The sequence below is a fragment of the Periophthalmus magnuspinnatus genome, chromosome 6 (genome assembly GCF_009829125.3).
Source record: "Periophthalmus magnuspinnatus isolate fPerMag1 chromosome 6, fPerMag1.2.pri, whole genome shotgun sequence".
Classification (NCBI taxonomy): domain Eukaryota; kingdom Metazoa; phylum Chordata; class Actinopteri; order Gobiiformes; family Gobiidae; genus Periophthalmus; species Periophthalmus magnuspinnatus.
The window spans coordinates 13009936-13298293 of NC_047131.1; the positions used below are offsets into that span (position 1 = coordinate 13009936).

General features: G+C 39.9%; 10 protein-coding genes across 14 annotated transcripts in view; 6 read left to right on the forward strand and 4 right to left on the reverse strand.

Moving 5' to 3' along the window:
* Window positions 1-18970: 18970 nt before the first annotated feature.
* Window positions 18971-107887, reverse strand: igf1ra (insulin-like growth factor 1a receptor). Its single transcript, XM_033968041.2, has 21 exons — window positions 106930-107887; window positions 93508-94059; window positions 51018-51318; window positions 48057-48193; window positions 45934-46078; window positions 41756-41964; window positions 40947-41073; window positions 39299-39528; window positions 37840-38007; window positions 36977-37184; window positions 31537-31802; window positions 30840-30982; window positions 29952-30117; window positions 29773-29872; window positions 28840-28910; window positions 28092-28321; window positions 27771-27875; window positions 26296-26455; window positions 25831-25960; window positions 25556-25690; window positions 18971-19723 (listed from the first exon to the last, which is right to left on the reverse strand). Exons 1-21 carry the CDS (start codon window positions 107021-107023, stop codon window positions 19237-19239), a joined length of 4164 nt encoding a protein of 1387 aa, XP_033823932.1. The 5' UTR covers window positions 107024-107887; the 3' UTR covers window positions 18971-19236.
* A 6238-nt stretch (window positions 107888-114125) lies between these two features.
* Window positions 114126-118615, reverse strand: cfap161 (cilia and flagella associated protein 161). Its single transcript, XM_033968388.1, has 8 exons — window positions 118550-118615; window positions 116721-116810; window positions 116071-116288; window positions 115313-115394; window positions 115165-115200; window positions 114961-115083; window positions 114442-114515; window positions 114126-114336 (listed from the first exon to the last, which is right to left on the reverse strand). The coding sequence occupies exons 1-8, from the start codon at window positions 118613-118615 to the stop codon at window positions 114126-114128; spliced, it is 900 nt and encodes a 299-aa protein (XP_033824279.1).
* Window positions 118616-119941: 1326 nt separating this feature from the next.
* LOC117372699 (anoctamin-1) lies at window positions 119942-149308 on the forward strand. Its single transcript, XM_055222660.1, has 29 exons — window positions 119942-119958; window positions 122384-122547; window positions 123429-123737; window positions 126153-126248; window positions 126751-126923; window positions 127888-127942; window positions 128018-128069; window positions 128146-128201; window positions 128299-128346; window positions 128848-128912; window positions 128992-129126; window positions 129745-129905; window positions 131139-131221; window positions 132787-132798; window positions 134347-134421; window positions 137000-137053; window positions 138286-138360; window positions 138875-139076; window positions 139830-139941; window positions 140015-140072; window positions 140755-140855; window positions 141491-141654; window positions 142983-143135; window positions 143465-143517; window positions 144180-144358; window positions 144883-144988; window positions 145719-146268; window positions 148528-149217; window positions 149277-149308. Exons 2-28 carry the CDS (start codon window positions 122422-122424, stop codon window positions 149187-149189), a joined length of 3915 nt encoding a protein of 1304 aa, XP_055078635.1. The 5' UTR covers window positions 119942-119958; window positions 122384-122421; the 3' UTR covers window positions 149190-149217; window positions 149277-149308.
* Window positions 149309-150246: 938 nt separating this feature from the next.
* cers3b (ceramide synthase 3b) lies at window positions 150247-163809 on the forward strand. 4 transcript variants are annotated; one of them, XM_055222658.1, is made up of 13 exons: window positions 150247-150429; window positions 150541-150615; window positions 151680-151752; window positions 152685-152867; window positions 155783-155900; window positions 157614-157732; window positions 159191-159248; window positions 159365-159415; window positions 159488-159580; window positions 160593-160721; window positions 161390-161496; window positions 161576-161729; window positions 163120-163809. In XM_055222658.1, the coding sequence occupies exons 4-13, from the start codon at window positions 152695-152697 to the stop codon at window positions 163240-163242; spliced, it is 1125 nt and encodes a 374-aa protein (XP_055078633.1). In that variant the 5' UTR covers window positions 150247-150429; window positions 150541-150615; window positions 151680-151752; window positions 152685-152694; the 3' UTR covers window positions 163243-163809. The 4 variants fall into 4 exon arrangements, with proteins under 4 accessions (XP_055078633.1, XP_055078632.1, XP_033824651.1 ...); XM_055222657.1 differs by having other exon boundaries at window positions 151698-151752; XM_033968760.2 differs by having other exon boundaries at window positions 151698-151752; window positions 152688-152867.
* A 2509-nt stretch (window positions 163810-166318) lies between these two features.
* Window positions 166319-202924, reverse strand: vwf (von Willebrand factor). Its single transcript, XM_033967991.2, has 53 exons — window positions 202919-202924; window positions 202790-202838; window positions 202564-202707; window positions 201118-201220; window positions 200835-201043; window positions 199407-199528; window positions 198993-199209; window positions 198098-198220; window positions 197843-197954; window positions 197298-197344; window positions 197072-197208; window positions 196459-196597; window positions 196272-196372; window positions 195740-195935; window positions 194137-194352; window positions 193130-193376; window positions 192773-192867; window positions 192134-192288; window positions 191960-192063; window positions 190188-190326; window positions 188824-188958; window positions 187882-188028; window positions 187678-187818; window positions 187171-187269; window positions 186898-187054; window positions 186087-186254; window positions 185659-185794; window positions 185284-185593; window positions 183309-184440; window positions 183123-183227; window positions 182659-182802; window positions 182065-182208; window positions 181819-181983; window positions 181702-181748; window positions 181128-181305; window positions 179936-180177; window positions 179254-179443; window positions 178063-178416; window positions 175430-175653; window positions 174642-174744; window positions 174496-174567; window positions 174302-174406; window positions 173747-173952; window positions 173209-173358; window positions 172764-172880; window positions 172094-172274; window positions 171551-171591; window positions 171358-171474; window positions 170389-170487; window positions 169595-169723; window positions 168973-169012; window positions 168361-168458; window positions 166319-166967 (listed from the first exon to the last, which is right to left on the reverse strand). Exons 1-53 carry the CDS (start codon window positions 202922-202924, stop codon window positions 166782-166784), a joined length of 8523 nt encoding a protein of 2840 aa, XP_033823882.1. The 3' UTR covers window positions 166319-166781.
* Window positions 202925-203828: 904 nt separating this feature from the next.
* On the forward strand, window positions 203829-212435 carry cd9a (CD9 molecule a). Of its 2 annotated transcripts, none has more exons than XM_033968536.2 (8): window positions 203829-204164; window positions 210285-210387; window positions 210466-210563; window positions 210862-210936; window positions 211029-211130; window positions 211218-211307; window positions 211500-211583; window positions 211667-212435. In XM_033968536.2, exons 1-8 carry the CDS (start codon window positions 204096-204098, stop codon window positions 211730-211732), a joined length of 687 nt encoding a protein of 228 aa, XP_033824427.1. In that variant the 5' UTR covers window positions 203829-204095; the 3' UTR covers window positions 211733-212435. The 2 variants fall into 2 exon arrangements, with proteins under 2 accessions (XP_033824427.1, XP_033824428.1); XM_033968537.2 differs by lacking the exon at window positions 203829-204164 and adding an exon at window positions 209756-209919.
* A 1584-nt stretch (window positions 212436-214019) lies between these two features.
* bbs10 (Bardet-Biedl syndrome 10) lies at window positions 214020-217687 on the reverse strand. Its single transcript, XM_033968389.2, has 3 exons — window positions 217221-217687; window positions 215535-216452; window positions 214020-214754 (listed from the first exon to the last, which is right to left on the reverse strand). Exons 1-3 carry the CDS (start codon window positions 217385-217387, stop codon window positions 214118-214120), a joined length of 1722 nt encoding a protein of 573 aa, XP_033824280.1. The 5' UTR covers window positions 217388-217687; the 3' UTR covers window positions 214020-214117.
* A 2976-nt stretch (window positions 217688-220663) lies between these two features.
* On the forward strand, window positions 220664-225901 carry syt1b (synaptotagmin Ib). The gene is made up of 8 exons (XM_033968391.1): window positions 220664-220790; window positions 221552-221733; window positions 222287-222400; window positions 222498-222665; window positions 223972-224139; window positions 224834-224951; window positions 225469-225602; window positions 225695-225901. Exons 1-8 carry the CDS (start codon window positions 220664-220666, stop codon window positions 225899-225901), a joined length of 1218 nt encoding a protein of 405 aa, XP_033824282.1.
* A 1995-nt stretch (window positions 225902-227896) lies between these two features.
* On the forward strand, window positions 227897-248588 carry otogl (otogelin-like). The gene is made up of 57 exons (XM_055222319.1): window positions 227897-227969; window positions 228226-228268; window positions 228476-228521; window positions 228729-228807; window positions 228891-228983; window positions 229791-229945; window positions 230168-230289; window positions 230944-231149; window positions 231501-231625; window positions 231700-231806; window positions 231894-232000; window positions 232064-232189; window positions 232265-232373; window positions 232453-232499; window positions 232582-232727; window positions 232794-232920; window positions 233020-233197; window positions 233275-233399; window positions 233472-233681; window positions 233772-233940; window positions 234019-234093; window positions 234406-234449; window positions 234547-234712; window positions 234934-235041; window positions 235127-235265; window positions 235907-236041; window positions 236119-236265; window positions 236971-237090; window positions 237290-237406; window positions 237990-238146; window positions 238345-238371; window positions 238447-238629; window positions 238713-238991; window positions 239069-239186; window positions 239261-239340; window positions 239418-240319; window positions 241348-241525; window positions 241607-241749; window positions 241821-241844; window positions 241925-242014; window positions 242086-242275; window positions 242886-243103; window positions 243693-243834; window positions 243910-244095; window positions 244713-244925; window positions 245006-245110; window positions 245207-245314; window positions 245439-245540; window positions 245615-245719; window positions 245957-245997; window positions 246085-246148; window positions 246235-246413; window positions 246485-246589; window positions 246668-246787; window positions 246871-246916; window positions 247991-248070; window positions 248156-248588. Exons 1-57 carry the CDS (start codon window positions 227897-227899, stop codon window positions 248354-248356), a joined length of 7830 nt encoding a protein of 2609 aa, XP_055078294.1. The 3' UTR covers window positions 248357-248588.
* Window positions 248589-249399: 811 nt separating this feature from the next.
* ptprq (protein tyrosine phosphatase receptor type Q) overlaps window positions 249400-288358 on the forward strand; it is a 70053-nt gene continuing 31094 nt past the window's right edge. Inside the window, exons 1-35 of the mRNA XM_055222575.1 lie at window positions 249400-249507; window positions 249575-249700; window positions 251435-251582; window positions 251657-251941; window positions 253217-253434; window positions 255282-255465; window positions 256461-256811; window positions 257762-258073; window positions 259091-259384; window positions 259824-260126; window positions 261118-261248; window positions 262170-262299; window positions 262375-262522; window positions 262601-262707; window positions 264066-264163; window positions 264458-264626; window positions 264692-264952; window positions 265647-265807; window positions 268354-268465; window positions 269696-269798; window positions 270957-271071; window positions 272296-272365; window positions 272442-272641; window positions 274222-274450; window positions 274968-275096; window positions 275645-275791; window positions 276648-276811; window positions 277353-277803; window positions 278673-278837; window positions 279958-280137; window positions 284218-284325; window positions 284443-284724; window positions 286077-286355; window positions 286654-286774; window positions 287288-287392. Of these exons, the coding sequence (XP_055078550.1) occupies window positions 249463-249507; window positions 249575-249700; window positions 251435-251582; window positions 251657-251941; window positions 253217-253434; window positions 255282-255465; window positions 256461-256811; window positions 257762-258073; window positions 259091-259384; window positions 259824-260126; window positions 261118-261248; window positions 262170-262299; window positions 262375-262522; window positions 262601-262707; window positions 264066-264163; window positions 264458-264626; window positions 264692-264952; window positions 265647-265807; window positions 268354-268465; window positions 269696-269798; window positions 270957-271071; window positions 272296-272365; window positions 272442-272641; window positions 274222-274450; window positions 274968-275096; window positions 275645-275791; window positions 276648-276811; window positions 277353-277803; window positions 278673-278837; window positions 279958-280137; window positions 284218-284325; window positions 284443-284724; window positions 286077-286355; window positions 286654-286774; window positions 287288-287392 (6431 nt within the window). The 5' untranslated portion in view covers window positions 249400-249462. The remainder of the gene's footprint in view (window positions 249508-249574; window positions 249701-251434; window positions 251583-251656; window positions 251942-253216; window positions 253435-255281; window positions 255466-256460; window positions 256812-257761; window positions 258074-259090; window positions 259385-259823; window positions 260127-261117; window positions 261249-262169; window positions 262300-262374; window positions 262523-262600; window positions 262708-264065; window positions 264164-264457; window positions 264627-264691; window positions 264953-265646; window positions 265808-268353; window positions 268466-269695; window positions 269799-270956; window positions 271072-272295; window positions 272366-272441; window positions 272642-274221; window positions 274451-274967; window positions 275097-275644; window positions 275792-276647; window positions 276812-277352; window positions 277804-278672; window positions 278838-279957; window positions 280138-284217; window positions 284326-284442; window positions 284725-286076; window positions 286356-286653; window positions 286775-287287; window positions 287393-288358) is intronic.

Below are 288358 nucleotides of genomic sequence, written 5' to 3' on the forward strand. Positions count from 1 at the left end.
GACTCAGTCCTGCTGTTTAAAGTGCTGGGTCTCTGTAGTTGTGTTGGCAGAGTGATGAAATCAACTAAAAGGATACTTTAATTAGGCCTATTTTGAATTTTTAATAAGGCTATTTTTGTTATTATATTGTAGCTTACTGCGTGAAGTCTAAGTTAGTCTAAGTCTAAATTTATGAACTTATGAACTAGACTAACCCTAACTGAAAAACGTGCAATTTTTTATTGCGTATGTTTGAAATAAAATATCAGTCAATCCTCCACGTTCCTCACACATTAGGCTACTTTAAGAAGCTTATAGTGACAGGTATAATTGTAAAGGCAGGTCTATAACAAATAGGTTAGATTAGGCTTATGTGAGTTTAAAAAAATAAGAAAAGGAAAAAAAAGCTGATTTTGAATATTTGGCCAAAATTATTCCTTTCCATTAGAACACAAATATGAAGTGTAAAATGTCTCCACTTTATCAAAAATTCCTGAACAAGACACAAGGAGTAGGCCGTATGCCACTCCCAGGTCACAATGCTTTATGTCACACTTTTGAGTCGCACTTGAATAAACTGACTCCAAAGGATTATAAACCACAAGTATTATTCATCATATATCCATGACTTTCTGATGCCCAGTATAATTTAGGCTGCACTTGAAACCATTTAAGGCCCGGACCCTAGTGTAATGAATATACTCTGAAATGAACTGCACATTAAGTTACTTCAGTTAAATTATTAGAGCTGAGACTGGTTCCAGCTACAATTCAAAGGGTGTTAACATTGTCAAACCTGTTGCAGAGGCAGTGGACCATCTGGACCCTCTCGACCTTCTGCTGGAGGAGTGTTCAGACCGCTACTCCTCAGATGAGGATGACCGACATGAGTTGGAGGTAGGTGGTCACAGGACTGGAGTGACGATTTTGGGTCATCTGATGAAGAGGAGTGATGCAGACTCTGGCTATGGGAGTTTCTCTTAAGAGGAGGTTTAGGACGACGACGAAGAGGAAGAAGAGAGGGAAGGGGTGGGCTGTTCCTGCTCATGCTGTGGGGCCAGAGGGTCACGCCCCGATCCCCTCTCCTCAGAAGCAAGCACCCTGCTCCACCTCATGCTCCTCACCCTCCTCCTGTGGGTCCTGCTCTGGACTTTATTCCCCTCAGCGGATGCAAGCGCGTTAAGGATGAAGAAGAGGAAGACAGCTCTGAGTGGCTGTACCTCTCCTCCTCTCACCCATGCACCTCCACCTCCCATCCAGGCCGCCCCTCCTCCGACCCAGGCACCTCCACCTCCTCTGGAAGGTTCCGCCCTTCCACCTCTGCTGGGACTTCAGGGGCTTCAGGTACTTCTGCCATTACCTGCTCCAAGATTCTGAATCGGATGAGGACTGAACTTAGCCTCTGAGACTGAGGGCACAATGTGGCCACATTTACCATCTTTAACCACGCCCATCAGCCCATTGATTTCTTGATTGATTTAAAAACAGAGTAGATTGAATTTAAGGAATACTATGTAGGATTTCACAGAAAACAAAACATTGATGATAAAAGTACATGTTGTACTTTCTGGGAATAGGAGGGTCAGAGGTGAGAGTGAAAAGAGGGAATACTATCTAGAATTTCAACGAACAAAAGAACTCATGGAACACATTTTACTTTTTTCACTGACTAAACTCTAATGCTAAATTCAATTTAAGTAGTGTAGTTGGACAGAAATTCCTCTATAGTACCCCTTGCATTGACTTTACTGGCCAAAGGAGAGTTAAAGGGGAAACTGTGTGTTACCGTTTTTAATTACTAAAAAAAGCAAGGATTATTATATTGGATTTCATAAAAACTTAACATATATAAAATATAAAGTTTTGTCATTGACTATTGACTATATTCTAATTGAGTGATTCTTAACCATAGGAACGGAGCCTATGGGAGGGCCACACAATAATATAACACATGCATTATGTGATTGGGCCCCAGGTTACTTTGTACAGATAAAGTGGGTTCTAATTGATGCAGTAAATTTAATCAGAGTACTACAGTTTGACTGAAATTCCTGCAAAGTACACCTTGCACCTACTTTAAACAGGTGCTTTTCTAGGTGTAGGAGGGTTTGAGGTGAGAGTGTGTTTTAGAAGGACAACTACAAAGGACTAAGTAACCTTTGCGTGAGACAAAAATAGCTGTAGTAGTAGTAATAGTAGTAGTCATATTACATTATATTATATTGCCAATGCAATAGTGATTTTGAAGAGTCCAGAGTGTGACCGGCTTTGGGCTAATATCTGGCCAATGATATGATCCAACAGAATAATGTCAGTGTGTGATTCTCTGTGTAGTCAATCTCTTTAGAACTATAAGCTTTAGATCAGCCCAATGCAATACTAACCAGCAGCTACCACATCCTGATAACTGTGAGTGAAAGGTCATAATATGTAGGCCAGTGATATAATCTGTGTCAGTGTCTGGACAGTTCATTCTCCACATAAGACAATAAGAAAGACAAACTATTCACAGCTATAAGCTTTAGAATTCACCAGCCTAGTGCATTACAAACCTTTAACCAGCAGTAACCACATCTAATGCAGCTTCTGAAGGACTGAAGCTAATTCTGCTCAAACAAAGCTTAGCAGGTAGTAACCCAGACACAATATCAGCTTTAACATACAGGTTTAAGGCAGTGAAGCCATATTCTCAAATAATGTGCAAATAATGTATACCTAATACAGGAAATATAGACCTCTCATTTCTCCTGTTTGTGTTGTGCTGGATTCAAATTGTACAAATTGTACTGCTCTAATGGCAATGTGCCATTTCAAATCAAGAATATATTTTACTGTAAGCCTTTATAAACAGCCTCTTTGTAGATTGTACATATTGTGACTTGTACTGTAATTGTATCTGGAGATCTGGGTTTGTTCACTTACTCACCGGTCAGTGGGACAGTTCTTGCTTTTTCTGATTGGAGATTGTACATAAATAGTGATGTACTGTGAGGAATCATTGTGTCTGGAGAAATAGTGACTGTGATTGTAATGAATGGATTTGAATGTTTTGTAAATGCAGAGATGTGGGCTTGTTCACTGACTCGGGGGTGGGTGGGACAGTCTCTGCTTCTTGTGTCCATGTTGTTTTGTGTTACAAAACTGTTCAGAAACAGTGACATTGATTGTAATGAATGATTTTATCTGGAGATGTGGATTTGTTCACTAATTCATTGGTCAGTGGGACCATCCCTGCTTCTCCTCTTATTGTTGTTTTGCTGGAGACATTATTTCCTCTCAGTCGCCCCCAGCATTAACAGCAGTATCCAGCCATCCATGCCACTAGCTTGAAACATGCATATTTGTCATGGGTGCTTAAATACTGCCTTTAATGCTGGAGCTGACTGAGAGGATGAAGTTGAGCGTGCAGCACTCAACTTCATTAAGACAGGGGAACACCGTCTGCACTCCCTGTCGCCTGCCCTGTTCAGTACTTCCATGCTGGTCAGATGGACAGGATCTCTCCATCTGACATTAAGTCTGGTGAGGGAATGGCCCACCCCAGGGGAGGCACCTGCTCCATCAAAGAGACGCTGGCCCAAGCAGCAGGTGGGTGTTGTTAAGATACTAAATTGACTTTTTTTTAAAATATGTTTTTAAAAGTTTTTTTTCAAATATTTAATTCATTTCATTAAGGAGGCACCAGTGGTTGTGGAGGTAAGACTCAGCTCACCATCCAGCTTCAAGCCTGCAATGGAGGACCTGGTTTGTGCCATTTTAAATATGTTGATGGCTTTCTATATTTAGTTGCGTATACTTATGTTTAATTATATAGTGGTCCCTCGTTTATCGCAGGGGTTACATTTTAAAAATAACCCACAGGTGAAATTTGTGAAGTAGCTTTATTTTTTACAATTCTTTACAGTTTCATGTCACACTGTTGTAGATGAGGTAAACCAGTACTAACATTTGAATGTGTATTGCGCAGCGGACTCCATTTACTTCTCTTTTTTGCATAGTGCATGATGGGATATAGAAGTGTGTGAAGTGTGCACGGATGCACATTTCGGCCATGTCCGATCTCCATGGAAACGGTGGAAAGGGGAGGGCAGGTTTGTGGGCGCATTCAGTAGGGTGGGTTGAAATGGAACAGCTCTTGTCGCGCTGGAAATTACGTAACTGCCCTTCGTCACACACTTCCAATCGTGATCGTGAGGCCAGTTTGGCAAATTGAGACACGACCCCCTTGTTGCTCCCCCTCCTGAGATATTCCCTGTTCGGCCTGCTATGCTCCTCCCTGCTACCCCTGCCGTGCCCCTCCCTGCCACTCCCGCCATGCCCACCTCCGCTACACCCACCATGCCACTCCCTGCTGCCCCCTCCCACTGCCACCATGCCCACCCCCTCCGCTCCCGCCATGCCCACCCACGCTGCTCCCGCTATGCCCTCTCTGCTGCTCCTGCCATGCCCCTCCCCACTACCGCCGCCATGCCCACCTCCACTGCTCCCGGCATGCCCACCTCCGCTGCTCCCGCCATACCCACCTCTGCTACTCCCGCCAGGACCCTCTCCGTTGCCCCCGCCATGCCCCTCTCCACCACCCCCACCATGCCCACCCCGTCCGCTCCCGCCATGCCCACCCCGTCCTCTCCTGCCATGCCCACCCCTGCTGCCCTCTGTGCTGCTCGTGCCATGCGCCTCCCTACTCTTGCTAAGCTGTGGCGTATGTGTCTTGCTGAGGCCCGCGTTTCTCCACATGCTCAGATCCACCCTGCTGCTCCTGCTATGCCTCTCCCTGCTACTCCTGCTATGCCCACCTCTGCTGCTTCTGCTATCCCCCTACCTGCTGCTCCTGTGATGCAGCTCCCTGGTCATCTTCCTAAGCTGCTCCGTATTCGTCTTGCTAAGGCCCCTGTTGCTCCTCCTGCTAAGGTCCTCACTGCTCATCGTGCTCAGGTCTTCTCTGCTCATTGTGCTAAGGTCCTCTCTGCTCATCGTGATATGCTCCTCCTGATACGCCCCTTCCTGCTCATGTTGGTCAGGTGATCCGTATTCGTGTCGCTAAACCCCGTGTTGCTCCCCCTCCTGAGGTCTTCCCTGTTAGTCATGATATGCTCCTCCCTGCTATGCCCCTCCCCGCCGCTCCGGCTATGCCCCTCCCCACTGTCCCTGCCATGCCTCTCCCTGCCACCCCCACCATTTCCCTCCCCCCAACCTCTGTCATGCCCACTTCCCCTACCCCCGCCGTGCCCGCCTCCGCTGCTCCCGCCATGCCCGCCTCCGCTGCTCCCGCCATGTCCTTCTCCGCTGTTCCCGCCATGCCCCTTCCTGCTGCCCCCACTATGCCCCTCACCGCTGCTCCCGCCATGCCCCTCCCGCCATGCCCCTCCCCGCTGCTCACGTCATGCCCCTCCCGCCATGCCCCTTCCTGCTGCCCCCACTATGCCCCTCACCGCTGCTCCCGCCATGCCCCTCCCGCCATGCCCCTCCCCGCTGCTCCCGTCATGCCCCTCCCCGCCATGCCCATCCCCTCTGTTCCCACCATGCCCACCCCGTCCACTCCTGCCATGCCCACCCCTGCTGCCCCTGTCATATCCCTCCCCACTGCCCCTGCCACACCCTTCCCGTGCCCCTCCCCGCCACCCCCGCCATGCCCCTCCACACAACCCCCGCCGTGCCCTCCCCGCCGTGTCTACCCCCACCGCATCCTCCGTGCCTCTCCCAGCTACCCCCGCCATGCCCACCTCCGCTTCTCCCGCCATTCCCACCTCTGCTGCTCATGCCATGCCCCTCCCCGCAGCCCCCGCCATGCCCGTCCGTGTTCCTCCCGCTAAGCCCCTTCGTATTCGTCTTGCTAAGGCCCGCCCTGTTCCTTATGCTAAACCCCGTGTTGCTCCTCCTGCTAAGGTCCTCCCTTCTTCTCCCGCTATGTCCCTCCCTGGTGCTCATGCCATGCCCCTCTTCGTTGGTCATGCTATGCTCCTCCCCGCCACCCCAGCCATGTCCACCCCATCCGCTCCTGCCATGCCCACCCTCGCTGCGCCGACCATGCCCCTCCACATTCGTCTTGCGAAGGCCCGCCCTGTTCCTTATGCTAAACCCTGCGTTGCTCCTCCTGCTATGCCCCTCCCTGCCACTCCTGCCATGCCCCCCCCCCCCGCTGCCCCCGCCATGCCCCTCCCCGCGTCCCCCACCATGTCCACCTCTGCCTCTCGTGGTATGCCCCTCCCTGCTGCTCCTACCATGCCCCTCCCTGCGACTCCCGCTATTTTGCTACCTGCCTCCCCTTCCATGCCAAACGCTGCTTCCATCCCCCTCCCCGCCGCCCCCGCCACAACCCTTCCCGCTGCCCCCACCATGCCCACCGCCACTGCCCCTGCCACCCCCCCCCCCCCCCCCCCCCCCCCCCCCCCCCCCTCCGCTCCCATAGCTCAGCCCCCTCACCCCGCTCCTCTTGCTAAGCTTCTCCCTATTCGTCTTGCTAAGGCCCGGCCTGTTCCCTTTGTCAAGCCTTTTGTTGCTCCTCCTGCTATGCCACTCCTTGCCACTCCCGCCATGCCCCATGCTTCTCGTTGGGGACTCAGACTCCCACCTGTCTCTCCGGCTAAGTTCCAGCCTCCTCCCCCTAAGCCCCTCCTGGATCCTCTTCCTATGACCCTCCTTACCTCTCTCGCTCCTCGTCTAAAGCCCCCCCCTGCTCCTCCCGCCAAGCCCTGCCCTACTCCTCCTGCCAAGCTCCGCCCTGCTCCCCCTGCTAAGCCCCTCCCTGCTCCCCCTGCCAACCCCACACCTCTCCCCCCGCTAAGCCCCTCCCTATTCACCTTGTTGACACCCGCCATGTTCTTTTTGCTAAGCCCCGCGTTGCTCCTCCTGCTAAGGCCCTCTCTGCTCCTCCTACCAAAGCCCTCTCTGCTCCTCCTGCTAAGGCTCTCCTTGCTCCCTTTGCTACGCATTCGGCTGCTATTGCAGGGGCCCTCAGATCATTCATGTCCCGTATTCTATCATTTCTGACCTGGCACTCCACAGATGCCAACTAACTATGACTCTGTATCATAATATACATAGGTGTTTTGTTGTAAATAGTGTGGTTCTTGTGTTTTAGTGTGAAACAAAAACAAAACTAAAAAAAAAATAATTTAGAAATCTGCAAAAATATGCCTGATGTTAAGTTTAGTGATGTGTATATTAGTGATCATTCTGTGATTTCTGTTGTAAATAGCATGTAAATAGTGTGGTTCTTGTGTTTTAGTGTGAGGCAAGCAAACAAAAAAAACACAAATAAAATGTTAGGAATCAGATATCTTGTTTTCTGCTACCCCTCTTCTTGTGTGTTGTGTTTGTTCCCACAGAGTTTTTCTGTGTGGAGTTTGCATGTTTCTGCCTGTGTCTCAGTGGGTTTCAATGAGCAACACAGTAAACTTTGAGGTGAGAGAATTTTCCTTGTGTTCAAATTGTTAGGTGACCAATGAGCAACTTTGTTTCAGGCATCAATAAAATAAACAAATCTGATTGCACAGTAGCCATTCTGTTTGGCTCGAGACATAACAAGGGAGTGGTGCCAGGTAGAGACCGATATCCTGTTTAAAAATACAAAGGTATTTAGTGTGGATTTGCCAGGTGACTAGTTAATAGTAATTCCATAGTTTCCATAGTCCCCCCTGTGTGTGTGTGTTTGGGGGTGTGGGGGTGTGTGTGGGTGTGTGTGTGGGCGGGAGGTCTGCACAACATCTTTATTCAATTCTCAGCTCCAAACCCAACTATACATACCTCTCCTTTGAAAGCCTCACACTCTCCATTAATTTTGTTTTTTCCAATTGGAAAAACCAAAAAGTTGTTATATTTATAATAATTTATCGACCTCCTGGTCCATATGCCGAGTTCCTGACAGAGTTTTCTGATTTCATTTCAAGTTTAGTTTTGAATTGGGAAAGGATTGTTATAGTTGGAGATTTCAACATACATGTAGATAACGGCAGTGATTGCCTCAGTAATGCTTTTGGCGCGCTCCTGGATGGGATCGGTTTCACTCAGAGTGTGAATAAGCCGACTCACTGTCACAATCACACTCTAGATCTCGTTCTAACCTATGGTATTGAGATTAATGATCTAATTGTCCTTCCTCAAAACCCTATACTCTCTGACCATTTTTGAATTACCTTTCAACTCATACTAAAAGACTATCCAACCCCGCAGAAAAAAACTATAATGAAAAGAACATTATCAGATAAATCGGTTACAGAGTTTAAAGAAATTATTGAGCCATTACTGAAAGATATGTCATGTGACAATGACAATAATTTTAATCCAATTGTCACTGATCAATTGGTTGACAGAACAATGCTCACCTTAAAATCTGCTCTCGATGTTGTAGCTCCCCTAAAACAGAAAAGCATTAAACCAAGACCTCCGGCTCCATGGTATACGTTACAGCTCAGGACACTCAAACAACATGTAAGACGCACAGAGAAGCTTTGGCGCTGCTCGCGCTCTGAGCAGTCTCTGAAGGCATGGAAGCTCTGCCTGCTCACTTATAAGGCCGCTCTGCGGAAAGCCCGAACCAGATAATATTCAAATCTAATAGAAGTAAACAAAAATAACCCCAGATTTCTGTTCAGCACTGTAGCCAGGCTGACAAACTCCCACACTGCTAATGAGTCTCTTATCCCCTCGAACATTAGTTGTGATGACTTTCTTCAATTCTGCGATTACAAAATTACAACCATTAGAGACAAAATCAACAAAGCTACTCCAAAAATCAGCTCTGAGCTAATCCAGTCTGTAATACCAATATCCCACATAGATAAATTTACTCCTGTTGATGAGGTGGAGATTACCTCAGCCATCATGTCGTCCAAACCATCAACCTGTATGCTCAACCCTATTCCAATCAGACTCCTCAAAGAAGCCCTCCCCCTAATAATAGATTCCATCCATAACATAATAAATATGTCGTTAGAAAATGGCTACGTTCCTCAGTCCTTTAAGTATGCTGTGATTAAACCCCTTTTGAAAAAACCTAACCTAAATCCTGATGAACTAGCCAACTACAGACCTATCTCTAATCTTCCCTTCCTCAAAAATTCTAGAAGGAGTGGTGGTGAAACAGCTCTGCCGCCACCTGCAGGACAATAATATATTTGAAAAATTTCAATCTGGATTCAGAGCTCACCACAGCACAGAGACTGCACTGCTTAAAGTAACAAATGACTTACTACTAGCTGCTGATAACGGACTGGCTTCAGTCCTGGTCCTACTGGACCTCAGTGCAGCGTTTGACACCATTGATCACAACATTCTACTGCAGAGGTTAGAATGTGACATTGGAATCAGAGGGACCGCCCTCAAATGGTTTAAATCCTATCAGATAGGTACCAGTTTGTTAGTATAAACCAGAGCACCTCTCCCTGTTCTAAAGTAGCCTGTGGTGTTCCACAAGGATCTGTGCTTGGCCCAATCCTATTTACTCTGTATATGTTGCCATTGGGTAACATTATCAGAAACCATGGCATTAATTTTCACTGCTATGCTGATGACACTCAGCTGTACTTATCAATGAAACCAAATCAGACTGATCAAATAGATAAACTCAGTGCCTGTGTGAAGGACATCAAAACCTGGATGACCTTGAATTACCTGCTCTTAAATCCTGAAAAAACAGAGGTCATTGTTGTTGGTCCCAAAGGTCAAAGAGATTCTCTGTCGGACCAGATAATCTCACTCGACAATGTGAGTATAGCTTCTAGCCCTACTGTAAAAAATCTTGGAGTCCTATATGATCAAAATCTCTCATTCACAGCCCATGTAAACCTAGCTTGTAAAACCGCATACTTTTCACCTGCGAAATGGTGCCACATGTTTCAGCCAAAAAAATGTCTACAAGTGGCTAAACTGTTTAAAGAAGGACGGAGCAGTGTTGAGGATGAAGGCAGGCCTGGGAGGCCTACAGACGTGAGTTCTCCTGAGGTGATCGAACCATACACAGTCGACATTCTCCTATGAATTTCAACGGGTTTGCACCCTTCAGCAAACAAAAACTTGATAACTGACCGCTGTTCAACCCTGGAGCATGCTTCTTGGTTGGCCATCTTTGTTAATCGCCAAAACTCTCAAAGTTTTTTTTTTTTTATTTGCAAAAGAAATTAAATCCATGTGAAAAACAAGTAAAAAAAAAAAAAAAAAAAAAAGTAAGCTTCTAACTGTATTAAAAGTCCTTATACCGAAAAATTCACCTTATTTATTGAATGACCCTCGTATATATTCATAATGCCCCCTCCTTAAAGAGTAGTGAAGGGTAGTCATTCATGTCCCGTCCACTGCTACATGCAGGTATCAGTTTACTTTACTAAACATTATAGCTTTGCAACCACAAATCTTTGGGAGCTGTGAGAGCCTATGCAGTTATGGTTATGGGCTGTATTCAATGAGTAGAAGTAAGGATAAGGACATTTTATTCAATATCATTCTCTTTATGTGGAGAGTTGTCTCCATCTAGTGGACAAAGTACAGAATGATAAGGGCCACATACATTTGAAGATTTGGGCTCAAAATCCCCCATATTCTCTGTTTGAAATATTGGAGGCCTCAGGTACAGAAGACTGTCACTCCTTGATATAAACACAGAATTTTGGATTGTCATAAAAATAATCACTTTTAGTATGGCCCCAGTGCCTGAAGATCTAAGAATGCAAATGATAACACTATAAACATGGAAAATCAAAGCAACAGTGGAATATTTTGGCATGAAAAGTGGCATGATTTGTACTGACAATAGTATGGAGAGCTGCATAGGATATGAAAGATGAAGGAAATATGTTAAAGTTGTTAGTAATATATTTTGTGTATGTATATGTTAGACTTTCATTAATGGTCTGTTCAACAGTCAGTGACCCCAAGTGAAAGAGCCAAGTGATAAAACTGTTCAGACTGGACCTACTTTCAAAAAGTGATTTAGCTTTCACTATAATAATAGATGTCATTTGTTTTGTTCTTTGTTATAATCATGAGTGTTGTGCATGTAATAGTAGCAGCAATTAGTAAGTTAGAAAAGTTATAAAAGACAGTAAAGGTAAAATCCTATTTTATCCAGGTTACTATACCTGACTGTTATTTTCCTTAAATTATGAATCTAATTTGGTTGTTCAATGTAAAGAATGGTGGCATGTAGTTTTCCATTATTGAATAATCCCCTGCAACTGTTACTCTGTTGCTTTTGTTGGCGTCTAGAATAATCTGCCTTTAGTATCAGTCTGTTTTCACACTGTCGTCTGTAAACCCGCTGACTGTGATATTTGTGTGATTGGCCAATATAAGATATTATATATGTTTATCACAGCAATATCCAAATACAAAATGCAGTATTGAATATCTTAAGTTAATTTGACTATTTCTATACTATTTAAAGGTGCACTGTTTTGGAGGGTCCACCTCCTGCTTGTTACATGGAGATGTGGAATGTTCCACAGTACAGCATCCCAAAGGGCAAGTTAAAGATCAGATATTTAAGATGTGGAGAGGACACCACTAGTAATCCATATTTTTCTAGGTATTTTTTAGCATTAAAAATGTTTGTCTAGTATTTATTCAATTGTGGCAAGTGTAATACCATACTGTGGAACATTTCAAACACAGCAGTAGAGAGAGCCACGTGGTGGACCGTTAAGCAGAAAAGCATAGTGCACCTTCAAGGTTAAATGTCTATATATCTGTTATACCGGTAGTTATAGTTATAGTTAATGTTGTTTTATGGCTGAATAAACTATGGTAAATATGTGTTACCAACAGAAACTATCCTTTTGTTCACCTGTAATATCTCAATTACCAGATGCAAAGTGTTGTATTCTGTTCATATCTCTCTATCCTGCCATGTTTAAATATGTCTAATTTTGTCGTTAGTCCTAGGCATCCTCTTGATAAAGTGTTGCTTTAACATGAACTTATATAACATAATAAATGTCATTTATCTTCGGTTATTGACTATTTTTGATTATTGGAGCTCGATCTGTACAGAATCTCATTCTCTCTCTATCTCTCATTATCACTATTTAACTTTTTGTGGTGGAGGATCTGCCTCCCGTCTGTCTCCATGTTATTATGCTGCCTTGAATGTTTCATAATATTAAAGTTAACTATCTCCATGTAGGTGACATCACTAGGCCAAGTTCCAGGTCAGAACTGTGGAGGTGACTCGATTCACAATAAAGATTCATGTTTTATTTCAAGTTTTTTTTGACCAATAAAAACTCTTAACTGAATAAATCCAAGATAAATTTAATGCCGCACTGTAGAACATTTCAGGCAAAACTGTAGACAAGAAATAGTGCTCTTTAAGTAGAAGTTAATATTTCAGATTTGGTGAAGTCTACTGAAAATGTATTACTTATCCTTAAGTAGTTTTCTAGCAGCACTTGTATGTCTACTTGAGTAATATTTTTACTGAAGTACAGTACTCTCACTTGAGTAAAAGTTTTGGTGACTCTTCCCACTGTGAGTAAATCTACAAGTGACAAAAGCAAAGAAAAGGACAAAAAGGATATGATTTAGTTTTTCTCATTGTTGTGTCTATCTTTGGAAAATACCAGATTTTGTGCATCATCTAAAGTTTTGTCCTTCCAATTACATTTACTTTAAATTATAAATCAGATGTTACGTCCTGACAGTTACTCTTTAAGTTACCTTTACTTGAGTAATTTATTGGATCATTGCTTTGTACTTTTACTCGAGTAATATTATGTTGAAGTAACATTACTTTTAATTGAGTAGAATTTTTTGGCACCTCTACCACTTCTAGTTATAGAAAAATGATAATGAATGTCCCCCAGTCATGACACCAAAGAAGGTACATAGAAAAATCCAACTTTATGCTGAATCAAGGGCTGTTTATACAGTGATTGAAACTGATATCACAAAAAGGAAAATTTAAAAAATAAATAAATAACACTCCTACAGAAAGAAAACTTCAAAAGAAAAGGAAATAATAATAATAATAATATAATAACAATAATAATAATAATATAAGAATCATCATAACCAAGCAACATTTGTCCAAAACAGAAATAGTGAGGCGATCCTTCAGCGCGTGTCCAGCCGAGGTTAAGACCATTGTTTGAAATGTGTTCCCTTCTACAAGTAGCCGTCCTCTTTTTGGTTTTCAAAAGCACACGTTAAACGATAAGAAAATAGACAGAGGATGAGCGTGTGGGTTTGGTGGTTAAGGCAGAGGCAGCAGACCAAACAAGCCCTGCAGAGCCAACAGTGAACACAAGGGGGCAGCAAAGGGAAGAGAGAGTGAGTTGGTTTACATGAGAAGGAATGAGAGTCAAAGAGAAAGTGACATTTTGGGCACTTTATAGTAGTAGCATAGGGACCACATATTACAAGGTTGCCAGTTTCAATGATAAAATCCAGTGGTTTAAACTTAAAGGGACTCTCAGATATGAATGGTCACTACCTAAACCCCAGCATCAGCCAATCATGAGTCAGTGCTAGTGCAGCCTCTGCAGTTCACTAAGTGAATTCTGGAGGTTCTGAGCTTTCACAAGAGGCATGTCCTGTCCATAAACTGAGAATGAGAAAAACTTGTATGTGTCCTCTATCTGCAGGTTAAGGCTCTGGCAACCCAGATTCAGTTGTCATTGTAATAACTTTTTTTTTAAACTGTAAGAGCACAGGCTAAATATACTTCCAAGCTTAACTAATTAACAAACTAACTGTGAAAGGCATAATTATACTTCTGTTAGCATTCAGTTATCTATCTTCTGCCCATTTAAGTGTTCATTAGCATTTTTAACAACAGATGCTTTTGCACATTCACTGTAATGTTAATAAGCATTAATATGTGTTTTATAAATGTTAACTAATCTCTGAATAACCAATAATTAGCATAACAATGACGTTATGTTTGCAGTTCATACTATGTAGTTTACACTATGTTGAAGAGTTTACATACGTATTACCCATGTTTATCGCTTAGAGTTTAACTTGGAACTGTAACAAAAAATGTATTACTATTTTGAAATAAATTGGGTTTTATAAGTCAGTTCATATGCAGATGTTTTCCCCTTCTCTGTAAAGTCCCAGAATGTCACTTTAGATGCTCTTGAGATTCTCAGCCCTATATGTGTTTATAACAGAATCTAAGGAGGCACTAGAGGGATGTAATACTCTGCTCTGAACAGGAGGGGGCATAGTGCGCATATGACACACTACAGCTCTATGTAATGTTCTTAGGCAGGTATTGATGAGGAGACAGGTTGTTGGGTAAGACACATAGGACGTAGGGGGCAGGAGGTAGGAGACTAGGACTACTATCAATGGGTACAGCACTGGGGTGAGGGAGTAGGACACAGGAGGAGGCAGGTGGGAGGGCAGCTGGGGGTTTTGAGCGGAGCAAAACTTGGTAGATTTCAGTTTTCTGTCAAATTCTCTATGTGTTTAAAATGAAACTAACTATCCACTTATTTGTGTTTGAGTATTAAAGTATTATCTACTGTTCGTGGTCATTTTTTTCAAACTTTAGAGCAAACTAGGTAAATTTGCAACATTCTGGTCCAAAACGTCTAAATCTGAGTTTCCTCTGCAATTTCCAGCATTTGGTAATGTCATGAAAGATGTTTCTGATTCGTGTCTCAGTCCTTAAAATTGATTAACAACATGTAGTGATTGTGCAGGTGTGTGAAGCCTGAGTGGTTGTATATTGTCCAGTTCTTCTGTTTTGTTACGTCGTGTCTGTATGCTAATGCTACTGACCCCTGCTCCAAGTCAAATTTCTCAATGAGACAGAAATAACCTGATTACAATCACCTGGCTGCAGGGGCGGAGTTTGAAGTGTGAACATCTGTTAGACCCTTCACACTGTTCCTTAGGCCTTTAGACCTAACCCTCCTTCACTCTCACTTTCTTCTTTAGTCCTGCAGGTAATGCCCAGTGTAGCAGCTCTGTTTGAAATATGGTTGTGGGTGTTTAGTGTGTAGTTACACTTTAAAATGTACATTGGGAACCGAATTTGGATTTGAAAACAAAATCAAAAATCTAATGTCACTCATAAATAGGGTGAGTACCTGTCCCTCTTTTGGCAGAACCCACTTATTTAGAGAATGTCCACATGAATCATATAAGTGAGATTTACATAGAAAACATGATCTTTGCTTTCTCGCAAAGAAACCAAGACTTTTTGGGTGGACTGTCTTTCAGGGTAGTAAGTGAAAATCATACAGTGTTATTGCAGATATTATATTCTGCATATGTTAGGTTAGACTACTCATTTGACGAAAACATAGTTAACATAACTATATTTAAGATTTTACAAAAAATCTTGCCTGGTTATTTCTGTTTTTTAAAAGAGATTGTAATTTTACTTCCTGGTTGGACATGGGCCGCAGATATGACATAGAGGTAATCCATAACTGTTACCTAGCAACCATAATGTTAACAAGGACCAAAACTTGTCTAAATTGCACAATAGTTATGGTTCGACTATTACTTTGTTTGTTAAATGAAGGGTCAAATTGTGATAAAAATGCCTTCATTGTAAATTGACTGCATTTTGGATTAATTGCTGTTGATGACATAAGTAGAGTTATTCTGTTTAAGTACTCAGTGCTACTTCCTGTATTTTTGTACTTTTCTTGTCAACTTTTTCTCCACAAACTGCAACTTAACTGATGTATACTTATGCTAAATATTTACCATAGGAACTATCCCACCAAACAAAGTCAAAATTAGAAAAACATGAAAACCTGTCATACGCACTTTAGGTCCATCCGTCTACCACATTCATTAATCCTCTTTTTCTACAACTTCAGGTGATCACCCTACTCATAAATAACTGTAAGCGTAGAAATGTCGCTATAATTGTTCATGTTTGTCATGTCTTGTCTGTCATACAATACATAGATCATTTCTTACCTAGTTTTGCTCCTGTAATAATAAACCCACAGATGGGGCAATACCAGAGAAGACCACTGGGGGGGGGGGGGGGGTTGAGAATGCACAGAGAAAGAAAAAGGCTTCAACTTTGACCTGAGATCGAACCGCACCTAGAGGGGCTATGCTAGGCGCTAATGCTAACAAGTACAAAATTTTAAAAAGGGTGCCGAAAGTACACGCTCGCACTTTGAGCTAAGGTGTCCATTCCAAATAATAATTATAATATTAACATTAAAAATATTATCAGACATCCACAAGACACATACAGGAACTTTTCATCACAAAACGAAAGGCTTTGACATAATTTTGGGGCAACAGAAAAAAATAATAATAATTTTCAAGATTTTCTATAAACAGGTATAAGAAAATGAACTAGTGGAGACCGATAGCAAACCTGAAGAATTTCTTTGTAACATCCAAAAAGAGTAAAAAAATCATAAAATAGCAGCTTTGTTCTGTACAGACATAGAGGCAAACATTTTCTGAAAAAGTTTACAAAAGTGACCAACCAAATGATGTGTATAAAAAGCCCCGCGCAGTCTAAACCTGCACAGGCGTACAGAATAGATCATGTGAAATGTAGAGAGGCCATCCCAAACAGAGCCGCCATGTTGGAAAGGTAACATGTCTTTCCTTCTGGGTTGAAACAGTGGTCTATTTGGTTCAGACTAGTCTTTATCAGCACAAAGATGGTGGGCTAAAAGCAGAGGTGATGTGTCCCTTGATTGTAATATTCAGTCATTTGTGGATAAATGTAGACAAAATAAAGGCTGTGATGCAGAGATGAATATGGCATAGATAGAACTAGCTAATATTCTGAAAGAGAGAAAGACACGTGAGATGGGGAGGGGTCTTGGGGGAGTAATTAACAGTGTCCCGATGTTCTCCTGGCTTAATTATTGTTGATCATTGTAGGGCTATAGGCCTTTACTCGTTTAGCCGATTAATTGGTCGCTGGTGTCTTAGTTGATAAAAATTTGTATTAGGTGGGTAATTATTTTATTTCATTCATTATTATATTCATTATTTCATTATTTGGTATTTACACTACCTGTCAAAAGTTTGGACACACCTCCTCGTTCAGTGTTGTTTTTCTTTTACTACTTTCTACATTTTAGATACATAGAGAAGACATCAAATATACAATGTCAGATATATGGAATTATGTAGCAAAAAAAGTTAAATAACTCTAAGTAACTAAATATTTTTTATATTTTATATTCAGATCCTCAGAGTAGACACCCTTTGCTTTGTTGACAGTGCTACAAACCCTTGGCCTTGTTGTAGTTGTAGTTTATGTTTACTACATTCCACATGTTCATTCATAGTTTTTTTTGCCTTCAGTGAGAATCTACAATGTAAATAATTATGAAAATAAAGAAGAAAGATAAATGAAAAAGTGTATCCAAACTTTTGACAGAAGGGTGCATGTAAAAAGGCAGATTAAATTCATGATTCACAAGTTTTCTTTGTCTTTATATAAATATATACGAACAAGTATTCTTTAGTTGACGACTACAGCCCTAATATCTGGCCCAGCCTAATTGTCACTTTTATGAAGGAATTGTGAAACAGAGTTGTACTCAGTGACAAAAATTGTTGTTTTTAATTTATGAGTTGTGTTCTGATATTAAGGGCGCTGTTGATATGCAATTCTAATGCAATTTTAATAAAACACAATAAAAAAATAATTCAGTATGAGACCTCTTTGAGTATCAGGATACATATTATGGACACTGACCTGTATCTGAATATTGTTTCATAAAGTTCTTGAAAATACCCAATCATTCGTACCGTTCTGTGTTAGTAGAGTGAAATTTCAGCAGGTCCATGATCTGTCTGTTATTGCGTACTTGAACCAATCAGAGAAGGCCTTACATTTGTATTATTTTCCATTATGTATAAATTCAAATCCATCTCATCTCTGAATCACAGTCTTGAAGCATCATTTAAACCTGTACAAAGGAATTAGCAAAAAAAAAAAAAAAAAATCTAAAATTTAAAAAACTGATTTGGCAACAGTTTGGCAGATTCAGACTCTCTCATTTGACCAATAGAAAGGCTTAGTTTGAGGCATCTTCATCAGCGCATACAAAAGTCACGTCCTATTGGAAAGTCAGAGCCAGAGTCGGGAAAGTGCTCTTCTGTTCGGGTGAACCAGCGGATATGTGTCTGTAGGGGGCGCTGGCAGATATGTGTTTTGTAAAAAGATTTCAGTTTCTTTCACAACGTCTCAGGTTGGGCTACACAAGGAGTCCCCAGTGTCGAGTGTGAAATCAAAACAACATGAAGGAGTGGAAATCGCCCCACCTGTTCCGTACCGCCTGATCCGTACCACCAGCTTTAGAGATGAGGCTCTGGATACCCTGTTTGAGTTTTTGTTTCCGAGATGCGCCTAAGACACTGCAAACAACAATACCTATATGTATTCAAATTGCAGAATTCAGAAGCTTGATTTGAGAAATTTGGACCAATTTAGATTAAAAATATTTGAAAGTAAAAAGAGTTATAACATTTTCTTGTTTTTTTTTTGTTTTGTTTTTTTGTAAAGAACAACTGTCAAAAAATATTGTCTTGGGGAATAAAAATCAAACCAGATATATAGGAATTTAGAATTAGTTGCAATCAAATCAAATTCAGTATCAGAAATATTAGAAAAAACTGTGTTTCCATTTTCTCTCAAACGTTAATAAAATTTAAAAATTTTGTTCACTGCACAATTCGAACATGTCTGAATATTATCAAACAGAGATGGATTTGATTTTGTTACTTAAGGATAGACTTGATACCAGTTTTGATACCTGAATGATTTGTTTAAAGTTGTTTTTTTAGATCCGGGGCCGGGTCGCGGGGGCAGCAGTCTAAGCAGGGACTCCCAGACTTCCCTCACCCCGGGAGCGGAAGAAAATGGAAAATGGATGGGATGTTTTTTTAGATATTGTAATTTTCACCACAAAATAACAGGTAGTATTTGTTTATTATACCATGTAGTCTCTTACACTAGATCTGATAAAACTCAATATGAAACTGTTCAGGAAAGGTCACATTTTATCCAATTATGTGATTATTATTATTATTTTTCTTTTTTGGATTGATGCTTAAATGAGTATCTAGTTTTGATACTCATTTTAATATTAGTATCTGATTTTCAATACTTTTAACAACCCTATTATCAAAATGTAATTATAAAATTTTAATTACACAATAAAATTTGGCTTTTGTTTTTTTCAAAAATCAGCAACGAGTCTCCCAGCTAAATGATAATAATACGTGAATATATCTGAACTAGTAATAAAGACTCAAATCAAATTCATGAATTCATTTGAACTCATACAGATACCCACTGCTGTGACATCAGCACGCGGAGGACTGGGGAAGGGGCAGCGTGCGTTCATTCTTCCTGCCTCCGTTCATGTGCGCGTACGGCTGCAGCTCGTCAAAGTTCGGCCGCAATACCACCACAGGGCCGTTGGCGGAGAGCCCCTGTCCCGACTGTTTGTCCGGGGACGCGGCCGGGCTCTGGGGGGCGACAGACAAGGGAGTAGGGGGGGTCCCAGCTCCTAACAGCGGAGTGCTGGGGCTCTGCTGTCCTGTGGAGGGTGTGGAGCAGGACGTGGGTGGGTGCTGGCGGGTGGAGGATGGGTCCAAAGGGATGTTCTCCATGGTCTCCACATCCATGTGCTCCAGCTCCTCAGTGTCGGGGGGCTTGTTGTCCTCGCTGTAGAAGAAGCTCATGTCCCTGAAGGGGGGCTCCATCTCCTCCTTGATGCTGCTGATGATCTCCAGGAAGGACGGCCGCATTTTGGGGTTGTACTGCCAGCACATGCGCATCAGCTCGAATCTGGACACAGGCAAAAAAAAGTGTATTAAATTACATACAAAGTACCTGATTTTGACTGTCTTAAAAACATGAAAATCAAAACTGGTCAATTTTAAATGGTTTGTTGTGGTCCAAGGTTATTCAAGGTTATTATTGCACTCATTACAATTCAATATTACAAATAAGTCAGATGTCACTTCTTGTTCATTTGATATTTTTAAACATGATGTATTCTAACTTGATTCATCTTGATACCCCTATTTACAGAAAACTGCGTGAGCGGCTAGTCGCTTCTACATCCTGTTCAAATGCAGAAGGGTTCAAAAAACATTAGATGAATCAATCACAGCCCCTGAGACATCTGCTCTTAAAAATTCTCATATCATTCAAAACAAAATATGTAACTTTTTTCACCACAGATAAATAAGTTTACAGTTTTGATTGTGTTTGCACTGTTTCTCAGTCCTCTGCCTTATTTTCTTTCCTTGTAAGCAGCCATTTTTGTTTTGACCCAAAAGGACCATGCATTTCTCCGACTGTATAATCCGCCTGTCAATCACGTCTAAATGGGGAGGTGGAATACAGTTCCAGATACACCCATATCATTAATTGATTTTTTGAACTTTCTACCATTTTATAACATTGTTCTCTCATCAAAAAAATGCCTGAAGAGGATTTACCATATATGTTTGATCCATACATGTTTGAGTATTTTTGCAATGTCTCCTGGGCTCTATTCAAACCCTCCTAACAGTTAACTGCAAGATTCTGTGCAACGCTCAGCCCACTATCCTGTGTTACCCATGTTCCCACACAACAATTCTCCATGAATATATAAAAACATGACACAAAACTGTACACAGCAACCTGACAAACCTGATGCACTGTGCAGTAGTTTTGAGGTGCACTCTGATTGTGTTGTGCTTTAATGGGCAAAGTTGGGGGACTCGGAGTCAAAAAAGAAATTGAAACATATAAAAAATCTCAATATGTTGTTTTCAACAAATACAGCATTTTCAAAATAAAAAGGCAAGCAGTCACTACCCCCTCTTTAAACTATTGTCATAGTGTGCGGTTTTGGCTGACCAGGCGAACAGTCGTAAACAACATGTCCCTGTTTCATCCAGTAGAGGGCAGAAGACACTAAGGAACTGAGTCATATCTGTTTATTTGACCTCATTTCAGATGCAACAGCTTTAAAGCAAGTACAACATCCCACTGTTATTTATTAGGGCATTCATTTTCTATTTTTTCTTTAATTTGATAAAGTTTGTGCATTAAAGATGTAATATTTTAGAGGGTTTTTTTTTTTTTTTAGTTTAGACTTTGAGATGTACATGTACCACTTCAGACAAATGGGTACAGTCACAAGTATCACCACCACCACAACCAGGACCAAACTAGGTCTAAGCCGACTTAACTAGAACTAAACAATAGAAAAGACACTAGTACCACCAGTAGAAGCCCATGTACAACAGTTGCACAACCAATACAACACATTCTGTTCATCAACAAACCAGTATTTACTGTAATTTCCAATGCTTACAATACAAAAGTCTTCTCCAGTCTGTGCTATTACCATGGTGCACACTGTGCTCCTTTAAAGGTGCTCTATGTAACTTTTCTGATGAAGGGACTGTAACCTGCTTGTCTCTATGGAGATGTTATTGCTTTGCCTGTAATGTTCGACAGTATGGCCTTAACTTATCTACCTCACATTTTAAGTGTGATGTTTGCTTAAAAATACCTTGAAAAACAGATATTCTGCCATGCCTGGTAATGCCCCAGCTTGTTTCCATGGAGACAGATAAGTTTATGCCATACTGTGGAACATTTGATAACACCTCCATGCAGACTAGCAGGTGGCAAATCCTCCACTAAAACGTTACATAGTGCACCTTTAATGTTCAAATCAATGTACTCCAACTACAATTCTGAAGAGGAGGACAGGTCTAAAGTTTCAGTATTTGGATTTATTTAATGGAGAGGTCTACAGCCAATCCACAAGTACAAGCAAGTGGTTTGGAAGACAGATTTTTGTTCAGGAAATCAATTATGAAAGAAATTAGTTTTTAAGAATAAGAAATCAAACTGAAAATGTTGAAAAATCATATTGACTTTACTTTACTTTGATATTCACATCATTTATCATCAGGACCCGTCTCCATGGAGATACATAAATGACTGTAAAACATTCTTATCAAAACAAACTACCTTGGAGCTTGATTTCAGTACTTCGAAATACCTTCACATGGGATTAAGGACCCCCTCCACACACACACACACACACACACACCCACCCACACCCCCCCCCCCCCACACACACCCACACACACACTGTATCCAGGACAAAACACAAGGCTGCCATGGCAACGCACGCTTGTGTCTGCTCAACACCGCTCTGTGTCTGCCTTTTAGGTGAGTTGTGGCAATAGAGGGGGAGAGAAGGAAGGATAGAGGAAGGAAAGGAGAGAGGGAATAAGAGAAGATAGAGGAAGGAGAAAGAGGAGAATGCATGAGGGGGGTAAAACAGAGAAAAGATGGAGGAGATAGGGACGGAAAGAGGGAGCGGGGAGAGCTATGGGAGGGGAGTGAGAGGGGGAGAGAAAGAAGAAGTAGAGAGGAGGGGATGCCTTCTCATTGAGGTCAGAGACAAACTGGACAAATGCACTGACATGGACCGTCTGCCCTCCGCCTTCAAAGACAGATGAGGCTACTTAAGGCCATCGCAGCATTGGTCTTAAAATAATGTATGTGTAAAAAAGAAAAAACAACTCTATGAACAAGTCTAAAAGAGTCCCTGTGCCCTCTGCTGGCAACAAGGGGAAGTGCAATTCAAATACGGTTAAAAAAAACAAAAAAACTAAAAAGAACAAGTTTATCAAAGATGTCTGGACCAACAAACCTCAACATTCTGGACTCCCTATAGTTTAACCTGAGCTGTAGGACAGGTCAGAATTATATGGTGGAAGTTGCTGTTTAACTGTCAGATTGCAGATTTGTTGACCTGGTTTATAGTTAATATCTGTAATTCCTGGGCCTGTCCACGTGAAACAAGAACTGGCACAAAGTTCAACGTCTTCTCTGTCAGTATAAATGAGCTAAGGTTGTTCTATTTTCTATAACATTTCAGAAACACCCCAAAAATGTCTCTGTTATCAGCTGAAGTCTTTTAAGCCATTAGGTTGATATGGCAAGTTCGTGGAGCAATTCCCAAACAAATAATGATAAGGTTCAACATTTGTGGATGATACAGTAGGTTTGGATTTCTTTCACAAACAGTGCATCTCCCACAGAGTTTAAATTGCTGGGACATCACAACATTCTATAGGCCGATAATATTTAATGGTGACAAGAGATCGACCGATATAAGTTGGGTTTTTTTTCATGGCTGATGCCGATACCGATTGTTTAGAATCCAGAGGCCGATAAGCTCTGCCAATATTGGTCCGATGTGTAGGGCGGGTTTCCATTATTTTCCCCAAATAATGTTAATAATTTAAATTTCAACCACAGCCCTTTTTTTACCACAAACCTATGAGAGAGCTGTAGTCATGTGTTAACTGCAGATTTCTCTTTGTATTAAACTAAAAAAGCCTTGTATGGATTTTTTAGGCGCAACACAACTAAAAGGCTTAAGGGCTGGAGACTTAAGTCTGAAAGCTGATACGCTAAAAAGTCCAAATATATGCCTGATATAACGGACGACTGGTATATTGGTCTATCTCTAATAGTTAGTCATGACATTTTCTTTGGTAAAAGCTTAAAACATCTAAAATGCGAAGGAGCTGTTATAGTCTAGTAACATGTACAACAGTCTACAACTCCGCTAAACATCTAAAACAAGAAAATCAAGTCAACAGTACTTAAAACACATTCATCACTGATACAGACTCGGATCAGACAAACTTGAACAGAACCTTACTCTGCAGAAATAAATTGTTTGAGAGGAAATAATTATTCTGGGGAGAAAAAGTATCTCCACAGACAAAAATGAGTCAATAAAAAACAAAGAAACACATTTGTCTGTTGTGCTGCGCATAGTTCTCCCTCAGAGCTTTTTTTTTTTTGATTAAAATGATGTCAATGCATAACCTCTATTCATGGGTTTCAGACAAACAATTCTTTCCTGATTTGAAGGAATTTGTGCAGACCCGGTAAGAGCCTCTCCCCATTCAAAAGATACAATATTTTGATTTGAAACGCTTAATTGCTATGACCACGGAGGACGGTTGCCATAGCTTGAGACCCATGAATAGACCCCTGCCCTCCGTCTCAAACTATGACATCAACAAATTCTGAACGTGAACGCCAACTATACACTGAAACCGTTGCTAAAATAAGTATTGAATAAACAAAACCCAGCCCAAGTATGTCATAGGTAAAGAAACAACATTACAAGACCATAAACACCTTTACTAATCTGTCTGCTCTATAAATCACAAATGAAGACGCATTCCTGTGGCGTGTGCACTTGCTTGGCTGACCGTGCTGCCCTCCTCTCGCCCTCATAGGCAGCTGGAATGAGCAGCATCTGGGCCGGCCCCACTCCAGCCGGGGCCTCCCTTCTATGGGCCGCTCACAGGGGTCGCTCACAGGGGCCGACAGCAGGGGCCCGCGCTCACGTCAGAGCCCCTTTTAAAAGCATGACGTGAATGTGAGCCCTGGTCTTGGCTCAGCCTCTGCTCATATCACATGATAGCACACGCTCGCACCAGAATAGACCAGAGCCAGAGTACTAGTGCGGCCTGAGTTGTGTAAGCGGCACTGGGTAACAATGTGTCTGCAGAGGGCCTGACATAGGAGCCCAGGGGAGGGTTTCTCAATGAGGAGACTGGTTTGTGTTATTGGGCCTTTACCTGATTTAAATTTGTTCTGGTTGAGATCAAAGGCCTTTATAGTATGCAGTGTATAGTGTAAATGCAGTTAATTGAGAAAAAAAGACTGAAAAACGTAACCTATGCATTTTACAAAGCATATTGCTCAGGAATAACTAATAGAGAAGCTACTGAGATGATCACTGATTTTCATCCAATCAACATTCGTCCCTAAGAATCATGGGAATCAACTGCGTATGACTATCCCAACCACTTCATTCTCTGTCATGCTGCATTTTTCAAGAGTGAGAATGCAACATTAAGAGGGAAGAGATTGATGGGAACTGTGTGGAAACAGTTCTGACCTGACACCATCCCAGATACTTGTGTCTGTGTCATGGTGCAATATCACAGCGGCGGAAAGGACTAAGCTCACACGCAAACGTGTATCTCACTCAAGGTTTAAAATCATGTACAGGTCCTTTAAGAAAATAACTTTGCTTTGAAAAAAAGTTTTGTTTTGAACTATTCAAACTAAGCATGTGCAGGACCAGATGTTCGGTGATTCTGTCTCAAATAATCTTCTTTTTGTTATATATTTTTATTCAAATTCTTCAAAATTTCAATTAATTTTACTTTAATTATAAAAAAAAACCTGATTCTGCAGCAACAGTAGTTTAGGCGGTAGAGTGTTAATTTAAATTCCCCTCTTATTCTGGTACTACTATTTTTGTGTCTCTGGGCAGGACACTTCACACATCTGTTACTATGAGGGTCAATAGAAAGGCAGTCCGACTTCTGTCAGAGGCCCCAGGGCAGCTGTGGCTCTACCACAGTGTAAATAAATGAATGACTTTGAGCTCTTTGAGAAGCGTGCTAACCAATCCTTACTGTATTTTATTGTCCATTTATATTCAAATAATTTATTTTCACCATAAAACACAGGCCAAATATGTTTGGGTTTTTTTCTCTTTTGAAAGTTTGGGATACTTTTGGAGTATTTGGGGTATATGCCGGTGGGAGGAGGTGTACTTACAACATGTCGGGGCAGTTGTCGGGTTTGTCCAGCAGGCCACCCTCCATGACGAAGCGCAGGACCTGCTCATTGGACATGCCTTGGTATGGCTGCTCCGCTAACGTGGCAATTTCCCATAGCACCACGCCGAAGGACCTACGACACGGTAAATGTCAGGTAATATATACAGCAGAACTTGTTTAAATGGCTAAGTTACAAACAATTTGCTCTTTGAATTGACTTTGTTGCAGATAGTCATCACTAGAAGTAGCAGCAGTACCACAGTGTGAACCTACCACACGTCCGACATAGTGGTGAAGACGCCGTCTTTCAGAGACTCGGGGGACATCCAGCGCACAGGCAGCAGACCCTTCCCTCCCTTTCTGTAGTAGTCTGTCTCGTAAATGTCCCTTGTCATGCCAAAATCTGTGGGACAAGAAAAACAAAGAGGTTAGGGACTGTTTATCACTGAATGCTATTTAATTACACCTGATGTGGCTGTGGGTCAGTAGTAGAGTATTCACCCACAAGCCAGAAGATTTCTATCAATCTGTCCCAGGACAGCTGTGGCTACAATTACCACCACTGAGTGTGGAGTGAATAATGCACAGTATTGCAAAGTGACTTTGAGCATCTGGATAGCGCTGTATAAGACACATTATGTGCAAATGTCATCATTAATCCCTTTCACAGGGAGCCACACCATAACACTTTGTCTAGTGTTGATATTTGGCATATTTCTGTCCTTTAAACAGTCCGACCTCCTATCTTGACTGTGAAGTCCTCAGCCACCATGCAGTTCCTTGCTGCCAGGTCACGGTGCACAAACTTGTTGGCGTTCAGGTAAGCCATGCCATCTGCGATCTCTCCTGCCATCTGGATCATCTTCTTCAGAGGAGGCAGCACCTGTGTGGTAGAGTTCTGACAAAAGAGGAGGTGGGAGAGGTCAGGATTTGAATTTTCTTTGTATGATTATGACAAATAAGGCTTCTAAGAAGAAACAACTGACTTAACATCACATTATAACTGGGAAACTGCTGTCTTAAAAATGTGAAAAACAGAACTAGGGTTGCAGTGGTCCAAAGTTATTCCTCACTTACCTTATTTTGCCGTGACAGTATTGCTAACAACAACTAGCATGCTAACATGCACTTCCTGATTAATGCACAATAAATCACTTCATAAATAGATGCAGACAGTACACAGTGGGCTTATTTTGACCTCAAGAGCCTATCTCTACTGGGACAAGACAGTTAAGGCACACAAAAAATCTGGTTCAATGCCTTTAACTAAGACTAAACCTCAGCTAGACCAGAACTAAACCAGGACTAGAATAGGACCAAACCAAGTCTACATCAGGACTACACAGGGCTTAAACCTGTAATAATAATACTCTATAAAAGCCATCAGCTATATCAAAGGTGCAATTTAGACTAACTTACCATTCCACAGTTGATCAGAATCAGTCTTTTTTTAATAAATGTGTTATATAAATAAAGTGGATTTCGATCTGAATCAGTATTAAAGTACTTGGCATGACACATTTTATACTGGTTTTGAAAAAAAAATGAATTTATGGCACCAAATGTTGACCAAATTGTTCGGTTTTAAAATCAAGAACACGTTAACATCTTGTCCTGGCCTGATTGTATTGTTTTATTCTTTCCCATAGCTGCATGTGGCCTTGGCCTGGTCTCAGTCTGGTCTCTGGACACTCACATCCTGTTACAGCAGCCTTGGCTACAACATGATTCATTATCTACAGAGGAATACAATGAACTCAATGTGTTTTATCTCACATTTGATACATAGAAAAGAATCATACGATTTTGGCTTCAGAGGTTGATTCCACGTAGTGATAACATCAAGTGGTAATACAGGAAGTGCTCCACTGTGTGTTTTAAACTCCATACACCTTCACTAGAATCATTTGGATAATTTCATCCTTGGAATTGCTCATCTGTACTGAGCAAAAAGTAGAAAATAGCTATTACCTTGTGATGCTTCATGCCATCACAAGGTAGAATAGAACAGAACAGACTGTGGGTAGTGTAGGGTATGGTAGTAGGCTAAAGTGTGGTTTGGTATGGTCATGTATGGTAGGGTGCGGTGGTAGACTATGGCAGGATACAGTTGGGTGTAGTATTAGGCTAGGGTATGGTATATAGTGAGGTACAGTAGTAGGATATGGTATGGAAGTGGGGTATAGTATTAGGCTCTGTTATGGAATACTCACTGGTTTTCGAAGCGAGCGCAGGTGACTTTTGAGGTCTCCACGGGTCATCAGCTCCATTATAACTAGAGTGGGCTGCCCTTGTGAGACCACGCCCAGCAACCGCACCTGACCAATCACAGAGCACAACAATACCATCAGTTACAACACAGGAAAACAAGAGTTATTGAAAATGTACCTGAATCAAAATATTTAGATATTTTGTAAAACTAAAATATATATTTGTTCACCTTCTAGTTTCAATACAAATGGAACATCCAAACCCTGTTCCATTTGACATCACATTACCTCACATACAAACAGTAGAATATCCTTAGCTCTTACCACGTGGTGACAGTTGAACTCTTTCATGACCGAAGCTTCGTTCAAAAACTCAATTCTCTCCCTCATGCTGGCTGTCTCGTTGACCGTTTTAATGGCCACCCTGGTCTCCGGCTCGTCCTTGACCACTCCCTTGGCGGTGCCCTCGTACACCATGCCGAAGGAGCCCTGGCCCAGCTCACGGTGCATGCTGATCTTCTCACGTGCCACCTCCCACTCGTCCGGCACGTACACTGTCACGCACACAAGCGCACCCTCAGGTCAGTACAGACAGCAGCGGTAAAAAGGGTAAAAGTCAGACTTAACACCTAAAGTCCACCCACAAAACACATTTGAAATAGAGCAGCTAAACTGGGCAGTACTTGGAGGACTAAAGGGGAGAGTGAGGGGGGAGGAGGGGCGGGGTCTGAAAGGCTAAAGGGGAGAGTGAGGAGAGAGGAGGCCGGGGTCTGGGGGTGTCATTGTTCTAAAAGGGATCCACACGTCAAACTCCGGTCCTGCAGCCAGGTGTTTGTAATCTGAAACACCTTTAATCAGGGTTGTCTTTTGTAATGTCAAATAGTAAATTACAGAGGCCACTGGAGGCAGCACCCACTTAGATTTTGACTGTTTTTAAACAAAGCTGCAGATTTACCTACTTTGCACAAAAATGACTAGAAACAGTAGATAATACTATTCAAAAACCATATACACAGCAAAAAAAAGATTGATCTGGTGTTAAGTTCCACTTTAAAGGAGGGGGCATTCTTACTCTCGGCTGCGCTGAAGTACTCCGGGTTCACAGAGGCGTACAGGACTCCGTTGCCAAGGCGATCGTTATTCCTGTGGGGAGAAGCAGTCTGGGTTAGGAATGGTTTGGAATGGCATGGTTCGTGTGTTGTAATAGTAATACACCTGTATAGCATAATTACTTTTAGGCTTTCAAAAAAACAACAAAAGAGCCTATACTCTTGGAAAACTGTGGATCTTTATGTTAAAATTTGGGCATTTTAAATCACAATTTTGATCTAAAATGACTTAATAATGACTTTGTGGAGGCCAGTGATGTATTAGAAACTGATTTGCACTTGCCCCTTTACAGTATGTTACCGTAAACATCATTTCAACAAATCGCTGCATACTTTTGACTCCTCCTATGGATAGCTGTAGACCACAGATTTGTGTCAAAATGGCTATGTGATGCTGCTAAATCCTACATGTATCACTGATTAAGAAAATAAAATTGGAGAATGAAGTAAGAAAAAATCAGTGGGCATGTGCCGGTGGCAGTGAAAACGGGTGTAGGTCGGAGCAACGATGTTTAGTCGTTATAAAAAAAGAGTATAAATATCACTCAAACAAGGGGCAACAACTATAACATGGTTAAAAGCTCTGAAAGGTCGATTGCAGATTAGGTATCCTTTAAAAAAATCGGTATACTGCTCTGCATCTTTTAGCTAAATTCTTTTTAACAAATCTATTGACATCTATGAGTAATCCTGGGCAGTTCTTCGAGTGAATGTCACACATCTTCACACACATCTTTGCATTGTCTAGTGCTCCAACCTACATATCACAACCAACTAGAATGCTAACAGCTAGTGTTTTTAGCTTGATCAAACCATAGTAAACATGGTGAACAGTTCCAAAAGATAATATTTCACTTATTTAAATATGAAACTATATAACTAACTATACCCCTCACCTCTTTTTGCTCATGTAGAAGACCCCAGTGATGATGGCTGCGATGATCAGCATCACTATGATGGGCAGGATGATGACCAGGTACAGCTTCTCCAGGTCCCCTGTTCATAGGACCAGCACATATGAGTGCAAACATGTTTATGATCACAGAGAATATACTGCCCAAGGAGGGGCGCTCACGTTTGGGTGGAGGTACGTAGAAGGACACGCTCTCTGTCCATGACCCGTTACCAGCCAGAGATGTGGCTCGAACTCGGGCTGAGTAGTTCCCTGGTCCCAAAAAAGAGAGGCGCCCCCCCCTGTGGATGCGGTAGTGCTGCTGCGACACACACTCTTGCTTCTCTGGCTGCAACGCAGGAGGGACAGTACATCAGACTGTATTTATCTTATTCATCCATATCTGTATTCACTTATTGCCTGGGTACTTTTCTATGACTTATCTTAGCATGTATTGAATTTCTGGTTACTTGCACAGCAATAAAGCTTAATGTGATTGTGATTATTGTCATTTTAATAAACGCATGGAAGCCAACTTCAACAAGTCCTACCAGTGGGTATAAATAAAATCACCTCAACTTGAGCATGTTTGTCCTTCAAATTCACTCAACCTGCTCCAATAGTAAAAGGAACTGTTGATCAGTTACCAACTTTTTTATATATATAAATGTGGATAAAACTGATATTAACTTAACTTGAAACAAGTTAAAAATTTCCTCTCTCTGCCAGACATAACAGTGTATAATAGTCCCAGTCTCTGACCTAAGGGCCCATTCTGTACTTGACAGTGTAAAACTCTCTCCTCTCTGCTCAGACATAACACTGTGTGTATGTGTATGTCTCAGTACTTGACCTCGTGGTCCAGCCTGTCCTTGTAAATGTAAAACTTTCTCCTCTCTGGTCAGACATAATAGTGTGTGTATGTAATAGTCCCAGTCTCTGACCTTGTCAGAGACTGTCCCAGTCTGTACTTGATCTCATACACCATGTATGTATATATACATATATATATGTATGTATGCGTGTATGTAACAGAGCGCATTTATGTATATGTATGTTTGTTGTTCTGACCTCAGGGCCCAGTCTGTACTTGATCTCGTACACAAGCACCACTCCGTTGGGCGTGACGGGCTCAGGCCAGTGCAGCAGCACACTGCCCTCTGCCTTATCATCAATCTGCACCTGCACGCGCCCCGGGATGTCATCTGCTTTCTCTGTTTCACACAGACAACAACGAACACTGGTAAATACACAGCACTAATTCCATATCTACGTGCATACATATTATAATGCAATGCAATTTTATGGAGGATACAGTGGTTTAAATTTGCAGTAAATAGTACTGTCTATGTTTATTCAGGTCAATTCAGCAGGAGGTCTGAGGGCTAACAAAAATGGTTTGAGGGTTGCATTTGGCCCTCGGGCTATAGTTTGGACAACCCAGGTCTAGATACTTGACTCAGTATTTCTGGTTACAGTGAAGCAAGATCTGACCCTATTTTAGAACATTTTTGATATTGTCTGATTCCAACTACCGGTAGTTTTATTTGAATAATTTAATAATTTTCATATGTAGTGAACGTCTTATTATTTTGTGATTCTATATTTGTATTTTGCCCATTGTAACAATAATAATAATAATACAAAAATATATATATTATTATTATATATTGTTACTATAAAATCAATCTATACCAGTCAAACTATTAAAAATAAGTATAATTACTTGAAGCTATTTTAAGCAAGTTTAACCGTGTGCTGCTTTTACCTGCTGGTTTGGTCCTGGCAAACACAAAGTCGGAGGCGCTGCAGCGTCCCACCTCCTCATTGCAGGCGTGCACATCTATCCTGTATAGGGTGAAGGGCCGCAGGTGCCAGATGTCCAGATACTCTGAGCTACTCCTATCCTCAGAGAACGGGAACTCTCTGACAGCGGGCAGGCCGTCTGTGCTGTTGTCCCCCACTCCCACGGACACGTTAGCCTGTGTGCTGTTAGCCACGGCAAAGACGTCTCTACGGCGACGGTCTGGAGGTCTGAAACACACATTAGTTTAATCAGGGTGAGTACATTTTGTTGGTCACAGTAGTCTTGTATACGGCTGTATCTCTGACACAGTGAAAAAGAAAGCAGTTTGTTACAAGCTAAAAACATGCTGCCGTTAACTGGCTGACCTGATCAAAAGTTTGAAGATTTATGGACTTTAAAAATACACAGGAGTCTGAAGGATTAGGATGACATTTTATTTTATTGTCAGAGTATCAGGAAGTGCATGTTAGTTGTTATTAGCTTTACCATCATGGCAAAACTCCACTCTACTCTCTGAAAGTTGTGAAAAAAGCGCTTATAAACTCTAATACAATATAATCTAATAATAGGTGAAGAATAACTTTGGACCACTGAAAACGTTTAAAATGAACCTTTTCTTTTCACATTTTTAAGACAGTAAAAATCAGGTACAGTGAATGGATTTCTAGAGTTACTGTTGTATTTGGAAGACAAAGTACAATGAATGTTACATCTCAACTAATCTCTCTCTCCCTCTCTCTCAGTACACTACAAATGCACTCCCTCTCCTCTTCTTTATCCATATTTCAGCTACAACCCTGCAGTAGAATCATCAACCTCCTCAGCCTCTCCATCTCCTCTTCTCTAACACCGCCAGGGTTTAATCTCTGGGTAAACTTTGATTTCCATATTAATGATCACAAGTGGAACTGTCCCCAGACTAAACCTTAAACGAGTGCAGACGTGTATGTGTCTCATAGGAGCGGGCGGAGGGATATTGCTCCCGGTGGTGTAGTGAGGAGTGATGAGGTCAGACAGATCAGTGGACACACACACACACACAGATGCACTGGACGCATTTTCCCCCGCAACATTATTAGACTGGAAAACAGGACAGCCAGACAGAAAATGGTTGAATATAAAAATAATAAGTGAGTTTTCTTGGCCAGACAGTCTGAGAGCAGTGACAGTGACCTACACTTTATGTAACTGCCTCAAACGGAGCAGCAGAGACGTAACGCTCACAGCATAACCCAACTGAATAAAAGGGCATCTGACATAGGCCTACCTGGTAATGGTTGGCTAATAATAAGACTCAACACTACATTCATATTTGGACGAGGTTGATGAAGTGTCTTAGCCAAGCACACAACAACAGTATTCATTGGTTTAAACAGGGATCAAATTGGGTACGTGTTAGGGTTGTCAAAAATCAAAAATCAAAAATCAGATACTAATCTACAACTAGTATTAAATCTAGATGCTCATTTTAGCAAGTATCAATAAGTCACATTGATAGGACAGAAATGAACATTTCCTGAATAGCTTTAGAATGATGTTGCGCTGTATCAGAACAAGTATAAGACACACAGACTAGTATACACCCATGGACCACTATGGAACCTACTGGAACATGTGGGAAAATAAAAGAAAGTACTATGATTTAATGTTGAAAATCACATTCTACTGTTTAAATAAAGAGTGTTTTTTATCATCATCGTGGCATCGGTATTGAGTATCAAGTCTATTCCTTAGTATCGAAATCGAGTTTGAAATTTTAGTATCATGACAACACTAGTACATGGGCTAATGCTCTACTACTGAGCGACTACTGCACAAGTAGATTTACATTAACACTAAAATATACTCTAGCTTTTTAATTTAATTTTTTTTTTTTCCATTAAAATTTTTTGTAAAAAAGCATTATTTTGAAGAAACTAGTTACTATCAGATATTGGTTATTCATTACTATTATTCAGAGGTGGATAAAGTAGCCAAAAATTTTACTCAAGTAAGAGTAAGGTTACTTCAGAATAATATTAGTCAAGTAGAAGTACAAAGTAGCGGTCCAAGAAATTACTCAAGAGTAAAAAAGTATTTGGGTAAAGTACTTCTCGAGTAAAAGTAACTTAAAGAGTAACTGTCAAGACATAACTTCTGATTCATAATTTTATGTTAATGTAATGTGAAGGATAAAACATTAAATTATGCACAAAATCTGGTATTTCCAGAGGACAATAAAAATGAGACTAAATCTCTGGAGGAGCGGTGCAAGAAACACAAATGTTTAACTCATTTCATATTGTCAACTTGCTCACAGTTGGAAGAGTAACCAAAACTTTACTCAAGTTAGAGTACTATTACTTTAATAAAAAATATTACTCAAGTAGGAGTAAAAGTCTGCTGCTAGAAAAGTACAATTTCTTAAAATGGTAACTGTAAGTCAGAGTACTACACACCTCTGCTACTATAAGACTATGAATACCTCTACACACACCCTCCACTGTGGCCTGTTGCTCAGAGACTGCAGGTCCTGTGGTGTGGAGGAGACCTGATCCTACAGCCCGGCACAAGCACCGTGGGAAAGCCCAGTCGCGCTAACATGCTAACACGCTAACATTTCAGTGTGACAGACAGAAGAGGAGCTGCTGTAAAGCCAAAGCCCGTCAGTGAAAAGTGAAATGAGCTCAAATGTTCTGTGAGCAGCACCAGGCCGTAAGACTGTGTGAGGACGCTGCTGCAGAGAGGAGCCAGAGGAGGGTCAGCTGGAGGGTTTTCAGAGCAGTTTAGCTGCTTTCAAACATCAGGTGGAGGCCCAGATTTTTGTCACTTTAGCCAAAAAAATACCGTAATAAGCTTACTGTGTATTACAGCAAAACATTTGAAGCAAGGCTTGAATGATCACCCAAGACACTGATTAGAAAAATAAACATGTTGCTATGGTTCCCAAGTCTTAGTTCATTTCAGACAGTGATCTATTTTTTGCTGTTCAAGTCTAGTGCATTGTTAAAGACAAAAAAACTTTTAGTAAAAAGTATGCTAGTAAAGTAAAGTAAAATAAGTAAAGTAAAACGTGTTTTTATTTTTCATTTTGGATGTTTTTATTGCACTGAAAAACATGTGTCCATACTCCGAGCAGGCTCACATCTCCACAAACCTGACTCTTATTTGACCTAGAGGAGAACCTCTTCCTGCTTGTCTCCATGGAAATGTTCTTTATAATATTTGACAGTATGGCATAAAACTGATTTATCTACAAGGAGAATGTTCCGAAGTATGGTTTTCACTTTCTGTTTCCATGGAATCATGCAGAAAGTTAAATACTGCTTATTGAAAGGTTTAGTGCATTAACAATTCCCACGTTAGTATTTTGGTCTTAATTTACTTACTTAAATTATTAAAAGGATATAAATAATAGAAGACACTTTATTATTAACACTAACACTAATTTATTTATTTATCTTTATTTATACATTGGAACCCAAGGAGACACTTGGGCTCCCTTTTTCATGTTTAAAATACAATACAAACAGAAAAAAAAAAAAAAAAAAGTATACAAGTCCATATAAAACATTAAAAACACAAGCAAGTGTGTATATAAAAGTTCGTCACCAGATTATTAAATTGCAATTGTGTAACCAGTGCCTCAAGTTTTACTTTTCCTTGCAGTGTATTCCATTTTTGTGAAGCAAAACAGCTAAAAGCCTCTTTCCTGTCTCAGTTTTGGTGCGGCTCGTCCTTAGCCTTATGCAGACATGTGATCTGGTATTAAATGTTCCAGTATCAATGAGTAACATGCACGTGAGGTAATTATTTACAATAGTGGTTCCCAAAATGAGGGTCGCGACCTCTGGGAGGGGGTAAGGAGTCATGAGATGATTTCCAGAAATGATTTTATTTTCAAATATATGAATACAATTATTTATGTTTTACTTTAGTTCATATGTTAAAATAAAATTGTAATAATAAGCGTAGGATGATTATTGAAATAAACTGAAAACTGATCTGTCCGGATTTGGGTCTGGTGCAGAGCCACACGGAGCACGCGTGTGTCTCCACTATCGCATACACTCTTGCATAACTCGGTTAATTCCTATTTTAAAACAGGACATCTATTCAGTTATAACTCAAAACAAATGCCCAAACAAATGAACCAGAGAAGCACAGCTGATCCTCAGGTGGACTTACATGCTCTTAAGTTTCAGTTTTGTTTTCTCTGTTGACAGCACTTAAGATCAAAGGCAGTGCTGTGGAGCACACACACTCTCTGTTGTGAAAACTTGAGCAGGTCACCAGCCTAACACTGGGGGTCGTGGTCTGAAAAGTTTGGCAACCTCTGAGTTACAATTTAGCAGTCCATTATTCTCTCACTCTACACACATGATGTAATGAAGTACTGAGTTTGAGTCCTGGGTCTGACCAGATCAGAATGGAGGTTAGAAGGACTGCATTGTAGTTGTTTTTTGGGTTGTTTTTTGGGCTTCTCCAATCACCACAAAACATACACAATAATCCAACCTAGCTTAGTATCAGCACTGAAGCATGAGTCAAATGCAGAGGGCAATCTCGTCACTTTTAATAAATGCACTACCTCCCCAGTTCTTTTAAATTCCCAGATGAATTCATGTACATCCTCGCAGCCCTCTTAACTCAGAAAATATGTACTAGAGCAGCGATCAGCAAAAACTCCCATATCAAACCCATTTTTCTGCTCTGCTCACCACGCCCTCCTTCAGGTCATCCCCAGGATTACACCCTCCCTTGGGCACTATAAGGCAGCTGTGGTTTTATTAAAAAATCATTAAAAACATATAGACCATGACATTTGCACACGGGAGAGAGATCAAGAGAGGAGGGGCTGTTATGGATATGATTACCATGGAAAGTTATGATTTATTTTTCTTATTGATACTGTAATATTTGTTGCTGCCAAATGGATATCACATAACAAAGATCATATTGATTGCAAAAGCTCCATAGTGTAACAAACAATTAGTGTAATTTTGTAGCCCCATTTGTGTGTGAAAAATTTACTTTAAACTTTGAGTTGTCAAAAAAAGTGAAAATAAGATGCTCATTGATACTAAAACTAGCACCAAAATTAGATACTCATTTGAGCAGGCATGGAACTAAACACGTCATATTCACAGGACTGAAATTAATCTTTCCTCATTATCTGGAGCTGTATCAGAACAAAACCACATAGACTAGTAAACACCCATGGACCGCTATGAAACGTACCTGGACCATTGAGGGATTACACAGATATAAGGCCACATGGGAATATTAAAGAAAATACTACTGTTTATCACCGTGGTATCAGAATCGGTATGGAGTATCAAATCTATTCCTTAGTATCAAAATCAAGTTTGAAATGTGAGTATCGTGACAACACTAATGTGGAGCCGTGTTGGTGCTATACCTTTGCAGGAAGATGGCGTTGTGGAGGAAATTCTCGAACACCTTGATGAAAACGCGGTTGGCCTTTTCCCGGTCCTTCTCCTCCTGGGTCTTGGGGCAGCCACAACACGGACCCTTCTCGTTCTCTGCCGCGTCCGACTTGGTGGGTTTGGTGTTCTCCTCCTGCTCGGTCAGGCCATTTGCCGGGACGCGGATAGGGGTCTTTAGTTCTGTGTAACAAAACAAACAGGATTATCTGTCTGATTTTTTACCTTGTACTTACCTTGTGCCTTGTACTCATAGCTAAACCCCGCTCTGGATTCTGAGAGATGTGAAAAGCGCTACTAAACGAATGAATAAGAGGAATAATTAGGATGCTTAGAATGCATAAGGTAAGTGAGGAATAATTTTGGCCCACTGCAAACAGTTTAAAATTAACCTGTTTATGTATGGAGTGAACATAATGAAACTAAATAATAATAATTAGCAGTGTTGTTATTGTCAACAGGATGCTAAAAGATAGATTGAAGTATAAGCAGTAAAATATTACAATGTATAATGGGACAGAAAGTGTATGGATTTTTAAAACTTAAAAGAGGACCTCCGGATGTGTTAGTTTATGCATGAGAGTTGTTGTAACCAAATGCTAAGAAACCATATGTAAGATTTTAAACTTCATGTGCATGACCCATCTTTGTCCCATCTCTGTTTGTGATTATAGTACTTTTTTAAACTAGTAAGATGGCAGGTTACGTAAAGATCCATGAAACAGAAAACTTCAGGTGTGTTTCCATTGTAAACGTAACATTTTGTACATGTATAAAAAGTAGATCTCTCCCCTCTTTAGCTTGCTTAAACCGGTGCATGTGTGGTGGTGAAGCAGACCTTTAGAGCAGTAGTTGTGTAGGTAAAGCTCGCGGTCCTCGGGTTGCTGCTGCCAGCGCACCAGGTAGTAGCTCAGGTTGCCATTGGGGAAGGTTGGGGGAAGCCACTTCACTAGTAGATGGGTGGAGGAGTTGGCATAGGCACGAGTTTCTTTAGGCATCGATGGCACTGGAATCACAAAGGAGGTCATTGTTTACGTTAGCTCTTTAACAGGAAGGTTGAAGGTTTAATCCCCACAGCCCGCCTGGTGGAGAATCAATATCTGGGGCTTAGAATAGGCCTATCATTTCTGGAGTCCCAAATAAACACACAGACTCCATTTAAATTAATTCATTTAAAGGCCCAGCCCAAGTATTTCAGGAAAATGTGTCTTGCCCCATTACAGAAATATTGTAGAAGCAGCTCTTGTGGTTAAAATAAGTTTGCTGTGTACTGTCTACATCTCATTATAAAGTGTTTTATTGTCAGACAAGTAGGAAGTGCTAGTATGATAGCTGCTGTTAGCATTACCATGATGCCAAATTATGATGCTCTGAATGCATGAGGTAAGTGAGGAATAACTTTGGACCTCTGCAAACTAAAAATCAGGTACAGTGCCTTTAAGTAAAGATTTTTTGGAAATAATTTGCAATCATTGAATCTGATTAATGTGGTTTGTGGTGTTTCAAAGTAGCAAAGACATAAAAGCAATTGCAAGTCAAAAACATGACAAGTTTTTATATTTAAAAATATTAAAAAAATATATTTATTTGTTAGATAAGGACGGGAAGATAAATAGAAAATAAATTAAAATGATTTGGAACATTTTTATTTGATAAGACTGATGGGAATTTAAGTGGAAGCCCAAATCAACAACACTAATACTTCCATCGTGTTACTGGGAAAAATATGTAACCTTGTGTAAGAAAGGATAGTTATAGTTATTTAAAGGTCCTATATTACATACAATGACTGCTGTGAGCTTTTAGCTATGTTATAATGGTGTTACCTCCTCAAAAACAGAGCAGGAGTTGTGTTTTGTTTCATTCACACATGTTTGAGTAACACTTTATTATTAGTCTGTTTACATCTCAAAAGCTCAAAATGCTCTGTGCCACCTTGTGATGTCATGTAGTGGTTAACAGCTATTTTTAGGCTTAATTTAACCATTTTACTCAATACACTAGAATAGCCTTAAGCTGTTTTACCTTTTGTTCAATTGATATTGTCACAGAAAATCACTATCTGATGCAGGAGTGAAGCAGTTTCAATTAGGTTAAAACAACAGCTGTAACTTGTACTGTACTGTAACATGAAACAATGAACAATGTGTGAATGAAACAAACCACAACTCCATGTCTGTTTGATATAAGGAAACAACATTATAACATAAATCAAAAATTGTGCAATATAGGCCCTTTAATGTAACTTGTTTTGAATGCCTAATAGAAGTAAACATATCAGTTAACAGTTTACTGACTAGAGGGCCGTGTGCGGATGTAGACGATGCGGCTCTTGGCCCCCGGGAGCCGGTCCACCTGCAGAGTGATGCCCTTCACAAAGATGGCGTACTGGGTCCAGGGCTTGAGCTGCTGCAGGGTCACTTTGGGGTCTACGCTCTGGTCATCAGGGAGATCCACGTCCACCATGTTCCAGCTGTTAGAGCCACAGCCGTCCAGCCCGTCGAACTCTGTGATGTTCTGGAAAGGACTGAAGACGCAGAAATATGTAAGAGTGTGAAGGGATGGACAACGTCAGTATATGTAGTAGGGTTGTCAAAAGTATCGAAAATCAGATACGGATCTCAAACTTTTTTTCTGGCAATCAACTTTTTCTAATTGGTCACATCTTGCAACCCAATGCGCTTTCATAGTTTTTTTATTTTTATTTTTTTTAAGATATGGGCTATTAAATAGGCCTGTAGAAATAATCTAATATTAAGAAATGTTTTCTTTATTTGTTTGATGAAGAAACAATTCCAGTGTATTCACAGCACAGTGACACATGCACACACAACAAAACAAAGGCTACGGACTAGTCATGTGCAGGTTGTCTTTAGACCCATGCGTCTCATGAGTTACCTGAAGGTTGGATTTGGCAAAAAAAAAAAGAAAAAAGATCAATAGCCTACATAGAGGGGTGGTGCGGTGGAGTGTTATGAAAGGCTGACCACCATCTTGTGTCTCCAAGGTACAGCTGTATCTTTGCATTAAGGCCAAAATTAATTTTCTCATTAGGCAGTTTCTATGTGAATATGAGTCAGATTGTAATAAAACACCCATCATTGTACAGCCTAACAAGGAGGGAACATGTCTGTCCCTCTGTCCAGGATCTCTTGTGGGAGCTGATTTATCTGTGTCTGTCTTCCTCCTTGTCTGCTCTGCTCCTTCACCCTGCTCCTCTGTGTGTTACACAGGCAAGAGCAAGCAAGAAAGAGAGGATGGAAAAGACACAAACTCTCACTTGATTTTAAATGATTATTAGTCTCTTAGTCTAATTAATTTGTTAAAAAGCATTATTTCTCAGGTGCTGATCCAATATTGTCACCGGTAAAGTAGGCCTAAAACCATAGTTTATAGTGACATTGCATTTCAATGGGCAGCCTTTTTAATGTACACGGGGCGGGTTGCAAGCGGGCTGCAGGCGGGGCATTGGTTGTATATGAGGGCATGAATACGAGCGGTGGGAAGTGAGAGGAGGTAAGAGGGAGGGCGCACACTGAGCTGTGGTAACAGTTTTGAGAAAAAGTAGGTTTTTATCTGTATGCAGAGGGATGAGACTGTTTTTAGCAGCAGGCAGCCTGCTCTGTGCTGCACTGAGGGCAGTGTTGAGATCCTCATTCTGCTGGAAACTCACACAACAAAATCTACTAGTATCGAGTTTGTAGTAAATGCAACAGTGAAATCTAGTTTGAAATGTCGGTGTTGTGACAACACTAGTATGTAGTATGTATGCACAATGTATGCAACGTGTATGTACTATGTATGTAGGATGCATGCAGTATGTATGTACTATGTACTATATATGTAGTATATACTATGTATGTACTATCTATATAGTATGGATGTATATAATATGTATGTAATATGTATGTACTATGTATGTAGTATTTAGTATTTAGGGCATACGTTTCTTTGTAGTAGACGATGAAGCTGACGTGGTCCGAGTAGTTGTGAGGTCGGTAGTGCTCCCAGCTCAGCCAGATACTGTAGCTCGTGGTGTGGTTGGACTTGAACTTCAGAATGTGACTTTCACCTATGGACAAAATGCAACAGTTACAAAAGGTCTGGATGTGAGACCAGAACCACTGAAGCTTTACTTTAAAAGGACATTTAGACATCAGCCACAAGATTCTGCTTGAGATTATAAATTCTTCCCGCTGCCGCCTCAAACATTGCACCAACGATTCATTCATGCCAATCTTACAACAGTGGCTCTATTTCCTTCTCTGATGCCAGATCCATTGCCTTTAACTTAAAAGCTACATCATATGCATTTCTTCGTGTGTTTTCCATGATGAGGGTGTGTGCATGATGGGCAAAATGACACTTCAAAATCAAAACTAGTGTATTCTTCAGCGCATAATTTCCCCACGTCTCTCTCACTTTTGCATTTACTGTTAGAGAAGGCCGCCTAGTGGCCATTAGCCAATAAAAATCTATAAATTAGCCGCACCGTTGTACAGGCCACAGGGTTCAAAGCGTGGGAAAAAAGTAGAGGCTTATAGTCCGAAATTTACGGTATTCAATTTGACCAACATTTAAAATGCCCCACATCAATTACGTCTACATAAAATGGGTTGTTGCTATGGGTTGTGACGCCATGCCTAGCAAAATGTTTAACTTGTAATATAAATGCCCCACTTTTCAAAATTCACACATACTGCAGTACTCACAGCTGGCCCTACACTGCTAGAGTATTTTGATGCAGTACTCACAGCTGGCCCTCTGTCCGTTGTTGTGGAAGTCACTCTCCTCTTGCTTGGTTGTGATGCCTGTACGTTCCACCATCTTGTGGATCTCGGACATGCACAGTTTGGGGTTCATTCGGAAGAAGAGGCGCCCCTTGTCGATGGTCAGGTTGTGCTGTGTCCAGTTCCACAAGTACTGCAGGTTCAGGTTGTTGATGGCTGAAAACGAGTACATTCTGGGGAAAGAGACACAATACATAATAGTCTCACAGCTCTTTCTTCAGTGAGGAGGGGGCAATGCTCTGTGCTTAAATGACTGTGATTTAACTTTCTGTCCCCTCCCTTCTCATTGGTCAGCCCATGTCATGAGTGATAGCCAGATTCAATCACAGCGAAGAGTAAATTCTCAGAAGAAACATACAGATACAATATATATACCTCTTGAGGTGAATAAGTGCACAAGAAATATATTTAATGAGATATTTTTTGCCATATTGCTCAACCCTAATATCACATGTATTGTCAGTGTATTTACTTGTAGTACTCGCTTAGAGATACATATGGAAGTAAAGCTTTGTAATGTAATAAAAGTCTAAAACACAGTAAATAAAATTAAAATTAAAAGCAATTTAGCATTGCCTACACAAAACATAATGCTGACTTTAAATACATGAATGTTTTATGTCGTCTTTTTTACTTGTATATTAAATCAATATAGTCTACCTTTTTATATTTTATGTAGAATGTATTAAAGGTTCTATATTATGCAAAAAAATGACTCTTGTGAGCTTTGAGCAATGTTAGAATGCTCTAGCTCATCAAAAACATAGATGGAGTTGTTTTTTGTTTTATTTACATGTTTGAGTAACTCTGTCCACATCTCCAAAACTCAAAATGCTCTGTTTGACCTTATGATGTCATGAACTCAGTTTCCAAATTAACAACAGCATTTTACCTTTTGTTTATTAGAGATTGGATAATCTCAGCCCTGGAACTGCCAAATGATTCTAGTGAAGGTCTATGGAGTTTAAAAACACAGTGGAGCACTTCCTGTATTACCACATTAATATTTTCCATTTGAAAGAGAACTCAGCTGAAATTTGCAGGGTTTGTGTGTTAAATGTGAATGAAACAAAACATAACTCCGGGTATGTTTTTGATGAGGAAACAATATTCTAACATAGATTAGGAAATATCATCATATATGCCCAATTATTTGCTTTGGATCAACATAAAATCATCAGCATAATAGATTTTTCAGTGTTTACTTTTTATAGTACAGGAATCAATTTTATTTTCATTTTTTGCAGATAACAACACTAATTAAAAGTAATTTCAATGTCTCTATATTTTCCAAATGAAAATAATGTTTTTCATGACAGCAGCATGATGTCAGTGCATTCCCTGATATCCAGTTCATGTGACATGTGACATTTGAAAGGACATGTGCTGTACTACACCTCCATATTAAATACATGCCTTCCTTATGGGCATTCCTCGGGTGTAACCTAAGCCTTGGGAGAGAGTGAGGAGACGGGTACTGGCTTTCCCATGACCCCTGCTTCTGACCGACAGCCAAAAGTCAGCCTCGTATCTGAATGAGCTGCTGATCCAGGCTAACAGGACACTGATAGCACAACACTATCTGTTTAGCTAACTTATCAGGCTGCACTCTTGAGATGAAACAGCCGTGTGTAAAGTGCACTGTGCCGAAATACTAAAGACTTATATTTGGTTTATCATTTAAAGTGCATCCAACAGGTTTTCATGTTTTTCTAATTATGACTTGGTTTGGTGGGATGGTACCTGTGGTAAATATTTAGCAGACTTTTCCATTAGTTAAGTGGCAGTGTGTGGAGAAAAAAAGTTTGAAAGAAAAGTTAAAAAAATTACAGGAAGTAGTGTTAAAAAATGCAATACCTGTACCTATGTTTCATAAGTTCCGGTTCCATTTTTGACCCTCTTCAGAGCACTATCAAATTACAATCAGCGACCATCCTGCTAATCAAACTATGGTACTGCATATCGCATCAGATTTGTAAAGTTGCACTGTGTTGTTTTGTTTCTTGCTTTTGTATATTTATGGAAAATGGCTGTGTGGGAGCATAGGTGATGTAGGCTTGTGGGCTGAGCTTTGGATAGGATTGTACAGCTAACCATAAGGTAGGTTTGAATAGTGCCCAGGAGAGATCGCAAAATTACTCAACATGCACTTAATTATTGTAGCTGTAGACTAGAATATAGGCTATTTTTGAACACTTTTTCAGACACGCTTTGATGAATGATGACAAAGTGGAGGAGGACTTAATCTGCAGACCTTTGAAAATCTACGTCTTGAACAAGATCAAAACAGAAGAAAGTGAAGAGAGGCAAGTTATTCAAAATAAGCAGGCACCTCCAGCAAAGTTCAACCCTCAGCCAAATAAGGTGAATGGACCTTCAATTCAGCAGAATACTATTAAACCAAAGTGTAGTTCTAAAAGGACAGGAGGTGGTGTGGGTTTAAAGCTGCCGTTTGATGAACCAAAAGTGGAGGTATTTTTTGGATAAGTGGACAGGTTACTCTTCAGGCCTACTTTGGAGAACCAGCTTTCTACTAGCAACAAAAATAGTGGAAAGACTCCAACAGAAGACAAGTGAGAGGCTATGGTGTCTGAAAATAATCCTCTTGAGTCAAACATTGTTGAACTGGCTCCTCTGACTCAATGAAGAAGAGCAGACATTCAGAGCTCCCAAAAACAAGGAAGATCAAGTGCGATTCTAAAAAGGAAAAGGGCGGTGTTTGGTCGGAGATCCCAGGAGAAGAACCTGTATTCAAACTTTTCTTTGGACAAGTTGAAAAGTCGCTATTTACCGGTAAGCTTTTTTTCAACTGGCAATAGTGTCACAACCCCAAAAGAAGAAATCCCTTATACAGAAAATGACCACACCCAACTTCTAGCATCTCCAGTAGTCCACACACAAACAGTGGAGCCTAAGCCAGATCAGGAGCTTCAAACTCCAAAGAAGAAAAGACGCAACCGGAGAAAGAATCGCATTTTGAGAAGCAATGCAAGCCCAAATGTGGAGCTTTGGATCTCATTCGAACCTAGAGTCAAGTCTGAAAGTTCAACTTGTCCAGAAACCCAGGAAATCTACAATATCCCAAAGCTGATGGAGCCGTGTGTCCCTCCCACCTCGTCCACCTGCCCTCCACCTGGGTTCAGACAGGGGCAAAAGAGGCACAGCATGACCAAAGCCAGGGGCTGCTTCTGGTTCGAGATGCCAGACAAGGAGTCTGAAGAGGAGATCTACTTTGGACAACTCATCTAGGGCCAGGGCTTATAACCAGGAGACTAAGCTTTAAGCAGCTTTCTAAAATATAAAAAGTAAAACAAAACAAAAAAAATAGTGTTTTAGTTATACCTAGATCTTAGGTAAGTAAAAACATAAATATATCTAAATTCGCATTATGAATGTAAAATTTTAACCTTAATAAAAATGTAAAATTCAAGCAAAATTATTGGAATAGTGAACTCAGTGATTCAAAAATCATAATGATGATTAATAAAGGCATAATTGAAATCACAGTACTAATTTTTATGTAGAGTAAAAACAGAATTTTATACATTTACACATGGTATACATAACTGACTGAAGTTTTGTCTAGAAAATCCAGAATAATATGTCTCTGTATTTTTTATACAGAGGGATATCAGTCTGGTCCCCACTCCCTCCATCGCGTCTCAAGCCAGAACCAAACATGATCGTCCAATCAGATTTCTTTATTCCAATGACATGTGAAGCTGAAATTGATAACCTGAAATTTATAAACAAAATCAAATGTCTTAGCTAAGATTAACTGCTAGTGCTTCACTCACTGATTCTGCAGAAATCCACGATTTTTTTCAGTCCCCTATGATATTTTGTTCCTTTCTTTTTTCCGCATAAGCAGTCTTTTTTTCATACAGACACACCATGTGTGTCTCTGACTGGCTAACATACCTGTCAATTCACTGGTGACCGGTGATGTTCGTAAAATATTGAAGAAGCGTGTACTCTGGATTCCAGGAAAATTGGAGATTGGAAATTTTTTAAATAATTTTTACTTTAGATTAATTATTTTGAGGTAACAATATATCCATCAGTTAATTTATGTATTTAGTGTATACTTTTTCCTCCTTTATAGACTGGGACATAAAAAGTAGTGGTGAAAGGGGGCCTACTTGTCCAGGAGCTGCTTTCCTTCGATTTGGCGCAGGCTCTTGAGGAAGGAGAGAGAGTCCAGCGTGTGGGAATGTCGGATCCTCACGTAGCCCGTCACCTTCTGGATCAGGCCCATGAAGCTCTCCAGCTCTGATGCAATGTTGTCTATGCAAGAGACAGAATCTGTATCAGCAACTAACATTCAGCAGTTTGTAACATTTATACATATAAATAAGAATACCATTGTGTCACATGTTTCACCAATTACTTTCTTTAAATGGTTTGGTTTATATGTTTGTGTAACTGCAAGAGGTACAGTAATATTAGCATTATAGCTATTTACTAATCTGAAACATCTCAAAATATCATTGTTTTATTGCAGTGAAAAGGATTTAAAAAAGCAGAGGGGATAACACAGACTATAATTCTCTTGCTCACTTCCAGGGCAGCGAATGAAATAAGTATTATTAACACAGATTTGCTATGCTTTTGCTTCAAGTATTAAATTTTTGCATGTATATCTGCTTATAATTGTGATCTACTTGCTTACTAAAGGCAAAATCTAATCAAAGTTTTAAGCTAGTTTGTCAATTTTGTCAAGAATAGCTAAGCTTAAAATGCAAAAAGGTTAATATCTACATTAATTTAAATTATTTTGATTAAAAATTTTAAACTTGATGTGAGTGGTGCTGCAAAGCTATCATCTGAAAAATACATCTCATCCTCTTACCACAAAGACATGTTCAAAGAGTCGGAGTTTGAGAGAAGAACACAGGGCTTGTCTGTTAAACGTATGAATGAACCAGAAAAAAAAACTCCTCTAATGTTTTTGATGAGGAAACAACATTATAACATTGATCAGAAAATACTGTAACATGAGCCCTTTAACACCTTTTTTACCTTTGATGAAACACATATAAAATCTGGTCAGTTCATAGTACCAGTTGTGATGTATGGCCTAACCCAGACTGATTCCATACGTCCCCTCAGACAGTCTCTTAATGCTCACATCCACAGGCCTCATATGCATGGATTAAGCTCTGATCCAGCCTGCGGAGTGAGAGCTTACACTGTAATGTGATAATTGGGTTAGCCTAAAGGGGCTGGAGGTCCTGGTGGTTCTGTGGCCCTCTCTGTACCTCCCAGCAGCAGCTCCCAGCGGCCTCCAACCAGATCCAAAAGTGAACAGAGGAGGTCTGATTCCCAACCATGTTCACTGATAGACGTTTAAAGTAATATATTCTTGTATACAGCAGTGATTGTTTCTGATCCATGTTCCAACTCATTTATATTAAGACTCCCAGGAAGTTGATGTCCTGGTTGTGCTGTTGTGTGTTTGTATGTGTATGTGTATGGGGAGGTACTATATAGGATCTGGTTGTTAACAAATTTAAACTCCAAAAGAAATATGCGTAAACTGCTAAAGTTTCAGAACAGTTCGACAGTAAGTTTTACAGACAACAAATGGCATTATACAAAAGTACAGCTACATTTCAAATAGCACTTTGAGTTATGCAAAAAATGTTGTGTGACAATTGGAGGATGTGTATGTTTAAGGCTGGGCTGTACTCATTCCCAGGGTGAATGTTGATGTCCAGATTGTATTCTTAAGTGCATTTTATTTTGCATCTGTTGTATTTGTTGTATTCTTCGTATGGAGGTGGTGGTGGGTTGATTGGGTAGGTGGTTGGTTGAGTTCAGTGGGTGGTGTGTATGTTGATGTCCAGTAGTGACACACAGTTGAGCTTCTATTTGGACCCACCCCGCCCGCACCGAGTAACAAATGTGTTGCACGGCACTGTAGCTGACCGTCGTATTTGTGCTTTACTGTTTACGCTCAGATGCATCAGGTGGGCAGGTGGTGTGTACGTATAGGGGTGGGTCTACTCACTTCCATGGTGGCTGTGGTGTGCATGTGGCTTGTGATTGCGAGTGGTTGGGAGGTTGGTGTGCACGTGTAGGGTGGGCTGTATGCACTCCCATAGTGGTTGATGATGTGTGTGGTCTGTGGTCTGCAGGTAATGTGTATGTGTAATAGTAGCGCTTGGCTTCATGGGCAGGCGGATGGTTGGGTCGGTGGTTGGCTGGGTGGGTAGGTGCTTGGTGTCTATGTGAAGTAGCAGTAGTTTTTAGTTGTACTCACTTCCATGGCGGATGTTGATGTCCAAGTTACCTCCGATGACAGTGCAGTCTTTGAGAGACTGGGCAGCGTCCACAGAGTCGATGACCGCAGAGGGACAAATCTTATCACACGGGCCGTTACACGCACTGCACAGCGGCCTGCAGACATAAACAGACATATACAGTTAGAATTTGATGTTTTGGTTCTTAAGATGATTATCCAATCAGAAAGCAGAATGATCCCAATATCAGTCTGTCATTTGTGTTGCCAGTCTCAATGCTGAAATCCAGTTGATTTAAATCTACAAAGCATCTCTCTGATCTACTACCTAAACTCCAGCACCTGCAGCCAATCATGAGTCAGTGCTAGTGCAGCCTCTGCAGCTCAGTGAGTGAATTCTGGAGGTTCTGAGCTTTCACATGAGGCGTGGCCTGTTCATATTCTGTAAAAACTTGCCCTCTATTTGCATAACAGTACAGGCTACATACAGTTCATTTAAGAATGTAATTATGAGATTTAAAAAATCACAGTGATTCAAGATTCATATTTAAAGCAGCAGATCAGACTTTACACAGACCTATAAGTCTGCTTATATCAAATGAACGTATCTTAAACCAGATTTGATGGAACATTGGCATCGACATCCCAAAACAATTCTGCATGCACAAATCTCCCACTAACCATCTTCACCTTATAAAGGCAGTTAAATAGTTTATCTAATGTTTAAAAACTGTATTCTAGAGACACTTTCCCATACAACATAGACCTAAGTGTACAAATACATGAAGAATGCATGTTTTTTTCAGTGCAGTTTGGGTTGTGCCTGAACTTTCCCCCAGCCCACTCCTCATTCCAGACTGATAAGTTCACTGCATACACAAGGTGCTTGGGTCTTTCCTGGGCCTATAGTCTGCACTGCTTCCACCTCCGGGACTACATTGGAGACAGAGTACACCGAGAGCCTTGTAAAATCAGACAGATAAACTAAGGTCAAGTCGAGTGGAACAAGGCTTTCTGAGAGGAGAGCAGGTCTAATCTAGTTTAGGTCAAGGATAGGCCTGTCAAACAACAATCCCACATTTTGAGACGTGATATACTGCCACAAAAATATCTCAATATTATTGAACCTGCCCTTAAAGTGAATATGACAGTTCAGATTACTCATTTCACTAAAATATGGATAAATTTGACTAAATCTTGGCTAGTCTTTTCTATTTATTACATTTAGCAAAATTTATAATTTTACTGATTGGACACAGGGAGCAGATTTGACTTATGTGGTATAATAATAACAACAACAACAATAATAATAATAATAATAATAATAATAGGAAGAAGAACAAGAAGAAGAAGACCTTTATTTTGTTAAATGAAGGCTTAAGCTGATGAATGTCTTCCTAGTGTGTAAATGTTCCTGTATTTTAGATGGAGTTTCTGCATTGATGACATATATTAGCAAATTCATATCATATGAATATTATGTTTAAAATTACTTTTCTCATGTGGTAATATGAGCAGAGATATAGAACAGCTCTTGCGTTTATGGAGACTCGGTATTACACGGATGGGATGATGACATGGTTACAGCAGTCAGGGGTCACAGTCTTCAGACTGTTCTGTTAAAGGGTCACATCTGAGAGAGGAGAGCTTTGAGTGCTCCCTAGTCACACTATCAAACTATGAAGCGAATCCTCCAGCTAGGTATTCCTGACCAAGATCCTGACCCAAAAACATGTTTCTTCCACGTAAGACTAATCCTCCTGAAAATTAACTGTGGGAAAAGAAGTCTGACTAAAATAGAAGCATTTGGTTTATTGCACTGAAAACCTTAGAAAAACATAAATCCTCACTGTGAGCAGGCTTTCATCTCCATAAACCTGACTCTTATTTGGCCTGAAGGAGGGACTCCTCTTGCTTGTTTCCATGGAAATGTTGTTCCTTTGGCTATAATCTTCCACAATATGGTATAAAACGTATTTATCTCTGTATGTATGGTTTTAACTTAATTTCAGTGGAATTATGCAGGTGACTGCCACCTCAAGAAAGATTCACAGTAATAGCATTACCGTAAATTTCAAACTATTGAGCACACCTGAATATAAGCAGCACCAACTAAATTTTAAAAGCAAAAATACATTTTGTACATATGTAAGCCGCACCTAAATATAAACTGCAGGTTTTGATGTTGTAACATGAGATATTTACACAGAAAGACGGAACAACAAGTTTTTTTTTGTTTTAATTTAAGACACACTTTTTTTTTTTTTTAACTGTGCCTGAAAATCGACACCAACACGCCATCAACACGGGATGAACTTGCCTGCATGTTTTGAAAATAAAACAGCACTAACAGGGCATCAACAAAGCACCAACACAACAGTAACTCAGGATAAACATACCTGCATGTTTTGATAAAACAGCACCAACATGCTGCTGCTGCTTTTATTTCCTCTGAAAGCTTTTGTTATGTTTTTACATTGACTAAGTTCTTCCCGCTGCCATTTGGCATTAATAAACCATAGGTTCATTGCCAAAACTTGGAATGGCTCTATTACCGTACCTTCTTTGATGCCAGATCCATTGCCTTTATCTTAAAAGCTGCATCATATGCATTTCTTCATGTCCATGATGCAAGTGTGTGTTTTTCATTTTAAGCTTTAATTTTAAAACCAAGTTTTACCCAAAACATTGCATTTGTTGAAAATAAGTTTTCAACGATTTTCTCTCCAAATGTAGCTACAATTTACATGTCCTTGAGCTAGGCTCCGCAGACCAGTACCTTCAGATTGAAAATGTTTTTGAAATGATGTTTTGACCCATCCAGAAATCACTGTCCAGATAAATCCTTCTGTACCATGGACCCTCCTCCTAACACTAAACACTAAACACTAAAGCTGCACCCAAAAAGCCTCTCTCAATGTCTTTGCATTTGAACATTACAACAGAATCTATCGACTCATACTGCAGGTTTTAGCCTCTTACCGGTTGGAGTCATTCCGTATAAAGCCTGAGGGGCAGTCCAACATGCACTCCCCGTCGTGGATGACAAAGTGGGTATCCTCAGGCAGGTGGACATGGGCACACTGCTCCAGCGTCACGCACCTCCAGCCCTCAAACATGTAGGTGTCCGGGGGGCACTGGGGCACACAGCGGCCCTCGTACTGGTAGTGCAGGCAGGCGGAGCAGGCCCTGTCATTGTGGGGTTCCCAGCACCGGCCCAGGCACTGACTGTGGCAGCACTCCCCCTGGTCTGTGCAGGCATGCTTACACTGCTCCGGGCACACTGTAACACAGGGAGAGAGAGGATGGTTAGTCACTGTGCGAAGGATTGTGTTCATAATGAATTATCAGAAATCAAGGGTTCAGACTGTCTGGAAATACAGAAATCCATATGCATAAAAAACTACTTGCCCCCGATCACCACAAACCAAGCACACCACATTCAATCAAAGTGGTGATGTGTCTTGCCTACGGAGACAACAGAGTCAACAACACTGGTCCAAGCGGAGTTTGAACTGCCAGCTTTTGAATCACCTGAGACACTGTTGCGGCTGTTATTCCATTATAAATCATTAGGTTTGCACACTACCCTTGTTTACCCTTGATTATAATGTGATTTCTGAGTCTACATACAGGTCAAACCATGATCACTGTAAGTGGGGGCTAAGACACATACAGACGTGTCTAGTATTGCATTAGTTCTCAAATTACATGTGTAAAAAAGATATGAGCTTACTTTAAAAAAAATAAAAATAATAATCAAAACCAAATGAAGTGATATTCCTGCACTGTTGTAGTTTACTTTTACTGCTACTACTACCACCACTACTACTACTACTACTACACTTAAACACTGTGCAGTAAACTTGTTTATCATGAATTGTGACCAAAACAAAGGCATCTAGAGCGTGTGAAAATGCATGAGGAACAGTGCTATGTGAAAGAGGAAGTGTTGAAGTCAAGGTTCATTCTGAAATCCATCTGCGGTCTTTGTTTGGGGCTGAGCGAGGACAATACGTGTTTACTTGTTCAGGGTGAGGGTCACTGAGGAGGGTCCACAGTGCCCAGACGAGGCACGCTGCCTCTGCTCAGCAGAGGCAGCGTGCCATGGCAACAGTCTCCTGCTCCCTACAGCTGTAATGGTACAATAAACATACTATAAACTGGTTGCATTGCGTGCTACGACAAATTTGGATTTTAAAAATTAATGTACGGTAATTTTTAATGAAACAATAATTTAAATTCATGTCCTTAGTGTGAACCAATCTGACTTAGTTTATCCTTGATTTGGTGTTTTGTTCTGGTTTAGACCTTGTTGGTTTAGTCTTGGTTTAGATCTGGTAGTAAACCTAGTCCTAGTCTAGTCCTTGTTAAATCCTGGTTTAGACTAGGTTCAGTCCAGGCTTAAGTGACAGTTTTATTACTCTAAAATAAAAAGATTATATATATATATATATATATATATATATATATATATATATATATATATATATATATATATATATATATATATATATATATATATATATATATATATATATATATATATATATATATGATAATGTAGTAGAAAAATAAGTACTATTTTAGTAGTAGTACTTGAGCCATGTATAAGTACCCTGAGTATGACCTCAGTCTGTGAGAGGATTTTGGAACCTGACCAAAAGGGGGCAGCCAAAGCAAACTGTACACTCATTTTTTGGATCAAGTTCTTCTCTCTTTTATCTCTGCTCTCTTTCACTCTTGCCTCTTTCTTTTCTCTTTCTAACTTCTCTCTCTCTGTCTCTCTCTTCTCTTTATCTCTCTCCTTTCGTTCTCTCTCTCCTTTCTTTTTCCTCTCTTTATCTATCTCACTCTCCTCTTTCTTTCTTTCTCTTCTCTCCTGTATTTTACTCTCTCTTTCTCTGTCTCTCTGTTTCTCCCTTTCGCCTCTCTCCTTTATGTTATCTTCTCTCTACTCTCTCTCTTCTGCAGCATTTTAACAGATTCCTCAATGAAGAGACATTCCAAACATGTGTCCTCGTGCCAGCAGACAGAGGAGGGAGGAAGAAGAAAGACCGAGAGAGAGAAGACAGAAAATAAAGAGAGAAGAGGAGAAGAGAGGAGAGAGAGGAGAGAGAAAGAGCCATATAAGTCTGCTTGTTTTCAGGGGGCAACCAAACAACTTCAAGCCTCGGATCAGCACTATTTATAGAAGAGTCTCAGTCCACACACCGTCTCTAGTCCAGGTCTATTCCAGGTCTAGTAGTCCAGCTCTAGACCAGCTCTAGTCCAGGTCTAGTCCAGGTCTAGTCCAGGTCTAGTCCAGGTCTAGTCCAGGTCTAGTCCAGGTCTAGTCCAGGTCTAGTCCAGATCTAGTCCAGGTCTAGTCCAGGTCTAGTCCAAGTCTAGTCCAAGTCTAGTTCAGGTCTAGTCCAGATTTGGGATGGGGCAAAAAACAATAATATAATTTACTGCAATAAAACGTTAGACAATAATGGTCAGACTGCGCAGAAAAATCTAATCTATGATGGTCTGGCCTGGATCATTGTTGTTTTCACTTAAAATAATGTAATAATGTGATTGTGGCGCAAAATTTCAACTTTGTCCCATGTCCTCTACCAAATGCACAAATACTAGTCAAACAGCCACATTAGTCTCAATAGTGACATGTAGCTCATGCAAAAGTACAAGGTAGACACTGATAAGTCAGAAAAAAATAAGTAAATAAATATTGAAATTCTGATCTATTTTCATTTTGTTACTGTAACTACAAGCGGTTACTGGTTTACAAGTATATAATAATTAAAATCAAGTTGTTGTTTTTTTTGGTTATCTAAATGTTGATGTATTGAGAACTAGGCCTGGCACAATAATTAGTTTATTGAGTTAATACAATATTCAATACATGACAGATGGAATAATTTTTAAGGGAGGGGGGGACTTTTTCTTTGTACTAATGGGGGATTTTAAGTTGTTTTTCAGTTTGTTCTTTTAACAATATTGAACATGTAGAATATTTTTTGTGGATAATCCTGTTAGTTTGATCATTTGTTTTGATATGATCATTTATCTTCTATATTTCTTCAGCAATATATCGTACTTCCATACCATAGCACTGTACAGTCTATTTCTACAGATGTGGGGAAACTTGATGCCATTTAACTTCCGCCCTCTCTCTCTCTCCCTTTCTTTCTCCATCCCTCCATCCTCAGTCCTGACACTATGAGAGGAATCCCCAGAATGTTCTGGGCCACAGACGCCTCAAAGCGGAGAATGTTAATCTCTCGTTCCGCTGCAGATCCACAAAACAACTCGAGGAACCAGCGCTGAAACCTGAGAGCACGCCGACACGTTAGCTTTAGCCACAGATGCTAACAGACGCTAACAATGGGGTTCTGTAGGGCTGCAAGTGCATTATACGGAATACAGGTTTGTCTTGAGTCTGAGCTTTGGCTTTAGCTTTAGCTTTGGTCTTGGTTTTCTCCAATTGGTGATTCTTATTATGTCCTGGTTTAAGTCCTGGTTGTTTTCCTGGTACACTTTGGCTTTAGTCCTAGTTTAGTACAAGTTTATTCCTATTTTAGAAGTCTTGTTTTAGGTGTTTTTCCAAGTTTAGGCCATGTTTCTTTACCACTTTTGTGCAGGACTGTTGAATTTCTGGTGTACTCTTGATTTGATTTTAGACCTGCTTCAGTCCTGGTTATCTTGGGTTAGTCCAGGGCTAGTCCTGGTTTATTCCTTTTTTGTTTGTTTGTTTTGTTTTTTTGTTTTTTTTCATTTTGTTCTAGTTTTGTATTGGTTTAGACTTCTTTTTGTTCTAGTTCAATCTTAGTTTAGTCCTGATTTAGTCCTGGTTTGGTCCTAGTTCCATCCTGGCTTGGTCCAAGTTAAAACCTAGTTTAGTCATGGTTTAGTTCCATTTAATAAGTCCTAGTTTAGACCTAGCTCAGCCCTGATTTAGCCCTGGTTTAATCTTTGTCAAGTCTTAGTTTAGTTCTGGTCTAGTCCTAGTTTAGTCCTTGATTAGTCCAAATTAATTCCTAGTCTTGCTATGCTGCATATACGTCCTCCCTCGTGCCCACTCTCTGTACTACTGTGCGTCCTAAGTGAGCCTACACAAGATGGCTCCGTTTCCCCCTGCAGAATGGACCCTTATGGTCTTTAAGTGTACATAAGTGAGGTAGCGTGAACGACGGAAATACTTTTAGATAGAACATAAGTGAATCAAAACAAGTGCTCATGAGGCTGAGGAAGCTGGAGTTTTGTCCTGCTGTTAGGCCTGCCATGATAACAGAACACCGCACTTATACAGCCACAATAAATACTGACGAACAAAAATGATTGTTTTATCTGTCATGTATTCAACGATAAGTCAGTAGTATTAGTTTATAGTATTCATTGTGACAGGTCTACCAGCTGTTACAATGAGCAAAGCATTTAAATCATATCTCAAGATTTAACTTCATGAAAACTATTCTCTACAAAGAAGTTATGGTCTGGAATGTATTAATTTTTAACAACAGAAAGTTTGAAAGGGGCAAAAATTATTATCATTATTATTATTGTCATTATTATTATTGTTATTATTATTATTATTATTATTATTATTATTGTTGTTGTTGTTGTTATTAACAACAATAATAATAATAATAATAATAATGATAATAATAATATTATTATTATTATTATTATTATTATTATTATTGTTGTTGTTGTTGTTGTTATTAACAACAACAATAATAATAATAATAATAATAATAATAATAATAATGATAATAATATTATTATTATTATTATTATTATTATTATTATTATTATTATTATTATTATTATTATTATTATTGTTATTATTATTAAGAATTGTATATTTCTTTTGGTCTTTTTGTATTTCTGAAGTTTGGAAGTTGTCCATGACATATTAAACTAGCCACAGTATAGCATTGTAGATTTAGAATATATATCTATATGAAATTAAATGTGTACAACAGATAAAATGAATAATCCAAATATTTTTAATTGTTAACTAATTACCAAAGCTTTCCAGAACTCCATAGCCTTTTACTAGCCTCCTTTGCTGTTACCAGAACTGTCCCTGCTGGTCATGTTTTCCCCTTAACTCACGGTGCGTGCCAATGGAAAAGCCGTGCTTAATCACCATGGTAACCCCCCCCCTTCTCCCTCCACCCTCCCTCCCCCGTACGGGCCTCTACAGCCTGTGGCCCTGGAGCTCGGGAGCAGAGACACTTGTTTACCGTCTCGGCTCCAGACTCAATAACATGTCACTCAGGGGATTAGGACCCACCCACCCGCTCTCCTCCGCTCTCCCATTGGCCGAGGGCTCAGAGCTCCCAGACAAACAGTCCCGCCTCCCCTTCTCCTCCTCCCCCCTCCTCGTGTGTGGAAAATAATGAATGATTTCCCGTGTGCTGTCTGTCACGCTGACGGGCACAGGGAAATCCACTTTCACCGATATTTTGACACCATATTAACTCTGGCTCACTTAGGGTTTATAGTGTGAGGCATTCTGACAGTGTAAAACCTGTCTTTACTCTATTACCATGTCAAGTCATATTACTGCATATTCAAAAAATGTTAGGAAAGATTTAGTAATATGAATATCTAAAAGAATGGGTGATGTTGGAGATAGAGGAATCAAAGACAGCATTGCACTAAGAAGTTTGAAGGAATGAACATGAGGAGACTAAACGTAAACTACAGCTAAACCAGGACTGAACAAGGGTTAAACCAGGTACAAACCATGACTAAAACAGGACTAAAACCAGGACTGAACAAGGGTTAAACCAGGTATAAACATGACAAAAACAGGACTAAAACCAGGACTGAACAAGGGTTACACCAGGTATAAACATGACTAAAACAGGACTAAAACCAGGACTAGATCTTTCTGGTGTGTGGCTCACTCAGTGCATATTGTGAGGTCAATATGTTAATCTTTACTCTTGTTGCTCAAATATACAAATGAAGTCATCTGTAATTATAGGCTGCATGCAATCTATGTTAAGGTCAGGGGTTGAACCAGGAACCTTCTTGCTGTGAAGCATGAATGCTATCTCCCATTACTATCCTAAAGGCTCCACTTAGGTAGAACATTTCTGTGTCCATCTCTGTTTCTTGTCCACATCTTACAGGTCTCTCTCCATCTTACGTGATTGAATTAGACTGAGCATGCTCCTCTCCACTCTCCAGACTTAATGGTTCGGTTCATGTTACTCCTGCAGACAGATAGACAGAAAGAAACAGAGAGACAGAGATAGACAGAGAGAGAGGGAAAGAGAGACAGACAGACAGCGACAGGGAGCGAGACAGAGAGAGAGGGGGAAGCAGCATGTCCAGCACTATCTCAGCCCACAGCCCCTCCTCACACTATTGTTCTGACCATCACCCCAGATGCATACTTTCCTCAACTCCCTCATTGTGTTCACACGAAGATCCCGTAATAAAGCTTTATCAATATGGGAATACAATTAGTCTGTCTGGCTTCGCAGGGCAGCATTCACAACACAATAGAAAGAGTGAACTTCCTACCTGGAACCCTCTCCCTGTTTTCTGCTCAAGACTTGAACACTATTCCTAGTTGAGGCCTGAGAGACAGACGTTTCACAATCTACTGTCAGAAGTGGGCAATATTGACAAAAATATCTCAGAGAGTTGAGAGAGCTGTTTGCATTGCCAGCAGTAGCCTATAACTAACTACAAACCTACTCCTCTTTCTGAGAACTATTCACTGTGATGAGTTTATAAGCACTTTTCACAACTTTCAGGGGCCACAGTAGAGTTTGGACTTCACTGTAATTCTAACAACAACTTCCTGGTTTGGCTTCAAAACTCTTGCACCTCCATAGACTGTTTTGGGACTGGCTGCAGAGTAGGGCTATGGTGTTTGTCTCGCCACTGCTCACTGTGTTCAGACATGTGTGGTATTTCCCCTCGCACAACAAAATACACACTCACTCACACACATACATTATCTCTGTGGTAGATCTGGAGCAGCTTGTTGTTGTTGACATTGTTGTATGTTGTTGCTGTTGTTGGTATTGTTGGTTTTGCTGTTGTTGTGTTTTGTTGTTGTGTGTTATTGTTGCTGTTGGTGGTGCTGACATAGTAGGTTGTTGTGTGTTATTGTTGCTAATGTTGTTGTTGGTGGTAATGTTGATGTTTTTGCATTGTTGGTATTGTTGGTTTTGCCACTGTTGTTGTTGATGTTGTTGCTTGCTGTTGTGTGTAATTGTTGTTTGTTGTTGCTTGCTGTTGTGTGTAATTGTTGTTTGTTGTTGCTTGCTGTTGTGTGTAGTTGTTTGTTGTTGTGTGTTATTGTTGTTGTTGGTGGTGTTGTTGTGTGTCATTGTTGCTGTTATGTTATTGTTGCTGGTGGTGGTGTTGTCGTTCTTGTTTGTTGTTGTGTGTCATTGTTGTTGGTTGCTATTGTTGTTTGTTGTGTGTCATTGTTTCTGTTGTGTGTTATTGTTGCTGGCAGTGTTGAAGTAGTGTTGAAGTTGTAGTGTTGTTGTTATTGGTTTTGTTATTGTTTTATGTTGTTTTTGTTGCTGCTGCTGTTGTTGTTGATGTTGCTTGTTGTGTGTTGCTTGTTGTTTATTGGTGTGCGATACTGTTGCTGGTGGTGGTGTTGACAATGTTATTTGTTTTTGTTGTTGCTGTTGCGTGTTTTTGTTTGTTATTGTTGCAGATGCTGTTTATCGTTTGTTGTTGTGGTGGTGCTGTTGTTTGCTGTTGTGTGTTGTTGTGTGTTGTTGACATTGTTGCTCAGAATGCACTAATCCAGCTTTATCAGTTCCGATATCGATTTCGATATATAGTACTATAGTATAAACCAGTGCAGAGATTAAAAACAGCATAAAATAAGACAAAAGTGATACAAATGTTATCTCTTAAGTAACTACAGAATATCTTTGTATAAATAAAAGACATCTGAAGACTTCCTGGGCCAACTACTCCCAGTAATTAGTAACCGAACCGATATTTGGAAGCTGATATCCCATCCAGCAAGTATTTAATTGGTACATCCCGTAGTTGTTGTTGTTTATTGTTTGTTGTGGTTGCTATTGTGTGTTGTTGTTGTTGCTGTTGTTATAGAGCAAAGTGGACGTACGCACTGGGGTATACATGTGAGAACACTTTAGTTCACTCAGACTTCCTCACAGGGGTATTAGGATTTCACGACGGCCTTAGATCAGTGAATATGAGCACAAAGCAGTCCTCTTGAAACAATTAGACATGTACACAGTATGGGCTTTGTTAGGAATGTGAGGGATAACAATAGCCTACAACAAATAATAGCACTGTTAAGTTTAAGGTTCTATTACTGTCTTTAGTGAAACGTATTCTCCCTAATTGACCTAAGCTTCAATGCTGCTCTGAGTTAGTTAATCGTGATTCTAACCAGGGATGTCCCTGACATTCGACACTGGTATCGGCCGCCCATCCAGAGTATCGTCTTGGTTCGTGTTTGGCGATTAGATCAGGCCAGCATCCTCCACATACAGCTGTTGCTACTAACACTGCAGCTAACGCCCAGAGCAGCTTCAACACAGACTGAGGAGGATCTAAAACTGCTAAAAACATTATTAATAAACAGAAATAATATTTGTTTTACCTCTGCAATGTCTTCACGGAGTCTTAAGACTTTGGACAAATCAGTGGAGGAGCAGAGCTTAATACGCTAACTTGTTTACTATGTTAAGTGGCCATGTGCTTAGGTTATTCTATATGTGTCCTTTAATCCAGTGTCGTGCAATTGTTCACATTTTAATCGCGATTTGGTCATTTTTAATAGTCAATGATCAGCTCTGGACTACAACCAATCCTCCGCCAGTAATAGCATGTGGTTTCAGAATGGGACTGTTTTTTTATGTTAAATGTCAATGATCGGCCATGAGCTGTCAAACCTCAAGGCGCATGTGTCCAGGCGGGTTATGTTGACCTCCACCGGACCAGACAGACTGTCCCAGAGCCTGTCTCAGAGAATGTCCTCAGCCTAGTCCAGCCAAGTGGGGCAGAGGTCTTCTAGTGGCGGACGAAATATTTCTCTAGGCTCGCAATAGTCATAACACGTCATACATGAGGTTCAAACTTTGGAGAAAAAAAGCTACAGAGAATAATTCAAGATAAGGCTGCAAGATTAATCAAAACAGAATCGATCTGAATAGGCGTAATTAGCAAATCATTAAGTTTGTAATTTAATGATTTGTACCATAATTTCCTCCACAAATAACAAAATATCCTGTCTTATTCTGCGTAAATACTAACTAACTAACCTTGTAGTTTAGATCTGTACAGTGCAGTTAATATTTCAGTCTAAATAGACATTTTGTTCAGCCATGAAAACGTGCTACTACTGCTACTACTAATACTGCTACTGCTACTACTCAAAAAAATACATTCAAATTCAAATTCAAATACTACTACTACTACTACTACTACTACTACTACTACTACTACTACTACTACTACTACTGTCATATTGTTCTTAGTGGGACTGCAGAGCCCACATTAGCATGCACAGTCTGGTGGTTTCAGGAGGCTCTGCAGATTCCAGGTTTGTTTTGGTTGTATTTTTTTCTCCTCCTCACATTTTCAGGAGTTTCCTCTGTGCAAAGGTATGGCGGTCTAAAAATAGTGTCCTTCCCAGATCTGCCTCATTAACGCGGCATGTTTCCTGGCACTCTCTGGCACCACGGCCTGTCTCTGGTCTTTGGCTGGAGCTAGTGACAACATGCTCAAGTCCTGATCCAACACTGAGGACTGCACGGTGCTGCTGGGTTAGACCTGGTTTGGTTCTGGTTTAGTCCCTACTTCAGATCCCGGTTTAGGCTCAGTTTAGACGTACTTGGAGCCTGCTCATTTGTCAATTTTTTGCTGCTCCCAGTTCAAGTCCTGGTTAAGACATGGTTGAGTTCTGCATGAGTTTGTCATATCTAATTAAGTCCTGGTTGAGTCCAAAGGTATGTTTTAGTCTTTGTCTAGTCATTGTCTAATCCTGGTCTAGTCCTAGTCTAGTTCCTATTCCTGGTTTTATCCTGGTTGAATCCTGGTTTAGTCCTGATCTAGTCCTGTTTTTGTCTTGTTCTAGTCCTGGTTTAGCCCTGGTCTAGTTTTGTTCAAGTCCTGATCTATTTCTGCTTTTGTTTTGCTTTAGTCCTAATCTAGTCCTGGTTTAGTCCTGGCCTACTCCTGATTTAGTCTGTGGTGCAAGCTGGTTCATCCTGGTTTGTTTTTGCAACTCTGGTTTGATCCCACTTTAGACCCGGTGAAGTCCAGCTATACCGACATTAGAGCTGCTTTAGATCTTTCTTAGACCTGGTTTAGTCCTGCTTTAGTCCAGGCAGCAAACTGACTGCATGTGTGTTGTTCATAACACTGTGCAGAAGTATGTGCGTTCAAAGTAAACAATCTGCTCCTATTTTGGTCCGGACCTGGGAGCAGTGCAGTCGGTTATGCTCAGGCCTGTTTCACTACAGTGGTACAGTCTGGGTGCGTTTGGTACTTTCCACTCAGATGCCCTGGTACTGATTACAACAAACCAGAGGAACATCTCCACTGTACAGGACGAAACGAGCTGTAAAAATGTGTCTAAATACAAATGAGTAGCTATTTAGGGTAATTATACTTTTTGAGTTGATTTTTAAACTTGTACTACTGTCCTAATTCACGACTGAATGCTCCTCTCTAAATCTACAAACACACATCTCCTGCTCTCATTGGTCTGAGCTCAAAGAATATGTGGGTCGTGGTTTAAAATGATGAAATGTAGTTTTACGCAGTTTAATTTATTAAGCTTTGTAAAAAAAAAGAGATCTAAAATGTTTCTAAAATTGTGTTACAAAGTAGCTAGTAACTTATAATTTTAGTAGTATTTTTAAAGCTTACTTTTTACATTTACTTAAGAACAAATATGGCAGCAGTACTTGTACTTGTAATTGAGTATAGGCCAGGGATAATTTCATGATTTTATTGACCAGGTTTCAGATCATTTTCAAAGTGGTAATACAGGGGTTGGATACTTTTTCTGTGTTACTGTGGAAGTTTAATGATGTGGTGGCTGGTTGCAACAGTATGAAATCTTCTAAGTCATTCCAGTAGCATTTTTACTAAATTATACACAAATATAAATTAAAAAGGTTATTGTTTTTAAGAAATCTAATCATAGGCCTGATCTCACAGCAAGTATGACTGTTTTTCAAGGAATCAATATGAAAGAAAACACCTGCAAAAAAATAAATGCATGATGTTTAATGCCATACTGTGAAGCAATAGGATCTCCATGAAGATCAAGTTACGTAGTGCACCTTTAATCGCAACAAATGTTTTATGTTTTGTTGTTGTGTCCATTCCTAACATTTCGTAGCTTCCTCAATTGAAAATAAAGGAGCTTTGTAATGTTTCTGTTTAAATAACACACAAAAAAGAAAATCAATGAAATATTTATCCAACACATTTGCAAAAAATGCCTAAAAAAAACCCAAAAAAGTAAGTTCATGCTAACGTCCAGTGGTTAGCAATTAGCCTGCCCCTCTCACGTCCCTCTCTTTTACATGTCTGCGCTGTGTGGTGTGGAAACAGGGGTCAGAGGTCAGGGCAATGGAGCGTGACAGCTGACGGCCCTTAAACGCACCCCTTTAACACACCGCCCGGCCCTGCGCTCTGATTGGCTGACGGTGACATCATGACTTTAACCCCAGAGCGAGGGCGGAGAGTTCACCGCTTCTTCTCTACTTCAGAGAGTCAACAACACTGTGCACGGCGTCTTTGTGCACCTTTTACGGAGCTCCAACACACACCGCGGCCATGTTGTACAGGGAGGGGAAAGGAAGGGAGGGCACAGAGGTGGGCAGAGAAGCCAAAAACTGTATTCAAATAAGAGTAATGGTACTTCAAGATAATATTATTCAAGGTGAAGTACACAAAGTAAAGGTTTAAATTATTCAAGTAAGAGAAAAAAGTATTGGGAAAAATACTTCTGAAGTAAGAGGATGCAACATCTGATTTATAATTTAATGTAAATGTAACTGGAAGCACAAAACATGAAATAATGCACAAAATCAAAGGATAGACACAAAAATGAGACAAACTAAATCATATCTGAAGGAGCGGTGCAAGAAACACAAATGTTCAAACCAACTAAAAGTATCCTGCTAGAAAAGTACAATTTCTGTTAAAGAAAAAAAGAGAAGGAGGGAAAGTAGGGAAAAAGGGGAGAGATGGAGGGAGGAAATAGGCTTATAGCTTATCCTGACAGTTTGAACTGCAATATAGAGATGGAAAAAAAAATGTTGATATGAACATATTAGCATGACTATTTTATTTATAACAATTTATGACACTATTGCTAAAATAATAAAGCTTGCTAATTAAAAATTAAAAAATCTAAATCCATTTGAGCATATTCTGATAAATAACTTAAAGTAAAAAAGGGTTTTGAAAAAAAAATACTAATTTGAACTATCAATATTGAAAATATATAATTTAGCACAAAATTAGACATTTAAAAAATAAATAAATAAATGAATAATATTGTTTAAAAATGAATGGTATTTACCGGTAAATCAGTGACAAGGACCAAGCCCTTCCCATACTCTCAAAATCATGTTCAAAATTTTAGTATTTAGTAACCTTGATTATCTAACGAGGAATAAAGTTAATCAGGTTAAGAAAATGTTTCTCATAATAGTGCATATAAAGGGACAGAGCAGAGCATAAATTAAGGGATGAATAGTCAATATAAATGACTGAAGGAGAAAGAAAGAAAAAGAAAGAGAGGGACAGATGGACAGAGGGATCGAGAAAAACCTTGTGTGTGGCATGTGGCGTATCTTATTGAGTGTACGGGACCTGAGACATCCACATGAGGCAGACAGTCCGACAGGACACAGCCCGACCAGGATAGGGCTACATCTATTCACAATTCATATGGAAACATCAACTGTAAGATGTAAAGAATTGGATGAATATGTCATCTAGAAGGTTTTTACAACAAATGTACAGTGAGGAGGGCAGGTTATGAGAGGGGTGGGGTTTGCTCTTTGTGGAGGGAGGGGGGCTGGGGGGGGCAGTCGTTAAGGCGCCCAACACACACAGACAGATTAGCATTAGCATTAGCAGGATTACAGCGAGAGTCACATGCAAAACTCACCACAACTGTCAACAACAACATCGGCATCTGGGATTCAGGGAACTAATACAAATGCTACTACTACTAGTGCTACTACTACTATTAATACTCCTGCTAATGAGCTACTACTACTACTACCGTTACTATTGCTACTACTACTACTACAACGTCCACTACGAATTGTGCAACACACTCGTAAGCAAATGACATCTGAAATAGCCGCACAGAGTAATGAGTAGGGTTAACACACTTTTCCAGCACATTTCCAAACAGCAGATAAGCATGTGTGTGTGTATAATGTGTACACAGTGATAAGAAGGCCTTTATTACACACACAGACTACACTACACTCCTGTCCGACAGACAGAATCCACGCAGACTCGCTTTTAAACAGCATTTAAATAACAGATGATTGTCTGGAGTTACAGATGACTGATATATGGATGTTCATGTCAAAAGTGTTGCTTTGAAGGTGTGCTGAATGAAAACATCAATTATACAGTCAAATACAACAGCTGAAAAAGATCTGATAATCTTGCAGTATTCAATAAGTGACTATATACAAGTAAGAGTTCTGCATTTATGTACTAGATTTCAGATTTTTTGCAAGTTAATCATTAATACGGGAAAGAGGCTTTTAGCTGTTTTGCTTCACAAAAATGGAATACACTCCAAGGAAAAGCTAAACTAGATACGTTAGTGATCTGGTAACAAACAAACACCTGCTCCTGTTTTTAAATGTTTTATATGCACTTGTTTGTTTTGTTTGTGTTTTTTTTTTTTTTTTCCATTGGCCCCACTGTATAAATAAAGATAAAGAAGAAAGAAAGAAGATTTTACTAGGGTAATAGTCCTTTAGTTGTTTAGTTGATTAATCAGTCGATGTTGTTTTAAGTCTTAGTACAGTACTTTTCTGTATAAACAGTTGTTTTTGCATGCACTCCTGTGCAGGTGTAGTCTTGTGAGTGCAGTTTGGGTCAGATACACAAAGATATGTTTTGAAAGCTTTTGCGACAGCCCCTTTTTATTCGACTAATCGATCAGCAGGACATGCCTTGACTCAACCAAGAATTGTGGTGAGTCCTGAGGTTTAAAATGACAAAATCTCACAATATTTGCCAATATAATGTAATGAGTTCTGAGGTTTAAAATCACAAAATCTCACAGTAGTTGCCAATATAATATAAACAGATAGGAGATGAGACTTGTCTCACACAGTGTGGCCACATACACAAATTGCAGGACATGTTCATTCATCTTGCTCGCTCAGCTTTTTTTTTTGAAGATTGAACATTTTTGTAGATACACTTTTTCAAGTGCCTTGTTTTCTTGTTGTCAGGACAACACGAGGGAGCACATTTGGTGAGTTAATCTGACATTAAATGCTTGAACAGAGTTGAGGTGAGGTTTGCATCTTGAGCTCTACCTCTGTCTCTGCACTGGGGTGTGTCTGCGGACTCACATTTACTACAGAAATATTGACTATAAATTTAAAAAACACTGTCAAGTTTCATTGCACGGTTTAACTAAGGCTTTTTACAACTAAATAAATCCTTATTAACTATATGCCTTGACATTCAAATTATGTGCAGGAGGATTATCTAACCAACCAAGTCACTGTATCACATTATGGAGCTTAGCTCACTTGTTTAGATGCTTCTGCACTTTGCCTCACCAGCTGTAAACTAGTGATGTGTATTGGCAGATACTTAAAGCCAAAGGATCAATACCGTTTAATGAAATGAAACCAAATGGATTGGTACTAGGGATGGGGCGATATTAAAATTTCGACTCCCGATTATTTTGACCAAAATAATAACATTGTCATGATAAAACATCAGTTACATCCAATTTGCAGGTGTCTGAGCAATCACCTGTATTGTTTTTTTTGCTGCAAGTGAAACAGCGAATGAATAATAAGTGTGTCAATTCTTAACTATAAAAAAAACACATGAACCAACCTGAGAAAGCCCTCAGAAAAAGGATATGATCAAGGATATGCTGCATCACAGCCATCAACTGTGCAAAACGCTATTCAGCTACCGCTATCCTAGCAATAGCAAAGTTGATGCAAACATGCACCATTATTCATACAAATCCAAACTAACACAAACTACATTCAATAGTTTATGTCACATGGTTACTTATGATGGATATTTTTGGCTCAAGTTTGTCAAATAATGCTTGATGGTTGTCTCGCAAATGTCCATGTAAGTTGCTCGTGTTTGTCCTCGGAGCCGCAACTTTTTTTCGGCAGGCTCTTTAGATTGGTGGTTCATCGCCTTGTTGGTCTTGTTTTTCAAAGCCATGAGACTTCACCTTCTTGAGTGGAGGATATAAATGAGATCCACCGCCTGCCCACTAGCCATGAGCCATAGACACAGAAGCTAACAAGTTTCATTGTTATGATAGAGGCCCCTTTGTGGGCAAACACCAGAACATGAGGCAGTCTGGTGCCGTAAAGGCGATTATAATCATGGACGATAATCACGATTATTAAAAAATGCCACAAACGATTAGAGATATTATCGTATATCATCCCATTCCTAATTGGCACATTCCTACTGTAAAAATCACCACACTGCACTGTTACAACTAACATTTGAATCCACAACATCAAATGAAGCACCTACCATGAGAACAATCATCCAGAGAAAACCCACCCAAACACAAGGAGAATATGCAAACTCCACACTCAAAGATCTGACACTGGCCGGTAATTGAACCTGAGACCTCTCCGCTGTGTGGCGTGAGGGCACAGGGGACACATGCCAGCGCCTGAGAGAGGACCACAGAGGAGCAGAGGAAGTACTCAGCCCCCTCTGGGTCAAACTTGAGACTTCCAAAGACGAGCGAAACTAAACACCCACTCTCTCTGCCCATAACAGACAATAGGGCCCATTGTACAGAGCAGTGGTACACTCAGAGCTGGGGACGCACTCTCAAAACATGTCCCTATGTCCCTCTGTCCCCTCCAGAGCTGTGTACAGACATACTTAGAGGGACACAGAAACATGTTCTCACCCCCTTTCTCTTCTAAGTGATATACTCAATACTAAATACTGATACCACAATACTAATTAAAAGCACTCTCCTCAGACAAAAGAATGTATATTCTCATGTGGCCTCATATCTGCGTCCTCTCTCAGTCATCCACCATAGTGGTCCATGGGTGTATACTAGTCTATGTGGTCATATATTTGTTCTGATACAGCTCAAGCTATACAGAAAAGGCTCATCTCTGTCTTCTGAATGTGACTTTCTAAGTATCGATACTTGTTCAAATGAGTATCCAGTTTTGATACTAGTTTTAGTATCGATTAGTATCTGATTTTCAATACTTTTGACTGAGTGTCGTCATTCCTGTTATATTCCAAATGATAACAGTTATAAGGCATTGTCTGTTTCTAATTATAATTACACAAAAGCATCTTCAGTCTTATTCAGAGAGCTCCTCAGTGTTTTTGTGTGTGGAACCATTAGACCTCACCAGACGCACCAAGCCGTGAGAGCGCCAGGTCACCAGCAGGGGGCCTTCACTCTAGTCATGCAGCACAGATCAGATTAGAGCAAAATACACTGCCCTTACTCTGTCCTCTCAGCGTCAGCTCAGGTTTACTTAGTTTTCACTAGTTCAGGACACAGTAACTTTGGTATCTCATATTGTACATTAACAGTACAGAGTATATAATTTTTTACACACTATGAAAACAAAACAATATGTATAACCCATTTTAAAGAAGCTATACTATGCAAAATTGACTTTCTGGAGATTTCTAGCTTGTAAAAAACGTTCCTTCATCAAAAACACGCTTGAAGAGGTTTTATATGTCATCCATGCATGTTTGAGTAATGTAGTGATCTCTCCTGGGCTCTTCGAACCCTTGTTGCAGTTAGCTGTAAGATCCTGTCCAATGCTAAGTGCATAAGACTACAAACAAATACGGTCATTGATTTAGCAGTGAGATGGAAAGATAAAGAATTTCCTTTAGTTTCCAAATATAAATAAGACATGTATTTATTTAAGAATAAAATAAAATAAAAAATAGGATACTGCAATGTAATTATTACCGCCTTAAAATGACATAAAGGTTTAGTACAAAATGAGTAACAATAGTATCTTCTCCCGAGCTTCTGACAGGCAGAGTGTGACTGAGCCTCTGCGTCAAAGCTGATGTGAGACACTCTTTTAGAGACTGCACACTTGTACTGAACATCAGCCTCTTGTACTGTCCGTTCCAGACCTGCATTCCTCTATACACACACACACACATATATGCACTGGACACGTACACACCAGGAGCATGTCTTTACTGCAGGACAGACTAGTCTAGTGTCATGATACTAAAATTTCAAAACTGTGGTCTTATACTTGTTCTGTTACAGCTCAACATTATTCTAAAGCTATTCAGGAAACGTTCATTTCAGTCCTGTGAATGTGACATTTTTTGTTATCCTACATTTATACCTACATTTTTCTCAAAAGTCTGATGCAGTGCACCTCTTTCAAGCAGGGGAGTCTGGGACATTCTCATTAGGACATTCTGCACAAAACGGAAGTAATTTCCTTCAATCTGGTGTATTTTAGATGAATAAATGCATGTAGCAGCCTAACTGAGCATTATTTCCCAAGAGGCTTTTACCTATTTTATTATTAGTACAAATATAGGTAGGCCTACTCTTATTAAGCTTAACATGTGTCTTGCACAAGCTGCTGATCATTTGTGTTGAACTCCTGTGCCAGTAGTGGACCCCCAGCCTTCAGCTGCCTCTCTGTGCTCCGCCCCTTCACTCCAGCACACACAGCACACTGAGCGCCCCCTGAGTCACTCCAGAGTCTTGACACAACTAAAGGTTCAAACATCTGTTAGGACACCTGACCTTATGTTTTATGCTGCTTTTAATGCTGCTGAAATCTAGTGAGAAACTTTGCCGCAGTTCTTGCCGCCATTCAATCCACACAGCTATCCTATCTTAGTTGTTTATGCATCGAACTACAACAATATGAGGCAGACTTTAAAAAAATGAAAAAAGGAACTAAAAGCTTTGGCTAATGGGCTTTGAGGAACATCTTAAAGAGTCCTACTCACAGCGTCTGTAGTGCATATGGAACAGGCTGCACGGTGTCATGTGACCAGCTCAAATGTGATAACACTCAGTTTTAATAAAAATCAATGCAATCCTCTGCAAAAGAAAAGTATTCAGAAGTGTTTATGTAGCAACAGTCATTCAAATACATGATTAATGAAGGCCAACTCAATCATATGTTATTTAGGGCTGATTCACACCTGAAGAACACCAAGTTCCAGACTAAGAAGTTACAAAGTGTTCTGTTATTGTCATTCGTTCGCACTCACTTTCCCAAATCCAAATTGGACTTTCCCTGGCGTTGTCTCTACTGTCTTCTTGCCAATGGGAGCGAGTCCCATGATCAATATGTGAATAGTGTTATCTGCAGCAATAATGGCTAAAACAGCTAAATATTTAGTTTTTATGGTGTGGTGACTTTTGTTTTACTAAAATGCACTTAAAGAAAGTTCACATAGATTGGCTCCAAAGCTTCAGGTGACACTTATTGTGCTGACTTGTCACAATAAAGGGGAGGATCAGTAGGATCTGAACCACCAGCACCTGCTGTGTCTGACCAGCTGCTTATGGTCGACAGCATCACAGAACTGTGACCTATAATCTGTACCGCTGTACAGTGGAGCTTATACTTTGAGCTGCACACAGGGGCAGGGCGCTTCTCGTGTCATTATGTGCTCTCTGCCTCCTGCACACTGCATGGACTGGGTCTTTCCATACTGGGGCACAGCTGATTTATACTGGGGCACCTGCCCCAGTAAAAAGGGTCTAGTGGGGCGACAGTGGCTCAGTGGTTAGAGTGTTAGTCCCCCAACCCGAAGGTCGGAGGATCGAGTCCTGCTTGGACCAAGTTCTGTCGTTGTGTCCTTAGGCAAGACACTTCAGGCGCATTGCCTAGTATGAAAGTGGTGTGTGCGTGAATGATAGGTGGTGGTCGGGGGGGCCGATGGCACAGATTGGCAGCCTCGCTTCCGTCAGTCTGCAGCTGTGGCTACAGTAGTAGCTTACCATCACCAAGTGTGGAAATGAATGAATAATAACTATAGTGTAGCGCTTTGAAAAATTACAAGTGTAAGCCATTATTATTAGTGACGTCCCTGCTGCAGACCTCCACCAGGATGAACCTGAACCCACATGTCTGTCATCATTTTTAGTTTAGTTTACATCATTAACAATTTAATTACACTTTTTAAAACTAATTTCAAATTGTTTCTAGCGAAGTACTTCAAAGATTTAATCACCAAGAGATTTCATTTTTAGTTTGAAATTAACTAGCTTTGTGTCTCTGCTCTACTCTGCTTCTGTAGGGAAATTAGCAGCTTAAAACCCAAACAAAAACAGATATTTAACTGTCAACATAGGCCTTCATATGCAAGGGCACTATACCATAGGCATATTAGATGTAGTCTGCCCGTTAATGTGTTGCCGTAGGCCCTGTTTCTGGTTAAGAGCATACGGTATAAAGACTAAGCACAAATCTGTTAAGGGTTTGGACTTGCCTTTGATGTAAGAACTGTAACTTTTATAACCTTACAGAAACAGTGACCAGGAAACAGTAGACTCTGGCAGTCTTTTGGCATGGCTGCTATGTGTAATGTCATCTGAAATCCAGCAATATACAGGACAAGTACATTACACATCATCCCTCAGCCCCCTTTAGCCCCTACCCACTCTCCATCTTTTTTATTTTACATTTTTACTTGTACTTGATCATATTACCATTCATATTGGCATTGGTATTGCCAACTAGTTAGTAGTTACTTCCAGTTATAAACATAAATTACATAGAAATATAGTGCAATGCTATCGTCTGCACACAGGCTCACAGGGGTGTAGCACTGAGGTGGCAGGTTGTCGGTTGAATTCCCAGCAGAGGTGTGAAATAAAACGTGTCATTGTGTTTGATAAAGATCCATGTTCTCCTTTCCGATTGGCTGCTCACCAGGAGGCGGGGCAGGAGAGAGAGGGAGAGGGGAAGAATCATTCTACAGGCCTACGTGCACAGGGACAGAGCTCTCATCCCGAATACAGTCAAAACATGGTACTCTATGTTAGTCAGATACAGAGTACGTGATGTTACTGTAAAAGTATGTAAGCTTTAAAAGGGCAATTTTCCCTATGTACCTGAACAAAATGTGTCTTGTCTGTGAACAAATATTGTATAAGCAGCTCTTAGAATCACAATAAGTCCGCTGTGTACTGTTTGCATCTAATTATAAAGCGTTTTATTGTCCAGTAATCAGGAATTGCCTTTTAGCATGCTAGTTGTTGTTAGCTTTGTGACAGCAAAACTCTGACTCCGAGTTGTGAAAAGCACTTACAAACTCATCGCTGTGAATAATTAGGATGCTCAGAATGTATAAGGTAAGTGAGGAATAACTTTGGTTCTCTACATATTAACTAGTTCTGGGTTGTTTTTTTCACGTTTTTAAGGCAGTAAAAATCAGGTACAGTGCCTTTAAACTAACTCAACTGATTTAGTCTTTATCAACTCGTTACGTTGACAGTAGTTTTGAATTTGAGGTATGGGTCAGTCAGAAAGGAGGAGGCCTAATGGGCTTAAGATGGATGAGACTTCCCACAGCTCTATGTCTGTTTAAGCAGCTGTTTGTGTCCAACCAGTACAAACATACACACGCACGCACACACGGGACACCCCAAAACAGAGGGTCACCCACTGCACCAACATCCCACCAACTGCCAACTGTAATCCAACAACAAGCAACCAACTGGAAAGGCTAAATCAGGACATAATCTGAGGGTATGAACTTGGTCATCAGATCTGTGGAGAGGCGACCCTACTCACAGTTAGAATGTATGTTTTCTATAGTATTTGGGGCAATAAAACAACTGTAACTCAATAAAGGCAAAGTTTAATGCCATACCGTGGAAACTTCCAGGCAAAGCAATAACCTATCCATGGAGACAAGCAGGTAGTGGTTTTGATTGGATAATTATCTTGAGAACCAGAACACTAAATTATAACATATATAACTTGACCATCATGTTTTTGTAATAAAGAATACATCAGTTGCAGCTAAATTTGTATACGGTTCTTTTGAGATGGTCATTGGAATAGTGGTCTGTGCGTGTTCTATGCAGAGTTCTCCAGCCTGTGCAATTGGTCAAACACCTACAGAATGTGTTATTGCACTCGTCATTGGTCAATCCACTTAACCCTTTATAGGACTCACAGGAATGTGATTAGGCTCTGAGGCAAAACACACATTCCCCACAAGATCATCCCCCTGGCATTTCATAGCCATAAATTCTGCCTGAAATTAGTGGTACTGCTGCGCTACTATTTAAGGAATTTAGAAAACGTGATGAGATGTATATTAACCTTTTTTTTCTTTTTTTTTTCATTATTCTGCTCATATTACCTTAACCTATTGTGCCTATGTCTGCTATATGACACACGTGGATCATTATGTCATAATTTGCACATTTGATTTTGTACTAAAGTAACTATGCAACGCTGCCGATTCCTACTTCTATCACAGATTAAGAAAATAAAATTGGAGAATGAAGTACGTCACAGTCTCCTCTTGTCTAATCCCCATTCAAAATTAACCACCCCTCCTCACTCACTACGTTTGCCTGCACAGAGAAATACGAGTGCACTAAACTACCAAATTTAACTTGTCTTTGCTTTGTACCGGTCCACAGCAGGCCAAAGAAGCAAATAGGTGCAAACAGGGGGATAAGAGGCGTTCAGGGGCTGCTAGTAATTTAGGATTAGCACTAACACTTTGCAGACATGCTAGGAACTGCGTCACTCACAAGTTATTTGCTCTCTGCAGCACAAATAAACACATTGAGTAGTTTTTACTTTCACTTTTAACAAAGCACACCGAAATAACGAAGCAACATGTCTTATATTAAACAGCAGGTCTCACGTCCTGTATTACACAAAGTGGATTCTTTGTGTTTTGTTGTGTTTCATTCACACATGTTTGTCTAATACTTTATTATTAGTCTGTCTACATCTCCAAAGCTCAAAATGCTCTGCTCCACCTTGTGATGTCATGTAGTGATAGTTTTCAAGTTAACAGCTAGCTTTAAACTTTAGTACAGTAGAAATAGGCAATTCCAGGGCTGCAATTATGAAACGTGTTCTAGAGAAGGTGTATGGAGTCTAAAAACACAGTGGAGCATTTCCTGTATTACCACATGACATCACAAGGTGGAAAAGAGTTCAGAGAACAGGTTTGTGTGTAAATGAAACAAAACACAACTCCAGGTATGTTTTTGGTGAGGATATAACATTTTAACATAGATAAGAAAATAGCGTAATATAAGCCCTTTAAATGCAGTGTTTAAAACAACGGTTAGAAAAGCAGACGTGACATCACCAGAGAGAATAGCCACAGTGAGACAGTAAATGAGACTCGGCAGCCAATACAGTCTACCATTGCCCTCCTGCCCCTCCTCTTTCTCTTCCACTCCCTCTCCTCCTCCTCTCCTCTTCCTCCTCAGCACGGCTCTATCTGTCTCCTCCTCTGTCTAATGAAGTCTACTCAAGAATTGTTATAACTCGTTATGGCTTTGTTTCCATTGGTTCACTTTGGAGCAGACGGGTAAGCTAAGACATGGCTACACAAGAAACGAGATGATAGGGAGAGAGAATGACTCAATGACTCTGACTCACAACAAAAAGCAGATGTAAACATAAAATAATAATTTCTCCCCAAATATAAGATTTGATCTTATGATAAACCACCGTATTTTAGCTTGTATGTTGAGCCGATATGCTTCACAAAACAAAGATAGCACATTTGCAACAGCTGTTTCCTGTTTATCGATGGACTGCACTCGCGTAAACTGATATTTCCAGTGCATAATACCTCTAACATGCATCAAACTGTGCCAATGGAAAAGAGGCTTAATGCTTTTAAAGTACCGCTGTCCATCAGAGCTATTGTGTTTACTGTGCATGAAGCAGGACCCCCGCACTGGGACATAGGTGTCCTACAAGTGCCTGCTCAAAACAATCACATATACAGCAGAGTTTGCACAATAGTTTTGTATTTTACAAAAAAACTGAAATTTAAATCAGTCTCTCGTGGCTTTCATCTGGTCAGTGGCTCGTTATCTAGCAGGTTGGACAATCATTCTTCATTCAGCCTCTAACTGAAATAGGGGCAAATCTAAATTAGCCAAATACTGGAATGTGGCAACCCTAGTCAAAGGACTGAACCGAGAAACACTCAGTGGAAGAGCGGCATATGCCAAATCAGTTCAGTTAAATGTTTGATTAACACATAGTATCAAGAATCTAATAACCCAGAATCAGGGGTAGCAGTCAGTCTGCCCTGTGGCAGCTGTGGCTATAACTTACCACCGCTCATGAGAACTTGCCCCAGAATCACCACTGGTCTCACGTTGCAGTGTAATGTATGGAAAGTGTGTGTACAGTGTTTGAGGCCGTCTGTGAGGAGATGCCCAGAGCAAACCTAATCAGGAGCCATCCACCGTAAACCTCCTGCTCCCAAAATCTGGAAGCGTTTTTATAAACTGGAAACTTCTCCCCAAATGTCGGTGGGTTCAGATGGAGAGCAGGGACAAAGGAGCCCATTGTAACAAGGGGAGCCAGGAGCCGAGCTAAACAGGGACGCAGCTGGTAAACAATGCCTTGAATGTTACACAGTATAGCATTAAGCGCCCTATACCTGATTTTTACGGTGTGAAAAATGTGAAAAATAGAACTTGTTGCAGTGGTCCTAAGTTTTTCAAAAAGTATTCCAAACATCCTAATAATTTGCTGCGATGATTTTATAAATGCTTTTTACAACTTTTAGAGACCAGAGTGGAGTTTTGCCTGGTGATGCTAGCATGCTAAAGGTGCACCAGCAACACTTCCTGTTTCATAGATGATTAGATACATTAGATTCAAATTTGATGCAGACAACACACAGCTGATTTATTTTGACCCTAAGAGCTGCTTTTAAAATGTATCTGTATTGGGGCAAGACATCACCTCCTGTCTCACTGTCCTTATGTCCCCAATGTCCTTCACGTCCCACTGTCCTCCTGTCCCTCCTGTTCTCTTTCCAGTCTTGAAAAGCCAAATGGACTAAATAGAATAGAAAATAGTGGATTGTCAAACAAACATACCCCAGATATTTTTTTCCTAATGAGAAAGCAGTGTTACAGTATTGAAAAGTACATTTAGAAGGAAAAGTGTATTCTCTGCTTTACATCCGTAGCTGTAACACTGAACTTAATGGGCCCATATCACGCTATTTTATTTCAATTTTTTCCTTCACTAGGATCATTTGGATCATTTCAGCCCTGCCAATCTCTACTAAACAAACAGTAAAAGGTAACCATTAACTTGAAAACTACGGCTTCATGACATCACAAGGTGGAACAGCATTTTGAGCTTTGGAGATGTAGACAGACTAATAAAGGATTACTCAAACGTGTGTGAATGAAACAAAACACAACTCCACGTAAGATTATAACATGGTTTAAAGATCACAAGAGTCAATTTTGCATAATATAGGACTCTTAAACCCTGACTCCAGAGCTCCTGTCCTCCTGATACAGATGCTGGGTCTGGAGGGTCTGGAGGGTCTGGAGGGTCTGGAGGTCATTAGTGGAAGAAGCCTGTCTCTGTGAGGAGAGGTCTAAGACTCTTTTGATCTGGATTGTGTCTCCTTCACATGTCCCTGTCCTAATGTCCCCCAATAATTCTATCCCCTAGTTTGTCCTCCTGTCCCACTGTCCTGTTCTCCCCTCTATCCTCCTTTCACAATGTAGCTTTGTTCAGATTCAGAGATTTGTTTTAACACAATCTGACAATAAAGAACTGACTTAGCTGAAACTACAACAGGTGAGATGATTTTATAGTGTTAAACGAGTCCCTCTCAAATAATATTACAGTCACAACCTAGCTAGTATCAGCCATCAGGTTTTTTCAGTTAGTCACTCACCTTTTTGTTGATAATCAAACACCTAAATAGGACCATGAACGCTCATATTGGTCACAGGCTGTCCCCCGGTCCTGCTACCCTCCCTGAATGAGTGTACATGCTTTATGTTGATATATTGATAATATTTCTCTTTCTTGCACCGCTCCTTCAGATAAGATTTAGTTTGTCTCATTTTTGTTTTTATCCTTTGAAAATTCCAGATTTGAAAACACAGATGTTGTGTCTGATTACATTGACTGACAGTTACACTTGAGTAGTAGTTTCCACAAATACTTTTTTATTCTGCAATGAGTAATTTCTTGGAACACTACTTTGTACTTCTACTTGAGTAATATTATTTTGAAGTAACATTATTTGAGTGCAATTTTTGGCTATTCTACCCACCTCTTCATAGTGCCACTGTGTCCTTTGGCAAGACACTCAAGCCAGTTACTCTGTGAATGTGGTGTGTATGTGCGCAGGTGTTTGGAGGGGCAGTCACACACCAGGACAGATGTGGCTTACCTACAAGTACAACTGAATGAATACAGCAATGAAAGTGCCAAAAAACACTCTCTCTTAACTGATATTTTGAAACCAATACCATCAGAGCTGATACTTGATACCAGTATTGATATCAGCGCAATTTTATTTACACAGTGAAATGAAAAATTGCATAATCTCCAAACGTTCTTCAGCCAGCCTTGCAATGTTTTTGACAATCACTTGTTAGATACGGCTGCCAATACTACTACAGATAAGAGTAGATAGCTTTGTAAACACTTTGTTTTGTTTGGCAAGGTTTAAAGGTGGTGTTGTGGCATTACTTTTCAAAACAACCTGCCAATTTAGCACGCTCCTGGATCAGTACGGCGAAGTGAGTCAAGATTTGGGTCACAGAGTTTGACATACGCTAACATCCAATTAGCAGCAGTAGAGACAGTTAGCTTAAGTCACCGCCGAGGCTAGAAATGTTGGCAGTGTTTGTAACCTGGCCACAACACAGCACAAACAGCTCGATACCATTGATGTGTGAGACTACAGGGAGGTGAGCGGGACAGTGCCGGGGAATACCACAAAAGGAAGGATGAGCGCTGAAGAGTCACAGTCCTGGTTTGGTGTCTTGCCTGCTGCCATAACACAGGAATAACACCGAAACACATTCCAGTAAACCTTTCCTGCAACTGCCTGCCTGGGTACCATTTGATTTTTTCCGATACCAGTAACTTAATAATACTTGATTTTCGATACCAGTGGATGAATGATTCTTTTTTAGGTTCCTGCATTTTTTAAAGAGTAAATTAATGGCCAATATTATTAACCCTCTGTTTACCCTTTAGAAAAAGTCACACGTAGGACCTTAAGGACATACGGTACATATCCACTTACAAAAACAGCTGTAAAATAATCATAGATTTTTTTAAAATCTATGTTTATTTAACGCTTTAGGTGCCTATTTGAAAACTTGAATTTCACATGTAGTGCAAAAATCACCTCTAAAATTGAGATATTTACTAGAAAACAGACACCAGGATATAATGGGGTACATTTTTATGTGTAGGAAGCTTCGACTTTGTCTAAAATGTGAAGTTGGTGGCATATTTTATTTTTGTGGAGCATCAGTTTAAATCAGTTCTGAAACATCCTTCCCATTTGGACTTAACTAGGACTAAACCTGAGACTAAACTAGGACTAAACCAGAGGCTAAACTAGGACTAAACCAGGGGTTAAACTAGGACAAACTCTGGGACTAAACTAGGACTAAACCAGGAGCTAAACTAGGACTAAACCAGGTACTAAACTAGGACTAAACCAGGACTAAACCAGGAGCTAAACTAGGACTAAACCAGGGGCTAAACTAGGACTAAACCAGGGGCTAAACTGGGACTAAACCAGAGGCTAAATCCGACCAGCACTATAGGACTAAGACGATTGGAGATTCACCTATATTTTGGGCAACTGGAACCGTGAAATAGGTCCATTATGCATATTATATATCAGACAGAGGAGAAATACTTCCATATGATTGAAGTAGGTCAGTACACACAAGCTACTCATTGCAATACCACTCAACTGGCTCCATAGAAAAGCCAGTGTGTGTGCAATGAGCGAGAGTTTTATCCAATCAGACTGTGCACACACATGAGGAAACAGCAGTGTGCAAGGAGCAAAATACACCGCACAATGTGGAGTTTATATCACATTTGATCTGAATTCACAAATGTTTTTTTTTTTTATGATCATGTACTACCCAGCATAGCAAAATGAAAGTGCCAAACCAAAACAGATAGGCCTGTTTGAGTTGACTACAAGTTATATTTTGTTAGACTAATTTAGACCAACTTTTTTTTACCATTTTAAAATTGTCAAGGCCAGGCTTGTCACAATAATTACTATACTGAATTATCGTTCTATAAAAAACAGACAGAGCAATCATTTTTGTGGGTCAATATTTATCATGGCTACTTTTTCTAGAGAGAACTTTTTGTTATTTTCAATAATAACATTCTATGACTCCTTACGAAAGTCTTTCATTCTGCAATTTAGTTACTGATCCATTGCAGCAAAGACAACAGTGTAAAGTGCATATGGAAACTTAGACCACCCATTTTACAACATTATATTTCAGATTTTGCTAAAAAAAAAAAATCTTGCCTAGCTTTTAAATTTTGTGAAGTCCATAATTTAACTATGGTTGGACATGGTCAGCAGATATGATATTTGTAGAGATAATTTCATAACTGTTACCTAGCAACCATAATGTTAACAATGGCCAAATCTGCACAAGTTGCACAATAGTTATGATTAAACTAATAAAAACAAATGAACTCCTTCAAGGTTTAATTTGCCAGAAAAAGTTGGAACAGAGTGCCTTTAGTTTGAGAGAAGAACACAGCCTAAATATGCATGGTTTCTGTGTTAAATATGTGTGAATGAAATAAAACACAACTCCAGGTATGTTTTTGATGAGGAAACAAATTGCATAATATGGGCATTGCATTACATTAACTTCAGTCTGACCTGAGGAGGCTGCTGTAGTGTCTGTCTGCGTAAACAGGAGGCATGCGTCAGATTCCCGGGGTTTTCCTGAACGCATCCCCCCCGGCCCCACACACACACATGCACGCACACCCCCACACACACCCATACACACACACACACACACACACAGGAAGCACATAATAGCAGATATTACACAGTAGGTGAGTGGAATGCACAACAGGCCCAAGCACAAGCAACTACACGCCTGCACCAGGACACGCTACAGGACACGGGACAAAGACGTGTTTACCTGTGGGGATGGAGACAATAGAGGGCATTTGGGAATACTTCTGGGTAGGGCTGGGAGATTTGGGGAAAATATTTGTATAATATATGATTGTTAATCTTTCCGACAAGCATTGTGAATGTGATTAGATTTGATAATAATAGGATTCTGTTCAAAGTTCACATTTTAAACTCGCTCAGAAGAATTGACAAAAACAACTGAAATTCAAACTGACAAACAAATACCAGAATCACATTTCAGAACATGTTTGTGCAGATCTAAACTACAGGGTTAGCAGTAGGGATGCACCGGTATCCGATGTCGGTGCTGATCCTGAAAAATGTGCTGGATCAGATTTCTGCCGATATCCTGGTTTACTGATTATAGTTGGGCCAGAAAGCCTCATCATGTTTGAATTTTATTTACAAAAAGCTGTTCAGTAGTTATTTGTGGGATAAATAGTCCCTACATAACACATTTAGATCAGTTTTGTCTTATTTTATTCTTGTTTAAATGAAATAAATGCTGTTTTCAGTCTCTGCACTAGTATCGTTTGATATCAGGTATTGGCAGATGCTTAAAGCCATAGTAAAAGAATCAGTGTTAGAACTGAAAAACCTGGATTCCTAGTTATACAGAATGAGAGAAGATATTTTGTTGTTTGTGGAGGGAATTATGGTACTTCAAAAACTGCAGCCTTAGTAATTTGCTAATGGTGTTCATTCAAATTGCACTAATCTTAACTGTACTCCTGTGTACCTCTCTGTCTGTATTTCACATTTTATGGGTTTAGATGTTCCATACAACTGCTGCTCCCTTATCAAAAGCAGAGCAGAGTGGTGTTTTGATTCATTCATGTGTGAGTAATGCTGCATGCTGAGGCAGATAATGCACTGATCAACTGGTTTATATCATGTAGTCTTAGCCCTGCTTTTCCATGAGAAGCCCCTCCATGTTTTTAAGGTCCATACACCTTCACCAGACTCTTTATGCCAGCCCAGCACACATATTGCTTTCAAATTTGCTTTAAAGTGTGCCCCTCTTATATATTTGATATTTTCTTTTTACATTAATCCAGTTGGTTGTTGTCTAGATAATGGTAAAACTGAGTAATATGTTAGGCTTATTTTAAAGGGCAAATTTATCTTGCCCCTGTGCAGATATAGCACATCAAGTCAAATAAGTCCATTGTGTACTGTCTCCATTTAATTATGGTGCATTTTATTGTCTGAGGATCTGGGAATGCGTGTTAGCATGCTATGTGCTGTTAAGTTTACTGTCACGACAAAAATCCGCACTGGTCTTTGAAAGTTGTGAAAAGCACTCATAAACTCATCGCGCTGAATAATTAGGATGCTCGGAATGCATAAGGTAAGTGAGGAATAACTTCGGACCACTACAAATTGTTTAAAATTAAAATAGTTATGTTTTTCACCTTTTTACACAGTAAAAATCAGGTACCGCGCCTGTAAGGGATCAAATCAGTCTGGTTGAGATTACAATGAGCTTCAAGAGGAAAGTTCATGGTCTGGCTAACTAAAAATAATACTTTGATTGCATTTTGCACAACCAAACAGATTACTCAAAGCATAACTTGAATTATTGTGTAACTATAACTTAATTAAACATTCCGACTACACAGTTGAGACCGGTTTAAGGCTGATTCACACTGTCTCACTCTTCAAAGACCCTCCATATCCAATGAGCTGCAGTTCGATTAACGTGTATGTGGATCCTGGAACTCTTGACCTACCCTAGCTTAGCATTCCACTGTTTATATTGGCAGATGTCACAATGAGCCTCTATGACTAACAGTGTGTTTGCTCACTTTAATTGGTTTGTCAGTGAAATCTAAATCCCGAGGCAACGTTGTTTAAATGAAGGCATTAATCAGTTTAAGACTAAGACTTCTTGTCCAATACAACAAATGAAACTAAATAAATACAAGATAGATATATTTAATGCATTTTAACATTCAGACAAAGCAATAAACCTTGGGATTGTGACGTCACACCTCACAAAATGAGCCTAATGTTAATCCAATAGAGATTTTATGATGCTAAATACTAGCCTTAGCATTCAAAAGTATTGTGACACTTTAAAGTGACAGATGTATTAACCAGAAGTGACCCAGCAGTTTAACGCTTTCTTTTACTTTTTAACATTTTGGCTAATATATTTCTAAGTGAGTTATGCACTACTACCACAAACATGGTGGATTTTCATGATAACGGACGTTTTTTGACATTCTTTCATGAACTCTACAACGTCTCCATGGAGACAAGCAGAAGGCGGATTCACTTGAAAAGTTGCACTGTTAAATATTGACAGCTACCACAACAAAAGATGGCTATGAATTATAGGAACAATATGCAGCTCTTACCGGTTTAAATACATGGCACTACAATCACAGCTGAACCATCCTCAATATATGGACAGGCCGCACCTCATGTGAAAAGCTCAGAAGCTCCAGAATTCACTCACTGAGCTACAGAGGCTGCACTAGCACTGATTCATGATTGGCTGCAGGTGCTGGGGTTAAGCCTGTGAGAATTCAAATTTGAGAGTTGTAGAATCTTGCAACCCAAATGAGCGACTATTAACAGTAAATCAACTGATGGTTATCAATAAAAGCTCTATGTGATTTGAACATATACCTTTTATCTGGGGACAAAGACAGGTCATGTTTCTGGAATTTAAAATATAAATTATGTATACCCTCCTTTAATGAGCTGCATAGGAAGGGAAGGGAGCAAGGACACAAGGAGAAGTGAGAAGAGTGAGAAAAAGAGTGTGCTGCCAGAGTAGCAGTAAGTTCATTGGGGTCATATAAACTCTGCTGTTATGTCTCCTTGTTGTGATTTTGAAAGCACCAACCAAATGTAAACTAAGGAGAGCTATTTGCTAACGTGTTTATCAGTAGACTTCCGCTAAACTTCGTACACTGCTCCTTTAAAGCATGGAAAAGCTAGCGTTGCAGTTGATTTGAAGATGGTTGACAGATGCAGTGAGTGGGTGCTAGTGCTTTGTGTACATTATGCACAGAAGACGGATCCGGCAGGTCTCAGCGTGTCGGCTCTGTTAGCTGTCTGTTCCTCTTTGCACGTGTTAGCTTAATGACGAGATCAAAGCACAGCTCTCATAAACTTACAAAAAAAATCTGATGCATGAAAACAAAGATGGCTCTGCCTTCAAGTCTCGTCAAAAACACAACAGCGTCTCCTCTAAGAAGTCTACAATTGTATTGTACTTAGAAATGAGTTTTTTCAAGCTATGTATTCATTTTCCTCAATGCAGCTCAGTTAAGACCATGTTCTAACCTGATCCAGAGCCCTAACCTTAACTAAATACCAATCCTTAAACCTGACCCTAATCCTAACCCAAAACCTTGTGAAACAATACATGGTCAGAAGTGAGCATTTGCTAGCAGTGCACTAAAGCAAAGTTGTTTGGCAGTTGGGAAAAATGCACCTCAAAGATGTTTTTTTTTCCAAATGGATTGAAATGTGTTTCCTCCACTGCGTGGCTAGGCACTCCCTTACAGACAGGTAAGGACCTCAATCACATGGGAGGAGTGTGGAGTAGAGCTGCAGCTCCTCCACATGGAGAGGAGCTATCTGAGGTGGCTCGGGCATCTAAATGCCTCCTGAATGTCACCCTGGAGAGGTGTCCTGGGGATGTCACACTGGGAGGAAGCCCTGGGGAAGACTCAGAGCATGCTGGAGGGACTATCGGCTTGCTTGGGAATGCCTCCGGATCCCCCTGGATAACCTGGAAGAAGTGTGTGTGGAAAGGGTAGTCTGGGCATCCCTGCATAGACTGCTGCCTCCGTGACCCGTCCCAAAATAAAAAGAAGAAAAATGGTTGGATTTTTGCATTATGCTAATTAGCATTTGGTGAAAATAACTTATTTGTTTTTTTTGCTACTAGTTTAGGAGGACCATTGATGACTGGCTTCATTTGCTGTTTCATTGACACTTGCATTCTAGCACTTCCAGGCCAACGTTGTAAATATTTTTTGTTCTTAATGTTCTGTCTGGCAAAATAAAGTTTAAATTAAAAAAAAAGTTCAAAGAGGCCAACAAGCTGTATTTAAAATGTGAAAAGTACAGGTTCACATCAGCTCCACTCCTCCTGGCTGTGCTTCTGCACTGGCTCTGCCCGCACAGGACATTAGATTATTGGGCGCAGTAGTGGCAAACAGGGTGAGCTGAGGTGACCGCTACACTTTGGCACTGTTTTCTGCGGCGTAGGCACACGGGGTGATGCAACTGGATCACCACAGGATTTGGGATTCTACCAAAACTGCTTCCGCTTACAAAACCTAGACCAAAGCTGGACTTAATACACATAATATAAGAATAATATAAGATTAACTAAATGTATTTACCATACTGTCCTTGCTGAACTGGATACAAAATTTGACTTGCTAGCTTCAGTTTTGCACACATGCCTGCAGCTTTTCATTACAATCTATTGTCAGGGGTGGAAAATAACTACAAGTACAAACATAAGTAGATTTTTGGGTTATTGTACTTTTTCATAATTGTAGATTAGGGTAATTGTAGGTTTTTAAACCTGTGCTTGTATCTGAGTAAAATTTTTTAATTTGTATAGTCATTAGTTGCATTTAAAATCATACTAGTTACCAAGTACAGCACAAGTCCCAAAGACCCCAAAGCATGACTGTCTCACTCCTTTCTCTGCTCCTCTCTATACTTACCAGTGTTGTCATGATCCTAAAATTTCAAACTCGATTTTGATACTAAGTAATAGACTCGATTCTCAATACCAATTCAGATGGCATGATGATAATAAAAAGCACTTTTTCTTGAGAATTATAATGTGATTTTCAACAGTAAATCGTATTTTTTTAATTGTAGGTCCTCTAGAAGGACCAGGGTGTTCTGTACCTATTCATATCAGTGCTAAGTACAGTTCCGTAGTGTGGCCTAAGTGAGTGACCCAAGGGAGGAATGCAGCAGAGGGCAGAAGGAGGGGAGTGTACAAAGGTCAATCACTTGTTCGTTTGGTGGGTGACTCAGTTTAAGGAGACATCCACTTCAAACATCAAGAAAACGGCATATGAGTATCTAAGAAGTCCATTTCATAAGTGGAAAGCGGGGAGAGAAACAGGCCCTTAAAGTAATACTTGATTAAGTACATACTGTAAATACTAGTCTGGAATTGTTTGAACTACTACTTCACCAAGTAAAATGTTCAGTTTCCTAGATGATGCCAACATAAGTCATAATTCTTGAAGACATGTCAAAAAATGTGTTTTGTTAATGTACTTTTTGCACCATTACACGCAGCCCATATTGTATGTTTTGTACTTGTATATCAAAGTCTACTTTTACCTATTTTAATGCATAAACTTATTTTTATTTGATCATAGTTTGTATCATTATTCTTTGTTTAATGTTGCACCATAACGCCAAAGAAAGTTCCTGTTTTGAATCCTGACAATAAAGCCGATCCTGATCCTGATTCTGAGACTGGTGATAAATGATTGATCGCAAAAAAGTTGACAGATATTGGTATTAGGTCCAATCCCGATGAGTCCACACTTAGACCAATGGAATAATTAATACTACTACTACTACTACAACAGATAATAATAATACTAATACTAATACTAATAATAATAATAATATTACATTGGTTATATATACCGCTTTTCACAGTAACTCAAGGATGCTTCACAATAGTTTAACACAAGGGCAAACAAAAACGTAGTGAGGAAGAGGTCATTTGTGGGGGTTATATTTTTCACTCAACAGAAAGTAATAATGTAAAAATTACAAGACATTTTAGTGACATTTTATGCATTCCACATAACTCCATTGAACACCTTGAAACACAGCTAACTATTCATCACTACAGCCATGCTCCAGTGTGTCCTCTCTATATGACCTCATGTACTCATCTAGTCAATAAACAGTAAATGCTTTGTTTGTACTTCATTGGTGATACTCCGCTCCTCTTCCTCTTCCTCTTTTCCCACACCCCCCTCCCGCACTGATGATGAGCCCGCGTTTGGCACTCCTCTGCTGGGACAAGGGCATGAATGAACCATCCTGGCCCGGTGCCTGTGAGCCTGTGTGTGGAATTGGGGGCTAAAGGGGGAGAAGGGGGACAGAGGGGGGAGGGAAGGGGGGAGGGCTGGAAGTAGGAGGACGGGAGGGGGGGGGGCGGATGTGAGCGGAGAATCACTGGCCACAGAGCCTGCTTCCTGTCCCCACAGGCGGGGATATGAGCTGTTAGCATTTAAGAGCTTCCGACTGGCCTGTGAGCACGGGCCATGAGAAACACCAAATAGTGGAGCCATTTGTAAGAGGAACCAAGAACTTCAACATGCATATAGACTCTAAAGACTGAATGGCTGATTTGGAAAATCAGTTGAATAGAGCCATGTCTCAGGAACTGTATGTAGCCTGCAATATTACAGTGTTTAAAAAGGTACTAAAATCACGACTGAACCTGGGTTGTCTGTGCCATAACCTGCAGATAGAGAACACATAGGAGTTATTCTCATTCTCAGTATATGGACAGGTTATGTGTCATGTGAAAGCTCAGAACCTCTAGACTTTAGTCACTGAGCTGAGCTGTCTGATTGGATAATCATCTTGAGAACCAAAACATAAATCATCATGTCCAATGTTTTTGTAATTAAGAATAAAGCAGCATTACAGAGATCATGTTTATGGAATTTAAAATCAAAATCTTACATACAGTCCCTTAAAAGGTTGTTGAGTTATGAACTATGGAGAACTGCAATAGCTATAAAGATAAAATTGACAGGTAGATCTCCATGACTGCCAGTACCTGTTGATCTCTCAGTGTGTGAATAAAATTGAAAAATTGATTCCCGTGTAAATGAGCATATCCATCAGAAGTTATATAATCAAAACTTAAAACAATAAAAGCTGTAGGTTTACTCATCAAACGTAGACTATGAATTAATAAATCAGCTAACAAAAATTTCACAAACTCTTACATCTGCTGTGTTCTGTCTGTGTCTAATTATAAAGCTCTTTATTGTCTGATAATCAGGAAGTGTGTTGTTAGCATGGTAGTTGTTGTTAGCTTTACCGTGACAACAAACTCTGCTCTGGTCTCTGAAAGCTGTGTAACGATGAGCGTGAAACTCATCGTGGTGAATAATTAGGATGTTCTTAATATGAGGTAAGTGAGGAATAACTTTGGACCTCTGCAAACCATTTTTCATGTTTTTAAGACTTTAAGAATCAGGTACACTGCCTTTAATTAACATTTATTGCAGATTTTTATGGAGTATTATGGAGGATCTTGACTATAAATGTCTCTTGCAGTATTAACGCTGCATTGACTGTTACCGTGAAAATTACAATTTCACACAAAATTTCACAACCTAAATATGTAGTTTTTGTATATCAAACATTTAGTGTTGAAATCCCAAAGTAAATAAGGAAGAGATGAGCTCAAACGTTAGGCTAACCGCATTAGCGACACTGGCCTCTTGTGCTGTAACTACTGTATGTGTGTGCGTATGTAGCCTATAGCTTGGCCTGCAGTTCCCCTCTTTATCCCTCACCCCTGCTCTGAGTAAGCTCGCAGGAATTTGTACCTTCTATACTTAAAGGGGCAGGCGCATTCCACTGCTCGCACGTGCACGCTCCCACGCACAGCCCGCACACGCCCCTTTAAGTGAGTACGCAAATCACAAACAGTCTGCAGACGCCATTTTCTATGACCGCCCGGTGACAGGAAAATTGTGTACAGTACATGGAGGGAGGAGGAGGAAGGAGGAGGAGAAGAGAGGGGGGTATTCATGCTCTGCCACCAGATTCAATTGTATTTCGTAGTTTACATTTGCCATCGACAACCTATAAGCAAAAGTAAGGATGGATTTCTAAAAGGTTATAATGCAAAAACAGTAAAGCAAGTCTTCCCAACAAAAGATAAATGCCAATGTCTGCAAAGTTAATGAATAAATAGGAACATTGGTAACACTTTATAATAACTGTGCCTTAATAAAGCAAGACTTCAATTCATAATGATCAAATTAACTTAACTGAAATAATTCAGGTTTACAGTGTATAGAGACACCTGGCATTTTTTTTCATTTTGGTTATATTTATCGCACTGAAAAACATGTGTCCTTACAGTGACCTTGCATCTCCTCCAACCTGACTTATTTATTGTTCCTTTGGTACCTTCCAATCTCCTGATGAATTTTTACATAAAGTTGAACTGCACCACAGGATTCTACGCATGTGCAGAGGTGAGCATTTTAAAATTTTAGTCTTAGGATCAAAATTCAAATGTACACAAAAAAGAAAAAGAAAAAAAAAACAAAAAAAACAAACACCACAGATTTTGAAGTTTTGAAGGACTTTCTTATATTGGCTGAAATTATACCAATAAGTAATATGAAAACATTTGCCAGAATTGCATCTTATTTTAGAAATCTGGCAAATATTTTCATGTTAATATAATACAGCAGGCATATATTCAGTTTTTGAAATGCCCCCACTCCTTAGAATACTCCAGATCATAGACTGTGTAAAGAAGTGAACCAATGGAGTGTGACGTCGCCCATATCGTTCAGGCTCCGGTCAAATGAAGCTCATCGAGGCTCGCAGTTATAGGAGTATATTTGGATTTCTGAGTATCATAGAAGCCAAAGAGTTAATCCAGAGTGAGGCTGTTGAAAGTAACCCCCCTTCCCGCTTGCACCACTGGTTTAGCACCTGGTTTGTCTGTTGGTGTTAAACACCAGGATCACGTAGAGCGGGTTAACACAAACATTTTAAGACCAAAATGACGAGCCTGACAGCATCAGTCACAGAGAGATGGGTGACAGTTTTTCAATAGAAAGTGAACTGGAGCCAGAGTCGATGGAGCCGGAAGCGCACCCATGCTCACTTCTTATTTGGAAGAATGCTCCAGAGAGAGAGAAAGAGCGAAAGGAAGGAGGGGGAACTGGGTGAGAGGGGAGGAGGAGGAGGGGAAGGGGGGGGGAGTAGTGCAGTAAACAGAGACCCAGCCGGTGAGTCTGCGGTCACATTCCTCCAGTTAATGTGTCCTCAGGTTAGACACACCTGCAGCCCCTCCCTCCCTGTGAAAAGTACATCTAAAGAAGTAGTAGCCATTTCAGAGTTTGTGAAAGAAGCGTGCAGCCAATCAGAGTGCTCCTTTTTTAACAAGCGCAGACGATAATTAATAGTTCATTACCCAAAACTTCAAACTGTCTTTCTATGTCCAATATAGTGTTCTTATTACAAGGTCTGTCCTATGAGTGTGACTTTTTTCATATTGATACTTCCTCCAATGAGTATCTAGTTTTGATGCTAGTTTTAGTATTGATTAATATCTGATTTTCGATATATTTGACAACCCTAACTGATAGTGAGTTATTAGTAGAGTTAATGCCAGGATGATGACAGATGCTGACCCAGAGCTTAAATGTGCGGTGACATTCAGATATGTTTCGTTGGCTAATATTAGACATGTGCATGATTGATTAGTGTAGCTGAAAGAGTCTGTGGTACTTTTTAGAGGCACGGCTATGGCCTCTTGTACTTAGACTCATGCACTTGGTCTCACTGATTTGACTTGAACATCGAGAAGCCGTGTGCTATCAGAACGATCTTAAATATTCACATGGAACGATTTAAAGATTAGTAAACGTTTTAAAACTCATGGGATTGAAACTACACCAGGAGAGCAGAGGAGGCAGAACCGGCAGGACAGCACAGAAGAGGATAAGGAGAAGAGGAGGAGAAGGAGAGGAGGAGGAGAAGGAGAGAGAGGAGGAGGAGAAGGAGGAGAAGATGTGGAGGAGAATGAGAAAGAGGAGGAGGAAAAGAAAAGGAGGAGGAGAGGAGGGTGTCTTGTGTTGGGGTCAACCACTGTTTACGGTGTAGTTGGTGTACATGACATTCGGGTGACATTTCTCCTTACAGTTCCACCCCCTTCCTCTTTCCAGCCCCGCCCCTTCCCCTTTAGCCCCTCCCCCTTCTCCATTCATCACTGGGCGGCCCACACACACTTAAACATTTATATTCTTCCTCGTACATTTTTCATCAGATTTTGTTTTGTTTTTCTTTACTGTTTCTGTTATTGCATTTGTTGTATTTATTTAACCAGTTTATTATTATATGTTTTTTATTAATTAGCTATTTTAATTAAAGAGGGGGTATTTTGCAATTTTTTTTTTTTTTTGGAGCTTTCTACCATGTTATAACGTTGTTCCATCATAAAAAAAAAAAGAAAAAAAACATTCCTGAAATGTTTTAGATTTCATCCATGAATGTTTGAATAATCTTGCAATCTCTCTCAAGTCAAACTCTCCTTACGGTTGCAAGATTCTGTCCAACGCTCACCCCACAAGCCTACGTCCCGCATGCTCCCACATGCCCATTTTCCATGAATATACAAAAGCAGGACAAAACTCTACACAACAGCTTGACAAACCTGATGAAATGTGCTGTAGTTTCATTACGGGATGCACGCTCATTGTGTTGTGATAACACTATGAAAGGAGAGTGACTTAATATGGAGAGAAAAGGAAGGGGGACCTAAGAGGGTTAAAAATAAAAGTGAATCTTATTAAGCATGTTAATACCTTATTTTCAGCAAATTTGCATTTTCAAAGTAATATATTGTAGCACAGTTATCTAAACATGTTATGCATTAGCTATTAATACCCCATAGAAGTAAAATACCTCCTCTTTAATTACAGCCAAAGACAACTGGCATTACTTATTGGATTTTTGGCTTGGGAATTTTTGTTGAAATGTTTTTAAAAAACATTCCAATGTGTATGACCCAATATGAAAACATTTAAAAATATACATTTCAAAATGAGCTATAAAAATATACTGTGAAGTGGATTCCTTAATGTACCTACTTGTGTCCAGCTAATCTAAGTGAGGAGATTGTGGTGGGGAGCTACGAGTTAGGAACTAGGATGTAGGAACTAGGAGGCTAGGGAGGGGTGATGGTGGTGGTGGTGGTGGGGGGGGTGTTTGTTTGTTGTCGCCCTGTGAAGTCAGGAAGCCCCCAGAGGCAGCAGTGAGTAGTGCGCGCAGACAGACATGTACTGTGGTGTAATTAGAGAGAGAGAAAACCGCTGCTCACCCGCCCGCCCCTCCACCAACATCTGTACTGCACGAAAACAAGGCAATTATGCAGCGAGGGGAGGAGGGAGGGAGTAAGAGAGAGAAGGGAGAGGGGAGCAAGAGGAAGGGAGGTGAGAGCAAGAGCAGGAGAGAGGAGGAGGAGAGCAGAGAGAGGAGGAGAGATCAGGGGAGGAGAAAAAAGAATGAGATTGAGGGAGGAAAAAGCGGGAGAAAGAGAGGAAGAGAAGGAGCGGAGGAACAGAGAAAACAAGAAAAGGAAGGATCAACTAGTCTTTGAAGAAACCAAGCCAAAAGATAGAATGTGTGCACAGAACCAGGAACTATGGAGAAAAAAATCGGGTATAGGGCCTCTAACGGGGTTCCCACACTTTGCTTGTGATCATTTTCCAGGACTTTTCCAGGATATTTTAGGACATTTTTCGTAATCACGGCATCTACAAAAAGATGCAGTCTAAGACCTAAAGTCCACAATTATTACACTTAACTACACTTCGTTATGTAGATCACTAACAAAATTTCTAGTGGAATTCAAATTAGACTGAGAACATTAAACCCAATCATTCTGACTTACATTAAACACGCAAGTGCTTAAGCATTGACGATCCCTAACCCTAACCCTAACCCTAACCCATCCTCCTCATTTGAATGTTACCATTGCTGTACTAGAAAATAAAGGATGCCTATATGTGACACCAAGATCATGAGAAGCAGGTAAAATACAAAAGTGTAGGTGGGTTTGTGGGTCCTCACCCAAGAGATGTTGTAGAAAAGAGGTGTAATTTCCTGCTTCTCCTCAAAAATCCATCTAATTTTGGTGGATTTTGAGGAGTTCAGGGAGCCAGTCCTCCACAAACTCCCATGTTAGTTTATGTAAGTGTATGCACATACACATGAGGGATGCGCTTAAGAAAATGTGAGGAGCCTGACCCATTCACATGAAAGAAACTTCAGCAACATAATGTCCATAGTAACATGATAAATATGAAACATGTTAAGCCTCATTTGGAGTTTGTGCAGGTTAAGAGCCATTGTCTCCATGAGTAGTACTAATGTAGTCAGGGTCTATGGTGTAGTCTGGGTTTAGTCTTACACATTTTCTTGTTTTTTTGCTTAACAGCACATATATAAGCAGGACTCGATAGCCCATAGTTTTTAAACCAGACAAATGGAAACTATATCTCCTAATACAGACTCACAACAAGGTACACAGCACAACAAGCAGTAACCAGCTTGAAAGATAATACAATTTCTTCTCAACAGGTTGGAACTAGGGATGCGCCAATAGAGACACCAGTATCGGGTATCAGTCCGATGTACTGCCGATATCAAGAGCCGATACCACCATGGCCACACTGCATCTTAAGCAGAGAGGAGACGATCATGGAGAGTGAACGTTAACTGTTCTGCACATTAAGCTCAGCTTTAATCATAAGTGACTGTCACACAAGCTATGGAAATATTTAAGACTATTTAAGATTTTTATAGCTCACAAAGGATATCAGTGCAGTTCTTGTGGCTAAGTGGTTCTGGTGTTTCTTTACTTTTGCACTGTGACTTACAATAATTGGCAAAGAAATTTAATAACTGAATATAGCAGGTTCAAAAGAGCACAGCAGGTCCATATTGGTCAAAGTAAGAAAACACTCATTATTATGCTAAAGTGGTAGAACACCTGAACAAAATTATGTCTGGTATCGGTTCTCGATATCTGCAAGTACTTAAAATGTATTTGGAAAAAGTGGTATTGGTGTCTTCCTAGTTGGAGCCAAATGGAATAAACCCCAGCCATTCAATGCCAAAATACATAATGAAGTTATGTTTGCAACTTTCCAGCAAGAACTAAAATATGCAAAATTCACAAAATCTCACACCAAACCAGCTTAAAAACACTGGTCTGGTCAGCCATTTTAAAAATATCAATAGGCATTTTTAATCACAACTATACCAAATGTTATGTTCAGAATAATGACACAGTAGCCTATATTTGCATTCAGAAATAGGCTGTGATCTAACTGACTGATTTCTCAGCTACTTACCAACACATTTCAAATGTTACTGGACAATTTGTGATTTCTCATGAGGAAATCACAAGAAATTGTGCAGCAAAATCAGATATTTTTTCCTCGTACAATTATGATAAAATATTCAACTTATACACAAAATCCTCACACGGTATTAGGAGAACATAACTTAAAGGGACTGTATGTAGCCTACGCTCTTTAAAAAAATATTACTTTCACAACTGAACCTGGGTTGCCAGTGCCTTAACTTGCAGATAGAGGATGTATAATTAAATAAATACATACAAGTTTTTCTCATTCTTAGTATATGGACAGTCCATGTCTCATGTGAAAGCTCAGAACCTCCAGAATTTACTCACTGAGCTGCAGCGGCTGCACTATTAATGCTTGATGATTGGCTGCAGGAGCTGGGCTTTACATAGTGATGATTCAGATCAGAGAGTCTTTTTAGGTTTAAACCAACTGAATTTCAGCATTGAAACTGGCAACTCAAATGAGAGACTCATGTGAGACTCATTCTGCTTTCTGACTGGATTATCGTCTTGACAACCAAAACAAAATTACATATTTAACAAACAACTTGACCACCATCTTCAGTGTTTTTGTAACTGAGAATAAATCAGCATTACAGTTGTTATCAGTAAAAGTGACATCTAATTTGAATATGTTTATCTTGTATTTGAGGACACTTACTATGGTCATGTTTATGGAATTTAAAATCTAAATCTCACATACAGTTTCATTAAAAGATAAATGATGAAAAAGCCAAAGCAGACAAAAGCATCATAATTAGGCATATACAATATCTGCCTGGCATTGTGCATTTTGCCCACTCAAATTTAAAATCAATATATTTAATTCCTGACTTTATCTTCCCATTGAAAAAGCCAACCAAATTGGCTGACCACTGCACATCCTCTTACCTTTCTGACAGTGGTTGGAAGTCCAGCAGCGGTAGTTAAAGTTGTTGTTCAAACCGCTCCTCTTGCAGATGGGGCTGTCCTCCATGACACCCAGGCACATGTTGTCGCACTCTTCGGAGTCCTTATTCCCGTTGATGATGTTGTTGCTCTCCTCCTCCATGATCTGAGACCAGTCCAGCGAGTCCAGGTAGCACAGCTCGTTGTTCTTCTCCACGCGGATGGCTCCTCGGGTGATGTTCCTCAGGTTATACAGGCCAATGTCCTTCAGGCTGGTCATCTCATAGATCACTAGGGCGTAGTTGTAGAAGAGGTTGCGCCCGCGGATGACGGTGAGGTTGGGGAACAGGGTGCTCAGGGTGCTCAGGCCCGACACGCGGAACAGGAGGAGGTAGTCCGTGATGATGGTGAGTTTGGGGAAACTGAGGGATCGCAGCTCCTCCTGGTAGGTGTTGGAGATGAGGAGGATCTGTAGGTAGCCCTCCACCACAGTGCAGTTCTCCAGGCGGTGCATGTCAGTGAGGTCGTTCCGGATGTCGATGCTCGGAGCACAGACTGGAAACAGGAGAGGAGAAGGGTTAGGGGAAGTGAGGCAGAGGTGGTACAGCTTTTACTCAAGCCACTTTTTAATAGAATTGTCTTTTTTCAGGCACCATAGTTTTACTCCTACTTGAAATCATTTTGACAGTGTCGAAGTGCTCTTATTTGAGCAAAACTATTGGTTACTCTTCCCACTGTGAGTAAGTCTACAACTGACAAAAGCTTTAAGGTGACAATGTGAAATGATCTGAACATTTGTGTTTGTTGCATCGCTCCTTCAGCTCATAGTGTTTACCTTTTGAAAATGCTAGATTTTGTGAATTATTTAACGAAGTGTTTGTAGTCTGAGCTCTTACAGTTTTAAAAAAGGTACTACAATGACAACTGAACCTGGGCTGCCAGAGCCTTAACCTGCAGACAGAGGACACGTGCAAGTTTTTCTTACTCTCAGTATATGGACAGGTCTCATGTGAAAGCTCAGAACCTCCAGAATTCACTCACTGAGCTTCAGAGGCTGCACTAGCACTGAGTCATGTTGACTGCAGGAGCTGGGTTTAAGGTAGTAACAGGTCAGAGAGAGTCCTTTTAGGTTTAAAACAATCAGATTCCACCACTGAAACTGGTGTCTTTCTGCTGTCTGATTAGATATTTTGTTTTATTAATTAGAAATAAATAAGCATTATAACTGAAAGGTTTTTATTCTGCACTCTTCTGTTTTAATATTAATTTTATGATGATTATTTGGGATTATTTATGTTTTGATTTTTTTACATTTTTACAATAATTCCCAGATGAATATATTGCTCTGTGGTGAAATGAAAGCTAAGATTGACATACCATATAATTGCATTTTAATTTCAAACAGTATTCAGGCCTCTGGATAGTCGTGTTTGTACTACCACCTTCCTAAAGATTAGTATGTAAAGATTTCCATTATACTAATCTCCTTTGCACTATTTAATCCTGTTAGCTGCGATTTTACTATGGCATTTGGCGACTACCTCTTTGATACACTCAAAAAGCAACACAATGATAAAAATAACTAGTGGCTTTGGAGTTACACTTTAAAATAACATTGTGCACTGGAGTGCCTAGATTTATCAAGAGAATATCTTTGCTCAGGGTCAGAGGAGGTGTAAGTATTTGACATTACACCAGAGGCATATGTTATTCCATTTTACATAATATTTTCCTTTTGTGAAATTGTATTGTGATCACCTTAGATAACCCGAGCATTTGAACGCACACTCGAAACCACAGCACCGGCGCGTCCCTGCACTCCAATAAAAGACATGTATTATTAATTCTAATTAAGTGGAGAGCACTTGAGGGAGCAGCAGATTCACATCGTGTTTGGCTATTATCACTGTACAAACAATCCCAAGGTAAACATCAGTGCATAGTAGTTTCACCTGACTGTAGAAAGCATCCAGAAGGAGGAATGGATCTCTAAAAATTAAATCACGTATTGATTGAGCTTGATTTTCAATTTGATTTTATTTTTTTCTTTCCAAAAACTAAAAATATAATGGCTCGGTGATTTTAGCTCTGCAAGATTAATCACAGTCAAACCAAAATCTTTGTATGAACACAATTAGCAAATCACAAAACTGCATTTTTTTACATATATAATCTCCTCCACAAACAACAAAATCCATCTTATTCTGATTAAAAACTGTAAACCTGTACTTGAGATTTTTACAACATGTTCTCAAATGTGATTCTTGTATTAGTTTGTCAGTTCATATTTCAGTGTTTTTGTCAATTCTTCTGGACAATTTTGAACAGAACGCTATTATTGAAACATAAATCGCAATGTTTGCCAAATGAATCTCAACTCAATATTTCCCCCAAATTGTTCAGCCCTAATTGATTTCATAGACATAAACAAGACAGGCATGAATCATTGTCAATCAATCACGTGGCTGACATTTTGCAAACATCACCAATCATTCACCCAAACACTCTTACTTATGCTTGTGAAGTGCATTGCCCAGGGACACAACAATTGGAATTCAAACCGCCAAACCATTATAGCACAGATTCTCTGTCACCCGAGGTTACAAGAAACGAGCGTGCCCTATTCAAAGTGTTCTCTGTGAAAACGAATGCTTGATAGAGGACCTATTGTGCCTGTGTCTCTCTGTAGTTATAACGCATGACACCCGTGGATGAATATGTTATAGTTTGGACATTTTAAATCACTATATTGATCTAAAACTTCCATGACAGAAAACTGCAGTGGCAAATGGGGGCATCACAACAGGAAGCTGCATGCTCTTGGCCCCTCCTATGGGTAGCTGCACATCACACTGGCGAAAATGACTATGCAATGCTGCTGAATCCTACGTGTATGGCCGATTCTGAATATGAAATTTGAGAATATTGTAAGTGCAGAGGAGTGGGCATGTACCAGTGGCGGTGAAAATGGGGGTAGATTGGAGCAACTGACGTCTTGAATACAGGAGTATGAAAATTACTCAAACATGCATTCACTCTAAATACAACTTCTCAGACAGTAAATGAGAAGGACTATAACTATAACGCTCTATAAAGCTCTAAAAAGTTGTTTCAATGTCTACCTTAACTTGATTCCAAGCGAGAACATGTGAATTACCAACGCAAATGTGTTTAAAAAGACACACTCAATTACAAAATGCCTGATTTAAAACTGTGTTGACCAAAAGCCAGTGGCATATGAGCTCCTTGGTTAAACCTGTTAAGTGCTTACACAGGCTTAGCTGCTCACCGCAACACGAACTGATCAACCGACCTGTGCACAGGAGAGAACTACAGGGTCTAAAATTATAATGGACATGTGGTTACATCTAGGGCAGAAAAAGGAACATTCAAAGGTGCACTGTGGAACTTTTCTGGTAGGAGATTACTTTGCCTGAAATATTCCACAGAACTGAACTTATCTATCATGGAGACAAAACAGATGAAACCACTAGTTACTGGTCAGATCTGTGAAAAGGCAACCCTGCTCACAGCATGTTTTCAAGGTATTTAAAAAAAAAAAAAAAAGAAAAAAACACCTGTAACAAACTAAAAGCAAGATAGACAAGTTAAATGCCATGCTGTGGAACATTTCAGACAAAACAATAACATCTTGCAGGTGTCAAGAAAAATTACACAGTACACCTTTAATAGATAATGGCAAAATGGTAAGTCAAACGGTGTCAAAATAAAAACGTAACCACAACTAAACCAAGACCAAAACAAGGCTCAAGTATACGCCGTTTACACAGCTCCAATACCGATGTGCAGATGGAGCTACGCCTGCAGCAGGAAGCACCAAATATGGAGTGTGTTTACTAACAAGCCCTGGTGGCCATCTCACACTCACTCAGAGGGTCCATGTGCAAATGCCAGTGTCGCTTTTGAGTTTGCTGTGTTTTTGTCCTTGGATAAGTGAGACAAAGTAAACCTACACTTGTACCTGTACTAGTTTTCGTATTGAACCGTGCATGATATTCAATACTTTTGACAACCCTAGTTTATTGTACACAGTGGTAGACTTGGAAGTGGAACGTGGAAAGACGTGGAAGTCCATGAAAGACTATTACACTAGTATTTTGCTGAAAAAAGTAGGGCTGCAATTAACAATTATTACACTGTCTCTATGTTATTCTGAGTAATCATTGCAGACCTAAAATAATAATAATGTTTATTAGCTCTTAAAATGGATTATTTGCTTTAAACATTTGAGATTTTAACAGTGGTATATTTATGTACTTAATTAGTTTATTCTGAACTTTCTGATTTGCTAGTGTGAAAATTGTTAGTATTTAGAAAGTAAAGAACTTATGAAAGAGTTCTTCAGGAGTTTCAAAAGCTTTACATCTTCCCTACACTCTTGATTCACTACAAAACCTGTGTTAGCCTCAGTGACAAATGCCATGCTGCTATTTTGTCTTTTCTAAACGCTTGACTCCACAGTTACAAGCAGGGGGTAACAGACAACTAAGCATTCACAGTGAGATACAACTTACTAACAAACAAAAACACGTCCTGGTCTAAAACGTAAAATAAAAACCAAAAAACTGCCACATATATTAAAGTCACTCAAAATAGAGGTCAAGGCAATGCAAAAATTTAAAGATCCACTATGTAACTATGTCCCAATCTTATAAAGGTATTGCTATTGGCCGCAGGGGCATCTTTAGAGTATCGGCTTGGATTTGGTGAATAGATCAGGTTGATACAGTAAATAGTGTTCTTCGCACGCAGCTGTTGCTGTTAAAGCTGCAGCTAATACCCAGAGCAGCTTAAACACAGACTAAGGAGGCTAAAGCCGCTAAAAACATTATTAATAACAGAGATCGTATTTGTTTTACCTCTGCAATGTCTTCATGGAGCCTTAAGAGTGAAAATGACATTTTGGACAAACCCGAGAGGAGCAGTGCAGAGAGCCGTTCCTTGTTTACATATGTTAAACAGTCATGTGCTTCAGGGAGACTTCTCCTCTTTTTACAGGCCTCAAGCATAAATATAGTGAAAAGAACACTGCCAGATGCTAAAACATCATCTAATGTCTCTATACCTGTTTTTAAACTGCTATACTGTGGACGAGTTTAAGACTTTATTTTATAGTATTATAACAAATTAGTAAGCTATTTTTAAGTAGGCTTTTTATATCTGGTAATAGTCTTATTCAACTGAGACTAAATTCACCTTGGAACACTTAAATATTTATAAAGGTATAGCCTAAATTGTGTAAATAAAACTGAGAAGAATCCCTATTCCACAGTATATCATTAAATTACCTACATAAAATCTCTATGGACACAAGCAGTTGACGTCACCAAGCCAAGTTACAGGCCAGAACTGTGGAGAGGTGAGGTGCATGTTTTCCCATGTATTTGTATTTGGAAAAAGCTTATAAACTCATCATGGTGAATAATTAGGATGCTCTGAGTCTGATTACATAAAGTACATGACTAATAACTTTGGACCAAAGCAAAAGCTTTAAAATGAACTAGTTCTGTTTTTCACGTTTTAAGACACTGAAAATCAGGTAGAGTGATACTGTGGAACATTTCAAACAATACAAGAACATCTCCTTGGTCACATAATGCACCTTTCACTTTCGGCACAGTTTGACCTCCATTTTGAATGCATTGGTTTACTCTCTCAAACTGTAGCCCCGCCCCTGGTTGAAATTGTCACTCTAAAAATAGCCTGGCCATAGTTGTATTGTTTTAGTGCTGGACTGGCTCTGAATCGTCACGTTTGGCTCTTCCCTGCTCCAGATTTAGAACGGAAACTATCAGTCGGCCCTGTGTACTGTTTGGGGTGGCCTCAGGGTCCCTAGCGAGTCATTGGTCTGCTACTGCCTTTGTTTCATTCACAAATTTCTACTCCACAGACAGGGGGAGGGGAGGGGGAGGGGAAGAGAGAGAGGGAGAGGAGAGAGGGGAGGGGGGTAAACAAAGAGTAATTTGTGTGTTGGTAAAAAGAGAAATCCTAGGACGCACTTCCTGATGGGGGCGTGAAGAGGCCTGGGAGAAAGAGAGAAGGAGAGAGAGAAAGAGAGAGAGAGAGAGCGAGACGACATGTAGACGAGTGTATTGGATTACATACAAACTTGTACTAAACTTTTGAATGTGCTGGGAATTTCTTTTAGTATGACAACTACAAATAAATTGTATTCTTATGTTTATATTTCTATCAAGGTTTTCACATCAAAATAAAGCAAGACAACACATTTATTGCCTCTAATTGGCCTATAATCCAGACTGGTATCTCTCTGTATTTTTTATTTTTTTGCAGTCCTTTCGTCGCGTCTCAAGTCAGAACCAAACATGACTGTCCAATCATATTAGTTTATTTCTGTGACAAATGTCAAACGTAGGAGCTCATTGATTCTGCAGAAATCCACCACATTTTTAGTCCTGTGATTTTTATTTTTATTTTTTTCCAATTAAGCAGCCATATTTGTTTTGATATGAACAGACCGTGCTTGTCCCTGATTGGCTAATCCACATGTCAGTCTGAACTCAGGAAGATTCTCCATTGACCAGACTTACACCTTTGTAAAGTATTGAAGAAGTGTGTATTCTGAATCCCTGGATATACATACAACTAACCTGAAGCAGTTTGGTTAACAAAATAATGTTCAGCTAAAATTAACTTTGTGATGTTTAAGGCCAATCAAACCACACACTAAACTACTAAACATGTTACATTTATACAACTGACTAATTACCTGGGCTCTAGAATACACACTTCAATACTTTATGAAGATGTGAGTCTGGTGACCGGTGAATCTTCTCGAGTTCAGATGGGTGTGATTGACATAAGCCACTCAGGGACACACATCAAAACAAATATGGCTGCTTAAGGGAGAAAAAGAAAGGAAAAATATATCACAGGAGACTGAAAAACATGGCAGATTTCTGCAGAATCAGTGAGTGAAGCATTAAACTCTGTTTTTCTGAGATGAGAGAAATGGCATTTTATAAAAACATCAGGGCTGCACAATATGAGAAAAAGATGCAAAATTCAATAACTGTGTTTTCTATTGCACAGTATTGACATATTTTAATATACTTTACAGCACAATAAATTCAGTTAAATTAAAGCTAAAATTACACATGCCTTCATTAACTAGTCAAACTTAATCAAGAGACTAAACCAAGACCAACCAAAGTCTAATGTTGATCTTAACAAGAAAAGTCATGAATAAAATTTGCCTTTTGTCCATTTTATTTTCCAAAAACACAACATTTCTGTCAAACTGAGAACTTTATGTCAGCCAATATTGCGATATTTTGCGATATATTGTGCAGTCCTGTTCAAAATAATGGCTGACAACTGAGCTGCTTTGACCACGCTGATATCCCTCTGTATAAAAATAATACAGAGAGATATGAGTCTGGACTTGCCAAGTAAATAGACTGATACACTTACACTGCTCTAATGAAACCGCCAATGGCAGGAACTAAAAATTCCACTGCTTAGTAAATATAACAAACAATACCTGATGCCTCACAGCTGGAGATGTAACATTAACCAAAATATCATAATATCGTATTGTTAAAAGTCTCACAATAACATCATGGACCATCATAATATATCGAATTACATGTCTCTTTGCTTAAGTTCATTGTTATGGTTCAGCAATAGCTAAAAAGCAGAGGGGACTACCGGTACATAGACTATGATCCTTTGCTCAGATTACATGAAGAAATAACTGTTATTAAGCACTTTTAAATCTTAATTTGTTGGATTATGATAAATCCAAAGGCTTGTAAGGAAAAAGTGGCATATTCACAATTTGTAAGCCTCCAGCAAAATGGCGCAGTAAATATTGTACCATGAGATATATACGGTGAACGTATTGTACCAAGTAGAACTGTGGCATTTTGTGTGGAGTTTGCATGTTCTCTCTGTGTACAGGTGGTTTCCTCCAGGAAAAATCCCTCATTTTAAGTACTCATGAGGAAGCCCAGCTAATATATGGTTCTCTTTCTGCCCAATATCTCTCACTTTCTGTTTCTCCCTCCCTCCTCCTCCTTTCTCTCTTCACCCCTCCCACTCCTTCTCTCCCCCTTTCTCTCCACCCCTGTATCTCGCTCTTTTTCTCTCTCCCTAATCCCTTAATCCCCCCCCTCCTTGTTGTCAACTTTATCTCTCTCCCTTTATCTTCTCCTCATTCGATCTACCCCTTTCTTTCTATCTATTTTCCCTTCCCTTTCTCCTTCTCTCTCCTCTCCTATGCAGAGTAAACAGAGTTGGATACCTGATGCCCTCCCTCCCACCCTCTCTCATATTGATGACTGATAAACTCTAGCCTCTCAGAGAATGCCAGTGCGGCCCGATTCCAGAGCAAACAGAGCAGAACATTAGAACGTTTACTCAGATAAGCGCTGCACTTTATTTACATCTGTGCTAAACAATATGACAAAAATGTGTAAAGGACAGTGTTTCCACTGCATTCATTTGTGTGTGTCCGCCCAGTAAAATGCCCGCTTAAAATTCACCTGACCTGACTCTGCTGAGTTAACACAAGTTTCATATCTTCAGTAAACTGAGAATAAGCCTGTGTGTAAAATTAAACCCGTTCAATAAAACGAGTTATGCCACATCTTAAACAAACAGTTTAAGTTGCAGAAAACAGCTGCAGTATAAAAGAGGGGGTATTTCTACGGGTTATTAACTGCTAATATATGGCTAATTTAGCCTGCCATGTTACCCTTTATTGTTTCGAATATATTAACAAGTTCTTTAAGTTTAATTTTCGTTTTTGACACTCTTGAGTCTTCCCTCCAAAAAGTAGATTTTGCATAATACCCCATCTTTAAATCATTGTGCGCCGCTGGACACTCCGCACAGTGAACTTTTTAAACAGAGGAGCACTGAATGGCCCTTGTATTTACATTCTGCTTGTAACTTGGGCCTGATGAAGCTGGACTGGAGACACTCAGATGGAGATGGTTCGGTCTATAGCCCACTGACACACATGTAAGGGTGGAGAATTGGATAGAGATGGAGAGATGAAGATGGAGGAATGGAGATGGAGGGATAGAGATGGTTCAGTCTGTAGCCCACTGACACAGTTTCTTCTCTGACTCAGCCTGATGTGTGCTGATGTACAGGACAGCGTAGCACCCATGAGGGACGGAGAAGGAAGGAGGAGGGACGGAGATGGAGGCACGAGATAGAAGAGAAGGACGAAGATGAGGGAATGGAGATGGGGCGGATGGAGAAAGGACGGAGGTGGTGTGATGGAGAAAGAAGGGACAGAGATGAAAAATGAATGCGATTCATATGGGTTCAAAATGAGTAGAAGGAGGGATGTAGGAGTCATCTCAAAAGTACGCCTGTAGAAGTAGCCTAATAAGTAGTAGTTGTGGTAGCCAACTAATACACTTAGAACATATTTGAATGACAGAAAATACAGCTGCATGTAATAATGTTGTCCTTCATATTTAGGAAATGGCCTAAATATGTTCTCCAGAACTCAAAACAACAGGCAGAGACAGGCAGTTCAAACAAGGTAAAAAACAATAGCTGTTATAGTCCACTCTGGTTCTGGGAAGATTTCAAAGGCATTGGCGACGCTAACCAGCTCTGTGTTAACTAATAACCTTAACACGGTTGACTGAGGTTCAAAAAGCCCATTTAAAACTTGTAATTTAGTAAAATGTTTTAATCACTTTTTAAAGTTTTTAATTTGCTTTAACAACTTGTCTTTTAAGTTATTAAAGTGAGTAAAAGTTATAAAGTGAAAAATTTCATAAGCACATTTTAAATAATGTATAGCTCTTGTGGTCACCACACAGGACGACTGGCCATCTCCCTCTGCAGTGACAGCCTACCCCAGGGCCCGCAGGTTACACGGTGGGCTTATGATGGCATTTGATCCACTCTACCATTCAACTATCCCAAAGCTGTCCTCCCATTCATAGACCCAGAATGGAGCAGTGTACCCGTATGACCCGTTCTTCCAACTCACTCGATAATAGTCATGTGACTATTTTTAACCAATGAAATAATACGAATGCTGAGTGACGGAGTCTATATAAAACTCTTATCTCTCTATCAACAAACAGTTGGATTCCCACATGGTTTATTTTAGAAGAAGCTATTCTCACCGCGATGTGCCGGTTCAAAAAGTGTGGGCGCATTCCGCGGATTCCATTCACTACTGCAGAGAGTACGCTGCTGATTGGACAGTGGTTAAAATGTGGAAAATATGTCATGTGTGTCAGATGCCCTTCCTGTGTCTCCATGGGGTCTTATTCTGTATAAAGCTGCTGTAGTTTAGACCTAGAAACATAATCTGAAATGCATGGGATTCTTGTATCAGTTTTGGAATAACAGTTAAGATTTCAGTCTTTTCTCAAATATTCCTGAATGTGTTTAAAATGTGCACTCTCAACACAATCTTGTGAAGATCTAACTGATTTTTACAGCTGCGTCTTGCCTCAGAACAGATATATTGTATAAGATAAAAAAATAAGTCTGCTGTGTACCATCTACATCTAATTATAAAGCATTGTATTGTCCAATAATCAAGAAGTTGAATCATCAATCACTATGGCAATGATTCTCATTTTTCATCAATCTGAAACCCATGGATAAGCACAAGTCCTAACACATGTGAGCAGTTCTAAGATAATACATTAGGCTAGTCCAGGTTTAGGTTGGTTTTGTGGACAGCTAAACAGGAATCAACTGAGGCCAATGTGAATTCAACCGGGACTAAACCAGGACTGCAACAGGTCTCAGTGTTGAAACAAACCAGGTTATAAAGTCTTAAAGGTGTTGTACCTGATTTTTAGTGTCTTAAAAAAGGTGAAAAATAGAACTAGTTCATTTTAATATGTTAAGTGGTTTGGTTAAGTACTTTTCACAACACTCAGACCAGCAGTTTTGCCGTTACAGTAAAGCAAACAACTAGCATGCTAATAGCTCACTTCCTGATTATTGGACAATGAAACGCTTTGTAATTAGATGCAGACAGCACGCAGCTGACTTATTTTGACCTCAAGAGCTGAAAGCAACATTTTGCTCAACTAAAATAACTTGGTACAATGCTTTTATGTAGGAAAGAAGTGGACTGTCCCTGTGCACCTTTCCTGGCCCCTAAAGGGTGTCTGGCCCCTGCTCCTGTGAGGGCAGCAGTCACAGTCTGTCACTCAGTCAGAGGAAGCTGTCTGAGACTGGAGATCCATGTGCTGTGTTGACTATGAGAATCTGAGTATCTCACTCTGTCATGATACTAAAATTTTAAACTTCATTTCAATACTAAAGAACAGGCTCTATATTCATGTATCATAATAGTGATTTTGACACCCAACTGATCAACCGACCACTTTCTACCATTCTACAGTGTTACTGTTCCACTGTTCTGAGAGCTATAACGACTATATACAACTGTAGACTGCAGGAGGAAGGCACTGGGGACATTTATCTGACCAGCAGAAGTCAGATCACTAGAGTTATCACATAACCCAATAATCAGATCTGATTTCTGGAGTATGTTCACAGCATAAGAGAAATCTGATCATCAAAAACACCTGGTGACATGTGTCAGTTATGGTGTTGTCGCGATGCTAAAATTTCAAACTCGAATTCGATACTAAGGAATAGACTCGATACTCAATGCCGATTATGATAACATGATTTATTTAGACAATAGAATGTGATGTTCAACATTAAATTGTATTCCCATGTGGTCTCGTATCTGCATAATTCCTCCGTTGTCCAGGTAGATCCCGTAGCAGTCCAAGGATGTGTACTCTATGTATGTCTATGTGCTCTTGTACTCCTGATACAGTTTAAGATCATTCTTAAACTACTCAGGAAAGGCTCATTTCCATCCAATGAAAGTGACTGTTTGTCTTTTTGCATTTTTCTTGTCAAAACCCACACAGGTGTGAACAATCAGACAGAAATCAAATTACTCACACCAAACGGAACATTATATTTCAATAACCTGATCACTGCATAAATCGGATAACAGTCAGATTTTTGATGTGTGTCTAAACATAGCCAGTGTCAAGGCATGTTCCTTGGAATAATCAGGACTTTAATCAACTTTTAAAAGGGGTTATGTAAGATAACTTTGCCAATATGGAAGGTCTAACTGACAGCTAATAGAAAAGAGTTTTCAAAAGAAATCAATTGTTACAACAGGTTAGAATAAATTCCCAGTACCATCAAATTGAAAGTGGCCGAAACGTCTTTGCAAAAACACTGTTGAGATGACCACGGATTAAATCATCTCTACACTGAACCTGGACAAATGAGAGATTACAGGTCTCATAGTCCAAAGTAGTTATTATGGATTAGTTGAATTTTACTCAGAATAAAATGCACCAAAAGGCAATGTAAAAATGTATTTATCATTTTTATATTTGCAATGTATGTCTCTATATTTATTTATTATATTATGTATATATTATTTATTTGTAATGTATGTGTCTTTATGTATATATTTATTTATGTATTACTTATATATGATTTTATGTTTTGTCTGCTAGATTACATCAACATCAAAACATAATAACTACAATAGGGTATATATTATTATACAATAGGCGTACAGTTTATTTTGCTTGGATAATAGTCCAAAAACCTTTAAAAACATTTTCTTCAAATGGCAAGTGTCTGCCAATAAGTACTAGGCAAAAGTGGCCTATAAAACGAACAAAAGGAGTATTTTTAACCATGAGTACTTTATAAATTCGTTATGGTATTTTTTGTTCTGATTTTCATATAGACTCATGAGCAAAGCCAGCCTATAATTTTATGTTTAACTTGGACACTATTCTGTACAAGTTTACTTGGCATTAAAATATTCGTGGAGGACTGAATAGATATGCACATTTTTAAAGCGCAATAGAATGCAAGAAAATAGGTAGACTACATAAAAAAATATAGAGCAACCTTTTTTTCCCTGTTACTGGTTCATTACAGCGCATTAGGCTAGTTTAACAGGATAAAACCCCAAACTCAGAGGAGTGTGTCGTTCTCAGTATCGCTGTCCTGTGCGTGCGAACACTGCTGAGACTCACTCCCGAATGCAAAATGGCCACATGGTCGTAGTAACCTTCATCTGTGATCTCCCGATCCCTCCGCAGCTCTCCATTACAAACATTACACACACGAAAAAAACATTTGACAAATATATACGTGTATTAAAATGTCCAGCACCGGCATTTACGTTTAAAGAACGAGACTGAATGTTCTAGACCTAGTTTAGAAGGACCGTGTCCACCTCCGCCACATGGTCCTGTAGCATCCCAGAGTACGTCCAATCCACGCTCTACCCGTCAACAACCAGGGCAGCCTTATTTTAAGAAATATACCAAGATTTTCTGATCAACTGTACCTTACACGCTATAAACTGATCTTAAAATAGTGACTTACTCTCGCCATGTGATGTCAGGACGCACAAGCTGGAGATGGAGAGGAGGAAGCCCCAAAACACCGTCTGGGTGTACACCGGTGCGCCAGCTTTCATGTTCCTTTGCGTAACTCCCACGTAAAGTGTATAAAATTATACAAATGTAGAAATCCAGGTAGCGATTTAAGATTAAAAAATAAAGATCCAATGCGTAAACACGGTGACTCTGCGTGTGGCCTCCGAAATCGCGTGAGAGAATTCCCCCTCAAACAGGCTCTGTAAATAAATCTATGAATAATTGTGACCAAAAACTGAGAAAAATAAGAGATATAAAAAACCAAAAACAGTCTGCTATTTTTGCCAATCGTTGCATGCTCGGGCTGCTGTGCCACACGAGCCTATTTTTCTGGACAAATAGTGATAATCCGCGTCGTCCGTCTCCATCTCGTAATTCCAAATAACAGCACTATGACCTGGCCTTTTTGGGACAACTTCCTAAAAGGTTAATAGCCAGCGAGGAGCCACATACATGTGAGCCTGTGTTGGGGAAAAGGGGGAGGTGGGGGCGAGGAAAGCCAGCTACACAGGGGTGGTGGCTGCGAACCTCAAAATGAATGATAAAAGCACCAGGCTACACGCTTTAAATCCAAAATGCCCAGTCGTGAGCGGATAAACGCGTAATAAGTGATCCGGACCAGGCCGGGCTGCTCCGTGCCGTGCCGAAAAACAACACCAGACTTCTGCCACGCAATGGAATGGGTCTCTCCAGCTAAAACCGAAGCCGGGAGGGAGAGGAGACGTGTGCTAGTCCGAAAGGCAAACACAATCATCCGCCGTCACGTCTGCTGTTTTTTCCGCGTAAAAAGTAGAAAAACAAAGCCCGCTCTAGCCCGTACTTCCGAGGCTGAGATCCGACGGTGGCTCGCCCTCGGTCGTTGTCCGCTCCTCCGTGGAATCTGTGCCGTAAACAGAGTCGGCTTCGCTCACTCAAACGCGCAGGGTCCGGATAAGGTGGCGGGCAGAGGAAAGGAAAACCCGGGCTGGAACAAAAGCGGAGAGGCTTGATTACGCGCGAATTACGCACACTGATTGGTTCACTGACTGTCGTTGTTCAGTCATAAGCGCTGTTTTTAGTTATACTGTGCGTAAAAATAAAATAGATTCAAATGTATTAACAGTTTAGTGCTTTAAGATGGTGACTGATTTGAATTTGAATCAACTCTAAAGCAGGATATATCTTATTATATCTTATTATTTAGCCAAAAATACACTAAAATAAAAGCATGTTGTTGTTGTTGTTGTTGTTGTTGTGTTCTTACTGTGAGAAGACGTCTCCATAAACCTGACTCTATGCACTATGTAACCTCTTTAATCAGAAGTACACAACTTGCTTGTCTCCATGGACATGTGATTGCTTTGCATGAGGAATATTCCAGTGTAGTGCATTAAACTTGTCTTGTATTGCAAACATTCCAGGCAAACATTGTCATGGAGACACATCCAACTAGAAATTAAACATTAGACATTAGACATTGGATATGTATATTGTATTCTATAAATTACAATCCAGCATGATGTAAAAAAAAAAAAAAAAAAAAAAAAAAAAAAAAAAAAAAATCATAATCAAAAATAATATATTGTTAGCTGTTTTGACTTATTTTCAATCTTATTGTTCCAGGTTCCCAAACATTTGTTAGGTTTGTAGGGAGGTAGGTTTACAATGAGAATTGTTTGGCCTGTGCAACTAAATCCTAAAAATAATTCTCTTTTGTACTTATTGTTTTGTATGTTTGGGTTATCCATCCACCCACCATCCATTCTCTTCTGTTTTATCCAGGGCCGGGTCATGGAGGCAGAATTATTTTTATATTTACCCATGTGTTGCAACATTGTAATTTCTCCATTGTGGAACTGTATGGAAGATTTTCATTTAAAACTCCATGACCTAACTGCCCCAGACATGAAACAGATATGTTCAAATCAAACATAGCTTTTACTGATATTCAACCAATCAACCAAACTCACTTTATTTGTCCCTGAGGGGTAATTTAAGCACACTGAGCAGTAAAATACAATGATAATATAAAAACTCAAACAAAAGTCTCAGTGCAGCTCAACAGGTAGGGTCATCAAACCCAGTGTTAGGGCAGTTTGAGGGGAGGAACAGCCCTCGGGACAAAAGTGTTCCCCCTCTGTGTCCTCTGAGTCCTGTAGCATCACAGCAGTGTCCAGGGGGAGCCAGGTGAACTCTGGAGGCAAAACAACAAAGCCTCTCCTAAGCCTCACTCTTTGTCTGCTCTGTTGGTTCGGTCAGTGGTGAGATGGGACCTTCCCCTAAAGCGTTTCCTCTAGAATGTCTTCTGCCATATTTGGTGTAGAAAGTCTATTGTGCAAAAAGTTGGTAGCATCTCCGATGCTCTCCGAGCAGGGATTAATTACAAAACATTGGATATGATGGCCAAGTTGTTTATGTTATAATTTGGTGTATTGATTCTGAGAATTATCCAATCAAAAAGCAGAATGAGCCTCACACGAGTCTTTCATTTGTGTTGCCAGTTGGGTTGAATGCTGAAATCCAGTTGGCTTAAACCTAAAAGGACTCTCTCTGACCTCAACCGTCACTCCCTTAACCCCAGCACCTGCAGCCAATCATTAATCAGAGGTAGTGGAGCCTTTCCATATACTGAGAAAAACATGTATGTGTCCTCTATCTGCAGGTTAAGTCACTGGTTACCCAGGTCCAGCTCTAACTGTAGTTTTTTATAAACTCGGCACAGACTACATACAGGTCCTTTAACTACTTCCAAAACATATTTATTTGGGGGTAGTGGGTAAGCATACATCCAAGAAGCAGAGGATAACTGATTTGATTCCCACATTACCACTTAATGTTGTGCCATTGAGCAGGACACTTGACCCACATTGTCCAGGTGTTTTTCAAACATATAAGACCAGGCTGAGTGCTTGGTTTGTACATGACATGAGACAGTTGGAGAGCCACTTCACCATTGTACAGTCTGTCAAAGTTTAACACATTCTTTTCAAAACATCCACATGTTCCACTGCTGTAAGCAGCCAAAGTAGGTCACTGCTTTCTACAAACAAAAATCACCACAACTATTTCAATTTTTAAACAAATATTACAACATTTTTTAACTTTTTTTTTTTTTTTTACTTTTCTGGTTCAGTCCTGAATTAATCCTAGTTTAGACCTCAGTCCTGATCCTGATATAGACCGTGGATCTGCTTTAGTCTGGGTTTAATCCTGAATATAATTCCTTAAAGTCTCAAACTGCATGGAGACACCACCAGGCCAAGTTACAAGTCAGATCTGTGGACAGGTGAGCGCGCAATAAGACTGCATGTTTTAAAGGTATTTTAGCAATAAAATACAAAATAATGGAATGTACTAAATTAAAGATAATTTTAATGCTCTACTGTGGAACATTCCCAGCATCAGCATCTCAGTCGGTGTCTCAGTTACATAGTGCATCTTTAAACCTAATTACGAAAGTGTTTATTACCATTTTATATCTTTTACAGTTTTGTTTTTAACTGAAGTTACGATCACGACTTCAAACTAAACATATATGTGCGATATGCAAATGAGCAACGCGCTTTTAAATTACTTTGTTGATTAAATACACGGATGAAACAGAAATCAATTAACACAACTCAAACTCAAAATAGGTCAAAAAAGTTGATTTTGCATAATATAGGCTCCTTAAAGCCACAGTATGTAACTTTTTAACAAAAATAAACAAATAAACAAAATCCAGTGTTTTAGTTTGTTTGTTTGCTTCATTTTGGTTGTGTTTATTCTTTTGAAAAACTGAAAGAAGCACTGAGCGGGCTTGCAACTCCACAAACCTGACTGTTATTTAGCCTCTAGAAGGGCTTCCACCTGCTTGTTTCCATGGAAATGTTGTTCCTTTGGCGATAATGTTCCACAGTATGGCATAAAACTTCTTTCTATGGAGAATGTTCTAAAGTATGGTTCGAGAAAGTTGCATACTGTATCTTTTAAAGCCAAACTCTTTATTTGGAAATTAGAAGTTGTTAATGAAAATATGCACAAGGATTTTGGACATTAATAGAAGAAATATTGATACTGCGTAGGCCTTATTTTAAAACACTAAATAGCAAAATATAATGAACTCGTTTATGAATAGAGTTAATAATTTATTTTAAGGTAAATATAAAGTTCATGTATTTCTTTTGTACTATTCCCCGAAACGTTAAGGTTATAAATAAGCCTTAAAGAATCACAGAGAGTAAACAGACTTGAGCCGTTGCTACTGCGTGGGAAGCCTGAGCAGTGTGTCTGTGTGTGTCTGTGTGTCTGTGTGTCTCTGTGTGTGTCTGTGTGTGTCTGGCTGTGGCAGACGCTCTACTCACACATAGGCACTGGGCCGGAGGAAAACCTGAGGTGGATCAGGAGCCGGGACAGGCTCGACGGGGCAGGACTGAGCCTCATTCATCCCGTGTACCGCACTGCAGCCGACAGCAGGGAGGGGAGAGGAGGCTATTATAGATACAAGTAAAATCATCGAATTAACTACCAGAGAGTAAAAAGTGTCAAGAGAAAGGGGAAGATGGACTCATTTTACTTAAGTAAAATAGAAGCAAACAAATGTACAGGTTTAAATGAAAGGTGGAGTTTAAGAGATAAAAATATAGTGAATTATATATATATATATATATATATATATATATATATATATATATATATATATATATATATATATATATATATATATATATATATATATATATATATATATATATATATATATATATATATATATATATATATATATATATATATACACAGTCTACAGTCTTTTTACTTTTACACTTGGTTTCTGTCCCCCACTGAATCTGTTTTACTGTTTTGCATCTCTCTCCTGTAATACGCCTAGATGGACTAAAACATACTTAGAATAGTAATAGAATTATTGTTACTTATATAAAATATTGTCGATAATCACCCTTTATCTGAATCCTACGCTAGTTGTTTTTTGTTTTTTGTTTTTTGTTTTGTTTTTTTTACGGTTGGCCTTAAGTATTTGACTTATTTATTTAGCTACCTTTTTATTTATTTATTTATTTTTCAATATTAATTAAAAAAGTGTAGTTAATGTAGAGCTGCATGTCTATAGTTAAAATTGTAACCAGTGCAATTTCAGCAGGGTCACGTGAGTTCATTTTGCATCCATTTGTATCTGGCGCCCTCTAAAGTTAAACAAGGAGAACTACATATCCTATTTTACAATTTTTGCAAACCTGTTAATCAGTGCTGAGATGAGCGTTTATGCAACTTTTCTGACAAGTGTTTAGCTTGTGATTACATTTGTAATTGAAAAAGTTGGATTCTGTTCAGAGTGCACATTGTAAACAACATCAACATTTGAGAGAAGACTGAAATATGAACTGGTAAACTATTACAAGAATCCCATGCATTTCAGAACATGTTTGTAGATGCCTAAACTACAGCTTTTAAACAGAGTAAGACCCCTTGAGACACAGGGAGGCCATCTGACACACAGGGACATTTCAGATCATGTTTGTAGAGGTCTAAACTACACGTACAACCAGATTTTTCTATTAAAACATCAATAATTTATTTTTTGCAGAGTATGTTCAGTTGTCTAAATAATTGCAGCCTTTGCGATTTGATGATTGCGTCAACTCAAATTGTGATTTAGATTCAATAAAGCTTAATTGTGCATATCCATTTTTAAACATGTAATTTCTTACATTATTTATTATAGCACTGTTTAAATTTTCTTTTTCCAACGGTGGGTACACTTACATGGTCAATAGAAGTCAGATAACTAGAGTAAGATCTGATCTTTGGTGTGTGTTTACAGCATCAAAAATACCCAGTGAATGTCAGTGAATCGGTGGATTTTAGAGTAACTGTTGTATTTCAGTAGGTATGGGAAGAGTACTTTGAAAATGCATTTAGTGACAGAAGAGTGAATTGATGAATTAAAATGTATTTTGTAACATATTTTGATACACGGTCCAATCAGGGTACTGCACTCTGAATATAGTAAAAGCCAAAGTTAAAACTGTCAACTGGACCAAATGTTGTAGGAGTGAAGATGTTTCGCTGCTCATCTGCTTCTTCAGTTCTGGTCAGATTGTTGGTGTACTCTGAATACTTAGAATAGTTTTACACTGAGTTGCATTATATTACAGTGAGCTAAAGCCAAAACTAAAATGACAAACAGGTTTATTTTTGTTACACTGTTATGCATTCATCTATGTTTAATTAGAGAAGGAACATTTTCAAATGGACTCACCACAACTGTATTGGAGTTACTCAAAACTAGTATTTAGAATATGTATTTTCAGTACACGTATTGTGTTTAGTTGCTTCCCAACACTATATTTGTAAGACAAAACAGCTCTTTCAATCTTTAAAAACACTTTTATTTTTGGCTTTGTCACAAATACTTTTTTTCCTTGTCAAATGACTCCAATCTACAGTCTGAGAGAAATCAGATTATTCACATCAGATGGAACTGTTTACATTACATTTACATATCTATATAACCATATACACATTTTATAATGCAATACAATATATAATCATACACATCAGTCAATGGTAGTAAGAAAAAACATTGAATCAGGGGTTGTCCCCTGATTCAATGTTTTTTCTTACTACTTTATACATTTTATATTCATGTAGAAGACATCAAATATATGCTGCCAGATATGTGGAATTATGCAGCAAAGGAAAAAGTGAAATAACTCAACTAAATACATTTCATATTTTATATTCAAATCCTCAAAGTAGCCACCCTTTGCTTTGTTGACAGCGTTGCAAACCCTTGGCCTTCTCTCAATGATGAAGTCACAGGGAATGATTTTCACTTCATAGCTGTGCTTTTTGCTTTTAAGTTATTGTGAGTTTATTTTTTCTTTACTACATTCCACATGTGTCATTATTATAATGTCTTGATGTCTCCAGTGAGAATCTACAATGTAAACAATAATAGAAATGAAGAAGAAAAATGAATGAAAAAGTGTGTTCAAACTTTTGACTGGTGGTGCTTATAATAAAATAATGTGTGTGTGTGTGTGTTGTGTGTGTGTGTGTGTGTGTGTGTGTGTGTAACAGTTTTTTCATATTTTTTCCAATGTGCTCATTTTATCAGTCAGTATGATTTTACTGCCATGTGCCTTGTTCAGACCCGCTGTTTTTCTACTGGAGCCCTCCCTCACTTGGGGCAGGTTGTTGGTCGTTCAGAGCAGGTTGTCCGGGTGGTTGTTGATCACTGGGGTGGTTGAACAGCACCAGCCCTTCCTGTCCCGGGTCAGAGGTACAGATCCACCAGTGGTTGTTGTCCGCTTCAGCTTTGTGAGAGTCAAGGAAAGTGTGTGCTGTCAGCTCAAACTCTGTCCCATACATGGTCCTGTGAGGAGGCAAGGACAGGGGGAGATGGTGGGTCAAATGCCAATCTTATGTACAGAGATTAGGAAGAGGTCTCACTGTCTACAGAGTAGCATGTGTGGTTTACCAAAGCACATGGTCTCCCAGAACTGCCAGTGCCCGGTTTGTCTTACAGTGGACGATTAACACCTTAGCGTTCGCCTGGAAGAGACCAAATGGAAAATAATATAATACACGATAGAACCAAGCTAACAGGTAATGGCAAAAGGAAAAGAATTTTAATTAGGCATTTTAACAACACAGAAATACATTTTGTGTTCTGTTTTGGCCCTTGTTAACATTGTAGTTGCCAGGTAACAGTTATGAAATTCTACCTATGCCTCTAACTATGTCATATCCAGAGGTGGGAAGAGTAGACAAAAATGTACTCAAGTAAGAGTAACATTACTTCAAAATAGTATTACTCAAATAGAAGTACAAAGTAGTGGTCCAAGAAATTACTCACAAAAAAGTAAAAAAGCTATTTGGCAAAAGTACTACTCAAGGAAGAGTAATTTCTGATTCATAATTTGAAGTTAACAAAATATTAAATAATGCACAGAAAGAAGAAGACAGAAGAAGTCTAGTGTACTGTCAGTAGACTCACAGGGACAGGCAAGCCCTCATGCTCCAGCCGCTCCTGAGGGTCAAAGTGTACAACCTTCCACCACGACAGAAACGACCCCTGCATCTCCAGGCTCACCTCCTGAAGGCGAGACTTCTTTGCACACTACGGCCCATCAAGAAATGTGGTTATACACAGGTCAATCCAGCTGTTACAATATCAAGTTATTAAGACAAGTACAAGTACCTTTTGAAAAGTGCAGATGTCACTGGTTAGAAAAAACTCAAGAGCAAAACAAAGAGCAGAAAAAGACATATTATTTATCACATTATTTGTGATGAGAAAATGTACAAAAGATTCACAGAGGAGAATCAAGAAATGTGCTGTTACTTACTCCTCCTGCAAAACCGCTGGTGGTTCTCAGGGCAAAGCTTTGCTCATAGTGAAGATTTGTGCCATCAGAACTTCCATCCACACTGCAGGTAAAAGTTATCAATAAATAATTACCCAGCTTACCTTAAATGGTACATAACATGACCTATCTGTGTCCCTAGATATGAGGTAAACAAACAGGTAAACAGGTTCAAATCAAATACTGCTTTTACTGGCATTTTCTTAATTACAAAAACACTGCACATGATGGCCAAGTTGTTGTCTTTCCATTTTGTAAGTGTGTAACCCAATAAAAGAGTAGAATGAGCTCCTTTTTTTTAGCTTACCAGACCGTACAACTAAAACCAAATGTAAATATACCTACATACTGATATGATTACAACCAAAACCCTAGCACTCATGAACTTGGCACAGTACAAGTGTGAGTGCCTGTGAACAGTGAAGATTTCAAAGTGCCGAAGTCAAGTCAGCTGAAGAACACCATGCAACAACCTCAACAGCACGCTCTGAGCAGCCTGTAACCCAGTCGTCTGCATCCAGGTCCAATACCCCGCCCATCAGAACTCAGAGAAGACTTAAGTTTGTCATACAAATAATTGACCAGTGACTTGTACAGTTTGATGACACCTGCTGGTTTCTTGTGTAGGACTAAATATAATACATATACACAGTGAAAAAAATGGATGTAGTGTTTAGTTCAACTTAAAGATGATAGTAACTGTAAATACAATAAAAGCTTACACATTCTTCTGGACTGACCTGGTTATGACAAAAGCAGTGCGTATGCAGGGCTGTAGTGCTGGGCCTGCGCTGACCTCACAGGGGGGCAGCAGACCTGGGGTGGGCTTTTGGGTCAGCCGGGACACCTCTGCGTTTAGACTCACTGCACTGCACTGTCTCTCTGCACTGCCAATGTTCACCAGCATCACCGTGTCCCCGAAGTGCACCCCGCCATCTCTGGACACAGACAGAGACACCTACAGGGGGATAGGGGGACAAAGAGACAGGAGGACAGAGGGCAAGGGATAAGGGGACAGACAGAGCAAGACAGAGAGAGAGAAAAACAGAGGGACAGAAGGATAGACTTAATAAGAAGGTAGGAGGACAGAGGGACAGGTGGACAGGGACAGTGGAGATAGGGGAGCAGGACAACAGAGACACAGACAGGAGGACAGAACAGGGGAACAGACAGAGGGCCACATGGACAGGGGGACAGAAAGATAGGGAGATAGAGAGACAGAAGGAACGGGGGATAGAAGGACAAAGGAACAGAGAAACAGGGGTACAGAGAGATAGAAGGACAGGAGACAGAGAGACAGGGGGACAGAGAGACAGAGAGACAGGACAGAGGGACATGTGTCAGGTCTGGTGCACGCTATAAGACATTTTGGAGGCAAAGTGACGTATACCGGTTTGAGAATGTGTTCCTTTAGTAGTTGGGTTTTCTGCACAGCTAGCTCTCCCCGCTCCTTTTTCTCTACAAACTCTTTCAAAGTATCCTGTGGAAGTATAAAAATGTGTTACAACTGAATTCAAACTCAAATTTATATAATACATGAATATCTGTGTCTTTCTTTCATATGACAGCCTGTAGTCTGCAACAGCTGTTTGTCTCTACTTTCTGAAAGGTGCTCTAGAGTATCTAACTGTTCTGGTATGCATGGAAGTATAAGCCTAGTAGTTATAGTAGTAGGCTAGTTAGCTAGTAGTAGTAGGTCTTTTATCAATCCATCCATTTTCCTCTGTTTATCCGGAGGCAGGTTGCGTGGGCCGCAGTCTAAGCAGGGACTCACAAACTTCCTTTACCCCAGACCCTTCCTAGAGCTTGTCCGGTGGACCCCAAGGTGTTCCCAGGCCAGCCGAGAGACATAGTGCTTCGGGGAAGAGGCTCCAGGGAAGGCATAGAGTCTTCCCTAGAGCTTCTTCCTGGTGGGACATGCTAATTTTCATCCCAGTCATACAGAGACCGGACAGCCCTGAGCAAACATCCGTGGACCCCATATTCCTAAAGCATCCCCCACAGGACACCACAAGGGACATGAAGGAATGCCTTCTCCATAGCACATGTGGACTAATTGGGCAAACTCTCATGAGCTCTCGAGCACCCGATGGAGAGTGTAGAGCTGGTCCAGTGTCCCATGATCATGATGAAAACCGCACTCCTCCTCCTGAATCTGAGGTTTGGTCAGATTCTCCTCTCCAGTATCCTAGAATAGGTCTTACCGGAGAAGCTGAGAAGTGTGATTCCCCTATAGTTGGAACACACTCTCCGGTCCCTCTTCTTAAACAAAGGGCCACCACACCGGTCTGCCAGTCCAGAGATGCTGTTCCCGAGGGCCACACGATGTTACAGAGGCAAGACAGCCCCACAACATCCAGACATTTAAGATACTCAGGTCGGATCTCATCCACCCTCACCACCACAGGGAGCCAACCACCTCAGTGACTTCAGCCAGGATAATGAATGAGTCCACCTCTGAGTCTTCAGTCTCTGAAACTTCCTTGAGAACATCCTTTAAGTATTCCTTCCACCCCAGTCAAGGTCGACAGTTGGTGAAGCACTCCTGAAGAACTGGACGGTTTGCCAAAATTTCTTTGAGGCTCCATGACCTCCCTGAACTCCTCCCAACCCGAACTTTTTACCTTTGGGGAGTGCGTGTTGTAGTCCAGTTTAGTACCCCTCCCAGGGACTCCAAAAAGGCCAGGTGCTGTACACTGCTGTTTGGCCTGTAGGCTGACACCAAAGTGAGAGACCTGTCCCTGACCCAAAGGCACAGGGTTACCCTCTCGTTCACTGGGATAAACTGAGTTGTGGGACAATAAGCAAGCCCACACCAGCCAGTCCAGTCCAGTCTCTCTCAAGGAGTTGGGTTCCAGAGCCCAAGCTGTGCGTGGAGGTGAGGCCGACTATTAGATATACACTCAACGCCCCACCCCCCAGTGAGGTGATATCCCATGTCCCCACAGCCAGTTTCTGTGTGCAGAGTAGCTGGACACAGTAGAAGAGAAGCTTCAGTGGAACAAACACACAGTAATTGATGATAGTTGATGACACGTGTAGAGTGATTTTGTTTTAGAGCTCAACTGAAATTAACTAATGTAAAACTCTGATAAATATTTACCGCAGGTACTATGTCCCCAAAGTAAGTCAAACCAAGTTGCTATAACAAAGGTCCTAATGTTTCATCCCTCTTAAACTCATGGATAGGCCTAACTATTTGATAGTGTGGTTCCAAACCTCCTCCAGACACAGGTCCTCGTACCAGTTCCCGACCTTCGCACGGCGTGTCCTGAACCGAGCCATATTTTCAGCAGTGAAAACCACGGTGAGATAAATAGTTTCACAATTTTGAAATCAAACTGTTGTGAATGTGTTGTGTGCTCGTCAGGACAGCAGCAGCGTGGTGTGGACGTGTTACTATGACAACCCACGTGGGCCAATCACACCAAATAAAGCACGTGACTGGTGAGGCGGTAAAAAATAATTTAAAAAAGAAGGAAAAAACTAAATAAGTTAAATAATAATAATAATAATAATAATAATAATAATAATAATAATAATAATAAAAGTTAAATAATACTAATAGGCCTACTACTGCTACTACTACTACTACTACTACTACTAGTACTACTATTACTACTGATAATAATAATTTGTTTAAAGTGTAAATAAAATGTTTAAAGTGTAAATAAAGACACCAGTTTCACATTTAATGTACTTATTCATTATGTTTAATGTATTTTCTCAGTATAGTGTAAGAGAAAGATCGAAATAAAAAAAGGGTTACGTATGCAGCAGATGAGGACTATATCATGCCACTAGAGGGCGTGATTGTACAACCCTAGAAAGGAACGCCCTTCCTTTTACTCATAAGTATATTTTTCAATGCGTTTACCGAAGTAGATTTTTTTCATGTGATACTTTTACTTAATTAAAAACACGGAGTACTTGTTGCACCATTGCTAATGAGCTGATGAAAGAGCCGAATGGTTTACTCTTCTCCATGTGTCCTCCTCCTGCAGTACAGTTGTAGCTCAGCTTTTATCATGTGCTCCTCCAGTAGTTTTTCAGTAAGAGTAGTAAAGCCCTGCTCACGTCTTGTACTCTAGGTCTCTCTCAGATTATTCATATCAACTGCATGATCCCACTCAGAGGTGCTTGCTGACATGCCAGTTTGAGCGGGTGTGCCAGCTTTATGCCACAGCCAGGCCTGGCATAAAGGCGCCAGATGCCAGAGGCCAACACTCGAGCTTGGTCTGGCCCACTTGTTTGCAGCAGCCACAGTCCACACAGAGAGCACATGTTCAAAAAGAAAAAATATAAAAATGAAAAATATAGCAAAATTACACGCTTTCCCACTGTAATGGCTTGAGAAAAATGATCTTCCTACATATACCAGATCCATGGTGTGGACGGTGCTGTGGTCAGGACTCAGGAGGTGGAGGGGGGGAATTAGCCATGTCTCCGTGTCGCGCGCACTAATCCCTCTTCTCATGGGCACGCGCTCGGATCATTGCTCAGCTCGTTACCGTCCTCCCGTTTACCGTCCTCCCGTTTACCGTCCTCTCGTTTGCGCGCCTGTCCGTCCATTGTACGTCCGTGATCCATGCTCCTGCACAGCCCCAACCGACTACTCCAGAGCTCTGGTGAGTACATTCTTCACTTTTACTGTAACTAACGATGAGGATGACCGAGCGTAAAGGCGCAACCGTGGGCTAAGTTTAAGTAAGAGGGTTGTTTCCCCAGATCTGCTGGGACGATTAGACTCAGACACTTTCCACATCCTCACCATCTGCGCTCCGGTGTATTTCATTGAGTAGAGTTTGTACAGTGGGCTAAGCCGTTCTAGATGACACCTGTCTGGGATTAATGAGTCCACATGGATAGCAATAAAGTGGGAATACCAGATTTAACTTGTAGATTTATCCAAAGCCACTGATTTGTTCCAGTTCTGTACAAGAAATGTCCCAACTGTCACTACTGTTGACCAATTTGATACCCGCCAACAGTAAAGGGTGGAATATAAAGTTATTTTCTTAAGTTTAAATACAGAAAAAATGGTGAAATATGTTTTTTCCTACCCTGCCTGAAAATTACATCAATAAAAGGTGATAAGAAAGGACCACTACACATGTTTACCCTGAGCTACTCCCTCTTTTTTACCCTGATGGATATGGACAGTTCCTTCTCATGGTGCCAGAACTGTAAGTAGTTCTTTTAGTAGCCTTTACATTGACAGTATTCCTGTGAAGCATGGAGTAAAAGCAGCTGTAGTTATAATTAGCGGTGTATAATCTTCTCCCTTGTTGCCCTCTGCCCGCTGTGAGGGTACTCCTGACCCTGGCTGTTAGCTGGCTTAAACAATACTAAGCTCCACAAAGACACTGCACTGTAGCCCTGCCTGTTTACTGCCCCCCTCACAAACAAGCAGCAGACATGTTCAGGTACAGAGACAGGGACAGGTAGATCTACTGCTAAGGAAGTTCAAGAGCAACAGGGTCAGTTTGGTCAATTAGACCTTTTGCAGAGAGCAGTGTAGAAGTGTAATAGGACTAGACTTGTTCTCTGTCACTCTAGTATTCATTCATTCATTTTATTTTGCCAATTTCAACTAACCCAGGGTGACTGGACAGAAAACTGGGCACAGAGTGGACGTTTTTTAAAATAAGGTTTACAAATAAGTAATCAATTGACTGCTCTATGCATTTCATTTCTTGATGCATTAAAGCTACACAAACATTTTGGAGATGCTCCACAGTATGGCATATGGCAAGTTATCTACCTGCTGACACCACCAGGATATGTTACAGTCAGATCTGTGAATAGGCAAACCTGCTGACAGTAAGAGTGCAAGTGCTGTATTCGACAGACAGAAGGAGATAGTACTCGGTTGCAAGTACTCAAGTACTGTACTTTTCAGACAGCATACTTTTACTCCTACTGGACACAGTCATGACGTTTGACAATGCAATAGTACTCTTGTTTGAGTGTAAGTGTCCTCTTTCCACTGTGAGTAATTCTTTGAGTGACAAAAGTTGACAATATGAAATGATTTGAAGATTTTTGTGTTCCTTTCTTTTGAAAATACCAGATTATGACTTAATGTAATGTCCTTCCATTTAAACTAACTTCAAATTATAAATCTGATTTAATATTCAGTCAGTTACTCTTGCAATTATATTCTTCCCCAAATACTTTTATACTCTTACTCAAAGTGTGTAACAATACTCTTACTTAGTACATTTTTGCCTAGACCCACTTGTAGGTAATCTTCTAAACCTTCTCATTAGAAACATGTAAAGTAGATCTGTACTGCAGTTTTTGTGGAGCTCTGGCCTTGATTAGACTGGGATCATTGGGTACAGGACAGGAGTACATTGTGACTGACCTTTTTAACTGTTGGACACATTTTCGGGATTTCCATGTTGGCGCCCTGACAAGCCATGTGGGTGCAGGCTTAAGGTGTGTTTGAGTCTCAACGAGAGTTACATCAAATGTAAAGACACTGCTGTTTCACTGCACTGTTTCACTGCATTTGTTTTATTGAACATTTAATTTTTATTTTATTATAACATCAGAGAGCTTTTACATTGTTCTCTGGAATGAAGACTAAATTTGACTAGGCAGCAAAAATTTCCCATATTTATCTTGGTAAAAATGTGTAATATGATGGAAGTTATGATATCCTCACTTAATACTCAGTCTCACATGCTGGAATTCTTTGTGCAGAGATTGGTACATCTGGGGCTGTGATTAGATTCTTTTTGGTCATTATGTATGCCTCAACTAATGTAGTCAACCAGGAAGGAATAGTCTCCTAGTATACAGATTCACTTTGGCTACTTCTTATGCTCTGATAATTGGTCAATTGAAGAAGTCCCTTGTTTTTGTTGAGATTTATATAATATTAACTAAGCATGACCATGTTAATATGTAAATATGCTTTCAAAATAGACATTATTATGAACTTGCCACAGTGTTTTGGTTAAAGGTACAAAGTATTCTTCTTTCAGGCTTATGTTGTACTGCTCTTTGGACAGTATTTGACATGATGTTTGTGTATGTTCACAGAGGGATGAAACGTAAAAGAGCATTATCCTGTGTCAGCCATGAGTGAGCCTCCCCTCTCCTCATCCACGCTGGTGTCTCTGGCCCGCTCTCTGTCTGGGATCGGGATTGACCTCACTAATGGAGGGCCCCTCACAGCTCCGGGCCCGAACAATTCCCCTCCTCCGGTAAACACTATGTGGGTTTAAGGGAGTTGAAGTAAAAGATCTGAGAGTGACTTTGGGCCCGTGTGAACACCACAGCTGTCGCAGTAATTACTATATTGACTTATCCTTTAATATATGATAGAATGGAACAATATTTTGGGGGGCTCGGTGTAATGTGGTTTGTTTTGGGTACTGTTTCTTTGCCCTAGTGGGGAACTTTTTGTTATTTTTCTGTACTATGATTATAGTTTAGCTGCAGAGAGTCGGATAAATAACTTAATTAACTACTTATTAACTATGACTCATTATAAATACATTCTGATTTTATTTATTGCAGCTTATGCTTTTTAACAATACTGTATATTTAGAAAAAGTGTTTACTGGGTTTATCAGGTTTTAGGATTATTGTGTCAGTGGCATAATTTTCAGTATTATCGTTTATTGTCTATATTTTCTTTAGCAATATATCACACTTCAAAATGTGTTATTGTGACAGGCCTACCACTCCGAGACCACCTGTTTCAAGCGCTCTCCAAGTGGCTCCTATCACACTCTGGAGGCTTTGGGGTGTGTGTGAACAAGGATTGATATGACAGTGGTCAAGTGCAGATGAGCTAACATCTTGTGCAACTAGAATAAGACCAAATCCATGGACAGAAAACTCTTGAAAGTATGCACACACCACAGTTTGAGAAGCTGTGAATTATTAAATTATGTCAATAATACAGTTTATAGACCGCATAGTTATTTTGTGATGCATACTCCTTTTACTAAAACAAAAAAAATCTAGATTGTTTCTCATCATAAAGGGAAAATCAGGACAGTGGATAAAGTACAATACCAAAAAGACAGTAAACCAAACCAACCAAAGAATAACTCTAAGTACATGTATGTGTTGACAGGTGACAGGCATTGAGCTGGGCCCGGGGCTCTATTTTGCTGATGGGAAGCGTAAGGTGGATTACGTCCTTTCCTTCAAGTGCAAGAAGAGACGAGCATCCAAGTCGCGTCTGTCCATTGCATCCAATGGCAGCATGTCCTTCCCCTTCCCCTTCCCGGGCGCCAGGTTTGATGACGGAGAGTCCGGAGAGTGTCCCACCACAGTTGACCCAGAGGAGCAGAAGCTGACGGAGGAGGAGAAGGTGCTGATGAGGGAGGAGTTTGAGGCTCAGCTTTTGGAGGCCGGGCTGCACCTGGAGAGGGACAAGGAGGTGAGAGCCATAAGTGCGCTGTAGTCTGTATAGTCTATAGACCAGACAGTGTTCTAAGTAGGGCTGCATGTAGTGTTGTCACAATACTAAAATTTCAAACTGGACTTTTTGTACTAAGGAATGGCCTCGATACTCAATACAGATTCCGATACCGCGATGACAATAAAAGACTCTTTCTCTAGAAAATAGAAAGTGATCTTGAACATAAAATCTTAGTACTTTATTTTATATTACCACATGGCCTTATATCCGTGTAATCCCTCAGTCGTCCAGGTAGGTTCCATAGTGGTCCATGGGTGTATACTAATCTATGTGGTCTTACACTTGTTCTGATACAGACCAAGATCATTCAAAAACTGTTTAGCCAAAGGATAATTTCTGTCCTGTGAATGTAACTTTTTTAGTACTGATACATGCTTAATTGAGTATCTAGGTTTCAGCATTGACTAGTATCACCACAAGATTAATCGCAACTGAATCTAAATCACAATTTGAAAGGGCACAATTAGCAAATCGTAAAGGCTGCGATTTTTGAAGTACCATCATATCCTCTGCAAAGAACAAAATCTAGTGTCTATAAAAACTGCTAACCCTGTAGTTTAGATCTGTACAAACACATTCTGAAATGTAATTCTTGCATTAGTTTGTCAATTCATATTTCAGTCTTTTTGTCAATTCTTCTAGACATGTTTAAAATGTGAACTTTGAACAGGATCCTAATTTAAAAACATAAATAGCAAATCTAATCGCAATGCTTGTCAAATAAAATCGCCATTAGATATTTTCCCCAGTCATTTAGTGCGTGGTCGCATAGATAGAGCAGTGTTTAATGAATGGAGTGAGCAGTGCCCTGTGCATGTGTGTGGCTGGTTAAATCACTCTGTTTTGGTTCAGGATTAAGATTGTGTGAAGCTAGACCAGATTATAGAACCCTCACAAAGCTGTAGTATAAACACTGTACTACTGCTACTACTATCTTATTTGAAGTTGTAGTTTGAGAACTGTTTGCTTGATTCTTTATTTTTTTTGTTGTTGCTAAATTCAGTATGCCAGTATATTTACATCATACTGCTGAAATGATGAAACACATTTGATGTTTAATGTTTTCCATTTACGTTTTCTCCCAACTTTGGACGAAAACTTTGATTAAATAAATGCCTGTATTGCAGTGTGATAAGACAAGTCAGTCATATTCATTATTTGCACGGTGGTAGCATGCGATAGCCCAGTGTGTGCCACCAGCTAATAATCGAACTTCATACTGCAACATTGGCTTGTCAAAAGTATCGAAAATCAATTGACAGTAAAACTTGTATTGAGACTAGAGACTCATTTGAGCAGGTATTGATACTAAAATAGTCACATCCACAGGACAGATATGAACATTTTCTGAATAGCTATAGAGTGATCGTGAGTTGAACAAGTATAAGACCAAATAGACGAGTATACACTCATGGGCTACTATGGAATCTAACTGGATGTCTGAGGGATTGCACAGATTTAAGGCCACATGGTAATATAAAATAAATTACTATGATTTCATGTCTAAATAAAGAGTTTTTTTTGACTAGCACAGAGCTCTGCACACCCAGACTGCATGGCACAAGGGTAGTATCTGTTGTGTATGTGTCATGTGTGGTCCTTTGGGCTTCTTTTGGTGCTGCTGCCTGGTTTTGAAATAATAGGATTGAGCTCCTACTATATAAGTGCATACTTACAGCTTTAGAGGAGCAACTCAGGTCAAGCGCTCATTGGGCAAAGTGACAATTTACATACTGGTTAGGGCTGCATGATTTTGGGAAAAATATTGAATTGTGATTTTTCAGATTTTTTTTTCAAAAAATGTTAAAACAAAACATATCCAAACTTGTGAACTTCACAGTACAATTTATTTATCATATATTATATGGAAATCCTGTCTCATTTGATTGGACTTGATCTTGGGTCTCGTCTTCTGGGACTTGTGTCTGGTCCCACCTCAGTACTGGTATACACAGTAGGGATGGGGGATATATCGTTTCATGTATGTGTTTTGCCCCAGTCTCTGTGTGCCCACGTTTCATTCCTACATAGTCAGTGCATCAGATTTGTCTTTTTGAACATACTCGTGTAAAAATGGAAATAGAAGAGAATTATATGCCTGTATGTTTACATAGTCATGTAACACATTATTTTGTCATTGGTGATGTTTATGTTAACTTAAGATAAATTTGTGGGCCTTGCTATAGTTTTTAAAAGCTAAATATCGGTATTGGTAAATACCTGCTATCAGTCACAGCAGCGCGCAAAATACTAGATGTTGGTATCGGCTCAAAAAATCCATGTCAGCCTATCCCTAATACAGAGTGACATTCTTGTACACTCTGCCCCTGTACCTGTAACCTCTGCACTCTATGGTGTTGTGTGTTGTTGTAGAGGGGACATGGCATCAGGTTCCTGCGCCTGCACATCCCCTGGCCCATCCTCAGCCGCGAGGCAGAACTCCAGAAGATTAAAGTTGCCGTCAAAAAGGTCAGGACCTACTTAAAGTGACCATAATCAGCTTAACTTTTCACAGAATCTAGGAAAAATAAATACATGCTTTTCTCTGTATATATATTTCCTTCATGTGGTTATTTGTCCTGATACAGCATCTTCTGTTACAAATATTTGATTGTAACAAGAAACATCAGGATTTTATAGCTATTCACGATTATTGACACATTAACAAACAGCAGTGACATTGTTCATTCACCCTCAGATTGTCTGATAGATTGGACTGCAACAATTAAATGATTAATTGTGACTAGGTGACTACAAAAATAATAGGCAGATATTTAGATATTTTTTTGTAATCTAGACTATATAGACTCTAAAACAAAATACAATTATTTTTTTTTGTAAGAAAGATATTATTAAATCAAAGCATCAAGAATTCCTGATTTTCTACTATAATACATAAACAGAATATTCTGGGCACCACTAGTCCTAAATCAGTAATTCAGCTGTTTCTGTTTGTTTTCCTTATGAGTAGAAGTGTGACTTGCGTAAGCGCACAGGCATTGCGGGCATGTGGGATAAGGTTATGGCCAAAATGACTACTCCGTTCCAACCGGACATCCCTGACCTGGAGATCCAGAGGGACCCCCAGACCCGCATCCGCTTTAAGACCCTCAAACATGCCTTCATCAGGGACAAGCTCCATCTGTGAGTGTGGAGGAGCTTGTTTATTTTATTTATGTTATTATTTGGCTTTTTGGTTCTCATGTCTCTCATTTGGGTTGCCATTTTTATTGCTGAAATCCAGCTGGTTTAAACCTAAAAGGACTCTGTCTCTGATTTGAATCCTCACTAAACCGCAGCACTTGTAGGCAATCATAAGTCAGTGCTGGTGCAGCCTTTCCATATAATGAGAAAAAAACTTGTCCTCTGTCTGCAGGTTAAAGCAACCCAGGTTGTGATTGTAGTACTTTTTATAACAGTGAGAGTGCAGACTACATACAGTATCTTTAACACAGCAATTAATATGTGAATAGCTTAATATACCCTGGATTCAGAATAGTAATGTAGGTTTTAGTAACTTTGACTAGATTAGCTCTAATAAGTTTAGTATTTAGATTATTTTTATGTCAAAGTATTCATCACAACATTCATTCAATAAGTTCTTGTAAAGGCGCACTATGTAGCTTTTCTGGTGAGAGAAGCACCATCTGCTTGTCTACACGGAGATGTTCTTTTGTTGTTCTATAGTATGGAAATTATTTTCATGGAAGTGAGTTACAGGTCAGATCTGAGGAGAGGTGACCGCGCTCACACTAAGAATGCTTTTTACAAGGTATTTAGTATTTTTATGTAGCTGAATATGCAAAAAATCATACTGTAGAATATTTCAGGCAAAGGAATAGTATCCAGAGACAAGGAGGTAGCAGATCCTCTACCAGAAAATTTAAAGAGAAAAAAAAATCTTTCAAAGGAACCAACTTAAAAAACAAATATGTACTGAAACCAGTTAGAAAGACCATGAAACAAATCCAAAAATCTAGACCTATAAACTAAATGACTCTAAACTCAAATCAAGAAGAATATTTAGAATTGAATGATTTGAACTCTGTGCGAGGTGTGTTTACTCATTGCACACTGTTATTGACTTGTCCTGTGTCCTCTGGTGCAGGTATGACATAAAATCTACAGAGACACTCTTTGACAATGGCACGCGCAGCAGAATAGTATGTACAAGCACTTTTCCCCTTATTCACACATTTAGTTAGTTAACCAAAGACTTTGTTCCTCCTCTTTTTAAGGTGGCTGAGATCATTTCACGTATTACCTGTACACAAACTTGTCAAACCACTGGTAAGAACAGATAAGTCTCTGCTAAATAATTTATAATATCTCATTTATAATTACATGTTTTGGCCTTTTTTCTCAGGTATCCAGTCATTACTGGCTCGAGGAGTGTATGAATCTGCCTTCCCGCTACATGACGTATGTATAAACTAGACTCTGTTTGTAGATGAGAAAAGCTTTTAGCTCACTGTGCAATATTTTATACAGGGCTCATTCACTGTACTGTTTTATACAGGGATCATTCACTAGGAGAGGACGGAGAGACCAGCGCAATGACAGACAGGTGAGCTCACCAAACTGTTAATGTAATGTAATGAGGTCGGCCATACTGACAAAAATAGTATATTCCGATAATGATTTTCAGATAACATTATGTCAGTCCAATAGAAGTGTGTTGGATTGTCTATAAATATATTAGCTGACATTTAAATATGTGAAATTAATGTACCTACAAAAATTAAGAAATATTACCTTACACCCTTAACATAGATATAATAATAGATTAAATATTAAGATTTTACTCGTCTGCAAACCACATTCACAGTATTATCTCTTTTTCAATAATCTACCCACCTTTTGTCTGATGTAGGCTAGTATTTAACATGTCTCCTCTTCTATGCTTGATCTCCTGAATGACGCACACTTGTATATAGACTAGTTATTGCAAAAAAGTGATATAACTTGGAACACAGACACTGTTTCGTTTTTGTTATGTTGAAAAATTCAGTAAACAAATCTGACAAAGTACTAATTACTCAAGGTACTCAATGTTATTGTCTCTCAGATTCTCCACGAAGAATGGGCCAACTACGGAGTCATGCACAAATACCAGCCCGTGGATCTGATCAGGTACTTAACAACAAGTCAAAACTGGAACTGCCACGACTAAGGACTTTGAAAAACACTATTGTATATGTGTATGTGACAGAAAATACTTTGGAGAGCAGATTGGCCTGTACTTTGCGTGGCTGGGAGTTTATACTCAGCTTCTCATCCCTCCCTCTCTGCTTGGCATCATCGTGTTCCTCTATGGCATCTTCACTGTCGACTCCAACATCCCCAGGTCAGTCCCACCTCAATCCCCCTGTGTGTCTGTCACAGCCTCTGTGGCTTCTGCTACCTCTGCTGCCTTTGATTTTTATGGTGGTCACATAAATGCCTCCAACCCTCCTCCTCCCATCTCTACTGTAGCGGCACCAAACGCGTTATATGCAGCAATATATGGCACATATAGTACCTATATTACAATATATGGAACAAAAATACATTAAAGACTCATTTTAGGGCATTCCTGTCGGACAATTCTTGGCACACCCCACCCACACCCAAATTTTGATATACGATGTATCACTACAGAGAATTATAACGAGTGGCAATAAATAAATAGCTGAATTTAACAATTATTAGCCGGTGGTTTCACAAAAAGCACGATGAATATTGACCCCCAAAGTGTTTTGTTCCAGCTTTCATATATTGAACAATAAGTCATGTTTTATACCGCCATCACTGTATTTATATTTGCACTGTTTATTCTTACAATTTGCACTATTTTAATGTATACTGTTTGTTTGTGTCTACTTCTTGATCATGGGAACTACTTTGATTTGCTTGTTTACATGTATGAAAGGTGCTATGCAAATAATCAATCATTCAGCAATGGCTCTGCTCTCTGCTCTGACAGTGATGAGACCTGTAACGACAGGCTGAACATCACCATGTGTCCTCTGTGTGATGGAGTGTGTGACTACTGGCAGCTCAGCTCTGTGTGCTCTTTGGCCAGAGTCACATACCTGTTTGACAACGGAGCCACCGTCCTCTTTGCCATCTTCATGTCTTTGTGGGGTAGGCATTGTTTTAAACTGCCCTCTGTTCAGCTGGTCCCTTAGCCGGAGTACCCCTCAGTATTAGAGCGAAACAGAGATGGTCACAGAGTGCATTGTCCACCAAGTGTGGAGAAACAATAAATAAAGGGCTAATGCAGAGAGAGGCTGTTGAGAGGCTTGTCTAGCAAAAAAAATGCCAGTAAATGCACATATGCAATTAAGATTATTGTGAATATAATGCAATGCAATCGGCCTGACATTTTAAAGCAAGCCTATTATGCAAAATTTACTTTTTAGAGCTTTTAACTATGTTATAGTTTCCTCTCATCACTCATAGTTGTATTTTGGAGTGATTCATGCATATTTCAGCAATTTCTTCAGCATTTTTAATCACTTATGTTAATATCACTGATCAACTCCCATTTTTACCACCACAAGTACACACCCTCTGCTCTATACTTACTTTGTTCTCCAATTGTATTTCTCTAATTGGTGATACAAATAGGATTCGGCAACGTGATAAAGTCAAATGAAAAATAAAATCTGCTGCTCGCTAGCGTGATCTACAGCTAGCCATGAGACGTCTCGACAGCATGCAGCTCTTTGTTGTCATGATGTTTACGGTGACGTCAGCTCCCACTGGGCACTGCAGTCATTTTAGATCAATATTGCGATTTAAAATGTCCAAATTAAAATATAATGATGCACAGGTCATAGATTATAACTATATAGCAGACTCAAGCACTTAAGAATACGTTTATGTGACTTATTCTACACCAGGTTGTACTCTGAATCAGCAAGTTTAAAAATAGTCAACATGAAATAAATATGTGAGCCAAAAATCTTAAATAATATTTAGCCTTTTCACCGCTAAACATTTGTACAATTTACGTTTGCATGTTTACATGCATGCCGGGAAAACCAAATCTCTGGCCTAGTTTTGTGAACAGACTTTCTAAAATGTATGTGAACATAATTGGGGAGGTTGTGATTTTCCCCAATGGCATAAACGCACCTGATTATACTCGGAGCACTGCAGTATGTAACAGAGCAGTCCGATCATACTAGGACAGGTATTCAACCTCATGGGACAAGAAACAGCCAGGATGATATTAGACATATGTTTATAGGTATACTTATTCTACATCTGTGATGATAAAAATGATGGCCAAGCATTTGTTTGTTTGATTGTTTTGATCTGCTACATTAAAAGGGGAAGTATTTGACCACATCGATATTATTTTCCTTGCAGCTGCGTGCTTCCTGGAGCACTGGAAAAGGCGTCAGATGTACCTGAAACATGCCTGGGACCTGACCAGTATGCAGGACGAGGAGGTGAGCCAGCTAAAGCTAACATTGTTGATTGTACACTGCATGGTTTTTATATATATATATATATATATATATATACATATATATATATATATATATATATATATATATATATATATATTCTCAGATGAAATAGATTATTTTATATAAATCTCATCCTCCGCTCGGGTCCTCTACCAGCGGCCTGGAAGCTCGAGTGCAGTATCATTGCGCAGTATCTTTGCTGTTCCTAGTACTGCACTTTTCTGGACTGAGATGTCTGATGTTTTTCCTGGGATCTGCTGTAGCCACTCCTTCAGTTTGGGGATCACTGCCCCGAGTGCTCCGATGACCACTGGCACCACTGATGCCTTCACCTTCCAGGCCTTTTCCAGCTCTTCTTTGAGCCCCTGATATTTTTCTAGTTTCTCATGTTCCTTTTTGGTTATGCTGCTCCATGTATGCTTTTACTGCCACCCTGTAGTTGTGTGCTGGATTGAGGGGCTGAAGAGGGTCTTGTCTGGTGTGGTAGATCTGGGCCTCTATTTCTCTGGTGCTTAAGGCCTGCTCCTGTGCAGCCAGGATGAGTGTCTCTGTGCAGTCCAGCTCTCTCCAGCCATTGGTAGGGTTTCTTAATATCAGCCACTTCAGTTATGTTCCGTGGTACATCCCATGCAGGGGCTTGTCCACCCATGATGGTTCCTTCAGCACCTCTTCCTCTGCGCTCCACTGTCTGAGACTTTCTCTGAGCACGTCATCTGTTGCAGCCTTGTCCTTGATGTACTTATGAATCTTGGATGTTTCATCCGGGACTGTGGCTCTCACACTCAGTAGTCCTTGGCCTCTTTCCTTACAGCTCATGAACAGTCTGAGGGTGCTGGATTTGGGATGGAACCATGCATGGTCAGGATCTTTCGGGTCTTAACATCTGTGGTCTGTATCTCCTTCTTTGGCCAGGTTAAGATTCCTGCTGATTACTGGCAGGGCGTAGCTGTTTATTGCCTGGGTCTTGTTCTTGCCATTGAGCTGACTCTTTAGGACTTGCCTTACTTGTCGGAGGTATTTGGCTGTGGCTGCTTTCCTTGTTTCCTCTTCAAAGTTGCCATTTGCTTGTGGGATACCGAGGTACTTTTAACTGTTCTATTGTTCCTTCTGGGAGTTCCTTCTGGGAATATATATATATATATATATATATATATATATATATATATATATATATATATATATATATATATATATATATATATATATATATATATATATATATATATATATATATATATATATATATATATACATATTTGTGGTCATGTGGGGTCAAGGCGAGGCAACCTTTTGACCTGCTCTGGGGTTGACCACGCAGGGCTTCTTTAGATTGCACTGGAGATTATCACCCATGTCTTAGCCCCCTGCGCCTGATATAGGCAAACACAAACACTCAAATAGTGCAGCCTCAGACTTATGCGCCTGGGCCTTTAATGGGATAGGCCTATTCTGAAAACACTGGGCGGGAGGAGGATCTACAGCAGCAGTCAGCTAATGAACCCCTCTCTCTCTTTGCATGTTTCTGTCTATGCTGTGGCCTGCAGGAGCGTGTGCAGGTACGTATTTTCTATCCGGTTCTGTATAATAATAATAATAATAATAATAATAATAATGTACACTTTTAATAAAATTATGAAACCATGAACAAAGACTTAATTCATAATTGACAAATAGTTTATAAAGAAGGATTTGATTAGTTACTACTTAATTAATCTCTTTACTTCTAGCTCTAACCCTTTAATTAAAGGTACATTTAATTAAATGTACAGTCTGTAACTTTCTTGAGGTTGCACGTCACATGTATGATTCCACTGAAATAGAAAGATAAAATATATATTATTAAATATATATATATATATATATATATATATATATATATATATATATATATTTTATTTTTTTATTTTTTTTTTTCCATCGAGATCGATACGTTTTATGTCATACTGTGTTAGATTATAGCCAAAGGAACAACGACAATATTTCCATGGAAACAAGCAGGAGGAGGCCCTCCTCCAAGCCAAATCAGAGTCAGGTATGTGGAGATGCAAGCCCATTCACATTAAGGACTTTTTTCAGTGCAGTGTATTTATTTATTTATTTATTGGGTCCTCATTAGTCTTTACAAAAGCAAAGACTATTCTTTCTGGGGTCTATTTTTTGCTGAAAAATTACATGCTGTGACTTTAAGTAGTTACTAAGCCAGAATCATTCTTAATAAACTCTTTATTCATTATGAATTAAGTCTTTGTTCATGCTTTACTAAGGCAAATTAAGGTGTAATTATTGTAAAGTGGTTTGCAAATCCATGCAAATTTAACCATCTTTTAATATTTAACTAAAACAGTAGTTCATTCACATGAAAATGCTTAAATAATGTATTTTGCTGTTCAATTTGTTCAGTTCCATTTATTTTGTTCAGCCCCAACTCACAACACATCATATGAACTTTTGGTTCTAGCAAACATTTATATTAACATAAATAGTCCAAAGTCATTGGGCCACATTCATGAATGTTTGTTTTTTTTTAATTCATAGAGAGAAGTTTGCACCAAATTCACAATGTGTTCTTGAGCAGTCAAATGTCTTCTTAAATGAGAACTGTGCTTAATTCATCCAACATCCAGCTAGGAACGCCATGTCACTCATTTACAATTAATTTACATGAAAATTAATATGCATTTACTAAGAAATGCTCTCTAAATTTGGGCTTGGCATTATGACAAATATGAGCTAACAGACTGTATAAAGTCTGTTAGACCAAACAGACTACATACTGCTACATGCTCTATCTGCTGTTTGGAGGATTTCTTCTTCCAGATAAAACATTTTTATTTTATGAAAAAGTTTTGTGAATGCAAAAAATGTTGGTAAGAAGACCTTAAGTACAAATTTGCTTGTACAAACACTCCATGCATCAGGCCTAATGTTTGTTAAATCCATAAAACTTTACCAAACTGATGATTTGTCCACCACAGAACATGTATGTCATCATAACATCTTTTTGTTACAAGCTACTTCCATACACATGTACTGCTGCAGTGGACTACCTGTGAAAATACTAATGGTTATCAAGAATAAAAACATATTTGTGTGTGATGTTTTAGGAGGAACTGAGGCCGGAGTATGAGTCGGCTCTGCAGGAGAAAAGAGACAAGATGAAAGCTCAGACCAAAAAGAAGGTGAGTTATTAGTGATTATATGGATCCTTTTGAAGTTTGTAAACAAATACATTGTAATTTTGGAATGCAGGGAATAATTTAAAAGTGGAAATTGGGATAAGGCTCAATATTGTAAAATATAATAAATCAAGGCAGTTTTGACGTATGATAGTATCTTGGATACCTATGTGATATCAAAGGCATTTACAAATGTGTTTTACATGATTTTGTTTTTGCGAATGCACAATTATTATACACACTTATTTATTATACACTTTTAGGTTTTACAGGACAATACCAATGATTACAGAAAAATTGTTAAGGTTTATTTCATTTTGCCTCCATTTGCCTCCATTCCCTAATTTTGAACATTCTGTGGATGTAGTATTTTAAATGATCTCTAGCTAAATAGTAAATAGTCCTATTTATATAACACATTTCTACTTTCAAGGAACTTAAATCAAGGAACCACCCATTTACACATCTTCACAGGGAGAGCCGTGTTTGATTCCCTACTTCTACCAAGTCCCTCTGTGGTTGCTTTCAACACAGTGGTCTATGACTTGAATTGTACATTGCCAACATGGTTATTCATTTTAATTTGTCAAATGTTTTCTGCAATATTAGTAGCAATACTAGTAATAGACATTTATTGTAAAATAATGGACTAAACATGGTAACGACTCAGTTGACCACTATGTATTAAATTTATTTATATGCAATTTTAATAACCATACTTAAATAGGACCCCTATAGACTTATTATCCATAATGCATGATCACTATAATCAAGCAAGTTAAGCAGATGTTATGGGGAGCTGTAAATCTGGGGCCAAGTTTGGGTCAAGTTTTCACTCAAAGTTGTTTGCACACTGGATTAACTCTTTGTCTTAGGTTTTATGATCTGCCCAGTCAGTCCACTAAGGATGGTGACCCCAGCTTTAACTCAGTAATATTAGATCACAGAATATAGTAACTATACCTATAATATAATCTATAATTATTTAGTTTGACTTTATTTACTATATTTATCAGCAATCAACCAATCAAAAGAAAATTTGAGAAATTTGGGAATTTGTATTCCTCTAAAAATATTTACATTGTATAACTACATGCACAACAAGTTTACCCACAAAACTATTCTATTTACCACAAATTCCAAATATATTTACGAAAGACTTGTGTACCTCTACATACAGTAATCCTTTACCCAGAAAAAATTAATAAAATAATTATGTTACATGCTGTATCATTCTAAGTCACTGCTCCTTGGGCGTGTATCCTGGTTGGGGATACACATACACATACAGTAAATTCTGCCTTTAAACTGGCTGTGGCTCATGTCTGTGCTGCAGGGCTCTCCACACTTGGTGCATCTGTTGGAGGTAACTGTTCTTTGTGTACTTGCATTTTTGTGCTATGTCTTGTGTCTGAGCAGGATCAGTAAGTGGTAACAGTGGCATCATGTTGCTGATGCAGTGGTCTGAGGTGGCATTAACAATGGCATATAAAAACTGGCATCATGGCTGAATGGGTCTCAGCTCTGCTCTGTCCCTCTTTGTCTGCCCAGTTGTCAGGTGGTATATTGTAAACATGCTCATGTGTGGAGTGACTTTGTATTGATGAGGAGCTATGGTCTACTGGCGAGGGGCCGTTCATCATGCAATGCCAACCCTTCAGGGCTCCAGAGTGCGACCAGTTTGGGTACAGATGCGCCTAAAATTTTGTTTGGTGCGACTAACAATTTTCCTTCGGTGCACCAGTGTGTCTAACAAATCCTCATCACATGCCTTCTCCTGTGTCCTCTCTCCTCTACACAGGTATTAAATTATATAGAACACACTTAAATTGTTAATTGACAACTAAAAGAAAAAAAGCATTTATTCACTCGGCCTCCCCTCTGACCGGACTGCTACAGCCTTGTTCTGGTGCACAGAGCCAAATGCACTACAGAGGTCATAAGTTTGGCTTTTTTCATGTTTATTTATTTATTTATTTTTTCACCTTTGAAGAGCAGCAACCTGCAGATCCTCCACAGCCGATGTGCAAGATGAAAAATAAAATAAAATCACTAGCGTCAGTACCAGATATTTGATTAAATAGCTGTAGTTACATATTTTAATCATAATTTTTATCATTATGATTTCTTTGTAATGCAAAAAATAGACTGATACTTAACTACTATTGCTGAAGTTGTAGGAATATCCATTGTGTGACCATTTCTGTCAACATTAGCGGCAAGAAAAGCAAATTTTATTCTGTGTTTGAAACGGCTAAACATTTGATATTTAATAGACATATTAAAAGTCATTACCTCTGTAAAAAACGATGGACAGTGTGTAAATCTGTCAAATGGATTTAAATGCCCGTGCAGCATAGGTGGGACATAGACGGCAAAAGATTGACCCGCGAACATCACTGCTTCCCATTTACAGTCCAGCGGCCATCAGGTACCGCCTCTGCCGCCCCAGCTATTTGAATATGACAGATTTGAATTGTTACATGAATATGACAGATTTGAATTGTTACATGAATATGACAGATTTGAATTGTTACATTGAATATGACAGATTTGAATTGTTTTGTTCCATCTGTTGAAGGTGAAAAGTGCAGAGGAGGCCGAGGGAGAGACTGACCGGATGCTGTTCTCTCAGGTATGGCACTGTGACGGTCAGGAAAGTGTGTCCTCAAATAGACCAGGGTCCACTCACATCATCCATACTAGATGCTGGACACTGTGAACAAGCGCCAAAACCAGCTCTCAAAATAAACATTTAATAAAGGTCATCATGTAACTATCTAGAGGAGAGCTTTTATGGTTTTACTCCAGAATGCAGAAAGCAGATAGCACCATCGGACTAAGCTACAGGTCAGATCTGTGGAGAGGCGACCCCGTTCACAGTAAAAGTGCATGTTTTTTTTAAGACCATTGTAATGTTTCTAAACACTGTTTGTGCTCACCGTACCGTTGTTTGTGAGCACATGTAGTGAAACCCCTGCTCCTACAGTCCAAAGCAGCTTACCTGGTGAGATTAGCCCTGGTTACAGATGGATAGAGAGAAGAGGAGGAAGAGAAGGATGAAGGGGGAGGAACGGGGGATTGCACTTCTCTGTATTGACATAAAGTATGACGCAACCATATTTATGGGTGGGCTGACAAACATGTAAGGTTTAACTGGATTAAGTGCATGTTTGTACACAACAGAAGCACCTGAGCCCCACTCCCAGATGGTCTTTTTTTGCATTTATTCATTTACAGGTGCTTTTATTGCTGAAAAATACCTTGAAAAACATGCATTCCTATTGGGAGCTTTTCTACAGATCTGACCTGTACCTTGGTCTAGTGGCACCAATGCTCTCCATGGAGATAATTAAGTTAAATTCCATATTGTGGAACATTAAACATTGAAGTCTTAACATTTGAAAACCAGAACTAGTTAATCTATAACAGTTTGCAATGGTTATTCTACAGTTTCCTAACGCATTCCTAGCATCCTTATTATTCACCATAATGAGTTTATTATCACATTTCACAACTTTATGAGGCCGGAGCATTTTTTTGCTATAATGCTAATGCTTATTATAACTAGCATGTTGAGAAGGCTCTCGCTGCAGTGATTGTGGAGCGTCATGATGAGTGAAGCTCCAGTCATGTACATTTGATTTGATAAAAGAGTCTGTTATCGACCCCTAACCCAAACCCTAACCTGAACCCTAACTTAATTTAGCCATGGAACTATCGCAAATTAATAAATTGTTGCAACCTTTTGAAAAATAATTACGGTTTTTGGACACTGGAAGTGACAGTGTGGAGCTTCACTCCAGCCAATGGTGCCAAACCTCCAGTCCTCACGTAACATAGATAACATTTGACTTTTTTCTACAGCAAGAGATTGAGTCCCTGAACATTGAAGATCACATGTGTGGATACCTCATCAACGTGTCAACATTCATATTTTTGGTATGGAATATTATCATCACTGCCCGAACATGTAGAAAGTAGCAGTGTTCAGTGTAAGCTATGCATGTCCACAACAGGTTGTGTTCACCTTATAGAGCAAGATGAATTCTCATGATTCTCATGAGTTCACAAACTCCAGAGTATCCATTTTGCAACTGTTCCCACTATCGTGATTACCCAGTGGTACAAACCAATCACAGGCAGTATTGTGGTTTGTGAAGCGCCCAAACAAACAAAAACAAAATACAGACATACTTCAGCCTGTTTTTAACAGAAATGCATAATGGCAACACTATCTGAAGCTATTGTGAAAAAATGATTTTGTTTATTTACGCTGATGTGGATAGGCTCAGTAATTGCAGTGATATTAGTCATAAATCAGGTAAACGAATATGCAATCTGACAATTAAACAGCAAATTACACCACAGAATAGTGGCCTGTTCTCCAGCTCAGTTTAAAATGACTGATTCTACAATGTTCTGATGTGACTTGTTAAATGTTGCTGTTGCTCAGATGCTGGTGACCTTCTCTGCGGTAGTGGGCGTGGCTATGTACAGGATTTGCATGCTGAGTGTGTGGTCCATGAGCCCAGATCCTGAGGCCAAAGCCAGTGTCCGTATGACGGTCACCACCACTGGGATCGTGCTCAACATGCTGGTGGTCCTGGTGCTGGAGGAGGTGTACGGAGCCATCGCAGTCTGGCTTACAGAGCTAGGTACTGCCACACTGTAGGATTGACATTAGATTAGATGTATGTATGCTTTAAAAGTACGATTCTGTCTCTGTGCACTTTCTAAACAGTTGTAGAAGCGTTCATACTTGAGAGAAGGTTGAAATATCAACAAATCTGTGATCTAAATAACTGGTGCCTTTGCGATTTGATAATTGGAAAAAACTTGAATTGCGATTTCAACTGTACAGCTGTTTCAATTGTACAGTTCAGTTCAGACTCTTTTCCTAACCCACTTTTCTTGTTGGTCAGCCTTCAGAAAGGCTCTGAGTCAATGAATGAGGTGGATTTAACCAATTACAGTGAAGTGACAATTTTCAGAAGTAGACGGGTTTTAGTTAGTTATCGTAGATATCGTAAAAATACTTTAGAATAAATGTAAATTAGTCTAGATCAAATAGAAATTGTTACACAGCTCTTAAGAAAATCACAATACCACAACAAATTATACAGGAATAATAGGAACAATTATGGCTTGAAGACAAGTGTCCTTACTTTTTAGATTGTCTAATTGTAATACCATTTTGTTCATTCATGTTATTGATTTTGCTTACTTGTCACACACAAAGTAATACACAGTAGTCATTTCTTCCTAAAGTTTTTACTGTTAGTAGTGCATTTGTCATATCTCTGCCCATTGAAAGCCTGTGATAAGTTCTCTTTAATGCATGTTTACTCTGTGAACAGGTGAGAGTGGACTGTAGAGTAAACAGGCTTGTTGTGTTCATGTTCTCACAGAAATCCCCAGGACAAAGGAAGAGTTTGAAGAGCGCCTCATCTTTAAGTCTTTCTTCCTCAAATCCATGAACGCATTTGCACCCATATTCTACGTGGCCTTCTTCAAGGGCAGGTCTGTGTCTCCCCATGGTGGACAGATGTGGTAGCAGTATTGTGTATTTTGAATAATCTTTTTTATCAAACAGATTTTCTGGGCGCCCTGGTGACTATGTTTACGTTTTTGGCGATTATCGCATGGAGGAGGTGAGCTGGATTCATATTGCTTTTTGTTGTTAACAAGTGGGCAATACTCGGTTATATTTATCTGAATTACTTTATTGAAGAACCTGTACTTATAAGAGTAGTGTTCTGACATTTATTGTGGTCTGTTCTTTTGAAATGCTAGAATGTGCATTATTTTATGTTTGTTCATAAACTGGCAACTAACTGTAAATTAGGCGGGTACTCTAACAATTATTAGTTGAGTTGAAGTTTTCCTTAATATTTCCTAAGTCCTGTTTTACTCTTATTTGAGTACAATTTTGCCTACCCAAAGTCAAAAGTAAAAAAAATTACTCAATTGGGAACACCCTTTATGATTTGAGGTTAAGGTAACTGGAAGGACAAAACATTAAATAATACTCAAAATCTGAAAAAACCCCAAACTAAATCATGTCTGAAGGAGCAGTGCAAGAAACACAAATGTTCAAAATCATCTCATATTGTTAACATAAAGCTTTTGTTACTTACTCAAAGTGGGAAGAGTAACCAAAACCTTTACTCAAGTAAGAGTACTATTACACTATACAATATATTACTCTGGTAAGACTACTGTTGTACTGTACAATATTTAGTATGAGTAAAAGTGAATGTAACTGAGCACTACCCACTTCTGTCTATACCTCTGATTGTGGACTTGTGACTGAACCCATGTCATGTACCTTAGTGTGCCCCTCCAGGCTGTCTGATTGAGCTGTGTATCCAGCTCAGTATGATCATGCTCGGGAAACAGCTCATCCAAAACAATGTCTTTGAGATCCTTGTACCGTAAGTTTATTTTTCACACCAATATATCACCACTGTAAATAATAACACTTATTTATAGTTTTAAATTACAATGAAAGAAGTTACCTTGCTGCTAATAGACTTGTTTTCCCATTTGTATCCTGGAAACTCCACCTTTGTAATTGTAATTTTTTGCAATACCCCAATATTGCATATTTATGTTTCATCCTTAAAGAGGAATAATTGTGTAACATTACCTTTTATTAGCCTATAACCATGTTATTATGGTGTTCCCTCATCATTATCTTACTTAAAGTTGGATTTTGATTGATTTCTGCATCTTTGAGTAACCCAGTATTGTTCTACATCTGAGGCTTAAGTGCTCAGAATGTCTGTTTTCATCTACCCCCTATCTCCTCACGCAAAAACCACATTGAAAATCTGCTGCCTATTACAGTGTCGCTATGAAAACGCAGGGCTTCTGAGTTATACAGTTTTGAACAGGAAGTTAAGGAACCTATTCTATGTTCAAGCTGTTTTAGATCAATATTGCAGTTTACAATGACCAAAATGTAAAATCATAATCTATGTATGTTATTGTTTAATACTAAATACCCCAAAAATGTCTTCTCACAATATTTCTCTGTCACTAACAATCTGATTTGTTTTACTTGCAGCAAACTGAAGAAGATGTACAGATCTTTCCAAGAGCAGAAGGGAGAGAGGAAAGCTGCAGAGGAGGAAGAAAACGAGGTGGAGGGCAAAAGGCCAAAGCAGCAGTACCACAAGGACTACACGTTGGAGCCATTTGAGGGTGTCACACCTGAGTACATGGAGATGAGTGGGTCCAATACAACTGCCCCTATGCTCCTATTTGCATACAGCCCTGAATACTCACAAGATCCTTATCCCACTCGGCCCAAAACCATAAACATATATATCTTGTAGTAGGGCTAAGATTAGATTTGCAATTTATAATTTTATTAGTTGGATTGTGGTGAAAGTCCATGTTTTAAACACGTCAAGAAGCATTAAATTATGGAGAAGACTGAAATATGAACTACCAAACTAATACAAGAATCCCAGGCATTTCTCCACATGTTTGGAAAGATCGAACCTACAGGGTTAGCAGTATTTTTGTTGTTGTTTTCAAAGGATTTAAATAACTGCAGTCTTTGTGATTCATTACTTGTGTCGATTCACAATAGTTTGAGCCTACATTTAGTGAACCTAATTCAAGATCTGTCCCTGCACTACGGTCACCACTGCTCCTAACTGCCCAAGTACTGTTAAAGGGGATGTAAAAGGGATGTAGTTCAAAAACCTGTAAAAGTTCAGAAAACTGTATATCTCCTGTGCAGTTTTTGAATACACTATCACAGGATGCAGTCTGAGTATTTATGTGGCCAAACAATGTATACAAACACATAGGCCTGTCACAATTTAAATGGGCACAATTAGGAAATCTCAAAGGCTTCAGTTTCAGTATGGAGCAGTATCAGTACCATCATTTTCTCCACAAACAACAAAATCTCCTTTCTGCATAAAAACTGATAGCAAATGTTGAAGTAGGATATGCTGAAGAAGATATAGATGCAAAATAATAATATTATAACAAATTTATACCACTGACACAATAATCCTAAAGTAGAATTGTCACAAAAAGTTCTAAATGTACACTGTAGTAATAAATAAATAGTAGAATGAAACACTTAGTTTATATCTGTAATAAGTCATAGAAGTTATTTCAACCCTCTACAGCTCAAATCTTATCATAGTACATAAAAATAATAAAAAGTACAAACCAACCAATTTTGTTATAATTACACAGTTACTAGTGCAAAGAAAAAGTTCCCGCAATAATTACTGAGCCCCAAGAGTTATTGTTCAATTTGTTACATATGAAACAATAAGTCGATATAGTAATTATTGTGTGAATTATTGCCTACAAATGCATGGATAATACTGATCATAAAAGGTTCATTCCCTCTTCTGCCAGCTGATGGCATGCTAACTTCAAAATTAACTTCTAAAGTGTGAAATTCAAAGCAAGACCACATTACCAATAAAATGAATGCATGATATGTACACTTAAAAAGAAACAGGGAAAATAAAATATACCATGTCCATAAATGTGTGACTCCGAGCTTCTGTTGACTCTGCCTGCAGTTATACAGTTCGGGTTCGTGTCTCTGTTTGTGGCCTCCTTCCCTTTGGCTCCAGCCTTCGCTCTCCTCAACAATGTCATCGAAATCCGATTGGATGCCTCCAAGTTTGTGACGGAGATCCGCCGACCGGATGCGGTTCGATGTAAGGACATAGGTATGTGCACTACACTGTTTAGGCATGCATGTATTTAAAGGCGACATGTTAAGAATAGTGGTGGCTTGGTTTCAACTGTTGAGAGTATATATATATCCCCCTCATTTGAATGAACAAGCTTTAATTGGATCATCATCATAGTTGTGAGCATGGTCCCAGAAAGTAGCAATGGCTGGCTCTCTAGATAGTGATTTGAAGTCATTAGTGAAGTGCAAACATTTATAAAGTCCCATAATCATAACATGTCTCTTTATGCATGTTTCGCTCTTGTTTTTCACTGTTCTACATAACTGCATATTTCCCACTTTCTCTTTTCCACGCACTCTCAGGGATTTGGTACCACATTCTGAGTGGAATAAGCAAATTTGCTGTTATTACCAATGTAAGCATGTGATTTGGTGTAGGCATGTAGTTGGTGTGGGGTAGGCTCCTTTCTGAAAAACTGGATAGTGAATTAGCTTTAGTTTCACCAAATTTAAATTGAAACTAAACACTAAATCAACTGTTTTTGCTACTTAACTTAACTGTATATCTGGTGTTTTAATAGCATTACCTACTGTTTCTAGTTCTTTTTTTTGGCTATTTTAGTGCAAACTAAGTACATTTGCAGCTTTGTGTTCAAAAATTGAGTGTCTGCTGCCTCCCATGGCCACTGCAGTTTCAAGTACTACATGACATCATGCAGGACTGCCCTGATTAGAGCCAGGTGTTTTTGATTACAAACACTGACATTTGAAATGTGGATACCTGTTAGACCAATCACACTGTTCCTTATAGCCCCAGACCCCACCCCTCCTCCTCCTCACTCTCTCCTTTAGTCCTCCAGGTACTGCCCTTTTAGCAGATCTATGTGTAGGTGCTTAGTTCCACTTTAATAAACTTGACCAATTCATCTGGGTATATTATATCAAAGTAACATAAAATTACAATTGTACTCCTTTGTAATGTTTTAACACATTCTATAGAATATTTTATTCCATAGTAAGCTAGCCCACATTACATACCAATAACCAGTAAGTTCCTAACAGCTGTGTTGTGTGCTAGGCGTTTGTGATCTCCTTCACGTCTGAGTTTGTGCCACGAATGGTGTACCAGTACATGTACAGTGTGAATGGTACTATGGCGGGCTACACCGAGCACTCGTTGTCCTACTTCAACGTCAGCAACTTCGCACCAGGATCTGCTCCCACCTCCACCTTGGTCACTGGAGTGTCCATGTGCAGGTGAGGAGTTTCTACAGAGTAGTTTTGTCAGCAGTGAACTGGGAAGTAAGGCTGTTATGCTGTTAGCATACTAGCTATTGTTAGCAAAACTCTACTCTGGCCTCTGAATGTTGCAAAAAGTGCTCATAAACTCATCGTAGTGAATGTTTGGACCGCTGCAAACAATTTACAGTAAAATGAACTAGTTCATATGGCTGAAGAATTAATTGCAACTTGAATGGGCACAATCAGCAAATGCCACAAACTTCAGTATGACTCAATATCAGTACCACCATTTTCTCTACAAACCACAAAATCTCCTGTCTTATTCAGCATAAAAACTATTTTATAGATTAGATATGCCCAAGCATGCTCTGAATGTGACTCAGATAAGTTAAGATGGTTAAAATCATATACAGTTAATTTTGTAATAAATGCAGTGAACTAATGTAATATTATAGTTGCAGCTCAGTTGGCTTACAGAAGAAGTTAAAGCTAGTCTTTTGATGGTACAGTGCATTGAAGCTGTGTTACTTGTTGCTCAGGTATAAAGACTACAGAGATCCTCCCTGGGCGCCTGAAGCATACACCTTCTCTAAACAGTACTGGGCCATGCTGGCTGCCAAACTGGCCTTTGTCATTTTCTTCCAGGTAAGAACACATCGAGAAACAATAACAACTAAATGTTTTTATTTTATTTTATATACAGTGTTCTGGCCGTGATTAACCTCAAAGATGCATTTCCTTCAAATAGATTAATATTGCAACTCTGTTAGATAAGCACAGAATTCCCTGTTTTCTCATGAGTGCACAGGCTACAACCAGGCGCACCTACGACTGGTCAAAGAGCTGCTGCACTTGGTACTAACTCCATTCTAGCTAAGAGTTAGGACCAGCTGAAGTTAACATTTCTTCAATAGTACAAAGATGTGAGTTTGGTCACAAAGTTTAGATGAGCGTGATTGACAGGTGGATTAGCTAGTCAGGGACACGCACGGTCCATCCATATCAAAACAAATATGGCTCCTTACAAGATAAAAAAATAGGGGAAAAATATCACAGGGGACTGAAAAAGTTGTGGATTTCTGTAGAATCAAGTATTTTATTTTTAAATAATGGGTGACCAATGGGTTCCTTTATTTTCCATGCATCACTGAAATAAATCTGAATGGACAGCTGTGTTTGAGGGATTGGTGATCAAACTATGATGTCCCATTATATCATCCTGGACCTGCCAGACAAAATATTTTGACTAATGCATGCATCACACTGGTACACAAACATGGCAGATTTTGCTAAATAGATTCAATCCCAAGCTCCATACAGTGCTCCTATTTTTTTACTATAGAGTTTGATAAACCACTCTTTGTCCTCTGCCCAGAACCTGGCCATGTTCCTGAGCCTGGTGGTGGCATGGATCATCCCCGACGTGCCGCGCTCGCTCCGGGATCAACTGAAGAAGGAAAACATGATGCTGATGGAGTTTCTGGTGAACCACGACAAAAAGGAGCCCAACCGCAGCCCCAGGCACTTCCCTGAGTCCATTCCCAACGTCCATGTGGTCGTAGAAGCTCCAGCTGAGGACCAGGAGGATGAGAATGTGCTGGAGGAGGAGGCACTGAGCTTTGGAAACGACTACATCCACCCATCAGACAGTGACCCGGACATCGTCAAGTCATTTGCCCAAGCAGTAGAGGAGCAGCCAGACCACACAGAGCCAACAGAAGACAGTACTACAGACCAAGACTGTGGAAGAAACAGAGAAGCCAACCAACCACAAGATTCTCAGGAGAGAGAGGAGTATGTGAAAGAGCAAATCGAGAATGTGAAAGAGCAAACTGAGAATGTAAAAGAGGAAGAGGAGGGCACGGAAAACCCAGGGGCAGAAATTGTGGATGTGGACGCTCTGATGACCACGCTGGGGATGTCAGGTAAGACATAATATGATACAAAACTGCTTAAAATAAGACCTTCATACTAATAAGTTAGCTTCTGTGACATTTGTGCTGCACACTGAGTCATGCTGACTTACCAAATCCAAGGCATTCATATACACTGCATTCCGAATTATTATGTAAATGATATTTCTCTCTGATTTTGCCAAATTGTCAATATAAATGACAGTCAAATGACAGTCATCAACCTTTAGAGTATAATTTGAATGTTATTGAACAAATCTCCCAATAATAGTATTTTTTCAAAAATAAAAACTTAAAATGCATTATTCCAAATTACTAAGCACAACAGAGTTTCAAACCATGTTATTGTTGTAAAGAACTGAAAATGGAAAATGGTTTATTTTTCAATTAGACGCATTAGCATATTACTGAAATCAAAAGCTATTTCAATCAAAACATCTTAACAGGTCAAGTTACATTTTAACGTAGGACACCTTATTTGATAGGAGCTTCACAATTCTTGCATCCATTGAACTTGAGAGTTTGTGGAGAGTTTCTGCTTGAATTTCTCCCAGAGCCTCTGTTTGGATGTGAACTGCCTCACGCCCTCATAAATCTTTTGCTTGAGGATGCTACAAAGGTTCTCAATAGGGCTGAGGTCAGGGGAGCATCGGGGCCATACCATGAGTTTCTCTTCTTTTATGCCCATAGCAGTCAATGATGCAGAGGTATTACTTTCAGCATGAGATGGTGCATTTTCATGCATGAAGATGATTTTGCTACAGAAAGCACGGTTCTTCTTTTTGTACCATGGAAGAACGTGGTCAGTCAGAAACTTTATAGAGGTTATTTTCACACCTTCAGGGACCCTAAAGGGGAAGACCAGCTCACTACATATGATTCCGACCCAAAACATGGCTACACCACCTCCTTGCTGACGTTGCAGCCTTGTTGGGACATGATGGCTGTCCACCAACCATCCACCACTCCATCCATCTGGACCATCCAGGGTTGCACAGCACTCATCAGTAAAAAAAATAGCCTTTATGTATTTCTGGGCCCACTGAAGCCGTTTCTGCTTGTGAGCATTGGTTAAGGATGGTTGAATAGAAGGTTTATACATAACTGCAAGCCTCTGGAGGATCCTACACCTTGATGTTTGCGGGACTTCAGAGGCACCAGTAGCTACAAATACCTGTTTGCTGCTTTGCAATGGCATTTTAGCAGCTGCTCTCTTAAGCCAATGTATTTTTGAGTTAGAAACCTTCCTCATTGTGCCTTTATCTGCACAAATCCGTGTGTGCTCTGAATCAGCTACAAATCTCTTAAAAGAGGATGTAGCGTGAGATTGACAGGCGGATCGGTGCAGCGTCTGCAGTGATGCGGTCGCTGTATCGGTCCATTGTGGTAAAGAAGGAGCTGAGTCTAAAGGCAAAGCTCTCAATTTACTGTTCAATCTACGTTCCTACCCTCACCTATGGTCATGAGCTCTGGGTAATGACCGAAAGGACAAGGTCGCGGATACAAGCGGCTGAAATGGGTTTCCTCCGTAGGGTGGCCAGGCGCACCCTTAGGGATAGGGTGAGGAGCTCGGTCACATGGGAGGAGCTCGGTCACATGGGAGGAGCTCGGAGTAGAGCCGCTGCTCCTACACGTCGAGAGGAACCAGCTGAGGTGGCTCGGGCATCTGCTCAGGATGCCTCCTGGACGCCTCCCTAGGGAGGTGTTTTCAGCATGTCCCACCGGGAGGAGGCCCCGGGGAAGACCCAGGACACACTGGAGGGACTATGTCTCTCGGCTGGCCTGGGAACGCCTTGGGGTCCCACTGGAGGAGCTGGAGGACGTGTCCGGGGTGAGGGAAGTCTGGGAGTGCCTGCTGAGACTGCTGCCCCCGTGACCCGGCCCCAGATAAGCGGAAGAAAATGGATGGATGGATGATCGTCTGCTTAATAATGTGAAATGTCCTTAAGTTGTTTTTCCTTTAATTGGAACTACCTGACAAACTAATTGGCGCAGGTGTCTGAGATTGATTTCACTGACCCAAAGAGCCCTGAACCACAATACCATCCATGAGTTTCACTGGAAAACAAAAAAATTGACCTTTATGACACATTTGCATAATAATTTGGAATGCAATGTAGAGTGGAGATCTCTGTACGTGAGTGTTTGCCTTCCACGTTACCTCCAAAAGCAGATACCTGTGTTATGGGTGACTGGTCAAATCATATTACATCTGTATAAACATGTTTATTGAAACTCGTTCTTATAGTAACAGTTGTTATTGTTCTGCAGATGAACAGCCATTGTCCAGCACAGCAGAGCCTCCTCACTCAGCCTCCACACAGCAGCACCAGAGGGAGCTCCAGAGTGAGCCCCAGTCCCCTGTGGATGTCCCATCTAAGACCAGTTCAGCCCACAGTCTGCATGCCTCCAGGACACTATCTGACACCTCAGACTGGAAACCCTACACCCTGATCCACCCTCCTCCGCCTTCGGCAAAGGGCCGCTGCTCTACCCTGCCCTCCCGCCACCCAGGGGTGCAGACGTGTTACAGCCTGCCCCGGCCTAGCCACTCCAGCAGCCTCTCCAGGCTGCAGCAGACCCCCATCCCTCTGCTCCCTCTGGGGGCAGAGTCCACTCCACCACAGTCCACCCCTCTGCTCCCTCTGGGTCCTGTGTCCACACAAGCACAGGCCCCACAGCAGCCGTCCAGGTCCCCTAGCTCAGGCCCCCTCCAAACTAGAGACTCCACTGAACTGTTCTGTTTGAAAGGCCCTCCTCCCCAGCCGCCGCGCTCCAGGGCAAAGAGTCGCTGCACCACTCTTCCTTCCCGACAGAGACCTCCAGGGCCAGAAGAGCAGAGCACAAGGCCCAGTCATTCTACCAGCTTATCCTCACTGGGAGAGCGCCTGCCCCCCTCCCCCAGTGAACTGAAGCGTAACAGCCCAGTGTGACTCGCATACAGGAGGAGAGGATCTGTACCTGCTCTGGGACAGTCAGGAGTGTCAGACTGACCGGCATACAGGAGGAGTGTACTGTACCTGCTCAGCACTGGAACTGTCAGGACTGTCAGACTGAGCCACATTCAGGACGAGGGGCCTACTGTACCTGCTCTGAGACTGTCAAGACTGCCAGACTGATCTGAGACAGTGTGGGACCACACCCACTGAACCTCTCTGTACATTTGAACATGTGTTGGTATTTGCTCTGTAATGTTAATGCTCTTATGCTACAGCTCTGCCTTGTAGACTAAAGGAGATTGATACATTTATAACCTTTCATAAAGCATCAAATAGATCGCTCTTCTGTTTGGTTTTTGATATATACAGCATATATAATGTACAAAATAAAAAAACTCAGTATTTTTGACTCTAAGTGAAAAACTGTCAGTGGTACATTTACATGGGGAGTAATCAGATCCCCATCTGAGATAAATCTGAACATCAAAAACATCCAGTGATATGTGTCAGTGAATCAGTGGATTTTGTAATTGTTGTATTGTGTCTTTAACATCATTTTGTCTTTGGTGCATTAGTTTGCCCTCTTTTTTGCCTAATTTTCTTTGTCAAAACCTGCATAGGTGTGAACAATCACAAATAAATCAGATTACTCACATCATATTAACTTTTTAAATAACATTTCAGTAATCTAAATTCAGATAACAATACAAATGCAAATGTTGCTGAGCATCTAAACACAGCAAGTATTAACTCACTACTTCCACATTGTATTGCCTTACTGTTTCTGTGCTTTTATTGCCCTCTGCTGTAGCTTGTAACACATCCTCTTCCAGCACTGTAAATATTAACCCTGAATGAGTTAATATTAACAGACTATTTTCAAAATCAGATTACAAATGTCCTGGCCTATTACTAGCTGACATTTCAACAATTTTTTTTTAACGTTTCAAAATCCCAAATTCAGTCCGTGTTTACAGTTACTGTGATATTTCGACCTTTTGTAAACCTCCATGGCTCCTCCCCCCTCCCTCTGAATGGGTGCTTTGTGGGGGCTTCCCAGCATTCCAAGTGAATTCTCGCAGGTGAGGTTGCACACTAAATCCTATTCTCAGATGACTTGACCACAGCTATTCTCCAAAGAAGTTCAGAAAAACAAACACATTTTTTTTTTTCTAACTAAAGGAGTGATCCTCTATGCAAAGAGAATGGGAGGGTGGGATCATTTACTAACCAGGTGAGCGGCAGTACATTGCAGCTTTCTCATGATGCAGATTTAGACAAGCGCTAAGCTAGGACACGAGTCAATATTTGCTCTGCCTGTGTATATTTCATGTTCCCTCCGAAGAATGGATGCTCATTAGACAAAGCAGGAAAAGGACAGGAAACAACCAGAACAACTACAACAGAGATTATTAGCAAGGTAAGACAAAGTGATTTCTGTAGATTTAAAATGATTGCGTTGTTAATAATCTCATTTCAATTGGAGGGCAGGGGCCAGTAGTATTGTTGTTACAATACTAAAACTCATACTTGAACTCATACTCAAACTCATACTTTCATACTTGATTTTGATACTAAGGAATTGATACTCAATACAGATTCTGATACCACAATGATAATAGAATGTGATTTTCAACATTAAAGTGTAGTACTTTGTTTTATATTACCATGTGGCCTTATATCTGTTTAATCCCTCAGTGGTCCAGGTATGTTCCATAGTGGTCCATGGGTGTATACTAGTCTATGTGTCTTATACTTGTTCTGATACAGCTCAAGATCATTCTAAAGATATTCAGGAAGGGTTCATTTCTGTCCTGATAATGTGATTTTTGTAGTATCGATACTAGTGTCTAGTTTTGATATAAGTTTTAGCATTGATTAGGGTCTGATTTTTCATAGCTTTGACAGCCAATTTAGCTCAATTTTCTGTTTAAAAAACAAAAACAAATTGAAAACCCACAAATGCTGAACAACCAGATATGTATTATATTAAACTTATGACAATCAAATCTAGATATTCATTTCAGCAGGCATCAGAACTAAAAATGTCCATTCACAGAACAGAAATGAACTTTTCCTGAAGAGATTTAGAATAATCTTGCACTGTACCACATGGTAATATAAAAGAAAGTACTACAATTTAATGCTGAAAATCACATTCTGTTGTCTAAATAAAGAGGGTTTTTTTTTATAATTATCATTGTGATATCAGAATCAGTATTGTATATTGACTCTATTCCTTAGTATCAAATGAGTTATTTAACTTTGCATCAGTTTTTGTTTCATGTGAATAGACCCAGTAAATCCATACACTAAGTCAAAATAACAGTATTTTTGAAAATTATACCGTAGAATCCTGACCTGTCCTCCAGCTCCATCTGACACTATGAGCAGTTTACAATGCTGTGATGTCATATGAATACAACCTATTTATTGTGTAATACTTTACTTATTGGTAATTTATAGCAGTATTTATTAATTTAGTCTAACATTCTTACCCAGGATTCTCGGTTCCTCTGCCCTTTGTTGTAACTTGTCAAGACAACACTGCCTGCAGGTATGTGCGCTTTCCCATGCCGACTTATGAGCGTAATGAAATAAGGATAGATCTGTAGATTTTCATGATGTTTGAACAAAAACAGTTTATCTCTCTATTGGGCAGAGTCCACCAGAGGAAAGGACTTATCTTTGGCGTCAAGGCTGCTCACTTATCTGTAACGCCCTTTGATATCTATTGTCATGGGCTATTTGTGTGGCTAATGGAGCTCTGAATAGTCACATGTGAATTGGAATTTATTTAAAAGTTTAATTTAGTGATGAAATGATAAAGCTGAGTGTAAAAAATAAAATAAAAATAATTATAGGTATAGATAAAAAGAAAAATAAGAATTTTTTTGAAGCATAATTCCAAAACTTAAAAATCTAGACTTGCAAACTCTCCTAAAGTTTATCATTAAAGATGTACTATGTACATTTTCAAGTAGGTGGTGCACCACCTTGTTTTCATGGAGATGATATTTCTTTGCCTTGAACATTTTCACAGTATTGCATCAAATGTGTGGCTGAGTAACTAGCTACCATTGTCCCATGGGACTATTGATGGAAATCAGCTCTGAGCTTAATGCGATGTATTTACAACACGTGCTCTCCTTTAATACATGCTGTCTCATTCAAATAAATAAATAAAATAAAGAGGAGTAACCTATCACTACACTGTCACTACCTACTGGTCGGTTGCTGTGACTTTGAAAGATGGATCAATTTCCCTGTGGGAACAAAAGTGTACCTTAACTTTATCTTGCATTTATTGAATTGTAAATGTTCTAATTACTCAAAAATAAGTAAAAAAACATGCAGTCTTACTGTGAGCAGGGTTGCCTCTTGTAACTTGACCTGGTGCTCTCACCTGCCTGCCTCCATTACTGTACTGTGTATACACCCCACAAAAAAGTGGCATAGTTCACTTTTAATAGATGTTGTATCCCCCAGCAGCAGCAGCATGTTGCAGACAGTGCAGGAGTGGCTGTGGTGGGAGCGGCTGTGGTTACCAGTGAACGTGTCCTGGTCAGACCTAGAGGACACAGAGAACAGAGTGTACGCCAAAGCGTCTCAGCTCTACCACATATTCCCATTCGCCCTGGGCCTACTGCTACTGCGATACCTGTTTGAGAGGTATGGCACCATTCTTCTGGAAGTAATAACGTCTTGGATTTATGTAAGACAACCGACATCTCTTTACAGTGGATTTTTCATTCAGCCCATAAAGGTGATGCTGTAACCACAAACGCTACAAGAATAATCTCAAACTGAAATGGTGATTTGAATGGACAAAATCTAAATATTCTGTCTTGCTTAAAGAGGAGGTATTATACAAAAGTGACTTTTTGGGGCTTTGTACTATGGTGCTCCCTCATCAAAAAAACACCTTTATGTCATCCGTGCATATTTGAGTAATGGAGCGATCTCTCCCGGGGACTATTTGAAACTTGTCCAAGGCTCAGCCCACAAATCTACTTCACCCATGTTCCCACGCGACAATTTTCCATAAATATACTACAGCAGGATACAAAACAATACACTACCTTCACAAACCCAATGCGACTTGCAGTAGTTTAATTAGTAGGATGCACATTGATCGTTATAGTGATACAGTGATATATTGATCCAGTGATAGTGCTCTGAAGGGGGAGGGATTTAGCATGGAGAATATCAAACACTGTTTTTCGGCTAATACTACATTTTCAATAAAATAAACAATAACAGGTAACATGGTGATCTAAATGTGTTCAAATTATAGTCCATAGAAGTGTAATACCTCCTCTTTAATGACATAACAATATGCAGCCCCACTGTGGCACCTGATATTCCTAGAGGTCTTCCATCTAGGTACTATAGGTCTTCTCCCGGTGAGAATCCCATTCGAGAGGTGAGACATGACTAAGAAGGAGGAGGTGTGGGTGTGCCGGGGGTGTTTAGCAATCACCTGATTTCAGAGGACAGAAATGGCATTGCACAAGCTGCTGCTAAGGAGGGAGTCAGCGTCTGGGGCTTATGAATATAAACACACAGGTAGCAATTACTTACATCATTTATTGCTCTTTCTTAATGAATTGTGCTTGTACCCTAGATTTGTCATACGGTGCATTTGTAGATCTACTTAGGTAAGACTATTTGGAATTAGGGATGCACGATTTAGGAAAAAATAAATAAATCAATTGACAAAAAGATTGAATTGAGCCTATGAACGTAGAAGCTAATACAAGAATCACATGTATTTCAGAATATGCTACAGATTTAAACTGCACAAAGAGCAGTTTTTGTGCAGACTAAAACTGAATATTTTGTTATTTGTGGAGTAAATGATGATGCTTCAAAAATTGCTTTAGTTTTTGCGATTTGCTAACTGCATCCATTCAAATTGTGATATTGATTTGATGTTGATTAATCTTGCAAACCTATTTAGAATTGTACATAAACATGCAAGTGATTCGGCTACTGATTGTTTTTTAGCAACATTTCTTTTCAAGAGTAGTTTAGTTATATGGGATTTCTACATAAGTAATATTATTTGGTATTTCCATGGTTTCCAGAGTTATTGCCACTGTAAGTATCTGTAAGTATGTGTAAGTATGTGTAAGTATCTATAAGTAATCTGTTGCATTCTTTCAAAGCTTTAGATTAGAAAAGCACAGGGGGTAGTCACGAGAGGCATTCACTGTTTACTTGTAGTATTTTTAGCGCGACTTTGACTTTTTACATCACTTGATTCTTAATTTAACAATACCAAATACTGCATAGTCTCTATTAGTAAAAGGTAAAAAAATATATATAATTAAACTTTTTCTACATTAGTAAACTAGGCAAATTTGTCTCATGTAAACATTCTTATCGACACTATAACAAGCTTCAATTCCAAACAGTTATTCACTTGTACTTAATAAGAGTTTTATCACCAAATACATTTACTTGAAAACTATTTATGGCAACTTTTTCTTTTACTTATTTACAGTACTATCAATATATATGTGCAGCTTTCTTACTTAAAACTGCACTATATCCTGCAACTGTTTGATGGAGAACTGACCACGACAGTATTGCATTAGACTTACGTGCATACAGTATTTTTGCATTTGTTTAAAAATGCAGTTTTTATTGCTCAGAAATACGTTTAAAAACATGCATTCTTACTGTGAGCAGCGTTTCCTCTCGTAGTCCCATCACGATAATTACTATATCAACTTAATTCATGACAGATGTATATGTCAATACTTTGTACTAGTTTTGTTATTTTTCCTGTTCTACGTTTAGATTTAAGCTTAAAAAGGTTGACAATACTGTACATGTAGAATAGTTTCTGTGGTAAAAATCTGCTTTAGGATTATTGTGTCAGTGGCATAAATTTGTTTCAGTATTATTGCGTTTTGTCTATATTTGTTATGGTGACAGGTCTAGCCTCTCCACAGATCTGACCTGTAACTTGGGCTTGTGACATCATCTGCTTGTTGCCTTATAGATAAATTTTATTCCACATTTATACTTTGCAGTGACATCACGCTGGGGGTGTTCTACGTGTCTCTATGATGAAATGTTCAGGAGTTACCATGGAGATATGAAGCACACATTAGCAAACACAACCCAAAAAGTTTTAAGATTGTTTGAAAACTTAAGGAAAATACAAAATGGATTTAAACAACACATTTTCAGGAGCCTGTGATCAATACGAGCATTCATGGTCCTGTTTTGAAGTTTGATTTTCAACAAAAAGCTGAGAGTGACTAATGCCATCTATCTTGTGACTGTAATTTTATGTGTGAGAGACTTGTTTCGTTCCAACTAAATCAGCTCCTCCCAGTCAGATTGTGTTAAAATAAAACTCAGAATAAGTCTATAGAGTTTCTGACTGAGTAGTGCCTGCAGTTAGCATCATACCCCCAGGCATCAAGTGCAAAGTATTAACGGCTCGCCACTTTCCAGGCGACGCAATAACATCTCCATGGAGACAAGCAGGTGATGGACGCTGCGCATTTTTAGCTGCTCTTCCCTCTGCTCTTACAATGGGACCCTTGTATCCATGTGTCCTGTTGCAGGTTCGTGGCTGCACCATTGGCTGACGCTTGGGGAGTGAGAGACAAAGCACGTGTCCCAGCTGAGCCTCACCCTGTACTGGAGGAGTACTACTGCACCAGGACCAGGCTCCCCTCACAGGTCTGCACTCTATCTAAAGATACACTATGAAAAGGTAAACGAGTTAGAATGACCTGTAGGCCTGTCATGATGATTACTATATCGATTTATCTTTCAATATACACCACCACTCAAAAGTTTGGACACACACCCTTATGGAAGACATCACATTTATAATGAGAAGTATAAAGTTTTATGTAGCAAAGAACAAAGGTTAAAAAACTCAGCTAAATATTTTTTAGATTTTATATTCAAATGCGCAAAACACCACAACTTGCTTTGCTGACAGTGTATTTTTGTTTACTACTTTCCATGTCAGCTCATTCACAGTTTTGATGCCTTCAGTGAAAATCTATGATGTAAATAATCATGAAAATAACAAAGAACCATAAATGATAAAGTGTGTCTAAACTTTTGACATTGAAAGTTAGAACAATATATTTTGAGGCTTAATATTTATCATGTGTTCAATTTCTTATATATAGTAGGGAGGTTTTTGCCATTTTTATGTAATAAGGTAAGATTTGTAGACGGCTGAATAAATAACTTGTGTGGCTAATTATCGGTTCATTCTGCTGTTTGTTTGTTGCAGCTCATGCCTTTAATGATACAGTACACTTACAAACTCATTTACTGTGATTAGTAGTAGTTTTAATTTAGTCATTTATCACAATATTTCTCTGTAGCGATAGATTGTGCTTCAAAATATGTTATCATGACAGGCCTAATGATGTGGATTCTGAATATTACTCATGAATACTTGACCGGTTAGTTGTAGTTGTGTCTGACCATAGGCTGTATAATAAAGTGGACTAAGAGAGTGTGTTCAGATTGCTGATGGACACTGCCTTACTGCCATCTGAAGGGAGGAGCTAACACTACACTGAAGCTAACACACCTTGTCTGCAGTTTTTGTTAGTGAGCTAGTTCTGTTAAACTGCACTAAGTGTGAACTGTGCCTGAGTCATATTTGCGTAATCGTTCAGGTCCCTAATGGGTCCCTATCCCTATTGTTTTCCTTGTTTTGATGTATGTCTTAGGGTGGAGTTATAAATAGGAGCTAAATGATGTCTAAGGCCCCATTCCTGTTCAAAGATTGATTGTCTTTCCTAACAAAAATTGCCTTTTGACTCCCTGTCAAACCATTTCTTTTCTTTGCCAGATCTTAGACAAAACTTTTGTTGAGTTGACAGAATAAAATTTTTCTTTTGCTGTGATCATCATGTTATCATGTTACAGATTTTTTAAGTACAGCTTTCACAATTGTACGCTGCCGTACTTTAAAAAACACATACTGATAAGTCAAATAATCCACTTAAGGTCCATACAGAGGTGGCAGAAATATAATGCATTTACATTTATTTTTGTCACCTTTGAGCATATAATGTTTTGGTTTTATGATTCCATACTTTTTACTTCTACTTAAGTTTACTTTCATAGTAATAGTGATTTTAATCTGTGGCAAATGTGTGATATTAAATGCACCTTACCTCCAGACATGATTTGATTCTTTATAAATATTAGATTTTGAGTAATATTTGTTTTTTAAACAAAAAATTTGATGTAATGCCAAAATATGTGTAGTAATTTAGCCATATTTTTTTTCTTATTCTCATGTGATTGTCTTTCTACTCCACCCAGCTGTGGATATATATTATATTTATAATCAAATCTAACCAGCGCATAGCTCACTTGTTGCTTTAGCAGTTTGATTGACCATTGCATGTCCCTCAGACAGAGGTGCTGTCTTTGTGTAAGAAGAGCAGCTGGTCTGAGAGGAAGATCCAGCTGTGGTTCAGGAGGAGGAGGAACCAGGACCGACCCGGGCTGCGCAAGAGGTTCTGTGAGGCCAGGTAAGTTTAAAAAGAGAGGCAGTCACTAACCATGCGCATCGAGGTGAATTCTCATGATATTTGTGAGTTCACAAACTGATGAAAATTCATCTTAGCATCACATTGCACAGTAGCATTGTGGTTTGGGCAGGACCAAAGGAGAAGGTCCCAAGCGAACCAAAACAAACATGGCAACGCAGACAGACATACATCAGCCTATTATGGCGAAAATGTGACTATTTTGTTTGTGAGCACTTTGTAGAGGAAAAGATGTCTGTGCCTTTCTCTTAACCGGATTTCACCAAAGTTAGGTTTTTCGGCTTGCTACACTTATTAGCTTGGAGCATTTGTTTGAACATTCTGATAGGTTTGGATCGCTTTCAGCAAGACCCATCCCAGATGGATTATGTGAAGAATTCAATTCAGAGACACATATCAATATGGCATGAGCCAAGTTAGGCAGTCACAGGGTACCATGTGTCATTTCATACAGTACTTAACTCATAGATATGGTAGATACTAATCATGACATGGATAATCAGTATATTGTACAAATAACCGAGTTTATTTCAGGCTTTCAGATTCTAAAATGTCATGATATCATGCTCCTATGTGGAAGTTTTCACAATTTATTGCACCATATTTTATTACGTCACAAAAGATAAAAACACAAATGTTACAGATGGTCAGTGACTGGGAGCTTGAACTGGTCATATAACCACAAACATTTGCATAAGAACAATAGGCCTGTATAGACCGTTGGAGTGTAGTGAAGTCATCTACAAGCAGGAGATGAACGCTATACCTAGAAAGTTACATAGTGCAGCCTTTGAAGCAACTGTATGTAAGATTCTGATGGTACTTTTAACAAAAATGTGTTGCCATATGAGTTAAACATGTTCAAATCAAATATAGTTATTACTGATGACAATTCTAATGCTGATGTATTCTTAAATGACCCTGGCCAAGTTGTTTCTGTTATAATTTGGTGTTTTAGTTTTCAAGATGATCATCCAATGAGAAATCAGAATGAGCCTCACATGACTCTCTTTTGAGTCGCCAGTTTCTGAAATCCAGTTGGTTTAAACCTAAAATGACTCTCTCTGATCAGAATCTGCATTACCTAAACCCCAGGTGATTAATGATTGACAGCACCTGCAGCCAATCATTAATCAGCGCTAGTGCACCCTCTGGAGCTCAGTCAGTGAATTCTGGAGGATCTGAGGCATGACCTGTCCATATACTGAGAATGAGAAAAACGTGTATGTGTCCTCTTCCTGCAGGTCAAGGCACTGGCAACCCAGGTTCAGTTTTGATTGTATTACCTTTAAACAAGCCAGAGCACTTGTTACATACAGTTCCTTTATGTTTTTGTTTTTTTAGTAAATACACAAATGATCATAATTACTACAGCATTGTTTTATGGTGTTGAATATGTACATGGGCATATTAAATGACAATATGCTTTATCCTTGACAGCTGGAGATGTGCCTTTTATTTCTGTGCTTTCTTTGGAGGTGTGGTCGCTCTCTATGATGTAAGTTCAGCTATGTCTGTTCACTTTCAACCTCTTTTTGCCAGTTAATATATGGGCCATTATATATCAGGTTACTTCCTTTTCTCACTTTGAGTCATTTTTGTGTGTCTTTTCAGAAACCGTGGGTGTATGACCTGAGGGAGGTGTGGGCTGGCTTTCCCAAACAGGTCTGTAGTCTATAGCCCCTGCACCAGTGTCCCTGTGATAATATGAGCTGACATCCTATTGTGTCTCTCCAGTCCCTGCTGCCCTCACAGTACTGGTATTATTACTCTGAGATGGGCTTTTACCTCTCCCTGCTCCTCAGCCTCACCTTTGATGTCAAAAGAAAAGTAAGCCGACTCTAACAATCATGTGTAAACTCGATTTCAGTGCTAACGAAAAGACTTGATACTCAATACTGATTCTGATAATGAAACAAGACTCTGGATTTAGACAATAAGAATCTGAATTTCAACATTAAATTGTAGTACTTTCTGTAAAGACCATAGTAGCCCATGGAAGTACACGAGTCTATGTCGTCTCATACTTGTTCTGACACAGCTCAAGATCATTCTAAAGCCGTTCAGGAAAAGTTCATTTCTGTCCTGTGAATGTGGTTGTTTTTGTATAGATACCTGCTCAAATGAGTATCTACGGTCGTTTCAGTACAAGTTTTAGTATTGATTTTTGAGTTTTTGATTTTCAGTATTTGTGACAATCCTAATTGATAGTGATGCCTTGTTTCATTCACATTTGGTTTTATGTTGAAATCAGGAAATTATCTGCTTCTCTGTGTTTTTAAAGTGCATACCCCTTCATTAGACTTATTTGGTCCTCTCAGCTTCAACTGCCTTCACAAAATTCAATAAGGTGTAATTGTTTAGTTGAGTAGCTTTGAAACTGTAATTTTCGCACAGAATGGCTAGTTACAAACATTTAGCCTTTTTTTTTTTAAACAATCTCATTTAAAAAGCCACATTCCCCAGTTTTACCAGCAGAGGACACATTAATGGTGTTTTATTGCTAAACAATTCTGTGGTACTTCTGTGTCTCTATACAGATAAATACGTTTAAAATGCAAAACAGAACGAGTTAATTTCAGATGGTTTGCAGTGGTTCAACACATCCTAATCACTCATTGTAATTTTAGGGAACTTTCAAAGGCCATCCTGGTTCACGCACAATAAAAACTAATAGGTGTTTTTGCTGAGGAGTAACAGATTTTTAATGTCCAAGCATGGGAAAAACCTAGAGAGCAGAAGGTGGTGAACCCTTCACCAGAAAGCTACACAGTGCACCTTTAATTTACAAATGTTAAAATCCTTATTATTCACTTGACTCATTGTTATGCTTTGGCTGTAGGACTTTAACGAGCAGGTGATCCACCACATAGCCACACTGACCCTCCTCAGCTTCTCCTGGATCTCCAACTACATCCGCATCGGGACTCTGGTGATGGCCGTGCACGACTCTGCCGACATCCTGCTGGAGGTGAGTGTTAGCACAGAGAGGTGAGGCCACTCGGGTTACAGACTGGGACACTGCAGCTCCTACAAATCTGAGCTGAGGAGATATAATAACTGAGAAATACCCACAGTGCAGCTGGGGTTTAGACTATTGTCTTTTATACTGACTGACTAGAGAGATTACTGAGAGAGGGTGCAGATTTCTGAAAAAAGGATCCTGGATTGTTATTGCTTCACCTGGAATGTTCCACAGTATGGCATTAAAACTGACCTATTACGCAAAATCGACTTTTTAGACACGTTATAGCTGGAGTGATTCATGCACGTTAGAGTGATCTATATTCTCCTGTATTCTCTTGTATTTGGTGGTACATTTTGGTACAAATGGAAAAAAAAAATCTTGCAGGCTAGAGTGATCTGCAGCTATCCACAGGAGGGGCAAGTAGATGATGTCATGAGGAAAGTTACTGGTCAATTTCTTTGAAGGAGGAAAATTGGTAAAGAGAGAGAGAGACAGAGCTGGGAATCAAAGTCGCAGTGCTGAGGCCGGCACAGAGCCTGGCATAGTACTTCAGCCTAGACCACTATTGTGCTTTCAGAATCTCTTCCACTTTCTAGCGATGGCAGTGCACTCCTAACCATGCTTCAGAAAAGCTGAAATTTAGTAAAACACTCTCTTACTTCTCTGTCCAGGGTGCAAAAGTGATCAACTACGCCAAATGGAACAAGGCGGCTAACATCATATTTGTGGTGTTCACGGCTTTGTTCATGCTAACTCGACTCGTCATCTTTCCCTTTTGGTAAGTGTAGCTTTAACAAAATATACATAACACTGGTAAATGTTTCGCACAGTTTATAAATGAGCCTTCTCGCCCCCAGGTTGATCCACTGTACCTGGGTGTACCCTCTGGAGCTGTACCCTCCCTTTTTCGGGTACTACTTCTTTAACATCATGTTAGTGGTACTGCAGGGGCTGCACATATACTGGGCTGTGCTCATCTCACGTATGCTCTTCAAGTCACTATTCAGCACGGTGAGAAATTACACCTACTGTGTTTGTACTTTACTCAAACACAAGAGTTATGATACAGAGCCATTCAAGATGCACTGTGTAACTTTTCTGATGGAGGGTCTGTCACCCGCTTGTCTCCAGGGAAATTTTATTGTTGGGTCTGGAATGTTCCATAGCATGGCATTAAACTACATGCTGTCAACTAGGTCGTTACATGTCAGATCTATGGAGAGGTAACTCTGCAAGAGTATGTGTTTTTCAAGGAATGTTTTTAGCTATAAAAACACCTATATTCAATTCAATAAATGCAGGATCGCTAAGTTTAATCCCATACTGTCTATGCTATAACATCTCCATGAGAAGTGGGTGATCCTCAACCACGAAAGTTACATAATGCACCTTTAACTAGATATTTTTTACTACTGCAATATATACATTTATGGAGTATATATATTGGGTTTAAGCATAAATTATCACAATCAAAGGAATACATTACACAACTTTTGATTTTAAAAAATGTATCCACATTCACTGACCTTAATGTCTTAAATGTCTTATTGTTCTGTGCTGTTACTAATTATGTATTAATCTTACAAGGATATTTAAAATATACCATTTAGTCACTTGCTAAATGTTTTTTTCTAAATGTTAAGATGTTTTCCCATGTGTATGTTGAAAGCAAGTTGCTTAAAGGTGCAGTGGCGTCCACCATGTGTTTGTCTCCATGGAGACATTATTGCTTGACCTGGAATGCATAATAGATAAACATGTATCATGCATTTATTCAATTATGAGTATCTTTTTCTCAACTACACACAGATCTGACCTGTAACTAAGCCTGGTGACACCACCTGCTTGTCTCCATCTCTATGGAGACAAGCAAATGGAATCAGAATCAGAGGACCTTTATTGCCATCGTCTGTGAACACAGTTCACAAACTAGGAACTTGCTGCGGTGATAAAGTGCAACATAAAACACACTGAATAAATACAAATAAGGGCATGCACAGATTTAAAAAAGATAAGCTTAAAAATAAAATACAACAGTGCAAACATGACTTGTTAAAGTGACCGGTGTTATAAAGTGTCTAGTTTTGTGCAGATATTATAAAGTGTTCATGAGACAAATGGCAGAGGGGAAGAAACTGTTCTTATGACGAGAGGTTCTGGTCCCAATGGACCGTAGCCTCCAGCCAGAGGGAAGTGGCTCAAATAGTTCATGTCCCGGGTGAGAAGTGTAATGGCAGATCCTCCATGAGAAAAGTTACCTTTAAATACTTATTCTACGTTTATAATATTTTTTTTTGTACAGAGTCTAAACACAACATTTATACACTCAAAACGTTTGTCAAAATCCGGAGTGGTCAGAGAGCAACTCACTCATCTCATGTTTGTATTGTGTGTGGTGCAGTTGGAAGGTGATGACCGAAGCGATGCAGAGGAGGAGGATGACAGCGATCCGTCCAAAGAGATGAAGCACAAACCCAGGCACATAAACGGCTCCGGGCCCCGAGGCCGAGCCACCGGACACTGACCCCACATGGACCACTGCACACGTCCTTTACATAAGACTGAAAACTCTGGACTGTCACATCATGTAATATAACCACTACATTTGAAGGAAGCTGATAGCAAACTATTTTAAAGGTGCCATATGACGCTACCTGATGTTTAACTGTGTTTGAAGGTTGTGCCTCATCAAAAACAATAGTTATATTTGTGTATATTTGAATGATCTTGCAAATTTAGGTGTGCATTTTGGGAGCCATTTTGCCACTGGTCTACTACACTACCTCCCCCAACCTCTATCTGGACTTAGCCCAATCATTCCACCACTCAAACTACCTTCGCTACTACTAATTTCATATAAGCAGCTATTGTTTTAGCATTCTTTTAACTGTCTCACACTCCCCACTGTTTGCAGCAGATGACGCAGGGACTATACGACGATTTTTATGCACTGCAATCATGGCTGAATACACTTATCATTTCAAGTTACAGAATGTGAAGTATGCGGATGTCTTCAAAAGTATTGAAGAGAGAGATTTAGAGTCATGAATAAATAGATTTTGTCTCAAAGGTGTCAGCTGTTGTAGTGGTTTGTTTTGTCTGATATTTGCCTGTGCTATCGATGCAAAGCAGGCACTGTATGGAGAGATGCAGGTGTGTTAAGTTTCCTGGATGCCACCATTAGCTCTGTAAAAACAATGGGTATAGCTTAAATTTACATGGGCAGTTAATTAGTCAGATGTTGTTATTGACATGTCACTTTAGTAATCTGATAACTCCAGAAATCTAGTAACAATGAAATGTTTGGTGTGCATGTAAACATAACCAAGGATTGTTGTGTTAAAGTGGGACTAAACACCTAAATTCCTCCCATAGCCACATTTCAAATAGAGCTGCTAAACTGGGTGGTACCTGGAGGACTAAAGAAGAGATTGAAGGGGAGGCCTTATATCTGTATAATCATCACCCAAGTAGGTTCCATGGGCTAGATACTAATCAAATGACAAGGTTCATAAATAGAACTGAATAATGTAATAACTTTGCTATTATCTGTTGTACTTTCAGTCACGTTTGATTTATTATTTTTCATTGTAATTTATTTCAGACAAAACAAAGCAACTCATGCAATCGTATACTGTATATATAGATCTTGTGCTAATTTGGTTGTTTTTACATACACCACCTCACAGCAGTCCCTCAGACCACACTCACTTTGGTGATTTTGAATAGGATTTGTCTGGTTCATTTCACAGAATCCATTTGAGTCACAGCAAACACACTTCTGCTATGGCCTGGGGCCATCCCATAGGAGGATCACCCATGGGTGCCCCCTCAGCCCTCCTTAATATACCAGTCCTTAATGCTGTGGATGCCCTAAAGTCTGCTGAAGGCTCCACTGCTTTACTCCAACAAAGGCTGTACCAAGCATCCACTGAGCAGAAGACCTTCCCTGGTGGCAGCCCCTCAGCTCCTGGATACTGAGCACTGTTACAATCTGGTAACAACTGGACAGAGCTCTGAGTTTAGGCTCATCCTCACACACCTGTATGTGCCATTTCTAGTCTAACTAAGTGTCAGTTGTTGATGCAGGTGTGTGATTATTTTTAGGTTTATTGCGGACATGCCGTCTGGGACAAATGGGTTATAGGCCTCTTACCAGAGCCAGGCCTGGGGGAATCAGCCTCTTGGGCCAGCTAAAGAAGAATATCACCATACTTGACAAAGGAAGAGCCCCCAAATTTGTGGCATTGCTCAACTACAAGTGGCTTCTTGTGGTGTACAGTCCACATATTCCTCTACGGCTGGAGGATATTAAGGCTAGTATCACTCACTGGATCCATCTTAAGACTGGACTCCACAGAAAGGTTTGCATTTCAATGTTAGAAGTACAATCATAACTTAATAACGGCACAAATATTGTTGCTGTCCATGTGATAAAATTATCAAAACTATGTTTGTTTTAGATGAGCATGAAGCTAACTGGGCCGGCAAAGGGCACGACAAGCTCACTTTAATTGGCAATGAAATGGGTCAAGTGTTCGTCAGTGTTCTAACTGCTGGAGAGGGCCCGGGTATTCTATCTATTCTTTTATTTTTACTTCATGTGAACCAACAGTAACTTTTTGCTGGAGTTAGCACAGAAGCTAGTTTTCTTCTGTTACAACAGACCTTAGGTACACTAGAAAGCAGCTCATATGATGAACACAAACATGTTAAAAGGCAGCAGCACAGAACCAGACCTGTTGGTGGCAGTTCACATTCTTTTATCTAATTTTTGAGATAAGTTAGGCCTTCTGATGTAATTAACTAATTTCATAGTATAAGAAAAATTGAAATGTCTTCCCTCAAAAGCTTTTTGTCCAGTTGACAGAAATGAAATTTCCTTTTACTATGGATCACACCTGGATGACTGAGAAATTACAGATAACTTCTTAAACCAAAATGAGAATGAACAGGCTAAGTTGGAGAAGTTGTACCTGTACAGTTTATCTTGATCTCATCTGACTCAGCATTTCTGTGAGTTCACCAGCTAAAACACTCTTGTTTATCTATTGTTCCTTTGAAATGAACACAGGCTAGTGTGGAGTTAAAAGACTGAGGTTTATCCATATATTATTTTTATTATCAAGTGGATTCAATGCAGTAGCAATTATAAAAACAAATATCCAAGCAATGGGTCCAGCCAGATATTTCTGTGAAACATTTAAATGAAAAGAATGACTTGAGGAATGGTCTTATTCGTATTCATATATATATATAACTAATTGTGGAATGTAGAGGTGGGTAGTTCTCAATTACATTTACTCAGATACATTCACTAAAAAGTACTTTTCTAGCAGGATACTTTTACTCCTACTTGAGTAATATTTTTAATGAAGTAACACTAGTGTTTAGTAAAAGTTGTGGTTACTCTTCTCACTATGAGTAATTCTACATGTGACAAAAACTTTATATTAACAATATGAAATGATTTGAATATTTGTGTTTCTTGCTCCTTCAGATATGATTTAGCTTGTCAAATTTTTGTATCTATCCTTTGAAAATATGAAATTTTATGCAAGATTTTATGTTTTTACCTTCAAATTACATTAACTTTAAATTATAAATCAGATGTTGTGTCCCCGCCGTTACACTTTAAGTTACTTGAATAATTTCTTGGACCACTACCACGTGCTTTTACTTGACTAATATAATTTTGAAGTAACGTTACGTAAAACGTAACATAAAAATCTTTGTTGGGGCACTCAACAAGCACATTGCATACAGTCCCCACCAAAATGGAAATGGCCCTGCTCATTCCTGTATATGATGAGCTGTATAATGTTTGTATATGGAGGGCCTCATCGCATAATCATATATTTTTTTGGCCAAACTGAGTTCTCAGTCTACTTTCCAGACTCTGCTCATATTCTTGAGTTAGGCGGTTTAATAGATAATGCTATAAAACACCGTATACATAGTTGAGCTGTGGAAAAAAAGTGGATTTCATGTTTAGTTCCACTAAACACTAAAATTAGGCAAATATGTGATGTGGCTAACAATATGTAGCATTGTGTAGTATCTTCAGTCACAGTGCCTGGACACGCAGTCGCACTTGGTCACAGACAGGACAGTTTGGAGGCTGCGGGTCCCATTATCACACACCACAGGCACGCTCAGAGCCTGTGTGTCCAGAGCAGAGCAGCACACACACTCCTTCTCCACTGCACCACGCTCCAGAGAGTAGAGGGAGCGGCTCCGGCATTTACCCTGCAGGAGAGAGAGAGCCACAGGGCTAGGGCTGTGTGGAAAAGTATCTATTATCTTCAGTGAGAAAGGTGCAACAGATAACACACTGGCTGCGATTACATGTGCTCTTTACATCAGATGTGGTTTACACATAGACTGTATATATAAGTAAGTATAGCTAACCTGCAAGCTGCCACATTACAAATAAGAAGTGAGCATGGGCTCCATCGGCTCCATCCACTCCTGCTGACTTTACATTTGAAAACTGTAGTCCCTCTCTCTGTAAGTGCTGCTATCAGACTCATCATTTTGGTCTTAAAATGTTTGTATTTAGCTGCACTACATGATCCTGGTATTTTTTATTTTGCTACTGTGTCTGTAACTCAATCTATGAACATTAAAAAGAGACAAATCAGCAGCCTTCTTTCCTTGAGGTCACTCTTGCTAATGTTAGCAACAGGTTGATTGACATCGCTGCTAGGCACCTGCCCCCTGCTTAACCAGTGGTGTGGACGGGATGGGGCGGTACAGCTTCGTTCAAGATTGGTCCTTTGCTTACTATGATTCACGCAGAAGGAAGTCCAAATATAGAGCCTGGCTCCAAATTCACCTTGTAACCACTAGCCTTGATGAAGTTCATTTGACTGGAGATGAGCACTATGGGTGATGTCAATCATTTAGCCCACATTTTTATACAGTCTATGGTTTTACATGCCATTAAAATAATCTTAAAAGTCCAGAAATCAGATAATTATCAGATATTGATGTGTACATGAATGTGAACATAGCCACTGACTAATTCACCCCTGACCTTTGGTGATATTGATAGTACAGAGCACACAAAGGGATTGTTGCAGGAACCAGTAATCATAGTATTTATAGATTATATGAATTATGGAAGAAATAACTAAAACAAAAATCACTGTTGAGCCTATTCAGTAATAGTACATCAGTGACAAGTTCCATCTATTATCCTGATAAATGATCCATCCACAACAGAATAAACATTTGCAATGTCCCCATCTCAACAAGAAAAGCCAAGTCGAGCATTTGTGCCTGCTCTATTTTTGAGATGTTGAAAATGAATTGAATATTGGCTAGCCAAGTGTCAAGTGTCCAAAGTAGCCCAAACAAAGGGCTCACATTTGTAGCGCTTAGATCTATGAGCTCACAGGTACTTGTTGTAGAATAAATGGTTGCAGCCTGAAAAGAAGAGGCATGACGCAGGAGAAGTTTATTTACTTCAGTACAGGACCCAACACTCAAAGATATGAAACCTCAAGACTTTATGATAATGTAGTCTCATTAGGTGGACGGAAATGGAATTTCTCTAACAGTGCTCACAGATCATCAACTAGTTTACAGGTATTGTTGTACTGGAACATGTGTACGGCAGTGTGTTGCATGGACTCACCTCACAATAGTGCAGCTCCACCTGTTGCTCTGACTGACAGTCATCCACTCTGATGTAGTTCAGGGTTCCTTTGGTCTTCTGGCACTCTGGCTCCACACCTCCAAAACACAATTTTCAGATGTGGTAGAGTAATCAAAATTTGTACTCAAGTTACGTTTAAATCATATTACTGAAGTAGAAGAAAAAAGCAGTGATCCAAACAATATCAAGTAAGAGTAAAAAGTATTTGGAGAAACTACCACTACTATACTGATTTATAATTTATGTGTTAATGTAATTGGACAGGAAAACATGAAATAGTGCACAGATTCTGATATTTACCAAGACACATAAGTAACAAAAACAATTATGTATGAAAATAAGGAAAGCAAGTGTTCCAATCATTTAATATTGTCAACATAAACTTTTGTCACTATAGAATAATGAAAAATTTAACTCAAGAGTAGTATTACTTCAAACAAAATATTACTCAAGTTGAAGTAAAACGTAAGGCATCAGAATAAAACTACTCTGAAAAGTACCATTTCTCAAGTGAATGTAACTGAGTACTAACCACCTCTGACAATGTGAAGGTTAAGGTACCATTTATATATAAGAATCAGAATTACTCACATGTCTCACAGCAGCTGTCTCCAAGAGGACTGACCGTACCCTGAGGAACAAATCATTTACTTAGTCACTGCAAACTAAAGGGCTACATGAGTTCAAATGACTTGAATTTAAAATATTAACGTTGATTTGTGCAAGGATACTACAAAAAAATACATTTTATTCATAGGCACATTTCAAAACAGTAAATTATTATTAGTATTAGTTTATGGTATAATTTGCTATGTTTTTGATTTATTTTACATATTAGACCTAATGATTAGCGTTTTCATAATGTTTCTCGCTAGATTGAATCACAATTTGAATGGATGCAATTAACAAATCGCAAAGACTACAATTTTTGAAGTACCATAATATCCTCCACAACAAAAAAAATTAAAAAATCCTGTCTTATTCTGCATAAAAACTGCTACCCTGTAGTTTAGATCTGTACAAACATGTTCTGAAATGTGATTAGTTTGTCAGTTTATATTTCAGTTTTTGTCAATTTTCCTGGACATGTTTGAAACTTTGAACAGAATCCTAAAACAAATCTAATCACAACCTGAACTGTGTTAATACAATAGATCTAGCAGGATTATACAGTGGTAAAATGTAAACAGTGTTGTCTTAAATAGAGTTGTACCCCGTGATCGTGACAGGCCTGTGAGTCAAAAGCAGGGCAGGTGGTCACTTTGACCTGAGCAACCAGATCTCCTTGAGGGCTCAGGCTGCATGAGTACAGGTTACAGCCCTCCTCTCTGGTGGAGTTCACCTGGAGGTAGAGTCATCAAGTGTGTCAATGAGTGTCACAAATATAGTAACAGCAATATTGAAATCTTGACAATAATGTACTACTACTTTAAAAAGCCTGCAGTTCATCATTATGGTCATATTACGGCCATACCCGATCTCCTCTGATCCAACCCAGCCTTGTACTTAAAGTGATGCATGATTAATTGTGAGGGGCAGATGACAGCGATTGGCAGTGTTGCTTCTGTCAACTTCCCCAAGGAAGCTGTGGCTACAATAGTGCCTTGCCGTCAACGAGTACGGAGTGAATGAATAATGAAAAATTGTAAAGCACCTGGGCTAAAGTGCTATGTAAGACTAATGCTTCAGTCAGTTTTTTGGCTGCATTGAAACAGAGCAAAGGATCATGGTCAATGATAGTACACTACTTTCTTACCGCATTATGCATTTTAGATCCTGGAGAGAAGTATCTGATTTAATTTTTAATATTTGATTTTTGACAGCGCAATATCACAATCCCACATCCGAACTTCAGAGTCTGATGCCTGTATATGATCAGTGTATATGATCAGTGTATATGATCAGTGCATTTGATCAGTGCATATGATCAGTGCATTTGATCAGTGCATATGATCAGTGCATATGATCAGTGCATATGATCAGTGCGTATGATCAGTGTATATGTACCGGCAGACTGCTCAGAGTTCCATCAGTCTTCTGTATAAAACAGGTGGTGGCGACACAGTGACCACAGCACGCCCCCTCCTCCTTCTGCAAACTATACCCCTGCACAGAGAAGCATGAGGACAGAGGAGGACATTAGAGCCATTATCCCAGAAATACACTTAGTTAGTCATTTACTGTTTCAAGTGACACGTGTGAAGTATTACTCAGAGGTTATAAGGCTAATATTATGCTAAATCAACTTTTGTGAGCTTTAAACTTTGTTATAACAGTGATCCATCGTCATAACCTTACCCATAGTTATATTTCGATTGCTTCATGCATGTTTGAGTAAACTGGTATTAACATAGAACACTCTGGAGGTTTGTTTTCATCTACCCTGTAAGGTGCTGAAATGTCACATAAATTTTCAACAATGAAAACACATACAGGTAATTAAAAACCTGCTACTTGTTGTAATGCCACTGTGAAAAAGTGGACTATATCAATTCTGTAGTTTTAAACAGAAAGTCAATTAACCTGTTTCTATTACTAAAGTGTGATTGACAGGTTAAGATACTCTTTTGACTAAAACACAGTTAAGATAATTATATTCAAGAATTTATTATGAATTCCAAACTTTTCCCCACTTTGCTCATGTTTTAGGTTTAAAATGTAACAAATACAAATAAACATTATTTTGTTGAAATAAAGTTTAAAGTATCAGGAAAAAATGTGTTTCTTGCATATAAATTTTGCCTGACTTTTGTATAGAACTCTTCCTAATGTGATGTCAATATGTTTTAGAATTCTCTACCTCCTCAAATTTTCAACTTTTCTCTACAAATTTCACCTTGATTTGTGTAAAACTATACTTAATACTTACAACTATTCCACCAAATTAAGTTAAAATTAGAGAATGATAAAAATCTGGAGTATGCTCTTCAAGCACTTTTACATAAATATTACTGTTACAATTAACAGAGGCGTTACCATGGGACACTCGGGGCAACTGGTTCTTTTACACGACAGTTTGAACTTCCTCACTGCCTCTGTCTCCACCTGACATTCACAGTGTGTGCACGGGTCCACCATCAGGTGCTCTCCAGGCTGCACAATAACAACAGAAACACAGTCACAATCATGCAGAGTTTATGAACCCAATCTATGTCAATGTTTAACTCACTCCAATCAATGTGTTATTGAAGAGACAGGCCTCCACAGGCACTGCAAAGAAAACACATCTTATTTATGACAGGTTTTATACTGCTCATAAAACAGACTGGTGATGAATCTAAGGAGAGAGAGAGAGAGACCTCTACTGGACAAAAGCAAAAACTGCACAGGAAAAAGGAAACAAAACATTGAGAATCAATTTAGTTGCAACGTGATACATGAAAATCAATGTAAGAAGCCACCAGTGATCAGTGATGCACTGTGGTGAATAAAATTCATGACACATTTCATTTAAAGGTACAGTATGTAACTAGAGATGGGTCGTTACCTAGATGGTTCCATAGAAACAGAAAATTAAAATACTTAGTAACATTTTCCATGGGCACTGATACATTTTGTGCCATACTGTGGAAGATTCTATTGTTATTTTAATTCAACGCAACCAAAGATGATTCAGTTTACATATGTGATATGTGATATGTGTAAAGTTCTTCATGACTACAGCAATAGTAGGTACTGCATAATTTTGTCTGTGTTTTGTTTCCGTGGTTACCACAGTGACAGAAGGGGCAGCATCCTTCCTTGGCACAGTGCAACTCGGACCCCAGGGGGCAGAAGGGAGTGTCCATGGCAGAGCAGCTGACGTTCTTCTCAGTGACAAAGACCTGCTCGTGGACCTTCACACACTCCTGTAGGACACACTGGTCCAGAGGAGAAGGCCACACCTCGCCCACCTGCTCCACACAGAAAGCACTGGGTAGGCTCATGTTCAGGACAGTGAAAGCATGAAAGGTGCATTGGGTAACTTTTATTATGGAGAGTTTGACACCTGCTTGTCTACGGAAATTTTATAGCTTTGCCTGAAATGTTCCACAGTCTGGCATTAAAGTGCATATGACATTCATAGACACAAATTTCTCTATCGCTATTTAACATGTTCATTTCAAGATATTTATGTAGTTTATCTGGTCTGGAAAAATGCCTTCCTTGTGCACAAATTATGAGTAAAACTGCATTTGGGGTGGAATCTTGTGTGGTATTCCGTCACTTTTACTTCCTGTATTTTTATACTTTTCTTATTCATTTTGACACTCTCGACATTCTGACACTTAGCTGATGTAAAACTGTGATAAATATTTACCACAGGTCTTATCTCACCAAGCCAAGTCATAATTAGAAAACAGGAATACCGTCACATGCTCTTTCACATATATTGTACGTACGTAGCGTATTTGAGCTCCTATCAGCGTGTCTCCTCTCATCTCTCCATGTGAAACCACACAGCTCGATGTTACACACTTTCCACAGCACTCACTGTCTGATGGAGCATATGTGGAGCCCTGGAAAATAAAGGCAATTCTACATGTGTTTTGTTTTAAATCAAATAAACTTACAGATGGTAGCTTTACTGGGTATGTCCTACTGAAGAGCTAAATGATATATTTGAGGTATTATGGCAAGGCCATATATACCTCATTCCATTCTTCTGAAATTGATAATGGCATATTTAGAGCAATGATCTGATGATTCATTAATCTTGTAATTAAAAGAATAAACTCTAAATTAAACTTTGTGAAACTACACTCAGCTTTTTACCATAATGGAGCAGTAATTTTGGTCATATTGTTGCAGTATATAACATAGGGAGTTTTTTTGTTTGTCTCTCACCAGAGGGCAGGAGGTGTCACAGGTGCGCGGGCTACAGTGGGGCACGTACAAGGAGCTGTGGGCATCCTGCTGCTGTGTGCACACACACTTGGTACAGCCATCCTCCCACTCACTGCCCACCGGGTGAGTCTGGGCACCTACTACACACACCTGAGGAGATAAAGGAAAGATCAACCAAAGGAAAACATATACTAAACTTTATCCCCTGACCACTGCTGATATATTATTCATATATTTCACATTTTCTAACTTAAAGTAATGTCATTTGGAAAACATACTTTAAATTTTACACCTCAATTTTAAGTGAAGCATTTACTGGTGGTGGTGCAGCTCCCTCTACTGTCAGCAATGGGACTTAACTAACAGAAAGTAAACAGTTGGAGTTCTTATTCCCATGAATGCTATGCTAACAGAGCCATGCATTCATTGTGAACATAGTTTGACAGCAGAATGAGTCCGGCGCAGGAGAGTTTTATCTGTGACAATGTAGAGAAGGTTTCAACGCAAGTTAATGCAAGTTTAAAATGTGTGCACCCACCTTGTCTGGCTCACAGGTGGTGACAGTGCAGCCGCAGTCATTGGTGGAGGTAGACGTGATAAAGCCAGTGGGACAGGATCGCGTGGAGTTCTGACACTTACATTTACACTCGAACGCATCACAGCATGTGGTTTTTTTGACTGACAGCTGTCGGTATGGTGGACAAGTGGGAGGAGGCTGGAGATCACACTGCTCCTTTTTACAGACTAAGAAAAGGCAGAATTAAAAATGTTTCAAAAGCTTCCTACACTGCAAAAAAGTTATAATGAAAAAAAAAAAATCTTCCATTTAATCAATTATAGATTATAGATATATAAAAATTACATTACAATGTAAAAAATTATATAGAAAAACCCTGCATTTTACTATAAGCAGCTCGCCTCTTCGTAGAGCTGACTTGTAAGTTGATCTTTCGGTGTCACATGCTTGTTTGCATGGAGATAGCAATAGCATATCCATGGAAGCAAGTAGGTGACAGACCCTCTATCTCTGTCTGTATAAATCATTCTGAATTCCTTTAATCTATCTCACCAGTGTAAAAGAATAACTTCTTACCACATTCATGCACAGGTTGACATTCTCCGGGGTTTTTCAAAACTAAGATTTGACCGTCTTCACATTGAGGCACTTCAGGCGCCGAGCAATTTGTTAGATCACAAACTACATGGTCAAAATAAAGACATAATTATTCAGCACTAAAAGAGATAGGAAAGAAAGAAATACTGTACATGTAGAGTGATTAGCCTTACCACACTCATACTCTGGACAACACTTGGACTCCCTCTTCTCTCTCAGAATCTCACATGGGCCACACACAGGAGCTACAAACAGAGACAATTATTAAAATCACACCCATATGTTTATTAATACCAGATTTAAAGTGAGATGAAAGTGCCTTTGATGTCATTGCAGGGCCGGGCGGTGCAGTTGATACGCTGCTGGTCTAAACACAAACAGATCAGGCAGGGATTCTCCTCTGGGACCCAAGACTGCATGTACTGAGGAGAAAGGAGATTTATTTGTGTGGCAGGTAACAGCTATAGTACATTAAAGAAAAAATACACAGTTAAACTATATTTCTAGGTGTTTTTTCATTGAACTGTCTATAGTATCAATTAATGTTCATCTATAAGATATGAAGATATGTTAAACTTTACTATCAGCACAGCACACTGCAGATGTACAAAAACTTACTATCCCACAATTGTTAATATTTATTTGTAAAATAATAAACTAAAAAAACAAACAGTTTAAGTCATGCATGATGTACATTACAACTGCAACAATTTCAGGAATTAAATTATGTAATAGTGTTTTTAATATTGTTAATTAATAATTTAATAAACATTATAGACTTCAAAGTGCAAAAAAAAGTTCTGAAAATTTGCAGTTTTGTCATAAACTGTGTATTTCTGCTGCAAAGAGTGCACTGACATTACACAATTTTAGCATTTAACATTCAAATTGTGTTCTTTACAGCTACTTAAATGAAAACACACAAGTCTATGTATATTTCTGATGAAGGGAAGAAGCCTGAACTGCCCTCAACAGTTTTCACACATAATTTCAAACTTGTTAAAATGGTTTGACATCAGGTGAGCATAGCACAGAGTCCCATGGCTGCTGTTGGCATGGACTGTATTGGCCTATTATGAAGACTATCTGAGCAGTAGAGTGACTTACTGCATGTGTGTGCCCCTGCTGGTCCACACACTGGGTACAGCTGTCTGGTGACACACACACACCCTGGTGGAGGACCATGCCCTCTGCACAGTAGCAACCTTCAGTGGGGGTGTCCACACAGGAGGTCGAGTTCCTCTCCTCTGCCAGAGTCTGTATACTTCTGCAGTCCTCCACACAGCCGCTCCGACACGCGTGGTACTCCATCGGACTGGGGCACTGGAACGCTGCCACAATCAAAGAAGTCATCAAATATCACCCAATGTGTCAGGATTTTAAAAATATTTGTTGTGATTGAATTATCCTGGATAACAGGAGAGTCCTATATAACATATAGGTGGGTAGTACAGATATATTGGCATATAATAGTGGCATTTAAAACATTTCCGCACCTAAAGCTGGTGAAGAACAAAGTTAGGCAGTCATACTAAAAAGAATCATACGAATAAAAATATCCATCCATCCATCCATCCATCTTCTTCCGCTTTATCCGGGGCCGGGTCGCGGGGGCAGCAGTCTAAGCAGGGACTCCCAGACTTCCCTCACCCCGGACACGTCCTCCAGCTCCTCCGGTGGGACCCCAAGGCGTTCCCAGGCCAGCCGAGAGACGTAGTCCCTCCAGCGTGTCCTGGGTCTTCCCCGGGGCCTCCTCCCGGTGGGACATGCCCAGAACACCTCCCTAGGGAGGCGTCCAGGAGGCATCCTAAGCAGATGCCCGAGCCACCTCAGCTGGTTCCTCTCAATATATAAAAATATATATTATGCAATTTTATTATTATGTATAAAAGGGCTTGTAGCTAACTTAAATGTATTCTTGTCACGATAAAGGCTGTTTAGATTATGCATTAATGTCATTAATTATGAAGGAAACTGAGACTGTAAAATATAAACTGTTCATTTTACATAGCATTTTCTCAGGTAATAACTAATACAGAAGCTTCTGACAGGTCATTTTTTTGTGTCCAATGTTTTGTTACTGGTGGCGAGTTGGAACCGCTGATGAAGGACAGATATGGCAGGCCAAAGTGTACTGTGAGGGTCTGTTGAGAACGTCTGGAGGAGCCCTCTGTCAGGGGGATTTCTTCTCACAGATCCCAGGGGAGGCTGGGGACATGGATTCCGAGTGGACCATCTTCTCTGCCTCTATTATCGATGCGGCTGCTCGTTGCTGTGGTCGTAAGGTCTGTGGTGCTTGTTGCAGTGGCAACCCCCGAATGCAGTGGTGGACACTGGAAGTAAGGGATGCCGTAAGGCTGAAGAAGGAGTCCTATCGAGCCTTGTTATCTTGTGGGACTCCTGAGGCAGCTGACAAGTACCAGCGGCCCAAGTGTACTGCGGCTCGTGCAGTCACAGAGGCTGTGGGTTGGGAGGAGTTTGGGGAGGCCATGGAGGAGGACTATTTGACAACCTCAAAGAGATTCTGGCAAACCGACGCCTCAGGAGGGGGAAGCAGTGCTTCACCATCACAGTTTACAGTGGGGGGAGAGAGCTGCTGACCTTGACTGGGGATGTTGTCGGACGGTGGAAGGAATAATTTGAGGATCTCCTCAATCTCACCACCACGTCTTTCGAGGAGGAAAAAGAGACTGGGGACTTGTCCATCACCCTGGCTGAAGAAGACCAGGGTGGTGATCCCTCTGTTTAAGAAGGGAGACCGGAGGGTGTGTTCCAATTACAGGGGAATCACACTCCTCAGCCTTCCCGGTAAGGTCTGTTCCAGGGAGAGGAGAATCCAACCGATAGTCGAACCTGTGGCACTGGAGAAGGCATTGTCCCTTGTATGGGGTCCGGTGCCCTTTGCTAAGGGCTGGCCAGTTCCTGTATGACCAGAGCAGGAGCTGTGTTCCCATTGCCGGCAGTAAGACAGACCTGTTCCTAGTGCATGTTGGACTCCACCAGGGCTGCTCATTGTCACTGGTCCATTGTATTTTTGAGCAGAGTTTCTAGGCGTGGCCAAGGGCCGAAGGTGTCTGGTTCGGGAACCACAGGATTTCATCTCTGCTGTCTGCAGATGATGTTGTTGATGGCTTCTTTGAGCCAGGACCTGCAGCAGGTACTGGGGCAATTTGCAGCTGAGTGTGAAGCAGCTGGGATGAGAATCAGCTCCTCCAAATCCGAGGACATGGTTCTCGACCGGAAAAAGGTGGCTTACCTTCTCCAGGTGGGTGTTGAGTCCCTGCCTCAAGTGTAAGTATCTCGGGGTCTTGTTCACGAGTGAGGGAAGGATGGAGTGTGAGATTGACAGGCGGATTGGTGCAGCGTTTGCAGTGATGCGGTCGCTGTATCGGACTGTCGTGGTAGAGAAAGAGCTGAGTCGAAAGGAAAGCTCCCAAAAGGACAAGATCGCGGATACAAGCGGTCAAAATGAGTTTCCTCCACAGGGTGACTGGGCGCTCTAGGGTGAGGAGCTTGGTCACTAGGGATGGGATGATATTAAAATTTAGACTCAAACTAAAACATGTTCCTCACTCATAGTATTTTAATGTCTGTGAATGAAAATTGATCTAATATTTCCTATCATGTGTCACTATAAAGTCATCAGCTCCCTCTGAGTGACACTGTCTTGCTCCCATTAAGAGCACAGATCTACACATGATTTCATATTTGACTCTTGATGCTATGTAGTGCAGACTCACGGCACAGGTGGGGGCCCCTCCAGTGCACACAGGCCCCATTCTGCCTGCACATCTGAGCGTAGGCTGTCAGCACCTCACACACGTCCGACTGCTCACACACCTGCTCCTCACAGCGGGACAGGAACAGCTGCACTGGGACCACGCTGTGACACGGAGCAAACACCTCAGAGCGGAGAGCTTGACAGCCCATTGAGACTCCCAGGCCACACAGGAGCCTCTTCCTGGGCACGCAGACACCCTCATCGCCCTCCACACCTCCAGAGCTGCTCCAGTCCCACATGAAGGCCGAGTGGTCTGAGGTCAGGCTGCCGTTACGCAGGTGGAGGTGGTTGGCTTGCTCCTCTCCACAAGCCCCTGAAAGGTGAATAGATAGAAGGACAGATGGATGTCATGACACTAAAATGTCAAACCCAATTTCAATACTAAAGAATAGACTCAATACTCTACACTGATTTTGATACCCTAATGATGATTTTAAAAACTCAAGATGAAACTGTACAAGTAAAATTTTATCAAATTGTGATAAAGATAGATTAGATGTGATTTTTCTCAGTATTGATACTTACTTAAATGAGTACTTTCAGTACTATTTTTATTATAGATTAGTATCTGTTTTTTGAAACTTTTGACAACCCTACCTCCCACATGATTTGAAGTAATACATGATACATGATATACTGAAACTGAACTTCAAATATAAAATATATTGATACTAAAGAAAGACAGACCCCCCCACCTTCAACACCTTCATCAGAAAACACAATTCAAATTTGTAGTGAAAATGTCCTGACCCCTTTTTCCCTGTTGACAGTTGGAAGCAGTAGAATGAAATCTGAACTGTTAAACTAATACATGTCAGAACAAGTTTTAAGTAGAAGTTTATAGAGCATGTAGAAAAAATAACACATTTAACATGGCTACTGCAGCTGACTGATCAATGAGAGAAATTATAGAAGCAGAATGTAGCCTTCACAATTTTAATAAGGGCACTACAGTCACAACTGAACCTGGGTTGCCAGTGCCTTAACCTGCAGAGACACGTTTTTCTTATTGTCAGTATATGAACAGGCCATGCCTCATGTGAAAGCTCAGAGCCTGCAGAATTCACTCATTGAGCTCCAGAGGCTGCACTAGCACTAATTAATGATTGGCTGCAGATGCTGAGGTGTAGGTAGTGTGGAGGGGTCTTACCGCAGAGTCCATTGGTGGGCCCGGCTGCACTGGAGCTAAGCATAGTGATGGTGAACTCGTTGCTGTGAGGAGTAAAGGTCAGAGTGTAGCCGTGGTCTGACTTCAGCTGCAGCATGATGCCCCCATAGCGCACCAGCTCCAGCCCAGCATGTCTCCAAGGCAGAGCCAGCTCCTCACGCCCCATCAGAGCCTGCCCACAACACAGTAACATCAAATACAGACAGGTGTTTGTATTGAAAGCATAATATTCTCAGCCATATTGGTTAGTTCTTTAAATGCATTTACAATAGAATGTCTAAAGAAAAAATGTACAACTACAGAAGAAAAAGAGAAATTTCCACTTTCTTTCTATAATGTTACTGAAATAAATTATTTTATGATACAGCCTCAATAAATTGTTTTATTTAATCTGAAATTATTATTTAATAATTTAAGGCAACCATAAGAACATGAGTGAGGAATGGGTATATTGTTCCACAAAAACATGTTATTAATAGTTGCTAACAAGCAACAAAAAACCCATATTGTTTTATTCTTGACGCATGTCAACTGGCTACTAGGATTGAGTAAAACTCAGCAAAGAGTTCCTAGACTTCCCCAGTTTAGACCAAAATGACGTTTAAGCTAATAATGCTGCATATTGTCCTTGTCCGGTAATAGAATTGTCTAGTAATAGCATTACCGTCATATCATCTTTCAGTATGATGGTGTGAGGTCCATGGATGACTTCTATGGCTTTCATGCAGACTTGATTGTACTCAGAGGGGTGGCTGCAGGGTCCGTTATGTAGTTTCACCTCAGACGAATCACCCAGACTCTTTTTCACGGTTAGGAGGGTGTAGGAGCAAAGGCCCTCACTGTCCAACCGAAGAGCCAGGCCATCAAACCTCACCACGTGGTTGGTCGAGCTGCCCATGCACATGCCTAGAAACACATCAAAACTAGCATTAACAGAGTCATACACAAATACTTGTACCCACAATTAAGTCTGTGCCAATACAACTTTATGTTGTAGTTGTAGTTTGGAAGAACCCAAGACCCAACAAGTGTGTTCTCTTGCACTGCTTCATGCACTAAAACTCCCAGGACTATCAAAATCACTGGAATCAGAGATAGACATATATTGGACTGAGTGAGATAATTTTGTGTTCTAGTTGGCTCTCAAGTTTAGTAAAAAGTAAAATATGTGGAAGAAATCAAGTATCTTGGATCTTGCTCATAAGAGAGGGAGGAGGAGTGTGACTGACAGACAGATCGATGTGGCGTCTGCAGTGATTCGGTCATTGTATTGAACCGTTGTGGTGAAGAAGGAGCTGAGCTGAAAGGCAAAGCTCTCGATTTACCACTCAGTCTATGCTCCTACACTCACCTATGGTCATGAGCTTTAAGTAATGACTGAAAGGACAAGATCATGGATACAAGCGGCCAAAATTAGTTTCCTCTACAGGGTGGCTGTGAACTCCCTTAGAGATAGGGTGAGGAGCTCAGTCACACGCGAGGAGCTCGGAGTAGAGCTGCTGCTTCTCCATGTGGAGAGGAGTCAGCTGAGGTGGCTCGGTCATCTGTTCCGGATGACTCCTGGACACCTCAACAGGGTGTCCAGGAAGATGTCCAGGAGGTCAGCTGTTCCACGCAAGACCTAAGACATGCAGGAGGGACTATGTCTCTCAGCTGGATTGGGAACGCCTCAGGATCCCTTTGGAAGAGCTGAGGCAAGTGTCTGGGGTGAGGGAAGACTAGGCCTCCCTGCTCAGACTACTGCTTCTGCCACAGACTAAAGCGGAAGAAGATGGCACAGCTTTCTGTGTTCATAACTTTGAAGTAGATTATGAGAGGAGATGAGTATGATAGTGAATTACACATATTAGACCTACATGGGCATTCCCAGTGGCAGTTGCATGTCTCCTGGACCCTGACTGCAGGCATGTTGTTGGTACAGGCCGGGGGCTCCATGCTGTCACAGCTGACTTTGTGGCTCTGCACGGTGACTGCTCCACTGGGGTGACACAGGAGTGAATGGCAGCCATCCTCCAGCAGCCACAACTCTCCAGGCTACAGGGAGGTAGGTTGTAAGGAATAACAGAAGTATTGCATAATATTATATACAATTAAGAAAACTCATGTGTCAGCAGAAGATGCAAAAAATTTTACTTTGAGTTTTCTTGATTTATGGTCTCCAAATTGTAACAAAAGGCAGTATTTTTACATCAGGCAGCACAAGACAAATTACTAGATTTCAGAAAAGCAAATGCAAGATGATGACAGTTTTTTAGGACAATCTAGTTTCAAATGACATAAACTTCTATATTGCTTTGGAGAGATACTGAGATGGGAATTTATTTTAAATTTGTGTTTTAAATGTTAAATCTTCATATATATTCTTCAGAATATTTTTTTTGAAAATCTTATTCTTATTAATACAGAAAAAGTTCTAATATTAATACAAACCTTTCTTTCAGTTCCATTATCATCTACACACATTCCTGGTGGACCAGCTAAAACACAAACATAGCATTAGCCTGAAAGTCACATGACTCATAACTTCAGGATATAAGTCGCATGCACCTCTGCACATCCTCTCTGTGTAGCCATGATCCAGCGTCAGCAGCAACAGCAGCTGGTCCATGCTGCTCAGGTGGAGGCTGTTGTCCTGGGTACCATGGTGACCCAGCATGCTGAGCTCCGCCCTGTCATATCCTGGCCCCACCCCAATAGGAAACATAGACACACCTAACAGGAAGAGAAATCACAAGCCAATAAAACCAGATTAAAAACATGAGAGGAGAGGGAAGGTATCCAGCAAGTACTCACCAGCAGCGAGAGCTTCGTTAGCCGCTTCTTTGACGTCATCAGTGGATTTGTCTAGGATCACCATGACAACAATCTTAGCCGCCCCAGCTCTGCCTCCGCTGGCTGGGGAGAGGGAGGTCTGTATGGCAAACCGCAAAGCTGCACCTGAAGAGTCAAAAGTGTCAACTGTGCATGTAAAGATTTATTTCTGAATATGATATACATTATTATTATTATACTCTTATAAGGATTGATTCATTTAGAGGTATTGCAAAAGATTACAGGCATCACTGTATGGCAAGAGTTTAGAAAGTAATTGTAAGAATTTTATCACGTGTTCTTTTGGAGATATTGTATAAGTATTCGTCTATAATTACTACTATGACCTCAAAAAGGTTCTGAATGTTGCAAAGTATGGATTTAACTTTCTGTTTCCATGGAAGCATGCAGGTGACTGTAATTACCTACTGTCTGTGGCCCTCTGCTTCGAATACATTTAGATATGTGGTCCTCAGTGAAAAAAAGTTTTTGCTTTAGATGATTAAATAAAGATGGTCATGGAAGTAGCTATTATGACACCCCTAATTAATGTATTTCTTCAGTAGAAGAAAATACCGAGTTGTGGAGGTGCGGGGGTCCTGCTGGGAACTCTGTCCACCAGGCTTAGGAGCTCCTCTCTGCTCTGCTCCTGTTTCCAGGTTATTTCTGCTGTGTTTTTCTCACCGTACTGTATTACACCAATTTGTGTGTCCTTTGGTCCTGTCAAAACAAAAGAGCATTCAACCAGTCCATTTATTGTCTTTAAGCAGTACTTCAAACTTAATGTAATACAAAGAATCACATGCAAACATTTTATCTGTAAGAATGTTTTGTCTCCAGTGCACTCAACCAGATCTAAACCCTGAAAGCAAACTGATTCAGAAACATTAGAGTCTGACAAAAGTTAAAGGTACAATATGTTACTTTTTTTCTGATTGGTATCTGGGTATCAGTACCTGTCTCTTTAGAAAAAAGTTACATAGGACACCTTTAACTTTTAAAGGGCCCATATTACATTTAAAAGATAGATATAACCATACCTATTTTAGCATTCATGATGAAGGTTTTGACAAAGGTTTTCGCATCTGTTAACTGCTCCCCTGCCTTTAACAAGAACAGAATGTCCATGGGCTTGTCACATGGCACTAAACAACGATAGAGTACAAGTACACATAAGTACACAGTGAACAGCCAGCCTGATGTCTGCAGTAAGTACTGTACTGCACCTGAAGGGGGCAGCGTGGGCAGAACCAGAGGAGGGAGGGTCGGAGAGCGTGGCAAGATTGTAGTCTTTGTAATATTGATCACGTGATGGACTATGTTTGTGAGGTTAAAATAGTGCTCTACCATCAGGGGGCGCTGTGGAGAGCTGAGAGGGAACAAGTCCATTTCCTTGACTTTTGGCCCAACTCCTATAGGGTAGAAATGCGTTTGTGTATTGTGGGTCGGGCGAGGTATAATGTCAGTCGGGGGGTTTTCCGTAACTAGAAACACCAGTTGCGGAGGAGATGTGGGTCCAGTTGGAGGAGCTGTCGCCATCTGCTGTAAAACTGTTGTAACTGCAGCCCCTGTGTTGGTCTTATTTCCCCCTCTCCAGCGAATCTCCCTCAACCTCTCTACAAGTCTTTGCTTATGCCATCTGATCTCCCAGTGACTAATTTCAATAGTCACTGTCACTGAATATTGGATTACGGTAATGCGGATGACCTCTTCTTTCTCCTGTGTGAGCTGAGTGATCACTTCTTCGAGAAATGTTAGCGATTTGTTGAAGTTTGCTTCACCTACTGCATCTGAGCCTTCTACGATGAATGTGAGATCTTTGGTTGGAGGGAGAGGAGAGAGGGGAGAGGTGGTTGGGGAGAAAGCAGCTGGTTTGGTGGAACTTTTGGGGAGATTTGGAGTAGCAGTAGTAGTAGTAGTGGCAGAAGTAGTAGTAGTAGTAGTAGTAGTAGTAAGAGTAGTTTTTGGTTTGTCTACTTCAGGTTCAAGTCCTAGAGTGCAAAGGTAATCGGTAACTTCTAACAGTCGGTCATTGAGTTCCCCTGTGCTGCTGAGAATATAGGCTCTATTATCTGGACTGACTTTGGTGATTTCGTTGATCTGTGCCATATCCACACCAGGGCCCAATGCCACAGTTAGAGTGGTGATGGATTTGCGGCGGAGCAACTTGAGAATGGCGCGCATGGATCGGGGGTTCTCACTGGCTGTCAGGATGATGGCGACGCGACCCGCATGCTCGCGCTTGTTCTTGTCGTAGATGTTGATGGCCAGGTACTTGATGGCCTCGTCCAGGAACGCTGCGTCTCCTCCGGTGTAGTGGAGCTCACGGACGGTCTTCTTAAACAGCCACTTCTGAACCTGCAAACACAGAGAGTGGTGTGATCAGTCAATCTTTTCTTGTGCCAGAAAGAGAAACCACTGTGCAGTTGGAGTATATAAAGTCAAACCATCATGAAGCAGTTTCTAATCTGAGAATGTGATAATGTCATACTCCCAGATGAGGGAGTCAGTTTTCCTGTGTGACTAGGCCAGTGGAATTTTATAAGCCATATGTAAGCCATTTATATGCCAAAGGAAAAATACAAAATTTTACACCAATAATCAACATAATATTAATGGTAACTTTTTCAGCTCCCAATTTCTGTTGTGATAAGAATAGTGTGAGGTCATCTCAAACCCAACAACCATGCCAACTTATTATAAGGGAGGTCTACTCAAGAAGATGACTTCTAATTGTAAAGATACAAAGTAGCTGTAAAATTGTGAGTAAGGCATCCATTTGCATTATCTGGGTCACATAGATCCAGAAATTGAAACTTGATACTCATTTGAGCAGGTATCTATATTGTAAAAATAACTCTTTTAGCATGACCATGGTAAAACTGAATAGATTATTATTTACCTGTGATGTAGTACAGGAGCCTGAGGTTCATGAGACTGGTACATCACTGTGTGTTTTTTATTGTGATATCAAAATCAGTGTTGAGATATTAATATCAAACTTCAGTTTGAAATGTATGTATAATTCAAAATTTGTTTTGGAAAATGGAATTTCATATTGTTATCACCACTTTTAAAGGGGCAAAATACTATGCTACAGGTGCTAATTACTATATACTATATTATATACTGTTTATGTAATACTAACATTGGTTAAGCCAAATGCTACAGTTTAGCATATTGTACTACATCCCCCCTCACCTGCAGGTCATATGTTTTGACTCCAGAGTGGTAGAGCAGCACAGTAGCTCGGGTGTGCGCTGAGCCCATCCGGAAGCGTTCCACCACTCCCAGGATGAAGTCTTTGGTCACCTGGAACTCCTCCTCACTCAGGGCCTCTGACCCGTCCAGCAGGAAGGCCAGGTCCATGGCCCTGTCACAGTTCCCTTCAGGCATCAGTGTACTGTAGAGCAGGGTGCTCTGTGTCACCCAAGGGTGCGTGGGGGCAGGGGTGGTAAGAGAGACGGAGGAGGCACAGTCCTCACAGTGCAGGGTGTTGGATTCACAATCACTAAATAGAAGAAAGATGAATTGACATGCTTTCTAGATCATAATACATGTTCTATGTAGAATTACCATATCTTGCACTTGTCTGGGTCTTCCTGGTTGAGGAGTATTTTGGTCCCATGGGAGATAGTTTGACCGTCATGGACACACACCTGACATTGAGAGGGCTCCACACAGCGCAGCAGCACTTCATCCAACAACTGGCCTGCAACAAATAACAGCCTGTAAATCACCTTGGCCTTTTAGAATTTCAGACATAAAGATTATATTTGTACTGAGTAATAGAATGAACAATTTGCCTAACTAGCTCCAGTCTGCTGTTTATCAAACATTTTTTTAACTAAGGGGTATACAGCCCTTTGCCTTAACTCTACCTTTTGCTACCTGCTAAAGAGAATTGGGATACCCATTTGCTTCTCGTCAACACACAAAGTAAAGGGGTTAAGTCAAAGGGCTAAGAGAATTTGAGATTGGACCTAAGAGTAGGTTTTTGGTACCTGGAGGACAGTGGACATGGCATCCTTCCACACAGGTGAGGGAGCAGTGCAGGGGCTCTGGATGCTGGCAGCTGATCGGACAGGCAGGACCACAGGCATTGTACCTCCACTGACATAACTCCTCCCCTGTGTCAGCGCTCTTGGGGTTCAGGTCCTCACAGCTCAAAGCTTCAGGAAATATAAACGCAGTGATTTTTTATTGATTATGAAAGCTTGCTAAATAGATTTTACATTTTACAATACATTTTGATTTCTCCATATAATATTTTTGACATGTCTACATATTATAAATACATATTATATAAGTTCACATACTTCAAGTGCAGTGTTTTTCTAATTCTTACTTTGTTTGGCGGGATAGCACCTGTGGTAAATTTTGTTTTTTAAACTTTAGTTTTAATCTGGCCTAAAGTAGATGTAAGTGAAGAAAAGTAAAAAAGTTGAAAATAACATGAAGTAGTAGTAGTAGTAGAATTCTAAAAATGAACCTCTCTATCGATGTCAACAGTATAAAAAAAGTAAAAAAAAAAAAATTATATCCAATACACAGGGACAATTTGAAATTACACATAGTTTAAACATCTATTTAAGGAAATTGTTCTATCATTTTGATTGTCAAATAATAACTATTGATTAGATAAGACGAGTTTTGTGAGGTAACAGGTATTACCTCCACTGCCCAACCAAGAAGTAAAATTATAAACTTCACCAAATGCATCAAAGGGCATTGGGGGGAATATTATATATTTATAATGAATCAATTATAAATATACATCAATTACCCAGGTTTTGAGTACGTGTAAATACTCACGACACAGCTGATTGGATCTCCAGCTGACAGACAGGCCTTGTTCTGAGCAGGCCAGAGCATAGGCTGCCACCACGTCACAGAAACAAGCACAGTCTCCCACAGAGGGACATGAGCACGCCGCTTCTATGCACATATCCACATAGGGCTCTGCATCAATCTGATGACAATGAATAAAGGTGATTGTACAGTTGCAATGTCCTCCATAGCACATGGATTGAACTGAACGTGTAGCCAAATGGTATCCAGAAGGTATCAAGTATTTCTGAAAATCACCTGACTATTGCATTCTTTAAAGATGGGGCCAGTAAGGACACGGCAGGACTGTTCCACTGTGACCAGCTTGACCATGTTGTCATTGCAGGGGACAGGTACCTGAATGTACATAAAGAAAATGAAGTGAAGCCAGGTATGTGGGGTAATGTAACTCACAAGTCTGTCTACTGTCTTACTAACGCATTCAGGGTAAAATGTCTCAGGCCATCGATTTGCAACAGAACAGCAGTTTCCTTTAGTAGGCTTGTAATAAGACTACGCAATATATCGCCAAAATATCAATATATTGCAATGTGGGCTGATGGAATAATATTTATCGCCCCCCTAAAAAATAAATAAATAAATAAATATATATATATATATATATATATATATATATATATATATATATATATATATATATATATATATATATATATATATATATATATATATATATATATATATATATATATATATATATATATCTCCCAGACACTACATCCATGTACATGTACTTTTTCAGACCTGAGTTACATCGGCACAGCTGGGCACCACTTTCCAGGAGTTGCCAAAGTGCGGTGCGTCTACCTCCAGCTGCTTGTTACTGCTCATCAGGTCATTGTTCACGTATCCATCATAGTTTCCACACAGGCCACACACTTTTCCCTGCTCACACACACTTAGGTTAGAGTCATCCATTTAACAGTCACAAGATTATATAATGATTACCCTGTACACAGCGGAGACATGGACGCGCAGGTGAGTTCCTCTGTCCCAACTGAGAAAGATGTGCTTTCCCAGGAGCACAGTGTAGGAGTGACCCGACCGAACTACCTGAACCTGGGAGTCGAGCAGTACTGGCTTCTTCATTTTCACCTAGAAAAAATATATAGGTGCAGAAAAAACAGGAAATGCTGAGTATTGCTGATATGATATTATGTTGTTGTTTTATGCCATGTGCATGTTTAGTTAATTAGTTAGTTAATTCAGACACACACAGAAAAACAAACAAAACAATGTCACAGTCACGCACACAGAATCCATTCATTGTGACTGAAAGGCATTGGCTGAAGCTAAGCTTATTTATGCCTGCCTAATTCCACATATAAATAACAATATACACAACAAGAGAAAACACAACAATTTCAAATAATTATACAATACAGAAGAAATACATTTGTTTTTATATTCATATGGTTACCTCTGGGTTTATATTTATACATATATAATAATCATTAGTAGACCTTATTATCATGATCATAGGTGTTATTTTTAATCATCAAAATATCATTATTATTATTACTATTCCGTTTTCTTATTACATAATTTATATTATGTAATAGGCAAAGTTTATACTATGTTCATTAATGTTCAATTCAGTTGTCATAGTAAGATTAATACTATTGCTCTATATTTTTCTAGAATTTTTAATTTATACATTTTTAGTAATGTAATCTTGATGGTTTTAAAACTTTAAAATAGGTAGCTCTTTTTTAAAGTCAGTATTTTAGGCCAGGCCCTACACAAAATAAAATAAATAAATAAATATTGCATGTTAATTTACAATGGCATGGAAAGTGTTAAAATATTTGTATGAAAGATTTGGGTAGATGTTGATTCAAATAGTCATGAAAAAATAAAAAATAAATACAAACAATGCAAAGGCATTACCTCCCCATTCTGCATGACGATGACTCCTCCCTGGAAATAGATGGTTATGGCTTTTGCACAGCGATGTCCCACTATTCCACAGGCTTCATTCTCCACCAGCACTCTAAAGGAGCCCTCCTCACCTCCGCACATGTCCTGGAGACAGAGGGGGAAAATACACCAAAGAGCAAGATGGAGGGACAACATTGTACACACTGTAATTGCTTGTAACCGTACTTCAGTAATTGTTAAAAATTATTAACTATAGAGGTTATAGACTCATTTTATTCAAAAAATGCCCCTCAACATTCCTGAGTGGCACTAAAGCAGAACTATTGGCTGCTTAATGGACAGAATGTGTGTCGTTGCTTTTTTTGCCACATTTTTGTCCGTGGAGCTGTTGTTTTCTCACCACAATAATTATTTCCTCAGCAGACAAACTCAGAAGTATCTTATTTAAGGGGAGAAAGTCAACAAAGTTCAACTGTGTATAATCCAAAAGTCTGTATCAGGCATATTAGTGATGTGCATGTCCTCTGTATTGTCCTCGTGGTTCAACTAAGTGTTAACTAGTTTTCTATTATCATTGACTTGATTTTCTTACTTTAGATGTCAGGTACAAACTAAATATTTAGCGTAAAGTTGTAGACTTTTATATTTGTTATTAAGCTGTAGCAGCTCTTTCACATTTTATATTCATGTTTTGATCTCTTAGCATTGCTGTGAAGTCATCTGCATAACCCATATAGCTGGGTTTCAGATGACATCACAACATTCTGTAATGCAATATTATTTAATACAGATGAGGGCAGCTAAAATTAATATTATAAAAAAGTAGATTTTTGTTGTAATATAATGAGGTCAAGGGTCTAGCCACTAATAGAAATGAAGAAGAACAATGTAATCAATATGGAAAAGTGGCTCTTGCGCCCCCATCTGGTGGTATGACCTCAATGATGTTGTACTCCCAGTTGGGGGCAAGAGCCAGATTTCTCTTTTGATTACATTACATATTTTGTCATGAAATATCCAAAAGTAACTTCACCAATGTTGAATCTGTTCGACTAGACCATAAACAGCTGCATTTTAACAATATTCATTTTAGCTGTCCCCATCTGTATGAGATATTATTGGCCATATCATAGTGTTTGCTTCTTATGGTGAACAGTCTAAAACCTAAAACACTTTTTATATTAGACTCCAAGAGAACAAATGTTCTTTTACTCCAAACTGGCAAAATGTTTTGAATAACCCTCAGTGACACCATAGGCTCATTAGAAATATGTTGGAAATACGAAGATGGAAATTTGGTTTATCATTCCTCCTGTAAATCAGAAGCAGATCTTTCAAGTCTAAAGATGTATGCTGAGTTATGTAATGTTTACCTGTACGAGCACATACTGACAGAACCCGGGGAAGGAGTATTTGAGCCCATCAAAGGTGATGTAGTGGCCCTCCCCAACTGTGTGGCACACTCCATCACACACTTTGTCTGTGCACTGCCACTTTGCCTTCTGACATACACTATAAAAGCAAAGGTTTGGGCTTATTATAAACAGGGTATATCAAGTCATCAACAAACAACAGACAATCGTTATGTGGTACAGTGGGAGGGGGTGTAGACGCACTGGCATTGTTTCGATTTTGCTTATTTACATTCAGTGTTGCATTAATTTTTCACCAAGATCTTGCATTGATAATGTCTGACTGCTGCACAAAGCCTTCTCCAGCACATCCCAAAGATTCTCAATGGGGTTAAGGTCTGGACTCTGTGGTGGCCAATCCATGTGTGAAAATGATGTCTCATGCTCCTGAACCACTCTTTCACAATTTGAGCCAGACAAATCCTGGCATTGTCATCTTGGAATATGCCCGTGCCATCAGGGAAGAAAAAAATCCATTGATCTGGTCATTCATTATATTCAAGTAGTGAGCTGACCTCATTCTTTGAGCACAGACTGTTGTTGAACCTAGACCTGACCAACTGCAACAATCCCAGATCATAGCACTGCCCCCACAGGCTTGTACAGTAGGTACTAGGCATGATTGGGTACATCACTTCATCTACCTCTCTTCTTACCCTGATGAGCCCATCACTCTGGAACAGGGTAAATCAGGACTCATCAGACCACATGACCTTCTTCCATTGCTCCAGAGTCCAGTCTTTATGCTCCCCAGCAAATTGAAGCCTTTTTTTCTGGTTAGGCTCACTGGTTTTCTTCAGGCTACACAGCTGTTCAGTCCCAATCCCTTGAATTCCCTTCGCATTGTGCAGGGGGAAATGCTCTTACTTTCACTATTAAACGTAGCTCTGAGTTCTACTGTTTTTTTCTTCAATTTGATTTCACCAAACGATTAAGTGATTGGTGATCATGATCATTCAGGATTTTTTTCTGGACACATTTCTTCCTCGAAGGCAATGGGTCCTCACTATCCTTCCAGTTTTAATAATGCGCTGAACAGTTCTTAACCCAATTTTAGTAGTTTCTGCAATCTCCTTAAATGTTTTTTTTCTGCTTGATGCCAATGATTTGACCCTTCTCAAACAGACTAACATCTTTTCCACAACCACAGGATGTGTCTTTCAACATGGTTGTTTAAGAAATGAGAAACAACTCATTGCACCAGTTAGGGTTAAATATGTGTTGTAATGTTGCCAGCTGAAAGATAATCTAACTATAACATATAATTTAACCATAACAACTTTTGGATGCATTCACACTTGCACATGGATCACATCAAAATTGGAACTAAACTGTGACTAAATTCCTAACCAATCCTGAACTAGAGGATCAAATCAGGACAACATCTGGCCTAAACTGGGCTCAAACCAATCTGTATACAAGACCAAAAGACTATATATATATATAGCTCTTAAGTTAAATGTACCCATCTTTAAAACAATGAGCCAATAAACTGTAAAAAACAACAACAAACAAACCATAAAATGTACATTTACACTGAATTGTCTTTAGTTATATAAAGTCCCTTTTTGATTCCATTTCATAATTATTTCTGTAAAAACAGCTGATTCAAATAAAGTGTACTGTGCTATAATGTGAACCTGCATACAAAGAATTTATCAATAAAACAAATGATTAAAAGGAAAGGGTGTCCCTCCCAAAGGAGTCAAGGTGCAGCATTTACAGTTCTTTACCAGGTGTTGCACTCCATAGTTATGGTCTGTCCGGATGCATAAGGCCTGTTGTTATGGTAACAGGGACATTCCTCTGGTGCAATGCAGTCTCTTCGATGGCGCACCTGTTTGACATGGTCAAGTTTTTAGTTTGACATAATAGAATGGACAGTAACATTACGACTGCACACTCACAGTGCCGAGTGGACAGAGACAGCCAGGGATACAAGCCGTGCTGACACAGGGGAGATTCATGTTCTGACAGGTCCTGGCACATTCTAGACCTGTACCTCCACTAGCCCCACAGTCTGCTCTGACCAGGGGGGGCGCACACTGGGCTGATCGCCGCTCTAAAACACAGACATAAGCAACACTTATTCTGCAGTACAGTGGATTTAATAGTACTTTAGGAGGCCTGAAATACAGCAAACTGTATGTGCAAGTATTATTCTCATTTAGTTGCTTATTATTCTCATTTAATTGATTAAGCTCCATTGGCTGACCTAAATTATTTTAAAGATGTATACATTTTCACTTGGACCAGCTTTATATTTGATAAAATGTAAAGGTTTTGGCCAAATCTCCCTGTCAAAGTCTGATCTTTTCAGATCTCAGAAGCTAAGCAGGGGTTGATGCTGCAGATTGGCAGCCTCGCTAATGCCAGTTTGCCCCAGGGCAGCTGTGGCTATACTAGTAGCTTACCACCACCAGCTGCGGAGTGAATGAATACTGCACAAATTTGTGAAGTCTGGACAAGACTTATCAGTAATTTCGTCTTGGTGTGTTTCTACAGTATCTGTTAAAACACTTCCAGTATAAGTTAATAAATCCTACCTCTGGATGGGGCCAAATCATCATCAAAAAACATGTCTGACAGCATGGCCCCCTCCTCAGTGGAACTGCAGTGCATGGCTCCATTCTCACAGTGACTGCACCAAACAGTAAAGTAATGGTAAACAATATTTAGCTTTACATGTACAATATGGTTACAAACTAAAATATGTGATAATGATCAATTTAGCATTGTTTAAATGTTCTCATATTTTATAGTTGTAATATTTATTAAATCATGTGCCAATTTGTTAACTAGTCAAGAACCAATAAACAAGCATAATTAGACTTAAGAATCAGATGGATTTAAAAAGCATTATTAAAGCATTATTACGTCTCAGATATTTAGCATTGCAGTACCAGATGACGTGGTGGTCAGCATAAACATCTTGGGGCTGATAGAGCTGTCCATCGTGCAGACAGGGGCAGAGGTCAGAGGTCACACACTGTCCAGACTCAGTCAGGTACTTCCCCGGGGGGCAGAAGCAGCCCTCCTCACACACTGACTCCGCCCCACAGCCATACTCTCCCCCCGAGAGAGACCTGCAGGTGCGCTCACACGTCCTCCCACATGCCTCATACAACTGACCCCCAGAGCACTGCATGGCTAACCGGGAAGAACAGACAAGGTGGGTGTAAGGAAGGTACAGGCAATTTGTGCATTCACACTTACACATTCACCACATCAAACTTGAGACTAAAGCAGGACTGAACCCGAAACAAAACCCGGACAAGACCAGGGCTAAACAAGGACTAGAATGCGACCAAACCCAGTCTACATCAGAATTGAAAGAGGCTCAGTTGTGTGTGTGTCTCAGTGTGAACGCAAATTTAATGTGCCTAAAACAGGTTAATTTACTGATTTTACTGATTAAAACACATTATATTTAAGATTTTCTCAAAGAAAGACAAAAATAATGAGGCTGTTGTTGTTGGAAAGAGGGTAGGCTATGTGACTGTAAACAGGAACAGATTTAAAACCAATAACCTGTCAAATACACAGATATGCAATTAGTCTCTATGCCCCACACGACAAGAGCTACATTTACTTTTTCAAATCATCTGGCTTTTTTTGAATGGATGGTGTTCCTGCTGCAACCAATCACATACATTGTGACTGGAGTGGGTAATGTTGGTAATTAAGAGATGCACAGGGACAACAATGTTAAGACGAGGTTTGAACTGTTGACCTTCCAGTTCTTAGGTGAACACACAACAAACTGCACCACTGTTATCTCAGTCACTTTTAGTAAATAGTCAACATTTCTTATCTTCTCAGCTTTAATTGTCATATATTTTAATTTATTGTTCATAGTGTTTCATGGGACATTAAAGTTACCACATGTATATCAAATTGAACCGCGTACCACATAGTGAGGGGGACCTCCAGTTGAGCAGCACTCCCCGGGCGGAGCAAGTTGAGGCATAGGCTGCCAGGGCAGAGCAGAAACACTCCTCTCCATCAGTGCAGGCGCACACATCGTACCGACAGAAGCGCTGAAACGGAGCCGGATTCACCAGAAAGTGGCAGGGAGAGAAGACCTCTGACATAATCACTGAGCACGCCTCCTCTGCAAAACGCACTGAGGGAAGAGGGGGGAAGACGGGGGAAGAGGGGATGACTTTACTTATTTTAACTTTACTTACAGGGTCCATATTACACTATTTTCTGATCTCCGTTATGTTATTTCTTCATCAAAAGATACCGGGAATTGTGTTTTGTTTCATTCACACTTGTTTAACACACAAACCCTACATATTTAGACTAAGCTCTTCTCTCAAACAGAAAACATTCTTGTCCCCCTTGGGCGTCTGGAAATACAGGAAGTGCTTCTCTGTGTTTATAAACTCCATACACTTTTAAGAGAATCATTTGGGTGATTTCAACCCTGGAATTGCCCATTTCTACTGAACTAAAGGTAGAAGGTAGCTGTTAACTTGAAAACTGCTGCTTCATGCCATTACAAGGTGGAACAGCAATCCAGGATTGCTCAAACACGTGTGAATGAAACTAAACTCAACTCCATGTTGGTTTTTGATGAGGTTGCAGCATCATAACATGTCTTAAATCTCCATTTTAGGTAACATGTGATCTTTAAAAGAAGTGTATTCAAAAGTGTATATACAAATATTTCATGTTTTTATTAAAGTATTAATAGTTTCATTTGCAGTTAAACAAGCTGAAGATTGATTACATTTACTATTACAAGAGGTCCCAGGTTAAGGTGAGATTGATGTAAAAATTTTAAAACAGTAGAACCAAAGCCTACGTTCCTTTGAGGACAATGTTACGAGGGTTACTTTTACTTTTACTGCTTTATAGTATCTGCACTTTGTACTTCTCTTAGGGCTGATATCATCCTTGTGGCAGTCGGCAATTTTGATTAAATTGCTATATCATGATTCCATGCCTTTTTGTTTAATGCAGCTCTATGGTCAAAAACAAACACCCTCCACCACCCACTCCTCCTACTGGTCTGAGTGACAGTTGTATATAACCAGTCACATAAAGAGTAAACTTTCAGAAACAATTTAGTTATTAATTATTCAACTTTAGTAATCTCTTAAAGATTTCATAAGAGAGAAAACATCTTTAGTAGAGATTGGCAATTCCAGGGCTGAAATTATCTAAATGATTCTAATGAAGGTTTATGGAGTTTAACAACACAGAGGCGCACCAAATATGTAGAGTTTGTGTGTTTAACGTGTGAATGAAACAAAACACAACTGCAGGTTGCATTTTAATGAGAAAAAAACATTATAATAACATAGATCAGAAAACTGCCTAATATGGGCCCTTTAAATTCTATGTGAAATGCCATTATTCTGGTTCTCACTATTACTACTACTACTACTACTACTTAGTGTTACAAGAATTTGACTACCATGCTTTTACTAGAATATCTACTTCATTCTAACCTCACACTGATAATAGTATCCGTAGTTATGGATGTGGCTGTGTCAGTGTACCTCTCTTGGGATTGGAGGAGCACGGGTCACCCTCCTGTCTGTGGATGGCCTCACAGTCTCCATTGATCCTCCAGGACTGACCAAATGCCTGAGCCCCTCCTTCCACCAGACCAGATCCGGACAGGAAGTCATCACCCTGGTTACCATTGTAATTTCCACACAGGCCACAAGTGTGCCCCTGCCACCGCGGACCCAGCTGACATGAAGAGACACAAATATATGATGGTGGATATATGGATATTTCTTGCTCATTCAGATTTTATTTTGTTTTCCTCATTTTTGCGTCCATCCTTTGAAAATATCAGATTTTGTGCATTATTACATTTACTTCAAGCTGCATACAGACAGTAACTAACCAAGAAGCTTTTTCAGGGCTTATATATTTGAATCAGAGTTTGGGAGAGAAATAAGTGTTGCTTATATTCAATGTAAAGCACTTTGCCTGTTTATGAAATTGTGCCACATGAATAAATTTCATTGGAGTAGAGTTGTAATGAAATAGAAGCACTTTTTCAAAATAACCAAACTTTACCTTTAAGCGAAGACGACCGCGCCCATCCCACTCCATCTGAAAATCCTCTCTGAATCTGACATGCACCGCTGACTGGACCAACCTCTGGATGTGCAGATGACCTGTGCATAAGAAAGATCTCAACATCTACCATTTGTACAAGCACTTTTGCATTTGCAATATATACATATGAAGTATATTTAAGTACCATGATGCATAGGGGTCTGGATGTCCATACTGTTAACAGAGACCAATCCCCCATGTTTGAGCTTTATGGTCATATTCTCCAGAGAGGGCAGGCTGAGTGTCACTGAACGTGTGCACACAGCATCCTGGTCATCAGCACACTAGGGTTGTCAAAAGAATAAAAAATAGTAACTGATACTGAGATACTCATTTTAATACAGATATCAACACTAAAAAAGTAATATTCACAGGACAGAAATGAACCTTTCCTGAATAGCTTTAGAATGATCTTGAGCTGTATCAGAACAAGGATAAGACACATAGACTAGTACAGACCCATGGAACCTACCTGGATGACGGAGGGATTACGCAGATATAAAACTACATGGGAATATAAAATAAAGTACTACCATTTAATGTGTGTAAAAGTCACATTCTATTGTCTAAAGAAAGAATGTTTTAATTATCATTATGGTATAAGACTCAGTATTTAGTATAGTAAATTTTAGTATTTAGTATAGATAACCCTACAGCACACTAAAAGATATGATTAATACAAATGTATTAGGGATAAGGGAATATTAGGATAGTGAATATTAGGGATAACAGAATAAAATGTTATATTTAAAAAATACCTGCACGTTCTCAATAATAACTGAAAATTCATTCTCAGCACAGTCCTTGGCCAGGAGAAAATGACACTGCCCGGTAAAGGTGAAGAACTTATCGTCAAACGTTTTGAAGTGAGACTGGCCTAAGACCAAACACTCCCCTGTAAAAGTACAATCATATATAAAGTATAACTACTACAGGAAAATACATTACACTTAAATTTGGCTGTTATTCTTCATATTTGCTCACCCGGACAGCCTTCGTTAGTGCACTCCCAGGAACCATGACGACATACACTGCAGACACATAACACACACACTTTCAATAGTAAATACCTAAATTGTAAATAGTAAATTTTGCACTGCTATTTCCAGCATGTAAGCATGTCATAGATATGAGTTTAAAAAGTGTAAATATGTGTTGGTTGAAAAAACACAATTGTCAAAAAGTTAAATGTTTAAATTCTTACATTGGTATTGCAAATATGAAGATGATATTGTGTATTTCTCATACATGATGTATTTAGTTAAAGAATAGTGTATTCTGATACATGTACTGAATATTTTTACATAAATTTACATAAATTACATAGTATTATAGTCTTTATGATTGTTGCACACTTTGTTGTGCATTTATTTATCACTAAGTAGTAGGAACAATTGCCTGAATTTTATAATGAAGGACCGCCATGTATTCTTTTGAAGGTACCTGTATTCTGATAAAAGATATAGTGTATAGTATAGTGGTATAGTACAGTGGATATGACTATGAGTAGAGGTATAGCAGTCCTTTACCAGGTGTTACAGTCTTGAGAGATGGTGGATCCAGGAGGGAAGTGTCGACCCATGTGCACACAGGAGCACAGAGACACCTCCACACAGCGCTTCCCATCCAACACTTTACCCACTGCAAAAAAAATCATTATTATATTCAATCAGTGTTCTTTCAGTCTTTCATAATAACTTTGGTGACATTTCAGGTGAATGAATAGCCATATTTCAACCATCTAAAATTTGGACATTACAATCCTAGACATAAGCATAGGTGACCTGGACATGTGCAGCCATCGGAGCACTCCTCTGTGCAGACCTCCTGGATGTTCAGACTGTGACAGGTGGTGGAGCAGGACTTGGTGCATTCACTGTACTGCATCCCAATGGGACACTTGGGCACTAGATACAATAAACACACTATTATTTTTTATGTTTACGTTCAGAATTAGTTATTTAGCCTTCACTTGATTTCGACACTGGCACAAATCCTACCTGTCTCCATGGAGATGGTCTTGCTTGCGGAATGTTCCACAGTATTGTATGTAGCTAGTTATCTGTGTATCTATCTTGCATTATTACAGGTGCATTTATGCCTCAATAACACCCTGAAAACACATTCTTACTGTAAGCAGGGTTGTCTCTCCACAGATCTGCCCTGCAAGTTAGCCGGGTGGCATCACCTGCTTGTCTCCATGGAGACAAACAGGTGACGGACTCTACACCAAAAAAGTTACATATTGCAAATTTCTGTGGGGATAAAAAAGAGTCATTCTGATAGGATGATAAATCGCAATCAAACTGAAATCAGAATTTGAATGAACACAATTATCAAAGACTGCCATTTCTGAAGTACCATAATTTTCTCCACAAACAATAAAGTGTCCAAACTGCTAACCCTGTAGTTTAGATCTGTACAAACATGTTCTGAAATGTGATTATGTGATTAGTTTGTCAGTTCACATTTCATTTTTTTTGTCAGTTCTTCTGAATGCATTTGAAATGTGAATTTTGAAAAGGAATCCTGTTATTAAAACATAAATCACAAATCTGATTGCAATAGCCATGTAAAAACAAAAACAAAAAAAATCCCAAATCATTCAACATACTGAGAGATTTGAAAATATATATATATAATGAAGAAGAAAAAAGACTCTATCTGCCTTAGACTCACCGCACTGGCTCTGTGCAGTCCACCCGGTCAGGATTACCCCATGAGCGTGGCAGGTCCGCGCGTACTCGAGCAGGACAGGGCAGGAGCAGTCCTCTGGAGCCCCCTCACAGTGACAGGCCTCCTGCTGACACAGAGCCACAAAGCCCTCAGGAGGAACCACATGAGCGCAGTGGAGGAACACAGACGACTGCCCCAGCACACTGCAGCCGGACAGGATCTGTGCGTGGACAACAAACACAATAGGTGTTAATGGGTCACATGAAATCACAACATTCTAAGATCCCCATAGTTTAAAATAGAGCTAGAGGAGTTAATTCTAGAAAAAAATGAACAATTCTACCACAGGCTGCTTAATACAGTTTACACAATCTCATATGTGCATGTACTACTACTGTGTGTGTTGTGTGCTCTCACCTCCGTGGTCCTTTGGGTGCTGTTACAGGTCTGAGTGGGTGGGGTGACCCTCTGACATGTCTGCCCCACCCCCTTCGCTGCCCATGAGTTTGCAAAATCATAGCTGTCCTCTGTGACAAACCCTATAATCAAACACACACTAATTAGACCAGTGCTTTACTTTAATCTCATCTGAGCGGCTGTTTCTTTTACATCTTATCTTTTCCTCTTCCTGTTTCTCAGTCCTGGTGACTCAGAACATTTCCTAGGTTTCACTTAAAAGGTTGCTTTCATATTATGCTAAAAATAAAGTGAAATAACCTAATGAAATAGGGTTAATAGACAAATAGCTCAACATTTTGTCTATAAGTCAAAATGAAATTTTTCACAATAACATTAAAAGAACTGTTTGTAAGATTCAAATGTTAAATTACATAAATCTGACCTATATGTGTCCCCAGATACGTGGTAAATATGTTCAAATCAAATATAGCTTTTACCGATAACTATTGTAATGTTGATTTATTTTTTATTACAAAAGCATGATGTTGCCAGTTTCAATGTTGAAATCCAGTTGGTTAAAACCTAAAAGGACTCTCTCTGATCTGAATCATCGCTGCTTAAACTCCAGCACCTGCAGCCCATCATTAATCAGTGCTAGTGCAGACTATGCAGCTCAGTGAGTGACTTTTGGAGGAATGTGATACTAAGAATGAGGAAAACTTCTATGTCTCTACAGGTTTATGCAATAGCATCCCAGGTTCTGTTGCGATTGTAGAACTTTTTCTAAAACAGCAAGAACGCAGGCTACAAATATTTCCTTTAAGGAGGTGATAATATTCACTCCTACAGACAGTGTCTTGCCCAAAGACACAGTGACATGTTTCATATGAACCATCTCGCTTTCTAAGGACTTCAGGGACCGGCCTCCTGCTGGTGCCCAGAATCAGGACTAAACATGGGGAATCAGCGTTTCAGTTTTATGCAACTAAAACCTGGAACAGTCTTTGTGAAGATGTGAGAAACGGCTTCTACTTTGACAATGTTTAAATTCAGGCTCAAAATTGTTCTGTTTAGCTGTGCATATGACTGAATGGTTTTTAATCTGCACTCTTCTCTTTTATTGTTAATTTTATGTTTTGATTTGTGTGATTTTAATGTCTTTCTTATTCTGTAACACACTTTGAATTACCTTGTGGATAAGTTGTGCTATACAGATAAACTTGCCTTGCCTTGCCCGTGTATAGACAACAGAATGGCAGTTACTAAAATCCTATGAACAGATTATTTTAAATATTTAATTAAAACAGTGGACAGTTCATACATATTGATACTAATTAATACCCTCAACTTGATTTTGATTTTGAAATGATGTAAGTCTAAAAGCTGAATGCAACCTATTATTGATTATGCATCAGTATATGTTTACACACCCACTAGAATACATACCTTCTTGAGCGGTGTATTCGTCTGCGGTGATGGCGTTGTAGTTCCCACACAGACCACAGGTACGGTTAACATGCTGCTCGCTCAGGGTCACTGCGACATTAGCGGCATTATCGATAGTCACGGAAAAGCCAAACTCTTCACTCCAAAGTTTGTAGAAGCCCAGCTCGGTGCCCACAAACAGAGAGTGAGACGCATACGGCACTGACAGGCTGCAATCACATAAGCAAAGTTTAAATGAGAAATAACTTGGTATTATTAAGATTTTGAGTAAAGGATCTCTTACATTTTTTCTCCCTGTGAGAGAATTCCATCCACAGACATGTGCAGCTCGAAGGCCTCCCCAAGAAACAGAGTGATGCCAACACGTTTGCCATTCACAAAATCACCTGTAGTAGAGCAACAATTTGATATACTTACTTGGCTAATAGTTTATAGTAAATTATAGCAAAACCCCACACAAATATATTCATGGGTTTCAGCTTTCTCTTATATGTAACATTTTGAGGACTTTTCACCATTCAACAGATATTATGTATTTTTTGATCATTACAGTCTTAATTTGTCATCATTCTGAAACCCATGGATAGCTCACATAATATAAGAAAACATGATAAGTGGTCAAGTTATATTTTAGTTTAATGATTATTGTTGGAAGAAGCTTCATAATTTTTCAACTATAAATTTACTATCAGTAACTAAAAGATCACCATTGCTCTCTAGTATATGACCAGCTGTATGATGAAGTTAATGTCACATAACAGGCAGATAAAAAACACTTACATTTAGACACATTTACACTACATTTAGGTTAACTTTTTTGGAGCATAGTGTAGACAATATACAAATGTAATATATTGCTTAATTTCGTACAAAGGTGCAAAACATTCTGTTTCCCATGCAGTAGTGGCCATATATCACACTAAGGAAACAGCTATGTTCTGGTTATTCTGGTTATCTGTTTGGTTATCTGTAACCCGCACTCTGGGAGGGTGATAAAACACTCACCTTGTTTGACTTCACTTTAAATTTCTTATTTATAGAATGTTTAACACCCACTATTCTAGTAGTATAAAACCCTGGTACAATCTCATCTTGTAAGACTCTGCACTAGACTCTGCACTAGACTCTGCACTAGACTGCTTCAGACATCAATACTCACTTCTACCTCTGCTTTGAATTTTGCTGTATGCTACCTTTAACCTGACTATATTGCTGTAACCGACAATAAAAATCTACAGAACGATCCTTGTGCTTCTGCGCCTGTTCTTCATGCAACAGAACAGAAACCAACAATAGACTGAATTGAAAATTGAAATAACTTGATTTTTTTTATGTTAGTTCTTATGATTATATTGTCATCTGAATATTCACATAATCCAGTTACCCAAACAACAATACTTCTGCATACTATTTTCTAAAGTGCCTTCAAAATTAAAACAAACATTATTTTTTGTGCAGTAGATACAGTAGAGAAAAAAAGAATGGGAATAGAAAGTGAAAATCAAACTTGGGAACATTCCATGAGTTGTATGCCCTGTTGTGGAATATTATAGCCAAATATATGAGTCAGGTTTGTGGAGGCGCAAGCCCGCTCACAGTAGGGATGCATGTTTTTTTTAGTTTTTCGGTGCAAACACAACCAAAATGAAAAATAAATGCTTTTATTTTAGTATATTTTCGACTAAAAAAGTTAGATATTGTAAATATTGTCTCCATAAGTCAGACTCACCTAACAGTGTGAAGGAGCGTTGAGTGCAGTCTCCAGCCAACAGGTAACTACAGTCTCCAGGAAAGTCGTATAAAACGCCATCAAACGTGTGGATGTGCTGCCGACCAAACAGACTGCACCTGCCTTTTGCACCTGTCACCCAAGCTACACCAAAAAGTCTGACTTCAATTTACTATAGCAAGAAATAAGTAAGAATTTTAGCAAGCACAACAAACATGCAAGTTACCTGTCAGATGGATAAGAATGCAGACATGTAGCAAATATCTCCAATGAACCTAGAAAATATATATATAAATACATATGTTTTAATTACAGTATAATGTTTTAAAAATTGCAGATACGCAATTTTGCATACCTCCATGTTTTCAGCCTGTTAACAAAATTGGTCTAGAAGTAAAAGAACAGACAACTTAAGCACCAAGTCAGGGCATGGTGCTAGACAAAAGACTGCATAGGAAAGTGGTTTTATATTAGAGAAATTCCCAGCACTAAGTTCCCTCCCCTTATCGGCTTCTTTGGAGTGGGGAGTTGTGGACTGACACCATCCAAAACATGCACGAGGACAAAGGCAGGATGTGCCCGCTGATCGGCCAGCTGAGTGATAGGTCCACACATGCACACAGTGCCAGTCGGGCCAACTCAAACAGACGCAGTCTCACTGGATACTCACGTTACAAGGGGACTCGGACTAGTGCACAGCAGCATGTAAACAGTCAATGGAATAAACACATGATAAAGAGGCTCCACTGTCACTGACGCACAGCACAATCAGAGCTGATAGACCCAGGAAATACGACTGCAGTGACTTTAACGTCAATCATAATTCCACTGTTGTGTTCAGCATCCGTCTGTGTGTCATGGTGTTTATGGGCATTTGCAACTAAACAAAACCAATGGATGCATTTACAGTCATTATCACTTAAACCATCCCCTCATTCACACTAATAATCACTTGCTCGCACAGTGAACACAGACACTGGCGGCAAGATGAGTAAAGTGGTTTGCCCAAGGACACAGTGGCAGAATGTATTGCCAGAATTGGGAATCTAACTATGTTCACAAAGGGTTCCTTATTATGTTATTTTTTAATAGAAGACAAATAGACTAAATATACACCCTTAAAACTTTGGTAGTAATAATTATTATCTTGATTTGTATTTGAACCATTTCCACTGGCCCTCATGCTCGTGCACGTTCATTCATGTAAAGTGCGCGCACTTTGCCTGAACAGGCGATGACGTCACTGCGCTGCTGTGGAGCTGCAGGAGCAAAGCTACTGCCAAAGGAGAATACAGTCACTGCAGTGTCTGTACACTCATTTAGTGTAACTTAGACTAAATCTTAAATAGCTTCTATCTAAAGAGTTGACATCACGCTGCTACGGAGCGGAGCGTTGTGAGGGGGCGGACCACTCCGAGAGCGCACAGCACGACGCGCGTGTCCGATAACCCCATTCTGCATAGTACCTGTTATAGACGCTTTCTTATTCCTACGTTGGTGCTAATAGAAGTGTGTTTTACTCTGTGTTCACCATGGCTGCTCTTTCGGGCGGAGAGACGTGCATTAAATACCTGATGTTTGCCTTCAACCTGGTCTTCTGGGTAAGTAAGGAGCGAACATTTTGTCTGTTTTTTTCCCTGTAAACGGACGGATACAGGAGCGCGGGATATGCCTTGTATTTATCAAGTGCTGTTGAATCTGTGCTATGATAGACCTACTAGTGCCACTGACTGAATACAGAATCGTGTTTGGGAAGTCTCTCATTGCCTTAAGTATAAGCGTCAGAAAATGTCTATTGTGTGTTTTGGCCTTGGCCACATCTAAACAAACAGGCTGCATGTAAAGACGGAGCGGTTGGCACAATAATCCCCTGTGGCCAAGTGACCCAATTCCTGGCGCAGACACCACCGTGGTGTCTGCGCGCATGGCATTACTATTTCTGAGTTTCTGAATGCGTAATTGTAGCGGTTTATTGCCCTGATCATAATCAAAGAATAGAACTGGATCACGTGGTGCACTGAATTGCGCATGTCCCGTTTGGCATGTATATTTGGTTGTGTGAATGCATTTGGGAGCATAGCCTGTGCCACGAGCTATTTCTGTCCGGTTATGTCTTGAGGGTGGGCTGCGCGCTTGTGTCATGTAGTGGGTGCATATGAAATGTTTTGCCCTTATAAGAAGAACATTGAGAGACTGATCTTCCATATACTAGAGAAGAGTCATTACGCTTCCATACGCAGTGGGGGCAGTAGGAGGCGAGTTAAATGGAGTTAATATGATTGACTGAGATTCAGGAGCAGGACCACGCCTCAACCTCCTTCTGCTCCTCTCCAGCGAACCACAGCTCACCTCAACCACACCTCTAATTACCCTGAAGCCCTATTTATACAAGTCCACCCCAGCAACACCGTGTGTCTCCTCTCTGAACAGATTAAACGTGGAACGCAAACTTGCTTTCAACCCCTCAGATTCAAATGCTGACCTGCTAAACATCCCAATCTGACGCCTTCCACTCCGTGATATCCTTACGTGTTGCCACTTCTACCTGTGCCAAGTAACCACTGTCATCCACACTCCCCTGCACCCACCTCCTACTTGTTCACCCGGCATGCCCCTTCAGCCTGAGAAGACATCAAAGATAGGGCCATGGCAAGAAAGCCACGCACACTGAAGACGAAAGGCACCCACTTTCACCGGTTTGGGTTAAGAAACTAACCCCGGTTCTCTAAAAAACGATGAGTGAACTTCCCCGCTTCCTGCGTGCTGTAAGAAATGTTCGTTTCTGATGCAAGCGTCAAAGAGGACTAAGGGACTGAAATATAAGTCAGAAGGGTTTAATGAGTTCATCACAGGTAAAGTTAACAATGGAGCACCGGACTCTCAGGAAAGGATAGGAAGAGAGTCCTGAGATGTTTGTGTTCCCAGCTTTTATAGACCTCCCAGTGCGTGTGTGTGAGGCGGGACTTCTTCTCGGCAACATGTGGTTACACATTAAAAACCTTTTGGCAAATTCCCACAATGTGTGTTTTTAAGTCAATCAATCTCATTGTTTTATGACCCTCTCAGGTGGGGGTCACTCAGTCCTTGGTGAACAGGGCTACAGATAAGAAGTGGCCCTGGTCATAGGTGTTATCTTCTTGGCCCCAGTGCTCGCAGATTGCTTTATGACCCTCTCAGGGTGGGGGTCTTTGGTGAGTAGGGCTACAGGCATCTGGGGTAGTATTACATTGTTAAATCGTCATCACTCCAGCCGCTCCTCTCCTACAGTCTCATAGCTCCTTCAGGCAAGGCCAAGTCATATTACCCCCTGTGGCTGCTAAAATCAGTCTTCTGTCTGCAGGCTTCCCCAATCACAGCGCCTTCTAAGACGTTCCCTCCTTCTGCTCTATCCATTTTCTCATCCATACCCCTTCCCTAATCCTCCTCCCTCCTGAACATCCCAATGTTTTTTACTCATGTTGCTTACGCAGCTTTCACAGGTTACATCCTTCGCTATCAGCTCCTCCCTTTTCCAGTGCTCATGAATCTAGTCATGCTCGCTCACACTATTCTAGTGCCGCTCATGCTATACCTGATCATGCTAGCTGATGCTGTTCTAACACATGCTAGCTTAAGCTGTCTCTACACGTGCTCACTATGCTATCTCGAAATTTTGCTTATATGCTCCATACGCCATCTAGGCTCTCACTGTCTCACACTACATCAAGAATATTGGCCATTGTAGTCTCATGCTTACTTATGCCATCTTTTCACATTGTTTCGTTCTCATGCCATTTTCGTTCATGATAGCTCAGGTCGGCTGCAGCTCTGGCTTACTGAATCACCTGGGCGTCTCTAACTCCTGCTTGCTCACGCTATGTCATTGCTGTCTCACATCATCCAACCTCAGATCTCATGTCTACCAGTGTTCCAGCCCGCAGCAGTCCTCTGAACCCTACTGGCATGTGCTTCCGCCGCAGACCTCTACCTCCAGAGCGTGGAGTCTTCGGCTTCATTGGACCTCTATCCCATTGTATTCCAGCCATTCTTTTGGAGTCTGAATACTCCATAGGGGGCATTCTCCTTCATTCTGACAATACTAAGAGCCAACATCATCTAATCATTCAAGCTGTTCTAACTCCAGGTCACTGAAACCTGACTGCTGTCCCTCTCCCACCTGCTTTTACTAAATTAAGATGCTTGGAACCAAACTCTTAACTTCCACCTCATTCTGCTCCCTTAATTATGTCTGCCATCTTCAACTAGGCGATCTCACTCTCAACTTGTATCCACCTAGCAGAAAGCCTTACTTACCGTCTAATGTCACGCTTGCCATCTTCTTGTATTTCTTCATAAACATTGGCTCCTATTCCGTTCGTTCAATGGCATTACAACCTACAGTTTTCTATGCTTCCTCACTATGCCAGTGGACCTTACCCGTGAATGCACGTTCTCCTGGCTCCAGTTTTGTCCGCCGGTCCAAATTTGCTACTACTTCTGGTCAGTTCAACTCCATCTTCCTGAGATTGTCCGATCTCACTTGATTTTTTTCGGTCACTTCTGAATGCTCATCAGTTGGGGAACTTAATCACTTCTTCACAGCTCCAAATTGTGTCCACAGAAACGTTTGCCCTTGCACCTCTCCTCCTGGTTTGCCTTCAACTCTTCCAGTAACAATCTACTTTCCCTTCAGTACACTAAAGAGAATCCCTCGATTGGCCAGTATCTCTTTTACTCCAACCATATTTCAGAGAAGTGTCTCAGACCGAACAGCCATTCCGGATCCTAATTTCCGCTTGTGTTCAACTTTCCTTTGTTCGTCATTACGTCAACCAACTAATCATTCCGTAATTTACTCATTCTAATTGATCTTTCGGGGGTCCTGCATCGACTGGGGTAACCGGCTGAGACAGAGAACTCATCCTGAGTCTCTACCCAGCCTCCACATCTATTCATATCGTCAATAAAAGTCTTTGTCGTGTACCATTGTTGAAGTGTGGTCCTTGCTAGTGAAATGGAGTTGATACGATTGACTGAGATTCAGGAGCAGGACCACACCTCAACCTTTTCTGCTCCTCTCTAGCGAAACACAACTCACCACAACTCACCTCAACCATGCCTCCAATTACCCAGAAACCCTATTTATACAAGTCTATCCTGGCAACACTGTTTCTGCTCTCTCAACCTCTCCCTCCCACTCCATGTCTCTTGTTCATATTTCAGCCCGAAGATCTCATCATTTACAAAGGGAGGGGGAAGGCCTCAATTGGCTGGGTTGGCTAGTGAATCATTCTTAATGTCATGTCGGTATGGCTGCCTGCTGCACAAACTCAACTATCTATCTCTAGTGTACCATGTGGTGTTATATCTGTGTAATCCCTCAGTCATCCAGGTAGGTTCTGCTGGTTTCTGTTCTGTTGTATGAAGAACAGGCACAGAGGCATGGAAATTGTCTTTGTTGATTGTCACAGAAATGCAGCCAAGCAGTCTAAAAGCAGAGTCTAACAAGTGAGCTTACACTGGGGCTTCTATGGTCCTCCCTTAGTGGGAGTCGTGCACTACTGTGTGCAAACCGAAACTCATTCATGTGTCCTTATCTGGACGACAGGAGGCCACAGGGAGAGAACAAATAAAAGGCAACACAAAATCAATTCAAAAGCTAACCTGTGACTCTCTATACCAGGGGTCGGGAACCTTTTTAGCTGAGAGAGCCAAAAAAAGTCACATATTTTAAAAGAGCCATACAATATTTTTTACTCTGAATACAACTAACTGTGTGAATTTTTTAAAAAGACCAACAATTTTAGAGTATAAGAAGTCTCTGAATGTATTGTTAATATTTTTTTTTTAATAACATCTGTGGGAGCCATGTTTTGGTTTATGTTTGGGAATGCATGCAAATTCAGAGTGTTAATATTTTAATGTTAATAAATTAGGTTTTATGTTAATATTTGCTTTATATGTATAAGCTACACTTGTTTTATTGCATTAATGTTGATTTTGGAAAATATCTTAGGATTGTCATTATTGAAGTTTTACGTAAATATGTTACCGTCACTTTAAGAGCGATAGCGCGCACGAGGGAAAACAGCACGCGCTTTGAGAACGTGTTAGTTGAGGCAGCGCATAAAGACGGAGCCAAATGGTTTTCTTACCGTAGTATTGTTTATTTTTGAGAATTACTTGATTTGATTACTTCTCGGGAGCCATAGGTTCCTGACCCCTGATATGTGTGTGTGTGTGTGTGGGGGGGGGGTGTGTGTGTGTGTGTGTGTGTGTGTGTACCTACCTGGACAACTGAGGGATTACAGAGATTTAAGTCCACATGGTAATATAAAAGAAACTACTATGATTTAATGTTGACAAACACATTCTATTGTCTAAATAAAGAGGGTTTAATTTTTTTTTTTTTTTTTTTTTATCATCATTGTGGTATCGGAATTGGTATTGAGTATATTCCTTAGTATTTTTTCTATCATGACAACACTAACTGCATAACATAGTGCTTTGAAACAGTGATGTTTTTAATCTTGGGGATGGGCAGTACAGTGAACATGCCCTGCCCACATCAGGAAAACTATTTATTTCAACATGTCTCAACAAATCCTTTTCAGCAGATGTCAAATGTGTGTGTTCAGTAACACAACAGAATCCTGACGTAAAAATCAAATCAGCTAAACTACTTGGACATGCACAGAGGTAAAAATAATGTTACTTCAAAATAATATTACAGAAAGTAGTGGTCCAACAAATTAAGTTAAATACTAAGTAAGAGTAAAAAAGCATTTGGGAAACTACTACTCAAGAAAGAGCAGCTTAAAGAGTAACTGTCGGGACCTCACATTAAATATTTCATAAAATCTGGTATTCACAGACAGACACAAAAATGAGACAAACTAAATCATATCTGGAGGAGCAGTACAAGAAACACAAATGTTCAAATCACTTAATATTGTCAACATAAAGCTTTAGTCACTTTTAGACTGTGGGAACCAACACTTTTTCTCAAATAAGAGTACTGTTACTTAAATAAACCTATTGCTCAAGTAGGAGTAAAAGCTGCTAGAAATGTACTCTGAAAAGTACAATTTCTTTAAAAAGTTACTCAAATAAATGCAAATGAGTATGACCCACCTCTGGTCATAGTATAGTCCTTACTTTAGCTTGCCACTCCCAAACCCAATGATCAGGTGATGTCAGGTAGGCGTGTAGTGCGAGTGCTTTCCCTTTCATACATGTTTGGAGCAGGCACCATCTTGCTTTCTCTTCCTGTACAGAAATATACACAAACAAAGTGCTAGGTTAGTCAGCATGGCAGTCGCTGGGGGGATCCGATGTGTCAAATATCTCATGTTTGTCTTCAACTTCATCTTCTGGGTAGGGAGAATGTTTTTACTTTGATGCGGTTGTGTTGTGTGTGAAGAAGGAGAGACTGGGAAGTGAGTGAGTCTACAAAAAAGGCAGAGTGGTGTCAAAGCTATACTGGATACAAAGTTTACAGAATGCTGTGTTTGCTAAAAAGATTTTGCAAGCGATTTAGTCGGCACTTTTAGCAAACCCACAATATGAACATGTGGATTTTAGATCTTGGATTTTTTCTTTTTTCTTTTTCACTTTGAGGAAATGTTTTATGGTGAAACTGCAATAAAACAACTTGATACTTGAATAGCAAGTAAATACTAGTTACTGAAAGCCTCCATCAGCAGTTTGAGCTGTCATACTTATCCCATGTGTGTCCTCAGGTTGCAGGGACAGCTGTGTTTGCCATAGGCCTGTGGCTCAGGCTTGATTCGAAGACCAAAGGCCTGTTTGAAGGGGACGACTCTCCATATGTCTTCTATACTGGTAAGGCAATAATAATATTGTGTCATGTGAAGACAAAATAAATGCTACTGTAAAAATATGTCTGTTCCACTTCTGCAGGTGTGTATATCCTGATAGCAGCTGGAGCCCTCATGATGGTGGTGGGGTTTCTGGGCTGCTGTGGGGCCATCCAGGAGTCCCCCTGTATGCTTGGACTGGTCTGTGTCAAGCTTTTCTTACACTATCACACTACACAGACAGATGATAATGCTGTAGATCACATACCCAGTTAAACATTAAACTCTAAGAGGGTATACAAGTATACTCTCTTAGAGTCTAATGTTTAACTGAGTTTTAGCACCAAAGCCCCCGACGGCTAACAGCTGCGTCATAATCCGCTTGTAGTTAATCTTTCAGGGGCGGAGCCTATGTAAAGTAGCTTGTACCACCTGACCTTACATTTATAGACATGCTTTGTTATGGCCACATTATAGCTGCACTTTTTGCTCTGTACAGTTTTTCTTCTTCCTGCTCATCATCTTTGCTGTCGAGGTGGCAGCAGGAATCTGGGGGTTTTCAAACCAAACAAAGGTAATTCAAAATGTATAATATATATGGCAATCATAAACCATAAATTGCACAGATGTGGAAACCTAATGCAGATAACAAACCCTGTTTTGTAGGTGGTGAATGATATTACTACCTTCTACATACAAACCTTCAACAAGTACAAAGAAACAAATGATCAGCGTCTGAAAGAGACATTAAAAGTCATTCAACACGGGGTTAGTATTGTCGACATGCTTCTGGTGTAGGGCCGCTAATCAGTGTACTACCTTAAACATAATAACATTATTGTCCTGTCCTAATAGCTCAACTGCTGTGGTCCCACTGGTACAGTGGATGACATCGCCAAAGAAACGTGTCCCAGAGGAGATCCACTCCAGGAGCTGATTACGAAGGTACTGCTCCAGTGGAGTCCAGACAATACTCACAGACATTTAAACAAAAGAATGAGTTAAATCTGTTGTGTGAGTTCCCCTTACATGTGTCACCTTTTATAAATCCTCTCAAAAACATTGCTAGATTTGTTACTATAGCAACACTTCCGGTGAGTTTTATCAACTTGCTAAAACAAAGTTGTTGTTTTGCAGAGTTGCCCTGATGCTATTGAAGAGGTGTTTGACTCCAAACTGCACATCATTGGAGGTGTGGGCATCACCATTGGAATTATTATGGTGAGTCTCATTGTTAACATGATATGATGATGTCATGAGCTGAAAAGTGTTTTAAAGTATGGTGGTATTCCTGTCTTTGGCAGGTATTTGGGATGATCTTCAGTATGCTCCTGTGTTGTGCTATCAGGAAGTCTCGGGAGGTGGTGTGACAGCCCTCTTCACGTCCAAATGTGTATTAATGTTGCATGATGTCATTCCCAGAGTCACATGACTCCTCACTGCCAATGGAACACTGCTTTTTGAAGAACATAAACTGGGATCAGACTTTTATAAATATATTAAACTGTACTACTGACTCTTGAGCTAGACGAGATGTGGTGAACAGAACCAGCTATACAATGGTGCAATTTGTGCTCATATCAATATAGTACAGATACGTATGTGTTATATTGTGATCATCGATTGAAACTACTGTTTGTAAGCTGTTTATATTCTGAAGAGAAGTTTATATGACTGTTGATCACATACCGCTAAGACTCATGGTGCAAAGACACTGGAACCACTTCCTCACTTTACAGCTGTTGCCAATGGATCCAATTTACCTATAATGCAAATATATGTACTCAATTTTTAATTGTTTTACACAAAATTCATTTAGGCTTTGGTGGAAATAGCAGTTTCACATTTCAGTTTTTCATTTACAGCTCAAAATGTAATTTTTTGACATTTACTTTAATGTAATTTTAAATATGTTTTGTTTTTATACTATGAGAAAGATGTAAGTATGTTGTATAGTGGGGGCACTCTGAAGGTACATTTTATACTGTAATTAACTTGTTTTGGAGATTATGTTGAATGATATGCACTGGTTCACTGTGTTGAATAAAAACTATTATGCAAAAAACATGACAATTTGATGCAATTTCAATATTTTTTCTTCAGTAAGTTTCATTATGCAAGCCCTGAAGCCTATTTTCCCATGTGAACCTGTTAATCAGAAAGTTGTTCCTACTGACTCATGCAGTAATCAAACAGACTTCCAACAGACTTTCCACAATTATTTACCAAAAGCACCAGGTGACTCACTGTGGAACCATTCAAAACACTATGTATTTGGTATCTTAAATGACTTAGGACAGAGTTACATCTGATCATTACAGCTAGAGGAAGCCATGTCTGATTTACTCGCTGACAGTCGGGTTCTGGACTTTCTGACCCACACCCATAATTCCACAGATAACACTGATTATAAAAGGAAGGTGTTATTGTGGTGTGTGCATGAGCTGTGAAGAGACTTTATTAATAGAGCAATAGCAGAATGCCTCTGCTAACGACAGAAGAAAGTTGAACTCACAAATTATAAAGTTTAATCAATTATAAGGCTTTTTATTATAGGGCTGATCAATTGGAAATATTTAATATCATTTTGGACAATTATTCAGTTACTAAATTTAAAATTCATCCAGAAGAATTACAATTGGAGACAGGACTGAAATACAAACTACTAAGATAATATAAGGATCACATTTCAGCACATTTGTTTATAGATGTAACAGAGAGGATATTTTGACCATATTAGCACATCAGATATTGAAATAATAGATCCTTTCAAGTAGCACAAATGACCATTCAAAGTGATTTTTTTTCTTTCAGATTGAGATGAGAGAGAAAAATAAAAAATTTTGAGAGAAATATTAAATGTTTTCCAGGGATTACGGTAAAACAGTAAGAGGAGCACTGTGCAACTTTTCTGGTGGGGATGAGCCACCTGCTTGTCTCCATGGAGATGTTCCCTTATAACATCTACACCTAATTAGCCTTAATAAAGCATGAAAAAAGAATGTATTCATAATAATTTTTTAAGAATGATTCAGGCTCAAGTACTTAAAGTGCATGTGACAGTTACATTTCACTAAAACATATTAGAAATATTTATATTTTAGAATTGATTAAAGCTCTCAACAGATATGACATACAGGGGTATTTCCAAATCTGTTACCTAGAAAACAACTGTAAATAACAGTCACAATAGATATGACTAAACTAATAAAAATAGATTACAGCTGCTTTATTTTGCTGTATCAACATTTAATCTGTCAGAAAAAATGCCTTTCTGATGTAGAAATCAATGCTACTTTTTGTAATTTGGGACTTTTTTTCTTAAATTGTCACTTATCTTATGTAAAATATAATCAATATTTCACACAGGTACTATCCTATCAAAGCAAAAAAAAAAAAAATAGAAAACTGGAATTAAAAACAGTAGTTACTAAGCCCAAATTGATCTTAAAATATCTTTGTTCTTAATGTTTTATTAAGGTTAAGTGTAGTCATTATAAAGTGTAACCATGTAATGTCATATTGTAGAACATTAAAGATAGAGCAATAACATCTACACAGGGATGAACAGGTGGCAGCAGCTACCAGAAAAGTTACATAGTGCAACTTTAATACTCATACATTTCAATATATTAATAAATCAATACACCACACTTTATGATGATGAAGAGCAAGCATTTATTGTTCGATGTAATCTGTATGCATGTATGTCAGTATTAGAGAGACCAGCCTCCCCATTAGCACACAATACAATGTCAGTCCTCAGCCTGCTCTTCCTCCTCCTCCCTCTCCTCCTCCTTGCAGGAAATGTTTGCGATTGTCTTTAATCTGCTGCATGTGTGAATAACAGAGTCTATCCGGAAGAGCTGCGAGACACACTGCAACACAGCCAAAAGCAACTGGTACTTACAGAAGACTGACTCTAGCCCTGGCTCCAGTGTGTAACATTCTGATGCTAAGTTTATACTACTCTCTGAACCCATAGGACATGTGTGGGTGCATTTTACAACTTTAGACTGGATTTGAACAAAATGCAATGGTTTGTGGGAATAAATATGTCTGGGAAGGCAGAGGAGAGAGTCAGCTAAGATGCTGGAAATCATATCTGTGTGTCTAGGAACTGAATTGTTTTGAAGCGCGTGGCTTAAAAGAAATTCAAAAGTTCCACCGGCAGTCAAAACACAGTTATGGGGACTAGGAGGGTGTTTAGGTGCAATGGAGGAGTTTTTTTCAGGTTGTGCAGAGGCAGGGGGTTGCTGGGTGATCAGTAACATCCTGACAGCGTCTTGCATAGCCGACACGTGCTGTTCAGTCTGGCCTTCTCCAGCGCCACAGATAACCAGGCTACAAGGTTTGAGGTCTTGTTTATCAGGGAAGCCTATGTGGACGTACCTTAGACAAAGAAAAAAAAAATCCCAGAGAATGTTTAAATGATCACAGAGAAGATTTAAATGATATAAGATCTACAAAATTTAGATTTCAATTCAGTGTTTGCCTGATTTGAGTAAAGGCTAACCAATAAAGATGAAGATCTAACAATTTTATCTTGTTAGTGCTCCATATTTTAGCCAGTGCATTATGATTATATATCTTATTCCATGTGCAACCTACTCTACAGAATAAAAACTACTACTTAAAACAGGTCAAATCTATGTTAAATCTACTATGGCGGGGAAATACATTAGACTGCAAATTTGGCTTGAATGTATTTATTTATGTAATTATCTTTTAAAACAAATAAATGTGGCTTAGTAATGAGGAAGTATCAATGGATAAATTTATAAATGAACTAGGGCTGAGCAATTCAGAATTTTTTTTTAAAAATAGAATCAAGACTTTTTCAGTAATCACTGCTCTTGATTACAATTTACAATTTTGACTTGAATGTTATTGTGGCAAATTATGGCTTTTAATAATAGGGTTTATAAACATTTTAATAAATCAAAAGAAAATGTTATTTATATTACAGTTAGATTTTCTATATTTTCCATCCAAATACAACTACAAACAATATGTCTTTGCTACCACATTTATAATTTGCTTACTTTTCACTTAATTGCAAGTATTAAAAACTCAAAACAAATACAAGAATAATCCTTTTAACTTGTGTAGATATTCCATTTTGCAGTGTGTGGAAACTGTTTTGTGAGAAGTTAGGCAAAACAGTCAAACCTGTGAGCTCCAAGAAGTACTGGTTTACAGAAAGCCAGAGACACGACATGCTCTGACTGGATATTCCAAAAGTCGCAGACAGCTGTGGCTTCACTTAAATGTCTGAACAGAGCCAAGTCTTCCTGACTGATACATTCCACCACACTAATCTGCATCTGTGCTGCTAGGGCCAAAACCGTAGCCGACTGTTTGACTGAAGACAGGAGCACAGAGACCCCCAGACTGCACAGGTTTGATATCACACATTCTAGAGAGCTTTCTGCGGATGAGCTGAAATGTGTAATATTCCCCTTGTCTTTTATTTCCAGTGTCTCTCCTGTTTGGATGAATTTGGAGTGAAGCGATGTGGTTAAAATGATAGCCTTGACAGGTCCTAGGGCAGTCAGCATGGATGGCATCGCAAAGTCTCTATGGATGACTTGTCCCTCGAGTAACTGGGAGTAATCAATAGGAAAGCCAACTACAGGAGTATACAGTGCAGGCCATGTTTCATTCAAAAACTGCAAAGAGGAATACGGTTGGTTATCTTTAGCTGTCCAGTTGGAAAGAAATTCGCAAAGGAGCCTGCTGATGAAACTGCAATGGTTGTGGCTCAGACGAGTATGAAAGAACGCAGATAGCAACTTCTGAACTAGCGATGGTAGCGCAGCGTGTACCTCCTCCCACATGAGGGACTGTGTGTAAGGCAGGACACCCACAGCCAGGAGGTCATCCAGGTGGTGCAATGAGAAGGACAGTAGCTCATCGGCCAATCGGCGAGCTCTGGAACATGCTCTGGAAGTGTAGGAGAGAGATACCTTCTGGTCCGTACAGACAGTGCACTCGATCTTCCGGACAAGTGATGCAAGAAGAAGGATGAAAGACTTGGAGCCGTCCCCTGTTCTGACACCGTGTCTTGATGCGCACTCCACAATTATTCTATTCAAAAGAGACATTGAATTAATAATTTTTGATTCAGATGGACAGGATTTTATGTTCCTCCAATTTTCACTTAGTTTGGTAGGATAGTGCCTGTGGTCAGTATTAATCAATTATTATTAACCTCCTAAGACCTGAGCTCTTGCATGAGATGCTTTATTAATTTCTCTGTTATTTGGGCTGACTGTAACCTGATGAGTGTAAATACAAGCGATTATCTTTTTACATTATGTAGTTTCTGAAAAAAGTGGTGTAAAACAAATATCCTCATATGTAGACATTTTAATCATTTTGATAAAACATTTGAATAATGATTTGCAAAAAACGATTAAGACCCAAACACAGCAACATTTGCCCTAAATGCAAAAAAAACAAAATGAGAAACAATTGTGCCTCTTAGAACAATGTGTCTCATGTTAAGTGCTGCTCACAAGAGCAGGAAGACATGTGCCTTAAAAAAGAATAAAATAAATAAATATTCTAAACTCTTAAAAAAATTGTCCCTAGACAACCCAAAATATGTTGTCCACATATGTGGACAGGTTCTAGGAGGTTAATAATTTGCAGATCTCGCCTTTCACCAGAAAAGTTACAAAGTTACAAGTCATGTCTGTGAAGAGATAAGCCCTTTTGCAGCAAGGGTGAATGTTATCAAGGTTTTTGATGGAATAAAAACTCTTGAAGTAAATACATTTACGTCAAGTCTCTTATTTTTGGCTCTAACTTTGTTGGAAGGTTAACTAATGTGTTATGTAGGCCTATAGTTACCGTGCCAGTGGGTTGTCCAGTCGTAGTGCAGTGAGAATACGCACTCCACTGCGGCTGAGCATCGCCTGTCCCGTATCCCGGGTGAACAACACCTGCCCCCCATGTGGACCAAAGGCTCGTAGGACAACAGCCTCCAGAGCTCCTACGGTCTGCACAACGCTCTCCATTGCGCTCCCTGCAACTCAACGCAAGATTTATAATGCCAAATGACTTCATAAACATAAAATATAAAATGTGTTAAGTTATGCTAAGAAACATTTGCTTAACGACACAAAAAACGTGGTTAGCTGTTAACTTCAGCAATTAATAATCTTAGTTATCTTCACTATAGAATGGCGCAGATCTCGAGCAAATGCATGCAACGGTAAGTTTGAAAGCACACGTGTAACTTTAGTAAAAAGCAGAAATATCGGTCTAAAAGCTTCCTCCGTCTTCTTCCTTTTTGTTGTTTTACGGCGGTTTGTAACAATCTTAAAGGACCATTACCGCCACCTACTGTTCCACGCTCCCTCCGTATCCTAGAGACGGCTTCTTCTTTAGCGCTTAGTGCTCCATCATCGCTATTATAAAACAACACTGCCATCTAGTGACGGCTATGCGTTTGTGTAAATATTTATACTGAGATAGTGTGGTGTGTGTACTCATCCTACCTATACATTAAGATTATAACAAAACGATAAGTCTGTTTAAAAGTCATTAGGACATCAAAAAGTAGCCTCTCATCAGTGCTATGATAATTTAAGTTTGTTATTTAATTGTTTGTTTGTTTTATTAGTTATAATGCAAAGGATGTCCAGCATTTTAAATCAAAGTAAAAAAAAAAAAAAAAGGATAAACACACACACGCACGCACACGCACAGCATTTTAAATCAAAGTTTTTAAAAAAAATGGATAAACACACACACACACACACACACGCACACACAGAGATATATATTTATTTATTTATTCATGCATACTTTTGATTTTTTGATTATTTGGCAGTAGTAATTACTTGTATCAGAGTAAAGTATTAAAGTATTGTAACTGTACTTTTGAGTAAAAATGTGTAGTACTCTTTCCACTAATGCTAACAAGTAGCCTTTTTGCAGTAGTTTTGTTTTTTTGTTACTTTTCCCCATATTTTATTTTACTCTATTCAAATTCAAAACCTATCCAGCTGTTTTATATCAAAGTTTTTAAAATAATCGATAAAAACTCACACATAATGGTATTTAAAATATATAAAGTTAAACTGATGTTGTGCAAATGTTGTGTGATAGGGTAACCTACACTAGATTACAGCATATTCTACCTCCTCCCTGTTTGTGTGCAGTATCTCTGAAACTCAAGGTGAAAGGGGCGGAGCCATAACTTGATCCCTCGGCTGCTGCAGAAGCCACATCCTAAGTTTCTAAATTAGGAAACATCATCTATACATAGACCTTATGAGACAGTACTGCATCCGACACACACACACATTCACTTGTCCACTCTAAATGTAAATGTCCTCTATTGCTGAACTCTCACTATGCTAACGAGGCTTTAAAGGCCATGTCACCTCCCTGATGCATATTCATCATTGACCCAACAAGAGTGACCTGTAAGCAAGCAGCTACACAAACCCCCAGCTGTCCCAATTCAGGAACAATTAGAATGTAATAAATCGTATTCAAATGAAAAAACAAATATTATGCTAAATGTACCACAGATGGACTCAGAGGGGATGTCTGTGGAGTATGAGTAAACTGATGTGTCTAAGCCTGAATGTGAGCCTGGTGTGAGGATATGGACCAGCCTCTCTCTCCCCTGCTCACCTGCACTCCTCCTCCTATCACCCACCCGCACCACCCGAGGCACCACAGGCAAATGCGCTCCCAATATCAGCCTGCACCGCTCTACTGATGCTGCACCTCAATTCTTTCTGGATTCGGAAAGGGAATAATAATTACAAGGCAACGTCACACAGGTAAGTCACTCAGAAACTAATAATATTTGAATTATTATAGAAAACAAAATGAAAATGCATCTGCCATCCTGTGGGTTTATTTTAACTTGCAAGTTTTTACAAAACTCTGGTTGGTGACATAAGCCATTATAACCTTAAACTTAAAGTAAAACAGTAAGTTTCTGGCAAACTTGTGCATTAAGAATTAGTAGCACTAGAACTAGAAAGTATTCACATGTATATGTTATTATCATTTAAATACGGTACATGAATAATAGATATTTTCAGCAATGCACACAAAACTTTTTTTCTTTAATTGACGCAAAGAGTAAAAATAAAACAGCTGGACTTACTTTTTCCTTTTTTATGCATTTTAGATTGTTTTTTTGAAAAAAAAAATCTTGTCATGTTAATTAGTAATGTAGTAATTAGTAGTAGTTTCATATTATACCGTAAAGGATTATAGCTGTTAGAAAAAGCATAGCTCATTTATTGGTGCAGAGTTAATATGCAAGACAACTCTTCCCCCTCCATACTTACGGTTTCCAATGTGTCTGGTCACATGGTGTCGATATCTGCCTGGGTCAGGTCCCGTGTGCTGACTCAGCTCCAGACACTCCATACTTACGAAGAAAAGACAAAACTTAAGACATTGGAGTGAGTCATCTCCGTTGAACCTGTGATGGATTGTGTGGTGTCTGAACATGACCTTGCAGGTGTTTGATGAGAGTGTGACAGCAGAGGTCCATGATGCAGCACTGTCCTGGTCTCCATCTTCCCAGCTCCTCCTGTCAGCAGCTTTGGGCCGCCCGCGGCTTCATATCCTGTGTTGGAGTGTTGTGCCATGCCAGCAGAAATGGGAGAAGTCACTTGACACTGAGGGCCTTACAGTGTCGATAAGCACATTACTGTCTCCTAAGCATCAGATCAATTGTATTTGTGGACACTGTACATTTGTCTGGTCACTTTGTTAAGGTGTACTGCACTGCCAAGAATTGCCTGATTTCAATACTACGGAATAGACCTGATACTCAATACTCATTTGGATACAATGATATTAAAAACACTCTTTCATTAGACAATAGAATATGATTGTGGTCCAAAGGCGTATTCTAGTTTATGTGTCTTATACATGTTCTGATACAGTTCAAGATCATTCTAAAGCTCTTTAAGAAAGGTTAATTTTTGTCCTGTGATTTAATTTTTTTTTTTTTTTAGTGTTGACGCCTGCTCAAATGAGTATTTAGTTTCAATACTAGTTTTAGTATCTGATTGATATTAGTATCTGATTTTCAATACTTTTGACAATCCTAGATGGTATATTGTTTATCTCCAATATCGGTGGATTTCCTGATTTGTCTTTTTGAACAGACTAAATGAGTGAAAATTTATATCATAGGCAAATATCAGCTATCAGCCAAAACAGAAAGAAAATCCCTAATAATCTTTATGAACGGATTATTATTTGCATATGTTGAAGATGTGTTTGTTTTGTCTGGTTTATTAGAACTGAAAATGACTGGAAAGCTACAAACCACCATCCCTCCTGCTTCCCTCACCCTCTCATTCAACACGACCAATCACACGCATTCTGGAGGGCACAACATCAAAAAGTTCATGAATGAATTACGCCAAGCACACTGTAAGTATATATCATATGATATCTGTGTAAATCTGAGCGATACAGAACCTTTTCCACAACAGTCTGCATAGTCTTTTCTGGTCAATAATGATCGAATTATCTATCCATTTGGGGGCTTGTATGTTCTAAAAGTCAGCTCTTTCCCAGATTGAAAAACATTTTTAAGATAAAAATAATTGGTGTGACAATACACTTTCAATATTAATTTTTTTCCTGAATAAATGCATTTCAAAATAGCAACATAACAGCAGCAAGACACTTATGTATTTCTAAAAACAAAAATGAGGAAACAGGTGTCATATGGCAGCAGTTCAATGCAAAAGTGAGTCAGCTAATAGATCAATAATATACTTTCTGTATATTTAAGGGAAGGCAAATTCCATAGAAACTGTGTTTATTTCTGAAATAATCTATGAAATTATTTATGATTAAACTGATTATTCACATCCAAATCTTCAGCTAACTCACTATATACCTTGCTGTTTTTGGTTTATTGCACATCCTGGTACATTTACAGTTACTTTAGCCAATATGGAGTATGTTTTATTCTCAAAATCTTAGAAAAGCAAACAAAACTATTGACTAACTAATTTAAGTAGATGCTGCAATGTGGGTGCCCACTGCTCCTGAGTATGCAGTGGCAATGAGGTCAAATGCAGCTACATTAAAATAGCTAATCCTTAACCCTAAATGTGACTGTGGCCACCCTAACAATGCACCTTATATTATGAAGCTATCATCAGCATTGTTTGTCTTTGCAGTACCATCCATGGAGGTTGGTGCTGTGTGCTTTGTGACTTTGTGCACTGTCCTGGCCTGCAGTCTGTGTGTGTGGAAAAAGTGCATCAAAAAGAAAAACAAAGACAAAGACAAAGACAAGAAGACAGGCAAAGAGAAGGGCAACAGTGGCTGTGACACGGAAATGATGTCCAGTTTTAAAGAGGTAACACAGCACATTTACTGCTTTGCCCATATATCAGCACTGGCATCCAGGTCACCCGCTGTGCAGCTGTCAGAGGAGCAGGCTGATGGAGCTGTGGACCAGGCCTCACAGCGGTATAAGCTGGGATGAGCTCTGATATGTACTAGGGTGTTCTACTCCATCAAGGTGTTATATCCACAAAGAGTCATCTGTCTCATTTGAACAAGACGGCAATAGTTGTCTACTCGATTGAAACGCACAGAATGATACCATGCTCAGGGGAGGTTTCAGATGAGAATTTTTAATGTGTAAAAACTATTGTGAGGGCAGAAGTGGGTAGTACAGATATACTTGGCTGACATACACAACACAGAAGCAACACTGAGTATGACCAATATGTTGGGCATATTGGCCTGTTGGGCAGCCTGTCTATATACTATTCCAAACAGATGTGTGTTTCTTGCCACTCAGAAAAGCCCTGTCCCACCTGAGAACCCAGTACTTTCTGGCTACAACTGCCATTGTACAAAATCTCATGCACACTATTGTTTTGCTCTGATGTTTATGTTCACAGAAAACAAAAGACGACTGCAGTAAGGAAGCCGAGCTGTCTGATGAGGAGCCTAAAGAGGAGGAGAAGCTGGGTCGCCTGCAGTTTTCCCTCGACTACAACTTCACAGACAACACTGTGAGATCCTTCTATACAGTCTCAAATACCACATTTTCATACAAACATGTATGCGGAATGCCTCTTTTAATAGTTTCCCATCTCTTTGCTTTTCTAGCTGGTGGTAGGCATCATACAAGCAGCAGAGCTCCCTGCTATGGATGTGGGAGGCAGTTCTGATCCCTATGTCAAAGTCTACCTCCTGCCAAACAAGAAGAAAAAGTTTGAAACCAAAGTTCATCGCAAAACTCTAGAGCCCACTTTCAATGAGACATTCACATTCAAGGTAAGAATAGCATCTTTGGTGTAGTGGTCTGTGCCTGCAAAATGAGCTGTTCCTTTTCCAAATGCCAAAGTAAGTATTTTTATTTAAGGAGAGAAACGGAGCTAAGAGAGGTAGGAGACACCATGGCACACCTCCTCACCTGACTGCTCCTGCTCCTCTCTCCTTCCCGTCTGTGACAGTCTCTCTGTTCCGCGTACGTCCCCATATGCGTGTGCGGTACTGCTGCGAGCTTTCCCCGAGCTCGGCCATACGACACGTTTGTGTGTCCGGACACGCTGCTGCTGCAGGAAAGCCGCCTGTGTTTTTGTCACACAGGTGTCTTTCAAGAGAAAATTCATTACAGTTTGCTTAGACACGTACTTTATTTTCACATTGTACGCGGGCTCCTAGGCTTATTAGACTGGTCGTTAGTGTGTCAGCCAAATGGAAATCAGAAGCTAGACAAGGCACTTTTGGAAAGGCGCGACTCCGCTATCAATTTATTTAATAATTCTTCTCGTGGACCATTAGGGGGCGCTGGTGGACCATCTGTGGTCCATGGGCCACAGTTTGAATTCCATTGCTCTAACTAAATAGCAAGGTGTAAATCTGTTGTATCATTCACAAATGAAGTTTTTATTTTTGTCCAAAAAAAAAAAAAAAAAAAAAAAAGAAATTAATTTGCTATTTTTATGATGACTATCTACATATAGCCACTTTTTTAGCTTTATTGCTATTGTATATCTATTTGAACTCAGCAGTCTGTTGATTCACCGGGTTAGGGTTAGGGTTAGGGTTAGGCTGTGGCAAGTTCTTAAAGTGTATATGACAGATTAGCATACTTTTCCACTAAAACATAGTTAACATCATTATATTTAAGATTTAGCAACAATGTTTGTCTAGTTTTGCCTATATTTGTAAGTCTGGTGAAGTTTATAATTTAACTTCCTGGTTTAACACAGACAGCACAGGAGGTAATTCCATAACTGTTACCTAGCAACCATAATGCTAGATCCAAAACTTAGCTCACTCAATACTTATTATTAGGCAAATACATTTTAGGCAAATAAAAATAGATCACAACATGTTTATTCTGTAAAATTAAGGTTTAAACTTTCAAAGTTTAAACCTCACCGCTACCTCAATTTTTTTTATTTGTACTTTGCTTCTAAACTATTTCTCCACAAACTGTACAGTAATATTATGATAAATATTTATCACAGGTGCTAACCTGTCGAATCAAGTCATAATAAAAAATATAAAAACCTGGATTGGTATTATAGTGCATATGCACTATGTACCTCCATGCCTTGTTGTGTCTGCTCAGGTCCCTTACAGTGAGCTGGGAGGAAAGACCCTGGTGATGACCGTATATGATTTTGACCGCTTCTCCAAACATGACGCCATCGGAGATATCAAGATCCCCATGAGCAGCATCGACTTCAGCCAGTCCCTACAGGAGTGGAGAGACCTGCAGAAGGCAGAGAAGGAGGAGGTGAGCCGTGGGAATTGAACCTCACTCTGTTATTATATAGAGAACAAATACATACATATCAAAAGGAAATGTTACACCTGAATTAGGACTGCAAGATTTAGCACTATTGAAATAAAATTTTTTTTTTTAATTTTAAAATTACAGCAACACTGCCCAAGAGAGTATTATTTCAGTAACATCATTTTCTCTGCAAACAAAATACCTTGACTTAGTCTGTAAAAGACCTACTAAACCTGTAGTTTAGACTAGGGTTGTCAGACGTATCAAAAAAATAAGATACTAATACATTTGAGCAGATATTGATACTGCAAAAAAATCACATTAACAGGACAACAATTGATCTCAACAGTTTTAGTGTAATTTTGAGCTTTATCAAAATGAATTAAAGACCTCAGGCTAAGATAAAAAATGCTATTATTTTGTACATGAAAATTACATTCTATTAAGAAAAAAAGAAGCATTTTATATTCATTGTGGTATCGTAATCGGCATTGAGTATTGAGTCAATTCCTTAGTATTGAAAACAAGTTTTAAATTTTAGTATCATGACAACATGAGTTTAAACTTCTGCAAACATGTTCTGAAATGCATACTATTCTTGTCTGTCTATCTGTTATAATTTTGTTCCTACCATATTGTAATTTAATTGGATAATTTGGATAAGAGGCCTATTACCTTGGTTTTCTTGTTGTAGAGTGAGCGGCTAGGGGACATCTGCTTGTCCTTGAGATATGTTCCCACTGCGGGGAAGCTGACCGTGGTGATTCTGGAAGCCAAAAACCTCAAGAAAATGGACGTGGGTGGATTATCAGGTATTTAATTAACATACTCTGGATTCATCTTACAATGAACTTATGCTATATACCAACTAGTGTTGTTGTTGGTACCATGTGCCCTGATATCCTCATAATCCCTCAGTCATCCAGATATGTTACATTGAGGTCCGTGGGCATATGCTAGTCTATGTGTCTTATACTTGTTCTGATACAGCTCAAGATCATTCTAAAGCTATTCAGGAAGAGTTCATTTCTGTCTTGTGAATGTGACTTTATTAGTTTCAATACCTGTTCAAATTAGTATATAGTTTCAATACTAGTTTTAGTATTGATTAGTATCTGATTTTCCATACTTTTGAGAACCCTAGTACTAACACATGCACACAAGATTGAGAAATTAAAAGACCCACTTTGTGGTTGTGACCAAGTGATCCCGGATAAGTAGTTTGTTAATGGTGTATCAACTTTCAAGCAGTTAAGCAGCAACTAAAATACTGATGGATTTGCTGCAACTGTGCCAGGCCATATTTAATCCTCTCTGCTCTCCTAACAGACCCCTATGTGAAGCTCCACTTAATGCAAAATGGGAAGAGACTCAAGAAAAAGAAAACGACAATAAAGAAGAACACTTTGAATCCGTACTACAACGAGTCTTTCAGTTTTGAGGTGGCAGGTGATCTCATAGAGGTACAATATCTGTGATAAATTTACTGTACTTTCGTAACTATTCTTACTCATAATACTTCCCTGTTCCTGTTTTTGCTGCTTGTTATTTAAAGAAAGTGCAGGTCGCCATAACTGTGCTGGACTATGACAAGATTGGGAAAAACGATGCCATTGGGAAAATATTGCTTGGAGGTACCAGCACAGGAACAGAACAGCGTCACTGGTTGGATATGCTGGCCAATCCGCGGCGGCCTATTGCCCAGTGGCATAGTCTGAAACCTGAGGAGGACATAAACGCGCTAATTTCTAACAAGAAATAATGCCTGGAGTATGTACCTCAAGCCTTCAAATACTGTCCCTGCCTCTCTTCTAATTATTCTTCATTATTGGTCCACTCTACACCTGAATATCACATGATCATTATACTGTATATGCTTCACCATCAACATCAACAGTAAAATGCAAAGTTTTATTAAATGTAATAGATTTCATAGTATATCTGACTAAAAGAAGTAGGATATTCTTAGAGGATTAAGACATTATGTTCCTATCACAAGTTCATACTAAGATTGTATCATACATTTAAGTCTGTCTATTTACATTTAAGTCTGTCTATTTACTGTAACTCCAGACTGATCACAGTCTGACATTGTAATTTGCCAAATAAATATTTATTACAAATATGTTGTTAAAATTGTTGTTTACACGAATGTTACTGTAACATTTAAGTTTAAATAATTCTTGATAAAAAGGTGGTGATGTTAACTATGAAACATTTTCTATCAGAAATTAGGACACATACATAATTTTGATTATATAATTAAAATCATCGGTTTAATAAGTTGACTTTTTTGTCAAATAAGGCCTCTTTAAAACTGTATTTTCCAACTTTTTTTCTCATTTTTGTTTTTTTCCCCGCAGAAAGAAGCAGAAAGTATCACTTTGTGACAAAAATCTGACCTCTCCAAACTGCTTTCATCTCATTAGAAAACACTGTATCTATTGCAAACGTTTGTCATTTGGCAAGGGTGGTCCAACTTGTTTCACTTTCCTGTCCAAAAAGCTAGTGGCCAATCATGCATGTGAATATACTAGTGATGTGCCAGAGGGTTTGTGGCAGCTAGGGACAAGTTAAATTAAAATACATAGGCCTCCATCAGTTTGAAAATCAGGTATCCCACTTTTACCCTGTTCATAGGGCTGCAGGGACAAGGTTTATACAAGGTCACCCGGGCTCTAGTAGGCCCACATGCACCACCACAGTCTATGGGGCGACTCAAAGACTGCCTTGAATGCCTCTACATCAAGAATACAGGATTCAGTGTTCAGTCTATGTGGGCTATTTGTTTAAATATTACTTAGAATCATTATTCTGCCTACACCTATATACAGTTTATGAATATCTTACATATATTTACTATCCCTTCCATTAGAGTGAATATTAATTTATGGGGGGATAGATCAGGGCCCAAGGAAGTATTTTAAATCATACTGATCATATTATATATTTTATTGATCTATGTTCGTGTTATAGATCCATGGACTGACCCTGATCACGAGGTTTGTGCCACACGCTCGTGCACTCACAACACGTTTAAGGTAATTTGAACTAACTATATTTAATGCACTTTAAATAACGTTATCAACGGCATTAACACAATACATAACTATATGTCAAAAAATGTATAATTTGTAAATGGGCAAACATAAGTGGCTATGTTAAAAACTAAATATTTGTCACTAGCTCATGTTAGCATATATAACGCTACATTTGCTAGCTGACTTTATTATCATGTTATTTTAATATGAATAGTGTTGTTTCTTAATTGAAACTTGTTTTTCAAATAACACATATTTATGAAAGGATGATATTAGTGTTGACGTTTGAACAGTTTATGTAAAATAGCTGGTGTTAGGTAAGTTGGTAAGTTTGTTAGCTAACTTTAATGCTGCAAGATGCCAGGATAAACGACCAGGTTGAGTGGTACTTACCTGCCCATACCAGCCCAGTATACTGCCCAATCCTGCCCATACCAGCCCAGTATACTGCCCAATCCTGCCCAATCCTGCCCATAACAGCCCAGTATACTGCCCAGTCCTGCCCAGTCCTGCCCACTCACACAGGTGTGGTACCCGCTCTGAGCTGAAGGGGCCGTCGCCTCCTGGCAGGTAGACTTAATGGGCAGGCAGGTGTAGACAGGTTTCAGCTTCAAACTCCACATCGTCCCGGTGTGTCCTGTCCTCCCGCGCCCTTCTCTCCCGGGACCATTGAGATGCGCCGTTAAAGTTTGGCGGAACTTCTTTCGGACTCTGAGATGAACTTAAAGTGGACAGTGGAAAGATTTCTTCTTATGTCATTTTCCATCTCCCACCTGCTGCTACTTGAGGGTGAGCATGGCACCTGTATTTGGAAGGTTGGAATTACAGGGAAAAGGGCAATTAGTTATAAATATTATATGTTTATTTTTTCATATTTGTAAAACACATTAGTTCTGTGATTCATTGTTTTATATATATATATATATATATATATATATATATATATATATATATATATATATATATATATATATATATATATATATATATATATAGAAAGATGTTTCTCACACTTTGAAAGGTGACTTGTTTTTGTGTTGTTTAGGAGCTCAGAGCCGACTTTCACTATCAACAGGGAAACTACAGAGGTAAATGATGATTACAATCATTCCATGTCCTAGTGCTGTCACTCGAGGTTAGATAGAGATCTGTGATGGTGTGTGTATGTGTGTATGTGCTTCTGAGTACGAGAGGGTTCAGTAAAGAGTTTGGAGTCGAGATTCAAGTGGTGTAAAGTGCACTTAAGTCTCCCCTCTGACTGTTTCTCTCACTAATGTGCATGTTTGTGTGCGCAGAAGGGCTAATGCACTTCGGAGGAAACGGGATCTCCTCGGGGAGGAGGTTGGTACACTACACCTAAGAGAACCAGGAGAGGTCAGGGCACCCACATGCGCACAAACACCCAAACGGGCACAAAGCGGGCTTTGTACAGAACAAGACACACTCACTAACACATTCACTTTGTCCCACTCATCCTGACGCAATTTACAGCCAGTTATTCTTGTGTCAATGATTCTATTTAAGTGTCTGTTGCTTCTTCTGTCCTAGACATACAGGCCACTGTTGTCAGAGGGAACACTGTCCCGCAGTATCATACACAATTACACATCCAGAGATGCTTCTTCAGGTAACTGTTATAAAACTCTATAAAGAAAAAGCCTATGAACATTACATTAAAATGGACAAAGTGCATCTGACTGTCTTCTCCAGAATATTGTGGTTGTCTCAATGGAGGCTGGTGTCTGGAGGGCGGTGCGTGTGACTGTGCTCAGTTCCAGGCAATGGGAGACCGCTGCCAAATCAGTGAGTAATACTGTACCTGCAACTCCATGTCTCAGCCCCCAAACTCATTACATTTCATTTCGTATGAAAAATGTGGTTGACTGAACACACATGTGGCTATATGCTCAACATTTGTTTCGAATGTTTAATAATCGTATTGTGTTACACTAATTAATACAAGAATGTGTGAGACTCTTCAGTTGACTGCATCAGACTCTCCGATCCTTCAACAAACTTTAATTAGTTCTACGCCAAATGTTAATTATCAGATTTTCTGAAATTTGCTCATTCCAGTTTTAATTCATATTCAGAGCCACTGCAGTCATCGTTCAGACACAAGCCCCTATCACTCGCACAGAAGAGAAAATCGCTGTTCTTTCAACAAGACGTCTGACTCTACATGATACACATTTCAACCTCAATCTATCATAGCAACCTGCATTGCATTGACTTCAAGTATTGTATAAGTTATGAATTAGATTTTTTTTTTTTTGATCCAGGTAAAATATAGTATTTGGTATCTAAACCTCTCTAGTTATCACAGTGATAAATAGGCACTTGTGACATGTGAGTCACTCTCAGTCATTTTACCAGGTGAATCTTGGGTAGCATCTTGGCACCGCGAGCTAGGGGGGAATTCCTGTAACAACAGTCTTTAGAGAATTCAGGTGTTCATTTTCCTCTGATAAGTTTAGTAGAATAGGAGAATGACGAAAGACAGTGTAGCACTAGCCCTATCATTTCCCTAACATTTCAAATTCTTCATTGTGTTCATGGATGTCATCACTGCAAACATCTTGTGTGAGTAAATTGTCCATTTATCATCAGTACCAAACCAAGGCCAGGACAGAGACGGAATCTGCAGGTCGTGGGGTCAGCACCACTATGAAACATTTGATGGGATTTACTTCTACTTCCCCGGCACCTGCTCTTATATCCTGGCCCAAGATTGCCACTCAGCCACGCCACAGTACACCGTGTGGGTAAGAGCGTATAGATCAAGCTTATCTGCTGATTTCAAGTAGTTAAATAGAGCTAAGTAGATTTAAGTTGGTGTCAGATTCTGTTAGTGCTCAGGTTTATGCTGGGTTCATCTCATCACAGACAATTGAGTGTATTTTTAGATAGACAGGTCATGTTACAGAGTGTGGATTAATACTGGTTTTCCTGTGCGCGCGTCCCTTTGATCCTCTTTGATCTCTCAGGTCCATAACAGCCGAGTGTGCGAGGGGAGTGTGTACTCGTGCCCCAGAGCTCTTAGCCTTTTCTTCCCTAACGAGGAGGAAATTCACATCTCTGGTTATCAAGTCCATCAAGGTGGTCGTCGGTCAGTATGCATTTACATTGGTTAAAGTCGCACTATGTAACTAGTTGAGTGTCTGCCACCTGCTTGTCTCCATGGTGATGTTATTGATTTGGCTAGACTGTTACATAGTATGGTATTAATCTTTGCGTTTAGTAAATAACTGGTGTTTTTACTGTTAGAAATGCTTAGCCTGATGACCTGTTTCCATGGAGATAAGGTTTATGCCATACTGTGCATAGACATTAAGGAGATGTAGTCTTTGGTGCCAATGCTATCAGTCACTCGCCATCAATATTATTAATAAACCTGAGGTCAAAGCTTTTTTAAATGCCTTGTTGAGTGTTTAAACCCTTTGTTTTTGAATAATTCTGCTGCTTTTAAGTTGAGATTTAGATTTTGTGCTGTTTTGACATATAGTGACCACTAGACCTTCCTGTTCATAAAATGCATTTCATGAAATAAACAGGTTGTATTTTATATGTGGCTTAGCTTCACTGTTCAATACTAGGCAAATACTACATACTATTATGGAAAATACTAGGCAAAATCATAGCATCTCAATGGAGGCACAAAGGTTTCAGACCCTCCACCAGAAATCATAAATAGTGCACTCTTCAAATAAGCTTGAGCTGCTGTGGCCCAAGCAATATGTAATATACTTGTTTGCTGTTGTAGGCTCAGTCTGCCTCACACTATTGGAGGTGTATTTATAGAACGCCTGGCTGACTACCTGCTGGTGAAGAGTGTGTTTGGGTTTTCTCTGGCCTGGGATGGGGAATCAGGTGTTTACCTAAAAATGAGTGAGGATCACCAGGGCGTCCCCTGTGGCTTATGTGGTAACTTCAACCACCTCTCAGGGGATGATCTAACTACTGCCAGAGGTAAGACTGGACTCCATTATTTAAAACTACCAGACACTCCCTATAACTATATTTATTATACCATTGCCAAAGACAAGAGCATTGTGCCATCATTAATGTGGGCCGGGGGGGTTGTCCTGTATTGACAAGGGCACAATAAACCCCAAAAAAAGCCAAATCTTCCGCTAACTCACTCACTAACGTTCCTTTCTGTTGTTGTCCCATATAAATCCTTACAATAAATACAATTATTTATAAGCCCTAATAACCCGCTGCAGAGTGGAAATACAGTATTACTTCAGCTTATTACCAGCCCCACATGAATATCTCTGTGTCTCTGTTTGAGTTTTTTGTGTTGATGTTGTGATGTAGGAATCCACACAGATGAGCCAGCAGTGTTTGCCAACAGCTGGGCTGTTGACTTGCCCCATGAGCGACATTGTCCTGCTGTAGATCTTGACTTCAATGGACCTTGCCAGTCAGAGTCAGACATGGACGTAAGAGCGATAATTAACAGTGTAAAGCGCTTTATGGGATATCAAAATGTTTCATATGCTTATATCTTACACAGGATGCCATAGAGAAATGTAGTGCACTTCTCTTCTTCCCCTTTCTGTCATGTCATCAACACATTGATCCGAATCCATTTGTGGCCAGTTGTGTCTCTGACCTTTGTGTGTAAGTTGTTTTTGCGCATGTATGTCCACAAAAGTCTTTTGTAATTGTATGAAATGATAGGTCATATATATTTGTATCTGCCTTTAGATCTGATGATGAGGATACTTTTTGCAAAGCTTTGGTAGAATACACTCGTGCCTGCTCACATGTGGGGTATCCTGTGAGAGAGTGGAGAGACAGCTTTCCATCGTGCAGTAAGATTCCACTTATACTGACAGTATGCAACACTTCTGGTAAAATACTGTATTTGTCTCTAGATGATGGCTGTGAGGACAGTTTTGTCTATAGAGACTGCATCAGCTGCTGTCCACCCACGTGCACATTTGAAAAAGAATGTTTGGGAACAAACTTGCATTGTCTGGACGGCTGCTACTGTCCTGATGGTACAAAAGTGTTACCTTTGAGCAATGTTTTACTTGAGCTACAGATATATCACATTCTGTTGTATCTTTTACCAGGCCTTATCCTACAAAATGGAACCTGTATTGCTGTTTCCCAGTGTCCCTGTGTTTACCATGGCACATCGTATGGACAAGGACATGTTCTGCCACAGGGATGTAGTGTTTGGTCAGTACTCCATCATATAATACAGTAAACTTGCCAAGTTTGACCAGATGTACAATAAATGTTAAATATTATGCTCTAGTGTGTGCATGGGTGGAGTGTGGAACTGCACAGAGAACAACTGCACTGGTAAATCAACACTCTGCATACTGTACTTGATCCATATGTTTATTCTGAAATCTAAATATTTGAACAATACTGTTTTCCCAAGCCGAGTGTTCAGTCGTGGGGGACGTGTTTGTCACCACCTTTGATGGGAGGATGTTCCTTCAGCCAGGGGCATGCCAGTATGTCCTTGCAAAAAGTCGCACCAGTAACAAGTTTATTGTCACACTACAGTATACTACATGTGCCGAGGTAAATGGGATTTATTTAGAATAGATCAAATATGATTTTAAATTCTGGATGGCATTCTTTCTGTAGCATCAGGTATGTATTCAGTCAGTGACTCTGGTGTTGGATGAAGACATGACACGTCAGATCACGTTGACCCGGGAAGGGGAAGTAATCTTTGGAGTGAACCCAGCCCCTGTCCTGCCCTATGTGGATGGTATGGGGCACAGACACATTTATTTATTTAAAAAGAGACATCACACTTTAATTTATAAAACAAAATACTGCATGATTAATGCTGTTGTTTAATTTACAGAAACTGTTGAAATACGAAAGCTCACCACTGTATTTACTCTACTGAAGACAGACATTGGTCTGCAAATTCTCTATGATGGTCAAGGGGGCCGGATCTATTTGCAGATTGAAAACTATTGGCGTGGATTGACTCTTGGCCTTTGTGGAACCTTTAATGGAAATCTACGAGATGACTTCCTGTAACAGTCTTAACACATCTTTAAAACCTCTTGTTTAGTTCTTCTGGATATTTATATGGCAGTGTATGCTTTATTAGATCTCCCTCTGGAATGATCGAAGGAACCCCTCAGCTTCACAGTAATGCTTGGAAGGTGTCCTCTGCTTGTATTGCCCCTGTTAATATTCCCATCATAGACCCATGTGAGATGAACCAGCACAATGGTAATACTACCAACACCATGCTAGATTTGTTCATTAAGGTCACTGAATTAATTTGTGTAATCCATTTCATAGTATACTATGCAAACCAATGTGAGATTCTAGTGGGGAGTGTATTTGCTCCATGCCATGGCTACATCAGTCCTAATGTGTACCAGCAGCAGTGCCGGTACCAGGCATGTCGCTGTGGAGGAAGCTGCCTATGCACTGTCCTGGCTCATTATGCATACCTCTGCTCAAAACATGGAGCGGACATAAACTTCCGGCCACATGTGTCTGAGTGTGGTGAGTGTGACATTAACATTATCATTCTATATAACTAATGTAATGTCATAAAGTATCATATAGTAACATTTAGTCTTTTCTTGTGTGCAGGCGTGGTGTGTCTTGGAGGGATGCTGTACCACTCATGTGTCTCTTCCTGTGGCCGCTCATGTCGCGCTTTGTTTGGCCCAGAGACCTGTGATCCGGCCGAGTGTGCAGAGGGCTGTGGTTGTCCTCACAACAGTTATTACGATGATGTGCGCCAGCGCTGTGTGCAGCTGTAAGACCTCAAAGCCTATCTTTACTGTTAGTCTAAACTACATGTACAGTCATTTGAAAGCTCTTTGTTTTTCATCAGGTCTCAGTGTCACTGCTACTCCATGGGAGGTGTGTCACAGCCAGGAGAGGTGACCTTCAGTGTGTCTGGTCCCTGGTGAGTGTTCAATAGAATCGTGATCTTATCCTGTGACAATATGTTATTTTGATGAGATTGTCATACTGTGATTCAGTGCTTCTCTGTGTAATGCACTTACCCACCCACTCCTCATATTTGTCAGACTCTGTTATGCTCTCACTCTATAAGCGAGTGAAATGTGAATTTAACCAGTCACAGTGAAGTGTGAAATAGCAGATGGGTTTAGTTAATGATGGATTAAAAAAAGATACTAATAGCATGAAATGTGATGAAATCAAAATCATAAACTCAGCTCTAAATCTCCTTCTTTTTTCTTGTTCTGTTTCACAGCCTGTGCAGAAATGGGAAGATGGAGTGTGTGCAGGAGGAGCAAGGTCTCACAGTACCACTATTTTCCTTAGTCCATTTAAGATTCCTTTCAAGCTTTTTTGTAACTTTGTTCTTTGATTCTCTGTTGTATCCCCATTGCAGAGTCAGACAGCACAGAAGTTGGAGAGTGTCCAGAGGGTAAGGTGTACCACAGCTGCAACGAGCAGAGAGGAGGGGTGGCCTGCGCTCCAACCTGCCGCAACCTCATGCTCAATATGACCTGCCCTCCAAACACGCCCTGCATACCGGGATGTGTCTGCCCTCCTGGGTAATCACCATCTGCAGCCCCTCAAAACATCACAACTACCTATTTTAGACTAAATATACACTATATATACAACAATACTGCATTTTAGGCCCTAAAGTTAAGTCTTTGTTAGGTTACATCTGTCCATTTAATTTCAAAACATGTAAAATAGATGAGTAAAAGGAAATCAGTTACTTTGATGAATGACTTTCCATGTTTGACTTTCTTGTTTTTGTTCAAAGGCTGGTCCTGCATCATGGAGAGTGCTACTATCCAGAGAACTGTCCTTGTGCTTGGCTGGGTCTAGAATACCTTCCTGGAGAGACTGTTGAGACTCCATGTTACAGATGGTATAAGGCTTTGTTGTTGACAATTTTTATTTTAAAGTTAAAATGTTAAACATAATGTACAATGAATGTCTGTCTTTTTTATTAGTGTGTGTCACCGTGGCTATTTTAACTGCAGCTATTCCCCGTGCCCGGCTGTGTGCACTGTCTACAGTGATCGACACTACCATACCTTTGACGGACTAGAGTATGACTACCATTCAGACTGTCAGGTCTACCTCATTAAAGTAAGTCATGCCTCATCACAGCTTCACTTGAGCACACAGTCTGAGGTATTTCTCTGAAACATTGTGGAATTTATTTTGACCACACAGGTGTCAATGTCTGCTTGGGCAGTCACACCTTTAAGAGCTAAGTGAGAGGTTATTCATGGTTTTAGGACTGAACTGTATGTTTTAATCCTGTTATAAACTGTAGTGTTAGTAAGAACAGATTAAGGTAAATGTTTGTGTGAACATTGTACATTGCTTCATTTACACCACAGTAATGCTATCAGACATTAGGCCAGGCTGTAACAACACAAAGGCACTAGTGTTCAATTCAAAGCCCTGGGCTCTGGCGCTCCCAGGGATATAGAATTAGAATTAGCTGAACAGACACAGCGTTTCAGCTCCAACAGGCTTCCGACCACCACTCAGACCTCAGAGAATGGCCACAGAGGTCACAGCTCTGTCCTAATAGCCTACGGCCACTTCCTGTCCTGTCACCTTTTACTTACCTGGATGACATAGCTTCCTCCAGTCTGGATTGTGTTACATTATATTTATTTTACAGGGTTTAAATGATTAAAGTGGCACAAAATCTGAACTAAGTACTGTTTTTTTTTCATTTCCAGAGTTTTAATGAATAACTTTCTTTTTTTTATCAGAGCACAGAAGAAACCGAGGTGTCCATCATCGCCCAAAACAAGGACTGTTATGAGAGCGGCATTGTGTGCTTGAAAACACTGGTCATTCATGTGGGACTTACCCAGATCTACTTTACGGACAACTCAGGGAACCCTGTAGGAACTCACCTCTGCCTAACACTTTCTGCAAACTCATTTCCTCAGCTTTAAACAATTCTGATCTGCTATTCCAGAGTCCGTCCACTGTTATTGGAAGAGGATTTGAATTTGAATTGTGGAAGGCAGGCTACTACACGGTTGTTCATTTTGCAAATCAGGACTTAACCATCCTCTGGGACCGCAAAACAACTGTCCACATCCGAGCTGGGCCTCAGTGGAAGGTCTGGGTCAGAAAACAATTCCACACTATAGGTGTGCAGGTGTGCCTCTCACGCAACCTGCACAGCCTTCTTACTGCACAACAGTACACTCAAAACTCATTACTTTTTATGTTCATGAGAACAATTAGGGATGTAACAATAGCCCTTTACACTAATGCACGTTGCATGGACAATGCTTTGTGTCCAAAGAAAGAGATCAAGGTGATTAGTTGAATTTAATGAATTACCTTTTTATATACATTTATTTTACATAGAGAATTTTTAATGTGATAGGACAGGAGTTCTCAAACTTTATGAGACCATGGGCCCCTTATTGATATGAATATATCACAAGGACCCCACAGTAGCATCACAATGAAATTCAGAAGTTCAAGACATGTTTATTACCAAATTTGGATGAAAGATTTCTCTTAATGTTGGTGTAGTTGCTTTCAGCAAAAACAGTATGTTCGGGTTTGTATATAATAACAATAGAAACAATAGTATTTAAGTATGGATCAGTGTTATCACAATTAGAAGAAACAAAGAAATGTAATTGTTACTAAAAACTTGTAGTTTCTAGTTTGTAGCTATATACTTGAATCAATGAAATAATTTATACTATTCTGTGTGAGATTTGTATATCATTGTATTCATGGTGTATAATCAGCCTTACTGTTGCAGTGTTATGCAAATGTGATTGTGTAACCTTGTTTGTCTTTGCAGGGGCATCTGAGTGGGATGTGTGGTAACTTTGACAGTGTGACAGTGAATGATATGACCACCTCGAGCCACATGGAGGTGAATAACGCACAGACATTTGGAGACAGCTGGGCCCTAGGGCAGGTAGGAAACACCACCAACTTCCTCTTCCCTCCTTGTTTTGTTTTCTCTCTCACATTATCTCCCTCACTTACTCTTTCACTCTTCTTTTTAACTTGCATTTGTAATTCATGACTCAATTCCCCTGAGTTCAGTGTGATATTTAAGAGTAATCAGACACTTAATCACCTGCTGCTGTGCGTATGTGTGTTGTGTGCGTCAGTGTGAAAGTGACTATGTACTGGCCCGACCGTGTGAAGGGGACCTGGGCCGACAACCGTATGCCAAGAGGGAGTGTGCTCTTCTGTACAGCGACGTCTTTGCTCCCTGTCACAATGTGGTAAGTTATTTGAACTGTCATTAAGAGGTATAGGACACACTTTTACACCCAATTATGAATTCACAGGCAGACATCTGTTGTTGTCCAGCAGAGGGAGCCACCAGTATGTGAAAAAAATAATGTCAATGTCATTTCAATACAATAACTGAAACAATAGTACCTGAACATTTCTAAAGAAATAAATTGGAACTAGATTTTTGGAAATTGTTGCAAAATAATATCATATTTACAAGATTTTGTTTGTCATAAAAATACTTTATCTGCTACAAGAAAGAAAATATAGATTTTATGTTCGTAATAATATTTATATTGAGTGTTGAGATAAATCTACTATATTATACTGGCAGACCATACTATATTTATATGGTCTTCTCTCCATTTCAGTTTGACCCAATTCTTTTGATTCTTTTGTCCCTAAAACTCAGGCCTTCTTTCCTGTGTAAATTATTGAGAGTTAGTCACCCCCTCCATGAGACCTCAGCAGCTCCCCCCTGTGATCCTCCTATCCTTCTCCACATTGTAGTGAATATAATGAGAGTTTATGGGTACATGCATTTTTCAACATGGCTTGTCTTTCTGCCAGGTGGATGTGGCCTGGTTCTACAGAAACTGCCTGACTGACACTTGCAATTGTAACCGTGGGGGTGACTGTGAGTGTCTGTGCACATCTATCGCAGCATATGCACATAAGTGCTGCCAGCAAGGGGTCACCATACACTGGAGGTCACCCTCTGCCTGCCGTAAGTCCAACTGCACTGACCTGTATCTGTTACACAGGCAAACGGTCAGCCCATTCTCTGCTGCTGTAGTCTGCAGGAGGCAGTGCAGTGCTGTTTCATTTGCCAAATGCATAATGCTGTACATTGATGTCACTGTGTTTTATGTGTGTTCTAAATATAACAACTGATAAACCTTCATCTCCTCATCTTATTCTACAGCCTATGATTGTGAATATTATAATCAGGGTAGGTACAAGCACAGTTAACATGTACTGCTTGAAGCATGTCTCATCCCTAATATTCTGTTTGGTCTCCTATCAGAGTTAGGTGATGGCCCCTTCTCCATAGTGAGTGCTGTGTATAATGACACCATGTTTGGAGTGAATCGCAGCAGCAGCAGCACTGTCTTCCCCTTGCTCAGAGAGAGAACAGGGCAGATGCCTGCTCCAGGCTTACTCTTCAACTTCATGATCACAGCAGGACTGCAGAAGGATAAAACATCACGTGGGTGCTCAGATTCTCACACAAGCATACAGCACTGCCATGTTCCTGAGCTGATCTAAGTCCTTCCCCTCTCTTCATACCAGGTGTCCCTGCAGTGTCATTAGAATCTGCAGAGCGACCTAACTACTTCCTGGTTGTGTCCAGCCACAGCAGTCTTCACCTAGAGCGCTGGACCAGAGGCCCAGAGTTCAGTCGCAGAGCCACCTTCATCCAGCACCAGGGCTTATTCCTGCCTGGGCACAGCTCCTTTGAACTCATGAGCCAGCCAGGAACCTTTCTGACCCTGACACGAGCAGCCGCACAAGCCCAAAGATATGACTCCTCTGAGGGGTTTAAGGCCAGCAGCAGCTTCACACTGAGGGGTCAGGGACCCATTCATACTTATAAAGGTCTTCTATTTTGAAACTCTTCAATTTTATTAAAATGTTTGTTCTTGTAGAAAGCAGTTTTGTTATTCCCTACCGCATGATGTGTGAGTGGCGCTACCAGCCCTGTGCCAGTCCATGTGTCCACACATGTAGTGATCCCGATGCCACACGCTGCCAGTTTTTGCCCCCGTACGTTCCAGAACATTTAAACCAAAAGGCCTCTTTACCAAGACTGTGGCAATAAAGCATTTTGTATTTCATAGTGTGGAAGGATGCTTCCCACGTTGCCCACAGAATATGGTTCTTGATGAGGTGACCAGAAGATGTGTGTACACAGAGGACTGTAAGTTCAAATAGCACACATTTGTAATTGTACTATTAGTTTACATGGCATTCACATTGCTTTGTTTACTGCTATAGGTGTGATGCTCCCCCCAACTCCTACTCCTTTTGCGTATGTGACACGGTCCAACAGAACCACAACCCAACCAACCACTACTACAATGGTTACCACAACGACAAGGCCTACAACCACCACAACTATAACCACTACCACCACCACAGAGGCCACTACCACTCCTCTAACCAGCACTGCTGCTCCTACCACCACTACCACTGCTACGACCACAACCGCCTCCACCACTCTCTCTCCTACTACTACCACCACTCCCCTGCCAACTACCCCTACAACCACACTAGCTACAGAGATGGTCACTACGCCAACTACTTCTTTACCAACTACTTCTTTACCAACTACTATCACTACCACTCCTGCACTACCACCTACCACTACCACTACTCCTCTTCCAACCACCACACCTGAAGCCACCACTACTGAGATGATTATTACACTGGCTACAACTATCGCTATTACTACCACAACAACTGTTCCCACTACTACAACCGAAGCCACAACGCTACCACCCACTACTACTCCTACCATAACGACTACTGCGTTTATCACCACTCCAACACTAACCCCAAGCCCAGTGATAACAACTGAACAGACAACTACAGCTACAACCTCCACTCCCTCGACCACTCCTACAACCATGCCTCCAACTACCACCATACATAGTACACCGGTCTATACTACTGAGAGCACAACCCTACTGCCAGAGACCACCACCGCAGAGACCACTCCCCCAATGGAGACGTCAACGAGCACCATGACAACCACTGCCACACCGCCTACAACCTCTGAGCCCACTACAGAGCCCACTACTGAGCCCTTCACAACAGAAATAGTCACAAGTCCTACTGTTGTAACAGAAGAAGTGTCCACCATGACTCCTTTTGTTCTGCCAACCTCTCCTTGTACAGTAAGTGAAGCATACTGTGAAAAAGGGACTGGTTGGAAGGAGAGCTAATTTACCAGTCTGTCTGCTTGTATCCTATACTCACAGATATGAAATGCTTTTGATGTGCAGAAAGGTCTACATTGAGAGAGAAATAACATCACCCACATTTAATGTACAGATAGATAAAAGACTTTTAGAAACTTTAAATTGGTTCTCTAGTCTCTAGTCTCTAGTTTTGCTTGTAGTATACTTTTTGCAAGTACTTTTTTTTTTACTTCAAATTCAGCGGTACACAGCGGTAGTCATGCTGTAGTGGTTGTGAATTATCTTTTTGTATTCTGTATATGTTTATTTTAAGTTAACAATGGACCTTAATTCACTGTATAATAATTATAATAATTAATTTTATATAATGCACCAAAAACTTCATTCTTCATTACATTTTTAGCTGTCTGGTAGGAGATAAAGATAAGACAAGTACACAGTATCATACAACAACAGTAATTCGCACAGTGGACAGGGCCTAATGTAAATGCACAGTTCAAATAGGGCTGTTGGTCCTTTAGTTGATTAATCAGCTCATTAATGAGTCTTAGTCAACCAAAATTTGCATTACTGGACTAATCATTTAATTTAGATTATAAGAATTTACATGGGACAACAGCAGAAAGGAGAAGAGTGAGTTAGCTGGAGAATTGGTATTTTTTGGTATTTATATGTAAGAAGGCAGATTAAACTATACATTGTTTCCTACTACTTTTGTCTGTATGTTTCCTACTACTTTTGTCTGTATAAATTGCTGTTTTTACATGAACTCTCATGCAGGTGTAGTCTTGTGAGTCAGATACATAGAGATACGTAATAGTTTACAGCTTTTGCCACACCCCCTTTTTAATTGACTTGACTTGTCTTTAGTTGACGAAACTTTCTTTAGTCGACTACAGATTTAAAGAATACAGTATCATACAAAACAATAAATGTACAGTGGGCATTTTGACAGGGTCTAATGTAAATGCTTGGTTCAGACACATCTCTGTTTTCTCCCATAGCCTCCATATTCGTACCGCATCGATGAGTGTGCCGAGCTCATCTGTTTCAATGGAGAGCTACTGCTTCACAACTCGTCTTTGCATTGCCGCTACAACACCACTCAGCCACAGTGCAACCTGCTGGGTCTGCCTGTCCTCACCAGCTCTGACCCCTGCTGTCCTCAGTGGCAGTGTCCCTGTATGTTTACATGGTCATTATAGTTTTAGCTCTTTTTCAGTCATCTTATGTCCACATTAATGCTAATGAATCTTTTTCTAGGTCGTTGCACTGTGATGTCAGACCTGCGAGTGATCACCTTTGATGGAAATAATGTAGCCTTGTATGATAATGGCTCCTATATTCTTGTGAAATTACCGAGAGAAACTATAATTGGTACGGTGGAAAAATGTCCAACAAGTCAGGTAACAGGAATTTACACTTAATATATATATAAAATCTCATAACATAAAATAATATATATTGTTGTTTGTAGAGTGTCAATTCCATCAGACGCTATGTGAGTACAGTACTGTAAGATAAAAATATATGAATTGATTAATTTCAGCTCATATTTTGTCCAACCTGATTCCCTTCCAGGGTCCCACGGGTGCATCTGGTTTGTGCTTCAAGAAGCTGAATATCACCACCTCATCTTACAGGATCATTATCAACAGATTAGACCGAAAGGTCAGCAGCTCTCCCTAATTTCCTATCATAAACAATAGGTTAGTTACACTAAGTCTGTGCCGTTTTTCCAGGTAACAGTGAACTACCGGCCTGTGAGGCTCCCCTTCTCACGACACTCTCTGTACGTAGAGGACACTGGCAGCATGTACCTACTCCATACACCTGGAGGGATCAGTATACAGTGGTACCATAGCACTGGCATTATGGTGCTGCAGTACATGTCTCCCACTAATGGCTCTGTGCCCACCCGAGGCCTCTGTGGTAAGAACACTAGCTGCTGGCGGAGATCATTAAAGGGCCATTGTTGTGCTGAATACAAAGTACTGTCCCTGCCATAGTTATGTCATAGTTGTGTTGTCACTGCATCTGACCTGGAACAGGAACAAATATCCTGCAGCATCATTGAAATCAGAAAGCATCTCCTCTTAAAGATCCATATATAATTCAAAGTGAACCATAATTCTGTCACCTCTGATTAACATGTGTCCAGCTATTTACACATTTAAAGCACTTTTAAACAAAATGTGAAATTTTGATTGCAGTTATTGTTACTAGTATTGTTAGGTAATAAATTGTTGCCAGTAATTCTTGTACAGAGGATATAGATCACTTTTGTCTATATTGTCACAAGTTGGAACTAAGACATTTTCTTCTGCTGTTAAAAAAGCTAAATTGGTTAAAAATGGAGGGGATTAAATAAGGATTAAATAAGGTCAGACTTCTTCACTGTGACCATGCAAGCACAATAATGTGAATATCATGGCCATATTTTTTATGTATTGTTATTTATTAAGATGATAATAGTAATTGTTACTTAAAATCTTGTTTGTACAATAATGTATGATTTGACATTATGACTTGTGTTTTCTAGGCTGTTGTGATGGACACCCAGAGGACGACCTAAAGCTGCCAAACGGAACAGTGGTGAGAGAAGTGGGCGACATGGTGGTGTTCCTGCACGCGTGGAGAGTGCAGACCACAGATGAGACAGAGCACACACGCAGAGTGGGAGACAACTGCACCATCGGGGACTGCTCCACCTGTATCTCCATGCTACAGCAGAGAACCTTTGTGCCCTGCCACAGCAAGGTCATCAATGCACTAGCAAACTTTAGTAGTTTAGTAGGAAATGGAATTCATATGCCTGGAAAACTGGATTGGATGATGAATTGAATATCCTTAGTTCTGTTACTAGGCAGTAGTAATATCCCAGTCTTATAATATGTAATATGACTGATTATTGTTCTATATATAGGCTAGGAACAAGCAAAAGGAGAGCACATATAGTAATAGCTTGAATATAAGGGATGTGTGCTTACTATTCTAACTGTAATACACCTGAGAGGATAAAAAAGATGAAATGCAAGAAAATATGAATACATTTTTTGTGTGTGAATTGGGTGTATTTGATACTTGTACTCTGTTATTAGAAAGTAGAAATGTCCCAGTGTCATTGTATGCTAATATTAATTATCATTGTTGCATTCTCTAAAATGCTTTGTAAGTAACCCTTTGTGCAGTTATTGCATTCTTCATTGCCTGCACTAAGCAGTCTGTTTGTTTCTGTTTTTTACCATGCCAGCACAGCAATTAAGATAACAATGGCACAATGTAAAATCCCAATGTACCTTTGAACTGATTATGCTAATATTTTTACTGACATGATCTGTTTGTGCAGGTTCCTCCGGAGCAGTTCTGTGACATCATATGGGCCGGAGATTTGCACTACAAGAATCACCAATGTGACTTTTTGGCTGCGTATGTGGCAGTCTGCTATACTCATCAAGTGTGCATCAACTGGAGAAGACCCAACTTTTGCCGTAAGAGACATTGGCAAACGAAACCCGCACACCATTAAACTGTTGTAACTGTTTTACTACATGTGTGTCTTGCAGCGTTGCGGTGTCCCCCTGGAAAAGAGTATCAGCCCTGTGTGAGCACATGCACCAGTCGCACGTGTCTGAATAAGGACTATTACGAGGAGACCACCTGCTCTTTTATCCGAGAGGAGTGTGTGTGCCGCCCTGGGACCATCCTGCATCGTGCAGACTCTCCCTTCTGTGTTACGGAGGATCGCTGTGGTCAGTAGGGTCTTCACTGCAGCCATAGCTACTATAGAGATGTGTATCTTATACATACTCTAAAAAGTACTTTATTCTCTAAACAAATATGCCCAAACATGAATCTAGCAATTGATTACTCATTAACACCATAAACAATTGTGTTTATAACCCAGTTTTGACCAGAATGTTACTTAACTTTAACTTTTTTTTTGCTTTGGCAGTCTTTATAGACCTGAACTTGCTTTTTCTGGAATGTTCCACAATACAACATTAAACTATATTGTTTCATGCTTCCATCTCCATGGAAACAAGCAGGTAATACCCAGGTAACAAACCAGATCTGAGCTGGCTCACCAAATGAATGCATAAATATGTTTTGCTATAAAACACTGGTAATTAAATAAATGCAAGATAGGTTAGTTTAATGGCATACTGTGGAACATCCCAGGCAAAGTAGTAACATCTCCTTGGAGACAAATGGGTAGATGAATCCCTCCACCAAAATAATGGCTTAGTGCACCTTTACAATGATTTTCCTTTCACTCTAGATGTCAGTATTATGTCCATGTATATATAGTCACATAGTGCTAAAGAAGGTACTGTATCCCTTTGTGTCTTTGTGCTGGGATTCCCAGTTTGCACAGATAATGAGGGTAACCCGCGGGCCCCAGGCGAAGTGTGGAACGGCTCTGTGCGCGGCTGCTGTCTGTACAAGTGCATGGAGAACGGCTCAGTGGTCTCTGTGGAACCAGACTGTGACTCTGTGCCCACTCCTCTGTGTGAGAGAGACGGGGAGTATGTTCTGGATGTGCTGGAGGAAGGAGCTTGCTGCCCCAAGAAAATCTGTGGTCCGTTTGAAGCTCATCTTACTCTACATACAAAGATTAGACGTAGGATTTATCTTTATTGTTCTTGCTGCTCTTTGTAGAATGCAATATGACCATTTGTGACAATGATGCCCCACCCTGTGACAACGGAAACCGACTGGTGATGGGTTACAGTGCCACATCATGCTGCCCAGAGTACAGATGTGGTGAGAGCCGATTTGATCTAGCATGCAGTGCACAAAAGTTGTATTTATCATTTGCACTAGCCTTTAAATGGTCTTAAAACATGCCTGTTTTTTCAGAGTGTGACCCAATGGCTTGCCCTCCTGTGTCCTCCCCTGAATGCAGGGAGGACCAGTTCCTGGTGGAGGTCAGAGGGTCCAGATCCTGCTGCTATTCGTACCTGTGTGGTAAGTTTAATGGCTGCTACAGGTCAGGCTGAAATAAGGACCTTTAACTTATGAGGTCAAGCTGGTGTTAGCAGCTGTTTACTGCCATCAACGTACCACACAAATAACCGTTCTGTGTACGCAGTGTGTGAGTCATGCATTGAGCCTATTCCATCCTGTTCCAATGGAGAAATTCTGGCAGTGGATCTGAACACTACTAACAGTTGCTGTCCACGCTATCACTGTGGTATGAACACAGTCCCTTCGATGAGACACACTTCTGGTTGTTTACAAACTAAGATTGTTTTTTCTGTTGTACAGTGTGTGATGTGAACCTGTGTACAGAGTCTTCTATAACCTGTGCTCCAGGACTCTCTCTCATCACAGCTACAGTCCCAGGACACTGCTGCCCTCAGTATCACTGTGGTACACACTGGCTCTGCATATTACACTATCCTATATATACGCACACCCATATATATATATATATATATATATATATATATATATATATATATATATATAGATATAGATATAGATATAGATATAGATATAGATATAGATATAGATAGATAGATAGATAGATAGATAGATATGTATATGATTTATTAAATCAAATTATAGTAACATGACATGTAAATGAAATGTTTTTGTTGCTGTCAGAATGCCAATGTGATGACAACTTCCTTCCCAGCTGTGAAATAGTAAGTTACAACAGGAAATGCAAAATATCCACAAATAAATAAATTGAATAAATAAATCTGTATTCTCAAACTACTGTTTACTTTAAGGGTGAGGTGAGGGTGGAACTTCCAGAAAACAATGGGGACTGTGACTGCCCTCAACATGCATGCCGTAAGTGCACTGTAACAGTGTATTGATGGATATGTGTCCTGTTTGTAACTATTGTGTATATATGATACTGTGCTGATCTTCCATAGGGAAAGCAGATGTGTGCTTGTTCCAGGGGGTGACTGTTTTGGGGCCTGGCCAGTCTCTAGTGCAATATTTTGAGGGAGAGATGTGCTACACTGTGCACTGTCTGCACCGTAAGGACCCTGACACAGGCTTTTATGCTATGGAGATCAGCTCAGTCAACTGCTCTCAGAAATGTGGACCTGTATGTAGCAAAAATAGAGATGTAGTAGTTTTTGTGGAAGTGATTCATGACTGCTTTTGTGTTTTTTTCAGCATCAGATCTATGTACCATCCACAGATCCTCAAGTCTGCTGCGGTTCATGTAAAAACATCTCCTGCACTTTTACCAATGAAAACGGGACCACAGAGCTTTTTGCTGTAAGACTCAACCAAAGCAGATACTTTGCTTTGCTGTATGACAATGTCTTCATGAAATGTGCCCATTTTTTCTTTTAGGCAGGGAGTTCGTGGGTAGAGAACTGCACACGCTTTGACTGTATGGAAACAAGTGTAGGGGCAGTGGTCCTGGCCTCAGGGGTCATATGTCCTCCGTTCAATGACACAGAATGTGTTCAGGTCTGCTCCCTTTTATCTAAAAATATGGTCCATCTAATGTCATACATTCTAAAGGATGTGACTGTGTCTTATTCCTCCTTCAGAACGGTGGTGTGGTGCAGAGCTACGTGGATGGATGCTGCAGGACGTGTAAGTCACAGTGCTTTGGGTAATGCTTAGAGCGCGGGATCAGAGCGGTGAGCGCCTTGTTGCCTGGCAGTGGGAGGGGCTTGTTGGCTGTTGGGGGCGTGGGCTGGTGTATACAGGAGGCTGAAGGAGCAGTCTGCTGAGCCTGCCATTACATTTGACGCAGCTCTTATCAAATGTCCACTGATCTTATGTATTAGATATATAACAAACACTACTAGAGTTCAAGAGTATCAAACAAACATCTAGTATATCATGGTTTCTTACTTGTTTTAAGTGATAGAAATCATACTTGTGTAGGATCTACTTGTATCTATGCTTATCTAATCCTTTGAGTTTAATGTGCAAGTCTGACTTTTACCTTTGAAATACTGAAATAGCTCTGGTCTCTGTGCGGCCCTGCTTGCTTGCTTCAACTGTGATATTGCCGTTTGGTGAATGTCAGGTGCACTGGTTCAACTTTATCCTGTTGTGCTCTTTGTCTGTATTGAATGACTGCAATGCCTGGCTGGGCCCAATAACTCCTGAGTCAGAGCCACCTGCATGCAGGCTACAATCGCTGCATTCTGTAATTCTCATTATATTAACTCTTTGTGTTTGAACTCAATAACTGTGATCCCGCCAGGTTCTGGAGTGGGTGTTTTACCATTTACCGTTAATCCAGTCACTCCCACTGGTAGTACTAACTGTGACACAGGTACCCTCAACTTACACATCTAACATACCATATCTGCATGCTACCTCTATGTGTGCGATGTATAGTGTTTATAAAGATGACTCTGTAGTGGTGGTGTACAGCGTGCCATTGAAATATCATTATAATTCATTAGTTCTGTTCTAAATAATAGTCCCAGACCACACCTCCAACATCTCAGTCTGAAAGCTCTACTGCTGGGCAACAAAGAGACAGTCACAGATGTGTTTGTGTGTGATCTTTAAACCTTTTATCCACAGACTTCACAAGCTTCAGTTTTCATTTCAACTTCTACTTACCTTTTACAGCATCATCAACAGGAATAATCTACATTATTACAAATATACACATGCTGGTTGTCATTTTATGTATCTCATTTATAGGTAAAGAAGATGGGAAAACCTGCAAACGTGTGGCTATAAGAACCACCATAAGAAAAGATGACTGCAGGAGCAATGCACCGGTGAGACACAGGACAGCATCATCATTATCACTCAGTGTCTCCCTATTGTTATAGCTCTCTGTGTTTGTCTTGTTGTCTTGTAAAGGTGACTGTCTATTCCTGTGATGGTAAATGCCCCTCTGCGACCATTTTCAACTTCAATATCAACAGTCATGCTCGCTTCTGTAAATGTTGCCGGGAGAGCGGACTACAAACACGCTCCGTCACACTCTACTGCTCCCGAAACGCCACTGTTGTGGAATACACCTTCCAGGAGCCTCTGGACTGCTCATGTCAGTGGAACTAAAACACATCACAGCATGTGTGTAAAGAGTGCCACATTTAAACCACTAATGGACTGGCCCAGCCACAGTAGTGTTGTACTGTATGTCACATGTCCTCTGCACTGTAGTCAACAGTAGCCCAGCCCGTACTGGCCTCTTGGCTCCCTAGTCCTTTTGGTAGTGCTACACTGTCATTAGATCATGTGTATTATCATTTAATGCAACCAGTGTTTTATTTTTATATCTATTTTTATATCTGCCTTTGCAAAATGTTGATGCATTCATTATTGGAAATTGCAATTTCTAGTAATTGTACATTTGGAAACAGCTTAGAATAATAAAGATTTTCTTCACACACAAACACAATGTTGTCTTGGTCTTTAATACTTCCTTGGTTCACAGTAATGTGAGTAAACACCCAACCACCTGAGTCAGCCTCCTCATGCTGACAGCAGCTAACCTTTGACCTGGAACTGTTATTGCTGTGGTGGAGTCACCTTTAATACCAGCGCCCCTCACTGGACTTCTACTGCAGTCATCCTTATTTTGCTCCCCTCACATGCCGATCATTCCATACTGGCCGCTGCCTCAGCCACACCCGCTCCTGCAGCCAGCACACACTCTACACTGCTCTGTACATTTTGGGCCATATTTAACAACTTACATAAACACACCAAAATGAAAAAGTGACGTATTGCATTGCTGTCAGTGGTATGTGAACTTGTCTCTCTCTCACTGACCTGCTTCCCCGCCTCTTTGCTTATATTCTCCTAAGCAAGTGGGCTGAACTTACACATAAACTCACCCCTCCCATACATTATAATAGAGACTGGAACATTTCTTGTTGAGTGAGAAACAGAGTCTACTACGTTTAAGTTCATACTGCTCTGATGACATGGCATGTAATCGCATGTAGTTGGATGTAACAGCTTTGAGGTAAAATCAGAGTAAAGTCAATACAACTGTCTGACTTTCGTTTTTGTCAGGGATCTAAATAGTCTGGGACTTTCCAAAGCCCAAACTTACCCACGGCTTCTGTTTGGAATGATCTTTTGAGCTGTGACTTCTCATTGTGGATGCAGGGAGTATGTGTCCAGGGTAACTCAGTGACTTGGGAATCTGATTTTCAATGGGTGGAACAGAGCAACTTCTAATATTGGCAAGTGTATGTCAGGTAAGTAACACTCTCGCAAAGATTCCCACAACACCATTTGAAATCATCATTTTTTGTTAACTCTCAGGTGGTTTGGCTGACATGTGAGCGACATTCCAGTCCTACTGAAGTTGAGATGGCGTTTCATCCCTTCCCAAACAGTCAGGAGGCTGACAGCTACCTCATCACCTGCAGGACTGCAACTCACCACCTGGTAAGACACAAAAAAATGACAAAAGCCTAATTACAATGTCTGATGCACATCCCAGGTCTGTGGTAGATGTTTTTTACAACATGTTTTATGTTGTAACATGTTACTTAACTGTAAAGTGAAGTCATTTGCACTATCACTAATAAACTGGCCAATTTATACTTTTGAAGAAGATTAGCCATGTAATAATGCTGTTACCTCATAAAAAATGTGTGCTTTGTTTCCTTCACACATGTTTGAGTAACCCTGAATTATTGTGCTGTCTACATCTCCAAAGTTCAAAATGGTCTGTTCACCCTTGTCATGAAGTTATAAAGTTAACAGCCATTTTAACTTAAATTGAACTGTTGTTGTTGCCATTAAAAAAATGGTTTAAGTTTGCCACAGGAGGTCTACAATATCTGGTGCACTGAGAAGTGAAGAACTTTCAACAAGACTCAAACAACAGCTATAGCTTCAAAATCTTTGACATCTGAATGATTTTAGTGAAGGTGTATGGAGTTTAAAAACATAGAGGAGCACTTCCTGTATTACCACTTGATGACATCACAAGGTGGAACAGATTTTTTCAGTTTGAGAGAAGAACATAGAGTAAATGTGCAGAATTTGTGTGTTAAACATGTGTGAATGAAAAACAAACAAACAACATCTCCAGGTATGTTTTGAATAGGATACAAAATTATAACATATATCAAAAATGTGTTTAGTATAGGCCTTTTAAAAGTCAAGTCTTATATCAACAAAGATGTCTGTCATTCTTCCTCTTGTCAGGGGAAATGCTTTGTAACCTGTTCAGCTATGTTTGTTCTTTGATTGTCAGATTTTGCCTTTGTTTTTGATGGCAAAATTATATGATTGTTGTGTCAATCCAGCATAAAACTGCACAGATGCATATTTCATACTTATCAAGTGCAAGTATAATTTATTTAATATAAAACAGCAGATGAATGTGCATACCACATAAACTGTATCAGATTCTGTTTGCCACTGCAATCCTTATTATATAAGTAATTAAAGTATGTTTTAGTAAAAGGTACTCTGTGTAACTTTGTCTCCAGAGGTCATTGCTTTCCCCAGGATCTTTCACAGCATAGCAATAAACTATGCATTTATTAAATTGCTAAAAAATACCTTGAAAAACATTCTTTCTGTGAGTGGAGTCGCCTCTTCAGAGATCTGACGTGGAGATAGATAAGATTAATGCCATGCTGTGGACCATTCCAGGCAAAACAACAACAACATGAAGGCTGCAGGTGGCGTACCCCCACTAGAAAAATTACCTTTAAATAATATATTTATTCTTCTGTATCCGTCGCATTAGGGATCATGAGAGACTAGAACTTCCAAAGACCCGTCAGCTGTACGTAAAACTGGCAGAGTCCCAATCATCATAACTTTTAAAGACTATGGATGGTTTATTGCAACAGTTCACTCAGGACATGTCTTTGGACAGCGGGACAGTTCTTAAAACAAGTGTTAGAGGCAGACCATTCATTTACATCTTTTTATGTCAGGTTTCCTTTGAATTATTAGGTCCACTTTTTGCAGCTAAAAGTAAGTAGTAAGAAGAAGTACATACTATTCTTGTTATATGTAGTTGTTATATTGTTATTATCTAGTGTTTTGGGATATATGTGTGATCCCAAATTCTGTTAAAATGGTGGTGTGGACAAATTTAGTTCAATAGCCCTGATCTACGTGTCTTGTCTGGCCCTAAACGTAGCTTCCATTCCCCAGGTGCATGAGGAGCCAGTAGATCGCTTGTCGTGTACTCCTGATTGCACGCTGTCCTTCCACATTGTTGAGGATTCGAGAGGTTATCGAGTCACGCTGACGCCAAGGACTAATAACAGCAGAACACTTGCACAGAGGACTTTTGACTTCAGTGAGTACCATCCAAACAATGCCCCCTGATTACACCATTCACTGAGCAGGATTCAACTATTGTGTTCTGTTTAGGCCCAGTGCCTCTGAGCAGCTTCCGTCTGTCCAGCACCACCACATCTGTGTCCTTAGCATGGAGCCTTCCCAGACAACACTTGCTCTCCACTCTAGTCCTGTACGACCTCGATGATGGTTCTGTAATCAGGACTGTGGACATAAACTCTACAGCGGGACAGTCCCATTACACTGTCAAAGATGTTCAACCAGGGGCACGCGTCAAGGCTGCTGTCATGGTGTCTGCATTTCTCAATTATCCCAGTGTAACAGTGAAGCAGCGACTCAGCATGGTTATTCAGACAGGTACAGTCAATCAGACTTTTTACAATATGTGAAAAGAAGTTTTTTAAAGTAAGGAACTAACTTACTATATTTGGAGTACAGAGTCAATTGTGAGTCATTTTAAAAGTGCAGTATGTAATTTTCTCCATAGAGTTACTTTGCCTGGCAGGTTCCACAGTATGAAAAATTACAAAGGACACAATTTTTAAATACCATAACTTATTCTGCATAAAAACTGTTACCCCTGTAGTTTAGATTTGTACAAACATGTTGTGAAATATGATTCTTGTGTTAGTTTGTCAGTTCATAATTCAGTCATTTTGTCAATTCTTCTGCACATGTTTAAAACGTGATCTTCAATATTTTTTCCAAATCATTCAGTCCTATTCCACACTGTTTCATTAAACTTATAAACTTCACGGAGTCAATGGTGAGAAGACCTTGCTCACAATAAGTATATCAATGAAAACACCTACATTTGTATCAGTTTAACACCATACTGTGCAACATTATAGACAAAGCAATGACATGTAAATGAAGACAAGCAGGTAATAGATCCTCTGGCAGAAAAGCTACATCTATAAGATAAAAGAACAGCAGGAGAGTAGAAATATACAATCAAAACTGTAGATGTTTGTCAATGCATTGCAAACATGAATTTAAGCTTATGATTTGTGAATTGTTGAGTATTTTGCCCTAAATGTATGGACAGAGGGCAAAGCTGATTATACAGTAAAATAAAAAACAGACCATCACTAGTGCAGGAAGAAAACCACATATTTATTCTTTGCTCTCAGAAGTACTTCAGCCCTACTGAATCTGAAACATCACATTTTGAAATGGATCTATTTGAACAAGCACTTGATTTGCTGCCGGAATGAAATCTCCTTTTAGTCTGCTTATACCAAATACCAAATGCTACCAAATACTTTACTTCTCGGTGCACCAGAGGACATTGTAGACTTTCAAAAGGCAAAACAGGAGTTGTGTTCTTTTGTTTGTTTTTTTCATTCACACATGTTTAAGACACAACTGGTGATTCTAGTGTATTGTAGAGTAAATCAGTTCAAGGATAAAAATAGCTGTTAACTTGAAACTACCACATGATGGAACAGAGCATTTTGAGCTTAGGAGATGCAGACAGCCCCATAATCCTGTGTGTTATTGTTAAATTAACCAAAGTGACACGGTATTGTTATGTACTACAACAACCGTTCCCTCAACAATACCTAACCGCCACCACAACGGCCTGCTTAGTGTTTGATTCATGTTGTGTTGTGTGTCTTGTGTGTCTAGCCCAGTGCCCCCCCGGCTGGCTGCCTAACAGAAGACACTGCTATACTGTTGAGAAGAAACCTTTAGCCTGGAGCCAAGCCCGACAAAGCTGTTCAGACAGGGCTGCGGGGAGTCACCTGGCCGATCTGAAGACCCGCCAAGATCTGTACTTTATAACTTCACACCTAATGAGCCTTAACAGCCTGCTGCTGCTCTGGACCGCACTCAATGACAGACTGGTAATGCACAGGACACGCCACAGAGACAACCACAAGACTAAAGGGAACTGGTTTAGCTTTGTTACATTCACAGAAAGAGCTACAGAAAAAAAAGAGTTATGTGATCCAAAAATATTTGCAAAGCTTAACTACAAATTCTCTAAAGGTATTTGCAGAGGTGGCTAGTGCTCAGATGCATTTATTCAGTTGCAGTAACTTGAGCAGTGTTTTAAAGAAATGTACTTTTCTAACAGCATACTTTTACTCCTATTTATAATCAAATCCTCACAATATTTTTAGTAAAGTAATAGTACTCTTAGTATTTGGTTTCTCTTTCCACTGTAAGTCTACAAGTGACAAAAGCTTTATGATGACAATATGAAATGATTGGGACATTTGTGTTTCTCGCACCGCTCCTTCAAATATGATTTAGCTTGGCTCATTTTTGTGTTAATCCTTTGCAAATACCAGATTTTGTGCAGTATTTAATGTTTTGTCTTTCAAATTACATGCACTTCAAACTATAAATCAGATGTTATGTTCCAACAGTTACTCTTAATTTACTCTTTCTTATGTAGTAGTTTCCCCCTTACTTGTGTAATTTCTTGGGCTACTTTGTACTTCTACTTCATTAATATTATTTGGAAGTAATGTTAATCTGACTTGAGTCAAATTTTTGGCTTCTCTACCCACCTCTGGGTAATTGAATTTTACAGATACAAATACTTCAACCACTTCAAAAACTACAAATGTAACCGCAATGTAAAACAGACAACAAGTGTGTGATATTGGTGCACTATGTGACTTTTCTGGTGAAGAGTAGAGCATCTGCGTGACTCCATTGAGATGTTATTGCTTTGTCTGGAATGTTCCACAGTATGGCATTAAATGTATCCATCTATGGAGACAAGCAGGTGATGTCAACAGGCCAAAAACTTCTGTAACGAAATAAATGAAAGATAAATAGTTAAAATCTCCTACAGTGGAAGATTTCAGGCAAAGTAATATAATCTCCATGGAGACAAGCAGGTGACCTACCCCCCACCAGTAAAGGTACATAGTTAACCTTTAAATACTACTAAAGCCTTACACTTGTATTGCACTTTTCAAGCTTGGCAAGCCTCATAAAGCGCCACACTGTATTTATTGATTCCCTCCGTACTCAGAGGTGGAAAGCTACTTCTATTGCACCAATTGCCTTGGAGTAGACAGAAGAGAGGCTGCCAATCTGTGCCCACCACCAAACACCACCCCTCACTCACACAGACCACATTCATCTTGCCCAAGGACACAACAGCAGTGTGCAGCGGTGGGCGTTCGCTCTAACCACTGAACCAGAAAGTTTCACAGAAAGTTGTCAAGTAGTACAAAAACAGTTACCAAACAAAAAAACAAACTGTGAAAGCTGCTTGAAGGTCAGTGGTGGAAAGCTTTTGAAATGAAGTGCACACTTTTCATAGAGGAAGGTTGTTTCTCATTGACAGTTTTTCAACATGGAATAGCCACATGTAAAAAATAGCTGACCTTTACAAAGATGAGTATACATAATTACCAGCGCATCTCATTATAATTACAAGACTTCGACAACCTGTGCTGTAGATGCAGAATTTTATTAATGTTTACTTTTTTATCTTTATGGCAGAATTTTATCTATAACTACAATATATTATTAATTGGAAGAGGTCTTGAAGTGTACTTAGGGATGTGCGATATATCTCTACTTTAAATATTTGTATCTGTAAAAAAAAATACAAATTACTATGAAAAAATGTCAAACGAAACTCCAAATAGATGGTCTCTAAACTTGAAACTCAATTCATCCTGTTAAGTGCACATGGTGGTTTGTCATTGTCATTGTCATTCTGCAGGCAGAGGGCCGAGCCGTGTGGTCGGACGGATCGCTCAATAATATGACCAATAGTGTGATGTCATCAGTTCTTCCGGAGAACCAGAGCGACTGCTTTGCCCTTCAGAGGAACGCCACAGGGCCCGGATACTTCCTCACTCCATTTTTCTGCAGCATCCCTCTGCCTTTCATCTGCCACTACCACAGTAAATCACCACCACTACTGTATTTACGTGACACTTTTACAGGGAGTCTGGGGTCACATTTTCTACTGTGGCTCATTTGTTTTTTTGCAGAGGAGCACATAAACACACAAGGATACAGACATGTAAAGAAAAATTGGTTCATGCTCTATGAATACATCAAATAAAAAAAGTTAAATATAATTAGATTTACTGTTGTCAAAACTATAGAAAATCAGATGCAAATTGATACTAAAGCTAGTCCAGACACTCGTTTGAGCAGAATTTAGTATTGATACTAAAAAAGTAATATTCACAGGACAGAAATGAACCTTTCGTGAATAGCTATAGAATGATCTTGAGCTGTATCAGTAACAAGTATAAGACACATGGACTAGTATACACCCATGGACCACTATGGAACCCACCTGGACCACTGAGGGATTAAACAGATATAAGGCCACATGGGAATATAAAAGAAACTACTAAGATTTAAAGTTGGAAATCGCATTCTGTTGTGAGTGTTTTTAATTACAATTGTGATATCAGAATCGGTATTGAGTATTAAGTCTATTCCTTATTATTGAAATCAAGTTTGAAATGTTAGTCTCATGACAACACTAATAAGAATAATGTTAAATCAGTAAATCAGACATTTTTGAAGGAAAGCAAGTCCTTCTTTTTCAAGCAAGTCCTTTTTCAAGATGTTTTCTCTGCATTCATAGACCTTAATCAGACTCATTCTGATATTTTTTTATGAACACGTTCTCTCCACAATGGCACGTCACTTCAAATGACCAAGTTCATTCACTCCCAGCTAATGTTCTTTCACTCTAAAGTCCTTACATAAGACTTCCCTGCTACATTGCATAAGAATGTGACATCATCTTGGTAATGCAATAATATAGCAAATAGATTTCTTTTTATATCCTGTACTTAATCCTTAAAACCTGTAAACTTGTTTTTAGACAGCAGGCACTATGCACTAAAAGCTCTGACTGTGTTTTTCTCGACCACAGTCCCGCCTGAGGTCTCCTCATTCTCCTTCGACCTGGTTCAAGTGACGGAGCGAGAGGTGGAACTGCAATGGAGTCAACCTTCTGCCCTAGTCTCGCTCACTCACTCACCTTTGGAGATATTTCTTTTGTACCAACAAGACCAGCTGAGAGACAATAAAAAAGATAGAGAACAAAGCCATATGCACAGTCACCGCCGTATGAGTAAATTGGTCAAAGTTCCCATAGCTCTCTTTTCCAGTGGAGTAACTGTGGCAGGTCTATTCCCAGGAAGCGTCTATTCCTTCAGTCTACAGGCCTCTCATCCCACGGGCTTCAAATGGAGCTTGGGACAATCCCGAACAGCACACACAAGTGAGTATGAGAAACACTTAAATATCATGTACTATCCTTCTGTGTGCTATGTCTACACTGTTACAAATGTACAATGTGCACAATGTAGCTTAGAATGCTGGAACAGAATGGCATTAAACTTCTCCCTCTGATGAGCAGGTGATACTACCAGCCAAGTAAAGTTACAGGTCAAATCTGTGTAGAGATGGTTTCACTCACAATTAGAATCCATGTTTTCAAAAGGATTTGTAAAACAAAGATTTCCAATAAAAAATAACGATAATTTTTTAAATCGTTTTCACACCACGGTGCGCACTGGATTTAGTTCTGTTGACATTCAAGGCGCATCATTCACCCAAACTCGCTCCGTGAGCCACGTGAGAGTCCCTGAGCTGATCTCCAAACTTATTTTCTAACATGCGTTGCCCAAGGTCGTGCAATGTTCACGCCACACTCGTCCCGCTCCAAAGTGTGAGTGGAGCCGCTCCGAGAGCGCCTGTTTCAAACACTCTCGGAGCGGACGCTTAATCAGAATGTGAGTGTCCTGTTCACACCAGCCAAAGCACACTGCTCTTGGAGCTATGCCCTTTTACATCTATTTAAGTGGCAGTGTGAAAAGAGCTCAATGCCATATGGTGGAACAAAGCAATAACATTTCTATGGATAAATGGAGGTGAGTGCACGTTTAAGATTTATTTACTTGTTGGAGCTAGATTATTTTATGTACTTCAAGGTGGCTGACTTTTTGAATAACCTTTTTTAACAAGTTGTGTAAAAATAAGTGTTTACATCTTCAGCTTTTTAAAAATAAATGATCTTGCAATGTTACAAACCAATGAAATGTTCAACCTCACAAATTGCTAGAAAATGACTCAAATCCAGAGTAATTTTCTGAATTCAAGTCATTTTAAACAAGACTCAATATTAAACTCTATAGTGTAGTCTAATGCATGTTGTCTTTCTCCTCACAGGGCCCTTTCCCCCTCTAAACGTCACTGTGATTGATGCTACAGTGGATCAGATACTTGTCCACTGGCTGCTGACGGACGCACACTATGTTTCAGACTGGTCCTTTGTTGTGCACTATAAAGACATGGTTTTAAAACAGGAGAGAATAGCAGGAATGGCCAATATTTCTGGATCATTTAGGAGTGGTGGACAGCACTCGTTCACTGCTGTTATTGGAGGTCTGGAGCCTTACAGGAACTACAGCATTGACGTGTATACAGTCACCAAGTATGGGATCAAGAGCTGTGGGCAGGTTCCCCTTCTGGTGCATACAGGTAAACTATAATATGTTCAAATGCATATTAATTCAACCTGGCAAGGCTGAATAGTTTGTTGTATTGACCATGACAGATAATGAAATTAGCAGCCCAACATATTGAAGTTGTCAAAAGTATCAAAAATCAGATACTAATCACTACTAAAATATAATTGAAATATAATCGAAATATTGAAACTTGAAGTATCAAATGAGTATCTAGTTAATTTAATGTTGAAAATCACATTCTATTGTCTAAAGAAAGAGTCTGTGTGATGCTGCGGTAGAGATGAGGCACAGGAGTATTTCAAAGTGTAGCTAAAACAACAAGAGAAAGGAGAGAAAAAGCCTTTAGGGGTGATTATTTGGAGTCCACAGTTTGGAATTTTATTTTCATCCATTTAATTTCTAAAAGATAGCTGTAACATCTGCAGACATGATTTACTGTGTCTAACATGTTCTCCTATTGTAGAACACAATATTTTCTGATTATTTTAAAGTGGAACTAAATGCTAAATCTTCTTTTTTCGGTGTTTTATAATAGTATTACTACTCCTTGTCATTTTTGGCAACTTTAGTGCAAACTAGTTGAATTTGCAGTTTTCTAGTAAAAAAATGTGTGTGCTGCCTCCAATGGCCCCTGCAATTTCCATCCAGGGTGACATCATTCAGGACTGCCCTGATAATAGGCAGGTGTTTGGGACAGAGTTTGAAGTGTGGATACCTGTTCGACCAATCACTCTGTTTTTATACCTCCAGACCCTGCCCCTCCTCCCCCTCACTCTCTTTTTTTGTCCACAGGCACTGCCCAGTTTAGCAGCTCTATTTGAAATGCGGATATGGGCGGAGTTTATGTGTTTAGACCCACTTTAAAATAATAATATTAAAAGTACCCATCCACCCTCCAAATACACAAAGTGCTTTCATATAATGTCATATATAACGTCCCTGCTGAGTGCATTTTTTTGTAATAATAATAATAATAATAATGTCCATGTTTAGTCTCTGATAGCTGACTTGACACTTTGTTTTCAAGCAGTGAGAACTCCACGTGGACTGGTGGCAGAGACTTCAGCAGATAACTTGACTGTGTGCTGGGACACTCAACATGCAGACCCTCCAGACAGATATGAAGTCACATCCCTGTCACTGCATAATGCCAGGGTTACATCTACAGTGGTGCATCCTGGGAGGCCTGAAGGACTCTGGGAAACTCAGTCACTTTGTGTTTCTATGGGTCCTTTTATTCCTGGACAAACTTACAACATAGGAGTGGTGGCTTTTAAAGGGAATGACAGAAGCCAGGAGACCACTATGTTACACACTGCAAGTATGACAAATATAATGTCAATTAATACAACTATATTTAATACATGTATTTTAAAGGTGCAGTAAGTAATTTTATTGGTTGTCTCTGAGAAGATGCATTTGCTTTACCAAGATTATCCTATAGTATGGCATTAAACTTATCTATCTCTATGGAGACAAGCGTGTGTAGAGGCAACTCCGGTCACAGTAAGAATGTATGTTTTTCAGAGGTTTGCTTTTGTTGTTGCAGTAATTAATAGATCGTTGAATAAATGCCCGAAAAGAAAAAACAAAAAATAAAAACAGTCCAACATTCTAAGCAAAGCAATGACATCTCCATGGAGACAAGCAGATGGCGGATCATCCACCAGAAAAGTTAATTAGTGCTCCTTTAAAGGTCTCATATAATGTCAAATTGTCTCATTTTATGTTTAAATTACATTTCTGTCTTTTTCTTTTAGAGCCAGTGTCAGTCCAGGTGGCCGTCCCTCTCTCAGTCAGCGCCACAAATGTCCAGCTCTACGTCCAGCCTCCACAAGTCGGTTTGATGGATGGGGTCAAAGTTTGTGTTTGTCCAAAACTCTGTGACCCCACATGTGAGGACTTTATTTGTGGCCTTACCTGTGACTGGTCTGCTCTCCACGCTAATGTCCATACTGTTACCATTAACAATCTCAGCCCGGGCTCACAAGTGCAATTCAAGGTGTTCAGCACAAGCAGAAATCAAACCGGACCACCTTACTTCACCAAGCAAATTAGAACAAGTGAGTCGGTTGTTAGTATCTAAACATATTCTGGCAGCTCGTTCTGCTGCTTCACTGGGGATGAGGCAGGGGGGCTGTAGCTGAAATGACTGGGACAATGAGAGGAGAGGGAGTGGTTTTATATTAATTGATTGAGATGTGTTTGGTCGAGACGCAGTGGTAACAAGCTGTGATTATATTTGATAGGAGCAGAAATGGGCAGTACTCAGTTACTTACAGTTACTTGAGTAACTTTTTTAAGAAATCGTATTTTTCAGAGTACTTTTTTAGTAGCATACCTTTACTTTTACTTGAGTAAAAGTGTTTTGTTTACTGATCCTACTGTGAGTAGCAAAAGCTTTATGTTGACAATGATGAATGAATGAAATGATTTGATCATTTGTGTTTCTTGTCGCACTCTTCAGATATGATTTAGTTTTCAAATTTTTGTGGTTTGTCCTTTGAAAATACAACATTTTTAACATTTTTAATTTTTGGTCCTTCCCATTATATACATTTTAAATTATAAATCAGATGGCATGCTCTGACAATTTTTCTTTAAATTACTCGAGTAGTAGTTTTCCCAACTACTTTTTACTCTTACTTGAGTGATTTCTTGGACCACTTTGTACCTCTACTTGAGTAATAGTAATTTTGAAGATGTTACTCTAATTGAGAACTTTTTTTGTCTACTCTACCCAGAACCTCTGGACAGGAGGAAATTTACACTTATAACTTTGTACCAGTGTAACATTATAATAATAATTTAATAATAATAATATATATATATTTTTCTTTACAGATTTCAAATATATTTTAAGGTCTGACTTTTCTCTCTACTAATTTTCTTGCTATAACGCAGCACTGTATCTGACCTCGACCACTAACATGTATTCACTGCAAAACTCAAGGGTTAAAAATAATTCAGGCCCTGGATAATTAGTGCAGTATGAGCATAAGTGTAAAGCAGTAATTACCGCACTAACGTGTGTGATCTGGTTTCTAATTACAGGCCTTGCTCCTCCCAGCAGGCTGAGGGAGGGAGTGGTCACCCATTCATCTATAGAGCTGCTTTGGGACCCTGCTCCGGGGCATGCTGGCAGCTACGAAGTCATCTGTTTCAACTGTGAACACACACATATGGTAAAAGGTTTTGTCTCTAATGTCTAACTTTTGACATTATTTTAACCAGCAGCTTTGTTAGAATATTAACATTACATTTCATATGGTGCATTTTTTTAGCTTCTACCTTTTCCATCTCAACCAGTTGAGTTGTTTATGGATTTTCTGTTTATGTCAAATTGAATGATGCTCATATGGGCATTTTTAAGTACAGTTTTTATTACTTATTTCTCTATTGCTTATTACTTTATTATTTCTTTATTCAAATAGATTCAAATGAAAATATGCATTGTTTTGTTTGGTTGTTGTTGCTGAAAAACATATAAAAGCATGTGTCCTTACTGTGAGCAGATTTGTATCTCCACAAATCTGACTCTTATTTGTCCTGGAGCAGGGACTCCTCCTGCTTATTTCCATTGAAATGTTGTTCCTTTAGCTATAATCTTCCAAAATATGGCATATCTTTCTCCATGGAAAATGTTCTAAAGTATGGTTTGCTTTCTGTGTCTATGGAATTTTGCAGGTGATATACCACCTTCAAGTTACACACTGTACCTTTAACACTGCATTAATCATTTACTTCTCAGTGTCTTGTCCACAGACACAACAGCAATTTGCACTACTAAATATCAATATCTCAAATAAATCAATATTTGAATAATCTGCCCACCTCTGATCAACAAATCAAACCACCAAGGTTTTGGTTTGCAGGTGACAGCTCCAAACACTAAATCAGTCTTTACCACAAAAACATTCCCACAACTACGTTATACATCTGAAACAGTATTCCATTAAAAGATGCAGTATTGCCTTGAGCAGGTGACCAATTTACTGTTGCTTCAGGCAGTCAGCATATATCTACTTTGTACTACAGAGAAGCCTAATGTGCCCTTCCAACTTTTGCTATAATGATTTAGCTTTGATTAATTCTTGTCTGTAAAGGTGCAGAAAGTCCCTGGTCAAAGGGCCAAGTACTCCTCCCTTACTCCCGGAACACTCTATCACTTTGCGGTGTGCACGGAAAAGCGGCTCTTCCCGGACTCCTCTCCTGTCAACATAAGCATCACTGCAGGTAAACTTGTACTGGAGACTCAAATATTCCTATTCCCATTTCGGCAGTTACACTAATTGTTTTTTCACACACCAGCTCCCAGCCCTGTAGAGCTGTCCATTGGCAATAAAACCACATCATCTATATGCATTAGTTGGGCCACGAGCCGAGGAGTTGTGAGCGGTTTTCTGCTGTCAATCAAAAATGTGACAGCCAAACCAATCAATATGCATCCGGAGCACAGGTCATTTGTGGCTAGCAGTATATAGCATGAATGATAAGAGCCCAGCTTTTATTCTCCGAACCTGTTTTGTGTTTACAGAGGGCACTGTTTCCGAGGGCTCACTCCAGGAACCAAATATACTATTGAAGTAATGAGTCTCAGTGGAGAGCAGAGAGGTCAACCCACTGTTATTACGCTCCATACGAGTGAGTCTGAAAACCATGGTTATGTTGATTATTAAATTAATTTAAAGTGGAACTAAACACTAAATCTATTCTTTGCTACTAAACTCTGTTGTAAAACCATTATCTGTTCCTTGTAATTTTTGCAAATTTTTATAAGTGAATTTGGAGCTTTCTGGTCAAAAACCTATTATCTAAGTTTGCACTTCCTTCAGTGGCCTCTGCAATTTCCAGTAGTTGGTGACATCACCAAAGTTTAAAGTACAGATACCTATTAGACCAATTATACTCACTTATTCCTCACCCCTCACTCTCTTCTTTAGTCCTGCAGGTACTGCCCAGTTTAGTAGCTCTATTGAAATATGGTTGTGGGTAGACTTTGGGTGTTTAATTTAACTTTAACAAGAAACAAATTAAGTTCTAGTTTGATTAAAATATAATTATGACAGGGAAGAGGGGCATATGAAAAGGAAGTGTGTTCTTGTGTAGTAGAGTTCACTTTACTGATAACTTTTCATTGTGTAAGTGTGAGTGGGGCGGTGATATGAAATAAATTAATTTTCAAAATGATATTAGTGCTCACGCCTTAAAGCATGGGCTTCACAAAGGAAATCAATGTATGCGCACTAAGCCCTAATTATTTCTCTAGTACTGTGTATATTGCTGCACAGAGATTAGGTAGCTGAAAGAATATGATAGACCCATTTTATACTAGCAAGTGATTTTGTCAAACAAAAATAAGAAAAATTCTGATAACATGCATGATGTAAAAATGTTTTAGTTGAGATAGATTGGTGCAAAAATTTTAATTAGAATAGCTTGGAAATATTTATAAACAACTGTGTTGAAAGGCTTTATTAATCATTTATTTTGTATCAAAACCATAATAAAATCATAAAATGTAAAAGTGCACTATGTAATCATTCTGGTGAACGGCACTCCACCTGCTTGTTTCCAACAAGATGTTATCGCTTTGCCTAGAGTGTTCAACATTATAGCCAAATTGTCCATCTCTATGCAGAGTAACACCACCGGATTACAAGTTACAAGTTGGTTCTATGGAGACCTGAGCCTACTCAAATCAAGAATACATCTTTTTCAGATATTTTTGTGATGAAAACACATTATTGAACAAATGCTAGCTAGATAAGTTACGCTAGATAACAGGTGACAGACCTTCCAGCAGAAAAAAAAAGTTACATACAGAATGTTTAAAAATAATAGTTTCAACAACTATGTGTTTGAAATGTGCAATACCGAACACAACAACAATAGATTAAGCACACGTTGTAAGAGGTCACTCACATATGACTACCACCAGGAGGAGCGTAGTTTAGTCTGCACTCCCCTATGATATGTGCTCACTGATATTGTGTCTGCAGCTCCACAGACGCCTCAGGACGTGACTCTGTCCGAGCAGGGGGTCACACATGTCTTTGTTGCCTGGAGACCACCACCTGGACTTGTGGATGGCTACAAGGTATCAGGAAACCAAAATGTTTGCACTGTGCCCAATGAGAAGGCAGAAGAGAACACACCTCACGATATGGATTCAGAGAATTGGACTGAAAACGCTTTTTTTTTAGGCTGCTTGCGTCAGGCTGTGAGCTCAGCTCTTGGTCTCTAAGTAGCAGCTGACAGCACACTGCAGCTTCAGTTACCACCCTTTTAAAGATGTATGACCTGTGCCTGAGCTACGGCCAGGAAGCATGACCCAGCAGTACACACACTCATGAAAGAAAACAAACATTTATCCTCTATTCTTTTGTTCTAGGTGTGCTTTGGACTGCAGTTTGTCAACAGAACATTTTGGAAACATGTTTATGTTCAAAGTCCAAGTTACGAGATCAGCCACTTGACTGCTGGGTCAGATTATGGACTCAGTGTTCAGAGTGTTCTGGGCTCTGATCTCAGTTCAGCTGTGTACAGGAACTTCAGTACACGTAAGGAAGATGATCTTACTTCAGGCCTGTCAAACGCAAGTAAAAGCACATCAAATATGTTTTAGGACCAGCGGGAGTGTGTGGTCTCCATTTGGACTACATCAACTCCTCATCCGTCTCCATCCGGTGGGACAATGCAGCTGGTGACTTTGACTTCCACAGAGTGACCGTGGCCAATGCCTCTGTCACAAGCACTTGGAGCACACTAAAGGAGGAGCCCGTCGCCATGGTTGCAGGCCTACAAGATGGCTGCACTTACAACTTGAGTGTTGAGAGAGTGAGAGGAGCGCATGTGGGGAGAGCAGCCTCTCTGACAGTAAGCACAGGTAGTTATAGCAGCAAAGGTTAGATAGACTATAGACAGCTTTAACTTTATAGAATGTGATAATATCTCAGATGAAGGGCAGGGGACAAGATTATTTTGTAGTGAGGGACTATTCAGAAAAGCCTTTAATGTAGAACCTGATCCCTAAATGCTCTGTCATCCATTGAGTAATCCCACTCTTTTTGACATTATTGATACTTTTTGACATTATTGATACTTTTCATTAAAGCGCACAAGCCTACGTCACCAATACTTTTGCATGGCAATTTTCCATAATTATACAAAATTGTACACAACAACTTGACCAACCTGATGCGATGTACAGTACCGGTAGTTTGATTCGCAGGATGCTCACTGTTTGTGGGAAGGGGGAGTGAGCAAAGGGAGTGGGAAGCTTCAAAAACTTTTCAAAATATTACAAGGCAACACCTATTCATACCTCATCAATGTCAAATACTCCCTCTTTAACCTGCCGAAAGAACATTTTTAGTTTTATTCTTAACAGCCCATATTATCCATCAACTAGCTTAGAGAAATATGCTATTTGAATCCTAAAATGCTTATTCTAAAATATAATCCTTCTCTGCCCTATAGCTCAGTTTTAACCTATAGACTCGTTAGAATGTTTTGACAGCCCATGAACCAACCCTGGTCTATATACTCTCACATACTGTCTTCTCTCTGCTTGTCCTGAGTGCCAGCCCCAGTGAGGGAAGTGTGTGTCCAAAATGTGTCCTCCCATGCCTTCTCATTACTCTGGCCCGAAGCAGAGGGCTGTGTAGATCATTATCAAGTGACCCTACGACCGGATGAGGGCAAAGTCACAGTGCACCCTGCCCAGAATGGATATATACAGGTACACAAATCCACACTTCTGCATACATCCCACCATCACTTTGTTGTCTTCTCATACAACCCACTGCAAAAATAATTATCTACATTTTGCAATATTGTTACACAATGAGAAAGAAGACATATCATTTGTAGGCATGCCATGTGACTTTTATTTTTTTAAGGTGACTTTCCGGTTGGAGGGTCTACTACTTGCTTGTCGCTTAGGGATGTTTTAGTTTGGCTCAAATGTCCCACTGTATGGCATTAAAGTTGTTTATCTCACATTTATTCAATTACACCTGTTTGATAGCTATAAAAATATTGAAAAAACATGCATTTTTACTGAGAGCGGGCTATCTTCTCCACAGATCTGACTAGTAACTTAGCCTGGTGGCATCACCCGTTAATCTCCCTGGTGATACATATGTTTAATGCCATACTGTGGAAGTAAATTAGAAAAAATCTCAATGAAATGTCTTACTACTATCCAAACTTCAGGTATGTTTAAACTAAGCTTTGCCCCTCAGCATCTCTTCCTGAATAGCAGGTGTCACTTACCTCCAGCTGAAACCCTACACAGACACTGCACACAGTGGAGTAATAGATCTCATTCATTATTAAGTTTGCCTCATGAGCTCAACTCTGAATCATTCATTGACTTAAGCACATCTCCCAGTAGAGCTTCAGGGACCAGAGGGAGCAAGTTAGCCTCATGCTAATGGCAATAGTGTTTAGCATCCATGGATAACCATTTACTTTACTGAATATAACAGGATTATTATTCAGTGCTGACATAACACAACTGTCTCTTGGATCTGTACTTTTTACCACTTCAAATTGGCTCCTTGTTACTGCCCTGGATTAAAACAACAGCTGATGTTGGGAGGCTGACAGTGGACACTACTCCACTGAGGAGGCCTCTGCTTGTTAGCTCTTCTCCATACTAACTGTATGCCCTAGCATGGCCTTTTTGTCCCTGCTTTTTATATTCTCTTTTGGACACTCACAGGTAAGAATGCTAAGCTTCTTTGGCTTTCTTTGGCTGTCTTTTTGCAGTTACAGAGGACATGCTTGTTTGAGTAATCTTGCGTTGCTCTTTATTCAAGGCTTGAATGGTCACAAAATTTCTGTTTACACTTACCTCCTATTCCCACCTACTGTTATGTAATTACTTGTCATTTTTTCAGAAATAACCCTCTGGATTGGATTCATATTTGTAGTTTGTTTATTATAGTTTTGAAAGCTACATTTTCTTTTATGGCGATAGGCTACGTGAAAAAATACTTGAGAAATGTGTGCGTTTGAAATGTATGTTGGACTACAAAAATGTTTCATATTTCAGAATGCCTTTACCTCAATAAACAGATTGCTACCTATTTCAGAGCAGCAATGACAAATGTACAGTGTGGTTGTAATGCCGATATTATACAGTTTCAAATAGCAAAGTGCAATAGCATGAGCGGTGAGATGCATATGGTGCATTGCAGCTGATACACTTTCAGAGATATAGAAATGGCTTGGTCATATTTCTGAGCGATAACATAAGGTATGAGTCTGACAGCAGCGGGAAACAGCCGCAGTGTAGCTGTACAAATGCTGTTTGCAGCCAGCAGAGCAAAACGCAGAGGGCACCTGAAAACACTGGTCATCAGTCTAACCCTACATGAAAAGTGTGAATATGCAGGCACAAACTGGAACAGGCCGGATCTCCCATAAGCAGCTACTTTCAGCCTCACATGATTTCATGGTGTTGAAGAAATCTCATATCTCATAAAGAAGGTTCCTAATGTTTCACAATATCAGTGTTATTTGGCCATCATGCCTGTCAGCATTTCACAGGTCCCAGTTATTGAAAATGTAATCCATGAATTACTTTAATTCACAAGGAAATATACAGTATGTAGTGGCTATTTGTATATACATGACTAGTATTATACACCTTTTGGAGGCATATTATACAAAATCTATTTTAACCTTGTTATTATCATTAGTTTACACAAAATTGTATTTTAATTGATGAATTCATGTTTGAGTAACATGTTTCTTGTATCCAGGAATTTTTCCCCCCATCTTATCCCCATACCTGCCCACATCCCTGTGCTTAGTGGTGATTATTAGAAAAATGAAGGTGCAAGTTTCTAAAATGTCACGTCACTTTTCAACAATAAAAAAAATGTAAATAACAATCTGTTGTGTGCTACTATGAAGAGTTGGGCTTCTCAATTCTGAAGTTGTGAACAGGAAGTCGACTGTTACACACGTCAAATATTAATTTACAATACTACATACGTTTCTTTAAGAGTAATAGATTGTATTTAATTAGATAATAGTTGTTCTGAAATTATACTACTATGACATTTAATGACCTAACCAAATAACCATCTAACATTAAGGGAAATGGTAACTTAACTTGGAAAAACTGTACTTTCTTCTTCTTTCTTTCTTTCTAAAAGTTATGCATTCTAGTATATGTGCAGATACGAGTGATGAGATTTCAATGATTCTGCATAATTATGACATCAAATGATACTTTATGGTTGTGAATTTGATGCATGTTTGTGTCCTCAGGCACATGTGTTGAGTGTGACCCCCTCCACACAGTACAATGTAACCGTGTCAGTCGCAGCCTCCTCCCACATCAGCCCTGGAGTCAGCCGCATGATCAGCACCAGGAACAGCGGTGAGACCCTCCAGAGTCTTTTATCATCTCATCTGTAGAACAACTATTTCTCTCTATTCAAAAGTTGCGTTCTATTAGGCCTGCTAACAGTTTTCTTTCGCTGCTGCAATGTTATTATTCTGTTTACATGAGAATGAAAATCAAATAACCAAAGCAATGGGAGACCAAAAATAAAATCTCTAGCCAATATATATTTTTTATCTGCCTGAAATTGATAACCTGACGATATTTTTGCAATCCATCAGATATATGCAAAACATATTAAGTATCTAGGTTTAGATTCAAGTATCACACAACAATTAAATGGACTGTAAAAAAAAAGTTGTATTTTGAAAGACAATATTCATCAGCTATGCATTTACTGCCATGTAAGCAAAATGAGGCTCAAATAAATAAATAAAATAAATACATTCTACAGAAACAAAAGAAAAAAACAACAACTATATTATCTCGTAGACCAGTGTTTCTCATATGGTGGTGTGTGGGTTCCTTTAGGTGGTACTTGGACAGCTATTCAGTTTGTGGGTTTGCTTTTTTGGGTTAGAACTACAGTGAAAAGGATGCAGTCCACTTGTAGACCTTGATTTGCTCTAGATTAGACCTTAGACCGACATTATCATATTATTATATGCTAATTTAGATTTGGTGGTACTCTGAAAGACAAATCTTTTCTTTGGTGGTACTCGGTGTGAAAGGTTTGAGAGCCATTGTTTTAGATGATATATCACTCAATTCTAATGATGAAATATCTGCCATTATTTTATCGTCAGACTTCCAAAACCTTTCCAAAACTTGTAACACTCCTATCCAGCCAAAGTGGGTGGAGCGGTGTGGTAAACAGTCAGAAAAGACCCGTGTGAATGGTATCTTGAGTATGCATCTTCCGAGGTCACTACTACTTTCTATGATCCAGTATTTCCCCGACACAAAAATTCTATTAAGTTTGGTTTGCTGGTGATGGCTACTTATCATTTAGAATCCTCTAATCTCACGTCTTAGATTCCATACGGCCGTGGATCTGGGTGCTCTCTTGTGTATTTGGTTTATCTGTTGTAACTTTAGCCCAGGCTTTTGAAGCAAACCGTGAATACGCCTGAAGTGAATGTCACTGAAATGTCAGTGCTGTGTAAGGGCTCATTCATCCGAGTTCAACCCAAAACACTCTTGCACCCGTTAAGCACAGGCCTCCCACTTCTTCTTCAAATGACTGCTTATTTTTGGTTCCGCTAGTGCCCTCTACCCCATTTGGCCTCGAGGGTCACACTTCGGGCACAAACGGTATCTTGCTGTCTTGGACAATGACAGATGCAAAATACACTGACTTTATTATCAGGTATTGTTTATTTTTTATATTTTTTATATTTTAAATTTGCACTATCTAACTTTTAAGGTGAGGGTCCACCATTTATTTGTCTACAGAGAGTCAATGTGCTGTCTGGAATGTTCCAAAGCATTAAGCATTGCATTAAATTAATTAATTAAATTAATATTACACAAGCTTTAAGCCGTGTTATAACGTTGTTACCTCCTCAAAAACCTACCCAGAGTTGTGTTTTGTTTCATTCACACATGTTTGAGTAACACTTTATTATTAGTCTGTCTACATCTCCAAAATGCTCCCTTTCACTTTGTGATATCATGTGGTGATAGTTTTCAATTTAACAGCTACCTTTTACCTTTAGTTCAGGAAAAATTGGCAATACCAGGGATTAAAACACTCAAAAAACTCTAGGGAAGGTATATGGAGCACTTCCTGTACTACCACATGACATCACAAGGTGGAACAGAGGTTTTTTGTGTTAAACATGTGTTATTGAAACAAAACTCCATGGATGTTTTTGATGGGGAATAGCATTATATAGGCTCATTAAGTCTATCTATCTTCTATTTAATAAATATAGGTGTCTTCATGTCTTGCCCCAAAACGAATTCTCTAAAATCAACTGTGCTCAGTAGAACCATCAGTGGAATCAGCTCCCAAGCGCAGCAAGTACAGATGAAGTAAAACATAACCTCAAGAATCATGACAGTTACTATAGATGACGGTATGAACATTGATGCAGCCATTACTCTTATTACTGTAAGTTTATTACATCATTACTTTGAAATGTAAATGTAACTAATTTATATTGTATAATGGCTATTTTTAAGAGGGAATCAGGAAATATAGAGGCCATTGAAACTGGCATCTAATCAGGATGCTAATAAAACAAAAACTAATAAAAACTTTAAATAATAAGAATACTTTTCAAAATGTGCCTGTGAAGATCTGTGAAGAGCAGAATTGCCTCTTCACAGATCTGACCTACAACTTGGCTTGGTGGTGTTACATTCTTTTCTCCATGGAAATAGATCAAACTGTGGAAAATTACAGGCAAAGTAACAACCATGGAGACAAGCAGGTGGCAGACCCTCCACCAGAAAAGCTACATAGTGCCCCTTTAATTTGTTGAAATGTTTTGGAATCCTCTAAAATGGCCTTTCCCTGTAGGTACAGGGAGGTGTGTCCTTACCCTGCCACTGACTTCACAGAGGAGACCATGTTCCTTGATTCCCCTGTCGTCCTGCTAACTGAGCTAATATCCGGCTCAACATACCAGTTTCAGGTACAAACAATTCCTTTATTTATTATAAAATGGCCTTCTTACTCAAATCCCACTGAGCTATTGTCTGCATTTGGCAGAATGCAGGTAATTGATCCAGATTGCATTATTAAGCAGGTAAAGGGATCTATGGATAAAGCAGGGTTCTTTCCACAGTCTGTTGTCACTGGGCTTCAGCATGATCACGCTTATTAGTTTTCAGAATTCATTAACCCACCCTGACCTTCATACACAGGCCAACTATCAAACATGCATGTTTGTCAAGAGCGATGTGTGCAGGGATCTGATTACCACCATATTAGTTATTATTATTATTACATAATACTTACAAAGGATTGTGTGATCATGGATGTGTCTGTGTATGTTAGAACCACAATATATATTTTTTGTCTAACTGCATACAGAGAGTTGTAACTCTGACAGTCTTGAAGGAAAATATATTACAGCACATTAGAGAACAGAGAATACGATTATTCTCTTTGGACTCTGATACTTGTTAGAGCGTCCTTTCCTGATCCACTGAGGAGTGAAGCAGAGTCTTAAAACAAGAGCTGCTAGCTTCAGAGTTGAGATGTATCAAGGCAAATTGAGCAGTGAAAGGATCCTTTGAGTCTGATGAAGGTCAATACATTTTAAAGTGGACATATTATTTGAAATAGACTTTTATGAGCTTTTAACCATGTTATGAGGGTGTCTCCTCACCATTATCTTACTCAGAGTTGTGTTTTAATTGATTGATGCATCTTTGATTGATCTTCTCCAAAAACACAGGAGCACTTGCTGAATTACCCCTTGCTCTCAAGGTGGTTCAGAGTATTTGGCTCTGGAGAGGGTGACTTAACATGAACACAGATGAACAAAACACAACTTTGAAAATGTTTTGCATGAGAAAAGAATATTATAACATGTTATAAAAACTCAAATATGATACAATAATTAATATGACCTAATGAACATGTAAACATGTAATTGGAATGTAGACTAAATCTCATAAAACACATGCATTCATTTACCAGAGTACACGGAAAATGTGTGAGTGAAGTGTCGTATTCAGGGGCATAACGGCAAGGATAGAATTGCCCTACCCTACCACTGAACCCTGTCACAGTTAATCATGGATTACAGTACATAAAATAGACTAAAAGATGAATATGAGTGTATAATATCATTCACTCTTTGTCCTTTTTGTTACAATTTGAAATAAGACAATTCTGTTTTCTTCACCAGGTAGCAGCTGTTTCTTCTGGTATTTCTGGAGCTTTCAGCAAATCTTTGTACATAAAAACAGCAGAGTCCCGTGAGTACACATTATTATAATAAAGAACAACACAATGCTGTTTACTGATGAGTGTATGTGCTTGTGGTCTATACAGCTCCTGGACATGTGACCAACCTCACTGCATTTGCACAGAACCACTCGCATGTGGTGGTCACCTGGTATCTGCCCCAGCGCATCAATGGTCTCATTACAAAGTTCAGTGTCAATGTCAAACATGCCCGAAATGGAATGGTGGTCCGCAGGATCAACGTGAATGCAGAGGAGATCATGAGTATTGCACTGCCACACTGCAATGTAAGACCTGTGGGCATTAAGGGTACTTCACTCTGTTGGTTTTGATCCTATCTATCAGGTGGGAATTTTTCTGTGAACCTAGAACAGTACTTCTCCTCTGTCCCTCCCTTAGAGCACGTTGTCCCCTAGGGTTCGACATTAGTGCCGGCCCTGTTCGCTCTGTACATGCTTCCCTTTGAATTTGATGTTCGACTATATCTGCCAGTGACTGCCAGTGACAGCTAGGCCACAGTCAGAGCTCTGCAGGACTGTCTCAGAGATGTGCAGACTTTACTGAGCACAAACTTCCTGAACTTAAATGAAAATAAAACTGAGATTGTGGTGTTTGGCCAAACTAACCTGCTGCTTGGGCATGACAGTGTGATTGGTTCTCCGTCCTCTTATTGTCGCCCTGCAATGAGGAATCTTGGGATGATTTTGGCCTCTATGTTCAAACTGGACGTTAGCTCTGTCATAAAGTCCAGCTTTCAGCTGAGTGTCCTTGCTAAAGTAAAGCCCTACCTTTGTGGGCACAAAAGCACATTTGTAACATCATGTCTGGATTATTGTAATTCTTTGTATGTGGGGCTGGAGCAGGGCTCCCTGCGGTGCTTACAGAATGTCCACGCTGCAGCTTGTCTGCTGACTAAAACTAAGAGACAAAAGGTTGCCGTGCAACCTCCACTGACTCCCTATTTCATATTGGGTGCAATTCAAAATGTTATTGATTGTGTTTAAATGCCTACACTCTATGGGTCCTCTATATATGTGGGAGTTACTACAGCTCTATATTCCACCCAGAGCCCTGAGGTCAGATGATCAGCTCCTGCTGGCTGTGCCCAAAGCTAGGCTCAACACCAGAGGTGACTGAGCCTTTTCTGTGGCAGTGCCCAGATTATGGAACCATGTAATGTTAGACTTACTAAATTGTAAGTGTCACACTGCCACACTGAAATATAAGACTTTTTGTTTATTTGTCTGTGTAAGCTCTATGTTGACAAGTGACAAGTCCTTTTCACAATAATTGTTGTTAATATCTATATCTTATATTTCATCACTGATTTTTATAATATCTGCACAGCCCCGGTGGGATTTTTGACCACTGGCCCTGAGTGCTCTCCACAGTCTCTCATTTAGATTCTACTGGGGAAAGTGGCTGTGCCTCTCTAGAATGATGACCCTCTGTGTGATAAACGTTTCCTGACCACTTTGGACATGTTGTGTCGATCATTGTCAGGCTCAAAGATCCAATCTGTCTCAACAAGCTGCGTTTTCAGCAGACTGTCTGATCTTTACACTGATACGTTAACCATTGACTGAAAAAGGCTCAGACTTTTGGGATGGTGTTTTGGAGAGGACTCCTCCAGTGCAAAGATTTCTGGTCATCAACTCAGTATTTATAGTGCCATTACAAAAAAAATAATAATAATTTTGCTGCTGTGATACACTGTGATAGACCATTACTATCACTAAATCACGAAATGTTGCAGAACAGATTGATTACAGAAATGATCTTATAGATGCCCCAGTAATACTGGAAACGTTGCATAGCTGCTCCTTGATTCCTAACCCTTGCTCTTCTATCTTTTATCACTTACCAGGATGCAGCAGAAATCCTGTCGCGGGCTACTGTGAGTCCTCTGGAGATGACCGCCTCATCTCCCCCCATCACCCTCTCAGCGGTGCCCCCAGCGGCTCTGTGGAAAGTGCCCATATCTGTGGGAGTGGATCAGCTCCGACCATTCACTCCCTATCTGTTTGAAGTGTCCGCCTTCACATCCGAGGGAGAGGGCAAAACCGGCTCTGTTATGGTCCACATGCCAGAATCAGGTGTGTGCTTATGTGTTGTAACATTTACATAAGGTCCATAGAGTATTATTGGCACTTCCTTTCCATCTCGGGCTACTCGCTTAAAGACTAATAACAGTTATGAGATATTAAAATTGCCATTGTTAAAATCACTGTAATCATTTTTAGATGTGTTTAAAAGCCACTGCAGATTAGACATTTGGTTTTGCTCCAGCTTTGGAGAGGCAGAATGGGCATTTATATCATTCTGAATTAAATTTAATTGTTTGTTTTTCATTTTTGTGATTAATTGATTGCAGTAAATGTAAGCATTATTTAAATTTGATTGGTTCAATTCAATATATTTTTGTAAAGCCCAACATCACTCCCACAGGGCTTCACAAAATGGTTGATTTAATCAACAGAAAGTTCAAAAATCAATAAAAGACAAGCAGATTGACCAACATTCAAATAGTTGCCGTGAAGAGATTTTTAAATAATCAGACAACATATTTTTGAGAAAGTTAAAGTATAATGTTGGTAATTTATTTTTGTACAGCTCCCGAGGACTCTCCACGGAACCTGACCTTACTGAATATGACCTCCAGGTTTGTTGTGTTGTCCTGGATTTCTCCCAGAATTGTGACAGGGAAATTCAGCTACGTCCTGCAGCTCCATGGCCCCACAGGTAAAGCTGAGCTTAAAATGGCATCACTAAAGTCTATTCAATAATTTTAAGCCTATAGTGGTTGAATGCAAAGTGTCTAAATGGTATTGTTAATATACATACTTGTGATTTTTTCTTATGGATATTATATGGATATTAAAAAAAAAGATTTTTGGCTACTGTGCTGGGGGGCAACATTTATGCATTGCCACACTATGGATAGCAAAAGATTAAGTTTAAATCTGTCAGCTGCACAAATTGTTGTAGGAGTGAAGACGTTTCGCTGCTCATCCAAGCTGCTTCTTCAGTTCTGGTCAGTTTACTGCTGGACACTGCCTTATATCTGTCTGAAGGGAGGAGCTAACTACACTAAAACTGTAAACAGCTATTGTCTCCAGTTTCAGCTGAAACCACCCTATTCAACCTTTAACCTCCTACAACAATTTGTCCAGTTGACAGATTTAAACTTAATCTTTTGCTATGGATCAGACCTGGACGACTGAGGGATTACACAGACACATTATGGATAAAAAAATCCAATGTGTTTCTTTTTTTTTCTCCCTGTCTAGGTTATTTCCTGAATGGAAGCACTTTTGACACAAACTTTGAGTTCAGCGGTTTGATGCCCTACACCAAGTATACTGTGATTGTTCGAGCCAAATCAGCAGGAGAACTGGGTCCAGCAGCAGAGAGGCGTCTAATCACAGCGGCTGAAGGTGCATTTGATATACAAGAAGTTCAACTAGGAGAAAATTAAACTGACAAAGACAAATGGTGCAATAAAAAGTTTCTGGAATAGATATATTTAAATAGGGGTTATTATGCAAAATGTACTTTTTGGAGCTTTCGAAAACATGCCTAGATGTCAACCATGCATGTTTATTCAAAGTCTTCCTTACAGTTAGTATGAGCGTGTACAATGCTCAGCCCATAAGCCTACCTCACCCATGCTACCGCAAAGCAATATTCTATAAATATACAAAAGCATGACACTACAACACTACAACTTGACAAACCTGATCCAAAGTAGTTGCATTAGCAGGATGCATGTTCATTGTGTTGTGATAGTGCTCTGAAGGGAGAAGTATTTAGCATGGAGAGCAAAGGGAGGGGAGACTCACAGCATCAAAAACAAAACTGAAACTTATTAAACATTTTAATATGTTGTTTTCATTTTCAAAAGTATAAAAGGTGACATGGTGATCTAAATATGTTATGTGTTAGTAGTTAATACACCATAAAATATCCCTTCTTTAAACACTTTGTTCCAAGCAAGTGATAGCATGACAGATTTGCAGAGAAAATATCTACACCAGGGCCCAGACAACTGCCAGTGAAGAGGAAGAGATGGTGATGCTGAAGGTGTAGTAGGAGTAGAGACATGGAGCTAAAATTGTTAAAAGCAGGTGGAGGGGAGAGTGAGTGCATATATATGAATTTTATGAGAGGCAAACAATTCTGCAAGGCAAATATAGCTGACAGCAATATTTGACAGGAAACAAACAACAAGGAAACAGCTGAATTTAAGCCTGTCCTTATTTTGTATGTGCGTTTAACTGTAACTGTGCTCAGCCCCCAGTGCTGTTCAGGCCCTGACAGCAGAAGCAGAGGACTCTCTGTCTATCAGAGTGAGCTGGAAGAGCCCTGCTCAGCCTAATGGTCCCATCACTCAGTACAGACTGCAGGTCCTGGTGCAGGAGACACTGTTGCAGGACATCACCCTCACAGCTCCTCTGGTATGGCCAGCTATGTACACTCTTATATATTCACTGTCATATGTTACAATGACCAATTGGTATCTTTTGCAAGTTAGTTTTGATTTTTATCTATTTCTGACAGTTTCAACTTTCATTACTCTTATTTCTCATTTTAGACAAAACTATCTGCCAGTGGAGATTTTTTTTTTTTCTCATTTGAATTCAAATGCACTTTGTAACTTTTCTAGTGCAGGGTCAGTCAGTTGCTTGTCACCATGTAATTCATAGAATGTTCCATAGAATTGCATTTAACTTTCCTATCTGGGATTTTTTCCATTACAGGTGTTTTTATATCTCAAAAATAACTTGAAAAAACAGCTTTTTAATTGTGAGCGGGGTTGTCTTTACACAGATCTAAACTATTACTTGCCTTTTTCCATCTCCTGCTTGAGGACAAATACATTTAATGCCATAGTCTGGAATACTGTAGGCAAAGACATCTCTATGAAGGCAAGCAGGTGGCAGACCCCCACCCAATCATATAATATATTAACAACTGAAATTTTGTGTCTGTGTACAGAATGAGAGCACAACTGGCCTATACGAGGAGCAGACGTTTACCAACAGCCCTGGAAGGCGTAAGAGAAACGCAGACTTTATCACATCGCCTGCCTCCTTCACTCCTTCAGTTTCCAAACGCCCCTCTGACTCCACTACTGCCGGCATAACCAACAACCCTCATGCCACTGCTGAACCCATGCCGAGTGCCCACACCAGCTTGACTTACACAGCCACTAAAGAATTTTATAGCATGGCTTCAGACAGCACAGATACCCCCACATCTCACAGCCCCACCCATGCTTACTCTGTCACCTCTGCACCTCCTGTGACACACCCATCCTGGCTCACGCAGCAGTCCAGAACAGATATGACATCTGAGTCTATTTCCACGGCTTATCACTCGATAAACACCCGTGATACTTCAGTGACCGAGCACTACACGTCTTACGTTACAGGCTCTGGCATCACAGGTAACATTTAATTTATATCCTAATCTCTCAGAATGGATGTGTGTAATGTACTTTGAAATTTAAAGCTGCACTATGTAACTTTTCTGGTGGGAGCGTCTATCACTTGCTTGTCTCCATAGAGACTATTACTTTGCATGAAATGTTCAACAGTAATGCAGTGAACTTATCTATCTTCAATATTCAATGACAGTAATCGCAAAAAATATGCATTCTACTGTGAGGGGAGTCACCTCTCTACAGATCTCATTTGTAACGTGATTTTGTGTAGTGGAGATTACTAAGTTTAATACCTGACTGTGGAATTTTCCAGGCAAATCAATAACATCTCAATACAGATGAAAGCAGTATAGGGGACCCGCCACATGACGTTAAAGGTGCATTATGTATGTCTTGCACCTTTAAGTCTAAAATACTTGTATGAGTAGTAGTATTGTGACAATGCTAAAATTTCAAACTCAATTTCAATAGTAAGGAATAGACTCAATATTCAAAACTGATTTAGACACTAGAAAATGCTAAAGCTATTCAGGAAAGATTGATACTAAAAAGTCACATTCATAGCATAGAAATCAACAACCGCTCAAACATCTCAAATCTAGCTTTGATAAAATTTTTAATATGGATTAGTATATGATTTTTTATACTTTTGACAACTCTCATCAGTAGTTCCTTTATCTTGAACTATAGTCTGTCTGTATAACTCCTTCGGGATTTCTTTACAGCAGCAACAAATCATTACATTTTATAGAGTTTGCCATTTAATCTATTATAAAATGCCATAATACTATTTTGAAATCACAACATTATATTGCATTTTGTTATAAAATACAATATGTGAGTTTAACAGGTATAATGTGTGTGTGTTACAGCCAGTGTGACCGTGAAAGAAGAGATGCTGGATGTTCTGTCGGAGGAGATGTCTTACTTAGTGTCAGATTTGAACCCCTTCACCGAGTACAAGTTCAGGGTCAGTGCTTTCACCACAGTGGGAGAGGGTCCTGCTGCAGACATCATGGAGAAAACCAGGGAACAGGGTACACTCCCACTACCATTACAATTCATGTACAATATTACAGTGTGTTTGACATAGTCATATATTTTTTGCCTTGTTTGGTGGGATAGTACCTGTGGTGAAAATGTATTATCAGTTAAGTGGTAGTTTGTGAAGAAAAGTAAAAGTTGCAAAATACAGGCAGTAATAGTCAATAGTATATATATATATATATATATATATATATATATATATATATATATATATATATATATATATATATATAAATGGGCATGGCTAATGTGCTAGCTTCCACGTTCCAAATAGAGAATGAGCAGGGCTCCAATTCACTTTCTAAAATTCCCTCTCTCCGTAATTGTTGCTGTCAGGCTCATCATTTTGGTCTTTAATCATTTGTATCAACTCGCTCTATATGATTCTTTTATTTTGTTATTTTGTCTCTAAATCAAGATATGAGCATTAATAACAGACCATTCAGCTGCCCTGCCAAGGTCCCTCCCGCTAGCATTAGCAACAATTTTGATTGATAGTTTTGCTAAGTACCCACAGCCTCTTAAACCAGCGGTGTGGGCGGGAAGAGGCATTACCTACAACAGCTTTGCTCCAAATTGGCTCCTTGGTTGCCATGGTACTAGCTGTTGGAAATCTAAATATGGAACTCAGCTCCAAATTTGCTCCTGCTCTTCTCGATTGTCTTCATTTGACAAAAGTCAAACGCTCTGGGTGACATAAAGGTCCCTTAGTCCATTTCTTTATTCATAGGTTTTAGACAAACAATTTCTTTCTCATTTGAAGGACTTTGTGAGGAACCATAGAGGATCTTTCCACATTCAAATGATATAATATATTGACTTGACTTAATTGCTACGACCACAGAGATGGTAGCCATAGCTTGAAACCCATGAATACAGTCTATAATTATAATCCTTCTACCTGTGTCATCAACTGTCATCAATTCTATTCAAAATGTCCAACCAGGAAGTCAAATTATAAACTTCACCAAAATTACAAAACTAGAAAAGAAAAAGCAGACTAGGCAAGATTCTAAATAAAATGTAATATAATTATGTTAATTATTATGAAATGTTTAGTCTAACCTATCCTATGCACTTTAATGCTGTGAGTGTATATTGTTCCCTCAGTACCTAGTGCTGTGCTGAACGTTACTTACCAGAACATCAGCTCCACTTCCATACTGGTCAGCTGGGTTCCTCCTGTGAACCCCAACGGGCGAATCACACATTACACCATCTATGGGCTGAAAGTGCACAATAGCCAGGAGCAGCAGTGGGAGAGCAATGGCACAGCCCTATTAATAACAGGTAAGTCGTAACATGTTTTAGTGTATTTGTAAGATTTTGTAGAAAAGTAGAATTAGAAAAGTTGTTGTATTGGTGATTGGAGTGAAGGTAACCATGTATTATTTCTAAGTATTGGTTGTATTCAGTTTAGGGTTGCACGATTAATTGCAATTTGAAGGGACGTAATTAGCAAATACAAAGGATGTGATTTTTTATTAAGTACCATAATTTACAAAAAACTCCTAACACTGTAGATAAGTGTTCTGAGTGTGATTCTTGTGTTAGTTTATCAGTTCATATTTCAGTTTTTTGACAATTTAAAATGTAAACTTTGAACATTTTTTTTTTCAAAGTTTACATTTTAAATTGTCAAAAAAAAAAAAAAAAAAAAAAAAAAAAAAAAAAAAAAAAAAAAAAAAAAAAAAAAAAAAAAAAAAAAAAAAAAAAAAAAACTGAAATATGAACTGATAAACTAACACAAGAATCACACTCAGAACACTTATCTACAGTGTTAGGAGTTTTTTTGTATGTAATGTAAACTTTGAACGGACCCCTCCCCGAACCGCCACCTTACCGTGGTGGAGGGGTTTGAGCACCCGAATGATCCTGGGAGCTATGTTGTCGGGGGCTTCATGCCCCTGGTAGGGTCACCCATGGCAAACAGGTCCTGGGAGACGGGTCTGACTAAGAGCGGTTCAGAAGCCCATCATGAAGAGAAATCCAACGAGGCCGTTTACGTCGCCCGGACTGGCGTTACCGGGGCCCCATCCTGGAGCCAGGCCTGGGGTGGGTGCTCGGCAGCGAGCGCCTGGTGGCCGGGCCTTTCCCCACGGGGCCCGGTCGGGCCCAGCCCGAAGAAACGACGTGGGGCCGTCCTCCCGTGGACCCACCACCTGCGGGAGGAGCCATGAGGGGCGGGTGCGGAGAGATCCGGGTAGCAGTCGAAGGCGGGGACCTCGACGACCGGATCTCCGGACATGGAGACTAGCTCTGGGGACATGGAATGTCACCTCGCTGGGGGGGAAGGAGCCTGAGCTTGTGCGGGAGGTTGAGCGTTACCGGCTAGATATAGTCGGCCTCACCTCCACACACAGCTTGGGCTCTGGAACCCATCTTCTTGAGAGGGGTTGGACTCTCCATTTCTCTGGCGTTGCCCGCGGGGAGCGGCGGCGAGCTGGTGTGGGCTTGCTCATTGCCCCACAGCTCAGCCGCTGCGTGTTGGGGTTCACTCCGGTGAACGAGAGGGTCGCGTCCCTGCGCCTTCGGGTCGGGGACAGGTCTCTCACTGTTGTGTCGGCCTACGGGCCAAACAGCAGTGCAGAGTACCCGGCCTTCTTGGAGTCCCTGGGAGGGGTACTAGACAGTGCACCAACCGGGGACTCCGTTGTTCTCCTGGGGGACTTCAACGCCCATGTGGGTAACGACAGTGACACTTGGAGGGGCGTGATTGGGAGGAACGGCCTCCCCGATCTGAACCCGAGCGGTGTTTTGTTATTGGACTTCTGTGCTAGCCACAGCTTGTCCATAACAAACACCATGTTCGAGCACAAGGGTGTCCATCGGTGCACGTGGCACCAGGACACTCTAGGTCGGAGGTCGATGATCGACTTTGTTGTCGTGTCATCTGACCTCCGACCGCGTGTCTTGGACACTCGGGTGAAGAGAGGGGCTGAGCTGTCAACTGATCACCACCTGGTGGTGAGTTGGATCCGCTGGCGGAGGAGGAAGCCGGACAGACCTGGCAGGCCCAAGCGTATTGTGAGGGTCTGCTGGGAACGTCTGGCGGAGCCCTCCGTCAGGGGAGTCTTCAACTCCCACCTCCGGGAGAGCTTCTCCCTGATCCCGGGGGAGGTTGGAGACATGGACTCCGAGTGGGCCATGTTCTCCACCTCTATTGTTGATGCGGCTGCTCGTAGCTGTGGTCGTAAGGTCTGTGGTGCTTGTCGCGGCGGCAATCCCCGAACCCGGTGGTGGACACCGGAAGTAAGGGATGCCGTCAAGCTGAAGAAGGAGTCCTATCGAGCCTTGTTGGCTCGTGGGACTCCTGAGGCAGCTGATGAGTACCGGCAGGCCAAGCGTGCCGCGGCTCGGGCGGTCACAGAGGCAAAAACTCGGGGTTGGGAGGAGTTCGGGGAGGCCATGGAGGAGGACTATCGGACGGCCTCAAAGAGATTCTGGCAAACCGTCCGACGCCTCAGGAGGGGAAAGCAGTGCTTCACCAACACTGTTTACAGTGCGGGTGGAGAGCTGCTGACCTCGACTGGGGATGTTGTCGGGCGGTGGAAGGAATACTTTGAGGATCTCCTCAATCCCACTGTCACGTCTTCCGAGGAGGAAGCAGAAACTGGGGACCCAGAGGCGGACTCGTCCATCACCCTGGCTGAAGTCACTGAGGTGGTTGGCAAGCTCCTCGGTGGCAAGGCTCCGGGGGTGGATGAGATCCGTCCTGAGTACCTCAAGTCTCTGGATGTTGTGGGACTGTCTTGGCTGACACGTCTCTGCAACATCGCGTGGCGGTCGGGGACAGTACCTGTGGAATGGCAGACCGGGGTGGTGGTCCCTCTGTATAAGAAGGGGGACCGGAGGGTGTGTTCCAATCACAGGGGAATCACACTCCTCAGCCTTCCCGGTAAGGTCTATTCCAGGGTACTGGAGAGGAGAATCCGACCGATAGTCGAACCTCGGATTCAGGAGGAGCAGTGTGGTTTTCGTCCTGGTCGTGGAACACTGGACCAGCTCTATACTCTCCATCGGGTCCTCGAGGGCTCATGGGAGTATGCCCAACCAGTCCACATGTGTTTTGTGGATCTGGAGAAGGCATTCGACCGTGTCCCTCGTGGTGTCCTTTGGGGGGTGCTCTGGGAGTATGGGGTCCGGGGCTCTTTGCTAAGGGCTGTCCGGTCCCTGTATGACCGGAGCAGGAGCTGTGTTCGCATTGCCGGCAGTAAGTCAGACCTGTTCCCAGTGCATGTTGGACTCCGCCAGGGCTGCCCTTTGTCACCGGTTCTGTTCATTATATTTATGGACAGAATTTCTAGGCGCAGCCAGGGGCCGGAGGGGGCCTGGTTTGGGAACCACAGGATTTCATCTCTGCTGTTTGCAGATGATGTTGTCCTGATGGCTTCTTCAGGCCAGGACCTGCAGCAGGCACTGGGGCGGTTTGCAGCCGAGTGTGAAGCGGCTGGGATGAGAATCAGCTCCTCCAAATCCGAGGCCATGGTTCTCGACCGGAAAAAGGTGGTTTGCTCTCTCCGGGTGGGTGGTGAGTCTCTGCCCCAAGTGGAGGAGTTCAAGTATCTCGGGGTCTTGTTCACGAGTGAGGGAAGGATGGAGCGTGAGATTGACAGGCGGATCGGTGCAGCGTCTGCAGTGATGCGGTCGCTGTATCGGTCCGTTGTGGTAAAGAAGGAGCTGAGCCGGAAGGCGAAGCTCTCGATTTACCGGTCAATCTACGTTCCTACCCTCACCTATGGTCATGAGCTTTGGGTAATGACCGAAAGGACAAGATCGCGGATACAAGCGGCTGAAATGGGCTTCCTCCGCAGAGTGGCCGGGCGCACCCTTAGGGATAGGGTGAGGAGCTCGGTCACACGGGAGGAGCTCGGAGTAGAGCCGCTGCTCCTACACGTTGAGAGGAACCAGCTGAGGTGGCTCGGGCATCTGCTCAGGATGCCTCCTGGACGCCTCCCTAGGGAGGTGTTCTGGGCATGTCCCACCGGGAGGAGGCCCCGGGGAAGACCCAGGACACGCTGGAGGGACTATGTCTCTCGGCTGGCCTGGGAACGCCTTGGGGTCCCACCGGAGGAGCTGGAGGACGTGTCCGGGGTGAGGGAAGTCTGGGAGTCCCTGCTTAGACTGCTGCCCCCGCGACCCGGCCCCGGATAAGCGGAAGAAAATGGATGGATGGATGGATGGAACTTTGAACGGAATCCTATTATTGGAGACATTTCCCCAGGGAATGTTGATGACATCAGCTGCAAAGTATTCATAACAATTTACCTGACAGCCATCTCCATAAAATATTATAGAGCTACTTTTTGCTGTGATGTCATTTGAAACTTAGCTATTCATACTGCAAACCGCTTTTATTTTTTCTGGTAGATTTAGAAAAATATACAGCCTATAAGCTTGGTGTGGCAGCCTCTACAGCAGTGGGAGAAAGTGAGCTCACTGATGAAGAGTACATCTATGTTTACACAGAGGAGGATGGTACGTTCTAGACATTTGGATTAGAACATGTTTATCTACATCTGTCTGTCTGTCTATCTATCCATCCATCCAATCCATCTATTATAACCATCACTTTATTCTCCATGTTATCCATAGTGCCAGACTCTCCACCCACAAACCTCACAGTGGTTGACACCAGTCCCTCCACTGCCACTCTGTCTTGGTCTCCCCCTGAGCAGGCCAATGGAGTCATTCAGTATTACCAAGTCCACTACGGCAATGACACCTTCGAGATGTCTATAAACACAACCACACACAGCGCCACACTAATGGACCTCAAGCCCTTCTCCTTCTACAATGTGTCTGTGAGAGCATTCACTCGCCTGGGCCATGGAAACCAGAGATCAGACTCATTACATCTGCTGTCTGGAGAGGATGGTATGTTTATGCATTTTACATTCCTCTAAATGTGCCAGTATTGTCTGACGCTGGCTTCAGTTGTAGTCTTTTTGCAAGGCTTGGAGGACCAGCAAAGAAGGTAGAATAAAATATTACTATATTATATTATTTCATACTGTGATTGTCAAAAGTATTGAAAATCAGATACTAATTGATACTAAAACTAGTATCGAAATTAGACATTCATTTGAGCATGAATCAAGACTAAAAATGTCAAATTCACAGGAGAGACATGAACCTTTAATGAATAACTTCAGAATGATCTCGAGCTGTATCAGAACAAGTATAAGACACATAGACTAATAGATGTCTAAATTAACAATGTTTTTTATTGTCACTGTGGTAACAGAATCAGTATTGAGTATCAGTATTGAGTACTATGAAATCAAGTAAAAAAATTTAGTATCATGACACTTAAAGGACAAGTAATACCAAGCAACAATAGCATGTGACATTACACAAAAGGTGCATTTCATAATTATGAAACTCCTTCCATTAACCATTAACTTTACCCAGGGGTGCCCAACCTACTAAGTCTTTGGCCAAGCACCTTGTGTGTACCCAACCATATGAACCGGTACCCTCTCTTGATGCACCAAATAGCACAGTTAGTTATTTGTTGATTTGAATCCCCATTAGTTATTGCCTTGACAATGACTGTTTTTAAAAATACATTGATACTTGTAATGTTTGAAAAGTTCTTTGGGATATGTTCCAGGTCTTCATTCCTCTTAACATAACACAACATAATTCTCATTACTAAGAATAGACTATTTATTAGTTTATAGAAATGCACATGCAGAGAACTACATATTATGGTCTTAGGGCAAAATGTTTGAGTAATGAACACTGTGATCATATACGTAAACTAAATTTATGGTCTATGGCAGGCACATTCAAACTATGGCCCAGGAGCAAAAGCCCTCAGACCTCTTTTTTTTGGCCCTCAGGCTTCCGGGTGAATTGGCCCATAACACCTTAAGTAGAACTTTTTACTGCAAGCTTTGAAAATCTACCTTGATAAACCAATATCTAATATTTAGAGTGTCCTTTTGAGGATCTAAGCATGAATAAAGGTCTGGTTCATTCTAACCTGTTATAAATGCATGCGTGTGAATTATTCACTGTATTGACACCAGTCTATGGGCCTTGATCGGCCCTCTGCTTTGTCTCTGTTTTGATGAAAAAACGTTTGGACTCCCCTGGACTATGGTGTACCTCTTCTAAAGCCTGTAGACTGCATTTATAAATGCCCTTTTCAAGATGTAACAGTAACTCTCAGGGGAGAAAAGTTTGGCAGCTCGTGAACTAAACTTTTCTTGCTTTCTCAGTCCCGGGCGGACCACCAAACAACCTGTCCTATGAGTCGGTCAGCCCCAGTGAGGTGAATGTGACCTGGCTGCCTCCTGAGCTTCCTAACGGGAACATTACGCATTACGGTCTGGAGCTCTGGAACTCCACTCACTTCCTCAACCTCACCTCCAGCACCCAGCACCTGCTTATCCAATACCTCAAGAAGTACACCGAGTACCGCCTCAGGGTGCAGGCCTACACACGGGTCGGCCCAGGCAACTTCACCCAGCCCATCAACATCACCACGCTGGAGGACGGTGAGGGATTAGGGTGTTTTTGTATTTTTTTTCCAGGTATTCCACGGGATCCCGGATTACATCATGGATGAAGGAGATTATCTGATTAAATCTTGCTCTTCTCTTGAATTACAGCTCTTTGTTTCTCCACATGCTAATCAATGTTACATCACAGGTACTATTCAGCGCACGTGGCTTCAGCTTTAACCAGGGGAATCATTTCTTTTATTAATGGTTTTATTATTATTATTTTTTTAATCCCAAGCACTGCCGGTTAAGTTGTGTATCTATTTTGTTGTTAATCTCTTGTACATCTCAGCCCCTGATACCCCACCTCAGTTCTTGCGTGCTCGAAAGTTATCTGACTATGAGGTGGAGTTGTCTTGGGAAGCGCCACAGGAAGCCAATTCTGACATCCTGTACTACAAAGTCAGAGTTTGGTGAGTAGGATATTGAAGAGAGGGCATCATACAACATTGACTTTTTGGAACTTTCTACCATGTTATAATGGTGTTCTTGCATCGAAACCATGCCTGGAGATGTTTTGGATATCATCCGTGCATCTTTGAGTAGTTTACCGATCTCTGTCTCTATTCAAACTGTCCATACAGTTAGCTGTAAGATTCAGTCCAGTGCCAACCTACGTCACCCATGCTCCTACAGGGCAATTTTCCATAAATATACAAAAGCAAGATACAAACCAATACACTTGAACTTCCCAAACTTCCCTAATTCAATGTCCAGTAGTTTCATTGGTGGGATGCACACTTGTAATGTAATAGTACTATGAAGGAGGAGTGACAAAGCGAGGGGAGACTCAGTGTTAAAAATTAATATATTATTTTCAAAACAATAAAAGGTAACATGGTGATCTAAATATGTTACGTGTTACAGTAAGAGTTTGAAATGGAGACCTGGGTGAGTGAAGTGTATTATGTATGTGACTGTGGTAGGAATGAAACGACAGAGCAATGGCAGAATGTAACGAAGACTTCGGTGGTGATAAATGTCGACTCTGAAAGCCCCTACAACGCCTCCGTGTCCAGCTGGACCCGCCTGGGAGATGGAGGAGTTCTTGTCTACATCAGCTTTTCTACCAGTGTGGCAGGTGAGAACATGCACAACTAGGTCATGTATACACTTAAAGGGCCCATATTATGGTATTTTCTGATCTGTGTTATAATCCTGTGTCCTCATCAGAAACATACCAAGAGTTGTGTTTGGTTTCATTCACACATGTTTAACACACAAATTCTGCATATTTAGGCTGAGTTCTTCTCTCAAATCAAAAACACTCTGTTCCACTTTGTGATGTGATCAAATGGTAATACAGGAAGTGCTCCATTCTGGTTTTTTTTGTTTTTTTTAACTCCATACACCTTCACTAGAATCATTTGGATAATTTTAGCTTTGGATATGATCATCTCTACTGAACTAAAGGTAAATGGTAGTTGTGAACTTGAAAAGTACTGCTTCATGACATCACAAGGAGGAACAGAACATTTTGAGCTTTGTCAATCTAGACAGACTAATAATAAATGGTTACTCAAATGTGTGTGAATGAAACAAAACACAACTTGTTTTTGATGAGGTAATAACATTCTAACATGGGTAATACAGGAGTCAACTTTGCACAATATAGGACCTTTAATAATGAACTGTGTCATCCATTAGTGGGGACATATGACACTTTTTTCAGACTTTTTCAGACGCCTTTGGGCACATTTTTATTGTAGGTTTTAAACTTATTTATTCATGTTCTTTTTAGTTTTCTTTTAACACTTTGAGCTGAAAATATCAGTTTGATGAAGATATCAAAAATAGGCCCTTCCATGTTTAAATTCCTTTTGTAGAGAGATGAGACCAAGTATCTGTAAGGAAAGGGGAAGACTTCACCAAAGTAACAGTCTGCAAAAACAAAACAAAATATCTCAGCTTGTTTTTGAGGTCCAAACATTATAAAATTATAAAATCTCAAAGGCCTCTTAGTATAATCTGTCCCGTTAACAGTAAACTGTGGTATG

Excerpts from the sequence above, each read along its gene's own strand:
- cers3b (XM_055222658.1), top strand. The coding sequence starts at position 152,695 with ATGTTGCAGACAGTGCAGGAGTGGCTGTGGTGGGAGCGGCTGTGGTTA. Across the intron at positions 159,249-159,364 it reads GTGTGGTCGCTCTCTATGAT|AAACCGTGGGTGTATGACCT; the intron begins GTAAGTTCAGCT and ends GTGTCTTTTCAG. Across the intron at positions 161,497-161,575 it reads CTCGTCATCTTTCCCTTTTG|GTTGATCCACTGTACCTGGG; the intron begins GTAAGTGTAGCT and ends TCTCGCCCCCAG.
- cd9a (XM_033968536.2), top strand. The coding sequence starts at position 204,096 with ATGGCTGCTCTTTCGGGCGGAGAGACGTGCATTAAATACCTGATGTTT. Across the intron at positions 204,165-210,284 it reads CCTTCAACCTGGTCTTCTGG|GTTGCAGGGACAGCTGTGTT; the intron begins GTAAGTAAGGAG and ends GTGTGTCCTCAG. Across the intron at positions 211,584-211,666 it reads TCACCATTGGAATTATTATG|GTATTTGGGATGATCTTCAG; the intron begins GTGAGTCTCATT and ends TGTCTTTGGCAG.
- bbs10 (XM_033968389.2), bottom strand. The coding sequence starts at position 217,387 with ATGGAGAGCGTTGTGCAGACCGTAGGAGCTCTGGAGGCTGTTGTCCTA. Across the intron at positions 216,453-217,220 it reads CTGGACAACCCACTGGCACG|AATAATTGTGGAGTGCGCAT; the intron begins GTAACTATAGGC and ends TCTTTTGAATAG. Across the intron at positions 214,755-215,534 it reads GTACTTCTTGGAGCTCACAG|GTACGTCCACATAGGCTTCC; the intron begins GTTTGACTGTTT and ends TCTTTGTCTAAG.
- cfap161 (XM_033968388.1), bottom strand. The coding sequence starts at position 118,615 with ATGGCTCGGTTCAGGACACGCCGTGCGAAGGTCGGGAACTGGTACGAG. Across the intron at positions 116,289-116,720 it reads AGGAACACATTCTCAAACCG|GTGTCTCTGTCTGTGTCCAG; the intron begins GTATACGTCACT and ends ATCCCCCTGTAG. Across the intron at positions 115,395-116,070 it reads ACTGCTTTTGTCATAACCAG|TGTGGATGGAAGTTCTGATG; the intron begins GTCAGTCCAGAA and ends TTTTACCTGCAG.
- igf1ra (XM_033968041.2), bottom strand. The coding sequence starts at position 107,023 with ATGAAAGCTGGCGCACCGGTGTACACCCAGACGGTGTTTTGGGGCTTC. Across the intron at positions 51,319-93,507 it reads TTCCAACCACTGTCAGAAAG|TGTGCCCGGAGCAGTGTAAG; the intron begins GTAAGAGGATGT and ends CCTGTGTTACAG. Across the intron at positions 31,803-36,976 it reads AACGCCATCTTCCTGCAAAG|ACCTCCAGACCGTCGCCGTA; the intron begins GTATAGCACCAA and ends TGTGTGTTTCAG.
- syt1b (XM_033968391.1), top strand. The coding sequence starts at position 220,664 with ATGACTGGAAAGCTACAAACCACCATCCCTCCTGCTTCCCTCACCCTC. Across the intron at positions 222,666-223,971 it reads ATGAGACATTCACATTCAAG|GTCCCTTACAGTGAGCTGGG; the intron begins GTAAGAATAGCA and ends GTGTCTGCTCAG. Across the intron at positions 224,140-224,833 it reads AGAAGGCAGAGAAGGAGGAG|AGTGAGCGGCTAGGGGACAT; the intron begins GTGAGCCGTGGG and ends TTCTTGTTGTAG.
- otogl (XM_055222319.1), top strand. The coding sequence starts at position 227,897 with ATGAACTTAAAGTGGACAGTGGAAAGATTTCTTCTTATGTCATTTTCC. Across the intron at positions 238,992-239,068 it reads CAGCAGCTTCACACTGAGGG|AAAGCAGTTTTGTTATTCCC; the intron begins GTCAGGGACCCA and ends TTGTTCTTGTAG. Across the intron at positions 246,788-246,870 it reads ATGACACAGAATGTGTTCAG|AACGGTGGTGTGGTGCAGAG; the intron begins GTCTGCTCCCTT and ends TTCCTCCTTCAG.
- vwf (XM_033967991.2), bottom strand. Across the intron at positions 199,210-199,406 it reads GCACCCAAAGGACCACGGAG|ATCCTGTCCGGCTGCAGTGT; the intron begins GTGAGAGCACAC and ends GTCCACGCACAG. Across the intron at positions 169,724-170,388 it reads GAACTCTGAGCAGTCTGCCG|GTGAACTCCACCAGAGAGGA; the intron begins GTACATATACAC and ends CTCTACCTCCAG.
- LOC117372699 (XM_055222660.1), top strand. The coding sequence starts at position 122,422 with ATGAGTGAGCCTCCCCTCTCCTCATCCACGCTGGTGTCTCTGGCCCGC. Across the intron at positions 128,070-128,145 it reads ACAAACTTGTCAAACCACTG|GTATCCAGTCATTACTGGCT; the intron begins GTAAGAACAGAT and ends CTTTTTTCTCAG. Across the intron at positions 141,655-142,982 it reads ACCTGAGTACATGGAGATGA|TTATACAGTTCGGGTTCGTG; the intron begins GTGGGTCCAATA and ends CTCTGCCTGCAG.